At 38.9% G+C, this 230,604-nt stretch overlaps 7 protein-coding genes and 1 pseudogene across 7 annotated transcripts; 3 read left to right on the top strand and 5 right to left on the bottom strand.

Annotated features, from left to right (window-relative positions):
* Window positions 1-32,623: 32,623 nt before the first annotated feature.
* Window positions 32,624-34,059, bottom strand: LOC139717839 (transmembrane protein 45B-like). The gene has a single exon (XM_071629335.1). It carries the CDS (start codon window positions 33,646-33,648, stop codon window positions 32,785-32,787), a length of 864 nt encoding a protein of 287 aa, XP_071485436.1. The 5' UTR covers window positions 33,649-34,059; the 3' UTR covers window positions 32,624-32,784.
* A 12,844-nt stretch (window positions 34,060-46,903) lies between these two features.
* LOC139717823 (rhotekin-like) lies at window positions 46,904-92,895 on the bottom strand. Its single transcript, XM_071629320.1, has 12 exons — window positions 92,750-92,895; window positions 64,981-65,088; window positions 62,974-63,268; window positions 60,977-61,030; window positions 56,573-56,693; window positions 54,566-54,743; window positions 53,505-53,619; window positions 53,066-53,175; window positions 51,365-51,493; window positions 49,725-49,893; window positions 48,587-48,700; window positions 46,904-47,118 (listed from the first exon to the last, which is right to left on the bottom strand). The coding sequence occupies exons 1-12, from the start codon at window positions 92,885-92,887 to the stop codon at window positions 46,904-46,906; spliced, it is 1,746 nt and encodes a 581-aa protein (XP_071485421.1). The 5' UTR covers window positions 92,888-92,895.
* Window positions 92,896-100,887: 7,992 nt separating this feature from the next.
* On the bottom strand, window positions 100,888-103,356 carry LOC139717838 (cyclin-J-like). The gene is made up of 3 exons (XM_071629334.1): window positions 103,068-103,356; window positions 101,606-101,890; window positions 100,888-101,051 (listed from the first exon to the last, which is right to left on the bottom strand). The coding sequence occupies exons 1-3, from the start codon at window positions 103,354-103,356 to the stop codon at window positions 100,888-100,890; spliced, it is 738 nt and encodes a 245-aa protein (XP_071485435.1).
* Window positions 103,357-111,381: 8,025 nt separating this feature from the next.
* Window positions 111,382-143,471, top strand: LOC139717822 (WD repeat-containing protein 1-like). The gene is made up of 13 exons (XM_071629318.1): window positions 111,382-111,586; window positions 115,752-115,873; window positions 119,568-119,658; window positions 120,776-120,923; window positions 123,562-123,742; window positions 124,306-124,383; window positions 124,817-124,900; window positions 125,746-125,927; window positions 127,828-127,972; window positions 131,524-131,607; window positions 134,905-135,050; window positions 138,687-138,771; window positions 143,370-143,471. Exons 1-13 carry the CDS (start codon window positions 111,565-111,567, stop codon window positions 143,469-143,471), a joined length of 1,470 nt encoding a protein of 489 aa, XP_071485419.1. The 5' UTR covers window positions 111,382-111,564.
* A 914-nt stretch (window positions 143,472-144,385) lies between these two features.
* LOC139717821 (transient receptor potential cation channel subfamily M member 3-like) lies at window positions 144,386-189,416 on the top strand. Its single transcript, XM_071629317.1, has 23 exons — window positions 144,386-144,633; window positions 144,949-145,026; window positions 145,833-146,007; window positions 147,336-147,500; window positions 148,540-148,737; window positions 150,341-150,515; window positions 151,055-151,223; window positions 153,156-153,367; window positions 154,277-154,377; window positions 155,298-155,486; window positions 156,901-157,051; window positions 159,299-159,467; window positions 160,052-160,192; window positions 161,636-161,777; window positions 181,801-182,025; window positions 182,391-182,523; window positions 183,218-183,229; window positions 183,480-183,715; window positions 184,300-184,477; window positions 184,988-185,120; window positions 186,736-186,926; window positions 187,654-187,783; window positions 188,600-189,416. Exons 1-23 carry the CDS (start codon window positions 144,386-144,388, stop codon window positions 189,414-189,416), a joined length of 4,368 nt encoding a protein of 1,455 aa, XP_071485418.1.
* Window positions 189,417-200,207: 10,791 nt separating this feature from the next.
* LOC139717820 (uncharacterized) lies at window positions 200,208-202,292 on the bottom strand (annotated as a pseudogene).
* Window positions 202,293-204,674: 2,382 nt separating this feature from the next.
* Window positions 204,675-206,789, top strand: LOC139717818 (uncharacterized). Its single transcript, XM_071629316.1, has one exon. It carries the CDS (start codon window positions 204,675-204,677, stop codon window positions 206,787-206,789), a length of 2,115 nt encoding a protein of 704 aa, XP_071485417.1.
* An 8,489-nt stretch (window positions 206,790-215,278) lies between these two features.
* LOC139717817 (sialate:O-sulfotransferase 1-like) lies at window positions 215,279-229,442 on the bottom strand. Its single transcript, XM_071629315.1, has 6 exons — window positions 228,708-229,442; window positions 222,254-222,429; window positions 220,681-220,858; window positions 219,691-219,867; window positions 218,626-218,835; window positions 215,279-215,667 (listed from the first exon to the last, which is right to left on the bottom strand). The coding sequence occupies exons 1-6, from the start codon at window positions 228,898-228,900 to the stop codon at window positions 215,279-215,281; spliced, it is 1,323 nt and encodes a 440-aa protein (XP_071485416.1). The 5' UTR covers window positions 228,901-229,442.
* Window positions 229,443-230,604: the final 1,162 nt, after the last annotated feature.

Here is a 230,604-nt window from a genome sequence, read left to right as displayed (position 1 = left end):
CTGGACCATGTGATTCGCAGGAGTACGATTTTAATGAATATAAATGAGTATTGTGTCAGTCATTTATCAACATTTCTCAACCCTGACCAGGGTCAAGCTCTTTCAAATTGTCTTTTGCAAAATTGCTCTTTTTGTCAGTGGGCCTACGTCATTAATTGGGCATGATTGTAAATTCAGTGCTACATTGTTGTGGAAAATTAGGCAAGATACCAGAAATAAAACGCACGGGCAAAATCCAGACAAGAAATATGACACAACGACCAACGTTGTACTATAAATAATGATAATGATAATGATAAAATCAACACCATGATTGAAAAATTCTAACTCTTTCCTGTAGATGCTCGTATCAGTAGATAATCCCCCCCCCCCACACACACACACACACACACGAAGAACATCATGGACGTACTGTAAACAGCAGACAAGGACATTTCGCTGGTAGTCATTCATTTCCGTTGCTGCCTCCCTCACTCATAACTTTCTCCCCCTCTCTCTTAGTCACACAGAAACACACACACACACACACACACACACACACACACACACACACACACACACACACACACACACACACACACACACACACACACACACACACACACACACACACATAACATATGCATACATAATTATCGTTTATGTTTTATTTACATATGCTAATCATGCTTCCTGTAACTGATCATCGAAACCTATCCCGTTTGTTTTCCAACCAGTGAAGTAGATGAGAGAGTAAAACACGTCAGGCAGCTTTATTCATTCATACCTGTCTCCTATGCACCCCCCCCCCCCACCCACTCTCTCTCTTTCTGTTTTGATTCAGTAAACGAAACATTAAACCATTCTTCGTATTTTGCACTGAAATTACAACGGTGTAAACATTTTGATGCGTATCATTGTATGCTCCTTTGAAAGGTATATGGATGTTTTTTTCTGGACCTTCTACATCCACTGTAGTAATCAAAATGTCTTGTGGTTTTTGCACTACACACTGAAACTACCGGTCATGGAGCTTCCCATCCAGCGCATGAGACGGCATTTTAAATGGGGGCGTGAGAAACTGATTGCAGCTCACGTGTATATAGAAGACTACCAGTAATCGGTTAAAAATAGGCAATTTTACAGACTGATGGATGCTTTCGTTGGTCATATCATGTCATCCAATAATCATTAGTCTCGCTTTCCAATCATACAAGACGGTTCAGTTATTCATGATCAATATTACGTCATTTATTATCCGTCAAAAGTGGTAAAATGATGTCATCATCTATAAGATAGCTGCAATTATCATTCTAATTGCCATTTCCCTCTGTACGCAGGGTATGGTCCACAACTTGAAATTTTAGCATGTTGCAAGCTCAGAATCTGAAAATATTGCACAAGCACGTAGATATTTTGGAGCTTATTTCTCTTTTTGCTGCTTACATTCAATGTTCTCTCTCATGATTTTTGCACACAAATTTCTAAGTACGGCAGGTAGTTTGATTTTTCTTATGTTTTGCACAATAATCATGGTTTTTTTTCACATGTTTGAACACACTTTATTTTGAGCTTCTTGCAAATTCTTGAGGATGTTGCATAGCATGTTCCTGGCTTTTGAGGATGTTGCACAAGAATTTGAGCATGTTGCAGCAACTTGCTGAAACCCCGCTGTGGACCGCCCTGGTACGTTTTTGGTTTTTTTTTTTCAGTGCAATGAAAACAATTGCATTTCATGAAGTGGTCAAAGTGAATTTCCTAGTGGTGATGGTACACTGTAAAAACGTCGGTGTTAGATTTAACACCATGGGTGTTAAATCTAACACCGATCAAACTTCAATAGAGGACCACACCCACAGGTGTAGAAAATGCACTGTGATGGTGTTGAAAAGTGTTCACCTGACACTTCGTGGTGTTAATTTGACACTGTACCTGGTGTTATTTTGACACTGTACTGGTGTTAATTAAAAAATGACACCACATGGTGTTGATTTGATATTTGTTGGTGTTAATATCAATGGTTTAACACCCGTCCAGCTTCAATAAGAGACCACACCAGCTGGTGTTACTGTGGTGTAAATTTATTTTCACTTTCTTTCAAAAATCTAGTATTTTAATGTAAAATTCTTGATCGTCTTGTTTAAATTAAAAATCAACAAGAAGTGCAGTTACTAAGAAACTCTTCAAAAAACAGTTTTATATTTGGAAATGACACCCGGAGGTGTTAATTTAACACCATAAATGAGCACCGAAAATTTAACACCAGCTCGGTGTTCACTATTTAACACCGGACTTTTTGCAGTGTATTGATAATGTTGCATACTAAATTGGTGATGATGATGACGAGAACAAAATATTGTTGCAAAGATCATCCTCATTATCACCATAATTAGATGACAAGATTATGACAGTGATTTCAATAAACGCCTGCAAGTTAAGAAAATATGAATGATTGTCATTATTGTCAATAGAATTATCTTATTTTTGTTGCTGTGGTTAGGCGTAATTTCAGGAATGAGAGGCTTCAGCGTTAATATCCTTCGTATAAGATAGGGAATTTATTTCAAGAAAGTCGATATGCATTGTAAACTTTTTATTTTTGATTTCATGTGAAATAATTATATTGTGTGGATGACAATATTATGATGGACAGTTGAATTATTACATCGCCTCCGCTGATTTGCATGATAGGAGCAGTGATTATCATCATTTCTAATCGTTGTGACAAAAAAAAAATGATTGTGAAATTTAAAGTCCCTTAATATCTAGATTATTCCATGTCCGATTTTGATGAAACGATAATAGTATAGTTTGCTTGAACACAGAATTGAATTACTTTTTCTGTAAAACAATAACAACAACTCTGAGTGAGAACAATGTGTTGTTTATAGGGAGCCATTTAACATGAATTATAATACACCTATAACTTAATGGACGTTTATAGACATGATGAAGGAGAAGATGATTAATCTAAGATATACGACACATTACCAAGAGATAATAATGTACACTTCGTAATTTCGTATACGTCATTCCCTTTGCAATCTGAGAGGTCGTTAACAATGATTATCATAATGTGAAACGAATAATTGAAAAGCACCCAATGATTTGTTGAAGTTAATTCATCAAAGTTGAATGAACTCAATTGAGATATCATTCTATATAGGAGAAATACGTGTCAGTAGAACTTTTTTTTTTTCAGAGGAATTCACAATCTAAAACCTGTGTGCTGGTGTAAGTTATGGAAAATCGCCAGAAAGGTAAAAAAAAAATCGTTGAGATTTACGCTCATGAAAGAATGAAACAAACAAAACCGTCTGCTTGCATGGGTACTTTAAGCTGTATATAAGAGATAAGGGGAAATAAGACTTACGATACCTAGTGTGACATGCCTGTGTTGACTTTAAAAAAATCAAACTAATCAACTAAAGTGTTCTGACTATCATTATCTCCTGTCCGAAACTCTCCCTTTAGTGTCACATTACGCATGTACATGATGGAGTGTAACGAAGTTCACAAACATCACACACGCACAAACCCGACGAAAATAAATCGCAGCACAATATTGGAAAACATGAAGGTTTTATTGCTGCAGTGCTTCTCCGCTGATTTTGTGTAAAAGATGTGCGGAAAATCTGCTCTTTCTTTATTGCGATAATTGTGCAAAGGTGACATAAAGTAAAAAGAATGGAAGCTCGGAAGGAACTGGACGTGTCCGTCAGTTATCGCTCGTTTGGCAGATAATCAAAATTAAGAGAAGGTGATCGAGGTCAAGGACTGGGGTGATCTAAATCTGAACCCTTGGCGAATTATGATCGTGATATCCATCTCTATATGAATGGCATGCTTTCAAAAGTTACGTTCACACAACTGTCCTCATATATTTTAAGTTTAGCTCAAAGTTTTAAACTTCGATGACTTCCTCGTATACCTTTGTACAGTGTATATACGCACTCAAAAGTTGAATAATCTTTAAGTAAAAATAATCGATTTTTAGAATCACAATATTTTTCAGAAAGAAAGAGTGATTTATGAAATATACATTCAATCATTTTAAATAATTCAATGTTTATTCTCTCCGATCTGCAGCAAGAATAAGAATCAAGAAATATCTAAAGTAGGTCAGCGACTGGAATAGACGTTGTTTTTCGTTGGAACATAGTTTGAAATATGCTTCAATTATTATATCCTGGAGAATTGACCGTTACTGAAGTCAAGAAGAATGATGTTAACCATTCAACTGCATCCGACGATGAAGATGGATGGGATTGAGGGTGGGATAATGCACCAAATCTCACTGACCGACGTTTCATCGACTGTACATGCTCATACCAGATTCTTACAAGCGTGAACACATTCCCCGCACTTTTCTCATCCGAAAGCTCATTACTACGTCCTGAGAAATAATACTATCCATAGTAAATATAATGAAAAGCGGTTTATCAGTATGACATCAGTGCAACAAAAATAATACTTCTTGCCTGTTTCGGCGACATTTCTTACCAGTTTGATAGACTCTTTACTGGTAATATAAAAGATCATTGGACATTTCCCACTAGGACGTATTATAGGAAAGAGTATTTCAGTGAACAAAGGGAAAGTAAAACACTTTTCAACATTTCTTTCAGAATTGATCGAAAAAACAATGGATTCAAAATGGATGAGTTAGAGCTGACACAAAAATGTGTCGTCAGTTAGCTCTCATTTCGCGACAGAATTTACATCATTGTGGGTGTTTAGAGTATTTTGTAGTTCTTGTTTGGTCTTTTAAGTGAATTGTGCACCGAGACAAGTTATTTCGCAATGAACCAGCTAAAAATGATCCCGCACACAAGAACCTCTAGATAACAAGAAGCCGTCACAGTGACGACGGGTCGACGAATCGTAAAGTACGCCATCTTGTGACAGAAGTTAAATAATCCCTTCTGTTCGCAACCAGTTATTTCAAAATCAAAAGAGCAGCACTGACAATGATTATAAAACTGCAATTCTTCTTCGCGTTAATGGTGTTCGAGTCACTGCAAAATGTTTTTGTTTAAGTAATCAAAGCAAAAAAATAAACAAAAGAAAGAAAGAAAGAAAAGAAACAACATCAGCTTTCGTTATTTTACCACCTTTCGAAAAACATCAAATTATGGATACTCAAATAAATATCATCATCACATAATTCTGTTTGGAAAATAGACTTGAAATCACTTTAAGTATAAACACATCATCTCGGGCGTCTTGAATAAAAGATAAGCATTTCCATTTTATGGTCTTTTTAAAACTCTTGTTTATTCTACATTTCTTTTATCTTTGAAATCGTATCTTTCATGATTGATCGCTCAGAGGAGAAAGAAAGAAGAAAGAAATAGATAGCATAGGGAAAATGTGAGAAAGAGATGAAGACAGAAGAGGTTAAAAGAGGGCATGAAAAAGAAGAGCAAGAGTAAATCGAACGGGGGCGGCGGAGGGGGACGAGCGAAAAGACCAACAAGAAAAGAAAGGACAGAAGAGTACCAGTACAATGTCCCAGTAATCAATCGGGTAAACGCTTGCGTGTAATCATTCAGACGATAGAGGGAGGCATAGCAATTTTGACCCCCATGCCGTGATTGATTCCTGTATGGTGTTTCAATGGTAGCCTGAATGCGGTGCATTACAATTCCGTAATGAAGTCGGCTTCGGTGCACAAGACTCAAATAAAGCAATCAGAATAGAAGAGGTTTCATCAAAATTTCAAAGCATGGCCGGCGGAACCGGGGGGCCGGGCCCACTTTTTTTGCACTATACAAAGGAATACATAAGGTATCACCACTTTGGGCCCCCCACATTTTTTTTTTTTTTACCCCGGAAAAAGTGGCACGAGAAAGAATTTTTTTTTTTTTTTTTTTTGTGCTTGTCAGCTGAAGAAACCCGGAAGTGGAAGGACAAAGATGAGGTGAAGACCTTTTTTTTTTTTTTTTTTTTTTGCTTGTTAGCTCATGAAACCCGGAAGTGCCCCCCCCCCCCGCCCCTTTTGAAAACGGTTTAATGGTTCCAGGCTAGCATGTCTGTACAGTGACGGGGCCCCCTCTTTACGGAATTCCTGGATCCGCCCCTGTAGCCATCCCCTTTAAGGTAAAGTTTAACCTTTTGAGAAGAGGAAGGGGTGGGGTTAGGGTTAGTAGATGTCAGAACATGGACTGAAATGGTTTCTGTGATATTTTCGTGTTATAGATATCAACAACTAAGTTGATTATTGGGAGTATTGTGGGGCGATGATTTGAAGGGTCACTGCAACATTCAATTTCCTTATTATGGGGGCGTGGCTGATGTCCCATCATGGCTGATGACCCCAGACATTTCACGATCCTATAAGATAGTCATGTGATGCTTCAGAATCCCTTTACATTGTTTACAAAAAACAAAACAAAAACAAAAACAAAAACAAAACAAAAACAAAGCAAAACTTATGAAAATCCCATGTTTCTGTTTTAAAGATGGTACAACATAACACGATTCCTGCCTGAATAACTTCAAAATAATGGTTAGTCAGATGTACCAGGAATTGAGACTGGGGCATATTTGCACAAACAAAACAAAACAACCTCCCCACCCTCCCACCCCCCACCCCCCCCCCAAAAAAAAAAATAAAATAAAGATTTTGAATACAATCTATATGGCAAATCATGAGGAAATGATGTCATGAACTTACAGGGCCTACTCATTTTTTACATACCGGTATTCATTCTGACTGTTCAAGACATTCTTGGTGAAAAGGGGCAAAACTTGATAATTTCAGAATTTCCTTCATTTTAATCCAATGTTGATCAATTTTTCACTGTTGCATTTATATAATGAATATAACTTAACTTGTTTTTATCAAACCAACTTTTAACTGGTCTGGAATTCCCCTTTAAATGGAACTGAATTTACAAGGTTTCAAGTGATCTGTTGGCCTCAAAATCATCATACCATCACGATCACACAATGCACATCAGCGTGGAATTTCACGCCAGCATCATTCCCACTTGTATCCATGCCAACACATAGTTGCACCTGCTGGCTATGCACGAATAATTTGTGAAGGCGTGAAATGACATGTCACCGACATCACAATGGAAAAGTGGGTCACAGAGGGCAACATGGGAGGTGTCAAGAGTGGTTTAAGATCTCCACAAACTGATTGGCTAAAGAGATTGTTAATAGTCACAGCTTTCAAGTGACTTATCAAAGCATTAGCCCCACTCATATGTGTTCATATGTATAATATATATGAATGTGTACATGCATTAGTTAGTAAGTAAGTAAGTAAATAAATGAATAAATAGATAAATAGAAAACAAATAGATAAACAAACAAACAAATGAGTAAAACAAATAGATAGACAGATAAATGAATGAATGAATGAATGAATAAATAAATAAATGAATAGACAGATAGGTAAATAAACATATATAAAATTTCCTGAATATGTATATTATACATATTTCCAACTCTTTCTCTCCCCCTCTCTTTACATTATGCGTGCACTTAAAGGATACACTGAAAAGTCACACTTTGAGGTGATCTGTCAGTAAGTGATCGCTGCATCACACCACACCTCCATCATTTTGAAGTCCTGATTGGATGCAGGAAAGGTAACGGACAATGTTAACTATCTGCATGCAACCGCTCCTTCAATTTAATGACTTAAAGGGATGGTGTAGAATTGGTTGATGTGAGAATTCAGCTTTTGACCTTTGGCAAGATACTTAGAAAAAAACTTTATGAAGTGTTGAAAAGCATACAATTCTGAGAGGAATTCAAAGTTAATTTGATGAAAATTGGTCTTGAAATGGCTGAAATATCCAAAAACAAAGTAATAAAAAAAGTGATCATAAGTGGACCCACCTTTTATAAGGATTTCTTTGTTTTGGATATCTCAGCCAGTTCATAACCAATTTTCATCAAATAAACTTTGAAGTCCTCTTAGAATTATATGTTCTTTCATATTTCAGAAGAGGTTTATCATTATCTTAAAAAAAAGTATATATATCATTATGAAAAAACATTGGAAACCTCCAGCCCAATCTCAACCAAAACTGAATTATGCCTTTACAAGAGTGATGGAGACAGACGTACAATCCTGATTCAGGCTTGGATCTTGTTTACATTCAGACTTTGGCCTTGTACACAGACTAGATTTTTGTTCTTCTAGGCCTAGATCTCAAGGAAACTTTTTTTCTTCCACGAACTTGATGGTTTGCTTTTGGACGTTGAGTAAATTTTGACGCTAAAAGCCCCATCAATCATCTTTAATAGCCCTTGACAAAGTCCATGTCCATAATTTTTTTTTTTGGGGGGGGGGGGGGGAGGAGAGAGTGTCAATGGCACAGTGACTGTGTAGCAGGCGTATGGGGTCACACTGGTGGAAAGCCACGCCTATGGTGATTTGCAGTATTCAGCAAAGATTGATAATGATATGTTTCGATTTCTTTCAGAACTGCAGGAAATTTTTTCGTATAATGTGATGTGACTTTTCTTCATTCTCGGTCCTCATCATCACTATCTCTGCAACAAAGGTGAGGGATGAGAGCAACAGGAGCTTCTACCACCACCACCACCACCATAGTTACAACCACAAGATAGTGGTGGTGGTAGTGATGCTTTGATGATGGTGATGATAATAGTGATGATATATGATAATGATAACAATAATAATAATAGTAATAATAATAATAATAATAATAATAATAATAATAATAATAATAATAATAATAATAATAATATTAATAATAATAATAATAATAATAATAATAATAATAATAATAATAATAATGATAATATTAATAATGATAATGATAATAATGATAATAATAATAATAACAATAATGATAATAATAATAATGATAATATCAATTTATAGAGTGCAAAACCTATGTACATTATATTCTTTCTGTGCTGCAAAAGCTTCTGATATACTTGATAATGGACACTTAAATGAAAAGATGTGTCTTGAGTCTTGATTTAAAGACTGCTACAGTTGGGGATGATGATGATGATGATGATGCTGATGATGATGAAGATGATGATAATGATGATGATGATGATGATTGATGATGATGATGATGAAATGATAGCACTAATCATATAAGAACAGCAGAAGTGGTAATAGGAATAAGAAAAAATATGATGAAGAAGAAAAAATTACAAGAATGCTAGGAAAGAAAATAAGAAGAAATAAAACATGATAATGAAGACAAAAGTTGGACACACACACCATGAAACTACAGGCCTACATACTGCATACATACCATACTACACTACAAGCAAAGATACTATACTTGCAACTAACCAAATATTCAAGGAACACATTAGTTTTGTTGAGATTTACCTCATATATTATTATTTACATTATGAGTGAAGGGCTCAATTTGTGTTTATATCAGCCTGGTCACTCAGAAATGACAAGGCAATATTTGAAGAGAGCTATTTAAATGATCACTGGAAATATTGATTCAATTGAGTATCCAAAGTAATAATAACCATAAGTGGCAGCCACAATGCTGGCCTTGTGCCCTGCCTGACATAGTGACAACAGCAAAGAGCAGCCAAACATTGGCAAGCATGTTTGATGACACTTTTAACAAACAAGAAATTGTTTCATCTATTGTAGACTTCAGTGGTTTGATCATGAATATGCCGTCAGATATTCACCTTTATGTCCATTCTCATATAGTTGTCCTTCCAAGAATATTGTAATATGAGATCTTTTGTCCTTGAACATGATCTCTAATCAAGGGTAGAGCTATATTTCTACATCCTAATAGATACCAGCACAATCAATCAAAATGAAAAACTAGAAATGTCACTTTGGAATCTGGTATAGCTCTTCCATATCACAGTTCTCTCCAGTATAGTACCCCTTGACAGTATGAAATGCCAGTTTTGCATGATTGGCAAAAATCTGGCTGCAGAACAACTCCGAATGTGTTGAGCATTTACACATTCCTTCAACCAGATCTCATTTTGATGGCTGATTTGTTTCAGAGAACAAGAATTCAGAAATTTGAGCATTTTCACTTGACCTTTGATCCATGCATTTTGACCCCATGGCCCATATAATCACTAGCTGGTAATATTTCACATTTCACAAACTTTACGCTATTTTCAAAATATGGGCAAAGAATAATGACATTTTAGCGTTATCACTTTACCTTTGACCCCATAGCTCATTCCTTAGTTTCATTTGGATACCTCTGATGTTTTTTTTAGTTGTGCTGTACGGATGGACGGACAGATGGCAGGACAGATGGATGCACAACCAAAAAACATAATGCCTTCAGCAACACTTTGAAGCCGGGGCATAACAAGTATATATCTGTCAAGGAGATTTTGCACAGTAATAGGAAGAATAAAGTCATGGAGGAGGAGAAAAAGCAGAATAATAATAATAATATGAAGAAGTATGTACCAATAGCAGCAGTAGTAGTAGTTGTTGTTGTAATAGTAGTGGTCGTTGTAGTAGTAGTACTAGTAGTACTAGTAGTATTAGTATTAATACCATAGTAGTAGTAGCAGCAGCAGTAGTAGTAGTAGTAGTAGTAGTGGTGGTAGTAGTAATAATAGTAGTAGTACCATAGTAGAAGTAGCAGTGGTAGTAGTAGCAGGGATGCCAAGTTCAAAACATTTTTATGAGTGAGATTTTCATGACTCGGCATCTCGGCGCGTGAATGTGCGCGCGAGCGAGGGTGTGGGAGGGGTTTTCCCCCCTCCCACGGTCCGTTAGGGAGCTTTTTCAATTTTTAGCTCTTAATGGTGTGATCAGGTGCATACTTAAGTGACTATATTTTTCACTTATTTTGAAAGACAAAAGGGAAATATATACCTTCAATTGCAACTATCACTTCAATCCTTTGAGCTATGCTCATTATTATAGGCCCAAGTTGCAGACATCGCCCGATGCGTGAGAATAATGGGCGCCATGCGTGAGATCGTGAAACGGACCCTAAATGCTTGAGTCTCACGCACAATGCGTGAGACTTGGTAGCTCTGTAGTAGTAGTAGTAGTAGTAGTAGTAGTAGTAGTAGTAGTAGTAGTAGTAGTACCATAGTTGTAGTAGCAGTAGTATTAGTACCATAGTAGTAGTAGCAGTGATAGTAGTAGTAGTAGTAGTAGTAGCAGTAGTAGTAGTAGTAGTAGTAGTAGTAGTAGTAGTAGTAGTAGTAGTAGTAGAAGTAGTATATAGTAGAAGTAGTAGCAGTAGTCGTAGTAGCAACAGCAGCAGCAGCAGTAGTAGTACATGTAGTAAGTAGTACACGTAATATAGTTGATGAAGTAGTAGTATAGTATAGTAGGAAGAGAAGAAGAAAAAAAAGATGATACAGAAAAAAGAGAAGAAAAAGAAGAAGAGAAGAAGAGGAGGAGAAGGAAGAAGACAAATATCGTACTTAAAGAATAGGACAACTGAAACCATTTCACTCATTATCCAACACATACACTGAGTCACATGAGTGAATGCACGTATCCTGCAGGAATGTAAACAGTCAGTTGGTGTGCAAATAGACAGGCTATCCTGTCTATAGAAAAAAAAAGATTGATAACCTCCAACATTGTTATTTCCATCGTTTGCAATTGCTTTTTTCTAAATATATTCTGTCTTTTATTCTCTTTCTCCCTTTCTGTGGGATGGTATAGTAGTAGTTTAGATGAGGATTCAGCTTTTAATTTTTGCAAGATACTTAGAAACCACTTTATCAAATGTTAAAGAGCATACAATCCTAAGAGGATTCAAAGTTTATTTGATAAAAATTGGTTTGAAAAGGCTGAGATGTCCAAAAACAAAGTAAAACAAAGCAATCCTAATGAAAGGTTGGTCCTACTTTTTATTGGGATCGCTTAGTGTTAGCTCCTTAGTTTTGGACGTCTTGGCCATTTCAAGACCAATTTTCCGTTTGAGAGTCGGGAGTCTTATCCTCTATGTTGCAGGGCCCCAACATCTGATATAATAATGACTTTTGTTTTTGTGTTCATTTTCTGAAAATGTGTGAGACCTAAATTTCTTAGATTTCCTATCAGTACCAGGTATTATGTCCAATTTGTTCTTGAAGTCCACTTGCAATTGTTTGAAGTTTTCCTTTGTTCCCAATGCAAGTCACATTTTTAATAAAAATGTCACAAGGTAACTTGGTTTCCCTTACCCTGAGCGACCATCCTTGGCCAGTCTACATACACATACCACTGCTCTCTCCTAAAGTGAACTGAACCATATACTGTACCCGTGCCAGAGGAACGCTCGAACGAGTGCTCCAAAAGGGTACCAAAAGCAGGGGCGGATCCAAGAATTCTGTAAATGGGAGGTGCCTTTACAAAATTAAAGGGGGAGGGGTGCACGCATCCCCATTTTTTCTTTTTATTTCTTTTGTTTTAACAAAAAATAAAGAGGGGGTGCACGCCCGCTGTGCCCCCCTCTGGATCTGCCGCTGCAAAGGCATACCAAAAGTTCGCATGTGAAGAATGCGCGTAAAATGCACATACATAATAATGCAAAGAGTTCATTCTCTTTGTTGGGGGCATCTGCAAGTATTCTAAGCATGCCAGCTGCCAGGTGAATGACCTTCTTGCCACAAAATGTGTGACCCAGCCCCTCTACAACAGAGCTACAAAGTCTCACGCAAGAATGCGTGAGACTCAAGCATTTAGGGGCCGTCTCATGATCTCACGCATGGCACCCATTTTTCTCACGCATCGGGCGAAATCTACAACTTGGGCCTATGATAATGAGCATACCTCAAAAAATTAAAGTGATAGTTGCAATTGAAGGTATATTTTCCTTTTTGTCTTTCCAAATAAGTAAAAAATGGTCACTTAAAATGCACCTGATCGCACCATTATGAGCTAAAAATTGAAAAAGCTCCCTACCGTGGGAGGCCACGATGCAGGGGGAAAAACCCCTCCCACACCCTCGCTCGTGTGCACATTCGCTCGCCGAGATGCCGAGTCATGAAAATCTCACTCATAAAAAAAATTTGAACTTGGCATCCCTGCCAGCTGCAAATAACTCATGAGGTATGCTTTCTCAGCAGAGTACCTGAATGCTCCAAATCTGACACAGTATGTATAGTTCGGTATGCTTTGGCTTGGTACACTTTGGTTTGCTGTAGAGCGCTCGAATGCACCCATAGTCTTGCATGCAACTGTTTCATTTGTTTTCTCAGTATCCGGTCCTGATTAACCTGGTATTACTTTACATGCCCTCTTCTTTTCTATTTTTGTACTTCAACAGGTTCTCCTTTCTCATTTGATTACCATGTAGGCCTAAGTGTCCCAGAGTTGGCATTTTGTTCGCAAGATTTAGAAATATTCTAGGCTTTTAATGCATTCATGTAGCACATGCAGTCTTTCTTTCATACATGTATGTTCCAGTATTCAACATTTCCGTGTATGTTCTCTATTGCATTCAACTTATTTTCAGCCAGTAGAGACTAGTTTTCTGTGTATTTTTATAATTGACAAATAAGTGAAATCAAATAAAATTGACCCCTTCATATTTTTATACTACTGTATACGCTGAATATTTCATGAAGTTTTTATTTTTGCGAATTTTGCGAGTAAGCTGCTATTCGCGAAATTAAAAACATGCGAAAATATTGACTCTAATACTGGTATGAATGTGACGTACACACATACATTTCTCCGTTCAGTACATGACTCCACGATCGCGAATTTAACCACTCGCGAAATTGTTGGGAAGTTCCAATTCGCGTAAATTTAGACTCGCGAAATATATAGCGTACAGTATACAGTATTTGAAGTGGCACTGGGGTTATCCATAGGATTGCATGTTGTAATTGCAACCATGCACAAATTCCACTTTGGCATTGTCTGTATACAGTACTTTGTACTTTACCATGTATACTTACTCTAGAAAAGCTGATATAATGCTCACCATTTTAAATCTACAAGAACAAAGGTGGTCTTTCTGAGCTAGATTGTGAAAAGAATAAGACATATTCTGAATGCTTTTGTTGCGGAAAACAGGTACAGGTTGTTGCACAGCATTTCCATCCCTCTTTCCGAGGTGTACTTGTGACACATTAACCCCTTGAGGACGGGCTGATTTTGCTATAACACGCATTTCCCATAGACCCTTGCCTGAGTATACTCAGGACTCATCCTCAACAGGTTAATCAAGTGAAACAAATCAGAATATTGCTTTCATCACATTGTGTCAAATTCTTGTCATCAGAACTCAACTGATGGGGCAGAGCACACTGATATTGCTGTCTTTAAGCCTTTTAAGACTGTTGTCTCAAAATGTTATTGACTTTGTATGTTAACAGTGTTGTTGTTAGCCTTTTGTCAGGCCCCCGTGGCTTAGGTTTATATTCAACACAGTGACAACTTATTTGAGACTAGTTAACTCTATCAACATGGAGAAGAATGTTGAGTGAACAGGGGTAATGCATAACCAAGCAGTGCAAATCACCTCTTGCCTCTTGCCTCTCTGATAAACACAAATAATATGCATGGTGCAAAATATGAAGAGTTTGTTCGCAAAAAACCTATAAGTCCATTTTTGAAGATTTTGAAGTACGGTCTCTGTCATAAAGTACAAAATAATACCTTTTAAATGATATATTGGTCACTACATATAAAGGTACGTTTTTGAAGTTATGGTCAAAAGAAGCAAATTTTTTTTTTTATTATTCTCTTTATTTTTCTTGACCTTTAATCGCAAATATCTCCATTTGGCAAATATGGACTTATCGGTTTTTGCAAACAAACTCTTCATATAAACCTGTGGGGCCTTTTCTTCAAGGTTAGGTCACTGCTGGTAATGACAAGTTCAGTACCGTTGCAGATCAGAGCTTTCATTCACAGCCATGATACATTTTTGAGAAAATCAACCATGATTGCAACGCTTCTCTTTTGAACTTTCACTTGCTCTGGTCTTAATGGTCATATCCAGTATGGATGTGATAGTATGAAGGATGGAAAGGTCAGACCTAGACATGACGAAGGCTTTGTCATCTATGTTTTGTTTTTGTTTTGTTTTGTTCTCATACACAAACAGGTGTGAGTTCTAAGAACAACATACAAAGTTCAAAATTTGGAGCGGCAAAGGTTGACATCCTTTCTTAAAGGGACATTCCAGACGATTTTCATAATTTCACATCATGTAATATATAAATCGACAACTATATGTATAGGTTTGTGGAATTTATTGTGGTTCTTGAGCAGAGAAACAATACTTTGAAAAATCTTAAACAAATTACACTGAACAAGGATGATGACATAGGAGGTTCACATATTTCAGAAATGTAGCAGTGTAATTTCATTACAATACCGCTTGCTTTCGAGTTCACCTGTGTATAATCTATGCATGCCTTCTTCTTTTGTTCTGCTTCCTTGAGCCCCAACTCATGCATTCTTTCGGTGACTCTGCCATGTCATCATCCTGGTTCATTGCAATTTGTTCTAAATTTTGAAAATATTCTTATTCTTCATACCAATTATCACAAATTCTGAAACTCTGTCCTCAGTAAAACTAATTTATAGTTGTTCAGATGTAAAAATCTGAAAATCATCGGGAGGTCTCCTTTAAGATCCCCTGAAAAGGTAAATGCCCCACTCACCCCTAAGAACCCAAACAAGAGGTTTTGTCATCATGCATATCATCATTCAGTTCACTCTCTCTCTCTCTCTAGTTTTCAAACCATATTCACAGTCATACACACATCAAACATCACAAAAAATGGGGGGAAAACCCCAAGAACAAACAAAACACTTCCAAGTCCTTTAATTGCATGCACACTATGTTCTCTGCAAACACACACTCACACACACACTATTGGACACACATGTAAACATCCTGTCACACATGGACACATGACACAGACACCTAGAAGCACAATTAATGAATGCTATGAGTGGTGACAGGACTTTGAAGCCAAATTGCCCGATTCAACTGCGACATTTAATTAGCAAAATGAGAAACTGTGAAGAATGTTGTGCTCATAATACAACACTCTGCATCAGTGAATAATTAAGTCAACAAACCATCCAATTTTTTTTTTTTTTTTCGTCACTTGCCCTCATTACCAGTGGGCTTGCTTTACAAACATACATTAATCAGCTGATATTGAGGGAAAAAATCATAACAATTACCAAACGCATGAACACTTCACTTTTATATTCATGATATTATGCTCTTCATATATGTTGCTTTTAAGCTTCACATAAACCTTATTATACCACACAGAATTCCACCAAAAGAAAAAAGAAAAAAAAAATTGATGCCATCACAACCATTGTACATGTATACTTGGATGTGTAGTTTTCTTGTCCATCTCAAGTTACAGCACGGTGTATGGAATATCTGTTACTCTACTTAAGTTAATGCTAAGCATCCACCTCAAATCCACTACGAAAGAACACAGTATAAAAGTAGGTGACAAACCTAAAACTAAGTAAATATAGATAGAATTATCAAATTCACTATAAAGATAAAGTCTTGTATCTCTTTTGTGATCTTACTGGCTACATAAAATAATCTATCGATCTATGAATGACATGTAAAAAAAAAATCAAGCACACTGCACTTGGAATCACATAAAATTTGCTTCTAATTGTGAATGTTTGGAAGTACAATTGTCATATGTTCAAGCACTCATCTTTTTTTTGTTATTGTTGTCTTTTCTGTGAGAAAAATAATCTCAACTGTCCTGTGTTGAACGAGGTTATCTGTGAAATAAAGTCCCACTGACATGCTCAAATTTAGATCCAATCAGGTAGCAGTCAGAGCCAATGTTTCTATTCCCGCTACTCTCCCACAAAAATCAACTCAAACACCTGGAATAAATAATAGATATTTCACATTCATCTTCTGTGCAAATCAGTTTCCACTTGAACTGCCCATTACATATTATGATCACACATACAATTCAAACATAAGTTTACCCTCCCCTGATTCAATAGCATCTAATTATTCACAGATTTTTCTCACAAGTATATACAGATCATAGATGACTACCACAATAAAACTGAAATATACAGGTGTACTATACATACTCTTGAGTACTTTGCTTTTCATAGTACATACACAAATAAAATCCATATTTTCATAATCATTAGAACATATATGTATTCTGTTTTTTTTTTTTTGTCCTATCTCAACAATTCACGGAAATCAACATAGCATGGTCTTGCATACTACAGAATAAATTTACCATGAATGTCTATCTCTTTTATTTCTCTTTCATTAGCAAAGAATCAAATGACATTGCCACAAAAAAAAAAAGAAAAAGAAAAGTTGCACATTGTGCCTGGCAAACCTCTTAAAGAAAAAAAAAACCTAAAAATTTAATGAGAGAATACTTATCGACATACAACCATATGGCCACAATTTTCAGCTTCATTTAACACTTGATGCACTTCTGACGTTACGGCCGCTTAAACAAAGTGTGAAATAATAGTGAAATCACATTACTCAGTTCAGGATTATGACATTTGTATGACTGAAGACAACTCTAATAATCACTCTTTTGCACTTTACAGCTGGGTACAGTAGCTCATTCCATGTTCATTCCTCAGGGGCTCAAAGAATATCATTTAAGTCATTTGTTGACATCCCACAGTGCTGTATGCACAGACATGCAAAAATGTATAAAAATGAATCAAAACAGAATAAATCTAAAAAAAGAGAGAAACACTATCAAATGAGAGAAATACTCCACCAGCTTTGCACAGTGACATTGACATCAGTACAGTGAAAATGTTTAATGAAGTATGAACTTTTTCACCATTTTTTAAAACCGTATACTTTAGTGAAACTTACCGTTATCTGTTGAGTTTGGATGTTTCAATGTACAACAGCAGACTGTCACAGTCATGACATAATACACTGTGATACATAACAAGTATATATTACACCATACACCTACAGTGTACATATCTTACACAGAGTGTCTCATGGTTTCATACACTTCGTTGACACCACTATTTACCTCTTTGCATGTGCTGGAGTGCAGTTTCTATGATGTGCACATTTAAACCTGGTCAGACACGACAGAATACAGGAACAATTTACAGTGATGCGCAAAGCACGCAGGTACTGCAAATTCCACTGATCACGACCTAGTACCAATCATGCCCACAAAGTGCTTTTCTATCTGTAGTCAGACTGTTATCGGCCAGCAACCCATCAAAGATGGTGATAAATCTACCCATTTTGTTTACAAAGCTGTCCTTACGCCTGGAAGCACACGCCCATACTTATAGAGACCGCAGCCGGTAAATCTAGCCATTGTTGGAATACAGGCCCTTATTACCGACTGTACAAAGGTGGACTGTCTCTCTGTGCCATGTCCTCATTACACAAAATTTATGTAGCTGATCAGTTGTCTTCGGGTCTTCATAGGGGGAAAAACAAAGTGAAAATTAACCCACTGCTTCCGAGCAGTTGTTGTGCAATGTTACAACCCTTTGGATATTACAGCATCTTGGTAGGTGGGAGGTTAAGTAACACCTTGTGAAACAAATGGCCTTGAGAGTACAGCCACATGCATTTAAATACATACCCATTGTCCAATTCAATTCAATTCAATTCAATTCAATTCAATTCATTTATTTTCATTCTTCTTTTTTCAACAAAACATAACACATAATAAGTCTGAAATTACATCATAAACATTTAAACATTCGACTTTGCAAAAGATAAATGATACAGATAAACAAAAGAATGCATACTGCCACCAAAAAAAAAAAAAAAAATTGAGGGAAACAAAGGAATTACAAGGTGAAGCATCTTCTGCGAACAAGGACAACAGCACACTTGTGTGAAGGAATGATTTTGAGTTGTAAAAACAGTAGTAGAATAAAAAAAAGAAGAAGATATAACTTGAAGATACCGCTATGACGTGAACACTTTAATGCTGTAAGTGAAAAATTAACTTAGTGGCCATTGTATGTCCATCACCAGGATATTTATGCCGAGCGTTTCTTACAATTAGGCCTACAAGCACGGAGCACAGATGTGACAAAGTTTGCGAATTTGCTTTTTAAAATGTTTAACTTGTCTTTTTTGCAAAAGAAAATCATGACACAAACATATAGACACTTTAATTCCAGCTAAATAACCATGGCACTTTCTCTTGATCTTTGTTTTCATTACAAACATCACTTTGAATTGCTAGACACTAAAAGAATTACTACAGCTGGATACAGGCACTGTCTTGTTGGTAATTTCACTTGAACAAAGGCAGACCATGCTGGCTCTGCAACCACAGCATAAGAATACTGCTCCATGTATCTGGTTTTATATCTCTGCACACTGAGTGTATATCTTGAAACCGAGCACTTAAAGCAGATTAATGGTGCAAGTTTACATAGTCACATGTACTGTATACGCCGAATATTTCGCGAGGTTTTTATTTTCGCGAATTTCGCGAGTCTGGTGCTATTCGCGAAATTAAAGACACGCGAAAATATTGACTCTGATCCCGATGTGAATGTGACGTGCGCGTGTACACTTCTCCGTTTAGTACAGGACTCCCCGATCGCGAATTTAACCACTCACGAAATCGTCGGGAGTTCCCGATTCATGAAAATTCAGGCTCGCGAAATATATGGCGTATACAGTATACCAAACAATTCCCTTTGCAAAACTAATGAGCTTGGTTTTTCTGTTCTCACATCCATCTAGAATTGACAGAGCATTGATCAGTCTCTTTCGATGATCACCCAAAATGGAAAATACTGAGCTTTTTAATACAAATTTGCTATTCCCTGGCAAACCACAACCGACCTTGAAGCAGCCATGCATTTCCGTACAACATGTACTTCACTTCCAGCACAACATGTAGGGCCTATCGGTCATGAAAGCATTAGGGCCTAATCGTTAATACTGTAAAAGTGGAAACTTCCCCGGTGTTGAAATTTTTGCGCAAACCAGAAACCAGCATGGAAATAAAAGCTGGTTAAGCATGCAATTATTTTTGCTTGCTATATGTTCCAGTACCGCGGAATTAAAAACATGCCAAACTCATCTTTCCTGGATGAGCATGAAAAATTACTCACGCGAAAATATCCACTTTTATATCAGTACTGGCTGGCCTTGACGGACATATATTTGAATGTTTTCAATGCCTGAGACAGGATCATATTGCACAGGGAGGGGTGAGGGGAAAATAGTGTGAATGGTTGTGGAGATAGTAGTTATTTGTTATGCCCCCACCCCCTCCCACCTGCAAAAACTTAATGTCAGGAAGGAGAGCAGAAGTAGAAAAGTACTAGAGTCATGACTTGTATGAAACTACGTGTATATTCAAGCATGTAATGGCTTGAAAAAATGAAAGCCACAGCTCAATCAACAAGACTAAACAAACTGGAAAAAGATTTTGTGAAACATCACCAGATCAAACACAAATAAATTCCCAGAATCCTCTCGGTAGGGGCTGATGTTTTAACGGAGTGTGTGTTCAGATGGGAACTCTTATGACTGCTTCTCTGAAATAAGCATTGAAAACTTGAAAACAGATTGGAAACGGGCTTGAGGAGTATCACGGTGTTGGGTGCTCTCAGAATTCACTGTCTGACAGCTCTATCCGTACAAGCCAGGAGCTCCTTGGTATAAGAGATTGACGGGGAAGAGGTCATTGGTTGCAAAGAAAGAGTCAAACCTCTGACAATGAGCTTATGGCAAAAGGGGAGGGGAAGATAAGAGGAATGTGCTGCGTAACGTGTTAAGATGCTTCCCATAAATATGAGTTACTGCACATATTGGAGAAAAAAAATTCCTCAAGACTCTTGTTACAGCTGCGAGGCAGGAGAGAGAGTTAAAGGGATTGTAGAGTTTTGGTTGTGACCTAACTTCAGGTTTCTAACAGTTTTGGGGGAGATTATGAGAAACCTCCTATGAAATATGAAAGATCATGTAATTCCAAGAGGCATTCCAACGTTTGTTTGATGAAAATTGGTTTTTGAAATGGCTGAGATACCCAAAACAGAGTAATGCTAATAAAAGGTGGGACCCAGCTTTTATTACGATTGCTTTATTTCACTTTTAGGATGTCTCAGCCATTCCAAAACTTATTTCCATCAAATAAACTTTGAACTTGTCTTAGAATGGTGTGCTCTGCACTATTTCGCAAGTGGTTTCTTGGTATCTCACAAAAAGTTGAAAGCCCAATCCTCACCTGCACCATTACGGTACCATCCCTTTAAACTTTCAATTCTGAATGAAAATAAACTTGAAATAAATGGACTCTGCTCATGAAGTCAAAGTAATGGAAAGGAGAGTACCCTGCAGACTGTCTAACCTGACCAGGTGTTTATTACTTCCAACAATAACATGGGCTTAACTACAGTAACTGGAATGTATTGAACATTTTTCTTTTTAATTGTCTCTACTCCTACAATTTTTGTAGACCACAAGAAGCAGGCAGTACATTCTAATCATAAAAACCGTGGTTTACATGACATACCATATATCATATACTAATTTCAGTCGTGTATGCCCTGACTGAAGATGCCAAAACAGCATGGTTAACTTTTGTTCTCCTCTCTTTTCAAGAAATTGGTTTAATTCAATTTTGTTTTGTTTTGTGTGTTTGTTTGTTTGTTGTTGGTGTTTTTTTTTTGGGGGGGGGGGTGGGCGGGTGGGGTCATGAAGCCAAATTATTCACATATGCTACCTGTAATACCATGACAATGAGGAAGATTTCTGCCACAATTCTCTAGCCAACGACCAGCAGCCTGGATCGAGGCAGCCATCTTTATTTCATGGCACCATGCGGGCATCGATCAAAACAGAAACCCTCTCTGGGAGTGGAAGTGACAGCTCGCGGAGAACAAATTTTTCATTTCAAGGTCACAATGCAACCCAATATCCTCATTAAATAAAATGAAAGCGGCTGATTGACTTGGACATAAATTGAGAACGTTGTCTCATCTTACACCATCTGGCTCGTATAAAGGAGGCATGGAATCAGTCTTTAATTGAGAAAAGTCTGCAATCTGTTAGAAAACAGACAGTCTTGTGGGGGAAAAAAAATGCAATCTAAGACAGTATACCAGATTTGATTTGAGGAACACATTCTCTTATGAATACCATAATGTACACGTGTATGGTTTTAATCAGTGTAATGATTTCAACATGCACACACTCACACACACACACACAGAGTGTGTGTCTGTATCTGCATGTCTACAATGTACGTATATAACCATGTTGTTAACTAAAGAAAAAAAAAAAGGCAGCTCTTTTACACAACTTTCTCCAAAGGGAATCTAGGATATACACTGTATGCATATCATCTTATCTCTTCCGATCAATACTCAATTTTATGTATTTCATGTCTGTACATGAATTCATGCTCCTTCCTGAATACCACGAAAAACTCTAGTTAAAAAGACTAGATTCACTCTACATGGTGTGTTAGTACACTGCATATACAAATGTAACAGTTGGAGGGCAAATTATACATAGCCAGCATGTCTAGACAGAAAAGATACAGCGAATGATTAAAAAAGAAATTATACCTTCTGAGGAGAGCTATTTTGCAAATAATCAGGGGAAAAAAATGACTTGGAAGCTAAGTTGATGTATGCTGTGTAAGGTAATGTATGGATCTGGGTCTGAAAATTACCGGTCATACATTGTATTGGACAACTGTCAACAAATCATGCGGCTAATCCAGCTGTCCCTATCTACACACATCATTGGGAGTCTATGATAAAAACCAGGGAGGTGGAAAGAGAATTCCACCTCCCTGGTAAAAATGAGTTTAGCTAGAACGTCAGGTGATCATCTCTGGTATTAGCATCCAATTTGGCACGGTGCCGTTTATGCCATAAACTGAACTTCTCTCATTCGTACCAGCAATGAAGAATCGGAAGTATCGATTCTTTGGCAATTCAGCCATTGAGGGAGAACCAATGTACTGGTATCCACTGTACTTATAATATGACATTCATTCCCCACAACATATTAAAAGAATGGGATCACGATCAAATCTTAAACCAACTGTGGACGTGCACATACAGCATTTCATACATTATGCTAAGCAAGCTTTACAAATTGCGCACCACAATAATCTCCATTTTCATTTCAGGCAAACGCTAGGTGGTATGATGGATCCGGCTTTGTATCCAAATAGGCAGGAAGACAGGATATGGAGTGAGTGGTTCCGATTGCATCCTTTGACCCCGACCTAGTCACCTCTGCTCTTTACAGCTCTTTATAATTAAACTGCTTGAAATGACGACGTTTAAATCTTGCATCTACTGATAAGTTGAGGAAGTAATGTACTACAGTGCCTTGCTGCTACAACTGTGGATCTTGTTGGCAACATATGCATAGACCATACATTTCATGGGGATCGTCTGATGCATTTCTTATGTCCTAGTCTTGTTTACAGAGGTGCCTTTGTGAAGTCTCCCATGATTAATAAAACAATGCTAGAATCATCATACATTGTTGGTTATGGTGGCGAATTCCATCCAGGGGTTCCAAGTGATCTGAAACGACAGCATCGACAGTGATGCCAGTAGATGGCAGCTGACTACGTGCAGACTGCAAACAAATTTCACAGACAGACTGGTACATGTAATACCATCACTGGAGGATGATCAAATCTGAGGTAATATGATCATTCCACAACTACCTGCATAAATGAGCCTGTGCTGCATCAGAAAAGCAGTCGACATCAATAGACATATACGATTCCCGGATGCTACCATCCCTCGGAACCACTTGGCTACATACCCAAGGTATCAAATTTTACAGTATTTATCTCAAATGTCTGGCACCAGCATTCAGCAAATGACACTCGAAGGAAACAATGACACGAGGACCATCCATACTGCCAGTGAAAAACTTATATTTTTTGAAAGCTTGCAACATTCCCTTGAAAGTTGCTATGCAATAGAGGCAACATTCCCTTGAAAGTTGCTATGCAACAAAGGCAACATTCCCTTGAAAGTTGCTATAAATGCAAGAGACCGTTTGTGTATCTTGTATTCCAATTCGAAGCATGCTGTGTTCACAACCACAGGCTTGCTGGAGACTTGCCCTTCTTAGCAACAACTGATGAATGCTAAGTGAATTCCTGCCAAAGAAACTTTACTGGAGGGAGCAGGTGAATAAAATAGTTTGTTATAAGGCTGTGGGGTATATACAGTATATCTATGAATTTGAATACATTTACAGAAAATTATATACTGTACCAAATGCCACCTAATTATGTGATGAGTTTTGTAATTGATTTATTCATTTATTTATTCATTTATTCATTGATTCTATTTTTTTATCTGATTTTATTTTATTTTGTTTTACTATTATTATCATTCTTTTTTTTTTGGGGGGGGGGGGTTTCAAGTCAAATTGAAAATTTGGATCAAAACCTTGAATGCAACAATTTTAAATGTTGTAATAGCTTGCAATTAGTATGGTCCTACACATTTGTACATTGTATGTGAGAAAGCAGGGCAGTAGAGATCAGAGAGGAGAGAAATTACACAAAAGTACCTCGGCATACCCAGAACTGTATATAAATGTGTCGACAGACAAAATAACAAGAGCAAATTTAACAGACAAAAACTTGACGCCAATGCATCAAACATTTTTGCGACCCGACCCCATGACCTACAGATGGCTGCCCTCATCAGCCCCATGTCAGTTACCATAGCAACCAGTACAAAAATGACTTAATACGCCCCCTCTGGACAAAGAGTAGGTATAAAAAAAAAAAAAAATGTCTCCAATGTCTGACTACCCCGGTATTCATATGAGTAAGTGGGTGTTGGTCCCTTCACTTTCATGCTACACTGTTAATTCCTGTTTCACTCCAAACATATCACTGGGGGAAAGGACAGGACAACTACAAAGAAGTGTGAGAAATTATACTTTCAGGCATGCAAAGTTTCATGGCTGAATACCTTGCAAGACTAGAATCTTTGAGGGATGAAGTGGGCAACAATTCCAAGCTTTCAAAATGAACACAAACATCTCTTTTTCTTTGTGTGTGTGTGTGTGTGTGTGTGCAACCTTCATAAATGCATCAATGAAACATTTAAGAAGCAAACAGTTTTCATGCTGTAAGACCTTCTCAATGACACAACCCATGTAGATGATGCAGAAAATACATATACATGAACGTAGTATATTGTATTGTACTTACGCAGTCGTTCTAATAAAAGATTGTGGGGATACCAGGCCTAGAGGTGTAAGAATAGTGTACTTGCTCACAGTCAGAAAAAAAGAACTGAAACTCAATGACAAAAAGCTTTCCATGCATTTGAACGACAAAAAAGTTTCCAATTTTTGTTCTGGTCTGAATAAAAAAAGTCTGAAATCGGATGAAACTCCAACATCCCAAATACTGGGAGTGTACTTGTAGTACTGCATAGTATGTACTGTAGCTAATCATATAATATATTTAAGATTTGTATGTTGCACTCTCGTTTCCTTCCTCAGTTTTTGCTGAATTGTCCCACTGTTTCATTCTTCTTCTTTTGTGTGTGTGTGTGTGTGTGTGTGTGTGTATACATATATCCATATCGTTCCAGCAGAGTTGGAATGTTTGCAAAGTGTTCCACATGTTTGACTACCACTTTTCTGCACAGCGGATTACACTTTGCACACTGGCATTTCTGGCCATTATCTCACACCACTGATGCTCACATGCCTTCCAAAGTATACAACTAGAGAGTGACGGGTTCATTATGTGGCATGCAATTCGAGGTCTCGCAATACAGGTCTGTCTGCAAGACTGATCATGTGAATCAAAAAAAGTCAGAGGCATAGGAAGGTTTCGTTTTCTATCCCTGACAGGGCAATCATCCATAGAAACCATGATAATGAGCTTAATAGCATCAACATGGTGTCCATTTCCTGAAATTCTATGCATCCAAGTTCAAGTTCAGAATACTCATTACACTTCTAATAGAGCTGTGTGACCCACACGTTTGACATGTTGGAAAATTGATTGGCACCCCCTGGGCAGCCATGCACATTACAATTTCCAATCCTGGTGTCTACATCACGTGGTGCATGCATACTGTATCGTCTATCGCCACTAATTGACCTGCCATGCACGCGGGGAATTTGAGATAACAGGGCGGCATTTCTACTTAAATGCAAGATTCAAAGGGTTGGCTTAGAATTGAACTGTGTTGTCCTAGCGATCAAGCAGAACTCTGATGCAATCGCCGAAGAGGAACTTCCATCTACAGCTTGCCAAGACAGACAATCAATGAACATCATGTTTATTGTCACTACACTATCTACTGCAGGAGTCATGTGACATACAGCAACTACTTCCTGTTGACTTATGAAGCTCTTAAACTACAGTTCCACAAGAGATGTAGATGCTGTGACCAAGTGGCTGCATGATTTATGATCCATTTAGTGTATTAAACTATATCTCCTCTTGTCAGAACCAACTCATGCCAAAGACTAAAAAACAAAACAAAAACCATTTACATCAGCAGGAATTAATGGGACGAATTAAGGAAATGGCTCTCTCATTCCATCCACAAATTGGAAGTTCCTCCGGAAAGAGCTCATTCAAATGAGGAATGAGAGATTCTGAATACAATGCAAATAAATAATCCTGCAGAAACCTGTGGCAAATTTATGTGTTCCTGAGTTCTAGCAAAGCAATGGGTGGGGGTGGGGGGGGGGGGGGTGCAAAAGGCATGCTACAGACACAGACCATGGAATTACAGGCGCTCCATGCAGGATGCGCTGGCAATTTGTTAGTACCTGGGAACATGTCTACATTAATACATTATAACAACTCAATACTTGATTTATGTGTTGCCAGCACACAGACAGCTGGCAGGTATGACAAGATCTCAACTGCAACACTTGCTCAATTTCAAGGTGATGGAATCTGCCTGCAAAATAGCAGTACACATACCGCATGCCACTTTAAGAGGATTACAGTGTACAGGGATGTAGGTGGCCTGGCTATTCAACACTTGCAAGAAAAATGACAGCGATGAAAATAACATGACTTTGAAACAACTATACAACGACCGTTACTACATACACATTCTCTGCTCTTGAGCTCTTTGGCCTACATGGAAAGTCAGTAGAATTTCTAGTCTATACAATAAAATAGGCATGCACAAAATCATCAAACACTAATAAGTAGTCACAACACCGAAAGAAGCAAGGTTAGGAACACTGTAAATTGGGGTTACACATAATTATACATTTACGCACAATCTCATTAAAACCCGTGTAAACAGCCCCTCAATCAAATCTCTAATTAGCACCCTATTATCCAGGCGGAGGTATTCATAGCTTGTTCAGAGGATGCTTCTACGCTTCTCCGAACTTGAAAGCCTGGCTGCCAATTTGGACAATGACTTCAAATTGAAGGCTAGCCATGCTTTCATCTCTATAAAGGATTTTGACAAAATTGACTAACTCTGTGATTCTGAAGTACTGTGGTGCACATCACTACTGTGTAGGTTAAGCCAGATTTTACTGTCAAATGAATACAGAAAGAGAAAATATCACTCGGTGCAGCTACGTGAACAACACTGAATTCACAGCCATGAATGTTGATACACAGCAGAGTGTGGTCACGCTAAAATGCTTGGCACATGATGCACACTTTCAGAATTTATCACATGAAAAAGAAAGAAAGAAGGAAAGATTGTTGAGCTATTGTACAACCAAATCAAAAATAGCCATGAGGTAATTACAGTGACCGCAAGCAGCAGTTGTATGATGTAAACTGAAGTATCGCAAGTGTGATGTGTCTGAGCCATCTGTTAAAGCAACAAAACTCATACTTCATCCACAACATCAACTGTAGTCTAGTTTATAAATATGGTATAACGGAAACATAACATTAGCCTGTAAGTTTCCCTTTCTATGAAGCTCCACTCTATTCCTCATTTGAAGTCACATGTTGTGTTCTGTAAGGTACTGACTGTTTTACAATCTGCTGGTTTTATTGGACTTTGGCCATCACTGGTAGATGTTGATTGTTTCTGCGTTCACGCCCAGAACAGATAATAAATGGGATTACCTGTACATGAATGGTCCAAAAGAAAGGAAAGCTGCAATTCAGTGTTTCAGTCAGAAATGAGATGGTCAGATTTTTATCATAAGGGCTTTTTACACTTGTGTTTCTTAACCCCGGACTTTCTCTGACCCAGGACTATCGTTAGTCCCGTACCATTTTTTTCAGCTTTTTACACTCGCCAATTAGTCCCGTACTATCTCTTGTCCGGGGCTAAGGAGAAAACTGACCTTTTTACACTCGTATTTCTTAGCCCCGGACTTTCCAAACCCCCATGAATATTCATAATTACGCTGTGTACTGTACACGTACACGCACAACACCGGCAGCACTTGATTACCTCGTTTCTGATTGGTCAGTGAGGGTCGGACTTCGTCTCCGTCGCTTAGCTCAGGATTATTTTTTCGTTCTGTTTACACTCACTTGCTTGGCACCGCAATTGCGGTGCTAACCCCTGCTATTTTGCAGGGCCAGATAGTACCGTACTATTGGTGGGGCTAGCCCACTTTGGCAAAAACGAGTGTAAACAGAAAGTGGGCTAAGGATAGTCCCGTACCAACGGTGGGGCTAAGGCCCCCCCCTTAGCCCCACCGTTGGTCCGGGGCTAAGCAAAAATTTACAAGTGTAAAAAGCCCTATATTGTGATATATGACCATTCATGGAGCAACATGCCATTTGACATGTTAGATTAAATATAGTAGTCAATATTACAGCATTCCCTTGAAGAAAACTCCCAGAGAGACCTCTGAGATTAAAATTATCAAAATTGATCTGTCAACTATCCATGGGAGAGGCATTAATAACAGTGAAAATTGTCCAGAATCTGTTATCTATATACAGTGTACATTATTTCATTATATAATGACAATCAGTGGTTCTGTCCCAGCCATTTCACACAGGGTGCAGGATGATATTCAGGCACAGCACCACAACTATGCTCTTTACTGGACAAGAGATGTACAGCTTGCCTATTAAAACATTTTAAAAACGCTTGTCGGATATCGAGGGTAAATGCATGGTATGTAATGGTACAGTGTAGGTGTGACTTATTTCACAGTTCCATAGCATGATTAGGGATTCTATTGGTGACCGTGGCAACAGACAATTGCTCCGATGTGTCGGGGATAAATTGGGATGAAGTCAGCCCAGCTGGGCGGTCCCGAATTCTACTTCGAAGTAATGGCCCCCGCTGATGCAAGGCTTAAATGCCAGAGGTGATAAGCCTCTGTTAATAGCAAACTACAAGCAAAGCATGTTAACAAGCACATCTTCGCTCTGATACTGCATTCCAGTACAACCCAAGATAAACAGACCACGATCTGATCTGTAGATTTTGTATAAGGTATAAAGTGCCAATGGCTAATAATTCTTGAAGCTGCAATACACTCTGTACACATCATCAATCTATTCAAAGCAGATCAGAGAATACATACATTACTGAAGCCAAACAAACTTAACCTCACCACATAGTCATTGCCCTCTTCACATGTTATCGATAGTTCTACTTTGAAAAGGACCGTGGTGAGTTTAATATGCACTTCCTTCATTGAAAAGAGTGACAGAAATAAAGGCAACTCAAAAGAGAAGCTAAATCCATAAAACTGACTGACGCAATGGCATTACTACATAAAAGCAGTTTCTAGTGTGCCTGGCTACGAAACTGAAAGACAAGCGAAAGAATGAGGATAGAGAGGGAGAAAAAGATAGGGAGAGAAAAACTAGAGAGACAACGCCTTCTCCCCCCGCCCCCCCCCCCCCCTCCCCCCTCAAAAAAAAAAAAAAAAAAAAATGACTCTTCATCATAGGAACAAACAAGCACACATTGAAAACCTGTGTCGCATTTTGTTTGCAGGATTCCAAGCAGGGTTTGTGTGATTATCATCAGCTGCTATGCAAATCATGCCGGTGATATGGCACCATCTGTGGAGTTTTGTTTGAGCCGTGCCAGGCGTTGTGGGTGTACTATGAAACAGACCAATTATCGACTGGGGATGCTATGTCACTCAAGCACTTACTAGTATAATATACGAGGGGCCTTTGGACTGCACGTACACTACTTTGTACACTGCCATTCAGCATTTAAACATACATTGTACACATTACAAAAATGCACCACAAATCACTCCATGCATGTAGCTTGTGTCTACAAGTCATACTAACAGTTATCATGCTCTATTGAGGCAATTGTGTTGAGGGATAGAATTAATTTACAGTTGTTACTTAATTTACACCAGCTCCTGAGAACAGATGTGTGGCCTAAAGTATTGGGAGTGATTTGACAGTCTGCTTTGCTACCTGTATCCAGCTGAGCTCCTTGCCTTACACAAGAGACAGGTATCATGGCATTACAAACCAGTGTCCCAGCAAAATAGCCACAAATCAGGAAACCTATCCTACTGCTGAGCAGGGAGGAAAATGAACACAACATGAAGACGTTGAGCCACACCCATTCAAAGGTAGCATCTTCTGACAGTTCCTGGGTTGTGCAAGTGCAATACAATACATATTCATGAGAAACAGTTCCTTTGAAGTAAGATACATGTAGAATATTACGGTAAATCTTGTCACAAAAATGTGTTCAGCGAGTTAATCGACAGCATTTCTTTTTAATCTCTGTGCAGAAGATTATGAATTGCTTGCAGATAAATATGAAATGCCCACTGCCATGTCAATAAGCCAACAAGTTTTAAGCTTTGCTTCCCCTAGGCATGGTGCTATAAATATCCATACTTCTACAACTATGTTGTGAGATCAACACATAATGGAGGGGACATTACTGCCAACCATTACAAGTTTCTGATCAAACCTCAATCAACCCTGACATAAATACTGTATGTGCCCTATATCTTGAATAAAACAACTGATACAGCCTTCTGCACTGCCCCTGCACCATGTTTCAAAAGTTCACATTGCATAACAAGAAAATCAAACAACCCACAAATGCAAAACACTAAAAACTTCCATAAGAAGTGTACAATGTTGGTAAGTTGTGTACAGGAACATAAAAAAAAAAAATTGTATGGTACATGTAAATCATGAAAGTCATGTGGCATACGGATATTTTTGTAGAAACCAATGACAGCAGCTACTACAACTATCGTACAGCACAAGTCATCATCCTGAAGGCTATTGCTCCTGTTGTTGCGATTAATTGGAAAAATGCAAGAGAAAGCTATGTGACATTGCACTTTCAGCAGTTCTCCCAATCTGGCTATAGATACAGAATTAGCAATTGCAAGTGAATACTACATCAATGTGAAAAACATCTTTGACTGATGTTCAATTTGCTCAATGTCTAAATATGTGAGGATAAATATCCCAATCACACATCATCTTTAATACATCCTACTTCCCTCACAATCATTTTGGTTTTAATTACTTTGTTGTTGACCTCGCCATGTTTTATGATCATCCAAACTCTTGTGCTGTCTTGTGGAAAAGGCAGTTTTATAATGCTTTGAAATAACATGTGTATGTGAGTCAGGCTAACTTCTAATCACAAAAATGAGGTTTCTGTCGCTGTGGGCAATGAGTGCCTCACTTAACATTTGTTTAAGTCTGTTTGTTTTTTTATTTTTACTCTGTGATAATCTACTGTTCTTGTTCACAGTTAGTTCTTGGGAGTGCTTGTTCCTGCGCATCAACACAACTCCTGCATTTGCACTGGTATCTATGCTTTGTTTTTTTTTCCATCCACAGCCATGGAATAAGAAACTCAGAAAAATACAAACTAAATGTTTAATATTTCATGTAAAAAAAAAATCTAATCAAAGTATAAGCCCTAAAAATAGAATAGAGATTGCAGCCACATTGAATGTAGGAGGAAAGCAACAGTTGGCTATAAAGTACAGATGTAGGCCCTACATGCTCTAATAAGTCTAAGCAGGACGCCGTGCTTGTGAATGCAGGATGAATGCGCAATCCTTAGCACACTGTACATAGTGAAAGTCAGATGGTCACACACACAGTAAAACCAAGAGCAAGGTTGAAGGGGCATACAGAAAACACACACACACAAGAAATTATTTCCATTTGGGAATTTTGTGTGGTGCCATCTGCATGACTACGGTGGAGTTAAAAATACTGTCTTACTGGCTATGAAAACATTACATTTGGTTCGGTTTCAGATTAAGAATCATATTGCAACATGATGTAGATTCTTTGCCAAAATGACATACAAAGTATATCTAAGTCTAGCCAGATGGTCATCATGCTGTAAGATTAACAAACTGCTGTTTACCATCACTGAAACTACTTGGAACAATATCAATCATCAAAACAAGCTCATGAAAATATATTCTTTTTTTAATGGTTCATTATATTTCGTTTCACTGATATTCCCCTGTGACACAATAAGTGGCCTGGCCTTGAGAAGGCACACATATTTGACCATGTACACAGTGAAGTTCTTGTACTTTTGGTAGGTTCTTAGCTACTGAAGATAAGTGACTGAGGTGTGTGTGAACTTGTGAAAGCTTTCATGTGGCCCTTAGCACAATGAGCATACATGTACATGCCAAGTTGTCTAAACACATATTCTCTGAGAATAATTTCTTCTTCATAAAATCATATTGCCATTAAATATCTTCACACATATATATGATTAAACAAAAGGACATGTGTCACAAAGAAGTACAACTCATCACCAAGCATATTTTCTCCACGCAATTCTGTGACAAGTACTGCAAAATATATTCATATTAAACCAACAGCATACGGCAGTCCCATGTGCAATATGCAAAAGCAATACTATTAATAAGATGACCTGGTCGTACCTCACAACGACATTAAAAAATGTAGGCACTGGTCATCACCTCATTCTGAATCGCTGCCCGCCAATAAGTGATTTCCTGCATCCTTGTTGTTGCCTAGCAACTTCACCTCCATCTCCTCTGGACCATTGTTCATCTGTGAATAGCGCACAGAGGAAAGCCCACAAACTCTCAGGATGAGTGATGTAGATCCATAAACGAAGAGGAGAACCAGCATGTCAATGAGAAGATGCCATGTGAACATGACGGTGGTGAACATGAGGTTGAGATGGGAATCCTGGTCCCACGGCTCTCCTGAAGGCGGCCAGTAGAGAACAATTCCAACGTGCCAAAACCACGTCCCCTGGAGCATGGTGAAGACGAAGCGGAAGAGTGGTAGCAGGCGATCCTCTTTGCGCCACACCTCGGCTGCCGTTGTCAAGAAGCAGGCAAAGATGGCGATGACAAGGAGAAAGTGGAGTTGGACGTCAAGCTCTTCCCGTCCATGGGTGTGGAAAAAGAACAGCATCCCTTCAATTGCGAAGGCCAGAGCACCAAAAACTTTCTCAAACGGTGCCGCAGCGGGTATGCAAGTGCGAGCCATGATGTTTACTGCTCCATATATTCCAAAGTAGGTGTACATTGTGCAGTGCTGCCATTCATTTGGGTGTTTCCAGTTCCCATCGCTGCCAATAAGAGTCCATTTTGGAGCGGGATACATCATTTCACCGATGAAACCCCCAATGGCACAAAGCACTATGAACGTCCCTTCGACAGGTAGGCGGTGGAGGATGAACAAAATCCGTGAGCGAGGACGTTGCCGCCCATTATCCAGGGCAACTCGGGTGTAAGCGTACTGGATCATCCACCAGATGGAGAATACGATGAAAAAAGCGCCCGGCGCGGCATGCCCTATAAACGTACCCATGGTTTCCCCGACGGTGTAACGAGTCTACTCGCTGAGTGAAGCCTCTCGAACCAGATGGATATTGTTTGCAAGGTGCAGCTCTTGGCGTAAACGCTCAATTCGACCAATCTTATCTCCGGCAGAAACGTTAAGTGTATTACGCACTGAAAGTGTAGTGACGGTCCAAATTTCTCGTTTTCAGAGACCGAGTGCCATTCACAGCTTGCAAACACGCTGAATTATGCACGTACACAAATAACCGGCGCGGTCACTGACAGTCGAGTCTAGTGTGATTTGCACTGCACTGTACTGGTGGTACATACATTTCACATGTACGTACAGTGGTAGTGTACGTTAGTTGTTGCCACGCATAGATCTTGTGCATGCATGCATGCACGCACTCGACTAATGAGCTCTGCGACGCAGCTCAGCGTAGCAGCAGCATCAGCGGCCAACTATGGGGCGGCGGGAGCTGGGGGACGAGCTGAGACAAAGTGCATCCTAGCCAAAGAGATTAGATCCTAGCTGGATATCTTCGCGTACCGGTCCAGTGCGTGCGTGCGTGCGTGCGGTGAGACGAGCACCGTCCCTCCACCGCTGTTTCTTGATAGTCCCTGGAACATTACAATATAATCATTTTGAGGGATAATTGTGGCTAGAATCTCCTAATAAAGCTGAATGGAATTGAATTCAAGCATCTATGTAACGGATAAGGAAGTAAAAATCGTGAAATTGGCACAGCTATACTAATGAAAAAAAAAATTGATACTCCAATCTATGGTCTAAGAATTAATGGATAAAATCCCTTTGATTTGCGCTTGCTTGGTTTGATCAGGGAGGTGGGGTATCAGAGGATAGGAGGGGTGGGGTGGGCCATGAGGATAGGAACTCTGCCACGGTGATATTACACCAATGCATGCGAACCAAACCAGCTGCTGGGGATAGCAAGCAAGGGTATATTTATACGTGAGCACCATGTGGTGCTTGATTCATATTTTAGCTTACTCAAAAAATTTTGACCTGCCAAGAAAAAAAAAAAAATAATGATAATACCGATACAAATCTTTTCATGGTCTGGGATTCTGGGATGCACTAGAGCGTGATGGGTATAGTTTCACGCAGTGAAGAACATGAGAAACATGTTGCGTGAATTCCAAATAGTGGGGTGGCTTAGTGAAATTATCGTGACACGGTGGACAAAAGCATGATTTTTTCACCAAAGGTACTTCATGATGTACCTTCTCAAAAAATAGGGTGCTCCAAGAAAATTGATGCTGGGAAGGAGGTCAGAGGTCAAAGGTCAATGACCTTTATTTGTGAAATAGGTTTTTTGGCTATTTCTCAGGTCAGGAATATCCAATCTGGATAAAACTTGGCAGGAAGAATATTGAGAACAAGTAAAATATTTTGATTGAATTTGGGGTGAATTTTCCAAAGGTCAAAGGTCAAAGGTCAATGAACTTTTTCTAAAAATCATGTTTTTGTTTATTTCTCCAGGTAGGAAGATTCAATTTTCACAAAATTTGATATGAACGTTATATAGAAGGTACCAAGAGTATAAACCAGGGGTCAAATATAATTGTTGATTTGTGCGTTGCCATGGCAACCCAAAACGAGGGTTTTTGATTGAAGTTAGTTACAGGAGGCTATTTTCCAGTTTGGAAGAGATTCCATTTGAATAGGTACAACTGATCAACGGGATGTATAGAGGTTTGAAATACTTTTCATTAGTGTTAAGTGGTATGTTGCCATGGCAACTACATATATAGATTTTGGTTAAACTTAAAGGAGACTTCAGAACTTATGAATTTGAAGAGATTTCCATCAGGGTTGGTATAATTGATCAACAAAAAAGTCGCCAGACAAAGATTTGTCACCTTTATAGCATGTGGGTTGAGTGAATGCAGCAACAATAGTAGAACACATCAGTGAGAGTTTGAGGAAAATTGGACAATCCGTTCTAAAGTTATGAATTTTTGAAGTTTCTGCTCATGCAGTCGAGGCTGGATGAGAAGACTACTATACCTTGTAATGTCACATGTGTACAACGATATAAAGAATGAATAAAGAAAATTCAACATAAATTATTTTCGCTTACAAAAGGATACTCGACTTCTCTTTCAGAAGGCAGGGGGAATAATTTTACCCTTGACATACGTAAGTAGCAAGTCAAAGAAACTATGTGAACTTTATTCAAAAAGTATGGTTTTGTGAAATTCTCATTTCATTTTCCTTAGAATGTGTGCATGTGACATCATACACTGTGGTAGTCTTTTCATCCAGCCGCGACTGTGCAGATACCTTAAAAAATCATAACTTTTGAACGGATTGTACGATTTTTTCCAAGCTTTCTGTGATGTGTCCTACTAATATTGTTGTATTCACTGAATCCACGTGCGCATGAAAGTGGACTTGTCCTTTAAGGACAGATTCTGAAAGAGCAGACTGTAAGCTTTAAAATGATGTATCACACAATTCAAAGGGATTCCCCTAACCTATCTAAATAATAATACCGGTACTGGAAAGAAAGCACACACTCTGGATAAGTATGAACTGAGAAAAGAGGCTGCATTGTCTATTTTAGCGTTTAATCTTTACCAAGCTGTCTCATGTCATTATGTTCATCTTTTCTTCCCCCCTCCAATTTTCATTTGAGTTTGCCATTATTAATTTTTGATGATAAGAACGATGCCACAAGGCATTGTTTCTTAAAAATGCTTCAACTGCTCCTTCAGGTCCAAAATCTACATCAATATATATTATTTTCCTGATCTCCTCAACATTTTCCAAAAATAAAGCATACACCTTTTATGCACTGAGTCCTCCTTTTTGTGGATAATTAAAGGCAAAAACCCAAAATTAGTGCTTGAAAATTATTCTTAAGTGTAAGTTACGGATACAAAGAACCTCTGTAAAAAATGAATCTGTATAATCAATGTTAAGTATTGTTAATAACACAAAATGTGAACAATATTTCTATGATAACATGTTTCCAGACTAAACCGTCCGCATTTATGCTTTAATGAGAAAAATACTGATATCTCTTTATATGTTTGCTTTGATTGCAAAAACTGTATATGGTAGGATGTCTTGTGATACAACTGGGGGGCATTTCATGAAGCGTTTTGTCAGATATTTCGTCTGACAAAATGTTAAAAGCTACTGAAATCCTTGCATCTGATTGGCTGAGAGCATTTTTGTCCGACAAGTTGTCGGACAAAAATGCTTCATGAAATGCCCCCCAGGGGGGCATTTCATGAAGCAGTTTGGTCAGATATTTTTCTGACAAACTGTTACAAACTACAGAAATCCTTGCATCTGATTGGCAGAGAGCAAATTTGTCCGACAACTTGTCGGACAAAATGCTTCATGAAATGCCCCCAGACCTACACATATTATGCATAAAATGTGATATCCTGAACATTTTTTTTTTCAAGTCACTCTCCCAAAAGTGTATAATATAGGACCTTTAAGTTTTTCTTGTGTTTGTTCCTGGCAGATTACTAGTACACAAATGCTCCAATCCATGATGACCTAACGGAAATTAAGGAAATTAAAATGAATATACTGAAAACCAAAACTACAAATACTAATAACTTACTTCATTCTTCTCTCCCCACCCCACCCCACCCCTTCTTTTTGGTTTCTTGATATACTCGTAGATCTAGCTGACTTTGATAATTGTCATTATGTAACATCATCTTCAATTGACAAGGCGATAAAACTTAACAATCATTTCATTATGCTGCTCGACTAATGGGGTTAGTTGAACTATATTGTTTTTAATGTACTATACTTTTTCCTCCTATCAATCACATGTATTTTGGGTGGAATGTATTTTGACATAAAGCATCATAGAATCAACCGCCTTTGGGGTCGGGAATTTTGTCATATCATATTGTGATTTAGATTCTGCTCTATGCCGATTTTGTTTTATTTCTATCAACTTTTTAAACTTCCCCATAGACTTTGTTCACCAGCCAACTACATCCCACCCTCTTTGGATAATGTGAACCAATCAAACATTGCTTTTACTTTTTAATAACATGTCTATACATAGCTATCAGACCAAAAATATTCAAACCGCTTTAAGTCTTTATGAGTGAAATTACAAATATCAATATATTTTTAAAAATATTCAAATTGTCTAAATTCAACTTCATCTATGAAAATAGACTTTTAACCTTTTTAAACATTTGAATAACCCCCACAAGAAATAAGAAACATATAAAGAGGGGAGGTGCGGACTATAAAAATTGCTTACGGGAACCAGGTAATCCCTGCGCTAAACCTATGGAATTCACACAATCTTGGAGGAAACGGGTTAAATTTGTTAGGAAATATGTAGGTCAATACCCAAAACCTTAAGTTCTCAATGGAATATGCAGCTCTTCTACTGGTAAACTAGTAGTTCTGGGAGAAAAAATGAACTGTGACATAGTCCTACACCTGGCTCAGTCATTGCCCAAGATTTAAAGTATCTGAGCCAGAGTCACATGTCACTCTTTGCCATTTCTCTACAGGAGGTAGACAGTACTAAAAAAATCCTTTACCAGAAATTATAGGAAATTATTTAATGAAAAGGTGCTTAAGAAAACTGGACTATTCCAACACACCTCCCTCAGGTCTGCAACACAGACTAACCACCTGTTACCATAGGAAAACCAGTAAAAATGGTGTATTACTGTAAACATGCACACAATATGTCGTATTATGGGTCTGAATTTTAAGACTAGCAACCATGTACATTGCATTGCATTGTACAGAAACCTGGCGAATGCCCTGTGTATAGTCTTTGAATTCAGACACTATTGTTATGTACAAATTAAGGGCATTTTCTCATCTTTTCTGTTAGCGGATTTCTTGGAGCACCCCCTAATTTTGATCCTCATATATATACAAATGTCTGAGGAAAAAATGACACTTTTGTCCGGCGTGTCACGATTATCAGTATATTTGTCACTAAGCCACCCCACTAAAAGAGCTCATGCGTGATTGAGCATTGAACCAACAGTCTACAAACACAGCACCATGTCAGAGAGGCTGAACGGACAGAAAGAGAGAATTTCAGAAAAGAAAAGAAAAAAAAAAAACCCCACACACACACACATAATGAACCTCCAACACCACAAGTGGGGGGGGGGGGGGGGGGGGGGGCTTTTAGGGCAAACATTTGCACATAAATGGATGAAAAGCAAACAAACAAACTTTTCAACTAACTCAATGGATAAGACTTTGGACTTTAAAGGAATGGTACAGTATTGGTGGAGATGAGAATTGAAAATCTTTTTGCGAGATACCAAGAAAACACCAGGTATGATATAGTACAGAGCATACCATTTTAAGAGGAATTCAAAGTTTGTTTGATGAAAATCGGGTTTAGAATGACTGAAACATCGTAAAACAAAGCGATCGTAATAAAGTGTGGGTCCCACGCTTTATAAGAATCGCTCTTTTTTGGAAATCTCAGCCATTTCAAAACCAATTTTCATCAAATGAACATTGAATTCCTCAGAGAATTACATACTCCTTCATATTTCATAAGAGGTTTCTCATTATCTCACCAAAAAATGTTTGAAACCTTAAATTAGCTCTCAACCAATACTATATGATCCCTTTAATGCATGGGATTTGTTTGAGTCCCAAACCAGGGGGTGGTCGGATATTTTTCTGACAAACTGTTACAAGCTACTGAAATCCTTGCAACTGATTGGCTGAGAGCAAGTTTGGCTCGTCAGAAAAAAAAAAAAAAACTTTGGGAAAAAAATCCATTTCCAAAGATTCCGCCCTCAGATTCTATTCGGGGGGGTCTTGACCCTGACACCCCCCCCCTCCCCCCCCCCCCCCCCCCCCCCCCACACACACTGAAAAACATTCCGCGGCCCCTGACATAGGCCTACGTACATGGTACCCTTTGGCAAGCTATATAATAGCGGTACTGTCCTTCTTCCTGGCTTGTTTCCAAGTCTTTCTTTCAGAGGAGCTTCTTGCAAGTGTGTATTGAAGAGTCATAGCCTATGCCCCTTGCATGTCAAAGAAACCACTTCACTTCTCTCCAAAGAGAAGGAAGAAATTGCGATGAAGTGGTCCAACATGCAAAAACCGCCTGATATTTTAGTACCGTAGTGTACGAGGGAGGTGGAAACTGGAAAGAGACCTTCCACCTCCCGGCTAGTACTGGTACTAGGGTGTCAAGGATGGAGAGACCCTGGGCCCCATTTCATAAAAGATGTTAGGATAGCAACTCTTGCTGGAAAAGGCAAATTCCCATAGCAACAGCCAATCAGGAAGCTGGATTCTTGTCGTTACCATGACAATTGTAAATGCTATTCCAGCAAGAGTTGCTATCATATCAACTTTTTAATGAAATGGGGCCCTGATGGTCACTTGCTTGCTCGGTGAGATTGCCAAGGAATAAAGATGATGTGATGCTGACGAAAACATTCTTCAGTAAAATGTAGGCCTACTGAGGGCAAGTTTTTTATAATTTCATCCATCCTAATATGATCCGAAGTTTCTTATCAATGCTCTCAAAGCCTAGCCAAAGGAGTGGAGTGCCAGGATTCATCTCCTTAAAGGAGAGGGAATATATCTGAAGGCAAACACAAGTGGTCTGTGCAAATATAAAACTCTGAAGAAGAAAAAAAAAAATCAGCAGACATATTTAATAAAGAAAATAAAGGCATTTCAAGGGGAGGATCCCACAGGACACACATGCTATCATTCGGTTCTTGACATTATACTTTAAAACTTGTTGATAATAACAATATATATATGCTAATGTGGTGATTGGAAATATCACTTAACTATTATGGCCATAAGTTCAGTTTATACAGTTCGATATTCTGCAGGTTCATTATATTTTGAAGGTTCATGATTCCAAAGGTTCTATAATATAAAAAGAAATTGAAATAAGGTACAGCATTCCACAGGTTCATTTATCCGAAAATGAAATAAGGTTTGTTATTCCAATAATGAAATAAAGCATTGTTCTGAAGGTTTGTTAAACCAAAGGTTTGTTGATCTGAAAATGAAATACGGTTGGTTATTCAGAAAGTTTACTGATTATGAATAGAATAAGGTTTGTCATTCATGTTTGCTCATCAAACTATGAAAAAAAAGGTTTGGTATTCCAAAAATGAACACACACATAATTATGAAGGTTTGTTATTCCGAATTTTTGTTGATCCAAAGGTTAAAGATAGGTTTATACCGACAAACCTTGAAAAGGTTCATTATTCCAAAGGTTCATTTATCTTAAAATGAAATAAGGCTGGTTATTCCGAAGGTTTGTTAATCCCAAATAAGATAAGGTGTGTCATTCATTAGGTTTGCTAATCAGATTAGGAAAAAAGGTTTGTTATTCCAAAAATGAAATTGTGTTATTCTGAAGGTTTGTTATTCCAAAGGTTAGCTGATCCGAAAATGAAAGATGGGTTCATAATGACAAACTTTTGGAATAACAAACCTCATTTCATTTTTGGAGTGACAAACCTTCGAAATAACAAACCTGCAGAATAATGGCACATATCAATGTATGAATTAACAAACAACATTCAATTTTTCAGATTAAACATCTAGGTATACAGAATTTGTGTGTTTGAGAAAAACAAATCTTTGGAATAACATATCCACAGAGCAATGAACCTTATTTTATTTTCAGATTAGCAAACCTTAGGAAAATGAACATCACCCATGGCTAATAGTACTAGGACTACTTCTGCAGATCAAATAACATACTGATGCCCTGTAAAATTGAATCATCTTGTGAAAGCAAAAATCCTATTCTGGTTAAAAATGGGATAAGAACAATTCAATAGAAAGTAGAACAAAATTTTAAAAATTATTATTTTTTTCTCTTCAGAAATACACAATTGCTCGTTTGGTGAATTAAAAAAAAAGAGGAAAGAAATGGCAGCTCTGAAGCATTATTACTACTATACCTACTGCCACCACCACTATCACCATCACCATCACCACCACCACCACAACCACTGCCACTACTACCACCTCTACAATCACCACCACCACCAGTGGCTGTGGCCGTATTATGAAGTGACATACCATGCTGTGTGTGTCTAATGGCGCGTTTACACGGAGCACAACACCGGCAACGGTCTGGGTTTTTGCTATGGTGCACCAAAAGGAACCATGTCTGGTTCTGTTTGAAAAAAGAGTCAGTAATTCGATACAAAATCACCCAAAATGTTATTCTTTTGTCAAAATCAAGAGCAACAAAATAAACAATAGAAGATTATGTAACAAAATCATTAGTGGGGAAGTGATATTATAACAAAACCAGACATGGTTCCTTTTGGTGCAACATAGCAAAAACTAGTCTCGTTGCCCATACCGTACTCGGTGTGAATGGGCCTTAATGCAGAGAGGTGCGTGATCAGTATGTGGTATCTGTGTTGTGAATGAATTAGCATGCTTTCCGGTTCATCGGATACTACGCTTAATCGGGTAAGAAATGCTCCGATTAAGCGGAGACTACTGTATTCTCTTATCTAGACATGGAGAGATACAGAAGTTTTCAGGGAGCCATCTGCAGAATCAGAGAAACTTAGCAGCTCTGGTAATGAGCAGCACTTTTGATTTGTTTTCCCATGTAAAAAAAAACAAAAACAAAACCTTGCTCGAGTGGTACTTACTGCAAGCAGTTGGGCATCCAGCCAGAGTTATTTGATTATGCGCCTATACTTTGGTATGTGCCGATAACAGGAATGTACATTGAATACCTTGTTTATAAAGGGATATGAATCCTATCATGAGATTGTACATAGGAAAGCTCCAAAATGTGACAGCAAACATTTATTGATGAAAACAATTGAGCTTTTCACTTTCAATCACATTATTGCAGACGATGGATTGTCCAAAGAATTCAAAGAACACTACTAAATAACCAAACAAAAGATGTTATGAGGTGTCCATGTACAACAAACAATATGTTTACTGTTTTATTCAAATACAATGGAGTACATCCAGTATGCTTTGTACACATCAGAGAAAATATACACTTTACAGGTTAAATATATCTGACATATCACATTCTCTGTCTACAGTTTTAGTAGCATCATATATCTGACTACACACTTTACAAAGGTTACCCTCCACTGTGTGATTACCAGTTAGTTGGTCACAAATAATTTGGCCCAAATTTGTGATTGTTTTTATTCGTGCATTATTCGGGAACAACAATTATGATACAGTTGTCGGGAATGTCTCATCACCGGTACAGTTTTTCATCAAGTGTACTATGAGAAGTGAAAGCACTGCTTTCTTGCAGGTAATGTAACCAAACAAGCCATACAAACCAATTAACCTTGTGCACACTTCTTTTGCTCATGTTTAAGAATACACTGTATATCAAAATCAGCAAGTTACCTACTATGCTAACATCAGGAGTTAGCACACTTGTATCTTATTGTAAAGCTCTTTATCATGTCCACTCTTCTGACAGTTTTTGGTGATAAAACAGAACATAGACTCCAACCATTGTCACAGCACTCTTTAAAGATGCCTTTAAACACAAGACAAATTGTATTCCTTTCATATCAGTTCTGGTGCTTAACATATTGCCATTTGTGAGTAAATGCTGATTTCATTTATAATCACTGCTACTACCATATGCATCTTAGGCAATTTGAATTGTGGTGATCTGAAAATGCAAACTGGCTGAACTCTTACCAACCACATGGAACACTGCAGTAAATACTCTCATCTTCAAATAAATCAACTTAGCAGATAGGATCTGGTGCACATCCTGGTAGTGCTCCTAAAGTTGCTAAAGAATCAATCCCTTCTACATCACCAACAACGAAAAATCTCATGTTCAGGATTGTCTAGAAGTGCACAAAGACATAGGATTTTCTATATTAACTCCATTATTACAACATTCACTGATGATACAAATATAAATATATTTCTCTTTTTCCTAAAACAGAATGTGATACGCAAGAATAACAATTCAGCCTGGAAAAGTTTACTTCCTCATTTTCATCTGCTGGAATGGGAGAGCAGATGGAATGTTTCTTCATCATGTCATATTACATACTTGGCAATATTATGTACAGTTAAGTGTGAAAAAAAGAAGAAGAGGTTTTTATCACTATGTGGGAAAACACCCATTAAACTGCCTTTCTTTTTCTTTTTTCTTTTTTCTTTTGCTCTGATCTTCCTCATTAAACAAAGTCTTGCAGCATTTCTCATAATTTGTTTTCTATTTTTATTCATTCTCTTTTTTTAATTCATTTTTATTTTTTGGTAACATTTTGTGCTATGCACCACATGGATCCTTACAGTCACCTAATCCTTACTCATCTGGCAAGATATGGGTTAATTTGTCAATTCTTCCTCATTCACATCTATCGTCATAGCAACAGCTGCAAAACTAGGTGACACTTTCACCAGCTCCAACATATTCCTGAGTAAAAATGATGGAGGTGGCAACCCTGATTGAAAGTTTACAGCAAACAGTATTTTTTTAATTTCACCTATCAATATGTCTCCTCAAACTTAAACCATGAAAACACCTGATTTTGGTTTATTCATATGCAAAATATTACCATGATCACATTTGAGGTAATCCATACCAGCTCTTGAAAACTGCCATGAAATAATGACTTTTCTGAAGTACCTAACACCTCAGATGTTTCTCGTGATGGAGAATGCTTCATTTACCGCGGTAATAAAAGAATCACAAGTGAACTTTCTCAAAATACAAGATGAAGTCTTGATATCTCCTCGTACCATAAGAATTTGATGAAAACTACAGTTGCAATGATACATTTCTTACACAAATAAAAGGAATCATTTTTTTCTGGAGAAATGCACATCATAAACAAATGTTAGATGCGAGCTTTACACTTTGGAAGAGTTGTAACGTACAAAATCTATTTATTGGAATTTTCTGCCTTCTTCTCCACCTCTTCTTTATCAGCTTTTTATCATAAAAATAAATACTGTTAGTCTCTACTCTCTCTGTTGGTCACTTATAAATATTTTCATGGGCTCAGCAGAGACAATAGGACAGAACACACAAAAACAGAAGGAAAAAGCAAGAAAACTCAAGTGTTTTCCCCTTCAGAATGTTCCTGGACTTTTGACATTCTTGAAAGTAATGAATGCTTTGTTCAAAAACTGCCTCTCACTATATATCAAACTTTATAAAAAACAACAACAACAAACAAACCTGTGTGTCACATGGCCTGAAGTCAATGCTGATTGTATGGGTAGATAAACTTTAGATCATCATATCGCTGGAATGTGATAGTTGAATACAAATTCCACGTACCCAAACATGACTTATGTCTGATACATAGAGCACAAATCCACGGAAACAAAAAACAACTTACAAATAAACAAAAAACAATTTTCTCTTTTTCTCTGATGCTTGGAAGTACAATGGAAAAATATTTGTCACAACAGCAAAAATTCGACAAATGCTGGCTTTGGCACCTCTTGACTTTTCATTTCAGAATACATTAGCTTTAAAAAATTCTTAGAATTTTCAGTTTTGTATTGAAAGTATCAATCTTATTGATGTATCGTGGAAGACCAAAAGCAGGACAGTTATTCACATTTACAGAGAAAAATTTGGTTTGATACCTCAGACTTTAACTTGGGCTTTGAACACAGGGAGGGTCAAGCTGCCAAAGGAATGACATCATCTCCTGGAAATACCCTGTGCTTGATTTAGTCTTTGCCTACATAAGTTAGTAATAGCTTTCAAGTTATTGCATGATGGAAGAGTGTCTACACAACAATTGTCCAATTACAAATGTGTACAAATAAAAAGGAAAAAAAAACCTACAAAAATAAAGACTGTATTAATATAATATATAACACGGCTGTGCATTTGAGACAAGAAATTACGAAACACATTGTGTACTTCTGTCATTTGTCATCAAGGTCATATAAACTGTCGTACATCTGGTTACCAAAAGTTAAGTCATATTGGCATTTTCCTATAAAAGGTAGAAAGTCCTTGTATACTGCACTAAAAGGACGATTTGCAAATTTAGCTACACACCAACTTCATACACAGGTAGGTTTTGTACATTCAAATTGTGTTTATCAAATATGAAATGGTTGTTAGTAAATGTTTTCAGGCGCAGGATTAACTTTACAAACCAGGTACGCTTTTGTACATTCAAAATTGTGTTGATAAAGATGATTAATCATTATTTTCAGGTGCACCGTTAACTGTATACAGAGGTAAAGTTTTGTATAGTCAATAGTATTCAGATCAATAAAACAGTTAGTAGCTAATCATTATGTTCAGGTGCAATACCACACTGACAATGACTGCCATTCCTGTTGATCTTTCATGTCCTTGTGTAGGACCACTCCTGCGAATATCATTGGGTCACCAGTCCCAGTTTTATATCACTCAGATACATCACGACATATTACTGTGCTCATTCATAATTTCAAAGGCATGTCATCCCACTACAAGAATGCTCAAAAAATGACATAAAGACACTAGTAACTGCAAATTGCACAGTATCATCAAACTGGAGATGACAAACTCACCAATTTAGTCTCCCACATCCAAGGACATGAAACTATACCTATTGTTAGGCTTGGCATGAGTGGCAACCAATATCAGAGAGCTGTGATATCAGGTTGAAGGAAGTATATGCACCTAATATCGCAGAGCTCATATACCTCAATATACATTGATGATCATATTCATCCCATGAACAAGCTCTATATCTGGGAATACCTTGCAAAATACCAAAGTCTTGTTGCCATGAGCGTTACAGTCCATTGCCATGGTAAAGATAAGATAACATGGCTATAATATTTCCCTCTCTTTACAACTATGTGGAAGCATAATTAAACAATAAGAACACAAAAATGAAAGCAGTAACTCAGAGAGGAGGGAACCAGACTTTGACATATCATTAAATTACAGTGAAAGTTGAAAGAACATCCTTGAGCATTCACTTCAGTTAGGATCTCGGCGCAGGAGCGTGGTGACAGCTGAATTTAAGCTCATCAAAGAAAGACGGGAGGATGCAACTTCTACACTGTTGCCTTCATAATACTGTGTGAGAAATCCGATACCTCTACAGAAGCCTGTGGAGACGGTGGTAGAAATGCCAGGATGCTGGCTTCGTTACTTCTGCCATGAATTTAGTCACTATTTTCATACATGCCATCTGTACAGGCTCTCATCTTTTTCAGGGTCCTCACAGCTCAAGGTCCAGAAGATAGAAACAATTCTCGATTTCCACTGCTTGCCCCCTTTTTTTGTTGCTATTTGCTCTCACACGCTGGTCTCTTTGGGCCCGCTTGCTTTCTGGCTGGGGAATAGCGGTGGAGGTGAGGAGGAGGTGGATGATGATGATGAGGAGGAGGTGGTGGACGATGTTGCTACGGAGGAGATGCTCTGCGCCCTCAGCTTGTGCCTGCTACGGAGATTGTCAGCTGGCGAACCCTGGAAGACATTCTCGTCGTTGAACTCTTCTCTGTCGGGTGACACTGGGTACGTGACAGGTATTGAAAAGTAGTACGTTGATACACAGTTGGAGAGGTAGAAATGAGAAAGAGAAGCAAAATAAGGATAAAAAGAATGAGTCATTTCATAACACCATACCCCCCCAAAAAAATCTCTAGAATACACAATGAAAGGAAATATGCCATCCTATACAAAATATATACATTATAAAAATAGGACAACTGAAATGTCAAGATACTGGAAACACGTGAAAAATATGTGTGTTTGATACAAATAGTGCCTTAATAAACTAGAAATGTCGCTACAGCGACTGGTTATACCCCCGCCAAACAACATTTCATAAGCTTTGGTCAAAACAACATTTCATAAGCTTTGGTCAAAAAACTGAGGAAGTAGTTAAATCCGCAAGATCTTTCCTTGATCTTCTGCCATTAATATGCCGTTACCATGGCAACGTACTTTCGGGTACTGTCGAAAAATGCGTCTTGCACATCTACAACCAAAGGCACACATCTGTACCAAGTTTCATGGAAATTGGGCAAAAATTGAGGAAGTAGTTTGCAACACAAAATTCTCCATCATTTTGGCTCATAATATGTGAGCTGTTACCATGGCAACATACTTTTTGTCACTGTCAAGAAATGTGTCATGCTGACCTATATCCTAAGACAAACATTCAATATGAATTCCATGAGAATTGGAAGAACACTGATGAAGCAGTTTTGCCATGAAGCATTTTGCCCTATATTTTACCAATAACATGCTGTTACCATGGCAACGCACTTTTTGCCACTGCGGAAATATGTGTCTTGCACTGTCAAGAAATGTGTCATGCTGACCTATATCCTAAGACAAACATTCAATATGAATTCCATGAGAATTGGAAGAACACTGATGAAGCAGTTTTGCCATGAAGCATTTTGCCCTATATTTTACCAATAACATGCTGTTACCATGGCAACGCACTTTTTGCCACTGCGGAAATATGTGTCTTGCACATTAACATATTCAGATGAACATCTGTACCTAATTTTATAAAAATTGATCAAAAACTGTGGGAGGAGTTCGCGACGCAAGATTTGTACCCATTTTTGCCCATAATATGCCGTTACCATGGCAACGTACTTTTGGGTACTGTCAAAAAATACGTCTTGCACATCTACAACCCAAGGCACACATCTGTGCCAAGTTTTATGGGAATCGGTTGAAAACTGAGGAAGTAGTTCGCGACGCAAGATTTGCAACGGACCGACCGCCCGACCGACCGGCCGACCGCCCGACCGACCGCCCGCCCGACCGTCCGCTGATTCCTATATACCCCCTTCAAACTTCGTTTGGCGGGGGTATAATGAATAAAGAGAACATTTGATAGCAATACACTTGAAATAATAACCAGTTCCTACCCCTCAACTTCTTTTCCAACTATAATTTCAAGTGGTTCACTTGAATATTTCTTGCACAAACTGTCCGAGGCTAGTGGTGTATGATTACCGATTGAGAGTTCATCATAGAGAGAGCCTTTCCTCTGAGCCAGGACAAGATCTGACCTCCTAGGGTACGGTGAGTAGATCTTCATCGTCTCGTAGCATGACTCTGACCAGGCATCTGTGGCGCAGAGAGACGAAAGCATTGTGTGATGACAGGGACAGACAGAATGACCAAAAATCAGAAAGTCTTACAACATGATCGAGAGACATAAGCCAATGCACGCCATGGAATCCTTGCCAGTCTGAAACATACGTACAGTCCGACCTCTCTCATCCAGCCTCCCTTTATCTGGATTTCTCCATTATCTGACGCAATCTTGCCGTGTTTTGTATTGTTTTGTTTTTTTCAATCTCATAAATACGGGGAAAAAGGGAATTCAAACTCAAACAAAATTCCTCCACAAACACACATGAATTACATATTATTCCCGACATAATCAATATACCTTCACATCAAAGTTTCATCTAAAACAACACGCATTCAGACATTCACTACCCCCAAATTTTGCGTTGATAGCAAAGAAAGAGTTTCAGTGTCTGACACTACCTGCAATAGGTTGCATGTAGCTACCATTGGGTAGGCAGCTGCATGTATCAAACATTGAGTCTCCCGTGTCTGGCCAAATCCCTTATCCGGATGAGCACCAGTCCTGACATGTCCAGATAGGAGAGGTTGGACTGCGTGTAGACACATATTTACATATTCTCCTATTTTTAAGGGTAAGAGTCCCTATACTTTGAAAGCTTTTGAAGGAAAATAAAATGGGTCACTTTACTAGCTAATGATGACAAGAATGATAATGCCTTCGAGTCACTATTGTTGTTGTTGTCTGTTGTGTGATAGCATCATATCAATGGATTGTGAAGCTCATCAATTAGTTGCAAAAGGAGTAAAATATGTTATAATTAGAATTTTCATCAATCTCTTTCACTCCACTCCCAGCAGACATCCAAAAGTCACAAAAAGTTTCCTCTTTCCGTTAAAAAAAACAGAAGGACACATTCAGTGTACCACATGCAAAAGGAATACATTGTAGTTTGTTTTAATTTTTTAATTTTCTTTAAACAGGAAGAGTTCACAGATAGGTAGCACCTCAAACAACAATGGAATGGGTCTGATGGTCAGGGTGATGGTCACTCACCAATGTTGACCAGCTGCTGTTCAACAGCCTTCAGCCACGACTCGAGCTCCTCCTCTGTGTCTGCCTGGAATAGGTGGAGTGCGTCCGGATCACCATGGCAACCAGTTACAACGAATGAGAAGGGCTCGCTGCAAGTCGAGGATTCTGATGATCGCACTGCAGATGAGTTCTGCAAAATGATGGCATATTTTCGATATGACTGAGTAATAGCAGCCTGGTTCACTAGTCTGCTCTTTGTAAAACATTTATCTCCTCCCAGACATTTGTCTGGAAATACCAAGCTAATGTTGCTTTATAGATATTATCACTAAAGCTGTGCTCCTTTTGCAGATCAGACAGTATCATGGCATTTGTAAGGATCATTCTATTATAGCATGGTTGTAGTGACATCTCTATATCGAAAGCAATGGTTTTTGTTTGCAACTGATATCACAGCCATATTATCAAGATATTTATTTTGAAAAGCCAAGATGATAAAAACAATATGGGCTCATCCTGTAGTTTGTAGTCTATCATATGCAGAGTGGTTTTGATGATAAGGTCTTATTTACCCAGGGAAGCCTCTTCAGTGTTGTCACTGTTCTACCAGAGGGCCCTGCCATTATTATCACCCTAGCGTTGCCAGATACGTATTTATACACCTGGGTCGAGAGGGACATTGTTGGTAAAACATCTTGTCCAAGGACGCCAGCACTGGGCGGAATTCGAACTAGGGTCCTCCTACTGGGAGTCGAGAGTCTTATCCACTATGCCACAGCACCCCCACAATGGTTTTGAAAATAACCATGAGAGGGGTAGTTGGTGGAAAAAAAAAGTGTGAATGAAGGCGAGAGTACAGAGTATAGCAAGACACAGTGAGAGGTATCAAGAGGATCATACAAGGAGAAATAATGTAACAGATGAGAGTGCTATAAAATATAGTGAGAAGCAGTGAGATGAAGTAGGAGTAAATGGGATGTTACTGTTCTGAACTGGTTAAAAGATCATCCAGAATATGGCATGTATATGCCTTCCTTCATCCTGATGACAAGCAATTTGAAATGACAATCCCATCTCTATCACTCTCACTTCAACTCCTGCAACCATTCCCCCCTTATCTTCACCACCATCACATTTTTTTCTCCCTCAGATCATTCTCCTCTGTCGCATCGTTTCCTCCGATGTTATGTCTCTCCCATTTCTTTATAGACCTGTCTTACACAAGAGGTAGACAGCAAACTACGATATGGTATGTCCTGCCATGCACACCTCCTACACATACAAGGAATATTTTAACTTCCTCACTGACATAAGTACCTTAATATCTGTCTCACTTGCTCAACTGTCATTGCCAATGCTTCTTTTGCCAAACATTGACTTAAAACAATGTCTGTTGGAAATGGGTATGTAAGAGGCATTTTATTGCACGAATCTGAGGAGACATAAAACATTAGTGGCAAATTTTGCCATGAGACTTTTTATGTCTTTTCAGAATTCTAGATCTTTTCACTGATCTCCCGCATTGGTTTGCGGCAATTTATCCAAAACTGATTTTTCAATATGGTTACTTCCTCTTTTGAGGTTGTCAAAATGTCATTGTAAATTATGCAGAAATCATGATGCCTAGCAATCCGGTTGTTCTGGGTTTGATTGACACATACCTTTCTCAGCTCTACACACTTGATTGGAACACCAAGGCTGCTGTCTGTAGGGTCCTCCCAACACTCCAGCCGACACCCTCGTAACGTGCACCACACCCGACTGGACACTGGCTCGCCATGAAACTCTTCCTGCTGGCACAAATGACAATGATAACAAGAAATACAGTGGCTGACGGTAAGAGCGGACAAAAATATCAAACAACAATGGTAAGCAAATACAGCAACTATGGATGACATTCATTGATGACTAAACATAAGGGCACTACGGTGAAACAAATGAATACATATAGTTCTTGCTTGTGATTCATGCATTGGTGACAAATGAAACTAAGATCAGTGCACTTTTTATATCAACGACGTGTGCAAGGCTACATTCAGCAGTGCAGATCCATTAGATTTTGAGCGAAAAGCTTTCTCTGGAAATTGCTTTCATCAAAGATAAAGTTCATTGTTTTCTTCTTTCCAATATTTCATCCTTATACCAACACAGAGTGTCAATGTCTTGTAATGTGAACATGACATATCAGGTGTGATAGCATAACATCACATCATACTCTTTCTGGATGTAGACTTCCCAAAAGACAGGGCAGAAAGCACTGTGCCGTTAATATCACTGGTGTGGAGATTGATACGTAGCTACAGTAGACAGAAGAAAGACAGACATGAAAAGATCAACTAAGAGCAGGATGTGCGGATAATGTGTAATGACATAGTGATTGAAATAAACATAAATGGACAGCTATTATACATAGATAGATCAGATAGACACATAGATGGATGAATAGAAAGACAGACAGATCTAAAATGACAGACAGATCTAAAATCAGTAAATAAGAAGGCAGATAGAAGTTATACATAACATATGTATATATATTTGTATATATATATATATATATATATATATATATATATATATATATATATACATATATAGTGCGAGAGATAGTTTCCTTCCCAAACGTGCGCGGTGCCTCATTGTTGGTTGCATATATACTGAAAGAAATTAGACTGAGGCAGACGTTGCTCTCGATCTTGAGTCTCCCTTTTATTCAGTCAAGCTTTCGGCCAGTCATCAGGCCTTCCTCAGGATCTACCAACAGAATAGTTATTATCTGAATAACCTGATTCAGAAATTCAGAAATTCAGAAATTCAGAAAATTGGTAATATATGAAATTGCATTACATATTATATGACACATCAGGTAATTCAGATAATAACTATTCTGTTGGTAGATCCTGAGGAAGGCCTGATGACTGGCCGAAAGCTTGACTGAATAAAAGGGAGACTCAAGATCGAGAGCAATGTCCGCCTCAGTCTAATTTCTTTCAGTATACATATATATATATATATATATATATATATATATATATATATATATATATATGTCATCGCTGGGGCAACAAGACCTCATATCTACAAAATGTCAAATATTCAGGAGAGAAAAAAAAAATGGCAGTCACAGCACTACATCAAATGGGATAGTCTTCCTTTGACATGCCATAGTGGCTTTATTTTTGATGTAAGACAGCTAGGATTACGACAGGACATCACTTAACTGATTATCTAACCATTACTCAAAAAAAAAAAAAAAAAAAATTCACCAAAATTTAAGATACAAAGTCTTGTCACCCCAGCGACGATATATAGATAGACCTAGACAGGTTTAATATGGAAATAGCAGGTGCCTATCTGTCTCTCACCTCACATGTAACGTAGCCTGAGTGAATCTCTTGTACTACGCAGGATGGCTGCGATGCCATTCGACAACAGATGTTACCAAACAGTGGAAGTTGGTGATGTGTTCTACCATCTAAACAAACAAACAAACAAACAAACAAAAATACAGAAAAGGTGAGGAGGTGATTGACATTTTACTAATAACAAGAACATAAATACATCTATTATGTCTGCCCCTACAGTGCAATGAAGTATGCTGTAAGCAGTGCCCTCTTAAAATGTCCATATACAAATTAGCTACAGCCCAACAGATTCTTGTTTAATTTGCAAACACGTACAGATGCAGACATATATCCATTTTAAAAGAGGCTATAACTCCAGTCAAATGCATGTACTGTAACTCCTACGCACAATTGCTTCTCTGCGAATACTTCACACAGCAAGGAAAAACTTCTGGCCTACCTGTCTGAGGACAGAGGTCAAAGGTCTGTACGTGGTCGCTGACATCTTGAAGCTGCAGTCTTGCCCTCGCAACAAGACAGTACTTGGGACCCTCCACAGCCTCTTCCTCTGTAGACTGAGAGAGATAATACCAACAAAAAGATCATAATGACAGCAATATCAGTGTAAATGCTAGAAGTATACATACATGTGTGTATTCACAGAAACTGTGGTTGTAAACATTAGGGGCTGGTGCAAGGGGTAGTACATGTGGTTGGGCTAGAAATACCTAGACAAGGAGCCCATTTCACAACCATGTTTTCAAGGGTTGTAAAGTGCCCCAAACTGATGAATTGCTTCCTGTCTGCTTTTATATACAAAGTCTGCAATCACAGCCGCCCTATCAGAAGTGAACAATAATTGCAACAGGCCTCAGGGCTGGTTGAAAAAGCTGCAACTGTCACATCATATGATATCTGTATCACGTTACCCGATTTTTGGCCCCAATGTGACATTTATAGACTCTTATGGCTTGCACCTCGTTGCTGATGTTATGGCACAAAGCCCACTTAATGCACCTTTTGTGGTCCCCCTCATTCAATGTTCACAAAGTGTCCCCTAAGCATGACAGTATCTATGATAACGCTCTGCCTAACTGCAAGATTTTCCAATACATTACTGTGAATTGAGTGACAGAGCAGCAGTTTAAAAATCTTACACCAACACTCTGAGCAAACTTGGATAATCCACTCAAGAGCTATTTTGTAAAGTTAAACAAAAACGTGTATTGCTATCTCTAGATGACAACTGCAAATTGGCTAATATCAAATCTTAGCTCGAACTAGAGACATGCCATGCAGATTGAAGTGTCAAATGTTTTGTGATTTTCTTTGAACGTGTCAAACATCTTCTGGTTGCTTGTAACATACAAGCTTTTATTCTGAACTTGTAACAGATTAGAACATTGTGATTATGATGGACTGTTGTGGCATGAACACCTCATTCAACATCATCTTGTCTGACACCTGTTGATTGAATTTCGCTTCGGATATCACAGAACATTTTTTCAAACACCCACTCACCAGACTCAGGGAAGACGTGAGTTGCTGCTTGTGTCCGAGGCTGCTCCTCCTTCCGACCGACGACAGCGAGTTGAGTTTTCGTCGGATCTTCTGCGGGGTGCTGGCGATTGTCATGTCGTTGTGCAGGTTGTACGAGTACACCTCCAGCGTGCATGTGAAATCTGGCCTGACATTGTCACTGTATGAGGGGGAAAATGGCAGAGTTTATCTGAGGACATGTAAACTCTACACATTAGTGCCTGAAAGCAATCATTTGTGATTTTCAAAATGCATGCCTAAAATTGCCTAGCTGATAATAATAATAATAATAATAATAATAAAAATACATGTACACTACAATGCCTATATGTAATATGCTTGATATCACAAGTATGTGATCAAATGGAATGTAGATTTCCGATACTCCGATAGAATTGTCAAATTGTGATGAGTATGGTGATAGGCTATATATAACTATATCATATCGGTATACAAACAATTTTGTCATGCTACACAAGAATACATGATCGCAAAAAGAAGCAAAACTGGAGTACACGAATGTAAGGAATAAAAAATAGACTCTGTTTGTTGTAATGGCATGTCTCAAGAACAAACCCCAAGGAAGTGAATGAGACAATCTTCATTTGATAAACTGGGGACTGCCCTACAATTTATGGACGAATTGTTTTAATGTCTTTAATTTCTTTTTTACAGCTGACATAATAAAGGGAAGATGACAGGAAGATGAAGAAAAGATTCTTTGAAAGACAACTTAAAGTGTAGTCATGATAAAAGAAATTAAATTGCAGGAGAAATTGGCAACACAGTGCTTTAAAGACTGTTTAAATGGTAACCCTCCATCCATCCCAAAGACAATTTAAGAATAAAACATTTTGAAAACCCCCAAAAACAAAAAACAAAACAACACAATCTAACAAGTTCAATGATACAAGACTTCGGTGACTACAGTGACTGTGTGACGTAGCATGATTACTTTCAATATAATCCCCCAACCCCCTCCAAGAAATTAAAACAATACTGTCAATTATCACTATCTGACTTGGGAAAACTTGGTCTTGAAGCCATTCCCTTGCCTACATCTTACTTGTGCTGATGTCACACACTTCCATAATGACTTTTCATGCCTCAAAGAGGAAGTGAAACTAAGCTATAAACGTTTGTTTATTATTTTTCTCCTGAATATAGTTTTCCTACTTGTGGGTATATAATACAGAAAGGGTATTTCCTCACACTCCACAAGTCCTTTTTGAATTCTTTAATTGTGCACAAGCCTTAGAGAGAGTCAGCAAGTATTTGTTCAAAGTACAGCTGAAAAATAGGAACTAAATTGTACTTCCTCCATTTTTTTCCCTTTTATTCCTCTTGCCTTTAACATAAAGAAAAACAATATTTTGCAATCTTCCTGAATCGCCCACTTTCATTATTTCAGTTACATCATTGGCAGAATCCAGCCGTACTTTATCATTGTTTTATCTTAAATGTTAATTTTTTTCCCCACCACAGTAGAAGATACTTCCTTCCTCTTCACGTACAAACAAAAGCTGATATGGATTTCATGAGGATAAACAGTCATGACAGGGCAACATCTTGCACAGGATTTCAGTAAAACAAAGAAAAGAAATGAAAAGAAAGGGAAAGATGAAAAGAGGAGACGTTGGGTGTATCCCCACCAGGAAGTAATACTATGGAGCTGAGGGAAATTGTCACTGCTGGAAAGCAGAGCCACTTGAAGTCATTACTTCTGGTCTCACGTTGGCCAACACTAACAATCAGGACAGACTCTTTGTCACTGGTTAAAATTCTATCGGACATTGACTCTGCAAGCCATTGTGCTTATAGTCTATATCCCGTTCAGCCCGCCAACTGATTGTAAATAAAAGTAACTCTGCGGGGGTTGATCAACACTTCAATATCCACTTCATTTAGGTTGCTTGGCTGAAGAAATCAAAGAGCCGTTTCTGCCAACGACTTTCACATTCGGCATCCTTCTCAAACTTGTGTACTTACAAAATGATGACGTCACTGAAAGTCACATCTGTGGCTTTCCTGTCTATGTTGTGCACCAGCTGAGTGGCGTAGATCTGGGTGTCTATCTTCAGTAAACAGAAGACTGCATACCTATGGTGATCTGCAACAAATCAAGGAAGCAGAATGTTATCACGTTTTGTATGTTTTGTATTTTGTTAACACTTTACAGCCTGTACCTGTCTGTTCTTGTGTGAAGTCCTTATATGTGAGTGCTTTCCCTGCTTGTTTGTCATTTTGCCTCTGACGAAGATTCTGCTAGGATCGAAAGCTCAGGCCCCTTTTGACTCCATTGTTAACACTTTATTCCACATATCTCATTGCAGCTACCGGATAGTGCAGAGCATATCTCACATGTACACACGCCGGCATTGTCTTCAATACAGTGAATGGCACATATTTCGTGGGACTTTACCATTCTTTTTGCGAGTTGGGTGCTAATACTGAATTCAGCAATATGTGAAAATATTAAATCTGATCCCCACTTGGATGTGAACTGCATGCACACACATATCTCTGTTCCTTTTTCTACTCCATGATAGCGAATGAACCACTTGCAAAATTGTTGGGAAGTCCCGACTCACAGAAAATCATAGGCTTGCTAGATATATGGTGTATACAGTATACCAGGGAGACAGCAATCAATTTGATTCATATTAAGTCATAATGATAAACCTAAGACACAGACACACACACACGCAAATACACACACAGAGTTATGCATAACAGTAGCCATTGGTCTCATCATATTCATGTAAAAGACACTTGAAATCATATTTGAGCTGGACATGTCTCTCTGTATACACCAAACAGGAAAATGGAAATGTGATGAGGCGTGACACATCCTCTGTTTATGTTTGTCTAATTGCCAAGGCGGTGCTGATGCCCGCAAAGTGTCTAGGCTGTTATGACGCATCCACGTGCTGCTTGTGGGGTGCGTAACTTAGCCTCCATTAGACGAGAATTGTTTGGTATACGAGAAAGCCCGATGAAATGTGGGACGACGGGAGAACATCAAAGACGAGAGGAGAATGTGGTATGCAGTGGATTTATGGCATCAGTGCGTCTCTCCGCAGACATGAGGTTGCATTAATTACAACTAGGGGAATCCATGTCGCTCTTTTTTATGGCAATTATAAAGACAAATGGGTGCTTTGAGGGAATGTATGAAGAGTAATCACTGTGAATCTTTCTGTTATGGGCATCATTGACATCCTGCTTGCTAGTGGTAACTTGCTACCAGCGCTTGTCAGAGAGAAATAAAGAACATGCGATGACGTCTCTAAAGTTTTCCTGAAACTTCTTCACAGTTTATCTTTGGGCTTTGTCTCAGATTGAACATGAAACCGTACATTTATTTATCTATTTTTTTTACAATGTTTACTTGAGGAATAAGCAATGCACTTTCTTCCTTGAGATCAGAGCATGGTTTTGCCAATGACGACTGATGAGTGAAATTCCACTCCATGTTCGGTTTTATTTTCAGCTTTGATAAATAGGTTAAAATCACACAAACAGAATGGTAGAACTTCTAACTTTCATCAGAATTGAATGTGAAAGAACAAGACTATGAGACTTAACAATTTCACAGCAAAATATAGATTCACAGGTGTGCAACACTTAAAAGCATCCATTTTAGAAATCAATAACATCAATCAATGATACATCTGTACAAACCTTCCTCAACATCACATGAAGTTTGTGTGAATATCTTAACTTGAAGCCTCCAGACTTCATCAGACATAAATCATTACATTGCAAATGTCAATTTTCCCCCCTCTTTCACAACTATGCAAAAAATATATAATGGCTCCAAAGCAAGTGGGATTTTACAAAAGAAAACTACTTCTTTCTTATCACACTTTCAAATCACTGTCCTGTTTATTCTTTTCACTTCCTACATGAAATCAATCAAAATAATTTCCACATATCCATATTCCATGGCTGAGGAAATAAGAAGACAGACGCTCCAGGGAACTAGGAAGGTCAGATAAGGTGTAAGACTGTAATTTGATCTGCAGAGTCTTGTAAGTCTTTAGACGATCAGCGCCAAAGAGAACACATCTCTCTATATATGCAACCTGGCCATGTCTGCATGTGAAAGTCACGTCATTCATCACAACCGAGAAACACCATCTGTTTGTGCTGCTGGGATGTTATTCTGGCTCAACTACTTCTGGAGAAGTGGTTCTGTTGTATGCCCTATTGCTGATATGTCACTGGAGATGAATTGCTCGTATCCAGACAAAACTCAACCAGCCTTGTCAGAACCAGAGAACAAGTGGATACTCCAGGATTATCTCAAGTTAAATCTTTGTGTGCGATAGTGTAAATCCCTCGTGCGCAACATTATTCTGAGACTGCAACGCATGAGCGCTTTTGGAAAATATGCTATTTTACAAAACAGTATGACTTCCTATCGAAGCCTTTAATTTTAGAAATGCAGTACAGCAAAGTTGCGGAGAAAATTGCGAGCTTTGATGTGATGTAAATCTTATGATCAGCTATGTGCTTTATACGGCTATTTTCATGCAAATGACAAGTGTTCAAAACATATTGGTTTGTGCGTGGTTGAACATTTGACTAAAACATGCAAAGTTGGCAAGCCGTTGACAGAATCTTGCATGCAAATGTGGCACACAAGGAGTTAAAAATAGAGTGAAAATGTCACCACTACACCGTATGTTCATTCATGTATTTTCTAACACTGCAGAATATCTCACACCCCTTCACAATGATGTCAATCTTGATAACATTCTGATGGTTGATATTCAATTCATTCCATTCCATGATCTCCATCCACTCAATCTCCCTCTGTATTACATCAATCTTTCTTGTACTTCCACTCCACTTAATCTTTTTTTACAAGATACATTAATTTGAAAGTGAAAACACATGCAATCTGCACATGCATCATTACATGAGGGAGGCAACACAATGTCGTACAATTGATCAAGCTAGTAGAAAATCTCATTACATGCTTTTTCTGTGTTTGCCATCCATCCCTTTCCCCTCAGAAATATATGCTGTCTAAAAGTTGAAAGCAAGCCCATGTCGTGTTGAAAATCTCTGAATATTTCATTTTGTATATTTCAGAGAGTCAAGTGGGGGAAAAACAAACCAAAACAAGATGAACCCGACACAGCAAAAATTGCACTAATTCTGGACAACTCTACACTCGATGTAATCTGATTAGCATTTTTGTCAGATATATCCCTTTAAATCAGGAGATAGCTGTGCATGATCCCTCTCCCCACTCTCCACATGGCTGCATCCCATGGCTGAAAATCTCATCACTTCTTTCCAACCTGTGCCAACAACACGAAGTCAGTCAGTCAGACAGTTGAGGACCGTGCAACTTGACATCATGGGCACTCAAATGTACGAGTCGAGCAGGGGGCAGCATTCCAAATAAAAAAAATATGAAGAGTGGGGAGCGAGCCGGGGTATGCTCATTTCCTCACTCCCATGTTCAAGATTTTCTCTCATATACATACTTACAACACACAATGCATACATGGCTAGTCTGTAGAAACCAGACACAGTTTTAGGTTTAATATCACAAAAATCAGAAGTTTTCAAACATGCCACAGTAGCTTCAAAAAATGACACAACCATAATTTGTCTCGGAAAACATATGTGCAAAACTGAAACATATGAACAATTTGTTTAAATCAGAGGAAAAGAAACAGATTATGACATCAAAATGGTAGCGGGTTCTTTTGCTGAGTGGTTCCTCAACAGTTCATGTTCCCTCTAAGCTGTCATCCACCATAGAAGGCTTATGATGTGCAGACTAGGCACATCACCTGTTCATGCACTCAAGTTGAGATCAAACTAATGCCAGAGGAGCTGTAATTTGACGTCTAATTAGAAAACAGTCCTCCACCTGTTCCCTAATGGAACAGGAAATGCAAGCCCCGAGGAGCATGATGGTACCCACCCTTTAGGTCCTTCCTGAAATGGTGCTGATAAAGTTTTTACATTTCAAAACTAGAAAAAAACTAGTTTCCATGTGACAATTATGCTATTATCAATACAAAGCAATAGAAAGAATGCTATTACAAGTCATAGTTTGATACTCTGCCCATGAATATTCTATAATACAGCCATTCAATAGGCAGCAATTTGCCTGGAAGAAAAAGAAAAGATTACTTTGCAAAACACAGTGAATTCTCACAAACTTAACTTTCATCTGAAACAAAAGCACCCTTTACTTGGAGAGAAGACTAGAAGACCCCCCTAAAGATTAAAAAAACACCAAACAAACACAAAAAACAAGCACACACACATGAACAAAACAAAAGCAGCAGCAATAATACTAACATCAAAACCAATAGCAACAGCAACAGCAACATATGAATGATTTCCATAAGTTGCCCTTACCTCCTCGATTCTTTATGTGGTCGACATCACGCCACATCAGGGGAATCTGCAGATCTACAAGCAACAGAGAACAACCGACGAGATAACAAAAATTACAAATTAAGTCACGCATCTACTCCCTACTCACTTTCGAAATGCTCTATTCCCATCTGGTCATGCAGACATTACTAGAAATGTCAATTTCTCCATTTTCTGCAATTTGCAGTGTAATCCAACTCCACAGAAATTACCCACATCTCTTCATGTAATGTGGCACGCATGAAAATTGATGCCTGACGCTGCTTCCCCCGATAGATCGGAGCAATATTCATTTGCCTCAACAAAACAGGTATTTCCTCCATCCTTTTCTTTTGTATTTTAAAAACAAAACGACCAGTATATATATATGCTCATGGATATAAGACATACGTTCTCTCTCACTACCAAGAAAAAAAAAATTCAAGTTCTCATATAATTTTTATACAGGTATACAAAATCATGTAAAAGATAATGAATGGACGAAATGCATTAAGTGGATTTCCGAAAGACCTTCTTGAAGTCGGGGCCAATATACCTTAATGGAGAGAAATGAAGCAAGAGTCATTCAGTTGTCAAATGAGTGGAAGAATTTGACTGCTTCCCTACCTCCCCCCTCCCCTCCCCCGCCCACCTTGATTGATGCTTGTTAAAAAGCAGCCTGAATCTCATAGATTAGAGTTGAAATCTTGTAGGAGGTGCATGTTTACTTCCCTCGAGAGAGCACTACATCACATAATAAGTGCAGAGTAAAGAGAGCTAAGGCCATTCCATCCATTTAGATCTTCAGATGACATTCATGCGGTACGCCATGAAGAAACTTTATAATGTTGCAGGAAAGACCTGCATTAAAATCCTTGCAGGATTGATTGACAGAATTTTGGGTCTTGATTCCAGTAAGTCTGTATCTAAATATTAACACGAAAGAAAGATGCAAAAATAGTGTTGGCAGTTCATATTCATATTGCATGATTGATTATGATATTGACTGACAATGAAGTAGATAAAATCAGAGCTAACTGTGTACATGGTATACTGCCAGGTGCATACTAATTGATTCCTAATTGATCAAACACAAATTAAAATGATTTTATTTCTTTCAAAGGCTTCTTATCTTTACATATAATAAATTGGCAGCTTGTATAATAACATATCCATCATTGATCGAACACAAATTATGATTTGATTTCTTAACTTTATGCAATAAACTATTGAACTGAAACATAACCAAATATATTTTCTCAACTTTGATTGTTTCAATTTTCTTCAAAGTCAATACCGGTAATATGCTTTGACGATGCATTGAGGTACAATGTAGATGTGGTGAATATGAGAGGGTTTCCCCCACTACACATGTAGTAACTACACATGTAGTAGTGGTCTGCCATTAATCATGTTCATCCAACCACAATTCCATTTCATTCAACCATGATTCACAAGCTGGTGATTAGGACTGACCAGTAAGAAATGCATTATCATCTCTGCTCCATCATATCTTCGTTTTCTCCTCAGAGAAAGTACAAAAAGTGTGAAATACCAGCTTCGCTTCTTACGCATGGTTAATATTTGTACAGTAGTTGTTGCAAATATTATCATGTCGTAGTATGCTTTTTTCTCTCTCTTTTGTCAAATCAAACTATATTTTTGTATACATGATTGCACAAGATCACATGAATGTAGATGCGCTCTATTTGACCTTCAAATTGTAATACAATCTATTTCTGAGTTAATTTCAGTGTTGTCATTATATTTCTCTGCATTATTTATAAAGGAGGAAAAAACACAAAGAAAATTAAGCAATGCATTAATTAAGTTATCTGTCAACTGATGCAGAAAAAAAAAACTATCAGTATGGGTTAGCAGTGTTTTTTGTTGTTGTTCTTGTTGTTTTTAGTGGAAAAAGTGTCTAGATTTCTTGTGTTTTGTATGTCTGTTTGTTTGTTTGTTTGTTTGTTTGTTTTTTGGCTACTATTCTCCAGTACCTGAAATACAGACTTTGGACCGACAAGGCTCGAGGAGGTCACTCCCCGATTCCGCCTCAACACCAGAGTCACTGCCACCAGCACTCTTCACCTTCCTGGATGCAGCCCGGTCTGCGAACTGCGCTGCCTTGCGCCGCTGGAGCTCTGCGACATAAGAGAGGACCCGAACGTTGGATGTGAGCAGGTTCTTGGCTGCTTCCAGACTCTGATTCTCTCGCTTACAGGCTGCCAAAAGTTTGCGCGTTCCTTCGCGCATCTTGATCTCGAGATCAATCTTCTGCTGCATGTCATAGTCCTGTATCAAAACAAGTTAATTTTTACAACACGAATGTGTGGGAATAATAAAAATTTGCTCATAAAGATGCATCCCTTCTCATGCTAAAATGACAAACTGTGTGATAAAAATTGATCGAACGTATGTAGCAGAAATTTGTATGGGTCAGCAAAGAGTGGAGGAAAAGGTCTTCGTGTGTAGACTATCAGCTCAAACTTTCAGGATTATGTTACATGACACCGATGACAGGTAATTATGCAGACTTGGTTCAAGTTGAATGAAACTAAAATTATGCTCATGTGCTCTGCTGCACAAACAGAGCTCCGAGGAGGTGCATGAAATAAGATATATGAAGAAAAAGTGAGGGAATAATCTTGTCTTGGGTCTAGTACATGTGCAAATGTATTGGCTGTGAAGGTGGGAAGGACTTGCAAGGCTGTGTGGGATATTGGTTCTTGGCAAACATAGCACCCATTTCTCTCAGCATCTCACGCCTCAAGGAAATTGACAGTCCAACTCAACCACCTCACTCTCATGTTGTCATGTACCTTAGGAAACATACCACTGTGCTCTGTATGAGACTATCGATCAGCTTCAATGGAAATCAACCTCAAAAGGATAGGATGCACGAATCACCTGCTTATTTCCTAGGCGTCACAACAATTTTGGATTGAAGTATTTACAGCAATGCAATTCCTCCAGTGAACACATACACTGAAAGGCAGGGCTCAACACTAACTGTTTTTTTTCCTCTGGTGGACCATTCAAGCTACTAAAATCTTAGCTTCAAATGTAGAAATGTAGTGGTCAGAAATAAAAAGAAATATTAAAAAATTCATTTTGAATTTAAGCTGCACAATCGAGCCAACAGCCTTTTTAGAAATTTGGTGGCCTGACAACAATATTCAGTGGCCCCGAGCCATTGGTAATATTGAGCCCTGCATAAAGACCTACCATCTTTAAAGCGAAATTCTGAACTCTTTCACTGTCAGCGCCATAGGCACATTTCATGTCATTTGCATTTTCTAGAAGTGAGCCTGACAGGGATGATCCGGTTTTCTTATAAACAAACTAATCAGAACGAAATTGGCTCTTCCGGTGCATAAGTAGGGATGATGTGAAATAAAGAGTGTGGCCACCTCACAGAATCGCACATCCATAGTTCCAAACCAGAAACAAATTGGCGTTCAAATAAACATTCAAGGTTATATTCTCTTAACACTGATAATATCATTAGTTATTTGCACAATTCAAATAAATCCAAAGCTCTCCCAAATGTTCTGTTTTGTCTAAAATATAGCATTATTTTCTGCAACTGGGTCACATGCTGCAGAACACGTGCAAAAAGTACATTTCAGCAATTACACTAAATGTATCGACAACAACAAAAAATAAATCTTTCCATGACAAATATTCTTGGAAGCTATTCATCATAAAATCTAGACCATCTAATAGAAACATTTAAATGAATAAACTAGAAGAAACATTAATGAAAAGTCTAATAAAGTATGCATTCATCAGATTTTATTGCAATTTGCTTCTGGAGATCACATTCAGATTACTGAGTTCAGTGCGATGCTAACTTTGTGTTCTCACCTCTCTTTCCCTAAAAAAAAAAGAAAAAAAAATCGAACAACAATCACTGTCACTTGAACATTACACACACTGGAAGTATCCAATATGTTTGCATGCTTTATTCTGATGATTCCAATTTCTTCAGCACTATCATTTACCTGCAGACTGACAGCCAGTTGTCTGAAGTAGAAGAGATCCAAGTCCTCGATGATATCCCACCGTGACCCATCCTGGGCTATGCTGGCTCGTATATCCATGGAAGCAAGCTGTGCACGGGAAAAAATGAGAGCATGCGAGATTAGGGGAGATAAGTCGATGGCACATCAGTGTTAACAATTGACTCATCTCTCCATACTCCAAAGCTATTGATGGACATGTAGATAATATTGGACATTCATGGATGAATAGGTAGACAGATGGATAGCTAAATTGTACATACTCCCACATACACATTTACATTGTAGATAGATAGTATAAAGAAAGAGTGATGTGGGGGGGGGGGGGGGGAGAGGGGCAGATGAAAATAGATGGGTAGATTAATAGAAAGAGAAAGATAGACATAGACATAAAGTAAGAGACAGTAACTGGAGGAAAAACAGCCAGACACAAAGATTCTCTGATTAGATATCACTTTATATTGGTGCAGATCTAACAATGATTGAGAAAAAAAAAAACCACTGAAGTTGGACAACATCAAGTCTCCTCAAAGGGAGGGTGTGTGATATACAATAAACTGAGGAAGGGCAATATTTAGAGAAGATGGGGAAATTAAAAAGAGAGATAGAGAAAGAGAGGGAAAGACAGAGAGAAGAGGAGGGGGAGGAGGAGGAGAGAGAGATATAATAAGATAAGGGAAAGGATGGAGCAGCCCACACAGAATGGGAATATTGATACAAAATTAAGAAAGAGCAAACTTCTAGTCTTTTTGTGCTGAGAGGTCAAATTTCAACAATCAAGAAGATAACTGGGTGATATAGGCCTACTGACAGTTGATCATTTACAAATCATAACTCTCATATAGGCATATGGGATATCATTTGAATTTTCATAGACCTGTTGCTTGCATTATTACTGACAGAAAAAAAAAAAACTACACACAGACACAACTGCAAAATCAACTTTATATTTCACTAAAATAAACTGTTGAATGATAGCAGGCATAATGTAGACATATCATGTATGAATTTTGGCTTTCATCTCCTACTGTATTGACGGGTTCGGCTTCAGCTCCAAAGTCATGTATAGCTCGCAAAGTCATTATACTGAAATCTTTGTTGTCAGAAATATATCCAGGTATAATCTTCATGAAAATTACATCTACAGGCAATAATCAAAGTAAATGACATTCTTTAGATTGCAAACTGTGGGGAACACAGTACTGCCTTGGATAATAATACAGAAATGGATGACTCATGAGTCCATTTAATATTTGGTTGCCTTTGCCTCGCACTGTGCACCAAATGTATTTCATTGGGTGGCACAAAAGTTGGGAAATATCCCCTCCGAGAGGTAATTTGATTTGAGTCATCATAACAACAGATAATAAGAGACGGTAGTTGGATGTGTATAAGCTCTGAATTTCCTACAAAATGGAGATATATCTGTGGGTACATCATTGGGTGCCTGATGGTCCATGGCTGGTTTGGTTTTCGGGGGGGGGGGGGGGGGGGGAATTGCAGCCTCGGAAAGGGGCCAGTGATCACAGCCATGATCAAGAAAATAATTGACGTTGGGACAGAGGGCTCAGCGCAGTAGCTCATGAAATGCTAATATCTGGCTCCTGGAATTGAAATGGAGAGATGAAGAGGGAGAGAAAAAAGAGGAGGATGGAAGAGAGGGAGAAGGGAAGAGAGGGGGAGAAAAGGGGAGAGGAGGAGACCCTCTCTGGGGCAGCCAAGAATTTTTGTGTCTGCCACAGAATCTCTATTGGGGGATGAAAAGCATTAAGAATATACACATGCCTCATTTTTAATGATTAGCAATGCTGACAAGTAGTCTTCTGCTGAAGTATATCCAGACCTTCTTACATGAAAGCTTAGAAAATGTGTACTGAAGAATGAACACAGTCAAATCTAATTCTGACAGGCCAATTGATGTGTACAGCCTGTAGAATGTGAAAATCATCTTGGTTAACAAACACAGACTAAGCAGTATTACAGTGGTTTGTATTTCAGGAGTGATTTACACACAACTCTCCAGATGCTATACCTAGTGTTAAATGGATGGCTCAAAGTGGTACTGGAAACCCCAAGGCAAATACACCCCAATTCAGTTGCATCTTTAACCCCCATCTTTTGTTGGCAGCATTTAATATCATAATCATACAACATCAAGGTTTACATTTGCTGTCTGTCATCAATGTCAAATTGATGGGAGGACAAGGGAAGCAGTCATAACACAGCACTGATACCACAGCCAAAGAAGTGAGAGTTACTTATGTCACAACATATCCTTATCGATCTTACTTCTCAATCTCTTGCCAGTCTGATGGCGCCTTTTGAAATTCCATAACCGTTTTGTTGTACAGTAAACAACTACAAATGTCGCTATGGCGACTGGTATGCCTCCACCATAAAGCATGATTCTCCTGATAGGTCTGTAGTACATGTGGACAATGTGTGATTACAGTACATTTTCACAAAATTGGCAAAATATTGAAATGACATGTTAGTCACAAATGTGTTGAATGTTCACCTTCCTTGACCTATGTTTAATTGGATGAATAGGAGAGCATGTATTGGGGGATTTAAGGACTTTAACTTGACTTCGACCCTTTCATGGGCTTATGCATTGAGTAATTTTCAAGGTATGGAGAAGAAGTTCAATTTCTGTATTGAATAGTAAATTGTTGCCATTTTCATCTGGCCTTTGACCCTAAAATTCATAAGAGAATCACTGTCAGGCAGAACATGCATAAAAATACATGTACACTAGAAATTGCAATCTCACCTACACTTGAATTCTTCATTGCAAACTCGATCATAAAATGAAATCATTTTGTGGCATATTCTGTGCTGTGACTTGAAAATATGTTACTGAACTGAATGTGAATAACAATCAAAGTCTGACTTTTTGGCATTCTGAGGCAGTAAAGATAACTTGAATATTAATGCCATTTTATCAGTAACTACTGAAAGCTGTTATTGATTTTCTTGACACAAGCTTTTTGGGGGCACTGATTGTATATCACTTGGCACTTAGTCTCATTACACCGTCTAACAAATGTCTGTACTAAATTAACACACACACACACACACACACACACACACACACACACACACACACACACACACAAACAAGCATACAAACAAAAAGCTTCAACATTTGTATGAGCTGTTAATATCACTAGCCTGCATTCAGAAATCAAAGAGTAGCAAAATACACACACGTGTACACACACACACACAAGAAAATACACTCCTATCTACACTTTCAATGTAAACTTGACCATGAAATTAAATAATTTTGGAACATACACCATAGGCCTGATATCTATGTTGTTGAATATTTCATCCTAGGTGCAGACTAACAAATACACCTATATGAAGAAAAAAATAATTTCACAAAGCAAACCTGTCACTGTCAAAATGCAAATATCACAGAAGAACCACCCAAAATCACCGTCTGGTGGCACGGACCATAATCCCCTTTCTTGGTAAATGATATTCTTGGTTAAGACATCCTCAGACAGCAAACACAGAATTCCTCTGGGCAAAGCGACACCTGCATTTCCTCTTCCGTGGACGTATTTGAACTCCGTGTCCACTCAGGGATGAAATCCACAATCGGTGAAACCTCCTTGAGCTCTTCCACTTCCACGCACCATGGCATGACTCATATTGTATGCAGCAGTTTTTCCCCCTCTCGGTGGCTTGAGAAACATGTCAAAAGCGTGTGAAATTCTGACTCATCTCCCCCTCAAAATATAAAGCCTGGAGTGACTGCACTCCTAGCCCTCCAAAATCTGGTTAATCAACCCCTGTACTTGAACAAGGTCCGGATTCATGACCATAAAGCTGATGTCTCTCCTTGGAATGTTCGAGTACCATTAATTCCATGCCCCATTTCTTAGACTGTGTTGACTTCGGAAAGGCATTAGCATCTGACCATCAATATGAGAAAGGATCTAATCACTAGCACTTGAGTAAAATGTGTCATGGAACACGATTCATAATACAATAGATGTTGTGGGTGCTGGATATTAACAGAAAGAAAAGCGTGTGTGCATCTACTATGTGGTTTAAATACTGCATGCTTTGATGAGTCTGTTCTGACCAGACTAGTTTAATGGGATTAGGGTAATCAAATGCCTGCAGAAATAGGCCAAATTCTGATGTGCCTATAGGATATTGTAGGCCCATTCACACTCAACAATTATCAGTTTTTGGATCACGATGTAAGTACAGTCGAGAGACGGTTAGGTAGATCCTGGTATCAAAATAACTTACCAGTACTTTTTATTCATGCGCCGTTCACACACCACTGCGAAGGCAACTTATCACAAGGGTGCTTTAAACAAAACTTGTAGACTCTTTGCACCAAGATGGAAATCACAGGAGTGAGCTATTTTTCATGTTCATACAAGAATTATCAGTTATGGCATGCCATCTAAAAAATCGCTCTTTGACAACAACTATTTTTGAGCTTGTGTAAACAATTTTTCAGAATCAGTCTACCACATCTACAGTGTAGAAGTAGTTGTATCAACATGCTGTCCTTGCAAGTGGTTTATTTCTAACATTCTCAAAAAACATGTCAAGCATGATGCCATTAATGCATTGGTCATTTTCAGATCTTGTGGTAATGCTGGTCGGACAGGTTATTAACCACATCATGGCCACTTCAAGTTTGTATAGGCAGTCAGCCTCCTCATAATATTCTTCGTTCTCTACTTTAACCTGTTGAGAACTGGTCCCGAGTATACTCGGGCAGGTGTCTACATGTCTGTGGGAAATGCGTGGTACAGCAGAATCAGTTCATCCTCAAAAAAGGTACAATGTACATTGTACTGTTTACCATTGGGATCAGTGATTGACAAATGTTCGAGTTATCACATGTCATGCACGTGTAGGTCAGTTGTATCACAAAACATCCTATCATACAACTGTACAGTGTATAAATATTTCACAATACAGCCTAAAATATAAGGAGATATATCACTACTTTTTTTGCAATAAACCATAACTGTAGATGATTTATTCTAAAAAGTTTTATTATAACTATTATTCATATTCTGTATATGATATTTTAATTGTAATTTACATTGATTATGCTGATTCACATTATTAAATTGGTTGTTTCTATCCCTAACTCACATTTTAGAACTATTTTTAAGCACTAAAGCTGGGTTTTTGTTTCATCTGAAAATGGTAAATAATACCTTTATGATAAGATTCAACATCTCCTCTATAAAAATGACAGGAAAGATAACCTGCACTATACAATTCTCTGTTAGAGTGTAATGTGATCATGACACTTGGTAAATTTCCTTCTATGTGTCAATGATAATGACTTCCTGAAATCAACACTTTAGCCTTAAAGATCTTGTGAACATTTTTTTTACTATTAATGTATTGCTAAGGTGTTTAATTGCTGTACCGATTGCCTAAGTTAAAGAGCTTCAGAAGCCTTCATGCACAAATTTCACACAAAAATGTGATCACTTGTGGCAGATGATAATTCCTGACATGTAAATAACATGATTAATGATTTAAATTCATCACAGATATCACATACATACCTTTTTGATCAAAAGTTACTAGAGCATCCATTTTGCATTCAAAGAAATCTAAATGACTGAAAAGTATGTTCTTTTGTTTTATTACCACAAAATTCCAGAGCACAAAGCGCTATTGTACATCTTGATACAATCACACACTTTCTTTCTTTTATATCATGATACCAATTCATACTTTATCACAAAATTTTGTCAGAATCACACAGCTTTGCAAAAGAGAGCTCTTTTGCTATAACTTCCTGCACTTTCCACTCAACTGCTGGATATACCTTCATTCTTTTTTTTTCCAATGTAATTTAGAATCACTGTATACTTGGCTCATTTCCTTAAAAAGAAAAAAAATCATAAAGAAAGTAATGGCATGCTGTCTGCTATTACCGTAGAATTTATTTTTCCCATCGTTTTTGGCAGCGATAGGTGGATACAATACAGGGTGAATAATTCCAATTCATGTTCACAACCCACCCCAGAAAAAAATCATTACCCCAGGCTAGGAAGTACAAGGTATCAAATCATAATCACCAAGCTCTTTCTTTCTTTCTTTTTTTTTTGTATTCAAACAGTCTTCAGCAGAGCCTGTCACGCATGACAGACTGCAATTGCCCCTTCTCTCACACTTTGCCAGCCCATAAAAACAGATGATTTGTGGATCAGCTGGCCAAATCGGGCAGCTCAATATCCTCTTGGATGATTTGTGGGAGTTATAGCCGCTCTGTCAAAGAAGTTTAGAAAAAAAAAAGGAAGTCAATGATGCGGACACACTGGACGGATGAGTGGACATGGCCCTGATAAACTTCATCCCAGTGGATATCACTACAGAGACTTGCCAAGATGTGGATTGCTTGATATTGAACTGCATGTTAATTACTTTTTGTTGTAACCATGGACCTACAATACTGTGGTAGGTCTATGTTGCAACATACGCATGGATCATATACTAATGGCAATGATGGTGGGACCATGAATGGAAATCTGTAGTGAATTTCCAAGATACTCTCTTTGTCCAGAACCACAAGCACTATTACTGTTCAGACAAGTTGAACAAATGCAATCAACTGATGTACACTTTGTATTTGGTACACTGTAATCACTGAATATGAACTCTGGTGTTTAAAAAATGATAAATGCTAGAAAAATCTCCCCATTCTGGTAGGCTGTAGGACTTGCCAGCAGGGCCCCATTGCATAAAATGATGCAATCAAACATATGTTATAAAGCAAACACACAAGCAGGTCTGGAATCACCCAATCAGAATTGAGTACGGTACTTTTCAACAACTTTCATACTGTCCCCCGAGAGTCGTAATCACCACAAATATAGAGACTGAGCATTAATACTGTGAACTAAAATCTGACAGGAAGTTAAAAAAACCACAATATTGTACATAGATGCTTTGACAGGGCTGATGGCATTTACATGTATGGTAGAAAACAAAATTAGAGCTTCCAAAGAGCAATGAGGGAGATACCTGTACATACTGTAACATGCATCTCAAAAAGATTAATTCCTAAATCATGGAGGCTTTTGTGTTATTTTGCCACAATTTTTCAATCACAGAAGGTTTTATGTTCTTTTGGCACAACATGAAGAGGCAACTTATTTTTCAAGAAACCTCCTGCAGAATGCGGGAGACTGGGCTGCTCTGCAATAATAATGCGACTCAAAGGTAGAAGGAAAAATATGCATTGTGGGATTGCGGGATTCAGTGAACTTACGGCAGTACTGCTGAAGCTCCCAGCTCGCTTACGGCCCCCTATCTCAAACATGATTCAGGCTGGGAGTGGAGTTCTCCAAATCACAATCAAAATTGCGCTCACATAAAAAGATATGGAGAAGATAAGTGAGAAGGCTACAGTTCTGCCAGTGACTACCGACGTAGTACAGCGCACTGATTTATCGCTCTCCGCCGGTTGAAATTCAAGTCTCTCTCCATACAATTTGAACGCCTCCTGGAGCAAGGCTGTGAAATTGATACTGCTGGCAGCTACGTTCTCCTCACAGCATCCCCGTGCAGCACCATGCAGACTCCAATATCTCAGCTATCTGGCTTATTGTCTTGCAGTGTTTGATTTTTCTGCGGTCATCCTTCTATCACTGAATCTTGGGTTTACCGATGGGAGACGGGACATAAATGCTGGCAAAACACAGTGCTCGTAGCAGAGCGATTGTGATCAGTTTGCTTTGACATATGCTGTGATTGTTCTTGGGACACAAATGTCAATATACTGTACCATCAACTCAGAGAATTCATTTCCTTGTTTACCTTTTCCTTCCATATCAGAATGGTGTGACACAAATAGCTGATCAGAGCAATACCTCAAGGTCCTGCAATTCAATAATCAGATGACACATGCCTGTTACAACATTCAAAGTACGGAAATAAGAAAACAGAAGTGAAGCACTCGTAGATTATATGAGCAGAGGCCACGCATGCTTCCAATCTGGTAGGGACAAAAAAAAAAAGGGCCACACTCTGTGGCAAACTCAGAACAGGTGGTTTATAGCAATGCCATTGACATCCCGGCAAATGAGGGAAAGCAGTGTGATATAAGCCGCTATGAAAAACATATGCTTCATTCCGGCAGATCAAGGCATGGACTGCAGTGAAGCCTCTCATGTAAGGGTTGAGGGACACATGGTTAATCGTTTGGGGCATCAAGGCACAGTCTCTCCTGAAACTTTGTTCTTGCTTCGTTGAATATGTATGCCAAGACCTGGGATACACTGTACTTGTGGAGAATGTGGGGCCATGAAATTTGAAATGAGGTTGAATCTCTCGCTTGGCATTTATTATTATTATTATTTTTTTTTTTTTCAGTGGTCAATCAGATCCAAGTAATCTAATCCTCATTGATCCCTGCAAATGCACATGCTCACATGGGCAAGTGTTGGCTACATGCACACCCAATTGAGGTACCGAGTTCTCCTGTAGGGCAAAAATGGAACCTAACAATTTAATCTCACTGTTTGCAATCTGCTATATTTCATCCTTATCCATTGCACAGCAGAAGGTGGTGGGAATATGATGATAAGGAAATGCAAGAGAGTCACAGCGATAGTGCGCAATCAATCAGAACATGGTCCGACATGAAACGCACATGTTTATCCATGCAAACTACTGAGAAGTCCCTCATCAGAACACAAAGCAGAATGACATTATTTCTTCCAGTTCCACACATACAGAAAGTCACATCAGAAAAGGTCACTGACAGGTGTCAAACTGCAATGTACCAATCAAGCCTATTTCATAAGGCAAAACCGCCCTTCGTTTATCACACGTTAGAAACATCCGACATCCGCTCCATGTATTCCCTTTGTCACAATTTTCTCAGGATTAAATGGGAATACAGCCCAGCCGACTGCTGCATGTAAACGTTCTCTCGTATATGGCATCACACAGAAGTAACAAATCCACCATCAGAGTACTACAGGCTGTGACTTGTGCCTATCCTCCTGTCCATAAGGAAAATGCAAGAAAATTTCAGCGATCACCAGGTGATGAGTCGCATAGCGCAGACTATCCACCGCACTTTAGTAACCCAAGCCACTTCACCATCTCGGCAAATCAGATTTGGTGGGTTGGGGGGGGGGGGGGGGGGGGGAGGAGGAAGGACGTTGGGGGAAGATGTGAAGAGTTGGTTTAAAGGCAGTTGAGAAGAGAGCAGAATAGGACAGCCACAGCGAGTCTTTGAATGATGTGTGGTGGAGCATCCTTCGATCCGGGAGGGAGATGAGATGAGAGTCGCCGCAAGGCGTACGAATGCTCGCTGTTTGCGACGATGCAGAGTGGTGTGGGGAGAGAGGTGGAGCATGAAAAGGAGTCACGTTACATTTTCTTCTCTTTTTTCTTACTTTCTTGAGATGGGATGCAGCATTTGCCATGAAGTGCACCTCACATCCTTAAAACACTATTCATCTTGGTTTGGTATGTGGCAATGCTGTGATTCTCTTGAGCTATTGCTCAACTGACAATATGCACAAATCCGTCTGGTGGTGGGATATGTAGGCCATTCCCGGCAAATGTAATCTCTACTTATTCTCCTTATCCCAATGTCCTTGTTTGGTTTAATACTGTCCAAAATGGTGTACATACAATGTATTGAGAGTACTGTATATTGCACAATATTGGGTCAAATAAAACAAAACTGCTTAAATTCTCATATGAGAACCACAACATAAACAAAGTAGGGCCTATATCATCCCTTTTTGACGAGAGTTAATGACAATAGTGACAATAAACAGCTCTTCCATGTTGTGGGGTGCACTATTTTCACACAGTGACAGTCAAGTCACAAAGCTTGCAAAAATAAAACACTGCAAAATATAATGCACATACTGTATTGATTGTGTTCAAATTATTCGCTTTATGTAGCCACTACAGAAGCAACATGCCAGCAGCTTGGAGTCCCCTCAGGAAGAGGCAGTGAGGATAAAGTGCCTTGCCCAGGGGGCACAAACCACTGCGGCCAGGGGACTCGATCCAGGGACCTCATGATTGATAGCCTGTGGTCTCATCCACTGAGCCACAAGAGCCTCTCTCCTTTCCCCTCCATCCCATAGAAAACAACAGCAACAACAGCAAAAAAAAAAAAAAAAAAAACCACACCAACAAAACAAAACCAAAAAACAACAACACAAAACAACAACAACAACAAGAACAAGAACAGAAACACTAATGCCATTTGCAATTACAGAAAAAGTGGATATTTTCACATGAATAATTTTCACACTCGGCCGGTTATTAAAGATGAGTTTCGCATGGTTTTAATTGTGTGTATTCAAGACATGAACTACTGCATGTAGCTAGCAAAAATATTTTTGTGCTTTTATCTTCGTGCTAGTGTCTGGTTGCGTGAAAATTTCAACCTTGCGAAGATTTCAATACTGCGAAAATCTCCACCTGGAGAGTAGGGTCTATTATGGAGGCACCATATGGTTTGTTGGCAGATGATGGTAAAGGGGTGTACAGTACATTGTATTGTATGGCTGCTGTCTTGAAATGCTGAAATATATTATATGTAATTTGGCACTCTCACCAATATGGAGAGCCTGTGTATTTGGTATACAGGTAATATTGCCCTTTGTCATGAGTATTGAAAGTATGGAATGTTTTCTTTCTGATTGTGCTGTCGATACATAACATACTCATACTGGGGGTATTTAACTACCAGTAACCACAAATCATTTTCTCTTGCCTCAGACCAATGGGCAACTTGTTGTTGTTGTTGTTTTGGTTTTAATGGTGTGTATCACTCGAGATTGAGTATTTACGCCCACTGCACTTTCAAATTCTAGATTCAATCAGTGGTGAATGCAACACTGGACTATACCTAAATTTAAATGAGGATATCAGATTATTCATACCCCTGTACTTCAAGCTTTATCAAGGTACGTTACTTGCCTGATCTTGTCTGGGTAGCACAAGAGTGCAAAAAGTGACTGGCATGCCTCCAGAGTAGTGTTTCTAACTACCATGTTAGGGGTTTTCTAGAAAGAATCATTAGTCTCTACTGCATGCATGCATGCTATCTCCTGACAACAGAGCCATAGCAGTCTCATCACAAAAAAAAAAAAAGAAAGAAAGAAAGAAAGGAGGGGGTGGAAGAAACCCTGAAACTTAGACAGAAACAATTGTGACCCGCTACAACAAAATGGTCCTAAAGTCGCGCACGGTCGAAGCCTTGAAAATCGAGTTTGAAGATAGAGCATCAAAATTGGTCAAAACTTACAATTTTCTGAATTTGACATATTATTAGAGTCTGACATGTCTTCTATCATCTGTCGAAATTTTGAAGCAAAATGATGAAAGGAAAGACCAAAAAATAGCGTTTTTCTGGGCCATGTTTTTTGGGCGTTTCAACGAAGCAGAAACTGGTTCGAACATTTGGATTGAGCGCCACACATAGGCTCCGCCCCTAACAACGACCAGAGTGATATCATTGGTCAGTTTGCTGCTTGCCGCTAACCGAAGCGTGAAGCTCGCACACTGCCCAGTCGACTGGTGCGTGCAGGCGGGTTGCGCTATGCCTAGCCGCTTCTCCTGACATCCTGGTCACTGATTGGTCGGTGAGGAGACCGCCGACGCTATGTTTGAATGAGCATTTAGGGGGTTGCTATTGTCCAGAGGTGAATACTGACTTGCGTGTCTCTTGATTGTGATTGTGTTGCAAGGAGAACTTTTAGGGCGCTTTTCTCGAAACAGTGATTTCCCAGACGTCTTGACATGCTCTCTTTTAAACATCGATATCTCCGCAGCCGATTATTTTTATAAGACGTGTTATATATCAATTTAAAGCAGAAAGATTAGGGAATTGTGTCATGCAATTTTCAAATAATCGACCTCGCCCGACTTTAGGATCATTTTGTTGTAGCGGGTCACAATTAATAGAGCTGTGTGACACAGACCTCTTGCCTCATTTTTTTTCCCCATGTGCTATTGACGAAGGGTGGTTCTGTTACGACGAAGGCAAACAAATAAGTTTGTTGCATACATGCCGTAATTACCTTCTGGTGATAAATTGGACATCATCTGAAACCAGAGTATTATTATTCATCCAAAATATTCATCAAGCTGCCCATGGGGCTGTAAATTTGAAGAAAGAGTCTGTTTCAATACAGATGAAAAACATCAAAATGTGGGTCATACAAATTTAGGAGTGTATCCAAGCTCACTAGGGCGTTATTCACAAAATCACCAATTACAAATACGTTGTATGTTTACAGCCAAGAACTTTGATGATTCAGCATAGATGAATACACCAATGCGGTCAAGTTCGGCATGAATAGGCCCTACATGTATATGGAGAGGAACCTCACTCTGTAAACATCACTATTAAAACTCATACAAAGTAGGCTACACTGCAGTATTAAACAATTTAAGCATTATTTTTTCCCTTTCTTCTGTGTGTGTGTGTGTGTGTGTGTGTGTGTGTGTGTGTGTGTGTGTGTGTTTAAGAATGACGAACTTTCGGTTATTTGTTAAGGCACAACGTATTATGTGGCTAAAACGCCTTCTATATGGAGAAAAAGAAGTTGGGTGGAAATTATTTTTTGACTTCTGTTTTAGTACTGTAGGAGGTAGATTCCTGTTTATGTGTGACTTTGATTCATCTATTATGACAGATAATGTACCACCTTTTTATTCGGAAATATTGAAGGTTTGGCTCGATATTTATAAATATAGACAATTGGAAAATGAGGTTGTAAATCCAATAATATTTAATAATAGGAGTGTACGCATAGCAGGTAGGATGTTTTTTCATAGAGATTTATTTGATGCAGGAATAATTACAATACAAGATATAGTAGATAGCGGTCATTTGAGATCTCAGTCACATTTTCAAAGCTTGGGTCTTGGTTTTAAGGTAGAAGAATTGCTTAAACTGAATGATATATTTAATGCTATACCTCAGAAATGGAAGGATTCTATGAGAGCAGGTACACTTCAGCAAGTTGATTCCACAAACTTTGACTTAAAATTGATTTTTTCTGATCAGAGAGTAAATCTGCAAGTTTTAAAATCGAGAAAAATATATGAGGCTATGGTGGAAGATTTACAGTCATCTTATGTTTTACAAATCAAAGATGACCACAGTAGCTATGATTATACAAACAAAGAAATAAAAGAACTTTTTATTAAACCGAGTAAGTGTACATTGATAAGAAAATATAGAGAATTTCAATTTATGATGTTACATGGCGTAGTTTACACTAAGGAGCGTTTAATGAAGTTTGGTTTTGTAACAGACAGCCTTTGTTCCTTCTGCCAACATGAGCCTGAAACTTATCTGCATTTATTTTTACACTGTGTTAAAGTGAAACCGTTATGGGAATTCATAATTAATTATTTTGATATAAATGAGTTAAGGAATATGAATTGGAGAGATATATTTGGGGGAATCTCTGGTTATTCAAATAGATCAAAATGTGTAAATACTTTGATTATCTTAACAAAATACATCATTTTTAAATCTAGAACGGGAAATAAGTTACCCACTGAAGAAAAGATGCAAAAGATTATTGTTGAATTAATAAATGAGGAAAAAATCCTTGCGACCAAGGCTGGGAAGCTACATGTACATTTACAAAAATGGGAATATTTTGAGACTTCGTTGAATAAACCAGTCTGAAGCTACGTGCAACGTCTGTGACTTTTATGAAAATAGTAATGTTTCCATAGTATTCCACTCTTTTCTCCCTTTTTTTTCTCTTTTCTCCCCCTCCTTTCCCATGCGTTCCTGTCAGCCTGTTGGCGGGCTGATTATGTAACTATATTTACTATAATGTGTAGGCAAGAGCAGTTAACCAAATTAGGTGCATGTGTATGTGTGTGTGTATGTGTGTGTTTGTGTGTGTTTGTGTGTTGCATGTGTACAGATAGGGGTGGGGGAGGAAACAGGAAGGGAGGGAACTGGTGGGGGTGGTCATAGGGACTCAGTAAGGGATATGAGTTAGTAGGTGGGCGGGTATTGGTTGATAAATAATATGGTTCCATTATTTATTACTGTATAATTTTGCTGCATAATTCATTTGGATGCTTTTAAGATTAATGCTAGAAGAATTGAATTATCACTGTTAAATTTAAGCAATTTTTTTTGAGAGCATAGGGGAAGTGACTGTATGTAAATTGATAATTGTTCATGAAAATGTAATTTTTGTTATGTCATTATGTACAGCAATAGCAAATTTGCTATTATGATCACAAATGTATATTTTCGTCATTTCAATTGTAGCAAATGAAAATTGTTATTTTTTTTTCTATTACTTTGAATGGAACAGAATAAACATCGTTGAAAAACAAAAAAAAAGTGTGTGTGTGTGTGTGTTTACTGCAAGTGTGGAATATTTCAGAGTAGAAACTAGTACAAACTACAAGTATGATTAATCATACACAAACATGTCGCTGTTTTGGGGAGATATTGATATGTTTTATAACTCTCATCCACGAAATGAGTGAATATCACTGATTTTGGGTCAGGGGAAAACTTTTATTCATACAATGAAATGCACTCTATGCTCAAGTAGATTCTGATGAACAGAACAAATTCAAATCAACTGAATGAGTTTCAGTATTAAAGTTTTCACATGTTTACATAAAACAATGATTTCAATCACAGTACAATGATATACACAAATATACACAAAAAATGGATAAGGTGATAACCCAGAGTCTCAGGAGACTTTTAATTACAAGTACATGGATCAAAACATTTACTTATTTCCTATTTCAACATAATCAAAACAAATTCTTCAGAAGTTGTAATGACTGAGTTTTTATGGGGTGAGAGATGCTGGATCACTGACAAAAAGAAAAAGTAGTATTGACATACATGTATGTGAACAAAAATGTATTACAGTATCTACAGTTGTAACCTGTATGATTTGAATGTAATGTAGATCATTTAACATTGAGTATATGTGAAAGGGGCACTAATGGATATTTTACCAAAACAAGTTCTGTACTGAAACAGAAGCTTTCACTTATGTTGAAGTAGAAAAAAAAAAATAGTTTCAATGGACCAAACATGATCGTTTTCTAAGAAGATACTATTTTTACAACATACAATTGTACCTGTACTATATTTACATGTATTACAACAGCACAGCTGTTTGAAGCCTCACTAAAACAAAAAATCAAGGGGAAAAAAATCATGCTGTGAATACACGTACATTACATATCATGCAAGGCCTGCCTATTGGTGTATTATAGTACATCCCGTTTTCTGAAAAAAAAAAAAATACATGTACAGTCTGCTTGTGTGTGTGTGTGTGTGTGTGTGTGTGTGTGTGTGTGTGTCCAGTAATTTTCTTGGACAAAAATTAAATTCAAAATCAAACCACCAGTAAAGTCTGTATATGCCATTTCAGAACCCCTACTTAGAAAGTCACCGTGAACCATAGGAGGAAATCTTTTGTGTGCCAATCTCCGGTACAGTATCTGCAGGTCATTGACCATTCAGGGAACAGGCAGGATTGCCTACAAACTGTCTACTCTTCTCTACATGCTGTACCATGACTACTACTACACGCTGTGCTGTAGTCTATTTGTTCAGCCCATGCATTTTATGGTCATTACCTGTATCAAATTCTGGAGTACTTTGCTTCATAGAGATGTTTGAAAACAAATATGGTAACCATGGCAACACTTAGTTTGCACAAACAAACAAACAAACCCCAAAACAAAAACATTTGACAATAGCCGGGTTCACACGTACACCAATTAGCGGGATACAAATCTCGAGATTTGCATCGCGATCGTCATCCCGAGTTTTTTGCACGTGTGGACAGAAAAAACCCGAAAATTAGCGGGATAAGCATCGCGATGCTAATCCCAAGAAATCTTGCGCTGGTTCCTCAATTAGCGGGATAATTGGCCCCGCGCTGGTACGTGTGAACGGTCGGGATTACAATCCCGAGTTTTTACATCCCATCATGCAATGCGCACATCACAACAGCGAGGCCTCTGCGAAGAGGTCCTTCACCCCTTTGGAACACAACAACAACAGCGCGCGAACCACACCACTGACGCGTAAAAGACAATGGACAAAGGTAAGTGCGCACAGGTAGTGATAGAAAAGGGCGCCGTGTGACCCAGTTTGCAGGCTTTGCTGTTATCTCTATCGGCAATTAGCGGGATAATTCGGTACGTGTGGACGCTCGCCAAATTAGCGGGATACCGATCGCGATCGGTATCCCACTAATTTGGTACGTGTGGACGCTCGCAAAAAAACTCGGGATGTGCATCGCGATCGTCATCCCGCTATTTTGTACGTGTGAACCCGGCTAATATGTCTTGCACATCATGCTTTGTTTGTGTGGCTACCATGTGTACGAACATTCATTCTTGATCAATGAGAAAACTGAAAGTACAATGTAGTTCACTTCACACACTGTTTTTTCTAACAACTCACCAATTGACGAACAGATGGACAGACGAAATGGACACACAACCCAACCATGCACCTGACTAGCTGACTACATGTACTAACCCAAACAATGATGTCTATCTGTAATGTGTCCATTCAAATTGCATAGTATGGATGCATTTCTAGAGAAATTTAGAGAAGACTCAGGTATTGGTCAATGGCAAACCATTGAGCTGAGGACATACAATGTACAAAACTTGTACAAGTACCAGTAAGGCAGTAATCACTTCACATTGTACATCGATCTGAATATTTGATAGCTACATGTACTAATAATTACTGTTCTGTGACACCCTTAATGAAATCTTGCCTAATTCAAACCAAACTTTCACTGCTCTGCCAGCATTAATTCACTTCATATCTTCAAGCCAACTTGAACATGGATTGGATGGAGTCACCCTTTAAGGCTGCCTCCAACACACAGAATGGCTTTGTCTCTGCACACAGGTGGCCGTGACTCAGTGACATTAGTATGGGATTAAGATCTCATCACCTCACCTGAAGTCTGGCTGTAGAATGACTCAGTTAATTGGCCAGCTTACACCCTATCTTATACTGACTCTTATATCTGGTTAACCCTGTAAGTACTGCTGACAACTTTGCTATGATGGAATGCAACGAGTATACTAGTAGCATAGCGAAATGGGTTTTTGATTCCTCCCCCCCCCCCAAAAAAAAGAAGGATATTAGGATATTAGACTTTGCTGAAATAACACCATTCCCTCATAACTTAATTACAATGCTTAGATTATGGACTAAATATCATGCATCTGTTCCATACCTCAGCTGCACAGATTTTGCCACTACAGTTGTACTTCTTCACAAAAATTTTAATTTCATATCTATACAAGTATGCAGACTTCTACTTATGTTGATAGAGTACTGCATACTATGCCATACGCTGTACATCTGGGAGTATTTAATACATTAGTACTTCATGAGTTGGTGAATTCATGCTCCTGAACCACTCGACAGAATGAGGCAAAATACAGATCTGTACACGTGCCTCATTTCATGAGAGAAGTACAGGTAAATGATATCCCATCTCAAAGTACGGTTATTTGCGCTACATGTACTGTATGTGAAGCAACATTTTCATGAGTTGTGAATTTTACCAATATCGGTCAATTTATGAAATTCGTGGAAACAAAAAAATAAAAAAACATATTTTACAGGAATGCATTGAAAAAAAAACCCAACAAATTTACAGGAATTCATTAAAAAAAGAAGAAGAAGAAGTCATTGTGTCAGGTGGGATTCAGGAGTACATGTACAACTCTATGGCGTAAAGGTTTTTCTTCTTTCTCTACACTGAATGTGTACTTCTTCCTTTTGTTCTTTTTAGCTTGTGATCGTGTGTTTACAGACAAGCTTCCACCTGTTGCTATTCCATATGTATGTCAACTTGACCCACATGAACTGTCTACTTTTTGATGGATGCACAATTTTCTGCAATCCACAATAAAGGCAATTAATGACTGATTGATGTGTAAATTTATGCTTCACCTCGACCTCACCAACACCTTCGTGTACTGTAGCTGACACTCTTGACCTTTAGAGAGAGCAAATGGCCCAAATCTGGCTGGCGATTTAAAAAGGAAAATCTAATGTTTCCCCTTTTACATGTATGTCTGAAAGCATTTTCAGTGGAATTTGCGTTGAACCTTAAAGATGTTGTATGTTACCATAATACCATAAGTCCACATTACCCTGTAGCACTATCTTCCAACCAAAAAACAAAACCAAACACAAAGTGTGATTGGAACCACTTAATAAAAGTTAGTGTGATCAATAGGAGCTAATTCCTTTATACATGTAATGCTTCATCTAAATATGTGAAGTTTTACTTTATAGGGGTATAAACTGAGATGAATTTTAGCATCAAACTTGAAGATCATGCAAACTCAAAATTAGACTCTTCCTGAGTTATGGGCTATGCTGTACAATGTATCATTGAAAAAAAAAATGACCTCCTAACCCCATGATCACTTCACTTTTGTATTCAGGGTCAACCATTCCATGTACAAAGATGGCTACTGGTACTGTATTATCATGGCTTTACCAAGGCATGGTACAAAGGTTACAACAACAATCAAAAAATAAAATCCACAAAAAAAAAAAAACAACCCAGAAAGCAATACTAAAAAGTACAAAAGTTCTAAGAGTTCATTGTGATACTCAAGGACACATCCTTCTTTCTGTTGTGTAGAAGATTTTATCACAGCAGAGACTACAAGTACATGCACACTTGTGTAAGATGCCAGATTCACAAAATGCCACCAGACAGAACTTAAAGATGAGTAATGAGCTTTCCAGAAAAGATGTTCACTCAAGCGTCATACGTGACTACCAATAATAACATGCTTGGATGCAGACAAACCTACAATCTGTAGGACAAGCAAGATGATCAACATGAAGGGTTAAAAGCTAAAAGTAAACTCACCGTTAACACCTTGAACTCTGAATCAACTTCAGCGCCAACCTGTGAGCTTGGTATTAAAACTTATGATGACCTGTATTGACTCCAATGGAACAAAGCTCCACACACTCAATAGTCCAGTTGGCAAAGGCAGAGAAGAGTGAATCAAAGAACAGCTCCGATCACTACAAGTGTTTCAAATGTGTGCACGGAGGAGAATCCAGACAACTTTTACATAGTGTATGATGAAGCCTGGTGTTGCAAAAGTTGGTAGGTCCGGAGCTGTGCTTTACTTTGTTGAGCATGTGAACACTTTCTTCTGCACTGATGACAAGACTGACCCATAATCTCAACACAGAGTGCAGACTGCTGCACAGCGGAGCCCCCTTTACCCCTTCTCTCTCTTTCTCCCTCCCTCTCTCCCTCTCTCTAGTCTATCTTCAAGACATCATATTCACCATATCTTCTGAATATGGATCACAATACCCTCAGAGAAGCACCTCTAAACCTGAGGAAAGACTATCCATGGGAACCTGGATGAGCGCAAGTAGCAAATGTACATTTTATTCTACAATATTTAGCACTTAGTCTCAATAGTATGCAATTCACAAGAATTAAAAAGAAATGTCTGGAATAAAAACTACCTGGTAGCTCAATTTCTTGGACACCTTTACTCTTTCTCGTTCTTTGAATTCCCACAAATGATGAGCAAACAATCTAACTGTGGCCGCACATGCACATGCACATGCACACACACACATACACACACATACACACACAAACACATCATACATTTTTTTTTTTTTTTTTTTTTTGGTTGTCTACATACAGATGTAGACCTGTGCTACAGTGCAACTACCTTGTACCACTAATGCTATGGAAACAAAGCTGCAAACACTGGACCCATCATTCACAGAAAGCACATGGGCCATTCTTTCTCAGCTACAGGTTTCTTATCACCAAAAGATTTTTCTTTTCATTCTTAAATATGTACAGCTGTATATATTTATTTTACTCTTCACCATAATTCCCTTTTAATAAACTTTGAAGAAAATATGGTTTGAGCCACTTTACAGCTTGAACAGTAAAAAGTATCATGTCGATCAACAATCACAATTGCTTATACAGTATGTCCAGAACAAAAATATGCAGCATACAATCTATGCTATCAAAGTCTACAATCCATACTTACAGGTTTGAACTTATCATACAATTTACTCTGTCATGGACAAATCACATTTGTGGCCTGATAGACATCTTACACAAGTGGTGTATGCTACTGTGGAATATCCACAGTATGAGTCAGTATGTAGGCCTTTGACTGTAGAGCGTAGGTTTAGCTGACTGACAATAATACAGTATGATGTAAACAAGGGACAGTACACAAACACATGAGTTCTTAAATAAACATGGTGGTCAATTAAAAAAACAAACCCCAAAATGATGAATCATGCACCTTGGAATTGTCAACAATCCAATACTGTGTAACTGGTTCACGAACTCAATCTTGAGCAATGTACCAGTACACTGTAGCAAATGACAAGAATGACATCTCATACTACAGTACATACATTGTAGTCATCAAGATGATGGGAACACCTTCAATGAATGTGAACTGTTACTCTATGCTAAATTGTAATAGTGGGTGGATCAGATAATTACATCATAATAATTTAATATCAGCCTGAAAAACAATTACGTCATAATTTTGTTCCAAACTCATACCTAATGATTTATCTTTTTGATGCAACAAACAAAAGTAAAGAAATTTTTACCCTTTCTTGATTATGTGCACTGTAGGTTACTATACCACAAGACCAAGCAAAAGAAAAAGAGAAGTGGAAAAAAAAACACACAACTAACTCACAGTTTATTACTGGATACCTATATGCATGCTTACTGTAAAAAAAAAACACACAACACAACAAAACAAAACAAAACAATAACAACAAAACAATGAGCATAATTTTATGTACAACCTATGAACTAAGAACTCACCTTGCACACATTTCTGCTTGATGGCACAGATGCCCTGCAAATGTTTGAAATAGCCATGGAAACTACCAAAAACTGCTTGCAAAGCTTGAAAGCTGTTCACTCTAAAATGCAATATAACAAGAAGTCTTTCTCTGTCACAGTCTTCTCCTCACATCTGTGAGCCAAGCTCTACCAGAAGCTGGTATTGATCACCACCCTTTTGAAATTTCATGCTTTCTCCCCACATCAATTGCTGCTAGAATAGCACCATCATCACAAATCGCCATGCATGGAGAAGGGCACAGTAAACTGGAGTTTCAGTAATCATGGCCTGAATGAACCTTTTATTGATGTACCCCTTTGTGTGCTCTGTGCTGGAGAGGAAGTTCTTTATTATGGGTGAACTCACCTAAGTAAGCAAACTTGAGGGTAACAGTTATCAGCTCCCCCTTTTGAAAGTAAACAAAGGATTCTAGAACTGAAGTGAACAGGAGGGCACTACCCAGTACCCTTTGTTATCTTGTCCTGGTATTGTTAGCTCCTTAAACACCAGCATCCCTCTGTTGGTGCGGTGATGGTTAGGAGACAATACTGAACTCCTGAAGCTCAGATGGTGCAGAGCTCTTTGGGGCAAGGCTCCACAGATGTGGTCTGCCACTCAAGATGTCTCATCTCTCAAACCTAACCTCTGCTCTTCCTGACAGGACGGCTACACACACTTGACACTCTTTAGAAGGTCTAGACTAGAAGGGAAGTAGCACTTACATTAATTTATTCATGCAGCATTGTGGCTAGAGATGTGTGGGGTGGGTCAGAGTATGGAAGTACTTGTAGGGAAGGGGAAGGGTTGAAGACAGGATGTTGAGGGGCAGGGGAGATGGAGAGGAGGAGGAGGAGGAGGAGGAGGAGGAGGAGGAGGAGGAGGAGGAAAGGGAGATGGAAGGGCAGGTTAAGTTGAGATTTTTTTATTTGGAAGTAAGTTTTATTGAAATTTTTACTATCATGTCTGTCTACTACTTTGTCCAACAGAAAGAAGCAACCAAAGAGATTAATTATTTTGGATGAAGAAGAGAGGCATCAACTGATTAGTACTAATGTGAGTGTAACTTGACAAATTTGTGGAGTTCTGATTGTTTGAATGTGTTGTCCCAAACTATATAACTGCATGCAATCAAGATACTCTTGGGGAAAATGGGTCACTCAAGATAGTAGCTTTGCCATATGGCTGTTGTCTTCCATATCGATTGTTGCAGATTTTGTTAGAGAAAGCAATGAAGTTGTATTCCCCATCCCCCCCCCCCCTACTGTGCAGGGAATAATTTTCATGGTATCACATCACAACTTACTATGCATTTTTTATATATGACTGCTTAACAAAATTTCTTGTGTGTAGCAGTTTTTGTTTTGTTTTGTTTTTTTACATCGGACTGTACAGAACTTTGTTAAAAGTATTTTTTCAATTGATCACAACTGCTAAATCAAATTTGAGACGTAATATTATTCCTTGCTGTGCACACAAAGTGAAAGTTGTATTCTGTCATGTGATTGATTACACAATTTACCGAATCATGAATACATTTCAAAAACATGATAATCATATCATTTGTTATCTTGAGCAGAAGCATAAAAGAAAGTGTCTAAGAACAAAGAAACAAATGAATCCATTCATATTGCATATAGCCCCAGGAGGAAACCATCATCATGGGCCTGGTACAGTGGCAGTAGCCTAGCAACACAATGCAATACATTTTTCAGATCTCACTCTGGTCTGATGCACTAGAAGGTTAGCACAAGAAGGACAAGGTTTGCAATGTGTCTTGCTGCCCTCTAGAGTTGAAAAGCTGTACAATCAAGCTACTGAAAAACTGTATCCCTCAAAAGAATAAAATTATGGGCGAACAACTTGGGATAAATAAGCAAAGCAACATGATGCCCTGCTGTGGTATAACAATCTTTATTCACATCATCAAACTAGAAAAGCACTCTAAAAGAGCAAACCTCCACCAAGCAGCTCATTGTTTTCTACCCAAGACACACATGCTGAAATTCACCCAATTTCCCCATACAGAAGCCTTTTAATACATAATCAGCTTCCAGCTATGAAGCGCCTCGTCCAAGCTTTAGAGCACGTTTGCAAACCTGATATACGCGCAGTTTGAATTCCTAAATTAATTGACCCTATCTGCAAAAATATCAAAAATCTTTCAAAAATTCATAAAAATTTCGTAGATCACAACCAAAATCTAATCATCTGTTCCTTGTGTCATATCAACTTTTCCTGCAACCTTCATCCATATCTGTTCACAACTTTTTGAGTTATTTTGCAAACAGACAAGCAAACAAACAAACGCCAGTGAAAACATTATATTCATAACCTCCTTCCTTGGCAGAGGTAATAATGGCATTTCACATCAGCAAGACTATGGTGGCTATACAAGGTGAAAAAGGACACAAGGAAAAAATCCCAAAAAAAAAAATCAAACTCAGATGAAAGATGAAAGTTGATCTGGGTTCCTCATCAAACTCTCAACAATGCCTGACAAGAATCATTAAATCAACTTCCATCAGTCTAACCATTAATAGTCTTTAGTCATGCCCACAATAAAGATGTTCAGGAATTCAAACTTTGCTTTCCGTCGTTGATCTCTGACCTTTGCTTCACTTGTCTTGCATGACTCCGAAATGTTAGTAATTATTAGTATTAGTGGAAAATTGAGCACAGAAAATGGGATTCCATCGGGATTCAAAACCTCATTTATCCCCACTTTGAATTATCCTTCGGGTTTATGCCAGGTTCAAGTGTGTACGTGTGTGTCACACACAAACACACTGCTATAGCTTCTGACCATTCGAGCTTTGAGAATTTACGGTTTCTGGGACGAACACTGAACTAGGGCTTTCTATAGCTCAGTCGGTAGAGCACCGGGCTAGCATCCGGAGGTCTTGGGTTCGAATCCCGATGGAATCCCATTTTCTTTGCTCAATTTTCCACCACTTGATCAATAATATTCACTTCTGGTCAGTTTTTCTGTTTGCGTAAACTTGTAATTATTAGTATGACACACTTCCCAGTCACTAAAACAACAGCTTGAGGGAGAAGGGTGTGTTTATCAACTCACTTCTGTTCTGGCACAGTCTAGTCACCTTAAAGCAATAAGGTCAAGACTGAGTGTGGCCCCTAAAAAACCCTGGCTGGATTGCCGATTTCTGTAGGCATCCTACAATATTTATGGCAATAATTTTATTATTGATTGCTGAATTCGGGTCAAAATGCCTCGCATCAAAATGCATCACATCATTGAGAAGCAGAAACATCATGTCAAAATACTTTTCTATACTAAACTTAAATTATAAAATGGGTTCAAGAATGTAGCCAATAGGAAGCGCTGAAATGAGTCAAGTGTGCTTTGGTTATTCTAGTCCCATTGCACTGCGTGTTAAATCCTATTGCCGATCATCTGTGCGCGCGGCGGCTCCTTTGAATTGCATGCATACGCGCTGTCAATCCTGTAAACAACTTCTGATTCGGGCTGCCGGCCAGCCGGCCTTTCTTCCCTTGTGCATAACATGTGTGGCGTGGCATACGTATACTCTTATACGTACAGTACAGTAGACCTGAAGCGTTGTGGAACTGGACCCGTACATGGAGTCACTTTGAAGGGCAAATCCATCAATTTAGCAGGTTAATTCTCACGCCGTTTACAGAGTATGTTGTCTAGTAGGCCTATATGAGGAGTCTTCAGGCAAAGGGTGCATATTCTATGTAAAATAAGTAAGTTTTCATGCGGGAACTTAAGTGTCCGGAAACCCAACCCCCCATCATACTTATATGTGCGGGATTTCCGAGTGCGACGTGCGTAAATGTTTGGGACGAACATCTTCGGATGTCTTGACCCACAAAGGTACGTAAAAAACGCTGAAAAATGCTGTTAGTTTTCGAATTTTGACCCATTTTATAAAACAAATGATGCACAGGATTATTTCGTCGCACTCTATTCTGTGCATCATTTGTATAATATGTGATCAATGTGTCAAAGTCAAGTCAAAACACAGACAGAAAAATCCGGCTGTCCAGAGTTTTTTAAAATCATTTTTTGACATTTACGGCTCTCCTCCATAGACAGGTATAGTACTAAGGAGGGGATCCAGGAATTCTGTAAAGAGGGGGCTTCTTTACAAAATTAAAGGGGGGGGGCATGCACCCCTCCCCCATTTGTTCTTTTTATTTCTTTCGCTTTAACAAAAAATAAAGGGTGGGGGGCACGCCTGGTGCGCTTCCCCCTGGATCCGCCACTGGTACTTGTACACGTAGTACAATTGTAGGTGAGGAGGGCATTCTGTGAAGCCAGACGTAGTCTCTGCGGAACATATCCCCGACAACCAGATAAAGACCAATCTTGTGGTCAAGTCAAATTAGTGCATGGCATGGATCATGACCCCTTAACCCCGGAGCGGGCCGCTACCCTCCTGCCGCAAACCGGGTCCCCAGTCTTGGTGCATGGTGGTTGCAAATTTTCTGCATAAAATTGATTATCAATAGTAGAATATTACAACTAGGGTAATTGTCCACCACACAAAATTGTGATGCAGTGTCAAGAGGCCTTTGGTACCTCTTAGTCTTACAATCAAAAAAGAAAATAATAATAATTTCTGCTCCCCGTTTTGTAGTCTGTACCTGTGCTGTGCAGGCTCCCTACAGGGAAGTGCCTCCCTGCTCCCTAACCAACTGCAACCAGCCCGAACGTGTGTGTGTGTAGGAACGCTCCAGGGTTTAATCAAGACTGCTGCAAGATTAACTGCAACCAGCAGCCCCAAACGCATAATGTGTATGGGGCTGCTGGTCGCAGTTACTGCAAGATAATCGGTATAAAGTGTTAGAACTCGGCGAAAACGAGGTTCACCTCAAGTTCAATAGAAGTCTAGGGGCTAGTGTACTTTCGCATCTGTTTGTCAAATGATCTCCAAACATGCACAAACTTGCCCTTTTTATTCAGTAACCTAAAAAACAATCATCTGGTTATTCTGGGTCTCCAAAGTCGAACAGAAGTTAACGCTTTTAGTACAATAGTATAGAGATCTACAAGTGTCGGAAAATCATTGGAAAATCTCGATCGCTTGAAATGCTGCTCTTTACACAAGCACAGTACGAATACTTTCAGTGCATGCACTTGGAGTCGATCATTTTGGTCTGAACAACTGCTGAATGTAGCCATACAGCGGCTTTTTCTATGGTGTCGCTGAAAAGCAAAAATTCGTTTTTTCTCTTTTCCTCGGCCAAGTCTTGCATTAGCGCTGCGGTTGTAGCTTCAAAGCGGTTGAGCGCATGCGGGAGTATGTGTTGCCACTTATATCTTTCTCTTTCTTTTCTGTTTTCTTCTTTCCAGTTTCATTTCCAAGTAGAAGCTAGATCTATAGCTAAATTTGCCTTTCCTTCCTATCAATAATTTCTTTGTGGTTTTCCTCTTGTTTAACTTTCTCATTTAATTGTTCTTTATTTCTTTCATGAGTTGTTTTTCCCCCCAACTGCAAGGCCAGCTGTCAAGGGTCTTTCCTTTCTACCCTCTCCAATATCTTTTTTTGTGTCTTTCTAACGAGTCCTTTTCTTCAGTTGCTTTTCTTTCCTTCCTATTCATCTTTGCTTTCATACAGTTTTGATTCATCTCTCATTCTATTATTCTATTTCTATACCTACATGTAGTGCTTTTCTGTTTTCAATCTATATTTTTTCTTTGCTTTCCTCTTTTTTTTAAAACATATCCATCTCTCCCTTCCTTTCCTTTACAATGCAAGTTTCTCTTCTTTCTTCCTTCCATTATCTTTTACTTAGTGTACTCTCTATTTTGTATGCAATTGTAAACCTTTTGTTTTATTTTTTCAATTTTTTACAATTTTCTTTTCTTTCCTTTCCTCCCCCTTTTCCTAGCAATATATACGATTTATATTCTTTCACCCTACCCTTGTCTCATAACCACATTTTTCACAATCTTCTTTCGTTCACACACCACACACAAACACACCCTCACACATACGCAAGCGGGCGTGTACACACACACACACACACCACACACAAACACAAACAACCCCAATTCTCAATCGCTCCTGCGACTCGGTACAAGCCAAGAGAAAGGCGGAAAAAGTAAATATTTTCAAAGATACCATAGAAGAACTTACTGGTTGCTATAAATGCCAATGAGATAGCTACATTCAGATTAATCGCGGCACTCGCTGCTGTGAATGTGTGTAGAATATTAAATGATATGTACCGTGCCGTGCTGCGCTTTCTGCTCCTCTGTGCAACGCAGTTATCGCAGAGTGAACTAGCGAGTTAGCTGCAATCAACATAATTTGACAAGTGTAAAAGTGTCAAAACGGTGAAAATTCCCTTTTATAGATATACCACTACTGACGGCACTAGCCTTGAATCTCACTCAGATGCAAATATTCGAGGCTGTTGGACATTTAACAATGAGTGAGTTTGTGCATGTTTGGAGATTATTTGACAAACAGGTGCCAAAGACAAAGTACACTAGCGCTGAAGTCGAATGGCTCGTGCTTACAAACTCTTGTACATTGCACATACAATAGGCCTACAGAAAGTTAGATCTAACGTTAGAACAATAGAATCTACACGGTATGTTACAGTAATTCTACGCTGCACTCCTATCTCACCAGCTAATCGTTACACTACAGCTGTACGGCAGGCCTAACTTGTTAACACAGTTAACCGTTAGATCTAACGCACAGTTATTGATTGATCGCATTATCCTATCTTGTTGTAAGGGACCGGATCCCTACCACGATGGGGTCTATCTAAATCTTGATTGGCGTCGATAGACATCATACAGACAAACTACATCGTAACCACTTACCTCATTTGTCAAGTCAGGTCGGTATTCCCCAACTTTCTTTCGTTTGGTAACGGGCGTGTGCTCAAAAACGATGTCGTAATTGCGCTTCCGCCGGAGCGATCGGCGCACAGCTTGAAATTGCCGCTGAAAAGTCGCCATGATCCAGCCTGATGGCCCTGGCCCCTGGCAATTTGGCGTTCACTTTTACAGAGCAATTCAAAAGGTATCGGATCGCGATCGTGCATAAATGCATACGTTTTTAAAGGCAGCCGATCGCCATCCCTAATGGTACGTAAACTCCGAACGACCGAAGTTTGTGCATGCAATTGCGCAATGCTATCTCCATAAACGTGTGGGACAATGCTACCACTGAGACAAGTGTGTGTGTGTGTGCGTGTGTGTGTACGCATCATACACAAACATTGTCACCGCGAGCTGCGGTGATTGGAGGAGAGAGGCCAGAAGACGCTGCGGCGTGTGTGTGTGTGTGTGTGTGTGTGTGCGTGTGTGTGTACGCATCATACACAAATATTGTCACCGCGAGCTGCGGTGATTGGAGGAGAGAGGCAAGAAGACGCGTGTCTCTTTTGGCCTCTCTTCATGCGCATGCGCACTGAAAGTGTGCGTCCATTCGGAAGCTCTCGTGGCTCGCTGGGACAGCCATTTTGGGTTAGGAGATAAGCACAGGGAGCTCTCTTGTAGCCTACCGTATTTTCGCTGACCCATTGAGCCAGCGCTATTCTCATTCGGGGGTCACTACATTTGATACAGAATGGGGGAGGCAGCGTGTTGCGTTCGCCTCCGTGCCGCACAAACCACTCGCCACGACCGAGTGTCTTTAACGTGGTGAGCGCGAGGCGATCAAATCTCCAGCATCGATACACTCACGAGAGGGCGTTGAGCTTGGTAATGAGCAGGTGGTGGGAAAAATCTCTTTGGTATAATTGATGCATCACTCTTGGTTGAGTGGTTGGGTGGGCCTTATCATTTCACACCTTCGATTATAGTGCTACTTGATTTGGGGGGGGGGGGGGGGGGGGGGATGCATGATCAAGTATTAGGTAACATTTCCATTATCATCGAGTGATATGATTTATAAAGTATTTTGATCAATGATAATCTTATGCATTATGGATGTAAAGCAAGAGGAAGAATGGACATAAATATCATTTCAAATGAAAAATAAAATAAAACTCTTAGAGCATCTCCTCTCTATGTGTGTAATGGAGTAGGACAATGAAATTTAATACAATGTACCTTCCTTTATCAGTTTGATATATATACCTATATACATACATGTACACACATATATAATATAGTGGTATTTGTCATTTTCTATCATACATATCTTCATACCATATACAATGTCTGCTCATTATATTGTATTTATTTACAGTAACTTTACTTTGTGTTATGTTTGGCAATTGTCAAATATGTTGCCAAATATCCCCTGAAGTTGTTACTTTATTCTGAAAATACACTCATTTCATTATGTTCATTATTCCATATGGTTTGTTATGCTCAAGACTTCTATTCCATCCATGTCTGCACATATATATATATATATATATATATATATATATATATATATATATAATATATTATATATCATAAATATACAATATACATATATTAAACATACATAATATATATATATATATATATATATATATATATACTCCTAGATGGGTCATTTGGAAGACATTTCCATTTGTTTTATATGCAAATTTTAAAATACATGTTCAATGGCAATTTACGCAATGGAGACACGAAAATTGTCTCCTTAATGACCAGTTGTCTCCCTAATGAAGACACTTCCCCCCAATATGTCTCCCTAAGGTGCCAACTAGGGATATATATATATATATATATATATATATATATATATATATATACATATTATACATATATATGAGTATATGAATATAAGAACGACCCAAGTCCAATTTTTGGCCAAATTCAGTTTGACATGGGAAATTGTAGCTTATGCATGGACTCATCTTGTGTATAAATGATAAATCCTAATTACCCCCGGAAGTGCCTGAAATAAATGAGTTAAATCTTATATGAATGTAAGAATGAAGGACTTGGGTCATTCTTACATTCATATTATAGCGCCCTGTCTCGTCCTTCTCTCATCTCTATAGCAGAATATCATGTATATGAATCAAAGAACAACCCAAGTCCATATGAATCAAAGAACGACCCAAGTCCATCACACAAAATGGCCTCTCCACAATTAATGTTAATGTTAATTGTCATAATAATATATGTTCTAATTTGTATATACAATGTTGCCTTCCCATCACAGTTAAATAGAATATTGTTGGACAAACAAAAAAGATATGAAGTTTTTTGTAGTTTACTCGAAATGGTCTTCCATGGACTTGGGTCGTTCTTATATTCATATACTCATATACATTTACGCAAAACGGGATTCTTTTTTTTCAAAATTGGGTAAAACAATGAGGTGCTCTTCAGTGTATTTTGTATCGATCTCATTCAACATGATGGGATTATTTCATGTATAGTAAATGTATGGCAAGCGGAAGGAAATAGAATACAATTTAAAACAGAATAAAAAAAAAAAATCAGCCTCAGTTACTCAACTGGAGCAATCAACACTCAGTGTCACTATAATTAAGATGAAAATTAAATAGACTTTGTGTATGAAATTTGGATTCATACAAAGTTTGTATAAAGGACAGTATCTCTTGACAGACTTATAAAGACAGTGTAACGACACCTTGTATCAGGCACAAAGTCATCTTTATTCAATACTCTTTCTGTTTCAGCAACACAACAGCAAAAATATTTTACTTTTGCACAGTAACTTTTCAAGAAATAGAAAAAGTCTAACGACAACATAACCTTAGAGGACATATATTAAAAATAATCTGTTTATAAATATATCCTACGACATATTTGAAACAATTAACTTTGTTTTATTGAGGCAAACTACAAATTTCAAGATCTATAGGTATAATTGAGCAAATACACAAACAAAGCATGATTATGTTATTATACTAAACATCACAAAGATACAATAATGGCCAATTTGGCACATTTGTTGGAAATTGCAAAGGCAGCAACATAACAATGTATTAGTGTACATACTATATTTTTGAAGCCAATGCTGTTACACACACTAATAAAAGACCATATTAAAGTTAAAAGAAGTTACATGAAAAAAAAATATAATCAAAGAAAAAAGAAAGATTGAATATACACTTTTGAAGAGTTACTCAAAATTCCTCAACCTATTCTGTTCAAGCAGTGTACAAGGCAACAGTTCACAAAGTGATGTATGTGAACTACTGCCTTACACGCATGCATCAAAAACAGAATCCTACGTTTATATCACTCCATATAGTGGGACCTGAAACATGATTCCCATATCAAGAAGGACAGGTACATCATTGCTATGTACCAGGCAATACATGTCATTACAAATGTTTATCATACATACATTCATCTATACTTTATTGATACACTTGTTTCTGCTGTTCTACCTTTGTACTTTCAACAAAAAACAAAACAGAACAAATGATATACACACAAAAAAAAAACAACTCACCTCTCCTAAATGCATATATCTGACAATGAACCAAGAAATTACCCTAAGAATCATACATATTGGACAAAATCAAAAGCAAAAACAAAAACATAAAAGTACTGAACTATAATTTCTGAGTTGCCATCAAAGCTATCCTAAGTATATTTAGTACATATATGAACAAAAGAGTAGACATTTTGGTGTGATTTGAGGACCTTGCTATTTCATACCACCTGGCTGTTTACATGATGTAATATTTGCATCCAATAACAACATATTGCATATTTCTGCACACCATCAAATTCCATTCCAAACATTCAAACAACATGACAAGAATATTATCATAATCTGTGTATTACCTTTGGAAAAAATATTACACACATAGATTCATTCCATGCTATCAAGAAAACAAAGCTGAACACAAACTTTAAATTTCAAACACTGTTGAAAATACAAAGAGTCACAGCATTACACAATTTACAGACTTACAAGTGTACGTTATGACTAACACTTTATTTAATGTTTTACGAAGCTAAAATGTAACTAGCATGATTGTCAACTATACCTTAGTTGTAGAACATAGTAGCTCCCAAACTGTATAACACAATTTCTCATCTTACTTCTAAGAATTTCACATACATTTTGGTGAAAGATGTCCAATAACCTCAAATATCATGAATTATTTTACTTAAAGCGCTCCTTGGATCCTAAACATGCACTGATAAATGATCTTAGACTTATCGTTATGTCAGCCCTGAGAGGGAACAAAAAAATTAACACAAGAATACTGTTATAATGTACCAGTCTTTATATAAACAACCCTGAATTTCAGTTGCTTTATAATGCCCTAGCCTAGTTTTCAGCAGCTGCAAAATTCATTATATGAAAACATGAAAAGCACAACAAACGTGGTCCTGAGATAGTCTCATCATTTACCTGTCCAAAATGTTTTATAAAAAGTCAAAGATTCTTAACACACAGTACAAAGAAGAACGCAACAGAGGTAGATTCACAATACAATGTATATCAAGCTTTACAAAACATACAGTAACAGAGTGGAGACAGGCATGGTACATTATGTTGCATACAAATACACTCAGCCAAGATGTAACACAAAAGAAAGCATACAGGAAAAAGGTCATGCCAGCATAAATATTCATGACATCAGGACATTATATGTCTCATTCAATACACCATAGGCTGCTTACTGCTTCCTTGAACATCAAAGTAACATTTCCTTCCTTACATTTCTGTTCTTAGTCAAATAAATGTATATGCAGCTGCACATGTGCATTAACCTACTCATAAAACTCTACTGCTGAAACAACTTCTCAGTATTTATCCAATCCCTTACTATTCGTTTGTTTGTTTTTAAGTTTATGTTTGCAACGTGACACCAGTCCTATAAGATGACATACTAAGACCAAAGTGAGCTCCTACACAAATAACTTTCTTTTCCTTATCCAGGCATTTTACGATCATGTCACCAAGTTGGCCTTGGCAGTTCTTACTCGAGGGAAGAAGAGTTGAAGATGGGCAATCTTGTCTATGCATTGATGCCCTGCCTGTAGGACCTCACTCTCATGTCATTGTTGGCCATAGGACGTACCTCTGAATCTCGTGATTCAATCACTACATATTATTCTTCCAGACTCACACACAAAAAAAAAACCACCCCACAAACATAAAGTATAATAGTTTACAGAATACGGACCGTGATGCAATATGACTGCAGTGCACAGATGACTCAGATGTCGCTAGAATCACATGAAATCACTGTTAAAGCACAATTGTGACCTTTCGTTTACACTAAAATAAAGTTCATGATCCCGATCAATGACTTTGATGGCTAACCTTTAATCCTCTTTGCATGAAGGAGTACTTCCTATTTACCTATTTCCAGCACACCAAATGATATTGCTATTGTAATATCCTACCTGAAGTTACTTCTGGGAAACTATACTTTGAGCTAAGTTCAGACCCTCCCTCCCCCCCCCCCCCCTCGACATTTTGCTTTATGTGAAGTATTATCAATTTTTACCCTTCCCATTAAATATTATCACTGGACATCCAAAGTTAAAGTAATTCCTGGTAATTGTAATTCTCAACCAAATGACCTTTGATCTTTCATATCTTCCTACATGTACGCCTGCATTATATGCTTCTTTACTCATCTACCTTGTACCAGTCATGTCATATTACCACTGGATATTGCACACCGAAGTAATGACTGTAAAATTTTATCCCAAAGTTAGGGACTTCCCCCAATTCTACCTTATCAGTGCATTCACATTCCCTGTAGCATACCTACAAAACGTAGGCAAAGCAAGAATACGAACCAAAGAGTTTTTCTTATATTGTGTTGACAAGACATCAGGAAGCACAGATGGGCGGACAGATGGATATATATAACCCATAGACATTACTGTTTCCAGCACCCTCTTGGGGCTGGTTGAGACCAACCTTGGGCAATCAATGAACAGCATCTGCTCTCCCCTATGGCTCTACAAAACTTCACAAATTCTCCCCTCTACCAATCCAGAATATGGAAGGGGATGATTTTTGAAAAAACAGCCAACACTTTTATAGACTGTGAAATCCCATGACCCTAAAGGATGAGCCCTGCTGAGCTGGGTGAAATAGATATGTATTTTGGGGGAAACAAAGACAGAAAGACTGAGCAAGTGTCCACATGACATTCACGGCAAAATATATGCTGCAAGGAAGGTCAGTTTTCTCTCACACTTTGCAAGCTGGTGAATAACTGACATTCTTTAAGATTTCCTTGAAATTTCTTACCCTGTTAACAAGTCCTGCACTTTAGGGGGAGGATGCTACATAATCAGTCTTCTGTGAGTTGCAACTTCTGCTCGACATCTCCAGCACACGCCGACTTCAAATAAATGTGAGGTAAAACTTTATCCACTAGTGCAGACTAACAGTTGCAGTGGGTGAGAAGAAATTCTTGGGCGGATTGGTGAGGTACCCGTGGTGACTTGCCTTGACACTCGTCTCTCGCTTTGCCGCCTTCTCATCAGCTGCATGTGCACTGAGTAAAGTGATACAGAAAAATATTTAAGGAGCTAACAATGCATTCCTATCACCTACTTTATTTCTCTATCTACCCACAAAGAATGTACAGTATAAATCTTTCGTACCTGACAGCAGTAGGCAGTCACATAGATAAAGCAACACAAGTGCATGACAGGATGTCCTGAGAAATAAGCACCGTGGGCCATGAATCACCAAATATTTTTGGTCTACCCAATTTGAACAGATGACAATTAATCCAAAAACATGATTTTCACCAAAATTTGAGATACAAGGTCTTGTCACCCCAGCGACGATTTGCAGTATAATTGCCTGTAATGATGGCAGGGGTAAGTGTGAAAATTATTTTACCTCTAGGTGTCTTGTCTGGTAAGTGCAAAGAAAAGTATGCAATAAAGTGATAAACTGCCAATCAACTTCAAATGAAAATGTGCATATTACAGAACCAGCAGCAGTCATTCCTGGCACTTTACTAGCCTGTAGCTCTCTATAAAAACATTCACAGGTGAGGGTGGGGTGGTGGGGGAAGAAGTAGAAGGAAAAGGAGGACAGTTATCACCACTCTTTAGGTCTCAAGTAATAATGTGTAGAGTTTATGATTCACAGGGAGCCATTGTCTCAGTTATGATATTACACTCCTTAACCTTTGCTTCTATTTCCAAAGGGCACTGCTGGGACGGCTTGATAACAGCTTACATGACTTCTGTATTACAGAGAGGTTTGTAAATATGCTGTATGGATGGCTCAATACTCTTTGGACCGAATTCACGAAGGTGGTACAAATGAAACAACGGTTTAAACCATGGAGTGCCAAGTGTCACCTAACATGGAATATTTTGTTACAAAATTAATCATTTTGTCGACAAAATGACCGTTTCTTTAACGAAATTATTATTGCGGGACAAAATGTTCATTTAGTTACAAAATGTTGTCATTTCGGTACAAAATAATCATTTCATCGACGAAATGACTGATTTTGCAACAAAATATTCCATGCGACACTTCCATGGGTTTTGTCCATGGTTTCATTTGTACCACCTTCGTGAATTCGGGCCTATAAGTTCAATGAATCAAGAGGGAGAAGCAAATACACTGCATCTGTGTTTGCTATTAGTGTATGCATGTTTTTTCCTATTTCAGTTCAATATCTAACCACACCAACAAAAAAAATCTCATGATGAAACTAATCACTTTGATTTCTGTGTGATATCAATTTCACTTTGGCTGGTATATCACTGCCATTCTAAAGCCTCCAGCAGCACCTCATCTCTATGATATCCCGAGAAAAAGAAGAAGAAATATACATATACATATATATATATATATATATATATGTGATATATACATATTCATGTGTATCATGCATACATAGTCATGCATTCAGTCTTGCATACCATGTATACATATCAGGAGAAGATGTTAACTTATTACTTATGAATACATGTGTACACATACATGTTTGCATCTCTGCTTTACTAAAAAAAAAAAAAAAAAAACACACCAAAAAAACCCCCCAAACAAACAACAACAACAACAACAAACCGGAGAGAACTTACTTAAGCATGGTGTCAATGTAAGGCCAGATTTGGTCCCAGGAGTACTTGGTCAACTTGAACAGCCGGTGGGTCCACGTCGGGGAGAGCTGCAGACAGATACGAGACGCAGCTATGCAAACGGCGGCCACCAGAGAGGGACGACAGTTGGAGAAGACGTGATCTGCTTGGACAGAATGAAATGGAATAGTCTCAGCATTCTACACTCTCTTTTACCTTGCAATTAGTCCATTCTCTCTAATTTCTCTCTATTATTCATTGATAGAATGTACTATTTGACTTTCGTGGGGTGTGCGAAAATTTGTCACCCTGCAATATATTTTTACATGATTAGTACAACCATAGTGGCTGTATTAATCAAGCATTAATCTCCCAAACAAGAAAGAAACATGAAAATGATAATTTATCAGATCAGCTTTCCATACAGAAAAGATGATTAACTGGTGGTGAAATAAACTGCTTCTTAAACTTCCTTGTTAAGCCATACATAGTGTCATTGCCTGCAGCTTTCTACTTCTTGCAAACATTATTAATTGACTTCGGAAGGAATATCCTATCACCATCTGTGTCATTGAAATGATGGTGTCGATTACCATCCCCAACACTTATCAAATTTTTTTAGAAGTTATGAGGGCTTAGCTGGGCAAGATTAATATCATAGGAATGATCTACTTCCCTGCTGAGGTCCCCGTTGATATGGCAGAGAAGCCTACGTACCCTGCAAACTGATTTCCAGGAAGTATTGTGTGTATTGTTTCAGGTAGAGTGTGGCATTGCAACCAGTCAGGGGCTTGCCGGCATGGAGATCATTGGGGCCTATGGCGCCCATGGTGAAGTAGTCGGCAAAGTGGAGCGCTGTCGGAATGGCAACGTTCCAGTTGAAGAAGTCAAGGAGAAGGAGTTCCATCTGGAAGAATTCCTTCTGCGCGGTGGTATCAGAGTTGATCTGATTGGCCAAGTTGGTCAGTTTGGCAATCTTGACCTCCTGCTCTTCAAACTTGGCTTGAATTAACAGGGAAATGAATGAATGAGCAAGACAGGAAATTAGCATCATAAACAGATAACAACCGCTTAAAGGACAAGTCCATCTTCATACATATGCGGATTGAGTGAATGCAGCAATATTTGTATAACACATCAGTGAAAGTTTGGGGAAAATCGGACAATCCGTTCAAAAGTTATGAATTTTTAAAGTATCTGCACAGTCACTGCTGGATGTCAAGACTGCTAGAGTGTATGATGTCACATGCATACAACGGTATCAGAAAAATGTGAAGAGAATTTCATAAAAATTTTACTTTTTGAAAAAAGTGCATATTTTCTCGACTCGTCACTGGCGTATGTTACGGGTAATATTAGCCCCCTTGCCTTCGTAAAGAGGGAAGTCAAGTGTTCTTTCATTATGCGAGAAAAGGGAAAATATCTTCAATTTTCTTTATTCTTTCTTTATATCGTTGTACACATGTGACATAACAAGCTATAGTAGTCTTCTCATCCAGTCGTAACAGAGCAGAAACTTCACAAATTCATAACTTTTGAACGGATTGTCCGATTTTTCTCAAACTCTTGCTGATGTGTTCTATTAATATTGCTGCATTCACTCAATCCACATGTCTATGAAGGTGAACTTGTCCTTTGATGTGCAACTTAACTTTTCTAGGAGTGAAGTCAAGCAATTAAAACAATGGAAAAGAATATCTTTGCAATTTACTTGGTTCTGGACGTTTTGTGCTATGCCCACTATTCCCAGGGTGCCAGTTTCCCCCTTTTGAATAAATTTGTTTCTCCTGCCCCTATTAATATTTCCTGTCAGGGTTTTGATAATTATTAAAATGTGCCTTTTGAAGAAAAAAAATGCAAAACACTTTGGAACAGAACATGCAAACAGTTGGATAGATTTGGATATTCTCACACTTTCATCTTGATCTCTAATGCTTTCCTCATGAAGAGGGTTCTTTGTTTTGATCCGGAAGTTATTTTCACAAGAATTGCTGTACAGTTACACTCTTCAAAGCAGTATGAATTGCATGGTACTCAGTTTTATATCTAGTTTGTATTTCCCAAACACAAGAATGTAGTGCTTGTCAAGTGAGTAAAAGTATTTTTGACTCCTCTGAACTAGATAACTCAAGCAATCCAATCCGCCAAACAGATACTCTTTCTCTCTCATCTTTCTTACTTGCAATGAGGAGACAAACAAGTGCCAGTCGCTGAAGGTGGGTCTCCCCGCTGATGGTGAAGTGGTCCATGGTGCGGTCAAGGAGGTAGACAGCGAGATGGCGCGCCATGCTGTCGATGTTCAGGTTCTCGCACACGATGGCCAGCCAGTCGACGAGATACCGCCGCAGGTTGAGCTGCGGAGACTGGCCCAGGAAGGGTAGGCAGCGGGTCAGCTCTTCCTGCAGCAGGGAAGCGTAGACGTCTGTGGCTATCTCCGAATTTGTGTGCCACTGCCTCACCTGTGTCATGGTGACCTATGGAGACTGACCCCTGCCACAGAGATGAAACAAAATCTTTGGACTACAATCTCATTTGGCTTACTATTGTATTTTGCATCACAACAGTTTTAAGTTCTGAAAAAAGACTGAGTATTGGCATCACAGCTTTGTCACCGAAAAATGATTCAACAGTGGGGAGGTTTTATCAAACCAGGGAGGTGGTCACCTTTCTGATCAGAATAAACTGGACACTCTATCTTTTGCATAGAGCCATGATATAAAGCATCAAAACTGTACCTGTGGGTGAAAAAGTACATGTCTGTGAAGTCTTGCTTAGGGCCTACTGTCTCTAACAAATTGTTGGATGTGCACTTATATTTAATGATTCACTGTTTGTAATTATTCCATTAACTAATTGTTTTAATAAACTTTGTGAAACTATAGTTTGATCTTCACTTCACATTGTTGTTATTCCCTTAACCCATTACAGAAATTATATGTTCTGCTGGGGAAGCTTGGTGAATTGCTCTTTTAATATATGCATTTTTTTGACATTCCTTTTCATATTAAATTACATTCTGATGTGATATAATTCACATAATCATGGGAGAGTTTCATCTAGAGGGTTGCATAAAAAGTAATCAAAACACTTCTGGAAAATCATAATTCTCGAAAGTATTGTTAGATTTCCCTCAAACGTTCATCTAGTGTTTCTGAAATCATTCAGCATTTCCTGAATCCACATTTCATGTTCTGAGAAACATTATCTTTTTGATCCCCAGGGCAAGAGTTTATCTACGAAGTTGGCAATGAAGGAACCCCAACAAATTATTGCTGCATCATGAATTGAATTAATTAGTCATTTGATTAACGAGTTGATGGGGAAAATTACTGTCTACCAGCTTACTCAAGATCGACTTATGCTGCGGTGTTTTGGTGGGTTTTTTTTTTTTGGGGGGGGGGGAGGGGTTTAGCTCATTCTGACAGCTTCAAACCAATAAACTTATCACCAAACAGACAACTACTAAAATTAATCTGATGGCATTTCTGATTAAAAATAAAGAAGGATCACATAGGCATTGGTTTGAGATTTTTAATTTGCTCAAAATGTGTAGAAATGATGTGACATTAGAATGAACTGTCCAAAGGTATAATTTAAATTGTTCAATATTCCAGTGCCTCATTTGATGCTGAAATACTGTTCAGTGTGTCATTATGTGCATTAAAAGAATTTTGAAGACAGACATTTTGCATATAATAGATGTGAGATTACATTAAAAAAGACATCAATTACACAAGGAATGAACAAAATACAAAAAAAAAATGTATCATCAGAGCCACTATGTTAGAGAACAATCAATACCACACTGACATTGCATCATTTTACATAAGACATCTCTGCCACATAATTGTGCTGTAAACTTCAATTTGGCTTATTTGTGTCAGCCAAGAATTGAATGTCAAACTTTATTCCAAACAAGTTCCTTTCCACTGGCTCAGCACAAGGTTGTCTTTGCATCCTTAAAGGCATTGGAAGTCAACTTCATCTCACAAATCATTTATGCAAGAGTGATCATGTCTTTAATTCATTTTGATCACCAAACAAATCAAAACAATCTAACAAGTTACCATGTGGTCATATCAATATATTACCGGTACCTCAACTGTTATTCTGCAGTGACCACACAATACCACATGAGAGCTGCTTACACACACACACACACACAAATGTGACACATACTCAAGTTACCCTCATGAAGTCCCAGACATCAGGGGTGAGAAAGCTGCAAAATACAGTAATCAGGATGGTGAATGAGACTCTGAATAGTTGCTGAATATTGCCTGGGAAGCATGATTTCAATCGACAGCTTTATATTTACATACCAAATTTCACAGTAAAAAATGCTTATTACATGTATTTGATTTTTTAATCTTCTTTGTTTGTTTGTTTGTTTTGTTTTTTAGTGTGTGTGTGTGTGTGTGTCCACATACATATGAACAAACTTACAAAGTAACATTCCTTGTGTGCAGCTTGGCAAACATTAATGTGATTCTTAATCTTATTAAATTCTGGCACTTTTAAGGGGGAAGGGGAGGAAGAGCACAGGACTAGGTATGTACATGTAGGATGTCAACTTCATAAGTGTCCCTGTTGGTAAGATTTATCTCTTGTAGTAGGCCTACTCTACACATGTTCAATCAGTCTCCATGAAGTAATATGCTAGGATGCTTCAGAATTTTGTAGAATTTTCTCTATGAATCTGGCGAAATGTGTGTGACAAGTGGTACGGGTAGGGCCCTGTCAATTATTGCAACAGTATACATGGCCATACTCTGCACTGGATCCAGAGTTTTCTGTCAGGAAGGTCCCTGACAGTTACCATCAATGGTTCCTCATCATCAGCTGTCGACGTCTTATCTGGAGTGCCGCAAGCGTCGGTCCCTGGACCAACCCTTTTCCTGGTGTACATAAATGACATCTGTGATGAGATCTCATCACCAATCTGGCTCTTTGCTGATGATTGTGTGGTATACAGATGCATCAGTTCAAGATGTGACCAGGATTTCCTCCAAAAAGACCTCTCAACCCTAACTAAATGGGCAGAGACATGAGACATGGCCTTCAACATCAAGAATTGTGCACACATGACCATCACCATCAAGCGTAAACCAATTTAATGACATCGGCCTACACCATGCATGGACAAGAGGTACCACAGACAAAATCATACAAGTTATACCTAGGTAGGTGTCACAATTACCAATGACCTGAGTTGGGGTGTACACACACAGAAAACCCAGGCTAAGGCCTCCAGAACCCTTGGCATCATTCGGAGAATTCTAGGCAAATGTGACAAGAAGGTGAAGGTAGCTGCATACTACCAACTCGTCAGACCTCAGCTTGAGTACGCAACCTGCACCTGGAACTCACATCTAACCAGAAAGACAGCCTGATTCTAGAAAACATCCAGCGCCAAGCAGCCACGTTCGTGTTCCACTATAGTTTTACTCAAGGGAATCCAGTGTCATCTCTATGCTCTCTTCTCTCGGCTGGGATACACTACAGCATCATCGCATCCTCCATCAAAGCGAGATGTTGTACAAGATCCACTACATATATGGTTTTGTCAACATAGCCATGCCAGAAGAAATCAGGATAGCACAAAATAACACAAGGAACCACAACCTGTCATACCTCCAACTAACTGCGACCAGCCCCAATGCGTAGCTCCCACAGTATAACTGTGTACAAGGAGCGCCCCGGGGTTAAAGGGACTGTACAGTACTGGTGAAGTGGGGATTCATGTTTTGAACATTCCTTAGTGAGATAATGAGAAACCTCTCATGAAATATAAAAGAGCATGTAATTTTAAGAAGGATTCAACGTTTATTTGACAAAAATTGGTTTTCAAATGGCTGAGATATCCAAAAAAGTGATAATGATAAAAGCCGACAGGCCACGCCTTTTATTAGGATCTCTTTGTTTCACCTTGTCTTTGGATATCTCAGCCATTTCAAAACTGATTTTCATCAAATAAACTTTTGATACCCCTTAGAATTGCATGCTCTTTGACATTTCATAGAGTGGTTTCTGAATATCTCACAAAATGTTATGAAGCTAAATCCTCACCTCAACCAGAACTGTACACACCCTTTAACCTCCAACCATACTCCAGAGTCAACTGCCACCTTTACAGTTTTCACCCCAGAGCCATAAGAATTTGGAACACTCCCTGCCAAAGTAGTAACTTCAGGTACTTTGATGACCTTTTTTAGGAGTGCAGCCCTACCTGTCATTAGACAGATGGCGCCGCGCGCCGCCCCCTACCCTCCAAGATGCTGTAATGAGAGGCACACCTGCACCTAACTGCGACCAGCCCCAACACGCAGTGCTCCCACAGTGTGTAACTGTGTATACGGAGCGTCCCGGGGTTAACCTGCACCAAACACCTGCACCTGAGCTCACGTCACCACAGGCACATGCTACAGTACACTGCACAGCACAGCCCTCTCCAGGACAGCGTCTTCGCTTTTGGGAGAGTACTTGTTGTACTGGTACTCATTCATTCAAGGTTCAAAGTTCAAAGGAAATGCAGGGCGCTCCAGAAATTAGTACCACTACCAGTTGAAGTCGCCAGTTTAGTACAGGGCTCTCATACATTAATTTCTGCTAGGTCTAGGCCTAGACTAGACCACCAAGAATAGTTAGTAGACCTTGAATCTAGTAAAAAAAAAAAAAATGAATGAATAAATAAATAGACAACAATTTCTCGAGAAGTCACAGGAAGACCAAGCAATAAAGCAAAATATTAGGACTACAATAGTACAAACACTACTAACCAGCTACAGTCCAATCACGATTCGCCCCCTAAACCCTGTCCTATCTTTGCCGATTTCACTGTACTGTTGGCTAGGTAGTACCAGGGTACTCACTAACTACTAATGTACTGAAATGAACACTTTTCATCACTGACACTGTTGATGTGACATGACATTTCATACCGGTAAACGCGGTAGCCGGTACTTTTCCCCTCCCCGTTCCCCCGTTGAACACGCGTCGTGCCGTTCAACTAGCGTTTAATTGTCAAGTTTTGAAACAACTTAGAACCTACCTCTTGTGATCTCTAAAAAATAATGATCCGTATATTTTGCTGATTTCTATGTTGAACTTTGATTGATGGCAAGAAAGGTTCCCGGCCCAGATAACACAGCAGCCAGCAGGTAACCCCATCAACTTGCCGCGAGCAGATGAGCAGTGATGGTCTTGATCTTTTCCGGGTTACACACGTCGGGCGTCACACGTCACACAAGGGGCATCTACGGGTACAGAGCAGACCACACAACCTAGAACGTGATGATTTGTGTATTGTCCTATTGTTCGTACTCGAGGGTACTCGTCCGTAGCCAACTTCCAGCTGTGCTCATCCTCCATACCACCCGTCCCAAGGTCAAGGGCAAGGCCCAGACGGACCAGAGAGAGGAGCTCCACTTCATCTTTCCCGTAGAGCTGGCGGATGTTACACGTTTATACAGAGTACTGTAGTCGTTACGTCCGCACGACGTTCTAGACTGATAATCAAATCATGATCATGAAGGTTCCCTAAAGCGTTCTGGAAAGGGTCGTAAGACTAGTTTTTTTTTTAGACATTCTTAAAAACGTGGTTTTTTTTTTTGTTTTTTTTTTTTTTTTTTTTTAACGTGTCGACGTCCGCAGAACGTCCACAGAATTAGAACGGATTGCAGTGGCGGATCCAGGCGAGGCGCACCGGGCGCGCGCCTTCTCCTTTAATACTTATTTTGCTTTTTTTGTTAAACGAAAGAAATAAAAAGAACAATGGAGGGGGGGGGGGGGGGGGGGATGCGCCCCCTTTAATTTCGTAAAGGCGCCTCCCCTTTACGGAGTTCCTGGAATTGCCCTGTTTTGAATATTCTTAAAAGGTTTTCAGCAGGTCCTTAAACATTTTGAAAGGTTTTTATTGTTTTTTTTTAACGTTTAAAAAAGTTTTTAACGTTCATTTGAAACGTTTTAAGTAAGTCGGAAACTTTCCGTAAAAGATGTTCTGAAAATGTTTTGACAAAACATCCAAATTCAAGAACGTTCAGAATACTGTCCCCTCGAATAATATGTGGAATTATATAAAACTGCGGGATAGTTCTAAAACGGTCTGCATGATCCAGGTGTTATACCCAAAGGGTACGCCATCTCTACAAATTGCCTTTAATAATAATCACACAAACAGGTGGATGCTTCATCACAATCGGACCTAAAGTAAAAGTTACACTCCGTGTATATAGGGCCTACAAGTATATTCAGTTTCAATTTCAATGTATTTTCATATTTCTCAATGAAAACAATAACAAAGTATAAGATATGATAGGCCTATATGCCCTACATAATATTCGGCTATATTATTAGAATGCACAATGACTTATTGCAAACATAATGGTGGTCAATGAATATGAAAGTTTGGATCTAAGTAAAAATACTAAAGAAATATGATGGAACCTCCATCAAGCTTGTTTCAATTATTGAATCGAATGTGAAGATTGAGATGAGGAGCATGGACACAACATAGGAGAAAATGTGAGGTGTCTATGTTGGTATGGAAAACAGAAAGAAAAGACAAAAATATACTCGGGGATAGGCCTATAGCAGATTCTTCAAATTGATACAGAAAGGAAAACAAATAATACATGCTGCAGACGGATTTACAGTCATTTCTAGAGCAATGTTGACAGTAAGTGTAATTATGCGATTTGAACAATATTACAGAAAACTATACCTGTGGGTCCTCAAAAGAGACAGGGGAAGTCTTGGTCATGAAGGGGAAACATTAATACATGTATAATAACATTCAAGATCGATCTATGTAGCCAGTTCCAATGAAGTGAGCGCAACAATAAAGCAGCTATTATACCGCGCCCCGAAGACTTTATATATTAGAGTGGATATATACGGAGAAGAATATCATGGTAAAAGGAATACATTTAAAGGTAAGAAGAATGCTGGTAAAAGGAGCGCAAACAGATGGGAGATATAGGCTCATCTGATTTGCTTTACAACAACCAATCACTCCAGCATAACATTCATAAACAAGATAGAAAAGAATTTCAGTTAACCATGCGTGATATAATCATTATTCAATAGACACCAGGGGCAGCGAACGTTTTCTATCTTCCTTGGGTGGGGGGGGGGGGGTGGCTGCGGGTCAATGGGGAGTGCAATGGGTCCCATTTTCGGATGAAACCGGCCCTCGCTCGCGATCCCGGGTTTTGTTGCGATTTTTGGTTGGTTAATTGGTTGGTTGGTAGGTTGGTTTAGCCTATTTCTGCCTTTTTTTCAGTCGGATCACACATAAATGTAAACAAGAGAATACATATACATTAGAAAATAACATTACACGACGCATAAGCTTATTAGCATACTGTCTTACAATATTAATTCAAAGTACATACATACAATATGAACATGATATAGGTCGAAGACGTATAGCATAATATCACCTTAAAAAGTTCAGAAAGAAATCGTTAGAACAGACAATTTATTGTAAATTAACTAAGTGATGATTGATTATTCATTCAGAATATATAGGGATGTCTTTACAATAAGCGAAGTTTAGAAAAAGGGGGATTTAAATGAATTGTGTATTCCTAGACATTGTAATAACAGAAAAACAGGAGACCGCCATCATAAAAATTATAAGCAGCTGTTTATGACATGGGCCTCGGGGTAAAATTTGAACTTGAATTCGACTTACATAACTGTAAGTTATAAGGGACGTGTCTACAAAACAGAATCAATAATCAACTCCAATGTTATCGCAATAATTTGTTAAGTAAAAGAGAATAGAGAGGAAAACTCAGAATAGTTTTCATTTTATTTGTTTTCAAGAGGCATTTTCCCGAATATAACAAACTATAATACGTGTATTCACTGTATGTTATTTCACGCTTGTTTGGAACTTGCTCAAACTGAGAATGACTGTATACTTCGTTGTGTGTGCGCATAGGGATGAGAAGTTTCGTTTTAAAAAGTATGCATACCAAATTTAGGAACTCTATAGACTCTACTGGAAAATCAGATAGCACCTGCACTTGTCTGTGTATTGTCAAGACAATGACTATTCCATGATAATTAACAAACACAACCGGTAGCGTTCGCCGTGCGTGCGGACTGCGCAGTCATGGAAAATTAATTCAGACTGTGACAGTTTGTCCAAAGATCCTATCTTTGCTTTGCTGTGTCTGCCGCCAGCTTTCTTACATCATAAAAACTTCATTTGTGTATATTGTCATTCTTTTTTAAATGATTCGTAATGAAGCTCAAAGTTAAAATTAGAGTGGAATACTTGTTTACATGTACTATATAGTGATATGTGTCTATCTTCATGCCATATTAGGAAGCGTACGCACTTAACTTGCCATATATGGGGTAACATCGGGCGCATTAGCCAATCATAAGCTGCGAAATGGAGGGGAAAAAATACTGTACTTTTATTGTGCGCACGGGGCGTGTCTAATGCAAAGACTGCGTTGCAGGCAGGCAGATGGTAGACCTGTGCAGCGGTTCGAGAAACCGTACATAATTTGACACCGCCACCACCGAAGTGCTGCTGGTGGGTCCTAGTCCCATCCGTGTATTTACGAGTGACGGAAGGGATACCGTTATAAAGTCGTCTGGACAGAAGAGACGTTCTTTGGAGCTGGAGTTGTACATAGCAGGAAAACTAAGACAAAATGCCACCCAAATTAATACGCAGTAAGTGCACTGTTGCGTTTTCTTTTGTTTGTTTTGTTTTCTCGCAAAATCAAATCACAGACTTCAATAATTCAGTGGCAGTGGTCGTCTAAAACTAGTAAAAGTAAAGAGCCATCATGCGGATATGGATATGCACTCACGGCTGGCTGCATGCATGCCCTCAATCTAGCGCAGCGCTGTCTCAGAAGAGGAACTAGACATAGCACAAATTAATTTCTCACTCACCACACCTCAAGTCAGGAGCCTATGTTATGGTTATGCTAGTACGATCAGCACATAACAAGCGAGGCGAAATTTAATAGAGGGACACAGTGCAGTGCCCCCAAAATCCCAGGTAGGATAGGGATAGCGGAGAAATGTTTGGACGATTTCCCATCCCCACACCCACCGCGCACTGGCCGGCCGGCCGCGCCGCATGCCATGCACTGGGCACTGCACTTGATAGACAGAAAGATCCGTCTGTCCGGAGGACTCTTTTGTATTTTGCCATTAACGCCGTCCTACGGAGGGGATCCGTGAAGCCAGACGCAGTCTCCGCGGAACATTCCCCGACGGACAGATACAGACCGATCTTTCGGTCAATGCACTTGACTGCTTACACTTCAGTCAGACTCTACAGTATTTCACAGAAAAATCTGTCTGTCCGGAGTTTTGTTTTTTTCCATCATTTTTTACATTAATGGCTCTCTTCCATCTCCATAGACATTCCGTGAAGCCAGACGGAGTCTCCGCGGAACATATCGCCGACAAGTTACACTCCACAGACCCATTTTTTGGTTAATTGACTGCTTAATATTTAAGACCATATTATTAGTCTCATAGACAGAAAAATCTGTCTGTCCAGCTCAGAGCCAGAGGAGTCTTTTATCATTTTTTTGCTTTGTCGGCTCTCTTCCATAGATGGAAAAATCTGTCTGTCTGGAGGTTACAGCTCGTTATTCCGAAGGTTCGTTATTCCGAAGGCTCTTTATTCCTAACAAGATTCGTTATTCCGAAGGTTCATAGTTCCGAATTTCATTTTCGGATTAACCAATCTTCGAAATAACGAACCTTCTGAATAACGCCACAAATTTTCGGATTAACGAACCCTTTTTCATTTTGGGATTAAGGAACCTCTAGGTATAGGGAATTTGCTTGTTTCGGATTAACGACCCTTCGGAATAACGAACCTTCGGAATAGCGAACCTTCGGAATAACGAACAGCACCCTGTCCGGAAGAGTCTTTTATCATTTTTTTACTTTATCGGCTCTCCTCCATCAGGGGATCCGTGAAGAAGAAGCCAGACGTGGTTTCCGCGGAACATATCCCTGACAACCAGATACACACAGAGCTACCAAGTCTCACGCATTCTGAGTGAGACTCAAGCATTTAGGGGTCGTCTCACGATCTTACGCATGGCACCAATATTTCTCACGCATCGGGTGAAGTCTGCAACTTTGGCCTATGATAATGAGCATAGCTCAAAGGATTTCCCTTTTGTCTTTCAAAATAAGTAAAAAATAGTCACTTAGGCCTACTTGTAAGTATGCACCTGATCGCACCATTATTTTATAAGGGCTAAAAATTGAAAAAGCTCCCTACCGTGATCAGGGGGGAAAACCCTCCCACACCCTCGCTCGCACGCACATTCGTGCGCCAAGATGCCGAGTCATGAAAATCTCACTCATAAAAATTTTTTGAACTTTGCATCCCTGGATACAGACCGATCTTTCGGTCAACAGACTACCCTAGGTGGACTAGTTAAATAAAAAGCATAAAACCCTTAGATTTGAGTCCGGCTGAAACCAAATGACACCATTCGTATCTTTCCCTGACCATGTAATTATTAGGCAATGCTGGGTTTCAGGGGGCTAAATTATTTTGGGCTACTATTAAAGGACAAGTTCACCTTCATAAACATAAGGATTGAGAGAATATAGTAATATTAGTAGAACACATCATTGCAAGTTTGAGGAAAATCAGACAATCCGTTCAAAAGTTATGAATTTTTGAAGTTTTTGTGCAGTACCCGCTGGATGAAAAGACTACTGCAGTGTATGAATAACTTAGATGTCACATGCGTACAACAATATAAGGAAAATATAAAGAGAATTTCACAAAATTCCATCTTTTGAAAAAAGTACACATTCCCCTGCCTCGTTACCGACAAATGTTATGGGTAATATTATTCCCCCTGCCTTTAGAAAGAGGCAAGTCAAGTGCTCTTTTATTATGCGAAAAAAGTGAAAATATGTTGAATTTTCTTTTACATTTTCTTTATACTGTTGTACGCATATGACTCACAAGCTGTAGTACTCTCCTCATCCAGCGGTTCCAACACAAAAATTAAAAAAATTCATAACTTTTGCATCGATTGTCCAATTTTCCTCAAACTTTCACTGATGTGTTCTACTAATAATGTTGCATTTTCTCAATCCTTATGTTTATGAAGGTGAACTTGTCCTTTAAGTATTTCATATAATTTATTATATTCCACATACTAAGAATCTTGCCATAAGATTGGTCAAGAGCTGATCACGTGATAAAGTGTAGTTTTGCCCATCACATCACCTGAGAAGAAAAGTTTGTTACACTCTATGTTGATAGTCCCTTTGTTTCGCTGATCTCTTCAGTCCATACAGTCCTAACGAGAGATGAGTATGCGCGAAATAAAAGTGCGTTGCACTGTGGACTATCACTTAACTAGGTCAAGTGGTAGTCCACAGTGCAATGCACTTTTAATTCGGTGCGCGGAGCAAGTTCGTTATTTTGTCATGTACGCGCATGCGTCTAAAGTAAACTACGTAGCCTAAGCCCCAAGGATACCTAAAGACAGCTAAAACGGTTTCAGATGTGGAATAAAATGGGAATATCTAGGACCCTAGATAGATGTGGAATAAGCAAATAATCAACTTTTAGTTTCAGGCAATGAGACAAACTTTCACTTCATGGGCGATCTGAATGTGTATGCTATCTTTCCTCAGCTGCGCTTCGGAAAGATAGCTACATCCAGATCGCCTCGGAAATGATAGTTTGTCCCATCATCTTCACCAACGTTGATTATTTGCTTACTATTGACATTGTCATTGCGATGACCTAGGTGAGTAGCATGGTGGGTTCTCTAATTAAATTTTATTCCAACCGCAGCCGCAGTGACCAACGTCAAATCCCATTTGATAGAGGTATGTTTACTTGTTTGTGTGCAAAATAACTCAAAAAGTTGTGGATGGATTTGGATGAAACTTGCAGGAAAAGTTGATAATGACGCAAGGAACAGATGATTAAATTTTTGTAGCGATCTAGAAATTTTTATGGATTTTTGATCTTTTGCAGATAGTGTCAATGAACTTGGGAGTTAAAGCTGTGCATATTAGAGGTTTGCATGTACATGCTCTAAAGTGTGTGCTCTGCTCGGGCGAGGTGCTGTGCAGCTGGAAGCTGATGATGTAAACAAAAGGCTTCTATATTGGCTTCTACAACATTGTAATGTTAAGTAGTCCAAGGCGGACAAGGCATCAATGGAAGTAACAGATTAACCCCTCTGCTAAATAATTTCTTGCTTTCATTGATTAATGCCATTTCCATCTTGGACCACAACAATGTCAGAATTTCAGAGCTTGGGTATTTGTTCCAAGTTCATTGTGTCACTGCCGGCAACCAGGGATAGCCTGGTGGTAGTGTCGCTGCCTGGAAAGCAATAGATGACAGGTTATAAGTCCTGTGGTTCTCTTTTTTTTTTCCTTCAACATATTTGTTAAATTATAGACCAGCAGTTGCAATCGTACAAATTTCATTTGTAGAGGGAGACAAATTGATGAAAACTCACACCTCAGCCTTTACCCCTCTGCTTAATAATCTCTTGCTTTCATCTAAATTCTTGTTGCTCAACAAGTCCTGTGGTGCTGGCAAAAGAATGTTGAAGTCACATGTAAGTCTTAAACACTTGAGTGTGATTGGCTGAGTGCCCTTTGACAATTAATGTATGGTCTTTGGTCATGATTTGTTTGCAACAGGGGTACAGAACAAGTGCTGTTTTTATTCCATCTTTTCCCTAACTGTAGGGTGACTTGTAAGGTAAACACATGTAACAATTGCCAGTAGGTTCAGAATGTTTGGTTGAACATGTACACATACTATCATGATGAATAGGGTAATATTAATGTCTTCTTCATGTCATCAATCCAGAGACTGTATTGGGATCTACCCCGGAGACAACTCGTGGGGCTCGTTGTTGCCTAACTGGGGACCCCAAAGGGAAGAACTTCCTGTATGTAAACGGCAAGAGTGTGTTTATCAGGGATATTGAGGTAAGAAGATGACATCATACTGTTCAAGGCCTGGTAACATGGGGATACCACAGAGTGGGAGGCTTTCCTGGCTTGGATATACACTCAGCAAGAAAAGGAAGTAAAGTCGTTTTCAAGTTCATATTTCTCATATATGAGATTTTGATAAAAATCATTGTTTCATGTACCATATCAAAGGTGATTTAATTGGCTATCATCGTGGTAGGGTAAAACAAAGAGGAATTTTATGAATGAGTGAACATATTCGTTTTTCTCCTCCAAGGCACAAAAAGTAAAATTTGCAGGAATTTACATTTTGTCATTCATTTGCAAATGCCCTTCAAGATAGCAGTGATAACGAAAGACCAGTTTAACACAGTGAGAGATATTACGAATGGAATAACAAATATAAGTTGTCATTCCCTTGTATCTCTTTACATCTTCAAACAAATACAAAATGGGAAACTAATGGGCAAAATAAGAATTTTCTGTCACAACTTAAACTTAAGATGACATAAAGAGTAAGGGGCAAAGGTGAAATGGACAAAATTTCTTGATTTCATTCTTTTAATTTAGGTGTTTAAGAATTCATGAGAGGAATTTAAGAACCAAATATTACTTTCAATTGTCCTAATTTGAAATAATATTTCAAATTTCTACCATTTTAGTTAATATTGCTTCTTCTCTAATGCCATTTGAATTCAGATTTCTTGGAAGATTCTTCATTTTTCCTCATTATTCTTAGCATTTCTTTATCTTTGGGGGGCTACAAAGACATTGTAGAGATCATAAGTTTATTTTTGCAAATTAGTTTGTGTTCTTATTCTAAATTTGTTGTTCTCATTGTTATATGTAAGAGCACTTCCACATAAGAGACAACTTATTCATTTTTGCAATTTTTACTTTTGTGCCTTGGAAGAGAAAAACGAATGTCTTCACTCATGCATAAAGTTTAAATTTTTGTTCACATACTAGTATATACTGGTACATAAAACATTAAAGATACTGTTTACCATTGGGAGCAGTGATTTTAAAAATGTTGGAGATATCAAATTTGATGCATATGTGTAGGTCAGTTGTACAGTGAATTCCCGTTATAACGAAGTCCTCGGGACCAGCAGTCTTCTTTCGTTATATTGAAATTTTGTTAAAACAATTACCCGGTAAACAATAAAAAACAGAGAGCTGATAATGTTGCAGCTTCAATTTTTTATTTCGTTGGAATCGAAATTTCATTATGACCATGTTCGTTATAATGGGAGTGCACTGTATCACAAAACATGCTACATACTATGTAAGCATTTCGCAATGAAGCCTTAGATATAAGGAGATATCACTATTTTTCTCACTGAACCATAACTGTAGACAGTTTTGTCCAGAAACATTTTCATCATAACTATAGTTCACAATTTATATATTTAACGGTACTTAACACTAATTATACTGATTCAAATTTTTACATTGGTTGTTTCTATCCCTAACTAACATTTTTGAACTATTTTGAAGCACTACTGATTTACAGCTGACTTTCTGTTTCATATGTAAATGGTAAATTATGCGTTTAATATTTAGCCAAACATTCTACAAGAAATATGAACTTGAAAAAGTGTTTGCTTTCTTTTTTTGAGTAGTGTATTTGAGAATCTTTGTCACAAATTGTGCACAGTTTTATCACTGATCTCTATGTGAAGAACACTCACAGGAGAAGAATCTCCACTGGAGTCAACTGTTGCCGATGAGGATATGCTATTATACACGCAATCACTGACGGGAGCTAGCGGTTTTTTTAGTATACCCTAATGAGAAGCAACTGAAGATCAATTCCATCAGACCACTCAGGTTACCCCCACCCTACTGGGTCTTTAACCTGTTGAGGACGAGTCCTGAGTATACTCGGGCAGGTGTCTATGGGAAATGCGTGTTTAAGCAAAATCAGTCCATCCTCACTTGGTTAAGATTCATGGTGACCACAAACATTGTAGGAACTTGATCCTTTTGGTCTTTTTACTTACTTTTGTATTGAATTGTACTTAGGAAAATTTCAGTCAAGACAACATTACGTTTCAGCCAGAAAATTAAAGGGACAGTATAATATTGGTGGAGATGAGGATTGAGCTTTTAACTTTTTGTGAAGTACTAAGAAACCACTTGTGAAATGCTACAGAGCATACAATTTTAAGAGGAATTTAAACTTAATTTGATGAAAATCAGGTTTTGAAATGGCTGAGATATAAATCCAGAAACAAAGTAAAACAAAGTGATCCTTATAAAAGGTGAATCCTACCCTTTATTAGGATTGGGTTGTTTTGGATGTTTCAGCCATGTCAAAACCAATTTTCAACAAATAAAGGTTGAATTCTTCTTGGAATTACATGCTCTTTCATATTTCTTAAGAGGTCACTCATTATCTCACCAAGAAAGGTTAGAAATCTGAAGCCTTGTCTCAACCAAAACTTTATCGTCCCTTTAAAATGACAGTTCCTCTGTCCGTTAGACCAGCACCTGCTGAAACTTTAAGGCAACCACTTAGTAACACCTTTGGTGCTGAGAAACAAAAATAAAGGGAATTAGGAGACGATTTTCTCTTTACGGTGTCATCCATTAAAGACACACTTTTGGGTCTGCTTTTAATGGTAGATGATGTCAAATGGAGTTTTAAATTCATGTTGTGATTCAATCCCACACAAACTTTCCATTTCATATTGTGCTGGTCCACTTAGTGTATCTGTACACAGAAATTTAGTTTTCTGACATTGTAGGTTATTGTACTGGTAATATCGCTATGAGATATAAGAGTGCAACTTTACTAACATACACAGATATAGCAATATATTAAGAGTCGTAGAGCAATCTCTAAAATGCCAAAAATTACATGCGCCTTGATCTAAGAGTAGTCGTCTGGCGTTATCGACTGCATTCAATTGCGTAGCTCGATAATTTTCTGTACAATCAGTGTACTACAATACTCTCAAAACACGCAAATGCATGCAAATGTCCACGTACACAGCTAGGTTGGTGCTGCCACGCCGCGCCGCACTGGGCCACTGACCAGGCAGCCGCGGCAGCGTCTACTCTTCCGGATGCATATGGCTTGATGAGGCGATACCAATAGACAGTATTCGATATAGCTGTGTGCAGACGGAGGTGAACGAAGGAAACATGCACACACCGATGGCCTACGCGCAGCTACTATTTTCAGATCTGGCTACTATTGCAGCGAGCAGTAGTGCGTGCTGATTTATTAAAATTAATATTTTAAAGTTTTGGGCATTTATTGTGATGGGATAGAATTTTCTCTAGAGTTCTGAGGACTTGCTCTCACACCTCTCAAATTTAAATTTTAGGGGAGAGATTCCATTTAAGTGGGAGAGTAACCCCCCCCCCCCCCCTTAAATGATGTTGAATGCAATTGAATGTCATGCTATGGATCTATTAATTTCACTCCCACAATCACAATCTCATATGAGTGTCCTAAGCCTGCTAATCATTAGCAAGTTTTGGAATATTGTTTGTGATATTTTAACGCCTATTAAAATCCTGAGTAAAAGGGAATTTTTCTTTAAAAAAACCCCAGCAATTTTAACACCACATTTGTCATGTTGATTTTCTTGAAATACTTTTTATTCCGTGTGCAGGCTGTACAGCACATTGACTGTGGAAAATCTCATGAGTAATTTGCCATGTCTCTACCGTATCGCTCTCTGTCTCTCCGCAGAATCCGGTGATTTGTGATGTGTACAATGAGCACCAGTACGCTACCACCTATGCGAAGTACACTCCAAGTGGCTTCTATATTGCTTCTTCTGGTAAGGTGGAGTGGATGACTGGAGTGCTGAACTTTTCAGTCAAAATTTCAATGCAAACACAAATTGTACGCACCCCATGTGATGGATCGCACATTGACTCCACCACCAACTATGTGGAGAACAGTAGTGATTGTGTGGAGCCAGATTGGCACTTGTCACCATGGTCACTTTTGTCAGCCAAAACTTTGCATAAAGGACAGTTGCAATGCCCCTAGACTACAGAGTTAAATCACATCATACATATTTTGCAGTGTTAGTGTATTTGAGTACCGGTATGTGCGAATGATTGGGTCATATACATCAGAAGGGTCCCAGTTTAGTTTAAGGGCTTATACAGTAGTTATCTTCAGGAGTAAATGATGTTGCTGAAATTGTCATTCCTGAGGTAAGCTTTAAATGATAAAGCGTACAGTCAACCAAGAAAAATAAACAGAAATAAAAACAAAACGAATGGCAGGAGGCTCATTAAGATTGTAAAGAAGAAGAAGAATTGCGAAGAAGAAAAAGAATTGGAGAATATTTCACATGGTAATGAAACAGTGATAACAACCCCATATCATTGGCTTAGAACTAGAAGGGCACAATCCTGTTCTAAGATTTGAGCCTAACATGAAATGAAACAATAAATTTTCATGAATAAAAAGTTCATTAAATAAGAATTGAGTACATTTAAGAGAGTTGTTGCAAACAGCGGGCAAAAATAGTGCCCATGTGGTTTTAGTTTTTAACATCATACTGAAGATGGAAATGATTTAAGATTGATGCCACTATGAAGAGAAGATCAAGCTGGCTCTACAATGTAATACACCAATAATTCAATCCCCCCCCCCCCCCAAATTGCTACAACGACTTTCTGGTTCTCAGCCGAATGATATGCATATTTCAAGAAGTGATGATGTCATCGCCTCACAAATCTACCATTGATGGTACACAATGTTGTTTTAAATTAAATGTGGGGTTTTTGTTTGTTTGTATTTTTTTTTAACCACCAATGTTCTTGTATGAAGATTTGATACATTGCCAGTCAGCACATTGATATTGAACTGAGCTGTTTTCTTCCTCATTGCCTGGACTCTTGAGGAGTGCACAATAATTTTCTTCTATGCTTTCCATCCAGACAAGTCGGGCAAGGTGAGGATTTGGGACACCGTGAACAAGGAACATGTCTTGTATAAGGAGTACCAGCCCATTAGTGGGGCAATCAGAGATATTGCCTTTACCGAGGACAGCAAAAGAATGATTGTGGTTGGAGAGGGAAGAGACAAGTAAGTTTAGTAGAAAAATGATGTAATATGTGTATATATCCTTTTCCCATATTTTGGTGAGGCTCATAATGCCTGTGCTTTATCAGATCATGACAAAATGCCAGGACATTTCCCAGGCAATCAACATTTTATTTTTATATGTGGTTGGAGGGGGAAGAGACAAGTAAGTTTAGTAGAAAAAATTATGTAATATGTGTTATCCTTTTCCCATATTTTGGTGATGCTATATGCCTGTGCTTTATCAGATCATGACAAAATGCCAGGACATTTCCCAGGCAATCAACATTTTATTTTTATATGTGGTTGGAGGGGGAAGAGACAAGTAAGTTTAGTAGAAAAATGATGTAATATGTGTTATCCTTTTCCCATATTTTGGTAATGCTATATGCCTGTGCTTTATCAGATCATGACAAAATGCCAGGACATTTCCCAGGCAATCAACATTTTATTTTTTTTTTTCATTTTTTTAGATGGATTCTGTGGTTAAGAAGGACTTTCGTGTTAATCCATTCCTATACAGAACTTGAATAGAATAGAATAGAAACAAGTCAATTCAAATCAAGTGAAAGATTTGATTTAAAACGAAAACATGTTACAAGTTGCATGCATGCCTGGGTAGATGCAGCAGCACACATGTCAATGGCATGTATGCACCTTCGGAATATGCTGCAATTCAAATCTACCTTTAGCACGTACAATCTCTCGCCAAAAATAAAGTGACCAAAATATTTACACAATTTTATTCATGCCACTTCTCTGTGTAAAATGTGCAACCTTTTTTTTTTTAATAGATTTTGTCAACTATTCCACATTTATGCATTCTAACATATCATATCAGTGTGTCAGACATACCTACTGGCTGTATTGCCCACTCTGTTAAAGAGGAAATCCACACCAAAATAGATTAGAGAAAGAGAAAATATTTCCTACAGAGCAATACAAAAAGGACAAAAATTGGATAAGAAATAAGGAAGATATGACATTTTAAAATGTAAATTTTTTTGGAGCGACATTTCTTGACCAGTACTTATCAGTATTCAAATAAGCAAGGCAACAATGTCATGCTCTCACAATTTCTTGTATTTCAGCGATATGAATATAAAACTGGCCCACCCAAAAAAAAAATTAACAAATATTAACTCTGATATATCTTGGTAAGGGAACATGTTTTACTTGTATTAGCTAAAAATATATGTTTTCATATATCACATACATGAAAAATGGTGAGGGTATGGCATCATCAACTCTCTCATTTGAATATTCATATGGACTGGTCAAGAAATGTTTTCTAAAAACATTTGAAATTTCAGAATGCCATATTTTCCTTATTTGTCATCTGATTTTTGTCATTTTTATATCGTACTGTAGGGAATATTTTTCTCTTTGTTTTGAAGTCTTTTTTATCCCTCCGCCACGAAGTGGCGCCGGAGGCATTATGTTTTCGGATTGTCCGTCCGTCCGTCTGTCCTTCCGTCCGTCCTTCCGTCCGTCCGTAATGAATTTTGTGGACAGGGTAACTATCAAAACCTTTTGAGGTATCCTAATGAAACTTGGCATGTAATGTATTAGGGGGTGATGTTGTGCCTATTAACTTTTGGGTGCACATGCTTAAGGTGAAAAGGTCAAAAGGTCAAGGTCAAATACATAAAATTTCACTATTTTCATCATATCTATGCAATGCCTGAAGATATTTTCTTGAAACTTAGTGTATACATGTATTACCCGATTAAAATTCTCTGGTGAAAGTTTGGGTCATGAGGTCAAAGGTCAAAGGTCAAAAGGTCAAGTAAAAATATTAAAACTTCACCTTTTTTCTCTGTACCTTGGAAATTGTTCAAGGTATCTGCATGGACCTAGTATATATACATGTACTGACTGGCAGTGATTATCTAGACAATTTAGGGTTCATGGGGTCAAAGGTCAGGGGTCAAAGGGCAACACTTCAAAATTTTATTATTTCCTTCTTGTTTATGCAATGCCAGCAGGATTATTATTATTTTTTTTTACACTAGGTGCATGCTTATAACCTAATAGAGATTCTCTGGAAAGTTTTTTTTTTTTTTTTTTTTGCCTCAAAGGTCAAAAGGTCACAGATCAAGTGAAAGTGCTGAAATAAGTTTTTCCTCCATATCTCGGAAGTGGCTCAAGTTATCTTAAAACGTACTACATATTTATGCATGTTCTGCCTGACAGTGATTATCTTATGAATTTTAAGGTCAAAGGCAAGATGAAAATGGTAACAATTTACTCTTCAATACAGAAATTGCACTTTTTCTCCATACCTTGAAAATTACTGAATGCATTATAAACGTATGAATGGGTCAAAGTCAAGTTAAAGTCCGTAAATCCCAAATACATGCTCTCCTATTCATCCAATTAAACCTAGGTCAAGAAAGGTGAACATCCAACACATTTGTGACAAACTTGTCATTTTAATATTTTGCCAATTTTGTGAAAATGTAATCACACATTGTCCACATGTACTATTTAGACCTATTAGGAGAATAATGCATTATGGCGGAGGCATACCAGTCGCCATAGCGACATTTCTAGTTTTTTTTTCTAATATTTGGGATGGATTTCCACTTTAAGTACTAATTGTGAAGGGTTTGCTCATGGCCACCATCCTTCCCATCAGATATGGTGCAGCATTTTTGGTGGACACCGGAACCTCTGTAGGAGCCATTGATTCTTTGACCAAGACAGCAATATCCTGTGATATCAGGCAGTGCAGGCCGTACAGGGCTGTTGTTGGTTCTGATGCCTTCAAGGTCAACTTCTACCAGGGCCCACCTTTCAAGTTCCACAGCAAACATGAGGTGGGCATCAATTTGAAAAGATACAACACAAGCTTTTATTCCCGTACTGTACAGGTAAAATATGCCTGCAAATCCAGCTGTCATTTTTCTGTGCAAAAGACATGAATTTTTGTCCATTGTTTGCTTTTATTTGTACATTGCTTTTTGCTATTACAGTCCAACCTCTTTTATCCGGCTTCCTTTATCCAGCCCCCCTTTATCCGGATCTCTCTATTATCCTGATACCATCTCGCTGTGATTTTTTTTTTTTTTCAGTCTATTGATTATGGGGGAAAAGGGGTATTTCAAGCTCCAACAACATTGCTACACAAACTTATTTTGAATTACATATCATTCCCAACGTAATTAACATATGTTGCATTCACATCAAATCTTAATCTGAAAAACGTGTATCCAGACATTCAGTATCCTCAAATGACCACAAGAATGTGGACAGAAAACTTTTTATTAAATCAGGGCTCGGTACAGGGGGAATTTATAGCTTTGAAATCATCAGGCTGAGATTTGTCTTATAATGAAATTTATGTTTCTAAGATATATTTTGGCATTTCCTCTGAATGCAGCGCCACACTGGATTTGTGCACTGTGTACGCTTCTCCACTAATGGTGCCCTGTTTGCATCAGCCAGCTCTGATAAAACGGTAAGATATGCTGCAGTGATTAATCTTACTTTTTCGATCTTTGCTCTTTTCAAAACAGACCCACTCCCCAAAAGAGGATATTCTTTAAATGTCAATGTGTGTGTATGTGACAAGTTCTTAATGTCATATTCAGGTTTTCATCAGTATGAATATCCCAGTTTGCTGTTTGACAGTTGAAATAATTGTTATGCGCTGTTCTTGTGATATTTTCAGGAAAATAGAATATTGTATAGAAAACCTGTTTTGCATGATGTTGTTGATATAGGGTGGGTTTTTTACAATTTTTTTTTCACAAAAAATGTAATGCTATTACCTTCTGGAGGTTCAAAACTGCTCGAAGTTAGTTTGCATGTTCAGACTTATCACTGGAACTCCAGTGATGTTTTCATTTGTGTAACTTTTCTGTGTTTCCGGTGCAATTTTGTTTTCACAGTGCTACCTGTATGATGGTGCCACAGGAGAGTTCAAACGTGGCCTGGCAGGCGATGCACAGCCACATGATGGTGGAATTTATTGCGTAAGATACCGTCCATTTCCTAATGATGATATTTATCTTCTGTGTTCTTAAAGGGGACTGTACAGTACTGGTTGAGGTGAGGATTCAGGTTTATAACATATCTAAGTGAGATAATGAGAAACCTCTTATGAAATATGAAAGAGCATGTAATTTTAAGGATTCAACATTTATTTGATTAAAATTGGTTTTCAAATGGCTGAGGTATCCAAAAACTTGATAATAATAAAAGGCGACAGGCCACGCCTTTTATTAGGATCTCTTTGTTTCACCTTGTTTTTGGATATCTCAGCCATTTCAAAATCGATTTTCATCAAATAAACTTTTTATTCTCCTTAGAATTGCATGCTCTTTGACATCACATAGAGTGGTTTCTGAATATCTCGCAAAACGTTAAAAGCTAAATCCTCACCTCAGCCAGAACTGTACAGTCCCTTTAAAGCTGTTGAATTGTTCTAATATGTGTGAATACACTATCTTGTTTCTTAATACCAACTTTTATCTCAAATTTTCTTGGTGCCTGAAGGGGTACTTGGTGTCTTTGAATGCTCCCAGTCACATACTGGTGGAATTTATAGTTTAATTCACTGGCATAAAGATTAATGCGTTGGTTGATTATTCATGTGGTATTGTTTTGGGGTCACAAAGAATACATACTACGGTACTAATGGTACCTAGAATGGCAGGAAATTCAGAAAAAAAAAATGTGTCCTTTTCCACTCTTCTTCTTTGTAAGAGTGAGCATCTGCATAGACTGCTCGCCAAATTTGCCTCTTTATCATTTTTTTTTTCACTCTGTTGATGCAGCTGGTCAGATTCTTGGTGAGATTTGAGACTATTGGCATGAGGCTAAAGAAGGCTGCAATCTTTCTTCCTTTGAATTTAGCATGGCAGGGATGAAGGGAACAAATGACAAGAAGAATGATTTATTCCCCCAGGTTTCTTGGAGTCCAGACTCCACCCAGCTTCTTACATCATCTGGTGACAGAACAGTCAAGATTTGGGACGTAGAGACAGGCCAAGCGGTGACGTGAGTGCAGTGCTTGTTATCTTCTTAATCTTTCATGTATTTTTTTCCTGCTTGTTTTATATGATTTGTTTTTTCATTTAGGCGTAAAATGTTTCATTTTTATTTTCATTTAGTTTTAACTTTTTTTTCTTTTTTTTTTTTGGGGGGGGGGGGTGTAATTTCATTGATTAAAAAGAAACACACCTTACATACCTCTGGTCCATGTAAATAGAATTCAACTTTCTAGTCATGATATGAATTATATAAAATAACACAAATCTTGATAAATGAGACATTAATTGTCTCAACCAGTCTGTATGACCTCAAGGGGATAGAAATTTTCAGGACACTTCATTTTGTTTGTTTATTTTTTTATTCATTTCGTCCTCTTTTTAAATTTTCAAGCCCACTATCAGTCTCAGGTTGTTGTTGTTGGGTTTTTTTTTTCAGTGAGTACGTACATCATTTTACAGCATATAATGATACAGAACAAAAGATAACATTCACAGGACGAAAAAGAACATATTGGCACAAAACAATAACAACACTAGAGGTTGACTGAAGTAAAAAAACAAAAAAAAAAACAAGTTGTCTGGATAGAGTAAAAAGATGATAAAAGAAGCAACATAGGTGCTCATTTGCAATATTGTAGATTATCTTACGTCAAATTGTGAATGGACAAAGCTGAAAAATGACTTTTATTTTATGAATGAAAAACAAAAAATCAGTGATTATTCAGATCTGAAATCACCTTATCAAAGCAGAGTTTGGCAGATGATGTGATCAAAGTTTGACAAAAATTGATTTAACTGGCTGTCACATCTGAGCTTGATTTGTAAGCTGTTATAGACATTTGACATTACACACAGTGTGCTGTTTCTCTTAAACAGTCTATGTTTGGCTTTAATAAAGAAACCTAGGATTTATTATTTACCAGTTGGTAACGTGAAAATTTTGTTCTTATTTTAGCAGAAATCTCGGTAGGAATGAGTTTATGAAGTAGGTTGAAAACCAATATGGCTAAATCTTTTTTGTTTTAAATTTCACACACGTAGAAGAAAGATTATACATACTATATTTATGTCTCATACAGTAACTTTCTACTTTTTTGTAGTGAGCTTCAATACTTCAATTCATTTGTACATGTTTCATTTCCAGTGTTAAAAAGATATGAAAATGAAATAGAAAAGAAAGAAAAGAATGACATGAAAGTAGAAAGTGATAGAAATATGTATATGATTCTCTGAGGTGCATGAAACAACAACAAAGATGCAGCAACTGACTGGAATTATTGATGATAGCAGTGCAGCACTTGACATACCTAGTGCACCTTTAAGGACAAGTCCACCTTCATCGAGGTGTAGATTGAGTGGATGCAGCAATAACACATCAGTGAGAGTTTGAGAAAATTGGACTATCCGTTCAAAAGTTATGAGTTTTTAAAGTTTCTTGGCAGTCACTGCTGAATGAGAAGACTACTACAGCTTGTGATGTCACATGTTGCAATGATATAAAGAAAATTCGACATGTTTTCGCTTTTCTCGCATAATAACAGGACACTTGACTTCCCTCTGTCTGAAGGCAAGGGAAATAATATTACCATTAACATACATCAGTGACATGTTGAGGAAATGTATACCTTTTTCAAAATTGTGTGAAATTCTCTTTATATTTACGTTCTATCATTCTACGCATGTGACGCCATACACTGTAGTCGTCTTATCCAGCAATGACTGTGCAGATACTTGAAAAATTCATTACTTTTGAACGGAATGTCCACTTTTCCCCAAACTTTCGCTGATGTGTTCTACAAATATTGCTTCATCAGCACTCAATCCACATGAATATGAAAGTGGAGTTGTCCTTTAATTAAAATGCATCCTAGATCTCGCTTCCACGGTGTTTTGTCTCCTGTGATTAGGACCTTTAAGATGGGCGATGATAAGGTTAACGACCAACAAGTTGCCTGCTTGTGGCAGAACAAGTATCTCCTCACACTGTCCCTCAATGGCAATATCAGCTACCTGGATCCTGACAATCCCTCCAAACCCATCAGGATCATCAAGGTATGCTCGTTCAAATCAATGATTCTTATGTTGAGTTGTTTCTGTAGCAACTGATTGACGAATTGCCCTTCAGCAACATAACTAAACACCAGGTATTCAGAGTATTAGAAGTAGTGATTATGGAAATCATGGGCATACATTTCTTGGGTTTGACTTGAACAATGATTTCCTGATTGCTAGACATGCTTGTTTTTCCCCTCGGTTATTGTTTCGAATGTGTAGATAGTGTCCTATCTGAGTTTTTGTCTTCTTCATTTTTTGCTCTTCCTGCTTTTTTTGTTGATTCCTCTTTGATGTGAGAGTTGCTGTTGAAACTTTGATAGTGCATACATATATACTACCGAATAAAGATTCTCCAGAGAGAGTTTCGGGTCGTGAGGTCAAGGTCAAGTGAAAATGTTAAAATTTCACTTTTTTCTCCACAAATGTTCATGTAGTACTGATGGTTTATAGTGACCTCGTCTACAGCCACTATGTCTATTTTCCAATTGGTCTACTGGCATATCGTCTATTACCGATTCATCTAATACCCATTTGGTCTACAACTCGTTTCATCCAGTACCCATATTGTCTAATAGTCACTTTGCCCACTACCCGTACTGTCTAATACCCAACTCGTCTAAGGAGCATTTCGTCTACAAAACAATTGATCTAATAGCCAAATCGTCTACACTCACAATGTCTATTTGCCATGTCGTCTAATATCTATTTTGTCTACTACTAGTTAGTCTACTCCCAACTCGTCTACAAGTCATTTAGTCTACATTCACTTTGTCTAGTTATCATATCGTCCAACCCTTAGTTTGTCCATACCCAATATGGTCTATACCCATCTGGTCTACTCCCAACTCGTCTACTCCCAATTGGTCTACTCCCAACTGGTCTACTCCCAATTGGTCTACTCCCAATTGGTCTACTCCCAATTGGTCTACTCCCAATTGGTCTACTCCCAATTGGTCTACTCCCAAATTGTCTACTCCCAATTGGTCTATACTCGTCTTTACCCAATTGGTGTACTCCCAACTGATATAGTTTTACTCTCAACAATTTACCCAAACTGATCATTTCCATCTGGTCATGCTAATACTGAATATTCCACTTTGTCTAGTGTCCAGTCCGTCTCACTGTCATGAACTATTCATATTAAACCCTGCCCTTGATTAGCACAAAAATCAATATTAGACTATTTTAGTTGTTAATTATTCCGCACATGCTGAATATAAAGACATACTAATCAATGGTGAGACATGACTATCCAGTCTACATTCTGGCCGTAAAATAACTAAATAATGATAAACTAGCTCAGTTGCAATCCTCCATCACAAACGAAACAGAATTACATTTCGACCGACCACCCCAGTCCACCCGTACCTCCGTGCGCATGCATGCAGTGATCTTGGCGGGATCCCGAATGAGGAATTATTGAGTACGAGTGTAATTTGATTTTCATTGCGTTTGGTACACTAGTTAGATTACACATCCACCACAAAAATAACACAGCAAGTTTTTCACACTGTGACATTATCTTTTTTTCCTAAAAAAAGTGTCATAATTAGAACATAAAAATTTAAACCAAATGGGTCACCAAGAGTGTTCAACCTATTTCACTGGGAAAAAAGAAACTGGATGAAGTAGACTTAAATAACAAAAAAAAAAAACACTATAACTAGTAGTAGACCAGTTGGGAGTAGACGAGTTGGCAGTAGACGAGTTAGCAGTAGATGAGTTGGCAGTAGACGAGTTGGGTGTAGACCAGTTGGGTGTAGACCAGTTGGGTGTAGACTAGTTGGGAGTAGACGAGATGGGAGTATAGACCACTTGGGTGTAGACGAGTTGGGAGTAGACCAATTGGGAGTAGACGAGTTGGGAGTAGACCAATTGGGTGTAGACCAGTTGGGATTAGACCAATTGGGAGTAGACCAGTTGGCAATAGACCAGTTGGGAGTAGACTGACTGGTTATTAGACTAATTGACTATTAGACAATGAGCTGTAGACCAATTGACTATTAGACAAAATGAGCTGTAGACTATTTTATTCATAGACCTTATGATTAATAGACGAAATGGTCAATAGACATAATGGGTGTTAGACGAAATGTGACTTAGACAAATTGGACATTAGATAAAATGGCTAGTAGACGAAATGACAATTAGACTAATTGGCATATAGACAAAATAGTTGGTAGACGAGTTGGTAGTAGACGAAGTGAGTTTAGACGAGATGGCATTAGACTAGGTGGACAGTGGACAGGGTGGTTGTAGACGAGGTGCCAATTTACCGTACTGATGTAGTACTAATTTAAGGGTCATGGGGCAAGGGTCAGGGGGTCAAAGGTCAAGGCCAACTCCTCAAAATTTCACTTTTTCCCTCATATCTATGCAATGCCTGCAAAATTTTTCTTGAAACTTAGTATATGCATGTATTACCCAATAGAGATTCTCTTGGAAATTTCTTGCCGAAAGGTCTAAGGTTAAAAGGTCAAAGGTCAAGTGAAAGTGCTAAATTTCACTTCTTTCTCCATATCTCAAAAGTGACACAAGGTGTCATCATGAAACTTGTATTTATGCATGATGCATGTGTAACCTGACATTCCATTAAGAATTTTAGGGTCATAAAGTCTAAGGTAACAGTTCAAAGGCCAGGTTTTAAGTGCTAAAATTTTACTATTCAATACTGAAATTACACTTTTTCTCCATACCCTGAAAATTACTCAGTGCATAAACTTATAAAAGGGTAAAAAATCAAGTAAAATCCTCAATCCCCAAATACCTGCACCCTTGGACAATTATAGCCATTCATCCAATGAAGTAAACCTAGTTCAAGGACAGTGAACATTCAACACATTTGTAACAAACCTGTCATTTTAAAGGGGATGGCTAGTAACTGATCAGTGGGAATGCAGGGGGATGATTGTTCCAATCCTTGTGGGATTCATTTAAGAGTACATTATATATCTATTGTTGTGTGAAAATTATTTGCTTCAGAATGGTCTCATATTCAAGTAACAGCCCGTTAACGATCGCCCCGTCACTGTACAGGCATGCTAACCTGGAGACATTAAACTGCACATTACTTGAATATGAGACCATTCTGAAGCAAATCATTTTCACACAACAATAGATATATAATGTACTCTTAAATGAATCCCACAAGGATTGGAACAATCATCCCCCAGCATTCCCACTGATTCCCACTGATCAGTTACTAGCCATCCCCTTTAATATTTTGCCAATGATGTGAAACTCATCACACATTGTCAAGGCATTGTACTATAGACCTATTAGGAGAAGCATGCATTATGGTGGAGGCATGCCAGTCACCGTAGCGACATTACTAGTTTTACTACATTCAAGTATCTACACAGATAGTGTTTTTTTTTTTTTTTTTGTATGTGCATAATTGAGCAGAGCCTAAGAATTCAGTTTTGTTGCACAACTTTTGACATTCATCGATCATCTGTAGAAGTTTTGCGTTCAGATGGTAACATTTTCTGCGCAGATTTATAACAAGAATGTTTTACTATCTGATTTATTTCCCACATCTAACTCAGGGTCACCAAAAGGCAGTGAAGTCTATAGCAGCCACCGAGGACAAGAGCAAGGTCTACGCTGGAAGTTACGATGGCATCACTAATATCCTTTCCCAATTTCACATGCATGTGGCAGCTTGTTGTTCTAGTGTATTGTACGAAGAATATGCATAGTATGAAAAGTAGATGAATATTCAAGGGGAAATAATATTGTAATAAGGTGTGGTCATTACATTCAAATGAAATGATTGGCTGTTGCAATTTGAAGACTTATTAAAAACTCACATCTCAAAAAAAAAAAAAAAAAAAAAGCTGTAAAATTGACGTATCTTATCAGTACCAAAAAGTCAGTACATAATGATTATGATGATTTTAATGTGAGGATGTCAATGCAGATCCTCAGTATGAGAATGTGTTGGTGATGTAAACAAGGCTTGTTTTAAACAAGGATTTTTTCATTCTTATCTAATTTAGATTCATATACATGTATGTAAGATACTATATTTTAGGAAGAAATAAAGTGCCCTTTGGGATAATGCCAAATATTATTAGAAATTTAACATGTTGCAGATCCTGTAGTCGCTAACTTTACTTGAGTTAAAACAGCAATACTAGAACACATCAGTTATGAATTTTTAAAATTTTGGTGCCATCATCAGTGGAATAAGAAAATTCAAGTTCTTGATGTTGTGTATGGACAACAATATGAATATATATACATACAATGTATTTATATATATATATATATATATATATATATATATATATATATATATATATATATATGTATAAGGAGAATTCTAGAAAATTTTTCATCTGAAGCTCACATTCCATCAACTTGTTACTAATGTATGTTAAAGATAATATAAAGTTTTGGTACCTCAAAAGTTTCCGTGAGTTTCCTTGTCTTAGTTTGTGTTTCAGGTTAAAGTACCTTTCATATAACTAACACTGTGAGACTTACTCGCCCCAAAGTGCTCTCATGTCTTAGTAATCGTGCAATAATGGTTTCGTACAATACGTGTATATTGATTGTCGCGGTACCGCGTCGAGTCAAACTAACGGCTTGTTCGAATTTTTCAGAGCCCGCTCTGTTCTGGTACAAAACCATTATTGCATGATTACTAAGACATGAGAGCACTTTGGGGCGAGTAAGTCTCACAGTGTTAGTTATATGAAAGGTACTTTAACCTGAAACACAAACTAAGACAAGGAAACTCAGGGAAACTTTTGAGGTACCAAAACTTTATATTATCTTTAAAGGTAATATTCCTCCTGCATTGTGATAGAAGGAAGTCAAGTGTGCAGGATTGCTTCCTCTATCCGCGATAGGAGAGGAAGCATAAACTGGCCACTGTATGACTTAGTCTGCTTGTCTACAGTAAGTAGTCTGTGTATGACAAACTCATATTATGCTAGAATTGTCAAAGTATGTTGACTTTTCTTCGTAGTTTCTTTATATTCTTGTCCATACATGGCATCATAAACTGTATTAGTCTTATAAAAATACAGCGATGACAGCACCAGAACTTTAGAAATTGATAAATATTGAATCAATTGTCTGATATTCCTCAAACTTTCACTGATGCGTTCTACTAAATTTGCTGTTTTCACTCAATCCACATTTATATGTAGGTTTTTATGCCTCCACCACGAAGTGGTGCCAGAGGCATTATGTTTTCGGGATGTCCGTCCTTCCGTCTGTCCGTCCGTCCATCCGTCGTAGCGTCCGTCCGTCCGTCCTTCCGTCCTTCCGTCCATCCGTCTGTCTGTACTGAATTTTGTGGACAGCGTAACTAAAAAACCTTTTGAGGTATCCTAATGGAACTTGGCATGTATGTGTATTAGGGGGTGAAGTTGTGCCTATCAACTTTTGGGTGCACATGCTCAAGGTCAAAGGTCAAAAGGTCAAGGTCAAATGCTCAAAATTTCACTATTTTCCCCTTATCTATGCAATGCCTAAAGATATTTTCTTGAAACTTAGTGTATACATGTATTACCTAATTAAGATTCTCTGGGGAAAACTTGGGGTCATGAGGTCAAAGGTCAAAAGGTCGAGTAAAAATGTTAAAATTTCACTTTTTTCTCCATATCTTAGAAATGGTTCAAGGTATCTCCATGGAACATAGTATATATGCATGTACTGACTGGCAGTGATTATCTCAGGAATTTTTGGTTCATGGGGTCAAATTTCAGGGGTCAGAGGTCAAGGGCAACACTTGAAAATTGTAATATTTCCCTCATATCTATGCAATATCTGCAGGATTATTATTTTTTTTTTACTTGATGTATGCATGTATAGCCCAATAGAGATTCTCTGGGAAGTTTTTTTTTTGCCAAAAAGTCAAAGGTCAAAAGGTCAAAGATCAAGTGAAAGTGCTGAACTTCACTTCTTCCTCTATATCTCGGAAGTGGCTCAAGTTATCTTTAAACTTGCATGCTCTGCCTGACAGTGATTCTCATATGAATTTTAGGGTCAAAGGCCAGATGAAAATGGTAACAATACTATTCAATACAAAAATTGCACTTTTTCTCTATACCTTGAAAATTACTCAATGCATAAACTTACGAAAAGGTCAAAGTCAAGTAAAAGTTCTAAAATCCCCAAATACACGCTCTCCCATTCATCCAATTAAACCTAGGTCAAGGAAGGTGAACATTCAACACATTTGTAACAAACATGTCATTTTGATACTTTGCCAATTTTGTGAAAATGTAATCACACATTGTCCACATGTACTATAGACCTATTAGGAGAATCATGCATTATCGCGGAGGCATACCAGTCGCTATAGCGACATTTCTAGTTTTTTGTTTTGTTTTTGTTTTGGTAGTCCTGGATGGAAACTTACCAAAGATGTGATATCATAAAAGGAGAATCAACCTGTTAAGAATGTAATGTTTACTGTAGCCTTACTCCAGTCTGTAGGTGGCAATCGATTATCAGTCTAAATTTTGTGCCTGACTGTGAAAAGCACTACTGTAAAAGTGGACATTTTTGCAGCGTGGAAATTTTCCCACATTTCAGAAATTAACACAAAAATAGAAGCATGCGAATATTTAATTGCTCGTTTTATATACCACTATGTAGTGTCTTGATTCTGCAGAATTAAAAACACACGATATTCATCTTCCTCTGCAGAGCATGAAAAAGTACTTCTGCGAAAATATCCACTTTCACAGTACTTTGGAAGACACTTGGCCACTGTAAGAATGGATCACATTTGTTTGTGTGTGTGTTTAAAGGCAGGATGTCACAGATCAGACATTCCCATGTTCCTAACGTATGTTGCTTCTCCTGTGACCACATTGATTGTAGCTATTGCAATTGCAGGATGTGAATATGTAGATGCCAACAGACAATTTTTTTGCCCTTAACCACGCCTCTGCGTGCGTGCACATCTGTGGGACATTGACACTGGTGAAGCGATTGCCGTGGAGGGGAGCGACAAGCCCTCTCTCCTCTCCCAGATCTCTTACTGCGAGAAGAAGCTCTCTACATGCGGCATCGACGACGTGAGCCGCACTGTAGAGGATGGCTCATTCCAGTAAGTACGGTAGCATCTTCCCCTCCTTTCTCCCTTTGACTGTATGGTATTGGCTGCTTGATTAGAATGGGTCAAGAAAACTGCGATTTCATTGGTCAAGAGCCATGCATTGGTATTTACAGGCCACATGTTTGATATAAAGTCACCATTACAATCACTGACAATAGCCACCATAAACGTGCCATCGTGCACTTTTTCAAGAGATAGCTAGCCACTCATCCAGCATTATTCCAGTAGACTTGCCCTTAGCCATGAAATTGCTCATGCTATGATAGATGTAACACATATTTGCAAATGGCTGAATAGGGTCATGTCAAAGATCAAATTTTGACAAAATTGTACCTTTAACAGTGCACAGAAAGTTCAATCATGAAGCTCGTTTTTATGTCCAAATGATTGCTCTCTGAAATAATTTTGTTATCCAAATGAAACTTGGTTCAAGGAATGTATAAATAACCACTTCATTTTTGTCGAGCCCACCAGAGGTGAGGGGAGACTAAGGGATCGCCTGCGGCGTCTGTCCGTCCGTCCGTCTGTCATCTGTCCGTAGCACTATAAAACTTGAATAACTCTGTACTCTGGGCTTCAATTTGAATCAAACTTGGAGGGAAGAGTGGTCATACAAAGTTTTACCTTTTACCAAGTATGAAGGTCACCTCAAGGTTAAAGGTCACAGGCAGGGGTCAATGAACTTTTAGGGCCCAATGTTAAGTTTTTAGGGCGCGTTTTGATTATGGGTTATAACTTTTGATCCATAAGTCTGTTTGTGACTAAACTTGGGTGGTAGATGTCCCTTGGGGAGTTGATGGTCACAGGCAGGGGTCAATGAACTTTTAGGGCCCAATGTTAAGTTTTTAGGGCGCATTTCGATTATGGACTATAACTTTTGATCCGTAAGTGTATTTGTGACCAAACGTGGATGGTAGATGTACCTCAGAGAGGTAATGATCACCAAAAGGTCAAAGGTCACAGACCGGGGTTAATGAACTTTTAGGGCCCAATGTTAAGTTTTTACGGCACGTTTCGATTATGGGTCATAACTTTTGATCCGTAAGTCCATTTGTGACTAAACTTAGGTGGTAGATGTCCCTCGGGGAGTTGATGGTCACCACAAGGTCAAAGGTCACAGGCAGGGGTCAATGAACTTTTATGGCCCAATGTACTGTGCATTTAATTATGACTCCGAACTTTTGTTCCATAGGTCCGTTTGTGAACAAAATAAAAAAAAAGGTGTTGTACGTTTGTGGGTGAGACACATTACGGCACTTGCCTCGTTTGTTTGTTTTGGTTTTTTTTTGGGGGGGGGGTGTACCATCAAACCATCAAACATCATTTCAGTTTCATGCAAATCATGTGAAACTTTAATCTCACATTGTCAAGATGTACTGAAAACCTGCTGGGAGAATAATGCAATAAAGTGGATGCAATCCTGCTTCATATGTGAGCCATGTTGACACCCTACTACCCTACTGTCTCAGACATTCAATAGTTTTTAAAAAATGCAGAGGAGGTTTATGTGGCTGAACGATGATTTGATCATTTGTGCAAATTTTGTTAAAATTTGAGAGCTTCATAACCTTACGTCCAATTTCAAAGTCTAGAAATGCTTTGGCATTTAAATCATTTGTTGTTCATGAAGCATGTCACTCCAGTGTCGTGAATTAACCCATTACATTTAAATTCCCCAACTCCTTCAATCCTCTATACCCTTACTTTATTTTTGGTTAAAACAAAAGAAGTAAAAAGAAAAAAAAATGGGGGGGGGGGAGGTGAGTGCACCCCCCCCCCCTTTATTTTGCAAAGGCACCTCCCTTTCACAGAATTCCTGGATCCGCCCCTGGTGTGAGTGTGTGACTGTGCTTATGAATGTGTATGAAAACTGAGCCGGACAATTCACTTTAATGCAGTGTCTTCTGAAGGCTTACAAATACAGTACTCTCTGCATAATCGGGTATCGCTTAAACGGGTACCCCGTTTAATTGGGTAGTAATGTCAAAATCACTTCCAATGCACATCATAATTACCTGATAATCGGGTTGCCTCTCTGCATAAATGGGTAAATGATTTTCTTCTAATCTATTTTTTACCCACATTTTATCGCAGACATATCACTTTAAGAAATCATGAATGTTAAATTTTCCATGGCTAATCGCATTCTCTGCTTAAATTGCAAAGAAGACCGATCATTTGGGGAATGATTAGACATGAAAACACATGTACACGTAGCGATGTGCCACACATAAACGACCATCACACATGTAGCTGGCACTCACATTTGCATAGACAGACAAGAGTTGAACACACTTGTGCTCCTCTCTTGCTCCGCAACGACATTCACAATACGAGAAGTTTGCAACGAAAATCAGGCCATGCACCAGCTCCATAATTTTGCTTTTCCCCAGTCACTTCTCAAAAAGTAACCCGAGATTCTACGTGACTAGTGCACACAAAGAGACATGTTTGTTTCGGAAAACGCATGCATGTTAGCGCGGAGTCTATAGTCAAACTACAATAATACAAAGTTTTCTGAAGACATTTGTCCATAAAAAAAAAGAGTGTAAATTATTGCCTGTGACTGAGTAAGTGTAAGGTACGTATAATGTGCCGTGCAAGCACGCGTGTCAAGCATACAGTGTAGGTGTTTGGTACAGTGTACAATGCATGTACATGCGCATTGTGAGTGTCAAATGTGAATGAGACGTGTGCTTCTGTTAATCGGGTACTCCGCTTAATGGGGTAAGAAACGCTCTGCCCGAGCCCACCTGATTATGCGGAGAGTACTGTACTCGACTTTATTGAGTGTTTTGGATAAAAAAGTCGTGTAGATTGTCCTTGCTGAAAGGCTTCATATCTTTACACAAGCAGCATGACCAGGCTTGGGATATTGCAATATGTGGATATTACATGTATTGTGTGTGCGTGTGTTTGTGGGGGGGGGGGTGCTTTGCTTTCTCTTGTTGTTGTTTTTTTTTGTTTTTTGTTTTCTTTTTGGAAGGGATTTTGGTAATGTAGAAGAATGCTCCTTTCTGATAGATTCTTGTACCAGACACATGTCCTTATAATTGTTATGTCCCTGTGTGATGCCTGTATAAGCCAGTTCGGAGATAGCTCGTGTGCACATGGGTACAAATGACCTTTCATTTTTCTCAATTGGTTTGGCACTTCACTTAATAATTCAAAGTAACATAATGCAACAGCTTGCCCAACATAGCAATTTATGGAACTCATATTCTAACAAAGAATGAACCTGTGTAGATGAAGTGCCCAGAATGGTTCGTCAATCAACACTTTGGGAAGCATCTATTTAATTGTGCTGTTTTGACTACATTGACAAAACTTTTTCTGTTAACATTGCCAAATACCAGGCTTGCTGTCAGGTGGATGTACTGGCAGGCACCATTTATAGGGATCCATGAATAATCATAGCATTAAAGGATGCTTATCTCAGTGAAATTAATAACCAACCTGTCTCTTGGTACAAATGACCTTTTTCTGCTCATGCTCGAACTGGAACCCCGAACTGGCTTATTGGTCAAGGATTGATTTGACCTTGACTAAATTTCATCTTGCATTCCACCAACATCCCACATTTAAAGCTGGATAGCTTCTCTGGTCTTTTTCTCACCCCTCACACAGTGATACATCATGCAAACTTGACTCGCAGCCTCAGGGGATTGTCAGGGGAGCTGGAAATTTGGCCATCGTGGCAGGAATTGAGAAGGTTTGCAACAATACTTTTCATAACTGTTATATTTCTCAGTAAAGCTTTTGATGTATTTTCCTGTCTTTTTTTTGTGCAAGTGAAAAATGTTGCATATGATATTTCATGGTTGGGAGAAAACATGCAGGGCAGATTGTGGTTGAGATAGACTAACTGAAAGACAGATACCATCAAATTCAGCATTTAATGCGTCATTCATCGTAGACAAAGAGCTTTGTGGAATGAAGTTTTTTAAAAAAATTATTGTATTGGAATATCTTTCAGTAGCAGAATCGTTCAAATACAATGCCAACAGTTATCCATACAGCTCAAAATAATTGTTACTCTGTGTTTCTACCTGATACTTGATTCATGCTTCTCCCCCCCCCCCAAAAAAAAAAATAAAAAAAAAAAAAAATCAAAAAATCAAAGAAAAAATGTGAACAAACACACGCACACATACATGCTAAGGAATGACGTAGATGATAAGATAATGTGCCATTATACCTGTAAAACATACCCTTATGGCGTCACCAGGGGATATGGTACCAGGTACAATAGTTCACCCTTAATGGTATTTTACCCTTAATGGTATGATAGGATCAAAGAGAGACCTTCGTTTCTGGTCCATGTGTGTGATAGGTCCATATGGAATGTGTTGATCAAAGTTGTTGTGATGTAGGAAAATGTGAGGCTGTATTGCAGGTGGCCTATTGCAGGTGGCCTTCAATTTGTTTTTCACATTATATTGACACATTAACAGACTGTAACTCAACCTTAAAAAGGCAAAAGCTCCATCGGAAGGGAAGGGTGGAGATAACACTCGCCCACGCCTTCTCCCTGCTCACCCGCCCCTCCCCCCCCCCCCCCTTCCGCCATGCATAGAAGTAGACTGTGGCTATACCCAGATCGCTTTATTTCAATTCTAAAAACGCAAAAGCTCCGCGAGCGGGAGGCGGAATTCCCCTTCCCCTAAGCTCTACCTCACTAGACTTTATACACTGACACACAGATGGTGCACATTCGGAATAAGAGCTAAATTCCGTGATTTTAACACTTCGATGAAAAAGTATTGCACCAAAAATTTGCACCAGATCGCTGAATTTCAGGTCTGAAAACGCAAAATCACCTTCGTGTGGGAGGGGATATGCCCCTATCTACACCCTCGTGTGCATGCTTTTTCTGTTTGATTGCTGAACAGACAGCGTTCATGATATTCAGTGTAAGAATTAATACAAGAAGATTATTTAAATGATACCATTTTATAGGCAAATTGTTCAATAATAATCTTCACTAAAATATACTGCAACCTCAAACAAGTGGGACTGCTTCAACTCGTTAAAACACGCAAAAACAGGCATCAAATTGCACCATTTTGCAACATCAAAATGCAAAAAGTTCTCACCGTGGGAGGGGGAACACCCCCCTTACACACCCTCCCCCTCCTCCTTCGCTCGCTTCCTCTCGCTCGGGTTCAGTCGCGTTCATGATATTCAGTGAAAAGAATTAATACAAGAAGATTATTTTAATGATACCATTTTATAGGCAAATTGTTCAATAATAATCTACATCAAAATATACTGCTACCTTAGCACTAACGTTACTGTTTCACGTCGATGAAACAAGCAAAAACATGCATCAAATTGCACCATTTGCAACATCAAAATGCAAAAAGTTCTCACCGTGGGAGGGGGACACCCCCTCCCACACCCTCCCCTCCCCCCTCGCTCGCTCCGCTTGCTCGGGTTCAGTCGCGTTCATGATATTCAGTGAAAAGAATTAATACAAGAAGTGTATTTAAATTATACCATTTTATAGGCAAATTGTTCAATAATAATCTACATCAAAATAAACTGCTACCTTAAACAAGTGGGACTGTTTCACGTTGATAAACGCGCAAAAGCATGCATCAAATTGCACCATTTACAAAATCAAAATGCAAAAAGTTCTTACCGTGGGAGGGGGGACACTCCCCTCCCACACCCTCCCCCCCCCCCCCCTCGCTCGCTCGGGCTCGCTCGGGCTCGGTCGCTTCGCTCCCTCGCAGACTAACCGCCCCCCCCCCTAAAATGAAATCCTGGCTACGCCGTTGGTCCACATACCAGAGATTATTATGTCTTTGGGTCTCATTTCGTCTTAGTAAACTGCCCTTTTCATTATAACCATGTCACAGAACAAAACAATTTAGATAGGCCTAGTTATAATCATAAAACCAACCAAACACTCTGGCGTCTCTGTTACAATTCCAGCAGATGTTGGAAAGGAATCCATGAGTTTATTTTTTTTTTCTGTACATGATTATTGTGTGCTGTGATTTTGTTGAATGTGAAAATCATGGCCATAGGTTCAATAGTTTCATCAAGACCGCAGAGAGAAAAGAGATTTCAAAATTCAGTACCTAAGGAGCCTAATCACGATGTTGATTATGTGTGATAGCGGAACCGTGTGGGGGATCTGGAGGGGGAGGGTAGACGGGCTCGGCCCCACTTTTTTGGATAGTACATAGGAATACATAGGGTCTAACCACTTGGGCTCCCACCTTTTTTTTTAAACCAGAAAATATTATTTGTAAGTGGCAGCTGAGGGCCTTTTTTGTGCCATTGTTTTCTCTTTTTTTTTTGCACCGTGCAAAGGAATACTTGTAAGGTGTCATCACTTTGTCCCCCTCCCCCACTCACTTTTTTACCCCGGAAGTGCGTAAGTGGCACTAAAGAAATAGATAGAAACCCGGAAGTGGCACCCTACAGAAGTTGCCTGAAGACTTTTTTTTTTTGCTTATTAGCTGGTGAAACCCGAAAGTGCCACTAAAAATCTGAAGTGCCCCCCCCCCCCCCCCCCCCCCCCACACACACCACACACACACACACACACACACACACACACACACACTTTTGACAAGGTGGCGCCTGCCATGACCCCACTTACGTAATCACTGTCACTTTACGCGTACGAAGCTGCTGAACCGTTAGGGGCAAGACAGGTGTATCAACAAGACTGAGCTACTATCTTTAGAGTCTGTTGACAGGGAGACTGGGTCGACGAGGTGCTAGAGAAAGGTTGGTGCACCTATCTTCACCGACGCCATTGGCATGGCTACGTACCGAAAGTGCTATGGAAAGTTGGTGAGCTGTGTGCTCGTGTTGCGCCGCTGACACCGCTGCATGCGCTATGCATGGATGCTGTGAGCAAAGATCCTATCTCTACACATGAGCTAACACAATTAAGTCGCTTTGAAACGTGAAGTTTGCACCTCACCTCCGGTTGTTCCAGGCTTCTTAGACTCAATGTAAGCAGAGATATTGCGGAATTTATCTTTATCAATCGACTGGTGAGTTTTCCATGTTTATACTATAGATTATATTTGTTTGACAAGATTCTAAACTTTTGAGGAAGATTAATGTAACCCCAATGACAATGTGTGGCCCAAATAAAATTTAAATTTCAAGCCTTTTTTGAGCTGATCTAACCGCTAGATGAGGCCACAGAAGGTGTGACTCTGATGGGAAATGTCTGTCAACTCTGTGACTGTGATGTGATTGACCGTTTATTAGTCAAGTTTGTATTCTGCTTTCTGCATGCTTTGGAGGGTGTAACTGCGACCAGCCCTAATTCTCAACGCTCCCACAGGCACACCGTCAGTATAACTGTGACTAAATAGACTTGTGTACAAGGAGCGCCCCAGCCCGGGATTACGGTTAATACGGAGGATGTAAAACGTAACTTATCATACTGTACACTATGCAGACCATCGAGATCTAGCAAATGTTAAGTCCCTGAATTAACATGCCTTTGGACCAAAATGAAGTCCAGACCTTGTGTCCCCACCCAGTGCTCCCCAGGAAAGCGCAGGCGCAGTCGGCCATGTAACGCCTGTTAGGGGTTTGGTTTTTGATAGCCTGACCAGACGCCGTGCGAAGCGCACCTGCTGCTATTTATACAGTGACTGGGCTGTGAGGTTTTTTAACACCGAGTAGTGCACGATGGGTCTCCTGTTACTAAATCACTGACAGTGAACCTTAAGTGAACTGAAGGATGTGTAGGGTTTCTAGAGTCTCTGTTTTACAACAACAGATGGCATATTGTCAATTGTGCTACCAGTAGAAATTTTAGGACTCCAGCTGTGGATACTGTGCAAATATCTTCACATCCCTCCCATGCACATGAACTTCATGAACCTCTTCAGTGTTGAGTAGACCCTACATGTACATGTATATTGCAAAAATAGCTACAGGCAGAAAACTGCTGCTCGGTTTGTACATGGAGACTACAGGTATTCAACATCTTCCTCAACGCTGGTCTCGGCTCTTGGTTGGGATAGTCTCCACACACGACGCCTCCTTGCACAGTGCACCCTCTTTCATAAGATACACTACTGTCAACTTCTACGTTTACCACATGTTGTTGTTGTTGTTGTTATTAGATTTTTCTGGCGTACAATTCGTATACCGAATATTGACGCCATCTACGTGCGGGTCTCTGTATTTTTTTGGCTTTCGTTGTTGTTACCGTACTTTTCGTGAGGGGTCCCAGGTCCGGCGTCAGTGAAACCTTCCTCTCACTTTATTCTTTTGTGTTCTGGGTTGCATCTTCTGGACAATCCGGCTCTGTACTTTGAGCAGATTTCTCTGCTACAGGCAGAAAACTGCTGCTCGGTTTGTACATGGAGACTACAGGTATTCAACATCTTCCTCAACGCTGGTCTCGGCTCTTGGTTGGGATAGTCTCCACACACGACGCCTCCTTGCACAGTGCACCCTCTCCACACACGACGCCTATACCAATATATATGTGATTTTCCCAGCTACTTATATAGGAAGGCATGACCATAAGCTCAAGTACATAATCCCAACCGCGACCATAGATTTGTTTAAATTTTCCCTTTTCCCCAGAGCTGTTAGAACCTGGAACCATCTGCCAGGACCTGTGGTCACAATTACCAACCCATTATTACATTCAGAGAGGCTGCCCTTCCAGTCATCCGAGTGGTGCAGCCTCCTGTTGGGTCACACATACTCTAAGAACAGATGTATGTTTTTTTACTAGCACTATGCACCGTCACTTTTACTGTACATTAGTGACATTTAAAATCATGTTCACCATGTCACCTCTCACTGACGAGCGACACTTCTACCATCCCGGGATAGTTTCAAGGAACTGCTGAAAGGGATTACTACTTCAAGGTTCAAGGTTCAAGGCAGGCATCAGAAACCCAAACGATTGTCCCTGTAAGTCCTTGTATAACTGCGACCATTATTCACAAATGGAGTGCCCCGGGTTTAGTCCTTGTAGAGTGTCTATGTTCTAGTCGATAAATGTAGAAAGAAAATTTGATTTATAGGCCTATCCTCACTCAAGAAAAACCATATTCTATCCCAACAACCCTTGCCATAGGTATCCTTATATATTATATATTATATATTATATATTATATAGAAATTCTGTGTGTATGGAGCTGCAAACCAATCATTTCTATTCTTTCATCAACACCTCCATACAAAATGGCTCATGATTTTTGTGCTCTCCACCCCCCCCCCCTTTGATCGATGATCAGTCTCACTCTAAATCCTTTCTTGATCTTCACAGATTCTAAATTCCAGATTTGAAGAACAATGTAGCCGATTGTATGGCAGTCATGATGACTTTAGCGGATACCTACCCCGACGCGGAGTCAGTATGCATTCAGCGCAGTATTCATGGGACCAACCGGTCTTCACTAAGAAGACATGATTCCGAAACAGACGGCGGACCAAGCAGCTCAAGCTACCAAACCCTGAGGAAAAGATCCCTGAATCTCAACCGCAAAGATAGCTCCTGGGGTCATGTGTCGGCTGTCTCCAAGGCAACACATTTTGTTGTTGATATGATGGTATGTCAAACTCCAAAGCATAATACACTAAATATACCTTGGTATGACAATTTAGGCCACATGATTGTTTGCTCTTGTACTTTCACCCTCTGTTTTCAGATCATTTGTATGCCATTGTATGTCAACTTTTGAGGATATTAGAAACATATTTGGTTGGGCTTTTATTCTGAGACACACTAGCTCAAGAAGAAGTGGTTTGTAGTTCAAGTCAACTGAATATCTTCTCATCCAGGCTGTTGTATCAGCTTTTTTTTTTTTTTTTACATCCATAGGCACTTAGATTGCCAGCAATTCCCCTCTTCTTATTTCGTTGTTCTCCAGCAGGATTCCAGACGGTCATCTTGGGCAACCAACAACTTGAAAAAGAAGGAATGCATCAGATATGTGTGTAATCCCAAGGCACCAAAGGAGTAAGCTCAATGATTAGTATGGTCAAATTTCAGTGGTAAAGCCACTACTGGGCAATCTCTGATAACATGAAGATGGGCTCATTAAAAACAAACAAACAAACATACAAACAAACAAACAAACCAAAACAACAACTACAAAAGCACAAATACTGTTTAAGGTAAAACATATTTATCATGTTTAATTTCCAAAATGAGGTGCAAATTCTCTTGAAAGAATAATAATGAAGAATAAAGAATGTTGAACAAAAACCAGGCACATGAAACAGTGTGTGCCTTGAGTATTCCTATAAATTGCACTGTAATACATGCAAGTGCTCAGGAAATGTGTTATCTTTTTTTTTTAATCAATTTGACTTGTACCTACACAAGTTGTGAAAAAGTTGTGTCCTTTAACCCATTGAGGACAGACTGATTTCGCTTTAACACGCATTTCCCATAGCCACCTGCCTGAGTATACTTGGGACTCGTCCTCAACGGGTTAAAAATACAATGGGTTGTCCAGAGCAATTGTGCATTGTGAAAAGGAGGTCTTGTAGGAAACGCAGAATGTCAATATTCCTTGCTAAAACGATATTGCATTTAATCACAGTGATTAATGTATATTACTAAGTATTCGTTTTGTTTTTGTTTCATTTATTTCACTTTAAGAAATAGCAATTTTTGTTGTTTTTGTTTTACATATTTTATTGTCTTTGTTTCATTCATTTCTTGTTTTTTGTTAATCTTTTGTTTTTGTGTGTTCTTTCATTTCTTTATTTTATTTTTCATGTTTATGATATCTATTTCCATTTGTTTGTTTTTTCTAGATGCTGCTGTGGTCGCCTCCCCAGCCAGCACTGCAGTGATGCAGACCTGGGACCAGCAGGTGCAGGGGTAGCACAGCCTGCCTGGGATGCTGGGAGAGACACCAGGGAATACCCAACAGATGCCAATGGGCAGCTCTACTTCAGGGAGACCAGCTCTCATCCAAGGATGGTCAAGGTGAAAAATAGTATGAAAACTGATGATTAGGATTATAATGGTGATGATGAGAATGATAATGGTAGTGATGAGGCTGTCGATGGTAATGGTGATGATGAGGATGCTAATGGTTATGGTGAGGTTGCTAATGGTGATGTTGAGGATGCTAATGGTGGTGATGGTGATGATGAGGGTGATAATGGTGATGAGGATGATAATGGTGATGATGTGGATGTCAATAATGCTGATGGTGAGGATGCTAATGGTGATGATGAGGATGATAATGGTGATGTGGATGATAATGGTGATGAGGATAATGGGATAATGGGATGATGATGATAATGTTGATGATGAGGATGATAGTGGGGATGATGATAATGATGTTGATGGTGATGGTGAGGATGGGGATAATGGGATAATGATAATGAGGATAATGACAATGACAATGGTGATGATGAGGATGATAATTGGGATAGTGAGGATGATAGTGATGTGATGAGGATTATTGAAATGAATTGAATCATTTGGTTTACATGACTGATAAGGAAGCAATTGATTCTTGTCATCAAGCAACCTAAGGACTGACAGCTTGGAGTCCCCAGTGGAGAACCAGGCAAGGAAAATAAGAGGCCTTGCCTAGAGGCACAGCTGCAGCAGCCAGGGGACTAGAACCAGGCAGGGACCTTGTGATCTTATGCATTAGGCCACAGCACATATTGTGATGATGGTGATGATAGTGAGAAATTTGCTGTTGATTTATGAATCAGTGATGCTGCTGAAATTAATAATGGTGATTGTCATCGTAAATATGAGTCACATTTTTTTAGTTTGATGACACTGAAAGTAGATGTTGATGATGTCGATTACCATCTGGAAGTCATTTACTGTATGTTGATAATCTTTATGTTGAAGATAGTGAGGAGGAGGTGAGAAAGATTTAGATGGTTGGAAGATTGCAACTATGTGATAGATTAGCTTACTTCTCCATAATGAAAGTGTCAGACAAAAAAATCTATGAATAATTGCTATTTCTTGTTATTGAATTTGCCCAACACTGCATGTTACAGAATATATAAGCAGCACAGGTTTAGAAGTGCACTGCTTTGTCATTTCAGAAACTCTCACCTTCTCTAAAGCACAGAAAAATACGATATCAGCATTCTGACACCCTCTCTCAATGTGGCAACCAGTTGTTCCTGTCTTATATACTAAATTCCAGCCACTAGATGACCTTTCAAAACTGAATCTTTGTTTTGTACATGATCATAATTTCCATGCCACCAAGAAGACATTAATGTTTCCAGAAAGTGGTCCATTTCTTTAACTGTGACGTGTCCATTTTTCTACAGTATGTCCGTGTGTCTGATAACACAGACCCCAAAACAGTCATCGATATCCTCACCAAGTACTGGAAGATGAAGGTTCCGCAGTTGGTCATCTCAGTGAGGGGCGGGAAGAAGAACTTCAAACTTAACAGCCAAGATCAGGCAACATTCAACAGGGGTCTTATAAAGGTAGGCCTACTGTACTGACTTGCAACAGTTCTGTTCAAACTTTAAATATAACCCTCAACATGCCATGTTTGAGATGAGAGGCATATACTAGGGTGCCAAGTTTATGTGCAGTCATACCTGTCCATAGGGACCACCAAAGGGAGATAAAAAAGGTGACTGCGATTGACAGATGGCTGCTGTAAATGGGATCTTTAATGTGGCTTCTCTCTTGGGGAGAATTTTTCTCTTTATTGGCGGTATGGCAGATGGCTGCTATAGACAGGTGGCAGCTAAGGCAGGCTTGACTGCATTTAATTCACAAATACCAGATTGCCATTGTCATGTCTGCCATCCATTACTGTAGAAGTGGATATTTTTTTGCGACTAATTTTTTTGCGCTTCGCCGGGTCAGAAGAGTTGCACGTGTTTTTAATTCCGTGGAATCAAGACATCCCGCACAGGAACATATGGCAAGCAAAAATATTTGTGTGCTCTTTTTTTTTTTTTTGGCGCAAGTTTCTGGTTTCGCGAAATGTGTGATAATTTCCACTTTACAGTATTGCAAGGTGTTAAATTTGCTGTTTTACTGGGAGTCTGCAGATTGCATCATAGACATGAAAAGATTATGTAGGGAGAAATTCAGAGTTTATCTGAGACTGATGGTCCATTATTCCTCTTCTGCCTGTTTTGACTCTTCGAACAGTTATTTCCAGTTTATATGAGTTAGCTCAAATTTGCATTGTGGGTACATGTTTCCTCCTTTGTCTTCAGGAATTACCAATACATGACCTGTAGGTTCATTCAAGAGTTATAGCTTTTATGCCAAAATTTGAGTAAAACATTTCCATCATGACTTACAAACAAAACAGGTTGATTATAATTTGGTAACTAAATTACTTTCTCATGTTTTTCAAATTTTTTCTTATCTTCATACTGAAATGAATTTTGTTTTTAAATACATGCTTTGAAATTGTACTCATGTGATTTGAATAGAATACATACGATGTAGGAGTGCATTTTACCACTAACTTGTGAAATATTTGGACTTTGTTTCACATAGGCTACAAGAACCATAGCAGTCTGGCTGATAAGCGGAGGTACAAACGTGGGAGTGACCCAGGCAGTCGGAAACGCCATCCGAGAGGCCCGTGCCATGTCCAAAATATCAAAGGAAGCTTTTCCCAAGGTTTCGCTGATTGGAATCCCTCCGTGGGCCTACGTGGCTGGCACTGACCGACTCATCAACGAACCAAATGAGGTCAGTTTTTGGCCCATTGGTCAAAATAATTCCTTAACAAGTGATTTTTCTCTCCCATTTTGCTAGATTTTGTATTCTGTACTTGGTGGCCACAGCAAACCTGTGTGCCTGAAACATAGTGCATCTTGGTATCTTGGCCATTTCTATCTGATTGAAGTCTTAACTCTTTTCTTCAAAGCTTGGTCTTCTCTCTGTAGTGTAGATGCACTGACATGTTGTTCACAACATTGCAGTACAACCTACATGTACTTGGTTTCTTGATTATGCTGTGACTGCTGTAGCAAATTTTTTTCCACAGTTTAGAAAATTGAGTTGGCATCCTTGGCAATCACAGCCTGTCACATTTGCCCATCCCGTTCCCCCCATTTTCTCACGTTCATCCTGTTTTATCCATGGTGGTCTGAAACTTGATTGCCTGGGCTGCTGAGAACATAGTGTTGATCTAACGCTATGCATATGACACACAGAAGTGTTTGACAGTTTCCTTTGACTTCATCTATGCCAAGTGATTTGTTTTGAAAGAACATAGCATGCTCCAAGCAGGCAAAGTCTCAACATGGCACATTAGCTGGCTAGCTTACTTTTCTGATCTGCACATGCCCGAAGGAAGTTACATAATTGTCATGGACTAGGGATTATGTCATGATCCCAAGCTCATTTGACTTTATAATGACCAGCTTGTAGGAACTATGGCATTGTTGCACATCTATCGGTGGATTGTCAACTTGAAATATGGCTAGATTTTAAGGGGATGGGGTGAGATTGACTGAATGCTAAAGTAAATGCTATTACATATTGAGTTACAGCCAAATCCATACGTACATGTGTATACAAGGGTAATTCAGCTATCACCTATCTTTGATCAAGTACAACTTTAAAGCCAGGGGCCTGTTTCATAAAGATTGAGCGTAAGCTGCAATCAATCACAAATTACATTTCATAAACAACTTTGCAATTGATTGCAAGTAAAACTCACTCTACTTGAAAATTATGCCTTATTTTTCTTAAAATCAAGCATAAGTGTCTTTATGAAACAGAACTTTGTTCAATATTGAACTTACACCCGATTCACCAAGTTACGCTCAATAAATTTAGCGTAAGATCAATCCCAACTCTTTATAAAACAGGCCCCAGATATTTTAAGGGGGAATAAATGCCTAACCTCCTTTTATAAAGGCATAATTTACCATTTGAAGATGAAACAAAAACCCAGCATTAGTGGTTCAAAGTAGTTCGAAATGTGAGTTAGGGATTGAAATGTACAACCAATGTAAAAAATTTGAATTAGTGTAATCGATGTTAACTATTGATAAATATACAAAATGTGAGCAATAGTTATGATAAAATTGTTTCGAGACTAAACCGTCTATAGTTATGGTTTATTGAGAAAAACAGTGATATCTCCTTGTATTTTAGGCTTTATTGCAAAAATTTATATGGTAGGATGTTTTGTGATACAACTGACCTACACATATGCATCAAATATGATCAAAATTGAAAATCTTTAAATCACTGCTCCCAAAGGTAAACAGTACCTTTATTCGTCATTGTGATGCAATGATTCATTCGGTTAGTAATTTTGTTATCTATCTTCACTCTGCAGGAATTGAGAACTGTTAGCTACAAGGTGGATCCGGTAGACAGAAGGGGTCAGCCCAGCCCCCTAAATCCCGACCACACCCATTACATCCTGGTGGATGACGGGCGGAAGAACAGGTACGGTGGAAATGCAGATTTGAAAGCAAAGCTTGAAGAATGCATTGGGATGCCAACAAGTGGTGAGTACAATGAGTGAAATACACAATTCTGTTCCCTTCATTTCAATATTCGTATTGGATTCAGCAACCATCGCATTTTGAGGGAAAAAATGAATTTTATGAAAATGAAAGGGAGAACAAATAAAAGATATAGTGAGGTGATATTATTTCACAAAGAAACATATAAAACAATACATGTAAGATAATGTATACATATTCGTGGAGCTAGAGGCCCTGTAAGCTTGTCTGTTAGATTTTTCCCCTAATTTCAATGGAAAAGTTTTATATTTGATTCTGTTGTCAATGGAGCCTTGGTGTAGATGATCAGATATTATCAATAATTGCAATTTGAACCTTCTAAACTTTTACAATTCATAACTTTTTCATGTGTTCATTTTTTTAAAATAATTTTCACTGAGCTACTTTTCAATACTTTGCTGATGTTGTGTTTTCATAAAAAGCAACAGTATATCAGGATAGATTTTTTATTTCCTTTGATGTGGACTCTGTTGTATAAAACATGTTCCAAACATGCATATTTCTTCCTTGATGTTGCCCAGAGGGAGGTCTGGGTGTACCTGTGGTCAGTATCATCGTTGAAGGAGGAACTGACTCTATCCACAGTGTCCTCAACAGCATACGGCACGGCACACCTGTCGTACTTTGCAATGGTACTGGGCGTGCTGCCGACCTCCTGTCTTATGCCACCAGACATGCTGAAATGCGGGGGTGAGTCTTTTTCTCGGAGAAAAGGACTTGTAAATAAAAATACATTGACACAGATGCCATGACCAATGGGACTGACCCTTAAGGAGAATTCCAGACCTGTTGAAATTTGTCTAGTTTGCTAGCAAACGTGAACATTTGATCCACATTGGATTAGAAGTAAGAAAGTTACAAAATTTTAAAGATTTGCTAATTTTTGTAAAACAGTTCTTAAAACAGTTGATATGACTATGCAAAGGAGGGAGTTGATGATGTCATCCCCTCAAACTTTTCCCTTGATCTTGTCAAAAAAAAGAAAATGATCAAAATGATGAAAATGCAATTCTTCTGCTATAAAAGTGTAATACTGAATGCTATTCTTCACTGGATAACTTCAAAATAATGATCAGTCAGACTAGATCAGATCAAACCACTATTATACAAATAATACACAGGTGAGAGTGCGTTAGTGGAGATGCAGCGCACTCGAGGGTATTTACAACTGTGAAACATGCATGAGGCGAAGCCGAGTGCATGTTGCAGTACATTGTAAATACCCAAGAGTGTAGCACTCACTCAAAAGTCAAGATGTCCGAAGATGTTCATCCCAAACATTTACGCATGTCGCACTCAGAAATCCCGCACATATGTGTACATATAAGAGTATACGTACGCCACCTGTTATGCACAAGAAAGGCCGACTGGCAGCCCGAACTAGAAGTTGTTTACAGGATTGACAGCGCATATAGTAGCACGCGACACACTTGTAACAACTGATTGAGTGCGCACTGCTAGTGTAAACATTGTGACGTCAGTGACTGAGCAGTTACGCTTTCTCTGCAATGTCCCATAGGATAACACGCCGTGCTGTTATGACTTTTCGTTGCACACTTTTTGCACGGCCGTGCATGTTAGTAAGAAAATCATGAGTGCACATGTGACTCATTTCAGCGCTTCCAATTGGCTACATTCTTGAACCCATTTTAGAATACCTTTTACCTGTGTATGTGTTGCCAAAGTCAAACCACTATTACCTTTTACCTGTGTATGTATTGCCAAAGTCCTTTACTGGTATGGCAGTGGTGATCTGATTGAAGTGCTCATATAGTTGTTGTGACCTTTTTCAAATAAAAAAAAAAAACAACAACAACAAATCTATCTTACCTGGCCTAGCTCAAAGAATTGATAATGCGATAATTTCTGTTTTTATAGTAATTCAAATTTTAATCACTTAGTTATAAACTAGAGAAGCACTCTGAGAGCGCAGACCTCCGCCAAGCATGCAGCTCATTTCCACCACTGATCTTGTTCTTCCATAGAGATATCAGTGATTTCCACCCATACGTACTTATAGCATTGTGTGCTGAAAGTTGCCCGATTTCCCAATACTAGTATAGAAGCCTTTGTTACGTCATAAACCCTCAGCTGCACGGCGCGCCTCGCCCTAGCAGAAACTAGAGCATGCACTTTAGTGCACGCATGCAAACCTCAAATGCGTGCTGCCTGAACTCCCAAGTTCATTAATTGACCCTGCCTTCCAAAATATCAAAAATCCTTCATAAATTCCCCCCAAATTCTCGGATCACTATCAAAATTTAATCATCTGTTACTTGTATCATTCTAAACCTTTCCTGCAAGTTTCATCTAAATCCGTTTACTACTTTTTTAGTTATTTTGCACACGGACAAACAAACGAACGAACGAACAAACAAACCAACAGTAACGAAAACACAACCTGATCCTCCCTTGGCGGAGGTAATAACTTTGGATCACCATGACAATGCTGGTATGTAGAATGTGACAGCGATGAATGATGATGTGATGTCAAAGGGAAGAATTAACCCTTTATGTGCGTAGAGTGCAGGTTGGCACAGAAAAACCCATAGCATTGTATACTCTGTCTGAAATCCCTGACACAGAAAGGGTTAGATGTGCTTGTATATTTTATTTATGCAGGGGTGTGCGCCAGTTGACAGAATCCTGCCTGCCCTTTCTGCGTGAGAAGACACACGTGCTGCTGGACATTCCAGTGGATAGCGAGGAGATGGACGAGATCCTCTCGGCCATCAATGACTGCATGGCGGACGAGAACCTCCTGACCGTCTTTGAGATGCAGAAGGGGGAACACACAGACCTAGATCTTGCTATCCTCACCGCTCTGCTCAAATGTGAGTGCTGATGTTATAGTACGGTACCAAATATGCCAGCTGTTACTCTTTTTCAAGTATTTCATGCAGTTCCCTCTCCCCCCCCCCCCCCCAAAAAAAAAAGAACTGCAGGTTTTATGGAAAATACTGTTTCCCCCTAATTGTATTACTACACAAATCTATTGCAGGGAAGGTAAAAATACTATGTATCCACCAAAATCATATACTTTCAACCCTCAGAATACTGCTGTGCTGTTAACAAGGTCAGCATCCATGAAGTGCATATACCGAAATTGTAAAATGTCAGTCTGGTTTCCATAATTTATTTACTATTTATTTTACCTGCCTTTTTAAAATTGTTTGCTTGTTGTTTGTTTGTGTTTAGATGTACGTAGTAGTCACTTTCTGGTGATTTTCAGTTTTGAGATCATCAGTACAATTTAAAAGCAAATTATGTGGTACTGAAGAGCACATGTAAGATTTTTTTTTTTTTTTTTGCTGTCATCGAATTGAGGGTATGACTTGTATGTAACTTACACTGGAGGAGATTTGTACGAAATGATTTTATTTGTCTTTTTGATGAATAAAAGGAATTTGAAGAATCTCTTTATGAAAATGTCATTGAAGTTAGATTATGATAATTCACAATTTCTAGTGAGAAGGTTGGCTGAACCTTTTGTAATCCAGATAAAGAACCTTCATTGAAATGGCTTCCAGAAATTATGCACAGAAATGAAGCAACTTTTTAATAAAGCCAGCATATATCATGGCTGTAGAGCTGTGTCTGTGATATCTTACAACTGTATTATTTTGTGCTAAATATAGTATTCATATATAGTAACAATAGAACCTTGCTTGCAGCAATATTATTTTAAAAAAAATGTTGGATTCATATGTTGTATTTATATTCTGCTTTCCACAAAACCACAGTGCAAGCTGTTACCCCCATCAACCAGCTTTCACTGGCCTTGTCCTGGAATCGTGTGGATGTAGCTGAGAGCAGGATCTTCACCGATGATGTCTCCTTACCTGTAAGTAAGCAGTGTCGCTGTGAATGCCTGTCCTAATGGAGGGGAACCTCGTTGTAAAGAGGAACTAAAAACAATGACAATTTGCCTTGTTTCCATCAGGTTTCTCATTATATTTGGGGAACAAAAGAAAAAAGAAATATATATAATTGGGACTGGCAAAAGCAACTTTTCTTCTTTTTTTCTCAGGCACAGGGGAAGAGACTGTATGCAGCATGTGTGCATATAAGGTCTGGCTTAGAGTAGAAGGCTGCTGCATGATTAGAATTTTGCTGTCATTTAAGTAAAGAATACATGGTGAATAAATCTTCAATCCCAATGTGCTGCAGTAAGTGCAAGTGAGTAAGTAAGTTTACAAGAATGTATATATGAGCTGCTCTTAGAAATATATTTGACAGTTTCTTGTGCCTTTATTCTGCATTAGGAATAAGGCCTGTTCTTTTCTTGACAGTGTAACTAAAGTATACAGTCTGACCTCTAATACCAGCCATGATGGGACTGGTGCCCGTCCAGAGAAGTGATTTAGCCGGATGTGGGAGAAACAATGTTTATATGCATGTGCATGTAAATGCTGACTAAGTGGTTGCTAAGTAGGTAGTGTACATGTACATCGCAACTGTTGTGTACAAATATATAGTCTGTTTTTGTTATGGAAATTCAAACATTTCCATGTAAAATTCAGAACATAATTCTGTTGGGAATATTGCAGGTAAATCTTGTGAGTTTGTAGGAGTTTTCACTGAGTTTGAAGTCACTTCTTTTTTTCTTTGCGGCATGAACGCGTTCGGGTAATAGAGAATTCCTGATACAACAGGTCTGAATAACCATGGTCAGACCGTATAATCTTTTGAGTAGAACTTAGGGGCATTCCTTCTCTGACATGATGACCTATGAGATCCTGCAATCATTTCACTCCTTCACAGCCTAGCGCTCTGCACCCGTTCATCACTGAGGCTCTGGTCAGCGACCAGGTCGACTTCCTACGGCTCTTCATTGAGCGCGGTGCCATCATCAAGGACTACCTGACTGTGGCCCGCCTGCGGAGGCTCTACAACAGCGCCCCCGACTCTTGCTTCCTGCGCACTCTGCTGGATGACGTCCTGGGAAGAAAGGTACACACTGTGTGTTTGTTTGTTTGTTTGTTTGTTTGTTTGTTTGTTTGTTTGTTTGTTTGTTTGTTTGTTTGTTTTGATTTTCCACCTGACAAGACGGTTGGATAGCCCATATTCAGCTGCGCCAGTTGGTCTTTCATGGGGTCCAGTTGAGTGTACCTGAGATGGACTACTGCACTGGGTTATGCATCCTACTCTTTGTGGTGAATGAATGAAGCAGGATCTTTTACGTACATGAGTTTTGACTCTCTCACACAGTGAACCTCTATTTTTTTAGCCGATCCTATCCGAGGGACAGTGTTTTACCTCTACTAGAGTGGACAGCGTGATAACAGTGGACAGCATGATACTACACAACATTTTTGCCCGGTATAATACCTAGTGCAATTTGAACTGGAGCCCAACTCCAAGCCATTCAATTGCAATGCAAATACGCTACCAACTAATCCACCTTGTCAGATGTGACACATCCTGCATGCTCCCTATTTACCATCGAGCTACTAGCTCATCTCGATTCCTTGTCAAAACCCAGTATCACAATTGCACAATACACGTGCATATTCCTAAAAAATGAAATTGAGCAAACAGAAGAGATGAAATAGTGTGTGCTACACTCATGTCCATTCTTAAAACAGATCAACAAAGTTTTAAGCTGGTTGTATTTAGTTGTGTTTTTTTAATGGTGTATAATATTAAATTTTGTAATAAATACTAAAAATTCATGGGGTATTTGATAATCATTATCATCATGATATTGTCTAGCATTTCACCATCTTGGTCAGCTATCAGAAATGAAACATAGTAACTAGAGAAACAAAGCTAGTCATAGCGTCAGTGCAGGCATTTACCGATATCTGTTTTTCAAAAGAGTTGATGCTAGTTTTTGTGTGCATATTATTAAAAAGGCCTTATTGAGTCTGGAAGGTTATAAGCTGAAAGCAAGGAAAGAAAGTCAATGGCAAAAGTAGAGTTTGCTAGACACCTTTTTGTTGTTGTTGAATGAACAGGACATTATGAGAATGCACTAACTGTTACCATATTTCATTTGACTCGAATCATATCAGATGTTGATTACCTGCAGCTTTGAATAAAGTGGTAAATGAAGTCATACCACAGCATCCAAGCTGATGGCTTAAACAATTGGTGTGTGATGTAAGGATAATATGGTAATGATACATGATGTTCTAGATCCTCTTGTTTTGTGTACCACCCATATCTCCTCAGTGATTCATAAGGCGCATTTCTTTCTTACAAAGTTATATTGTCTTATTATCATCATCTGAAAAAAGACAAGAAACCAAAATTTAATTAAAAACTATATAGAATTTTAGTCTCCGACAATGAAATTCCATTTGATATTCCTTCTGTTTGCTGTTTATAAAAGTCATTTTTTCTCTTTTCTTTTTTTTTGCAGCCTGGCCAGCCAATTTTCCTGCACGACATTGGCATCCTCATCAAGTACCTGACAGGAGCCCACCACGAACCTCTTTACACCAACGACCAGCACTACCGACATCTCAATCGGGAGACGAGGGCACTGATCATTCTATCCACGAGTCTCTCAGGTGAGGATCGAACATGTGCACAGTGACATGTAGCCATCATGATGACTCTCTTGTGACTTTCTTGCAGTAACTCTGAAGAGAAGGGCATTCGTGCGTTGTTTGGTTCCATCAGATTCATTCATTCATTCATTCATTCATTCAGTCATTCATTCACTCATTCATTCACTCACTCACTCACTCATTCACTCATTCATTCATTCATTCATTCATTCATTCATTCATCACTCACTCACTCACTCATTCATTCATTCATTCATTCATTCATTCATTCATTCATTCATTCACTCACATCATTCATTCATTCATTTATTCATTCATTCATTCATTCATTCATCCACTCATCCATTCATTCATTCATTCATTTATTTCCCATCTCCAACAGAAACATGGAAATATGAATTTTTCGAGAAAATAAGTGCATATTAACGTTACAATGTCCACTGAACAAAATTTATAAATATGCAGTTCATGCCGTCAATCCCTCGTTTGAGGCGAGTCCCCAACTGGGGTTCCCCAAAGTGGGGTGCGTATATTTGTCGTTTGGGAGTTGGGAGTCGAAGTACTTGTCCATTGCAAATAAACTTTCTGCTCAGACGTGACAAACCTGGAGGCCAAGCCAGGGTTTGATGACTCCAGCAGCTGTCGTATTACGTAAGAGCATGATAAGGATATCTGCCTGTGGCAGACCATTCAAAGTGAACTCAATTTTCTCTATCCTTTCTAAAGTTTTCAATTTTATATTCTATTGAGAAATTCTATGGTCATCCATTTTACATTTCGAACGAAAAAAATTGACCCGTAAATAACGAAAATACATGAATAAGAAGGAGAGCATTGCCAGTTTGCCGGTGCTGACAATGTGCTATTTGGCAGTGAGTTACAACGGGGAGGTGAGACTACCTCCCTGGTTACAATCAGCCTGCTGAGAAAGAGAGAGAGAGGGAGAGAGAGAGAGAGAGAGAGAGAGGGGGGGGGGGGGGGGGGGGGGGAGAGATGGGGGAGGGAGAAGGGGAGAGACAAAATGGAATGACAATAGTTCCAGTCACTGCAGTACAGGCATGCTCTGTCTGCATACGCTGAATGTCTACACTCACACACACACACGTACACACACACACACACACGCACCATGGAGCTACATAGCCCATGCCAAAACCAAAACAATCTCCTCCTCTCGCGGTGCCCCCCCCCCCCCTCCTGTGGTGCTGTGGCGATGACTGATGCTTAGATTAGGCCAGGGTCAAGAAACAGGTGTTTTATATCTTTGATTTTAAGTCATTGATTGCCAAGATATGCACTGGCATTATTTACGGGGGTGTAGCCTCTTCAAACGAGAGATTTGCGTCATGTGATAGATAAGGTAAAAAAAAACAACGGAGAACATTTTTAGTGTATGAAATGTTGGAGATGGAGAGGAATTCTGAAGAAGCAATTGAATACTTGATAATGATAATACACTAACATAATTGATATTTTATTCTACATAAAAAGCAGAATTGCAAAACATAATTACATGAGCTAAGAATAGAAACTTGACTTGCTTGAAACAAAATTCCCAGAGAAATCCCGACACTCAGTTGCTGCCATGCAAAAAATGCAAAAAATGCACAAAGTGCAGAAAATAACAACATGTTGATATTCAAGAAATTTTGCCAGCATATGAATATTCATCCCCTTCTGACTAGCCTGAAAAAAGACTGTAATTGTTTGAATAGATTGACCAAGACGTTGCCCCATGGCAGTCAATACTGGTACTTTCTCTACTGTACTCTATGAAGATGAATGCAAGGTTGACATTTTCCATAATTTCTAGTGTCATGTAATACACTGTATTGAAATGACTTTGGTCAAATGAAGACCCATGAGTTGTTTATTTCCCTCAATTGGCAAAGATATTCAACATCTTATACTATTCTTTTGACTGTCAGCTTTCACTGATATTATTCAAAATGAACTGAACACTATCAATAACCCCTTCATTCTCAAGTTACACAAAAGTTATGTGAAATTCCTCTTACCCCTTACTATGATTTGTTTGCCAATTAGCATGAATATGCTGGAGTGCAGAGATTACCACAGAGGACAATACCGTAGCATTACTTATAAGTTATTTAAAAGGGTTAAAGAGGTCAAATTCTAGCATTAACTTTCATTTGCTGCAAACAGTCTGGCCTAGCTACCACTAACTTTCCTCTGTATCTTTTAAAAGTTTTCCCCCTCTCCCCCTCCCCCATGTATCTACACCAGGTATGAATCTGCTCCACCTGGCCCAAGAGGAATACGTCCACAGCCTAAAGCATGGCCGAAGTCTGACCACGGGGGCGTCCCACTTGTCCGTCATGGAGCTGGCCAATCCCGGCATGCATTTCCACAACCCCTTCCGAGAGCTCTTCATCTGGGCTGTGCTCATGGACAGGTGAGAGTGATAACTCTTAATCCTCTCATTATATTTTTAATCCCCTCATAATCATCCTAATTCTCTTGGAACCACCATCTTTTAAAATGTCATGGATTGTGTGTAATCAGGGTGTATGTTAGTAACAACAAGGGTTGATTCAAAGATAGTCCTGATGTGCACTGTACCATGCAAAAGACATTTTCCAAAATGGAAATTGGGTCTCTATAACATAAGACACAAGAAGAAATTTGGTTAGTAAAGTACAACACATTCACCCATGAGGAATCTTCATCATCATCTTCTTCTGCTTCTTCTTTGTATGGCACAATGTACCTGGCTGATACTATTTGCTGACTTGCTATTTTCCTGGGGCGCTACTGACTGAGCCACTTCGTCACCTTCACCCCGAAAGGAATGACAGACATTTACTTTTTGTGCTTTAAAGGAATGGCTTTCTTTTTGTAGAAGCTTAGTTCATGGTATACTTGTCTATCTTATGATACACGTATATCTGTTCTATAGATTCATATTGTTTACAATGTGTTTGGTTGTGTTTTAGTTTTTGTTTATGATGAGCTTGACCCTTCTTTATGACATCACAGGCTGGAAATGGGTGCATTCCTATGGGAGCTAGTAGATGACCCGGTCAGTTCGGCCGTAGCGGCCAGCAGCATGCTGGACTCAATGGCCAGTCGTGTTTTGCACCTATCCATCACAACAGGAAACTATGCAGAACATGCCAGGTAAGGGATGTCAGTTTGGTCAGACACTTATCCTTAAGTGGTCAGTGTTTGACCAGCCATATGCTTGTTTTTTTACTTTCTTTATCGATTGAATGGCTTTCTTTTTCATATAAGAGTGTTGAGTGTCAGCCTTTGATAATCACGGGAGTGATGAAGTTTGTTTCAGTTTTCATATTTGTGAACACCTATTAAGATACATTTAAACTCGCATAAGTCGATCTTCTCGGGACTGAGCAAAACACATCGACTTAGGCGAGTTTCGACTTGTGCGTAAGTCGAAAAAATCGACTTAACAACAGTCACACCACACGTACATTACGTACATGTATGTTCTCTACTCTGGAGCCGAGAGCTGGAGAGGCTTGCCGCAGCACGGGTGCCCGGCAGGGCCGCGGCTAACTTTGCATGGACAGTGCATTAGCATTGGCACAGGTCCGATTACTGTACTTTACACCCTTTTTAAGCCTTGGGGAAGTGAATATTAACGATATTTGAGCAGTGATTGATTCCAGTTTACCATACCGTGGCTTGAAATGCGTGTAGAGGTGTACTTCTGATTTACCCGTGCCCATAACTTTCCCCCTACTTTCCGCTTTGAAAACTCAGCAGCTTCATCCATCCACTGCACAGCGCAGACTGCAAACATACACAGACTATACACAGCCCAGTCACTGTACGCACAACTATACACAGCCCAGTCACTGTACGTAGGTAGCGCTAGCGCGACAGGGCTGTACCAGCGGACCTCCAAACACGAAGAGAGTTCAACAATCGCATGCGATCGCTTTGAATTTTGATACTTTAGATCATTTTTTTTTTGTCACCTGTCTGGTCGGGCTAGTTCTTATGTAACAAAAACGGGCGTCTCGTGATTTTGACAGTGATTTATTGCACAATAAAATCTTATTCGACTTAGGCACAGTGAATTTAATGGTTTTTCGATGAAAGTGTTCTTGGAATTTCATCGACTTAGGCGAGTATTCGACTTACAAAATTCGACTTGTGAGTGAATTGTTACACGTAAGTCAATGGGGAAAAATCGGAACTTTTTAAAATCATTGACTTGCGCGATTATTCGACATATGCGATGTCGACTTAGGCGAGTTTAACTGTATAAGGAAACTGTTCACTGCCACAATTTCTTAGTCATCTGCAGAATATATATTTTCAAGACTTTGTTTATACAATGTAATTTATATATATGTGCACAAGTAAAGGAGGTCACAAAGTGAAGAAATCAGGCATATGTATTCTAATTCACTGAAGTTCTGTAATGACAGCAAAGGTATCAGCTAACCAGCATCTATAAGTAATGAAAAATGTCAGCGATTTTACAGTTTTTGTGGTTTAAAGCGTATGATTCAGGAGTTCTGAAGGAGTGTTCTGTTTGTTTCCTTTACCACCTCCCTCCCCCCTCCCCCCTCCCCCCCCCCCCCCAAACAGGAATTATGAGCAGCTAGCCATTGGAGTGATTGACCAGTGCCACACCACCCATGATGAGTTGGCCCAGAAACTCATCAGTTTCCCCCAGACAAGGTGGGGGGACAAGTCCATCCTGGAGATGGCCGCCGAAACCAAAGACATGGTAAGACTGACCACCATCTTTCGAAAATTTACGCCGCGAAAAGGTTGGCAATTGTTTGAAAAGACTCGCTTATTGTTTTGTTCATTTAATTTTCTATCTGAGAAGATGGCTGGATAACCCATAGTCAGCACACTAGCTGATCTTCGATAGGTTCCAGTTGGATGGGCGAGGTGGGACTTTTCACTGGGTTGTGCACTCTGCTCTTTGCGATGAATGAATGAAGAAGGATCTTTTACATGCATGAGTTGTGACCCTCTCACAAACAGGATATCCATTTTATGTCCTATCTCAGGGACAGAGTGTTTTACATCTTACTAGAGGGGATGATATACATTGTAATTACAAACATTGCCTAGTTAGACTCGGTAATTGAACCTGGGTCCTTTGGATCTAGAGGCAGACATGCTACCAGTTGAGCCAAATCACTGTCTACAGTGCCGACCGCGGGAAACGTCACGAAAACCCCTAGGGCAAATGCGGGAAGCCCTTTCGTCCGGGCGTACTAGGTAATACGCGGGCGTTTGGACGCGTACAGACGAGGGAAGTCGCCCGCACTTTCACGCTCGTCTAAACACCCGCATTTGCCCGAGCGCTCCAGCGCGGAATTAATGATATGAAAATCAAACTCTCCCGTCAACCATCGGCTACATGAAGGAAATTAGCTGAAATCGATCCGCGAAAATCTTTTGAAAAGTATCAGTAATTTGCCGGATGTTTGCTTTTACGTTCGAAAGCAAAATAATAACCATAACATTCAGCTCCCGAAATGCTAAAGCAAATGTCGAATGATCCCTTTGACGTTTGGAAATGAATAACAATAATACTCCGTACGATGATTAAATAAATGTCGGATGTTTGCTTTTACTTTCGGAAGTAAATAGCAATAACATTCATCTCCGGAAGATGCTAAAATAAATGTCGGATCTTTGCTTTGACGTTCGGAAATGAATAACAATAATATTCAACTCTGTACGATGATAAAAATAAATGCCGGATGTTTGCGTTTACGTTCAAAAGTAAATAACAATAACATTCAGCTCCGGAAGATGCTAAAATAAATGTCGGATCTTTGCTTTGACGTTCGGAAATGAATAACAATAATATTCAACTCTGTACGATGATAAAAATAAATGCCGGATGTTTGCTTTTACGTTCAAAAGTAAATAACAATAACATTCAGCTCCGGAAGATGCTAAAATAAATGTCGGATCTTTGCTTTGACGTTCGGAAATGAATAACAATAATATTCAACTCTGTACGATGATAAAAATAAATGCCGGATGTTTGCTTTTACGTTCAAAAGTAAATAACAATAACATTCAGCTCCGGAAGATGCTAAAATAAATGTCGAATGATCCCTTTGATGTTCGGAAATTAATAACACTAATATTCAACTCCGTATGATGATTAAACAGATGTCGGGTGTTTGCTTTTACTTTCGAAAGTAAATAGCAATAACATTTGGCTCCGGAAGATGCCCAGAAAATGGCAGATGATTGCTTTTTACGTTTGGAGGTGAATAGCAGTAACAGTCTGCTCCATATAATAAAATAAATGTCGGATATTTGCTATTACATTTCGAAATGAAGAACAGTAACATTCAGCTACGTTTGATGGTAAAGTAAATGTCTGATGTCTGCCTTGACGTTCAAAATGAAAAAAACAGTAACATTCGGCTCCGTACGATGCTAAAATGATTGTCGGATGTTTGCTTTTAAATTTGGAAATGAATAACGGTAATGTTCTGCTCCGAACGATGCTAAAATAAATAACAGATTGTTGCTTTTACATTTGGAACTGATTAACGGTATCAATCGGCTCAGTTAGATGCTAAAATAAATAGCGGATGTTTGCTTTCACGTTTGGAAATGAAAAAGGATAACATTCAGCTCCGTAAGATGCTAAAATGAATGTCGGTTGTTTGCTTTAACATTTGAAAATGATTAACGGTAACATTCGGCTCCGTAAGGTGTCAAAATACTAGTAAATGTTGGATGATTGCTTTTGCGATCAGAAATGAATAACGGCAACTTTAGCCTCTTTACAATGCTAAAACAAATGTCGGATAAATCAGATAATTTTGCTAAACATTCGACGTCGTGCGATACCAAGTTGACTGCATAAACCTTCGACACTTCGTTGCTGCTCAATTTTATTTGATCTCGACATTATGGACGCTTTACCTATTTGATTTAATTGTCCTTATTTTATCAACTTTCGACATCAGCCGCTACTTTATAGTTTTCTCGATCACTAACGTCGGACGGTATGACCTAATCAACTTTGGACATTGGTCGCTATTTAATAATTTCATCAACTTTACACATCGGTAGCTATTATTCCGATGTTCGTTATTCCGAAGGCTCTCTAGTCCGAAGATTCGTTATTCAGAAGGTATATTGTTCCGTTGATTTCATTTTCGGATTCATGAATCTTCAGAATAACGAACCTTCGGAATAACGCCACAAACGTTCGAATTAACGAACCTGTAGGTTTAGGGAATTTGTGTGTTTCGAATTTAACGACCCTTCGGAATTACGAACCTTCGGAATATTACGAACAGCACCCATCCGATTATCAACCTTCGACATCGATCGCTGCTTACTGATTTTATCAACCTTCGACGTCGACCGTAAATAACGTATTTGATTGACACTTTCGACGTCGATCGCTGCACATTAGATTGGCAAACCGTCGAAGTGTCGATCGCTGCCTATTTATTAACTGGTTCCCCAATTTCTGACTTAGTTACTGATTTAATCTACCTTCAACATCGGTCGGTCATTATATTGTAAGTGGCCACTTATTGTCTCGAGCTTGATATTTCCCAATGGCGTCCACGTCTACACACACACACATAAAAAGAAAGAAAAAGATCTGAGTCTTAAAGGTCTAACGAGGCGTGAAAGTCCTTGTGTGATGCTTTTAATTGTGTCATTCACAATAGTGTCACGGTCCCTAAGATGGATGAAAGAGGCGCAGATCTTAAGAAGCCACTTGAGTTGAAGTTTAACACCGTCTGTCTATTCTTAAAGTACATGATTTGTAGGGGAAAAAAAAGACAAAGAGAGGGAGAAAACAAAGAAAACGTAGGAGAGAGAGAAGGGTATGGCGAAACCACCAGAGTGGCATTATGTAATCAACAAAGCTGCGTTTAACTTCACTCGAGTCCCCGAGAAGTGGTACTACACGTGCATGCATAATGTTTATCTTGGATACATGTACTGTAGGTACCCTTCTCTCCTTTCATGATAAATTGTTTATACGTATCACATAACTATGTCAATGCATGTTTACGTCGCAATTTGTCCAATCGGGGTTTTCCCTCTTTAAGGAGTGCTTGCTTTCCAAGAAAAAAAAAAGAAGGATGAAATTAATGATTATGAGCAAAACTGAATGCATTTAAGCAGCGGAATCGCGCTACATCAATAGCACTCCAAAATCTTCGAGTGATCCCGGAGGTCACTCCGAGTGAAAATGAACATTTTCACTCAAAATTCACTCCAATTTCACTCTAAATTGACTCCGTTTTAAATGTATCCACCCCTTCAAGTGTGAATGTTTTCATTTTTTTTTAAGAGAAAGAGAGAGAGAGAGAGAGAGAGTAGGCCTACTGTGCATTGGAATACGAATCTCTGCTGTGCAGCGATATTATGATCGCTATATAAAAACGATCAGTTCGATGAGCAAAGCACGTGCTTGCCCTGCCAGCAGTGAGTGCGCCATGTGGTTCCAACATACTCATCTTGTGTGCCCAGCGTGTTTTTATCACAGAACTCTTGTGTGTAGAGTTCTGTCGTTTTTACGTTATGGTCAATTCATGACGTGTGAGTGCTTCGACTTGACGCCTGTGAGATTGACAGGTGCCGTTTACGAGAATAAAAACTGTCAGTAGTGACTATCAATCCCAAAATCAGTTGCTATATAATAATCAGACTAATTACTTAAATGTAGAGTTACATGTAGTTACATGTATTTCGAATGACAATGCGCACATCCCCTTTATCATCACACTTTTGATACGGCGGACAGAAGGCCGTTAAATTTCATTTCAATGATTCGATACAATCATAGCTTTTAAAAGGTCCAATTAAACAAATTGGATATGAAATCACGGTTACAGCTCGTTATTCCGAAGGTTCGTTAGTAAGGTTCTTTAGTCCGAAGGTTTGTTAATCCGAAAATGAAATAAGGTTCGTTATTCCGAAGGTTCGTTAATCCGAAAATGAAACAAAGCTCGACTTACTTCGAAGGTTCGTTACGGACCCTATATCATTTCGGATCCTATATCATTTCGGATCAACGAACCTTCGAGATAACGAACCCTATTTCATTTTCGGATTAACGAACCTTCGGAATGACGAACCCTATGTCATTTTTGGATTAACGAACCTTCGAAATAACGCCGCAAATGTTCGAATTAACGAACCTTTTTTCGTTTTCGGATTAACGAACCTCTATGGTTTAGGGAATTTATGTGTTTCGGATAAACGAACCTTCGGAATAACGAACCTTCGGAATAACGAACAGCACCCGAAATCACAACGTCTTTATCTTGTTAAGATATAAGACAAAAAAAAAAGGTCCCTCAGTTCATGAACTTGCAATGTTTCTTTATTGCGTGTGTTTCTAGCTTGTATTTGGCACTCACGGAATGAATGCGCGTACAGTATATGGTAGGCTACATACTCGTGCTCTTGTTGTTGCTGAACATTTCCCCTTCACAGTGATTGTGTGGCATGATCGTTCAGTATGTTCAGATGGTGTTAGTGCGTTGATTAAAATGTTTACCACAATAGATGCACGTGTGCTATAACAACGATCTGAGGTCTTTGCTACGCGCTGCTTTCTTGTTTACAAACATTGAATCTTGGTGAACTTAATTCACTATCGTCCCCATGCTAACATGGAAAAGAAGAAAACGCTTTTGTTCTTGTTTATGTGTACCATGCAGTGAACAGAAGGTAGACCTGTAAACTGTGCCGCTAGGCCCTAGCTGTAGTTTGCACTTTGACGGATTGTCACTGCTCGTCTACTATTCGAAGCGAAATGAAAATCAAACTAGAGATCTCGTGCTGTATACTTTCTCGTACTGTGTACTATATACCATATTTAAAATGCAATTTGTGGTAGTACTTGTCAACGCTGTGTTTTTGGCTCAAACTTTTCTCTCTCAAACTTACTTGGTTACGCAGGGGCGGATCCAGGGAGGACCGCAACCGGCGCCCGCCCCCCCCCCCCTTTATTTTTTTTTTTTTGTTGTTGTTGAAACAAAAGAAATGTAAAAAAAAAAAAAAATGGGGGAGGGGTGCGTGCGCCCCCCTTTAATTTTGTAAACGCGCCCCCACTTTACGGAATTCCTGGATCCGCCCCTGTTACGGGATAATACCTATCAGAATTGTGATTTTGGTGCAAGCTGCATGGCAGTATTGATTTTGAGACACTTCTATGGTCCGTCAGCACCTGATTCTCTTTATGTGACGATGTGCACGTGAAAAGCATTCAAACTTTCCCATGTTTTTGCTCTTGCGTTAAAGGCGTATTAATTCACCACGTATATGAAACAAAACCCCCATAGTTCTGAAATGTGAGTTATAGGGATAGAAACAACCGCTGGAAAAAAAAAAATTGAATCCGTATGATCGAAAATACAGTACACTATGTGAACGGTTACAGTTTGCTATTCCGAAGGTTCGTTAATCCGAAAATATGAGGTTTGTAACTTGTTATTCCAAAGGTTCATTTATCAAAAAATGAAATAAGGTTCGTTATGCCGAAGGTTCGTTAATCCGAAAATGAAACAAAGGTCCTAATTCCGAAGGTTCTTTACAATCTATAAGAGAAATACTGATATCTCCTTATATTCTAGGCTTTATTACAAAAAATTATGTAGGATGCTTTGCACAACGGACCTATTATGCATCACATGTGATATCTAAAACATCTTTTAAATCACTGCTCCCAAAGGTAAACATATGACCTTTGTGTATCTACTCGTTTGTGTGTATGTGTGTGCGTGTGTGTGTGTGGGGGGGGGATAGTTTCCTCCTTCTTCTTCTTTTTTGTTAGAGTTTATCTTCGTTGATCTTGATACAGTGTACCTCTTTCGGTGCGCCCTTTCTCTTGTTATGTCACTTCATCTGTTTCTACATTTTGAAGCAAAGTAATTTGTTCAAGCATTGTGTATGTCCTCGTAACCGTAATGTGTCATTTTGCTGCGATGAGTTGGTTCTAGTAGGCCCTATTATCGCTGTGAGATGTAATTTTTGTAATGTGTTGAGAATAACAGATTTTTGTTTCTGAACGAAAGGAAAATGACGGAATTGTTTTGATAACCAATGTGGATGACGTGTTGAGAATTCTGATTCCTGTTTCTGAACGAAAGGAAAATGACGGAATTATTATTTTGATAACCAATGTGGATGACTACCTTCTATAAGTGATTTTGGTGTGAAAAGAGAGTTTGCTCAAAGAAACGCTTATCATGAATGGTCAACGAAACAAAATACATCATACAATGCAACGTGACTCGCGTGCATTTAGCAAACGAAATGTCTAGACCTTTAAGTTCAAGTAAAATGCATAAAACACAGAATAAGAAAGCAGACAAACTAACAAATATGGAATTAATGACCGCAGACGTAACGTAGGAAAACCTGACACCTATGCTTGAAGAAATTCCCACAAAAGCAGAGCGCAAGATAAAAGAATACATGTGCGTAGTCCATACAGGTCGTGATGCGCTCGGTCGAAATGCGTATGTCGCAGTAAACGAAATTTTAGGCATGTCTACACATGTATATATAAATACTTGAATTCTACATACATTGTATAGTTTTATCTTTACAATAATATATAAAACAACCCCTTTCCGCATCCCTAGAAGTCATAAAAGAAAAAAAAAAAAGAAAATCGCCCTTAAAGTTCAGGTTATGTTCAAGCTCACAACCCGTTCCCCCCCCCCCCATGATGCAACAGTCCTGCTTAGCGACGGCGTTAACGCTTCATCGCACACACATAAATGGCGACAGCTTGGGTGTGTGAGAAAATTCATTCTTAAATGGATGCACCCCAAGGCCCCATGGCACTCAGGATTATCACTGACCCTCCTACGCCTTTTGTCTATCCACCCTCCTGCTTTAATCCCCCTCCCTTCACCTGTTGGCCTCCTTGCCCATGACCTCCCATCCTCTCCTTTTGTTTTCTTTGTTCCGTGTCCCTAGCCTGTCCCTGACTGTTCGTGTTGTGTGAACTTCTTTATAATGTGATTGCTTTCCCTGCCTGATTATCATTTTGCCTCTGACGAAGATTCTTCTGGAATCAAAAGCTCAGGCCCCTTTAGAGTATAGACTCCATTTTACTCCTTTGGCACGCCACTGATATTCGATAAGCAGTTTTCAGCATTTTTGTGTTTGTTTGTTTTGTTTTTGTTTTGTTTTGTTTTGTTTTGTTTTTGCTACAGATAATTAGCCAATCACAAGAAAGATATAATTCGATTCTAACCAATACCAAAATACGGTTGCCTGAATGTAAACTTTGGTGTGTTTGTGTTGTGTGTCGGCTGCAGTGTAGTTTGAAACAACAGAAACAGAAAAAAAGAAAGAGGCACGCAATGTGTGCTATATACGAAAAGCCTCATTTACCGAGAAAGTTGATCGCTTCCATTCTCCTCCCATGGCATGTTGTTGTCAATGGAAGCTAAAGAGAATGCTTTTAGCAAGTATACCAGTACCTAAAGAGGACCTGAGGAACCCGTTGTTTTGAATGCTGTGCTCGGTACGAGTTCAAAACGCAGTCGAAGTTATCAGAATGCCATTATAATAGAACTGATAGCTCTATAGAAAACTTGTTTAGGTCAGTAAAGGTTGCTGTAATGTAATCTTTGTGGAATTGACTCATTACATCTGAGCATTTTGAAAAACGTGTAGAGTACTTTCGTTTTGCATATAAATGTTAAGAAATAGTTTGAACTATGAAAATAAAAAAGTATGGTTACTTCAACGATGTTGAATAGTTCGATTAGCCGTGATGCATAAAGTGAATTCATGAATTCATCTGACTAATCCTTACCGATTGATGATCACTTCTATAAGCCAACAGTTAAGCTGAACTGCTTTGGAGTGATAAGACAGGTAAACGATGAAAATTTGGTACATGTTGTATGCTATTATAATTATTATAAAATCCTGTAGCCAGAACTGATTTTACGATCATCTTTAACCTTTCAGAAAGTTCCAGTTTTCAACTTAAATAGTAGCGATAGCTTGTAAGAGTAAATTAGCATCCCTCTGACTATTTTTGGTCAATATGCATACTCTTAACCCTATTCTAACTGGGTGGGGGGGGGGGGGGGTCAAATGGGTCAAATTGACCCCCCCCCCCCCACGTTTCGCGTCACGATTCTGCAACGCGCAAAGATTTTGCCGCGTCGTTTCACAACTTTTTTTCATTGAAGTCTTCCGCATATTTTGAGACCAAATTTGCGACGTCTGAGTACACCGTTCTGAAGTTACGTAATGTTATGCAAATGCATGTCAACCGGAAAACAGCTCAAATTCATGATATCGTGTGCAAATTGAATGTAAATTGTGTTTTGGGGGTTAAATTGATATAAATTATAGTATTTCATCTTTGAACCATTGAAATTAATCAATTCTATATAGTGTAGATAAGCCTGTAAAAGTGCCTGCAACAAATTTTGAAAAACAACAGAAAACACAAGGTCGAACAATTAATAAAATACATAAGAAATTAACAAAACAATAAAAAAACAAAAGAAATTGGTTTTGACTGTGCTTTATTTTTAAATGAAAATTGGTTTATATGTCTTGAGGAGTTTTGACACAAAAATTTAGCAATACTTCAGTCTTTTTTATGGAGTTATAGGTGAAAATATGATTTCATGCACAACTTTGCATAATCAATTTATTAAAAATAGAAAGGCAATATTTTTCTATTGTATGACCATGTAATCTTGTAGTTGACATCCAGCTCTATCTTCAGGAAAAATTTCGCAGCGATCGCGCGATCGGTGGCCGAGATCTGAGGGGGGGGGGGGGGGGGGGGGGTCACCCCCAGTAAAAACTCCTCCCAGTTAGAATAGGGTTAAGCCAGCTGGACAGAGCGATCAATGGGCGCGATTATCACCACGCGTGGTTAACCTAAACAATGCTCGGCCGGCTTGTTCGGTTTCAGTGTTGTTTATTTCCCCCTTTTAAAAACGAAGGTTCCTTAGTCCAGCCATTGTTTTCGCTTCCTGCTCAAGACATTGAACAGTTCAGCAAAGCTGAAGTTTAGATCACTAAACGGCGACATGAACTCATGATGATAATAGGACTTAGATCACAGCCGAAAGTGCGCTCCTTCATTACTCTAGAATGAGAAAGAATACCCTGTCTGTGTTCAAAGTTGGGTTACGGACGATGAAAAAAAAAAGGTTTGAATCATGAATTGTCGGATGACGTCGGCAGATTGATGATATAAATATTAGCGTATCATGGGAAAGATTAAGTAATGATGAGCCCAATGATATCGCAGGGCTCCAAACTAATTTTTATTTTTGACCACCAAAATCATTGATTTCTATTTTTTTTTTTGGTGGCCAAAAAAATCAAGAAAAACATAGGAAAAACTAAATCGGTCCTACTAAAAACAATTATTAAGCATTACTGACGTGACAGGTACCCATGTCTAAAATAAATGAATACAAAAGTAGATCATCTCAATCACCATTATTCTGAATTCTAAGATTTAGCAAATAGGCTTATAGATAATTATAAAAGTTGATGCCTATGCTATTAGGTGGTCATAGCTTACTTTTGGGATGAGAAAGTGGGAGCATTTCCAGATTGTTTGTTTTAGCATTGTAAAGAGCCGAAAGTTACCGCTATTCATTTCTGATTGTAAAAGCAATCATCCAACATTTACTATAGTATGTTAGAACCTTACGGAGCCGAATATTACCGTTAATCATTTTCAAATACACTGTATAAAAGCAAACAACCGACATTCATTTTAGCATCTTATGGAGCTGAATGTTACCCTTATTGATTTCCGAATGTGAAGCAAACATCCTCTATTTATTTAAGCATCATACTGAGCCTATGTATACCATTAATCATTTTCAAATGTGAAAGCAATAATCTGTTATTTATGTTAGCATTGTACCAGAGCTGCCAACCGTTCCGAAAAATTCGTATACGAAAAATCGAAGGGAATACGACAATATGAAAACGTCCTTAGAAAGTACGAATTCACAGTGGGGCAAAATAATGGGTAAAAATATAGTAAACGCACGTCGCATGTGCCATGTTATCTGTATTCAGCTAGGATATCGATGCAACGCGTACGCACCGTATGTGGAAAGCGCTGAATAGAAAAATGTGCGCACACGCATATCGCTGCTTGCGTACTGTGTACACCGAACAGAACTTCGCGCGCGTGAATCCCTGTCGCCTACGGACCCTGGATGTTTACATGGATCGCCGTGGTATCTCAATTAGCCAGCTGCCACTACAGTACCGTATGAGGCGGGGTGAAAGCGTCCCGTTGTGCAATGTCTGCTTCTTTTTCTCTTCTTTTCATCCTCTTGTCCCTTGCCTCCCAAGTACGAAATGATTTTTAGAGTGTTGTCTGTTTTTTTTTATAACGCTATTGCATCATTTTCTGCGAGGAAGTTGTAGAGGTGAGTTTCTGTTCGTGTATTGATGACTGATGTGCACTGCCCTCTGCAGTATATGTGCAGGTGAAAAGCGTTCGAACTTTCTTTCCAGAGTATCGTGGAAACTCGATTATTTCTAGGCCTATTAAAGGAGATCTCATATAACAGAATACTTATAACAAACTATTTTCCCGTCAAAATGAATCAATTTCCTTTGTTTTGTATCGTTTATTGACTTGATCCCATAGGATCTCGTCGCAATACCGAGTTTTATATGTGTGTTTATTTTCGCGTAGCTTTCGGTGCTGCAAAACTTTTGCTAGGGCCTAAGCTTACTACTAAACTTCGTTTTATTTCCGTCGTTTCTCACACCTCGTTTAGTACGATTTCTTACATTTTATATCACTTTATCTGTTCCCTTTATACTTTGAAGTATTTAAACGTAATTCTCTTAGTGTCTCGCACTGTTATTTTCGTAACGGCGATTTCTCCGCTTCGCTGCAATCGAAGCGACGGAGTTTGATCCCAGTCGCTTCGATGTGCTATTTGCTGTCTTTTCTAAATGTTTGTGTTGTTGGGAGGTGTTGATACTTTGTATTTATTATTGAGTTTCCTAGGTATTTATCTCGAGGGATTATGCGTGTTTCTTAATGTTGATCATAGGAAAAGGCTAAAATGATCTTGAGTGATGTCTGATAGTGATGATAACTATGCTGGTGACTGGTGTAAAAAGACGGCTTCCTGTGAATGCTCAGCGTACGTGACGTTTGTTTTATTTCCCTTTCCCTCTAGTCTTCTTTCCCCCTTACTCTTCTTTCCCCTCTCAAGAATGATTAAAAAAAAAGAAATTACGTACACCTCACAACAAAACGAACCATGTGCTATAGCAACTTTCGTAAAGTTAAATCTAAATGTTCAATATCAGCAAAGAATAAGGCGAAAACACGAATGACAATAAATAAAAGCGAAGAGATTGTGTATGCAGTCTCTTCGGCTCGAAGAAACTTGACACCACACCCCTCTCCCTTGTGGAAATTTCCACAAAAGCAGGTGCCACACCCAGGTGCGTGCCAGACGAAAGAATGCGCGCATTGGAATAAACAGCGTGTAAGTATCCTGGAAATATCGATGGAAGAACCAGCTCATTAGTTGAATTAAAGGAAAAATTCCAAAGATATCATGGTTCTATGTCTATAGCCTTTCTTTTGGCGCATAGTAGGGAACATCGAAGAGTCGATTATAGTGTACTTGATCGAATATCTAATGTTCCCTGAACAATAACAAAAGGATTGATTATTTAGTCAATTAAAAATGCAATCACAGAAATACATGAAAGGTCTCGTATGCCCAGACAAATTCACTACGAGAAGGTCCAATGAGATGCAGTCATCACCTGGTTAGACAGCAAAATACAACGTGTAATGGCAATTAATTTCAGTTCACGCGCATCAAAACTGCTTATTACTTTTCAAAGTTTTGGCTATCAACATTCGTTCGTGGGTGTATTTTGTTTGTTTGTTTGTTTGTTTTGTGTGTTTTTCCCTCGTGAAAGACGTAATGATTTCTTCATATCGAACGTAAATTGCATGTTTACCGTAAACAAGCCATTCAGCTCAGCTCAGCTATGGCGCATTCGATCCATCGAACTTGCAGTAACCTCTTATAGGCAGGAGCACATGGCGCATTCATTTAAACTTGAAAATGAAGCCACGTGTTTGCACCACATCGGCGCTTCCACACACAGCGCGGCATTTTGCGATCATCGTTATAGCAGACTTTCCGATTCCAGTCAGGGGAAAAGGAATTGGAATACTTCGAAAAATACTGATGTTTAAAATCCAATAAAATGAAAAAAGCCTGAAAACAACGCATGATTATGTTTTGATAGTACATAATTGGAAACACAGAACAGAGTTTTGCATCCGCTCACACAGAAGCTCTCTTGAGAAGATCAAGCATTCCCCGTCCCCTGCTAGAAAATGGAAGCTTCCATAATCAGCCCAGAAAGATTTTGGAGGTACAAACTTGCACTTGTACACATTGCGAGAAAGCAATCAATCAACGCTGAACATTGCGTAGTTTAGAATCTTTATCGTGCTGGTGACCAGCTGGATGCTTCGGCATGTGTCATAACGTTATGTTTAGAGCCTGTAGGCCTCATCGCAAAAAGAGGGAGATTGAAAAAAATACGAATTCTGGTGGAAAATACGAATTTTGGAGCTGCTGAGTACTAATTTGTGCTTCGAAAGGTTGGCAGCTCTGTCGTATACGGAGCAGAATTTAACAGTTAGTCATTTCCAAATATAAAAGCAAACATCCGACATCTATTTTATCATCGTACGGAGCCGAATGTCACTGTTGTCCACTTGCGAAAGTGAAATGAGTCATCTGACAATTATTTCATCATATCGTACGGGGCCGAATTTTGAACGTCAAGGCAGACATCAGACAGTTTTGTGTGTGTGTGTGTGTTTTGTTTTGTTTTTGTTTTGTTTTTTACCATCAAACGCAGCCAAATGTTACTATTCATTTCGAAATGTAATACACATGTAGCAAATATCCGACATTTATTTTAGCATAGTACGGAACAGAATGTAACTGCTATTCACTTCCAAACGTAAAAGCAATCATGTGACATTAATCATTTTGGCATCTTCCGGAGCCGAATGTTATTGCTATTTATTTGCGAAAGTACATAGCAATATAAATTATAAGCAAGCATCCGACATTTATTTAAACATCGTACGGAGTTGAATATTATTATCATTCATTTCCGAAAGTCGAAGGGAGCTGATTGTTATTGTTATATATCGAACGTAAAACCGAATATCAGACATTTATTTTATCATCGTATATACGGAGTTATTTTGGTTATTCATTTCCGAACGTCACAACAAACATGCGTTATTTATTTTAGCATCTTCCGGAGCTGAATGTTATTGCTATTTACTCTTGAACATAAAAGCAAACATCAGACATTTATGTTATCATATACACGGAGTTGAATATCATTGTGTTCATTTCCGAACCATCGAACGCAGCTGAATGTATACTGTTATTCATTTCGAAATTTAAAAGCGAACATCCGACAGTTATTTTAGCATCGTATGGAGCAGAACATTACTGCTATTCACTTCCGAACGCAAAATCGTATATACGGAGTTGAATATTTTTGTTATTAATTTCCGAACGTCACAGCAAACATTCGACATTTATTTTAGCATCTTCCGGAGCTGAATGTTATTGCCATTTACTCTTGAACATAAAGGCAAACATCAGACATTTATGCATGGGCGTCACCAGGGGGGGTGCGTTGGGTGCGAACGCACCCCCCTTCAGATCCTTAAAAAAAAAAAATATATATATATATATATATATATACATATATATATATATATATATATCAGTCTGCGAGCGACCTCAACGCCGGACGCTAAATAATTATTCTTTTCTATTTTTTTAAAGTATTTTGCACCAGGGACACACACACACACACACACACACACACACACACACACACAGAAAAAAAAATCGTCGGCAAAAACAATTCGCACCCCTGGTTCTGGCAGCACTGATTTTATACATATCTATTAGTATTCTGCAGTATTTACTATTTATCGACCGTACTGTACATCCATACGATATGGAGCACTTATACACGTTTGCATGTACGTGTGCTACTTACAGGTATGTAGGGTCTATGTACGTTACTTCTGACCAATCCATATTGCCAGCCCAAGAGCGAGCCTTATCCTCATTAAAAAAAAAAAGAAAAAAAAATGGAGGGGCAAGCATATTTCAGTTTTGCCCCCCCCCCCCCCCCCATAATTGAAAGTTCCCGAAATGAGAAGATTTTCTTGCTTTTGAAAGAAAACAAAAATGTTGCCCCCATAGAAATATTGGAAGGAAAGCGCACCATTTGCCCCACCCCACATAAAAACAAATCATAATTCCCGCGATGAAATGATTTTCTTGCTTTTTTGTTTGGGGGGGGGGGGGTTCCCAATCCGCTGGTAAAAAAAAAAGATTTACCGAAATAGTAGTTCAAGTGTTAGTAAACTGCTTTTGATAAAAGGCTGATCAAGAAATAAGATATTTTTCTATGATTTCTTTTGACCATAATTAAATAGGTATAAAGTGTGAAACATTGTTCAAAAAGCCCGGACCCGACAAAAGATTGTGATTCCTGGGGGGCATTTCATGAAGCATTTTTGTCCGACAACTTGTCGGACAAATTTGCTCCCAGCCAATCAGATGCAAGGATTTCAGTAGCTTTTAACATTTTGTCAGACGAAATATCTGACAAAACGCTTCATGAAATGCCCCCCTGGTTGGCATTCTGCATATAAGCAGGATGTGCGCAGTGTACTCAGTACATCCGAACGAAGAGTCGCTACATGGTAACAATGTTGCGCAACGTGATGTATAGTGTACACCTTTGTACCTTACGCTTCGTTATGTCTAAGCTAGATCATTGATTTTGCAGCGTTGCTTTACATACTAGTCTATAAAAAAAAAATGTCTTGCATTGCCAATAAAAAGACTTGACCTGGGCTAATTCCTAACTTTTCCATGTATATAATACACACACACAAACAAACACGCTCAATTAGTTTAGGGGATGCTCTAAAGTGCAGATTTTGGACATCCTTTCCCCGCTTGGTCACTTCGACGCCACCTCGCTGGTCATACCTCCCCCAGTCATGAACATAAACCCACACCCTTGACTACCAGTGGCGGATCCAGGGGGAGGGGCGCACTGGGCGTCCCCCCCCCCCTTTAGTTTCCAAAGCGAAAAAAAAAAAATAAAATAGCTGCAAACGGCAGTTTTTGGACAGTAAAATGTCAAAATTTTCAAGCTCGCTCGCTCCTCTCGCTCGCATTTAGTCGTAATGCCATTCTCCTGAAGTTGCTGCCAGTAATTGCCTGCAGTTGCGCCTGGTGCGCCCCCCCCCCCCCCCTTAATTTCCAAAGCGAAAAAATATACACATATGTATAGCTACAAACGGCAGTTTGGGGACTGTAAAATGTCAAAATTTTCAAGCTCGCTTCGCTCCGTTCGCTCGCATTTAATCTTTATGCAATTCTTCTGATGTTGCTGCCAGTAATTGCCTGCAGTTGCACCCGGTACGCCCCCCCCCCCCTTAATTTCCAAAGCCAAAAAAATAGCTATGAACGGCAGTTTGGGGACTGTAAAATGTCAAAATTTTCAAGTTCGCTCGCGCCGTTCGCTCGCATTTAATCTTTATGCCTTTCTTCTGATGTTGCTGCCAGTAATTGCCTGCAGTTGCGCCCGGTGCGCCCCCCTTAATTTCCAAAGCGAAAAAATATATAGCTACAAACGGCAGTTTGGGATTGTAAAATGTCAAAATTTTCAAGCTCGCTTCGCTCCGTTCGCTCGCATTTAATCTTTATGCAATTCTTCTGATGTTGCTGCCAGTAATTGCCTGCAGTTGCACCCGGTACGCCCCCCCCCCTTAATTTCCAAAGCCAAAAAAATAGCTATGAACGGCAGTTTGGGGACTGTAAAATGTCAACATTTTCAAGTTCGCTCGCGCCGTTCGCTCGCATTTAATCTTTATGCCTTTCTTCTGATGTTGCTGCCAGTAATTGCCTGCAGTTGCGCCCGGTGCCCCCCCCCCTTAATTTCCAAAGCGAAAAAATATAGCTACAAACGGCAGTTTGGGATTGTAAAATGTCAAAATTTTCAAGTTCGCTCGCTCCGTTCGCTCGCATTTAATCTTTATGCCATTCTTCTGATGTTGCTGCCAGTAATGGCCTGCAGTTGCACCCGGTGCGCCCCCCTTAATTTCCAAAGCGAAAAATATGGCTAAGAACGGCAGTTTTTGAACTGTAAAATGTAAAATTTTCAAGCTCGCTCTCTTCGCTCGCTCGAATGTAATCATTATGCTCTCCTGATATTGCTGCCAGTATTTGCCAGCAGTTGCGCCCGATGCGCTCCCCCCCCCCCCCCTTAATTTCCAAAGCAAAAAAAAATATGGCTACAAACAGCAGTTTTTGGACTGTAAAATGTCAAAATTTTCAAGCTCGCTCGCTCGCTCGCTCGCATTTAATTGTTATGCAATTCTCCTGATGTAGCTACCAGTAATTACCGGCAGTTGCGCCCGTTGCGCCCGCACCCCTCCTTTATTTCAACAGCAAAAAAATATGGCTCCAAATGGCAGTTTTGGGACTGTAAAATGTCAAAATTTTCAAGCTCGCTCGCTCGCTCGCTCGCATCTAATTGTTATGCAATTCTCCTGATGTTGCTGCCAATAATTACCGGCAGTTGCGCCCGTTGCACCCCCACCCCTCCTTTATTTCCAAAGCGAAAAAATATGGCTCCAAATGGCAGTTTTGGGACTGTAAAATGTCAAAATTTCCAAGCTCGCTCTCTTTGCTCGCTCGCATTTATTCTTTATGCCATTCACCTGATGTTGTTGCCGGTAATTGCCAGCAGTTGCGCTCGGTGTACCCCCCCCCCCCCCTTAATTTACAAAGCAAAGAAATATGGCTACAAATGGCAGTTTTGGGACTGTAAAATGTCAAAATTTCCAAGCTCGCTCTCTTTGCTCGCTCGCATTTATTCTTTATGCCATTCACCTGATGTTGTTGCCGGTAATTGCCAGCAGTTGCGCTCGGTGTACCCCCCCCCCCCCCCTTAATTTACAAAGCAAAAAAATATGGCTACAAACGGCAGTTTTTGGACTGTAAAATGTCAAAATTTTCAAGCTCGCTCGCTCCCCTCGCTCGCATGTAGTCGTTATGCCATTCTCCTGATATCGCTGCCAGTAATTTGTCGTTTCACACCGTCATTCCATAATCCATTTATAGGGGGTACAACCCCCTCCGGCACTTCCACACCCTCCCCCACCCTTGCTCGCTCCCTCGCATACTACCCACGCCGGTGCCCTTTCCCCGCTTGGTTTCCCTCAAAAAACAGTAAAAGTCTAGGGATTGAGAGCTTCCTATATTCCAAATGTCTGTCCAAAAATCTCGGAAACATTTAGTGTCAAAACGCACCCCCCTTGAAAAAAAGCTGGTGACGCCCCTGATTTATGTTATCATCGTATACACGGAGTTGAATATTATTGTGTTCATTTCCGAACCATCGAACGCAGGTGAATGTTACTGTTATTCATTTCGAAATTTAAAAGCGAACATCCGACAGTTATTTTAGCATCGTATGGAGCAGAATATTACTGCTATTCACTTCCGAACGTAAAAGCAATCATCTGACATCTATTTTGTCATCTTCCGGAGCCGAATGCTATTGCTATTTACTTTCGAAAGTACAGGCAATCATCCGTCATTCATTTTATTATCGTAAGAAGTTGAATATTTTTGTTATTTATTTCCGAACGTCAAAGGGATCATTCGACATTTACTTTAGCATCTTCGGGAGCTGAATGTTATTGCTATTTACTTCCGAACGTAAAAGCAAACATCAGATATACATTGTATATTTTATAAACGTATATACGGAGTTGAATGTCATTGTTATTCATTTCCGAACATCAAAGCAATCATTGAACATTAATTTTACCACCGAACGCACCTGAATGTTACTGTTATTCATTTCGAAATCTAAAAGCAAACATCCAACAGTTATTTTAGCATCGTATGGAGCAGAATATTACTGCTATTCACTTCCGAACGTAAAAGCAATCATCTGACATTTATGTTAGCATTTTCCGAAGCCGAATGTTATTGCTATTTATTTTCGAAAGTAAAAGCAAATATCCGTCTTTTATTTTATCATCGTACGGAGTTGAATATTTTTGTTATTCATTTCCGAACGTCAAAGGGATCATTCGACATATAGCCTACTCAAGCATCTTCCGGAGCTGAATGTTATTGCTATTTACTTTCGAACGTAAGAGCAAACATCCGGCATTTATCTTATCGTCTTACGGAGTTGAATATTATCATTCACTTCCGAACGCCAAAGCAAACATTCGGTATTTATTCCAGTATCATACGGAGTCAAATGTCACCGTGATTCATTTCTAAAATCAAAAGTAAACATGCGACATTCATTTTTGCGTCTTACGGAGCCGACTGTTACCGCTGTTCATTTTCAAAAGTAAAGGCAAACATCCGACTTTTTTGTAGCCCGATTGGGCCACCGAATTTTCAGCAATGAAATTTTGGTGGCGCAGGTCGTTAAAAGTCGTGAATAGCGAGATGATCGTAACCAATGTCGATATGTTCTAATAATTATTGATACTTGAGTGATGAACGCATGTGCACAACTTCCGCAGGTGTACTTCTTTAGAAAGTAGCGAACAATCAAGGCAGTGGACATCAGAGTGTGATTAAATCGAAAAGAAGCCCCTGAAATCGGAATTTGATGAAAATGGGCAAAGTCGGAACTCCATGAAATGTATTTTGATTGAGCGGTCAAAATAAAGCTTAACGGGAATGTGCCCTTGAATACCCTCGTCCACCCTCGTCCAACCCGCGTCAATCGAGACGCAAATTCCCGAGGATGGATTATCCGTGCGGGCGGATGGACTCGTCCACTGAACGCGTATACCCGCGGGTACCCGCGGGGATACGCGTCAGTGGCCTCGTCCAGATCTCGGAAAAGCGTGACGTTTCCCGCGGTCGGCACTGTAACTCCATGTAAAACAAATGCAAGAGCTGATGTAGAAAAACTAAAGAGCAAAAAACAAAGATCTCTAAAATGACAGATACTTGAGGAAAGTAGAAATATGCATAGCAGAGAAATGAAATTATAGAGAGATTAAGTTGGTAAAACAAATTATGAAAGCACATATGATAACAAAATCTGTGTATGGATCAATGTAGCATTATATTTACCAATGAATGAATAGATGTATAAATAGGAACAGAGACTGACGAATGTCTAAAGAGACCAAACTATGAATACTGCATGGAGGAAAAGATGAGAGAGTGATTGAATGATTACAGGGAAACATATGGATTGAAGGATACAAGCATAGAGGGAGGTACAGAGGATACAAAAGAGACACACAGATGCCACTAAGTGTATTTCTATGTTCTTTGTCCCCTGGTCTCCTTGGGGATGTTGTCTGATTCAGCATCAGGTTGTGGTATGGTGCATTTAGCATAATTCAGTATCTGCTACACTAGAATAGGGAGCTTTAGATCTGTGAAACGAAAATTTAAAAAGATGCTAATTAGGCAAAAAATGGTGTTTTGCACATGCGAGAGACACCTTCTTCCACTGTCTAACCCCAGAGGCAGCATCACCTTAGTTTTCGCGTTGCAGATCTTTAAGTTTGCTAATGAATAAAAATGTCATGACTTGCGATCACTCTTCTTTTGTTTCCCCTTCCCTCTTGCCCCCCCCCCCCCCTCCTTCCTGGAATGCAGAATTTCATCTCCCACCCGTGCTGCCAGGGTCTCATCACCGATGCGTGGATGGGCGGTCTGAGGTCGCAGGACCGCCTCATCTTCCTCACCCTCTTCTTCCCGTTCCTCATCCCGATCCTCATCCAGTTCAAGGAGGAGGAGGAGCTGCAGGCCCAATGCTGCCCCATCTTCCACAAGATCCGCATCTACTTTGATGCCCCCGTCACCACCTTCTACCGACACCTGGTATGTGTCGCCTCATATGGCATATGGATAGATCACTGTAAATATCTAAATATTGGGCCATTAGCATGTCATGAAACAAGCATGAGAATAAAAGTGGGCACATTTTTTCTTTTTTGCTTGTTACAAACATTGTGTTTGATCTCCTGCTTGTTTGTTTGTTTGTTTGTTTGTTTGTTTGTCTGTTTGTTCGTTTGTTTGTTTTTTAAGAGTAAGGTCCAACAAACAAACTGTTGTTTTAACCTATGAAAATTGTTGTTTTAGGCAATGTATAATGTCTGGTGATATGAGCTTTCCTATTATAGTTGTATGTTTTAAATAGAATTGGTGTGTATTTGTTATTGTTGTTTTTCTTTGTTCTTTGACAGGTGGCCTTTGTATGTTTCCTGTTCTTCTTCAGTGCCTTTAATCTGTTCTTCATCCGACCAGAGGTATCCTACATAGAGATGGCACTCTTTGGCTGGATCTGTACCATAGCTGCGCAGGAGTTTAGGGAGGTATGTCAGCATAACTCAAATTACTTACTGCAAAACCAAGAACATTTGCCTCATGAAACTTTTGCGAATTGGAGCCAACAGCCGTTTTCGCAGCCTGAAACTGTCACGGATTGCAACTGGCATTCAATGCAGTGTGTAGACAGAACCTTATGCGCGCATTTTAATTTCGTGAATCTTGGCTCCTCATGAAATTGGGGAAAGTTTCATGCACATTGAAATTTCTGGTTTTACATGAGCTATCATAATTATGGCAGAAAATTTGTGTTCCTTACAGTCTTTCTTAGAGGAGAATGAAATTCAAATGTATATGAGGATTGAAGGAATGCAACAACATGAGTAGAACACATCAGAGAAGTTAGAGAGAAAAGTTGGACAATCCATTGAAAAGTATGAATTCTTAAAGTTTTGATGCTGCCATTGCTGGATGAGAAGACTACAATATCTTGTGATGTCAAGCATGGACATCAATATGAAGAAAAAAAAAAAACATTCGCTCACTTTTCTAGCATAATGAAAGAACACTCGACTTTTACATGTGTACTTCTTTCCGAGGCCAGAAAGCATGTAGAATAATTTTTACTCCAAACATACCTCATTAAAATTCAAGGGAATGTTTACTTTTCAAAAAAAAATTAAAGTTTATCAAATTCTCTTTTCTTTATATGGTAGTCCAGTAGTGACCTCATGAATTGAAGTAGTGTTCTCATCCGGCAATGACGACACTGAATCTTTAAAAATTCATCACCTTTTTAGTTGATGATCTGATTTTGTTCAAACTTCACTGACTACCAGTATTGCTGCATTCATGTATGGCTTCATATAATTCTTTCTCTTATTCCACTCTCAGGTTCTGTGCATCTGGCTGTTTGATCTTCAGCTATTCTCTCCCTTTAAGCTATTCTTATTCATTTGCATTATATGCCTCTCTTTTTTTCTAAATTGATTAGATGATTGCCCCAGATGGGATGGCCCAGGACCACAAGCTCCATCTGTGGTTCAGCAGCAACTGGAACAAGTTTGATGTTCTCCTGCTGACGATCGCCATGTTGGCCTTTGGGCTGCACTGGTACCCACCGGCCTACGAGGCGTGTCGCGCCCTCTACGCCATTGACTGCATGCTGTTCTACGTCCGCACCCTGCGACTCTACTCCGCCAGCACACATCTGGGACCCAAGCTGGTCATGATTTGGAAGATGGTAAGAGAATAATGTTTGTATTCTTGACCACACATACATGTACATGCTCTTTCAACTGTGGAGTGCCTGGCGTCTCTCTCGTCCACAAGCATTCAGTAATTTGCCTGATCAGAAATATACAAATAGATACTACCTATACAGGTTTGAATGCATCAACAAAGCATTTTTTGAATAAGTTTAGACTAATTCCAGTGTAATATTACATGTATATACCATGTGGGCACAATTCATACTGATGCATGAAAGATGCGTGTCATTCGTTTATAGAACAGTGCCAAAATTTTGTTGCCAAACTCAGACTGATGCATGAAAGATGTATGTCATCTGTTTTATAGAACAGTGCTAAAATTTTGTTGCTGAAAATCCGTATTTTTTCAATCGTTAAGCAAATACACTTAATGAATGGTTAGCCACATGCATCAGTAATTACTGGTGAATGGCAAATTTACTGGATGCATTGACTAGCATTGACCAGCCATCTCTTGCTATTCAAGTGCGCGAAAGCTTGCTAAAGCGAGTGGGCAAACTCTTTCCAAAAAAATGTTATAAAATGTTTGATGCATCCTCTTTGTTTGCCACTCCAGATGATGCAGATGATGGTGTTTCTCTTCATCCTGCTGGTCTTCCTGATTGGCTACGGCGTGGCCAGCCAGTCCCTCCTCTACCCGAACCAGGACGTCAGCTGGTTCGCCATCAGGAACGCCTTCTTCGTGCCTTACTTCCAGATCTACGGCGAACTCTTCCTGACGGCCATCGAGCATGGTAGGTGGCGGAGGATGTGAGATCGACAGGCCCCTCAGATATCACTCTTTGGGATGAAAGTGCTGTCTGGAGTAGATTTCTTGTATCATGTCTGGTTTTTATTCGTCCTGTGCTGGAAGCTTTCCTTTCACTGCTCAGCTGAAAAAGACGTGTGATAACAAAGCCTTTCAGTATTAGAAATGGTGTAATTGTTAGCATCGTTTTAATTTTGTCATTTTCAAATAGGAAATAATCTATTCATGTTTGATACAGAGTATGCCTCACTCCATCCAACAAATTATGAGTGATGGAATCCATATTTGTTCCCTTGAATTTCACAAAAATGCCAAATACAGCCATTCTAATTGATTGGAGAAGCTAATGATTCTGTTGGCATTCATATTTGATTTAGATGTATGCATTCACAGATTTATTCAGTGAAAGGAAGTTATGGATAAAATTGTGTTGCATTAATGATATAAAGATGTGCTGAAAGTATTATTGTGCATCAATTTGCATCGATACCTCCAGGACACCTTGAGAACTGTGATGTGGAGGGCCACGACCCGTGCCCGACCAAAAACATGGTGGTCCTGTTTCTCCTGGCCATCTACCTCCTCATTGGCAACGTCCTCCTCCTCAACCTCCTCATCGCTATCTTCAGGTGAGATATTGGGTGATGATGATAATGATGATGATGATGATAATAATGGTTATGATGGTGATGACTTAATATGTCATTTATCAAGGATACCTCCTCATTTGCAACATTCATCTCCTCATACTCTCCTCATCGCTATCTTCAGGTGAGAAAACAATGATAATGATGGTGATGATGATAATGATGGTAATAATGGTAATACATCTGTAATGATGATGATGATGATGATGATGATGATTATGATGGTGATGACTTACGTCATTTACCAAGGGTAGCGTCTTCATCGTTAATACTGTTCTACCAGTTCCATGACATTTGCTCCTGTGACAATTGCTCCTGTTAAAAATCTGTACACTAAAGCAAAACATAGATTCTACCTACAAACATAAACCCTAACCCTAATCTTAATTCTCACATCAAACTAAACCTGAAACTCTATCACCACCCTTACCCCCTCACCCTGAGTCTTTGGAAAAAATAAGACTGGAGCAGTTGTTGCAGGAGCAAATGTAGTGTCACTGTTCTTTCAGAGATCCCTGCCATTATTGTTACACCAGCATTGCTAGGTACCCATTTGTACACATGAGTCAATAGGGACATCATTGGCAAAAGCATCTTTTCTTATCTGTGAAGCGTTTTCATACATAACTGTAATCACCTGAATGATTTTCTTTCTCAGTTTTGTTTTTCTTGATTTGTCGTTGCTGCTGCAGTTGCTGTTATTGTTAGTAGCAGAGGTATCATCATCATCATCATCATCATCATCATAATGTTATTAGCACAGTAGTATTAGAAGTCTAATTGATAATCATTGACCAGTAAGTGGCAGTAATAAATGGAAATTGTAGTATCCTACCCTGTATGTTGCTCTTTTTCATACTCTCATTATACATAATGCATGTGTTGTGACTTTCTACTGCAGAGATTTTGATGTAAACGTTTCCGTGTAAAAAATAAAGATGTTACTGGAGGAAGTTAAGTATCTTGCATGTACTGCAGTCTTCGTTAATTCATTCAACACCTTGTGCGGTTTCATACTTTGTTAGAAATGGTCAATAGCAGCGGTCACACTGGCAAAAGATCGCTAAGTTTAAGATCACAAAGTCTTCATGATCTTTGGTCGTCCATCCACACTGCAGGCAGCCAAACTTCTTGATCTTTGGATGATGAAGTTTTGGTTATTGATGCTAGTGTGCAAGAAAGAAGAAATAGTATGCCACCTGACAGCTGGTGATTGTGACGTAACAATACACTCTTGTTATATCACAATGACTGTGTGCTTCTGAGGCACAGCCCGGAAGCAGATGGTGGACTGATCACGTGACAAACTTCGCGAAGTTTTAGTTTCTAGCAATCACACTGGCAAAAGGTTGAGAAGTTTGGCAGGGATGGGGGAAATATCCCTAGTTTGAGTGGAAAGTTTTGCAAGAAGTTTGCAGTCACACTGGCAAAAGATCGAGATCTTAAAGATTGTAATCTTGAACTTTATGCTCTTTTGCCCATGTGACCATGGCTAATGTGTCTTACACTGCCCAGTTATCAGATAGAGAATAGATGATCACCAGTCACATACAAAAGTGTAATTCTCTCTGATTTCTCCACTCCCCTGAAACCTCAGTCAAGTGTTTGAAGAGGTACAAGAGAACTCGATGGTCATCTGGCGCTATGAGTACTACTTCCTGGTAATGGAATTCAAGGACAAGCCGTGGCTGCCTCCACCCTTCATCATCCTCGTCCACATGTTTGAGGTCACTCGGTGGCTCTTCAGACTCTGCATGCGAAGATGCCTGGACAGGTCAAGGGTTAAAGGTAAAAATGAAAGCAAAATAAAGCAAAGCAAAGAACAATGTTCATTCCTGTAAACAGTCATGGATTTTATCTGAACCAAAGGTAGATAATTACATGTATGCTTAGTTAATTCATAGAGGGTTGAGAACCAAGAATTTATTGACTGTGTTTATAGTAAGTTGAGTTTATGCCATTCTGGTTATCAGCAGACTACATTTTCAACCACTCCTGGCAGTTTTCCTGTCTGAACACAGACTAGTGTCATCCAACATGACTGTTCATGACATGCTTTTCACACCTGCCATTAGAGAACATTGCATGAACATACAGTACACACAGACACCATAAAGGATAAAGAAGTTTATTCTGTCTTGTTAATCCTGTACACTATTTTCATCTTCGGAAACTAATGGATGAGATTGATAACATTTTTTTTTTCTTTGATGATGTCAAAGTTGGAGAATCCCTCTGCTACAGCATTGACACTTTCTTTCCTTTACAGTACCCTCATTTCTGTACAAATCATAAACTACTGTAAAATGTAGAACTTTTTGCAGTTGGTCAGTTGAGATGAAATTTTCATGTTTTTAATGCCACAGAATCAAAACTTAACAGTGTCATATGCAACAAGCAAAAAATTTTGCACCTTTTATTCTTCTGCTGGTTTCTGTTTGCAGAAAGTGTGTGAAAATGTCCACTTTTACAGTACTCTTTTCCACTGTTTTGTTTGTATGGTTGGTTGGAACAGATCAAAAGTTTTGGAAGGAGGAGCGCGACCTCCAGATCTTTGAGCGCGAGTGTGCCGCCCAATATCGGCGCTGCAAGGCGGACGAAGAAAATGAGGACATGGATCAGAGAATCAGTCGTGTGGAGGAAAGGTAAGACTGGTTAACTTTCTTAACTGTAGTGTGTGGTTTTAACAGTTGTTATTTAAGATGAATGTAATGAAAGGTAAAACATAATTATATGCTTGCAGAAACTGGCCATTTTTACTCCAAAGTGGACACATGTGCATAATAAATGTGTGAAGTAACACTGTGATACCAGGTTTTCAGTTGGTTAAAGATTAGCCAAATATTAGCCAAATACTGTGCCAACAGTGTTGCAATCTCAGAGCATATCTGATCATGGTTGCTACATAATGTTTTATAATTGATTACAAATCAGGCCTTAGCAGTATCAACCAATTTTCCATGCAAGAGTGAATCACGTACAGCATTTTTGGAACTGCTACTGCTAGGGCACGATCAATCATCATGTAATGTTTGGACCTACCCATTACTGAAAGGGAGGTTGCTTCAGGAATAAGAGTCGTGTACATACGATCAAGATTATTTTTTGCCTTTCATCTCAAAATACTCCAAAACTCATTATCCTGGCAAATTGCAACAGGCAAACAAGTTGCTTCTTCACTGGATAGTAATGCTTTAAAGCATGATTTTATTCAGCATTCATAAACATTCTCAGCAAATCTGACCAGAATCATTCCATCTCTAGGCATTTCATCACCATTGGAAGGCACATATAAGTCCACAAGGCCATCTTCTTTTTTCAACTTGCGTGAACACAGTTTTCTAAACCTCCTGCCAGCCGCCATTAAATAACAAGAGAAGTAGGTAACAATTTGAGAAAGCCAAATTCTTATTCATCATTAAGAAGAGTCAATGTCTCTCCCTCCTCCATCTGCCCGACAGGTTGACAGAACTCGGTGAGATGATGACAAAACACATGGAGACAGCCGGAGGAGACCACAGGGCGCACAGTCCCCACAGGTCAAAGCAGAGTAACTTGTCACGGCAGCTACACAGTCCGTCTCTCTTCCGGCAAAACTCATTAGATGCTCCTCCAGCACCGCCGGCAACGCAAACACAGGGATCACCAACATCAGCCCGAGTTGAAAGTGATGCTGGTATGCGTCCTCCCAAGAGCCAATCTAATGGTGGGCTCCAGAATATCACGTCAAGTAGCGGCGGGAAAGCCGGTAGAGATCATGCTGATGCAAATGCCATCCGATTCGTTCAGGAGCAAAATGCCTTGAATCGGCACCACCACACTCCTCCAATCACAGCCGACTGGAATTGCTCCGCAGAGAACAGACCGGCCGGTCAGCCGGTCGTCCCCTCTCTGTCCCACATGCACTCCCTCCTGGGCATCGAGCACCAGGGGGACGGCCAGAACTACATCCTGGAGCACAGGATCGTGGAGGGTCCACGATACGAGGAGCCCAACAGTGTCCGCCCGCCTCCCGATGGAGGGGCTGTCCCCCAGAGTGGCCACGCCCACCAGACGAAGAGCAGCTCGCGCAGCAAGAAGCGCAGGAAGAAGAAAGTGGCCCCTCAGGAACCCAGCACAGCATCCCCGAGAGGAAGTCCGGGCAGAGGCCCTCAGAGTCCGGCAGCTCCCGCACCGATTCCTGCTGGCAGCTTCCCCATCTGGTACCAGAGATCCGCATTCCCACCCATCGCTGAGCAGGTGGAAGAGGAAGAGGAGGAAGAGGAGAAACAAACATAATGGGGAGTGCATTCCAAAGTATTGTGTCCATGCATGATTTCAGAAGGCGACTGGAAGGTGGGTTGCCTTGGTAACCATACAGTATGGCCCCAATCAGGAAAACACCTTGCGGGTGTCTGTGGGAAATGCATGTTATTGCAAAATCAGTCCGTCCTCAATGGGTCAAAGTTCTTTTCCAGTTTCTACTCAGTTTAAAAGAACTTTGACACACATAGTGTGTGTGATATTAAGTTGTACCGGGTAAATTTTTCAAGAGAAGCAAAAGTGTGTTGTTATGGTAACAGTGCATTAAAGGGACGCAGTCCTCACGAAATTTAAAAAAATATGTTGTTGTTGGTACCTCCAATGAACTACTTTCATCAAAAACAAACTTTCAAATCACCAAATAAGCTCGTACATTTCGGTTAAAAAAGTGTGACTCTGGAAATGAGCAAGTCTTGGCGGAGAGTCATACGTCATCGATGCACAACTCTTTCCAGCGGTGTTCTGCTCGTCATCCCTAGTTATTTGTAAATACATGTTTACTATTTATTTTTATATTAATTGTATATATAAATAAGCTTGAAATATTTTGTTTGAAATAATAAAACCACATATTGTCACATTTTATGAAAAAAATCAGATATGATCATTTTGAACACTTAAATTGGTTTTCTGAGGCACGGCTGTCAACTTGAGAGTAGGGCATCAATGACGTTGCACCTTTTGGCAGGCTCTTACACGATCGCTTGCAGGAATTATTTTTTAAAAATCGCGTAAGGAGACAATTTTTGATGTCCACGCGTATAAATTGGTGAAAGGTTATATTTTTTACTCTTCTTGATTATCAGTACAGTGAAAATCTCAGGACTGCTTCCCTTTAAGGCTCCCAAATTAGGAAAAAGCCTTGCAGATAGAACGTCTTTAGTTTTCAAGCTATTCAAATCAAATTTTGAATGCTTTTTGTAACTTAGGGCAAAGTTATGCTGGACATATTTTAAAGTGTAGTGGAAAGCGCGTTGCCATGGTAAAAGAGCATTGCACTTGTATAGAAGTGTCAGGCAGGGGTATCAATGGCCTTAAGTGAAATTTCCATTTTCTTTTTTTTTAGCACATCACCAATCTCATAGGAGAGGAGATTTAGACAAAATGGGAGATTACATTGTGCATCCCAATATTTTTTCTTTGACAGTCTCTTCAGAAGTAGAATGTGTCAGAAGAGGACGACATAGTTGAGGCAAGTGTTATGATTATCCAGCTCCATACCTCTGCATTTATGTGCGATAAAGAGAGAAACCAACCCATGCCTTTTTTTTTGTTGCGATAGAGAGGAATTCCATCCCGATATTGTGTTGCTTTGTATGAAACCAGAAACGTCAGAGAAGTAGATCAGTGAAAATTTTGGCCAAAAAACAAGGCACAAAGCGTTATGAACTGTAGAAGTTTAGAAAGTAACTCAAATTGGCAACTCTGTAATCCAGGCGTTCAGCAGCTCTCCAATTGCCTTGTACACAAAAATTCACCAATTTTCTCTTTTTTTTCCTTGAGAAAATATCTCTTCAGACCTGTTCTTGGTATAAGATAGTAGTATGTTTTTGTGTGTCTTCTGCGGACAAGTTCTGTCTGTGCCCAAATGATTGAGAAAATTAGAAATAAGTGAAATTTTGTCTCCAAAAGCTGCTCAACACCTACAGTAGATCACACAGTTGACAATTTGTCTCATTCTCTAAACGTTTGCACTTCATATTTGTTTTTTAATGTGTCCAATTTTAATCCCAAATTTTCACTGATTTGCTTATCTGATTTTTCTGTTTTTATTCGAAGGAACATACCACCAGGATAGAACTTCCCTTTACTTACTGTATACTCGACATATTTATCGCGTCTAATTTTTCGTGAATCGGGACTTCCCGTCAATTTCGCGAGTGGTTAAATTGGCGCTTGTGGTAGTACATCACTGAATGGAGAAATGTATGCAAGCATGTTGCAGTCATGTCTAGGTCAAAGGGTTTTTTTTTTTTTTTTTTTTTTTTTTTTTTGCTTGTTCTTAAATTCTCGAATAGCAACTGACTTGTGAAATTTGCAAAAATAAAAAACCTCGTGAAATATAGGGCATATGCAGTACACAATCTGATGTATTTGACTGTACATTCCTTGTCATGGCTGTAATACAAATGTATCTCTTTGAGTGAAAATTAATCCAGTACTAGCTTTCACAAGTGCCTCATGTTGAAATGCAGAGGCTTTACAGGTATTTACATGAATATTTGCACTCAAGTATTATCCAATTGGGTAACATTCATTAAGTAATGAACAATGGGTAAAGCTGGTTTATGTCCCATTGTACAATTTGAATACCGTAATCATGTGTTTAGTGATACTGGGTGAGGAAGACTTTATGCTTGAAATTTTGGAAGTTGTCAGCCTTTCCTGAGAAAGGATCCATTTAAAGGACAAGTTCACCTTCATAAACATAAGGATTGAGAAAATGCAACAATATTAGTAGAACACATCAGTGAAAGTTTGAGGAAAATTGGACAATCGATGCAAAAGTTATGAATTTTTTAAATTTTTGTGTTGGAACCGCTGGATGAGGAGACTACTACAGCTTGTGAGTCATATGCGTACAACAGTATAAAGAAAATATAAAAGAAAATTCAACATATTTTCACTTTTTTCGCATAATAAAAGAGCAATTGACTTGCCTCTTTCTAAAGGCAGGGGGAATAATATTACCCATAACATTTGTTGGTTACGAGTCAGGGGAATGTGTACTTTTTTCAAAAGATGGAATTTTGTGAAATTCTCTTTATATTTTCCTTATATTGTTGTACGCATGTGACATCTAAGTTATTCATACACTGCAGTAGTCTTCTCATCCAGCGGGTACTGCACAAAAACTTCAGAAATTCATAACTTTTGAACGGATTGTCTGATTTTCCTCAAACTTTCAATGATGTGTTCTACTAATATTGCTACATTCTCTCAATCCTTATGTTTATGAACGGGAACTTGTCCTTTAAGCAGTGTATTTCTCAAGTTGGTGCCAAGACTGTTCAAATCTAGCATTAATAATATCGTCAGCAAAACTAGGCAATAATGGCATTTAAAGAAATAGCTACTTTCAGTTAAAGCTGAGTACATTATGCTGCATTCCTCAATCATATTCCATATCCCTTTCATGGTGCATCCACTTGATTTTAAAGGAGTACGTAGTCCCCTTTTTGGTGCACATGTTTCTTATTTATTAACCTGCCCCGCATAACATATCCCCCACCATCTGTCACTGTTCTCTGGTACCCGAGTTGAGAGTTGAATGTGAACAAATCTAGAACCTTTCGAATTTTATGAACTTGACTTCAGACTTCAACTGTCTTATACTTTCTGTTATTCTGAATAAAGGCAATAGTTGCATGGAAAGATATATACATACAGTGTGCACATACAGATCTACTATTAAATTTACAGTGGAATAACCTGACACTGTCTTCCAGCTTGTAGACAAAAAAAAAAAAAACTACATGATTTTTGTTCCTTTTATCTGTTTTCTTGCTGAGAAAGAAAGGAAGATTCCTAAAAACTGTCTTTTGAAACAAAATGTAAATAAGGTATCATAGTGCAGGCTCTTCATGGGATTTTCAGTCCAAATTTTACCCCCATCAGAACTTGCAGTTCCTTGCTCAAGAGAGTTAATTGATCAAAATCTACCCAAAAGATAATAATTGTTGTTGGATTTTCCATATGCTGTTCACTGATACAAGTTTTCCTTTCAGCTTTCAGCATTTCTTTTTCTTTTTCTTGCATATAAAATCCTGTTCTTAGTCCTGTAATGACAAAGGGTTGTCCTTTCATCTCTCTCTTTTCTTTCTTTTACACACACAACCCAAGAAACTGTGTTTATATTTCTTTTATTGGTGATGTGTAGTTGTGTTTTTTTTTTAGACCTATTCTTCAGAAATGGACTGGTTCCTTTTCAACACAATTTGAATGTATTTTCAATCGGTGTACATATACATATCTATAATTATGTAGAATATGTCTATTCACTCTGCAAATTGAAACTTGATTGCAATGATTATATGTTTCTTAGAAAGTATTGTGCCAATTTGTGTGTTACGATGATATGCAGTTTGTTTGAACAGATGTGATAGCAATTGTGTAAAGCACCTTGAAACCGAGTCTTTCAAATACCTTGCTTTTTTGTCTGTGGGCATGTGCAGTGCTAAAAAATGGATTGGGGCTGAATGTACAGTTTTACCACTTGGTTCTTCTTTCAGCATGTATTCATATTTGAATGCACAGTTGCTGATACTTATGTTGAGATGACAAATTTGTGAAAAATTAGTGATTTCCTGGCCAAGTTGGTTTGCATGTGGAAGAAACTTTTATTGTATTATTTTGCTTTCTATAGTTGCAAGATTTGTTTTAATGGCTGAAACTTTTTCAGTGCAGTGAACTATATATGCTGAATTCACAGTGTAACAAATTTTCCTTTGTATGATGAATTAATGTATTTATGTGTTGCCTTGCATACATGGTATATCTGTCGTAGTATTAAATACAAGTGTCAAAAGTGTATGAACAGCCAGAACTGACTTGAGCTGTTGTTTATATGTGCTATTAAAGTACAGCGGAGCAAAATAGTTGAGTAACTTTAATAGACGCACCATATCTTTACAGCTTGAAGCTGAATAGCTCATATTCGTCATTGTTATTCATGGAGAAATTAAATGATTTATTTCATGTGCAGCACTCGCAGCAGGTCATGTCAAAATTCTATTTTGGCTTTTGAATGATCAATTTTAAACATTTGTATTCTGAAAAAAGAGTTAGATTGACGAGGGTGGTTTTTTACGAGTCAATATTGAAGTTGACTCCAGGTTTACCGAATCTGTAATGTTAACTTCCTTATCATTCTGGCCATTTTGCTGTTCCTTCAATTGTCAGAAAGTGCAAGCATTAATCATTACCAAGTTAGCATGGCCCACTTCTTTTGGGATGGTCAATCTTATGTGGATGTTTGATTGATGAGCAAAGAAGCAGTCACAGTGACAGATTCTTGATATATTTTTCGTAATTATGGCCTTAAATGCACTCATATCTCAAAGTACTTTGTATGGATGATGAATTATGCCGTCCATTGATTTCCAACGCTAATGTTATGTACATATTTATTTTTTATATTGGCATAAGCTGTCAATCTGGCTACTTGTAGTTGATTAAGAAATTGACTTAAAGGTGCATGGTCCCGGTGTTTTAGTCAAATGCGTACGCGGGCGCACGGCGCAAGTTTCATATAGAGACCTACGCTATTGACTCCTCTTTAGCGCTTACGCTTTGGCCCACTTTCCCGAGTCCGAAGAAGTCCGATTCACTGTAGTCACTGGTCGGATCACAGTTCGGCTCATGATTCGGCTGGGGGGGGGGGGGGGGGGGGGATGACAGCTTTAGCAAACTTTTTCTTGTGATGTCATAATAACAAGCACATATGCACGCACCCTGGCATTACTACAGACTGCGCGATGCGCAGAGAAGACAACAAAGGCAACGTTACTTAGCAACACCTACGCACTTTACTCTCGATGACAGCTAAACTTCGGTAATCTTCATATCAATGCTAACGGTGATCGGCAGTATCATCAACAGCGCCCTCTACACTACCGGGACTATGCACCTTTAATGTTAATATGTACATTGCATGTTTAGTGTAGGACTTGATAGTAAGTTTACTAAGTGTGACACAAATTTTTAGATTTTGTTGTAGCTTGCCTCATTCTCAGATATATCTATGAAAATTGGGTAGAAGTGCAGCCATATTAGTATGTTTCTACAGGTCTTGCACTGTTTATCATTGATATTGACAGTTATTTATATTAGATACACATGATGTCAGGTGCCTTTGGGTATTAGAAGATTGACGCAAGGAGTTGCAGTCCTAATTCTTTCAGGACTGAATAAATGACCAAAGTAATGAAATGACTTCTGTTACGCTGTCATCCATTGTAATCAAATGAACCTTTCATTGTTGTGTTGATTATTTATGATGTGATGTGATGTGATATGATATGATATGATATGATATGATATGATATGATATGATATGATATGATATATGATATGATATAGTTGTGTGTTCATTAACCATACATTTGTGTGTGTATGTGTATGTGTGTATATATATATATATATATATATTCTCAATATACTCTATATTCCCTCAAGAATTTTCTCTGAGAAAATTTGAAAATAGCAGTCGTAATTCTGCATTGCTTGCTGCCAATTAGACTTTTTCTGGATAGTTTGATTATTACAAAGAACTCTTAAATAGATACAGCCAACCTCACCAAGTAGGCTACATAGTAATTGAAAAGTTGATTGTAATGCCCCACTTAATTTGGCCCTGTTTGTAATACTATTTTGCTACATTTGGGCTTAAAAGACAATATCAATGTCGAGTTCTGGTCACTAGTTATCAAAAGTGCAATGATGTTAATGACATCTACTGAAATAGTACTTGAGATGAGGGCATGATGCCATGTTTAACATTAACTAGGTTGACCTAACCCTTGACTGCAGTGTATTTTTTTCCCCAGAAATTCAAGACGGAGTCACATGTTCGTAAACTCTCGTGTCGCACCCCCTCCACACAAACTCGCGAAACGTTATTCAAAAATAACAGTAGTATTTTGCGAATGTTACAAAGAAAGATGCATGGTACGTACATTGCATTTATTGCTATTTCGATGGCGGAACATTATAAACACGTGTCTTACAATAAATAAATGCAATTCAATTAAGTGTGACCGAATGGAACTCGCAAGCATGTTTTTGCTTCATTGTTTGTTACAGAGGGCAATTATTAGAAGAAGAAAAAATGTTTCTTAAACGACAAAAACTCGGATATACGGTCTGATCAAACTACTTACATGCGAAAATTGCGTTCAGAATATAAGTAAATCACATATACATCCTACATCATCTCCGTTCTCATAAGATTATTCTCTCCTGGTTTTGCTTTCAACAACTAATGTTTCCGGAAACTAAAATACCGACTTTGCTGAATGTGGCTATGTCACATTGTGATTACTGGAAGCGCTTCCGAAGTCAGTTATTTTAATGCGAACATACACTTTGTAGTTACCTTCAGAATAGAGATAAAGATAGATCATCATCCTATACGTGTAGTGATCCGTTTCGGGCGTACAATCACAAACTTTTACGAGCTGGATAATGTTCTACACTTTCACACAAGATCATTGGTTCGAATCCTGTCTTGCGCATGCATTCTTGGACCAAGAAGTTTCATCCACTTCAATGTCCCTCCTGACCCAGATATAAAATGGGTACCCACGACAATATTCTAGACTATTGATATGTGAATTGGGCAAGCACCTCTGAAAGAACAGTGCACGTGGTGAAAGGCTGGCATCGGTAAACGGGCGATTATTATTATTACAAATTGTATTATTATTATTTTTTTTTTTTTAGGTTCGTTCATCAAAAAATGAAAATTCGGATTTAAAGTTCGTTAATTCCGATGGTTAGTTCATCCAAAATTGAAATAAAGTTCGTTATTTCGAAGGTTCGTGCTACCGAAAATGATACACGATGTATAAGGTTCGCTACTCCGAAGATTCTTTATTCCGAAAAACACAAATTAACCGACCATCCTTTTCCTAGATATTCGTTAATCCGAAAATGGAATACAGTTCGTTAACACGAACGACTGTGGAGTATTAATTAAGAAGATTCGTAATTCCGGACGTTTGTACTATAGATCCAAAAATGAAAAAAAAAAAGGGCGTACAACTGAACCGTCTTTCGTTTCGAATGAACGAACCCTCGGGAATAACCAACGTTTTTAACTAACCTTCGGCATAACTAACCTCATTTCATTTTCTGATACGAACCTTCAGAGTAGCAAACCTTATTCCATTTTGGGAATCACGAGCCTTAGGTATATTCCATTTGCGGAACTTTCGTATTAACGAATTGTAGTCCGGTAAACAACATATCATCAAGATTTTATTCACTGACTGTAATTTCCATCAGTGCAAGCGTTTTTACCCTTCTCAGATTGTCTGAGCTAGTTGTCCAGCTAGTTGCATTATGTGATAATGTGATCATAATGATACATACATTGTATTGTACATGAAAATCAACGGTTTTGCCAGATATGAAGTCTATTCTCCTACATGTACATGTACACATGCTTAAATATAAAACAACAATTGAGGAGTATAATGGCGCACCAAACGCGCCATTTTACCCCCCCCCCCCCTCCCCGAATGGCGGAATGAGAAGAAATGTTTTCGCAGTATGAAAAACAATCAAACAACACTTTTCTCATAATTCTCTCGCCAGAAATGATCATCACCAGTAAAAAATTCACACACACACACACACACACACACATTTATCCCCCCCCCCCCATCGCAGAATGAAAAGAAACGTTTTCGCAACGCAGTGCATGTATAAAACAATAATTCTTACGCCAGAAATGATCGTCACTAGTAAACAATTCCTTCACACACATACACACACACACACACACACACACACACACACACATACACACACTTTCTTGTTTTATAAATGATATTCTTTATTTGAATTTCATGTCCGCATACACACACGAACACAGACATACACTCACACCCACACACACACACACACACACACACACACACACATTGAAATCAAGAGAGTTTTTGTGCCAGGCAAACACGAGATTTTATTACCAGTGTGTAAGACCATGAACAGGTAGGCCTATACAGTACTTGCATTAGGACTCAAATGAAATATGAAATGAACAGACGACCAATTCAATATTTGTTCATATAATTCTTGCAAATGTGAGAGAGACGAACCGGAATGATGCATGGTATTCTATGCCGATGAGGAAAAACATCAAATTATTCCAAAATCATTTAAAACGCTTGTGTCTGTCATGCTCCCTCATGCTCATGTACAGGTGTATATTTCTATTCTCACGCGATTGATGACGCACCAAGTTTATGATTACCTGTATGATACTGTAGGCCCCTATAATGCGTTTTTTTTTAAAGAGAACAGTATGTCTACTCATCACTGTAGACCTCTTCATCGCCATTATAACTTCTAGTGCTAACGATCATTCTAATCGTTCTCATTACATGACGAATTAGTAGTGAAGCATCTATCCTTGTTCCTTTTTTTTCTAACCAGCAGTCACCGGTTTCTGTTATCATAATCATACTTATCATTTTGAAGTTTGCGAACTATATACGAATAATAATGAATGACCTCCAATGTACTAGTATCTATACCTACAGCTTATCTACATGTCAACATACCTATCAATCGATCCAAGTAATAACTACAGAGCAACAACACTTAAATGACCTAAGAAGATTACTACATCATGTTTCAAACGAATATCATCATCCTCTGACATTTTTAAGACAGTCTCGCCAGTGCTGTCAAAAAAAGGGACTGATATCACACTCAAGAAGAGTAATAAGTATCGATTTAAATGATAGCCAACTTTATAACTGAGTTGATTTAATGATTTATTTTTCCAAGCACGTGGAAGCATGATTATTGCATCATTGACCGAACTGATAGCATAGGGCAAGCATTGCTTACCTAACCCTTCGTTGTGGTTATAGGCTGGCAATGAACATGTTTGTAAAATCTAAATTGCCTTGGCAACACTGATAATCACCATGAACGTCATATTATTTTGCAATATCTCCATATCACCAAGCTCATTTTTCTTCTTATTTTTTTAACATCAATTCATACATTGAAGCACGAGTTTTTGTCCCTCAAAATGAGGATCTGTGACCCTAATTTGGAGACGTAAATAAGAATTGTACTCTAAGCCGTAATTCTAAATTCTTCGTTTAGGATGCTCGATTCTCAGATCACATCGCAAAAATCTTGTTTCGGCACTTGCATTCGAAAATCAAGTCCAAGGACGTGCAAGTGACAATGCACAGGATGACTCATTCAGATGGTTTTCTTCACGGATACCTAAAAGAGCTACATTATACATGTATTTATTCTGTTCCTGTTGCTGTTGGACATACATACAAGCTTGTATGTATTTCAATAAGTTGAATCTGCAGAAAGACAACACTCGATCCACAAGATACTATATACAAGTGTACATGTATATACACTCACAGCGTTTGCATTGGGCTTTTCGGCTCTTTTCTCCATGCCGTCATCATAAAATAAGAACGCTTTATTTAAGTACAAACATAAGCTTCCTCTCCCAAAACAAAGAATGTCTTGCAACTCGCCTACTACCAGAAAGTTCTGGTTTCTTTTTTCCGTTTTGCGATTTCGCTTTGTGTTTTAACACACTTTTAATGTCACTTTCTTCGTCTAAAGCCGTTATAATGCCTTTTAGTTCTGCTGGAAGACTGAACAAAAAACAAAGTGGTCTGTGAACTTGCAATACTTTCAGAATAAGAATGATGTTGGCCTTTACACTAATGGTATCCTCATTTTATTGAGACGATGTTTGAACACTAATACTCTATCATGTTATGATACATTCATTCTGATTATAAACTCGAGTCAAATTACACTCTGAGAAGTACCGTCTTCGATACAATTATAACTGGTTTTGGAGCCATCAACAAGGTGCATGGTTTCGCAATATAAATTTAACTGTGTCATGGATGGATGTTAGTTTATCGTGGTATAATATCGTTTTAACCTGTAATATACAACTGGATTCAATCATTTACACAACCTTGCATATGATAAATCAAATCGGACTTGAAACAATTTCAGCGACTGGATTTTTTTCTGCAAGTTTTACTTATCGCAATGACAAATTGTTGTAATCTTTCCATCCCCACCCGTTGCCGTCACGACAGCGGCCGAAAACATTCCCGATGGAGACACAGCCAATATGAGGTCTTTTAAGGCATGAGTTTCCTTTTCGAACAGAGTGTCTACCTTCTCTCCTTGAAAGGTGAACCTCTGCAGTGTCTTTTGGCCGTTTTCGTCGGCCCAGAGCACGCAGACGAGCCCGTGGACATCGCAACCTACCACCGCCTTCTTCCATTCGTCATCATGGATGGAAGCGAGGACGTTTCCGTTGAAGTCGAGAATGCTCGCAGAGGCGGGTTCGTGCGATGTGACAACGCAAGTCGGCTTCTTGTGGGATACAGCTACCCCAGCCGGTGACAGCTAGATCACCTGTTTGAATTGTACGCTGCAGGCTACCGTCAGCTCGAAGGACGAAAACTCGTCGATGATCGCAGTCCGACGCGTAGATAGTATCCTCACAGTCCGTAGCCAGACCGGATATGCTCCTCTTCGCCGGAAGTGCTCTCGATATTTCAGTCAGGTTCTCTGCTAGGAGATGGAAATTGACGTCAGTGGTAGCAAGAACGAATCGGTGGTCGGAGAGAGTGCAGAAACACATAATGCTGTCGTACTGCAATGTGGGCAGCAAGCGATTCCAAGCAAAGGTGCCACATCCTGGAATTCCCACTGCGGTTACCTTCATGAACGTACACAAAGAGGAGGGTTTTACATATTTCGAGGTATAAGTGTCACATGAAACAGGGGTATAATATCCTGGACCGAGATAATGTGCTTGCGAGCCGCTTTTAACATAAACAAGCTCCGATTTGAGGCCGACGCATTCGTCCTGTACCACGGAAGCAAGGCGTCCGTCTCGCGTGAATTGCAAGTCCTTTGGACCGCTGTTACACGAAATACTTACGGTTCCTCTTTCTCTGCAGCTACACTCCTCAATGAACTTGCCAACTTTAGCCTCCAAGGGTGTTACGTGGAAATGTAATCGTTCCATCGACTGCTCGATATTCTTCAGCACCTGTTCGTCCGGTTCCTCCGCTATCGCCCTGTCCATAGCTTCGAGCAAGCTCTTGTACATGGAAGCAATTCCTACAAGATCATGTTTGTTGTCCAGTACTTGCTTTGTCATCAATATGCTCTTCCCAACCAACGCCTTCATGTTCTCAGTTTTCTGTCGTAATTTACTGAGTTGCCTGTTCTTTTGTTCCAGATGGTCATACCCTTCCCGTTCTAACCGATGGTGAAACTCTTTAACTCGTGTTTTGTACTCCTCAACGGCACATTGCATACTCTTGCTTGTTTTCTTAAAGTGGTCAGTGAAATGTGGTTCTAGCTGGTCAAGCAAGTTGAGAAACTTTGCGAATTTCTCTGACTTTGCGGCAACGTCTTTACATCTCGAACTCAGCTTCTCTCTAATTGTTGGAACGAAGTCTTTCAGGAACTGCAGCTTGTGTCCCTGCTCTCGGCTGTGGTCGATAAGTGTACAGTCATGGCATATAGGTTCCAGGCAAGTCACACAGAATAGCTTCAGCTTCTCATCAGTGTGCTTTGGACACATAACGGACTGGTCTTTACTCTGAAAGGTGACCTTCCCTCCAGCAAATCTGAGATGCTGGCTACTGTGTGATTCTGTGTCATCCGAAGTCCCGCGTGGGCAGAAGAGCACCGCTGACAGAGAATCTGACAACATTCGCGGCAGTAGGTATATGGGTTTCCTTCGGCGATGTCCTCAGACGGGTGAGCGTAACCACAAGCTTCACACTTGTTCGCCGAGTTCGCCAGCTTCCTTTCTCGTACCTCTTTCTCTATGAAATCCTCGACGAGCCGTGTAGCTCTGAAATCAAGCCGTAATCGACGCACACCATTCTCTGGCAGCTCAGTATGATCTTTGCACAGAGTGCACTCCAGTGACACTTTCCCCGAGTCGTCCTTTTGACTTCGTGCACACTTCTCCAAACACTTCTCACAGAAACTATGGAGACACGCCAGAATACGAGGAGTATCTAACCTTTGGAGGCAAATAGCACACTCCACCTCGTCGGAAACAACTGAATCTAGGTTCATTGACGCCATGACTGATGCTTTAACAAGTTTACTCTCGGCCGAAAAGTAAGCGATACCACCTGCATGCAGCGTGTGTCGCATGATTATGGTTATGTCGATATACGAAAGACAGATGTGACGAGAAAATGGAATATTTTTTTATACACTACAGAGTGTTGTTTAGTATGTTGCGAGTATTTTGCAAAGAGCATAAAAGCGCACGCAGTGCGCTGAGAGGGCTCCCTCTCCCGATTTTACATGTAAACGGACGGCCATTTTAAGAAGCAAACAGTGGAATTATCGCGGGTGCTTATTACATGACCCTATTTCTGTCTCCCTTTCATTTCTTCCGTTTTAAGGGGGCATATAACATTACAGATGTATTTAGGACCTCCTGAAGCTGTTCCGAAGCATCATTTGAGCATGAAATAAATTGAAGAAATTACACTCGAAGTTCGAGTAAGCTATTGAAAGTTATGAAACGCGGGTTCATGATGGCCTTTTCTCCCCCGCGGCTTACTTCGTTCCATCGGGTGATCGCGTTCTCGTCGGGTGGTCGCGTTACCCGACATTTCTGAAACGAAGTAAGCCCTCTCCCGCTATCTTGCTCTCTTTTTTTCCTGGCTTTTTGACCGTATATCAGAGGCGACGATCCTGGGGTGCGAGGGGAGGGGGGGGGGGGGGGAACGTGACCACTGGTTCCTTTTTTGGGGGGGGGGGGGCGGGGAATCATCTCCCCTCGATTTCAAACTTAAATATTCTTATTTTTCATTTTTTAAAGCAGTTTTGATACAATTTGTGTCTGCGAACCTTTCAGACGATTAGAAAGTTTTAGTATCAAGGTTTTTCTTTAATTCCATAAAAAAATGTGCACCACATCGTTGAATTTCAATTCTGAAAATGTATAGGCTTCTTCCCCCTCCCCTACGGTTCACCCCCATAAACACAGTATCGGGGACGCACTTGTGGATCAAGAGGTCACAGATATTAACGGATTTAAGCTTTCACATTGTTCGTAGTCGTAGATGCTCTTTTCCCTTATACAAACATATTTACTTGAAAGATTGCAAATATTCCCCCAAAGTGTGCAATAAATCGTATGATGTTTGATTCTGAGGATGAAAAGCTCCCTCGTGTCCACTCCCCACCCCTTTTTGGTCGACCTCCAAACTCAATACACAGTGAAGACGGATCCATGAATCGAGAGGTGATAGATTCTTCGATTCTGGACAGTCACTGCATTGTCACTGAGCAGTCTTTTCCCCCCTTACTCTTACATAGCAAAATATTCCACTAAAATAGACACTGTACTGATATGTTTCTACAAAAGCTCATACAGGATGGAGGGGTACGGTTGTTCTCAGACAGCAATTAAATACATGATTATGCTGTCTGGCCATCTTATATTGATCTAATCACTGTGTAAGCGTTGTGTGGAATAAGCAATGTAAAAAGGGGCAGATATAAATGTGGAAAAATATAGTATAAAAAGTAAAGTATAAGCATTTGACTAGTTTACTCTACCGTATGTTTTAGCTAGACCTATGATTTTAGCAATATTTTTTACTGCTTCCATTGTCTGTAGACTACTTCATGCATAAGTTTCACGTATATTAGTCACTTGGGGGTGCACCGTTGAGAAAATATCCTTTGTCATCTCAGAATTTGCACAATTTCTGTTTCCGTTAATTGCACAACTTTTCGGCATCAGGAAGTGAAATAATATAAGTAATTTACAAAAGAGTTGAATATTTCATTTTCAGAGCATATCGAATATAAAAAAATATGATTGTGTAGCCAATTTCCTTCAGTGTGTATCTAGAGTCTAGATTGTTTCTTTTGTTTCCTTCACGACCGGTCATTTTAATGAATTAAATTTTTGGACGTTTATAACAGATAACAACACGTAAAAATCCTCTGTCTGTGCATATTTTTGTTAATCTACTTGTTGTTTACTTCAAGTCAAGTGAAGTTGACCAAAATTTCTTGCCTTTTTTTAAAGAAATAACACCTCGCATTTTCAGTGAATTACAGTATGAAAATGGATTTTTTAAATAAGTTTTCATTCCAAAAATGTATACTTTTATTAACATTATAAGAAGTAATATTTTGAAAGTAAGAGCGCTGAATATAATTACAGAAATTCCCAGGTTGATACAAGTCAATAGTCTTCTGACGCTTGTTCGATTATACCGCTCAACGCGAGCGGGCGGCAGACTCCACGTATTAAAATACCGCTTCCATCACTTCCGTTTCCATCATCTTACGCATTGATGTACTTTGGTTCTATCTAGCTTACATTTGTGTCAACATAAATGCATGCAGCAAGCGCTGCAAGCGGCTGGTATCACATCGGTAAAACACATCGGTATCATCGGTAAAACGCTCAGTAACCTTGTAAAAGCAGCAGTCATGGCGTCAATCATGAACCTAGATTCAGTTGTTTCCAACGAGGTGGAGTGTGCTATTTGCCTGGAAAGGTTAGATACTCCTCGTATTCTAGCGTGTCTCCATAGTTTCTGTGAGAAGTGTTTGGAGAAGTGTGCACGAAGCCAAAAGGACGATTCGGGGAAAGCGTCACTGGAGTGCGCTCTGTGTAAAGATCATACTGAGGTGCCGGAGAATGGTGTGCGTGGATTACGGCTCGATTTCAGAGCTACGCGGCTTGTCGAGGCACTTGTGGAGAAAGAGGTGCGAGAAAGGAAGCTGGCGAAGTCGGCCAGCAAGTGTGAAACCTGTGGCTACTCTCACCCGTCCGAGGATGTTGCGGAAGGAAACCCATATACCTTCTGTCGCGAATGTTGTCAGATTCTGTGTCAGCGGTGCTCATCTGTCCACGCGGGACTTCGGATGACGCAAAATCACACCGTAGCCAGCATCTCAGATTTGCTGCAGGGAAAGATCACCTTTCAGAGTAAAGACTACTCAGATTATTCAGTTTTGTGCCCAAAGCACACTGATGAGAAACTGAAGCTGTTCTGCGTGACTTGCTTGGAACCTATATGCCATGACTGTACGCTTATCGACCACAGCCGAGAGCAGGGACACAAGCTGCAGTTCCTAAAAGACTTTGTTCCAACAATTCGAGAAGAGCTGAACACGAGACGCGAAAACGTTGCCGCAAAATCTGAGAGATTTACAAAATTCCTCAGCTTGCTTGACGAGCTAGAATCGCATATCGTCGACCACAGAAACAAAACAAGAAATAGCATACAATGTGCCGTTGAGGAGTACAAAACACGAGTCGAAGAGTTTCACCATCGGTTAGAACGGGAAGGGTGTGAGTACCTGGAAGAAAAGAACAAGCAGCTCGTTGAGCTGCGACGGAAAACTGAGAGCATGAAGGCATTGGTCGAGAAGAGCGTATTGATGACTCAGCAAGTGCTGGACAACAAGCATGATCTTGTAGGAATTGCCTCCATGTACAAGAGCTTGCTTGAAGCTATGGACAGGGCGATAGCGGAGGAACCGGATGAACAGGTACTGAAGAATATTGAGCAGTCGATGGAACGATTACATTTCCACGTAACACCCTTGGAGGCTCAAGTCGGCAAGGTCATTGAGGAATGTAGCTGCAGAGAAAGAGGAACTGTGAGTATTAGCTGTAAGAGTGGCCCAAAGGACTTGCAATTCACGCGAGACGGACGCCTTGCTGCCTTGGTACAGGACGAGTACGTCGGCCTCAAATCGGAGCTTGTGTATGTTAAAAGCGGCTCGCGAACACATTATCGTGATTATGGAAGTTACAGTCCTGTCTCGTGTGACACTTACACTTCGAAATATGTGAAACTTTCCACTTCGTGTGCATCTATAATGCTAACCGCAACGGGCATTCCTGGATGTAGCACCTTCGCTTGGAATCGCTGGCTGCCCACATTGCAGTACGACAGCATCAGGTGTTTCTCCACTCTCTCCGGCCACCGATTCGTTCTTGCTACCACTGACGCCAAGATGCATCTCCTAGCAGAGAACCTGACGGAAATATCGGTGGCACTTCCGGAAGAAAGGAGCATATCCGGTCTGGCTACGGACGGCGAGGATACTATCTACGCGTCGGACAAAGATCATCGACGAGTTTTCGTCCTTCGAGCTGACGGTAGCCTGCAGCGTACAATTCAGACAGGTGATCTGTCACCGACTGGGGTAGCTGTATCTTACGCGAAGCCGACTTGCGTTGTCATATCGCACGAACCCGCCTCTGTGAGCGTCCTCGACTTCAACGGAAACGTCCTCGCGTCCATCCATGATGACGAATGGAAGGAGGCGGTGATAGGCTGCGATGTCCACGGGCTCGTCTGCGTGCTCTGGGCCGTCGAAGACGGCCTCTGGCCCGACGAAAACGGCCAAAAGACACTGCAGAGGTTCACCTTTCAAGGAGAGAAGGTCGACACTCTATTCGAAAAGGAAACTCACGACTTAACAGACCTCATGTTGGCTGTGTCTCCATCGGGAATGTTTTCGGCCGCTGTCGTGACGGCAACGGGTGTGGATGGGGAGATTACAACAATATCTCATTGCGATACGTAAAACTTGCGAAAACTATGCGTCTCTGAAATCGTTTCAAGTTCGATTTGATTTATCATTTTGCAATGTCATGTATAAAAATTATTTAATTCGTGCAGGCCTACATATTCTAGGTAAAAACTCTATATAATTTTTTTTTTACGCCGTAGACTAGTATTCATTCATTGCACCATTTATTGGGATATTCATGCACCTCACTGATGACTCTCTAATCTCTACATGTATTATTGTACGGGAGAAGGTACACTGTGTAATTTGACTCGAGATTATCGTGATCACCAGAATGCATGTAGAACGTGATAGACAGGAGAGTAATGATTTTGAAAAGGAGAAAGATGAGAGTGACAGTTTGAATAAACCTTTGTACAAGTGTAACCTGGAAGTTCCTGACATTTGCATGATAGATTTACAGATTTTGGCGATGTGATAAAATCGATCCGGTGTGATAAGAATTTAGAATTAGGGTCAGTAATCCCCTTTCCTATTATTGTTCGAGGGACCAAAATTCACACTTCAATGTATGAATTAATGTCAAAGCTGTAAATCAGAGGATAACATTTATTTTCACCAGTTTCAATGATGATTTAATGAACGTTCAGCTTGGCTAGTACATTACTACTGTATACTGGTATACTATACTTTTCTTACTTTGTGCTGAAGTTTGTGACAGTCTCGTATATGTACTCAGAAAAAAAAAGACATACATTTGCATGTTGCTGTTGCTCAACGTGTAAGGCATTGTCTCATAATGTTTACAGTTCGAAAATAATGAGCTGCATGGTCAAACCAGTGTTTCTGATGATGCGTAAAAAGCGGAGGTGCACGTGAACAGATTGTGGTTAAAATGATCGTTGAGTGCTTCACACGAGTAAAAATATGATAGAAGTGGCGAAATGCTGTGTACCATTCTATGTTTTCTCTACCTAACAGTAATGTTAGAATCAATAATTCAGAAACGGTTTATCAGAATGGTGATTTTTTTTCCTCACAGAGACCATGAAAGCGTAATTGTTCATCGATCTGTGGCGTATGTTATTGTAACCTGGCATCGGGCCAAACAAGGAGGCAGCACTGAAAGGTCTTGGACATGCAGTATACCCATACATTTCTTGTGCATACAGTTTATAGCACAGTGCATTCGAGATCATGAAGTGTATAACATGTAGCCTACATGTACTCGAAGGATCAGTGTGTTCGATTGCATTGGCTACAGCCTACATATTGGCATGTACAATGTACCAGGTATTCTCTGCGGTATTGTGTATCATCGTGGACTAAAATTCATAAGTATTCCCACGGGGAATCCCCGGGGGAATCCCGTGCCGTATGAAAACTACCGACGTTCTAAATACACTCCATATGAGGGATACATATCCCATCATCGTCTTGATGAATCTCCACATGCATTGTAAATAAATCAAACTGCACCTTGGATAGTTATACGTTTGATATGCATGTATCACAGAAAGTATTCTAGAACAAGGTCTTTTTACAATGTTATGCCACGATACAACCACGTATAGAAAGCAAATTATATTGTATTACATTCTCATCTTAGGAATGACTGACAATACATGGTGGTAATCTCCATTAGACACATATCGTATATAGGGCCTACACGATATCATATAGACCTGCTTGTCATCAATATATTGTACAGAAATTGGGGAAAGTGAGCTCGGTGATTTGTAGATACATGTATAGCATATGACGTGAATGGTGATTTCAAGTTTTGCCAAGGTGGATTAGATTTTTCTTGTAGGTAGATTTGCATAGTCAAGCTAGACAGCCTCAGGACTCACTCCAGACTTTGTGCTTTACAGGGCCGGCGGAGCGTTTTCAAAAGTGGGAGGGAGGCACTTCCGGGTTTCATGAGCTAACAAGCAAAAAAAAAAAAAAAAAAAAAAAAAAAAAAAAAAAAAAAAAAAAAGGGGGGGGGGGGCTTTAGGGCAAAAACATAACCTTACAGCGCTCACACTTACCCTGGGGGCCCAAAGTGATGACACCTCATGTGTTCCTTTGTATGGTGCACAAAAAGTGTGTGTGTGTGTGTGGGGGGGGGGGGGGGGGGGGCTAGCGCCCCCCCCCCCACCCCGGTTCCGCCGGCCATGCTTGATGTTTTGTGTCGTGACCGTTTCGAGTCCCCATCGTCTTGGTGAACACAGCACATCCGTCGGAGGTTCTGCAGAGTTTTGGGGGACTCTAAACATGGTAAAAGTTTAGCATGTTTATCCCGATAAACTTAGTTTCTCGCTGGGGTAACTAAGATTTTCACTTGGTATGGTCCATACTCCTCTCTGGTTCAGTCCTTTTCAGGACTACACACACTCTAGAAAAAATACTCTCGCTCACTTTCTCGCTTTTTCCTCTCCTATCTTCTCATTCCTCCTTTCATACCAACAGTCATTTTCAGGACTCACACATGCTGAACCGCAAACCGAGCATATGTCAGGTTTGCTAATGCTTTCAATTCAAAACATGGAAAGAATGTCCAAATTCTTATAAATCCGAAACTGGACCTGAACTTACATCGTGCGATGCTTTACCAATGTGTGTGTGTGTGTGTGTGTGTGTGTGTGTGTGTGTTTTAAGGTTTCTATACAAAGCTCCTTGAGATAACCCCTCCGTCTCCTACTCTGGCTTCGTAGACATTTGTGGTTGAAAATCATGACATCGAGTGAATTGCTGAGCAAAATGATGGTTATTAGGTGATCCGAGTATCCTCTCGGATCACCTTCTTTATCTGTACTGATTCTTTATTCTTCTTTCTTTATTTCTTTATTTCTCCGCAAAAGTTGTGCAAGAGTTAGCTCAGAAAGTGCATTGCCTATCAATGTCAAACTTATACCATATATGTATCATGTCCCAAAGACGACAGATCAAGTAAAATCATAGTAATCAGTCGACCGTGACGTCACTATGACGTCATTATATGAAAACAGATTTTCATGCATATCTCATTAATGGAATGGAATTTTTCAATGAAATTTACGTCACATATATTTCAAGTCAAGCGGGTTCTACTCATGTTCTCAAAATTCATATTTATCTTAAAACGCGCGCGTACGCGCGCGTTGAAATATTTGTATGCTCAAATCGAGCTCAAATTTTTTTTGCATACGTTTCAGATCATTTGGAGCATTTTTTGAAAAATTGAAAAAATTGGACGGACGCGTACGCGCGCGCACATATTCGCACGCACAGCTTATATGCAATAGAAATTTTCAGTTTTTTCACACGGATCGGATGTCCAAAATGTCAAGGAATATTTCTACCAAGTTTCAAGTCAATCTGACTCAATATGACGTCATACGGGCACGTCAAACTCAAAATTCCGCGCGTGCGTCAATGGGGATACACAGTGCAACTATGCCAAAAAACCGTCAATTTTAAATCGGATTTAACTCGTCAGGATGAACGGTGACCCCCCTTTTTCTTGGCATATTCTGAAAGCTGATGAGTTGTTCATGTTATTTCATGGGCTGGCTATGCTGACAAAATGATTAAAAGATATCAAATTTCTTAATAAAGTAAAAAAAGTAAATTTTCAAAATGACGTCATCAAATTTCAAGTTCATTCGAGCGTATCTCACTAGTCCTTTGTCAATTTTCACCCAGATTTCAGTATGATGTAGCTTATTTAATGTTCTTTCAAGCATAAAATTACAATATTTTGATTGGATAACGGTATCACCTCGTAAAAATGGATTAAAAGTAATCTTGTCAAATTTGACCAGTTTACGTGTTATCTCTATGGGAGTGCAGTTTTTCCGGAAATGAAAATTGACATGACTATCTTTATCGAGCACTAGCTCACTTAAGCTTCGGTAAATTTCTCCCAGATTTTAATATGTTGTAGCTGAGACTTTACGCTACCGTAGTGTGCCCTTTGTTTTTTCATACGATGTCAGAATAACGTCAAAAAATTGGGTTGAAAATCAGGCTTATCTTCGATGTATTGAGATATTTCTTTCTTTCTGCAATTTTCTTTGCAATAACTCAAGAAAAACGGCCTCTATCACTTCCATATTTTGCACATGTTTAGTTCATGTCACGTGAATTATTTCATAAAATAACAACTTCTTGATCGAACACCATCTTTGGTATGTAAATTAGGGTCAAAGGTCATAATTGTTTCACCCTGTATCTTAGTGAATACATGTCCTATCTTTCCCATATTTTGCACACACAAAGACCATGTTACAAGGATTATTTCACAAAATAACTACTTTTTACTCAGATGCCATCTTGTCTGTGCAAATTGAGGTCAAAGGTCATATGTACTTCTTTTTGTATCTTCGTTATGACGTGTTATCTCTATGGGAGGGAATTTTCTTTAATGTGAAAATTGACATGATTGTCTTTATCGAGCACTAGCTCACTTACCCTTTGGTGAATTTCTCCCAGATTTTAATATGTTGTAGCTGAGACTTTGCGCTATCGTTTTGTTTCCTTCGTTTTTTCATACGATGTCGGGATTACGATAAAAAATTGGTTGAAATTAAAGCTTATCTGCCATGTATTGAGATATTTCTTTCTTTCTGCAACTTTCTTTGCAATAACTCAAGAAAAACACGCCCTATCACCCCCATATTTTACACATGTTTAGTTCATGTCTCGAACATTATTTCATAAAATAACAACTACTAGATCGGACAACATCTTGGGTATGTAAATTAGGGTCAAAGGTCATAAATGTTTCATCTTGTATCTTAGTGAATACCTGTCCTATCTTCCCCATATTTTTCACACGTATAGACGATGTCGCGAGAATCATTTCACAAAATAACCACTATTTAATCAGATGCAATCTTGGGAGTGCAAAGGTGGGTCAAAGGTCATATGTATTCATTGCTGTATCTTCGTTATTCAGTGTATACAGAATTTGGTACCAAAGATGGCAGATATGACTCCCTTTTCTAAATGAGAATGCAAACATCACACGGCCAATGTCTCTAAACACAGATGAAACTTGTATGGTCATGCCTATTGCGATCAGGACTCGAATCATTGATAAAAAAAATCGGATCACCTTAATTTGTCAATGATGACAAATTACAATCTCTAGTTGATTATTAAGAGTGATACGACATTTGCTCCAACGACAATATATTGCTCAGGCCTTATTTTCTCCGAGGACGCATGGTTAAGGTTAGGACTGTGATATGGGTTTAGGTTCAGTTTGATGTGAGGATTAGGATACGGGTAAGTGTTGTGTTTGTTGGCAGCATTATGTTTGGCTTAGTGTACAGATATTTCATGGGAGCAATATCGTCGCAGGAGGAAACGAGTGGAATGGAACGAGCCAGAGTATGGCTTTGCCCGTGCACAGCTGGATGATACAAGTAATATTGTTTGTATCTCATAAGACAAAAAGTGTGCATCAGATTGCTGATAGCATATCACCTGAAATGCAATGTAGGCCCTTTGTGCGGAGGGGGTGGTAATAGTAATATTCAATAATACATATAGGCCTACTGCATTTGGTGACAATATGTGAGTCTTGTATGTATATTGTGTATAGCTGGTGGGACCCATAATCTCCATCCCTCAAACTGTTTATCACTCAAAAATTATTGTTTCAGTTCTTTGGTTCACATCACAGGTATAATTTACTGTGATCATTGAGTTATAAAGTAGATTTCGCTTCCCAATAATTCTCCTACTTATGCTTTATTCTTCCTTTATATTGCGCTATTTACATGACGTCTTGTTGGCTTGGGGCAACATTCATCAAACACTGCTAAATATCATTTTCTTCTCTTGGAAAAAAAAAGACGTTACCAATTTCACGTGCATATTCAGCTTGATCCGATTTTTTGTTTTCCGATCTCATTCAGACCAATTAAATAAATGGCTACAAATAAGATACAGTATTTATGTTATTTTCAACTAGGTAACCACAATGCCCAGAAGCCGCTATCCAAGTAGGGCGAACTTCTTGTCTATAGCGGTCTTTTCACCTGTATACTTTAAGATATACCGTGAGTAATATTTACGTAGACTATTCACGTAATTACCTATTTCTTATGAGTACTCTTGTTTATATTTCTATGTAAACATTTTTTAATTTGTCATACTGAATTCTTTGGTACAAGCGGAGATATAAAACAATCTGAACTAAAATGAACTGAACACACTGAGTGATGATTCTAAGAATTGAACGTCACTTGCAGTAATTACATGTAAATTGAAATTGATATTATTGAAATCTTATAAACAAGACATATGCATAATACATGTAATATGAGTAATAATTCCATGGATGGATAATCTGTAAGGATGTCTATGTTCCGATTATTAAATCATTTCAGTCCTTTCTCCCATACTTCTTCATTCTTTCTATTTTTCAAGTCCGATTCTCGACTTCTTTTTTGGATTGTTATGTTTGTACAGCTGTAGTGGTTTTAAAGTGTTTGTTTGTGTGTGTGTGGGTGTGTGTGTGTTTGATTTGACCATTTCAGTTAGTAACATATACTGCATTTGGTGATCATTTGTGTGAGTCTTTTATGTAAATTGTACTCTAAGAAAAATGAGTGAAAATATTCATTCTTGAAGGAGTGAATACAAAAAAAAGATTGAATTTAGAGTGAAATAGGAGTGAATCTTCAATCTTCAAATTCACTCTTTTTTTGTATTCTCTCCTTCAAAAGTGAATATTTTCACTCATTTTTTTTTTAATCTACAAGCTTTATAATCTCCGTCCATCAAACTGTTTATCACTAAATTATTTCACTTCTTTGGTTTCACATAAAATTGTAATGTACTCTGATTTTTTAAATTATTATATAAGTTAACGTCTCTTTCTTTTTATTTACATTGTACGCATCTGCTATTGATTATGTTGGAGACGATCGAGAAAATTGAACTTGGACTTGAACTCCATCACATTCAATACCTGTAAGTGATCAGCCTGAAAGAGAGGGTTGACATCTTGGACACAAATCCAAGAAGGGTGATGCTGAACTTTTTATATATTATAGGTTAGGGCAAGTCAGTATATGCACGAAATAGATCAGATACATTTTATAGCTTATACTTCAAACCAACGACAAAAAATGAACTAATTTTTACGGTTGAAAATATACCCCTCTCAGAGAGCGATCTTTTTCTAGAAAGGTCCACTGTATCAATTTTGCCCCCCCCCCCCCCAAAAAAAAAAAAAGCCTTTCACGGACCTGGAGCACGCGCACACTATTTTATTAACTGATAGGGTCACACCCACATAATTTATACACACAAAATAAACAAACAACTATCACTCATTCAAATCTTATTCATTTCTTTCCCCCATTTGCAGCATAATATCCAACTACCGGTGAAAGTGCAAGTTTCCACAAACATGCACACCCCCCCCCCCCCCCCCCCCCCCCCACACACACACACAGTCCACACACACAGGCCGGCCTGTACATCGTGTTATACTAGGGAAGATGATCCATCTGGGCGACTTCGAATACTAGTACACGGCAATTGACAAGAGTTTTTTTTTTTTTTATTACCTGTAATTACTTTTCAACACAATACCATTGCGTTTTTGATAACGTTGTGATAAACTCCTACTAAATCTACTTCATCTAATTCAGTCCTCTATTTCTTTTGTTTTATGGATAGTTTAGCCTTTTTTATTGGAGGGATGTGGTGATATTATTTGGACAACTCTAGGAGATAACTTTATTGCTACATTTGCGGCAAAAATACAAAATTGAGATATACCTGAGGTAATTCTAAACATTCATCTCATTAGAGCTCACGACATAAAATGGAAGTCAAAATTTAGGAAATACATTTTTATAATATTTATTTTTTTTCTCCGTAATATACAAAGAAGAGCCCAGCAATACCATGTTAAAATGAAGTAATGTTAGATATGATTCCTAATTGGATAAATTAAAAGTAATTCTATCATGAAACATTCAAGGCTGCATGCAGAAATTTTTGTTTGCTGTTTGTTAGCTTGGTTGTTGTTATCAGGACACCAGACATGTACACATTCCCTGGGTATTTGCAGACTCACAGTTTGAGACTCAATTTACAATCTTCTTATTCTTATTTATTGTTCTATAACATTTCCTTTTATATCTAAAGTTGTTTAGTATTTGTTCCATGAAAAAAAACCCGCTCTCTCTAGGAGCAACTATCCCTGATAACCCTGCTCCGCACTACCATGATTATTTGCACACACATTATAAAACACCCCCCTCAAAAAAAAAAAGAAGAAGAAGAAGAAGAAGAAGAAAAAGAAAAAGATGTGAGCGAGCAAGTGATGTTAATGGCTCTTCGTAGGTGTATAGGCTATGTGAGTTGTTTCAGCGTAATATACACATTATAAAGACCTACGAGTATTCTTTGTTTGAGTCAGCATGGTCACTGATCATCAAAATATTGCTCCATGATATTTTTACAGTTTTGGATAAAGCGTGTCTCACAGCGTTCCGAATGTAAATGGCGCCACGTGTGATCGCCAAGCACACATGCAGTAACGGACGTCTTCAGAAGACACGAATATTGCTGTAGTCGCTAGGCAACGGATCCTGGCCTTTGGCTATCAGCGATTCATTCACACTGAGTATAAAGGAGTCAATGATCGTGTGCATGCTCGGTGTGAAGGGGTCCGTGGTGAGATAGGCGCGCGTCTTCACGCCGTGGTTGCCTAGCGACACCCCTGTGGAGGAGGAGGACGGATTGTCCTGCACGGAGCAGGCGATTCGCTCCTGGTCCGGACTCTTGCGCAGGAACTGGACTATCCTAGTCAGCTGGTCCTCGGTGTGAGTCTCGAGCTGCTCGTAGTGTATGACCAGTAATCGCTTGGAATATTTGATCCAGTTTAGATTCATATCATGCCACCTCTGGCCCTCTTTATCTACAAACTTCTGCCAATCTGGAGAAGGAAAAAAATGTGAAGTAAGCGAACACGAAGTTAATCCTCGAAATTAGGTTCTACGATAGATCTCATTGAAAGTGCATGTATTGCTTATTAGAACAACAAAACAGCGGAAGTGGTAAGAATTTTGAACCATTCACCCTGCCTTTAATTCATAATTGCACTTCGTCAAAGTCGAACAAGTACATGTATCCCCCAGAAACGATAGTTCAAATAAAGTCGTTGAAACAACACAAATTGTTAGTGGAAATAACTCCGACGAATATCGAAATACAATGTAAGTCTTTTTGAAGATCAGCATACAAGACAAAATTGTTTCCTTGACAAATCAAGATGTAAGGGCAATGAAAACCAGATGACTTATCGCATTTACAGTAGAGCTTGTCTAAAGAAATATTGAAGCTGCGAGAAAAAAAAAACCCAACAACATACAAACTCGGATGTAGGCTTACGCAGCTTTACATCTAATGATGATGTGAACCTTGCACAGGAATTCCTTTATTCATCTTTCCGGTCACTTCATTATCGCTTGACTTGTTTTTCTGCTTTGCGTTTGATTTTTCACTTTTCCTTGAAGACATAATAATTATTTTTCGCCGCTTAACTTCATAATCCGTCCGAGAAATCGTATTCATGCACAACATCGTCCTCGTCAACTGGTAACAAGAAATATCGTCTATTTCCCACTGCTGCCATACGGGTAAGAAGTAAAAAGTGGGTCACATACTTTGATATCATTTTCGCAATCAGAATAAGGCGATGATGATCCGCAGATCATTGACTCAAAGTCAACCCGAGTATGTATGCCCATGATTTTTTTTTATAGTCCTGGCTAGTACTGAAACATTAATTACTTTGCGCTTATTTACGTCGCTGTAGGACGATTTATTTGTCAGTTTCTTGCAATGAAATAAGGCCTATTTAGTACTGTATTATAAGCAATACTTCCCTTGCTTACAACGTATACATAATATATTTGTACACTAGCTACGCAATGTCAGTGGAAAATATATTTTGCATGTATTGGCAGAGTTTCTTCGTCATTATGTAACTATGAAACTATATCTTTGCCACTGACTTTTGGACAGCGTGCACAGTGAGTGCTATGGTGTTTTCTAAGCCAATTAATTGTCACTCAAAGCACAAAACGAGTTAACTTTTTTTTTGCCAGGGACATAAGACAGTGTGTCTAATGCTACGGTGCTTTCTGAGCCAACCGTCACTCAAAGCACACAAAGGGTTAACCCTTTCTGTGCCATGGACTTTGGACACTGTGTACAATGCTATGGGGTGTTCTGTGTTAACTGACACTCAAAGCACACAAAGGGTTAACCCTTTCTGTGCCATGGACTTTGGACACTGTGTACAATGCTATGGGGTTTTCTGTGTTAACTGACACTCAAAGCACACAAAGGGTTAACCCTTTCTGTGCCAGGGACTTTAGACACTGTGTACAATGCTATGGGGTTTTCTGTGTTAACTGACACTCAAAGCACACAAAGGGTTAACCCTTTCTGTGCCAGGGACTTTGGACACTGTGTACAATGCTATGGGGTTTTCTGTGTTAACTGACACTCAAAGCACACAAAGGGTTAACCCTTTCTGTGCCAGGGACTTTGGACACTGTGTACAATGCTATGGGGTTTTCTGTGTTAACTGACACTCAAAGCACACAAAGGGTTAACCCTTTCTGTGCCAGGGACTTTGGACACTGTGTACAATGCTATGGGGTTTTCTGTGTTAACTGACACTCAAAGCACACAAAGGGTTAACCCTTTCTGTGCCAGGGACTTTGGACACTGTGTACAATGCTATGGGGTTTTCTGTGTTAACTGACACTCAAAGCACACAAAGGGTTAACCCTTTCTGTGCCAGGGACTTTGGACACTGTGTACAATGCTATGGGGTTTTCTGTGTTAACTGACACTCAAAGCACACAAAGGGTTAACCCTTTCTGTGCCAGGGACTTTGGACACTGTGTACAATGCTATGGGGTTTTCTGTGTTAACTGACACTCAAAGCACACAAAGGGTTAACCCTTTCTGTGCCATGGACTTTGGACACTGTGTACAATGCTATGGGGTTTTCTGTGTTAACTGACACTCAAAGCACACAAAGGGTTAACTCTTTCTGTGCCAGGGACATCAGTCCGTGTGTACAATGCTATGGGGTTTTCTGTGTCAATTTTACACTCAAAACACACAAAGAGTTAACCCTTTCTGTGCCAGGGACTTTGGACAGTGTGTACACTACAAAAAGTCCGGTGTTAATAATGAAGCAGCGAGCTGGTGTTAAATTCCCAGCGCTCATTTATGATGTTAGATCAACACCTCAGGGTGTCATTTCAAAATATGAAATTGTTTTGAACAGTTTTTTAGTTACTTTTCTTCTTGTTGATTTTGAACTTCAACAATACGATAAAGAATTTTCCGATAAACTACTTTTCTTTAAAAAAAGTGTAAACACATTTACACCACAGTAACACCAGTTGGTGTGGTCTCCTACTGAAGCTTGACGGGTGTTATAACATTGAAATTAACACCAGCAATATGAAATCAACACCATGCGGTGTCAATTTTGAATTAACACCAGCGTAGTGTCAGAAATATCACCAGGTACAAGTGTCAAATTAACGAAGTGACAGGTGAACACTTTTCAACACCATCACAACATACTTTCTACACCTGTGGGTGTGGTCCTCTATTAACACTTGATCGGTGTTCGGCTTTAAATCTAACACCGATGTTTTTGCAATGTACAATGCTATGAGATTTTCTGTACAAATCGAAACTCAAAGAAACAAAAGGGTTAACTCTTTTCTGTGCATACCAAGGACCTTAGAGAATGTGTAATGCTATGAGGTTTTCTGAGCTAACCGTCACTCTAAGCACACAAAGGGTTTAGTTGCTGTCACTTCTCCTATGCAAGTGCACATTATGTTATCAAGTTTGTTACCTTTTGATTTCAAATATTCCATGCTGTCGTCGACCGAACCCGACTTGGCGAACATGAATCTTCGGAAGACCTCGGCTACGATCGTTCTGTAGGGATTTCTGATCAGCAAAACGGCATCGCTGAAGTCACTTATGTGTTTTTTCTCCGACCTGTGAGTCTTGACGCATATCGTGTGCAGCCTGTGGTAGTCGTCGTTGCCACCTAGGAAAACTTTTTGGTCAAAACATTGACCACAAGGATGTGAGATGAGAAAGACAGAATGGTGAGATGAGAAAGACAGAAGGATGAGCGGCGGGGGAAGATGCGTTGCTATGGTTACGAGACACATCGTGGTTACAGAGTTTCTTATACAGTACTTCAAATTTGATGTCTTTCTTCGGGATAGGCACTCATGATCGTTTCCTAAGTAAAGTGACTTTGGTCAATATACATTAGTCTTTGTATGTTTTTATATTGCAATCACCAAGTATGGGGGGGGGGGTGACTTCTTGGTGGTAATCTCAGGTTGAATTTGTAGAAATGAAAAAAAAATGGAAGTAATGAACATCTTGCCATCATTTTGAGTATTTTGTGAAGACTTATTTTGCATTATCTTTTGTCTGAGAGAAATTTATTTTTTCCCAAAATTAGCAACAAACACATAATGTCTGGGCCTACAAGAATGTCGGCCTTTGACAAAGCAGATATTCACTGTCATGATCTTTACCATGGGGCGAGATACCACGCATGAAATATATGCTTTGGGTATTACAATAATTTTTACATATCGTGTGGTTTGCACATTTTTACAGTCTTTTAAATGTTTCCGAGCACTTTTGGGGTACGCTCCAAAAACGTTGTGCGATGATATTACAGTTTACAATGATCACTGCAGCCACTGTGGTTTCAGCGGGTGCAACAATCAACTGGCAGGCAATATTGTTTTAGTTGTTCTTATAGTAAACTCCAGATATAACGACAATAATCTTGCAGTGAGTCTTCTGTAAAATTGACCCCTGGCCGGCCCTGTGATGAAGCTCTGTGAATGTCGCGGTTTTTAGCAGACGACACGGGTTGGGTTCATACCTTTCTGCGATATCGGCGACTCGCGCTCCGCCTTCCAGTAAATGCTACCCGTGTACACACCCGTGGCCGCCTCAATCAGCTGCCTCGTCCATGTATTGCCCGAACGAGGGTAGCTGGCGAGAGCTGTCATCGGAAAAGCGCCATCTTTGCCCACTGATTTACTGCTACAGCGAACGTCTGCCAATAAAGAATGGGAACAAACGCAATATTAGGCCTAGGCTAGAGAGAACAGCACGTATAACCTATGTAGCAATGAAACAGTCGAATAAAAGCATGTAAAAAAAACAAACTTATCTTTACAAATCAGTGCGGTTTTGTATGTCATAGCAATCAGACATCTCGATGACGTCTTGGTCACGTGATGTTTGCATGACACTACTTTTGAAAAGAGCTCTACATTTCGTATTTTCATAGAAATTGTATAAACATTATTGGGAGTCTAGAGGGGAAAAGGTACATAGATTTTGGCACCGACAGTATATTCCACATTTTAGAATGTGAACGTTTCCCATCACAACACATCCACTAACGTCAAATACTATTGTGTACTGAATGTCATTGTGTGTATTGTCTTGTGGACTGACTTATTATAATGTACTGCTAGTATTCACCTATGCACACGCACTGCACTTGTAAGTGTCCGAAAACAAATTTCATGGAAATGTTTACATGACAATTGATTACCTTTATTCATGAATTTTGAAGAACCTTGTAGTCTGATAGTGCAGTGTAGCGTATCACATTCTGGTCTGTCAGCCTCTCGATTTTGTAACAATTCTTTCCCTGTCTAGTTGGTTTGATTCCACGAGCCCGACACCCACGAGTAATACGGCCCACGAGTTCGAATAAAATAACTAACGTGGGGAAAATACCAGTTCTTAATAGGCAAAGTGCTGAAAGATCAATGGGATGTAAGTGGTATTCATCATCAAAGTGAAGAATGATTGACGGCATTCATCACTAAAAACAAATAGAATCCTATTCACTTACCTGGTACTGACGTCCTATAGAGTGAAAAGTACCCACGTCCACCGCAGTCGTAATTCCGATCTCCCGTGCAGGGCACGTCACACAATGCGCCGTCCACGTACCTCAAAAGACTCGTAGATCGGTGGACGTTTGTACAATAACACTGCGTGCCTTTCGTGAGAGCAGCGTACGTATATTCCTACAGAGAGGAAGAGGCAGATAAAAACTAATCAATCCGACAGAATGAATGAAGTAGGCTTAAAAAGTGAAATCGAATATCTGATAATTACAATAAGGATGACGATAATAATGGTAAGAGTGACGCTCAAAACAATCTTTAAAAAATGGTAACAAGACCAGTAACGATGATGATGATGATACTCATCATGTTGCCACCAGATAGATAGTCATTTGATCCCTGTCAAAATAATCAACTTAACATGAGAGCGATAAAAATAAAGAAGGAAAGGTTGTGTTTAAAGAACACAAAACAAACAAACAATGGTACATATTATGAAATCGATATCAGATACAGGTGATTCCGACTCATCAGCTAAATTCTAGTCATTACTTTCCGCAGATTTAATGAACTCGAGCACTAAGAAAGAAGAGAGACAAACACACGCACACACACACTCACTCACTCGCACACACACACACACACGCACACACAAGAACAGTGCTCCAATAGGCCTAGTGGTTAAGTCACAGGCGTTCTATTCCAAGAACGCAGCTTCGATATTCCATCGGAGTTTATCATTTGGGCCTGTATTGCTCTTCCCCAATAGCATCAAGGAAGGGACTTCCTCGACAGAAGTCAAGATAGGTTCATCTTCTGTTTTGTTTGTTGCCAAATTGATTATTTCAAAATAATTTCCTTTCAGACGAAGTTCAGTGAGAGTTGCACTGCAAGCAGGTTGCCATTCTCCCTAAACTCTCGACTGTTAATCATCGCCACGGTTATCAATGATTAGTCTTTTATCACAAATATTATGATTATTGTCATCTCAGTCACCAATATTATCACAACTAATTATTTCAAGGTAAATATATATAATGAAATACGTTTTACGTAATAGACTTGACAGCAGAGTGATCTGCGTATTCCTTTTTAAACCTCAAATATCATGATTAATCCTTATCCATTATTTGTTGGGTTCATTCTCAGCACACAGTCTAAGATTTGCCGATACTTTCTAGCTGTTTGGGTTACACAAAGGAAGGGAATAACCACTAACTTCAATCAAATAGGGAAACTGACCAGATATATTGAATATGAATGAAATGACAACGAGGAAATAAATCTATCGGGATTCGAACCCAAGACCTCCGAATTGCTAGACCGGTGTTCTTACCGACCGAGCTAAGAACCATAAGACCCCTTAATTTCCATTGTTTGTGTGGTCAGAAGTTATTATAAACCTGACAAGACTCGTATGGTAAACTCGAAGGAAAGAAATCAACTTGGGATGAACACCGTACTAGGGTTTTCCTTAGCTCAGTCGGTACAAGAGCACAGGTCCAGCAATCCGGAAATCTCGGATTCGAGCCCCGATGGAATCCAATTTTCTTTGCTAGTTTTCATCCAACCTACCAAATTGATACAGTGATGGAGACACTGTAATATCGTCATATTGGTTTCACTGGTGTCCACGAGCCCGCCCGTCAGCTCGCGGTCGAACACATGGTCCGGCGTCGGGTACGGGACGCAGGCCCGGTATTTGCCTGGGCTCTCCAGTGTCTGCCATGTCATCCAGCGCTGGTTAAGAGCTGTAGGTGTCGGAAGAGGAGAAACAAATTAGTAATGCCAGAAAATACATGTGTTTTTGTTTTTTTTAACATCAGGCCTCGTGTCGATGTCAGCACATTGCAGTTCCCTTAAAACCCTTGAATTCCAAGAGTGACAAAGTCCATATCTCATTATAACATTATTTTGATTTTGATACAAAATTATTTAATCGTCCATCAATAAACCATAGAGTACGGAAAGCATTTTGTACAGTCAAACTTCTCTATATAGCGGACATTAGTATGTGACTCCGTAACTATTATCAACAATTTTGCAAGGGTATATCCAAGGAATATGACACTGAATTATACAACGTCCAAAAGATGGGATACTTTGCCCTGTTATTCATCCATGTATGTACAGAAATCTCGTAATATCATCGTAAATCATTATGCATAATTCATTATTCACATTTTTTCTTCAGGCAGCAACTCCTATGGCTGTGTATACTGTAGCTCTGTAACGAGAATTTGCGAATACACCAATTTTTTGAGGTGCTCAAATTGCTGCCTTATTTGTCGTGGCTGATATGAAGAGTTCCCTTCAAAAACCCAAACAAAAAACACACAAGCAACCATACATACATACATACACCAGTCCTGACGAGTATGAATGCACGTGCATTTCGTATAACGTATATCTAACGAACCATTTTCCTGCATGCCACGTCACGCCTAACTGTGAGGTTAAGGTGGCCGACAATCCTATGGTTTCTAAATCCGCAAACAATGGACCAGGTTTAAATGTCAAATTGAAGAGCTTTATTCACGTGAAATAGTTGGCAAACACACAAAATGTGACCTTTTTTGTTGATCAGGAATCCGCTGGTCCCTCTATAGTCACTATAATAGAGTGTGGTTCACTTCTAAAATACTAAACTACTAAAAATTTGTCTAACATTAAAGATTGTAGATTGCCAAGTGATCAGTGCATTCAAAGATTATCAATGATTACCAATTGTTAGCTGATGGTAAGATAAAAGGTAAATAAGTATATGGTTAATTTATGTAGTGTTTGAATATTTGATTTGAAATTTGGTAAGAGTTATCATTATAGTCAATGGGCACATGTATGTTATTCATGATTATACATAATACACGTGCATATACAACTGTAGGTCTATTTGTATCTTTTGATACTCCAAATCAATTGTTTTTATTTTCTGCTGTAATCATTTATGTGTAATTAGTTGTTCATGGAATGTTTTATTATGAAAGAGAATCGTATTTGTAGTATAATCATGTATATGTAATAAGGCTATTTTTTGATAGACTGTTTAATGTGAATGATTATTGTATGGTATTGTTTTGTTTCGTTTGTATATTTACATAAAGAACACGCAATTCAGCCTCTGGGCTGCTATGTATTTTCCTTTTGATGAAACCAATATCTATCTATCTATCTATCCATCTATCTATCTATCTATCTATCTTATATTTAACAAGAAAGTTACTTCAAAAATTGAAATTTCTCCTTATACATAGCTAAGACGTCCCAGTCAATATGTGTCTGTTTTCATTTGTTTTTAAGTTGCAAACACACAGAGAGAGAGAGAGAGAGAGAGAGATACAGACAGACAGACAGACACATACATACAAACTCACACACACAGACACGCACACACACACACACACACACACACACACACACACACATTGCCATTACTCTCCACTCTGTATCGCTATAAAGATAATCAACCATGACTGGTGCAGTGTGTGTGATGAAGTGAATTGAAGAGGCAGTGAGGTAGATCGTGGTAGTAAGTGTCCAGAGACGACACGTAGAAGGGGGTGGGGCACCGGGAGGTTTCAGAAAGAGGCAAAGATTGTAGTGTAAAACGAAGGACGGGCCAATAAGCTCAACAGGGCGTGTATTAGACAAGATGTGCGGAAAATGGCGACATCTATGCACTCATTAACACCATAAGGCTTAGGAGATGAACAAAAGTATGGACGGAAGAGGCGGAAGAGGGGGCTAAGAAGAGGATATTGGCCTTCAGAATTGAGATATGAAATCAAAATAGTACGAGAAAAATTGAGACCGTTAGAATCATTTTGTTGGTACTTATCTTTTATATAATGCTAAAGGTTTCATGGGTGAAATTGCAAAATTAACAAGAACCGGCAATGATTTTTCAAGATTCTTTCAAGTTTCTTTTTTTAAACGAAAGATGTGTTATATGGAAACTTAACTAAAATACAATAGTGCATATACCTGTGTGTAGGTATGCATGTGGTGTTTGCACACAAACACACACACACAGATGTAGAATGGATGTAACTGTAACAAATGATATGAAAGACAGTGAGCGTAGTTAGCTGTTCCTTGGTCTTATTGCATTATTAAACATACTAGATTTTGAATTCCAATTTAGAAAGAAAACAAGTAATTTTCTCGATACATTGTCACCTCAGTTGTTGGGAGTGAAGTAAGTTGCGATAATATGGAGAATAAATGTAAGTTTTGTGCTTTAATAGCCACTTGTACATCGAGTTAGTTGATACAGCACTTAAAATAATGTTACTCCACAGAAGACTTTGGGATATTGTTGAGTTTAGAGATCTCACCAGAAATGACATCGCCTCTTTTCTCCGTGACTGAAGAAGCGGGTGGTTTAAACGGGAATATGTCTGCGTTAAGTCCGCGCTCCTGATGTACGATTACAGACGACCTTCCATCATTGTAGCCCATGATGTACATCACCCTCACCACGAACAAGACACACAGCAAGCCGGCCAGACATATCAGGAGGTGACCGAACCGACGCGAAAGCATTCTCCTCATATTTTGCTCGTCCGAAATATCACCAAACTCATCAACGGCGCCCCATGAAATGAATCTCAATCTGCCAGGAGTCCCGATACCAGGGTTAGGCATTGGATGTAACAAACCCTGCTCCTCCCTCAAGAGAAGACATTCAACACCGAGATGGAAGTAGCGAAAGTTTACTTACACGCCGAGTCGGAGCCCCCCGGTCATCTGTGTTGCTTTATTTGCGTGTGTTCATACAACGTGTACGGAAATGACAATCGTGTGTTCATTCGTTCTCCCGAAGCCGCCACGCATAGCATTCCCATTGTTACGACATCGGCGCCTATTGTCACTTACAATAGATACTCGTCCAATTCCCCCTCTCACCTTTCTTTCTTATTCGCTTTTAGTAGCAAGTGGCTTCTTCATGCATCAGTGTGTTGGAAGACTTGACGGAGTACGTACATGTATCCGTATTTGAAGTAGGCTATGTTCAAGACCTTCCTTTTCTATGCGGACTCTTTGTCACCACATTAAGTTATGACAAGCACGGTATCACGAGTTATCGTACTCTTTGATCGGGACCAAATCTATCGGTTTGGACTTATCCAGATTATTACAGAATAATGATAAGTACAGCCAAAGCCTGCAGTAATGTTGTATATAGTTGAAGGTGTACGTTGAAGTGAAAATGTGGTTGAAATGTGTGAATATAATCACAAATTTTCGTGCCAGTGAGTGGCATACGGTGTTCTCATGAAATGCAAACTGCTCTGATATTAAAACGCAGTAATTTGCAGCATACCATTCATACAGCAGATGTGACCTAAAATTTTATATCTATACCTTACGTTCAGTCCGCCGCTGGAGCCTTCAGGATATCAGAAACTGAAGTTTAACATTTCAATTTTTGAAAGTTATAAGTTTTTTATTCAAAAACCAAATAAAAATGCGCCCTACCTCAAAGTATATTTCTCTGTGCCATCCAAGAGTTTACTGATTCTGATTGTAGTTTGAGTGATATAACATCATCAATCACTTTCTTTTCCCAAAAAGAATAAATGGTTTACATGCAAAGAAAAAAAAATGTTGTTTTATGTCTGAGCCATCATTGCAGATTGACACACCATTGACGTTAAAGTTTTATGCCAAAGATACTCTGATGTTTGGAGAAGGCCCTATATACGGGCAGTTTTTTATTTTGTTTTGTTTTGTTTTGTTTTTTATGTGACATGAAGCCACGTAGACTGGTAAGTTGATCTAAATATTATTCTGTTTCCTTTCTTTAGTCTTCTTCCTTAGTTTTTTACCAGTCTTAACATTTGCATAACCCATGCAAGGGGTTATTGTTTTTGTTTGTTTTTCTGTATGTGTGAGTGTTTGTTTGTTTGTATGTATGTGTGTGTGTGTGTGTGTGCACATAAAAAATCTGTGGCTTCACATCCACAAGGAGAAGTGGGTTACTACGACGATATCACATGACATCTTTTGATATAATTGGCAAGTTATATGTGATCTATATCAATAGGCTTCAGAATCTCCTCTCGGTCATGTCGAGAATGACTCGACATGTATGTCTCATAACTGTTGATTATATAGAATCATAATTTTTTTTAATAAAAGTCTGTAGAAATATGCGAGTATACATACATATAATCATATAAGTATGTACAGGTATCAAATACACAGATGGAATACATCATGGGAGATCCAAAAACGGAGGCGTATTCATGAGACCAATCAAAAATTATGGGGGAAATGCTTAACTCCAGGTGTGTATTATGAGCAGCAAAACACGCTAAATCGAAATGCCGCAAAAATTCGAAGAATGACCATTTACCCATCTATTGTGAAAATTGCTCTGTTGTTATTCTTCCTAATTTATTGTTACTGTTGCGAATCTGCAACCCTGTTTGCTTTCAAAAGTGTGAGTCTGTGTTTTGGGTGAGAGTGGGCAATTTTTGAAGAGGCGGCAAAAAAGGCTGGCAATCTTCTGAAATTATTTGCCGATTAACACAACCTGAATGAATGCCTCATGAAACGTCATATTATACATAATGATTCACAACTTCGCTATACCAAACTGAACTGTTTGCACAAACCTCTACAGTCATTGATTCTGCGAACAGTGGTGAAGTGTTTGAATACAACATGTGTAAATTTTAGCCAAACACCTATTCATAATGTTACCGGCATCACCCCCTGTGAACACAAGTTGAGGAAATATTGAAGGAAAGTTTACATAGGCCTACAATTTGAAGTGAGCTTACCTGCTTTGTGGGTACTACCCTCTAACATACAGAGAAAAAATGCAGGAATGTTTGCAAGTTGATAAAACATGAAAAGGTAGTTACACAAGCAATATTAGTAAGAACAGGAGAAGTAGAAGAAGTAATAGTCCAGTAGTATAGGAGGCAATAGTAATAGTATTAAAAGTAGTAACATTAGTAGTGGAACTAGTTATAGTCTACATGACATTGGGAATCGGTCTATAAAGATAGTGGTTTAGTTTTGATATCTACAGTAGAAGAAATAAAGTAAACAGAAGAAGTTGTAGCCATAGTAGTAGTAATAGTAGTAGTAGTAGTGTGTTTATAGTAGTAGTAGTAGTAGTAGTAGTAGTAGTAGTAGTAGTAGTAGTAGTAGTCAGTAGTAGTAGTAGTAGTAGTAGTTGTTGTTGTTGTTGTAGTAGTTGTAGTAGTAGTAGTTGTTGTTGTTGTAGTAGTAGTAGTAGTTGTAGTAGTAGTAGTATATAGTAGTAGTAGTACTATAGTAGTAGCAGGATAATAATAGTAGTAGTAGTAGTAGTAGTAGTAGTAGTAGTAACAGTAGTAGTAGAAGTAGTATCAGCAGCAGCAGTACTAGTGGAGACGACAATATTAGTAGTTTGAGAAGGAAATGATGATGATTGTGGACGAGGATGAAGAGAAGACAAAATCAGAAGAAAAGAAATCTGTTTAAGTCATATCAGTATATTATAGTACATGCATTATTAGCAGCAACAATGTACTTGAAGAACATGACTATAGAGCGGTAGTAGAAGTAGAGGTATAGTAGAAGAAGTGGGTGAGTTAAATGTTGTAAACAGACCACCAGGAGTGGTGGTAAGGATAATTCTAGAAAGGGAATTAGTATGTGGGAACAGATTTACAGTTTAAACAAAATGTGTGGCAGCATCAGATGAGACACAATAAAAGAGGGAAATTTGATTGACAAAGATGATGATGATGATGGTGGTGATGATGATGATGAAAATGGTGATTTTCATGACATCATCGTACAAAGTATCAAACCTGTAGTGATTACTGCAATCACAGCTCGTTATCATTATATTGTTTAATATTATCATTATTATCATTGGTAGAATTTTAAAAAGGGGCAGAAAGAGGGGAAGATTAGGGGAAGGATGATGATGAGGAGGAGGGGTTATAAAGTATCGGCCTATAGTGAGACATTTTGCTCGTATGGAATACATTCGAAAGTCCTTTTTCGAACACCTGAAGTCTACCTGAAACCACGGCCAATGACGATCGCCTGGATCCGTTCGAAAATCGCCTCGACTCGCGCAGCGTGTGAACGCCTCGTCGGATGGCCGGCCTCTCGACGTATGCGATGTTGTAGACGAGAGCCACGGTGAATACGACGCTCAATCCAACCAGAAGCAGAAGTAGTAAGAACACTCGTCTGTGAGAAGTCGCCATGTTCCCTTGAGTATTTACTCCGCGTCTTCGATCCACGCTTGTGCTGAGAAAGAAGTAGAGCAGGTCCGGGAGGCTAGTCAAGAACCTGAAGTTGAGTACCGTTGCAAACTATACACCCCTTGTCAGTGCACCAATTGCCTGTCCAAGCCTCGATTTTAACAAAGCACACTTCGTCATGGGGAAGTAGCTACTTGTGGGTGAGATGTTGCGAAATCGCCTGGGCAGTGGTTATTAAAAACAAACAGACAGAAGAAGTCGCCAGCAGTGTGTCTTTGAAGAGTGACATGGTTTTCTCAGCTACGCCTGAATGTTTTCTGTCTCAAACAGTCAGTGGAGACGAAATGTCACGAGACACTATACCCCCTGATACGCCTGCACACATGGCAGAAATCGTGCTTGTGTACAGACATTAATGACGATGTAATTGATCGCATCAAGGAAGTAAACATTTCAATCGTCTTTTACGATCGTCGCGATCCGTGAAAAGAAACGCTAATGCCACACGCAAGAAACAGCAGACCAAGGCTGTAGAATTGGAAACATTACGCTTCTTATCTCCGCTAATGAATGATTTAGGAAGCCTGCTTACGGTCAAAGTACTCACCTTCGACTCCAAATCGTGTGCGCAGCTCAAATATCACGCAGACACACAAATTAAACTCAACCGAATTGTACGAACTTTGATCTCTCCGTACTCTGTTTTGCTAATCGGAGAATCGCAAAGGGAACGTTCCAATACTCAGTCGACGTTCAAGATTGCTGAAGGAGGAACATGGAAAATCGTTACCTCATAGTTTGTCTTATGTGAGAATATCCATACTAAAGGAATGGTGTAGTTTTGGTGGATATGGGGCTTCAAGTTTCCAACTTTTTTGTGAGATAATGAGAAACATCATATGAAATATGAAAGAGCATACAAAACCAAAGAGGTCCTGATAAAAGGTGAGAGCTACTTTTTATTAGGATCACTTTGTTTTGCTTTGTTTATGGACATCTCAGTCATTTCAAAGCCAATTTTCATCACATAAACTTGGAATACCGCTTAGAATTGTATGATCTTTCATAATATTTCATAAGTGGTTTCTAATTATCTCGCAAAAAGTTAAAATCTGAATCCCCCATTTCAACCAGAACTGTACCATCAGATATTCCTGCTAGTGGTCTGTTGAGGAGCTATATCAACTTGGAGTGTCTCGATTTCATTAATTTCGCATTTATTTCATTCAAGCCGTCAGCATTCAGGCATAATATTACCTTCCTGTAGTATCTTGCTACCATTCATTTTCTCTAGTGAGTATCAATATACATTTGCTTTGTTTTGTATTTTAGTTTGGTGATGTATTAATCACAAGGGATGGTGTAAAAATAGCAGTCAAAAAGACATAAAAAGGTAAAAAAATTTAACAAAGAAAGTGACGATTAGCAAGACTCGAACAACATCTTTGCGCGCGCATTTTCTGATGGGGATGATAATGATGATGATGATGATGATATTAATGAAAATAAAAGTAATAATAGTAGGCCTAATAGTAGTAGTAGTAATAATGATGATAATAATAATAATAATAATAATAATAATAATAATAATAATAATAATAATAATGATAATAATAATAAGGATAATAAGGATAATATAGTGATATGATAATAATAATAATGATAATTATTGTTGTTATTATTATTATTATCGTTATTATTATTATC

This window comes from Diadema antillarum, unplaced genomic scaffold, assembly GCF_040938485.1.
Source record: "Diadema antillarum isolate AM-2024a unplaced genomic scaffold, OU_Dant_1.0 scf00000083, whole genome shotgun sequence".
Taxonomy (NCBI): Eukaryota; Metazoa; Echinodermata; class Echinoidea; order Diadematoida; family Diadematidae; genus Diadema; species Diadema antillarum.
Note: the sequence above shows the minus strand (reverse complement) of the source record. Positions and strands in the feature narration are given on the sequence as shown.

What these genes read in the sequence shown, in the direction of transcription:
- LOC139717838 (XM_071629334.1), bottom strand. Translation starts at nt 103,356, where the DNA reads ATGACACAGGTGAGGCAGTGGCACACAAATTCGGAGATAGCCACAGAC. An exon ending in TGTTTGTCTCCTCATTGCAA is followed by an intron (nt 101,891 to 103,067) that starts GTAAGAAAGATG and finishes TGTTAATTCAAG; the next exon opens with CCAAGTTTGAAGAGCAGGAG. An exon ending in CCTGGAAATCAGTTTGCAGG is followed by an intron (nt 101,052 to 101,605) that starts GTACGTAGGCTT and finishes CTGTCCAAGCAG; the next exon opens with ATCACGTCTTCTCCAACTGT.
- LOC139717818 (XM_071629316.1), top strand. Translation starts at nt 204,675, where the DNA reads ATGGCGTCAATCATGAACCTAGATTCAGTTGTTTCCAACGAGGTGGAG.
- LOC139717839 (XM_071629335.1), bottom strand. Translation starts at nt 33,648, where the DNA reads ATGGGTACGTTTATAGGGCATGCCGCGCCGGGCGCTTTTTTCATCGTA.
- LOC139717823 (XM_071629320.1), bottom strand. Translation starts at nt 92,887, where the DNA reads ATGGCGACTTTTCAGCGGCAATTTCAAGCTGTGCGCCGATCGCTCCGG. An exon ending in GTCCAAAGTCTGTATTTCAG is followed by an intron (nt 61,031 to 62,973) that starts GTACTGGAGAAT and finishes TGTTGCTTGTAG; the next exon opens with ATCTGCAGATTCCCCTGATG. An exon ending in AGTGTGTAGAGCTGAGAAAG is followed by an intron (nt 49,894 to 51,364) that starts GTATGTGTCAAT and finishes ATCATTTTGCAG; the next exon opens with AACTCATCTGCAGTGCGATC.
- LOC139717817 (XM_071629315.1), bottom strand. Translation starts at nt 228,900, where the DNA reads ATGGCGACTTCTCACAGACGAGTGTTCTTACTACTTCTGCTTCTGGTT. An exon ending in GTCATTGGCCGTGGTTTCAG is followed by an intron (nt 222,430 to 228,707) that starts GTAGACTTCAGG and finishes CGACACCTACAG; the next exon opens with CTCTTAACCAGCGCTGGATG. An exon ending in GTCGCCGATATCGCAGAAAG is followed by an intron (nt 218,836 to 219,690) that starts GTATGAACCCAA and finishes TTGACCAAAAAG; the next exon opens with TTTTCCTAGGTGGCAACGAC.
- LOC139717821 (XM_071629317.1), top strand. Translation starts at nt 144,386, where the DNA reads ATGACTTTAGCGGATACCTACCCCGACGCGGAGTCAGTATGCATTCAG. An exon ending in TCAACAGGGGTCTTATAAAG is followed by an intron (nt 147,501 to 148,539) that starts GTAGGCCTACTG and finishes TGTTTCACATAG; the next exon opens with GCTACAAGAACCATAGCAGT. An exon ending in CCTCACCGCTCTGCTCAAAT is followed by an intron (nt 153,368 to 154,276) that starts GTGAGTGCTGAT and finishes ACAAAACCACAG; the next exon opens with TGCAAGCTGTTACCCCCATC.
- LOC139717822 (XM_071629318.1), top strand. Translation starts at nt 111,565, where the DNA reads ATGCCACCCAAATTAATACGCA. An exon ending in CTTCTATATTGCTTCTTCTG is followed by an intron (nt 119,659 to 120,775) that starts GTAAGGTGGAGT and finishes CTTTCCATCCAG; the next exon opens with ACAAGTCGGGCAAGGTGAGG. An exon ending in CAGCCAGCTCTGATAAAACG is followed by an intron (nt 124,384 to 124,816) that starts GTAAGATATGCT and finishes TTGTTTTCACAG; the next exon opens with TGCTACCTGTATGATGGTGC.